Source organism: Asterias amurensis, chromosome 14, assembly GCF_032118995.1.
Source record: "Asterias amurensis chromosome 14, ASM3211899v1".
NCBI classification, from domain to species: Eukaryota; Metazoa; Echinodermata; class Asteroidea; order Forcipulatida; family Asteriidae; genus Asterias; species Asterias amurensis.
In genome coordinates, this window is record NC_092661.1 from 7,478,262 (window position 1) to 7,766,619 (window position 288,358).

At 39.8% G+C, this 288,358-nt stretch overlaps 10 protein-coding genes across 21 annotated transcripts; 5 read left to right on the top strand and 5 right to left on the bottom strand.

Moving 5' to 3' along the window:
* The first annotated feature begins 9,930 nt into the window (after positions 1-9,930).
* On the top strand, positions 9,931-35,896 carry LOC139947569 (PR domain zinc finger protein 13-like). The gene is made up of 3 exons (XM_071945511.1): positions 9,931-10,137; positions 15,591-15,831; positions 31,027-35,896. The coding sequence occupies exons 1-3, from the start codon at positions 9,943-9,945 to the stop codon at positions 32,652-32,654; spliced, it is 2,064 nt and encodes a 687-aa protein (XP_071801612.1). The 5' UTR covers positions 9,931-9,942; the 3' UTR covers positions 32,655-35,896.
* A 1,022-nt stretch (positions 35,897-36,918) lies between these two features.
* Positions 36,919-45,336, bottom strand: LOC139947335 (radial spoke head protein 3 homolog B-like). The gene is made up of 7 exons (XM_071945231.1): positions 45,054-45,336; positions 42,694-42,778; positions 41,917-42,204; positions 41,244-41,447; positions 40,426-40,675; positions 39,776-39,951; positions 36,919-39,074 (listed from the first exon to the last, which is right to left on the bottom strand). The coding sequence occupies exons 1-7, from the start codon at positions 45,164-45,166 to the stop codon at positions 38,970-38,972; spliced, it is 1,221 nt and encodes a 406-aa protein (XP_071801332.1). The 5' UTR covers positions 45,167-45,336; the 3' UTR covers positions 36,919-38,969.
* A 351-nt stretch (positions 45,337-45,687) lies between these two features.
* Positions 45,688-52,628, top strand: LOC139947514 (adrenodoxin-like). 3 transcript variants are annotated; one of them, XM_071945444.1, is made up of 5 exons: positions 45,688-45,848; positions 46,106-46,369; positions 47,403-47,515; positions 50,240-50,369; positions 51,158-52,628. In XM_071945444.1, exons 1-5 carry the CDS (start codon positions 45,823-45,825, stop codon positions 51,249-51,251), a joined length of 627 nt encoding a protein of 208 aa, XP_071801545.1. In that variant the 5' UTR covers positions 45,688-45,822; the 3' UTR covers positions 51,252-52,628. The 3 variants fall into 3 exon arrangements, with proteins under 3 accessions (XP_071801545.1, XP_071801546.1, XP_071801544.1); XM_071945445.1 differs by having other exon boundaries at positions 46,274-46,369; XM_071945443.1 differs by having other exon boundaries at positions 45,693-46,369.
* Positions 52,629-54,060: 1,432 nt separating this feature from the next.
* On the top strand, positions 54,061-86,961 carry LOC139947115 (radixin-like). 3 transcript variants are annotated; one of them, XM_071944958.1, is made up of 14 exons: positions 54,061-54,204; positions 55,039-55,181; positions 61,359-61,442; positions 66,458-66,553; positions 72,076-72,180; positions 73,541-73,710; positions 74,164-74,247; positions 74,982-75,128; positions 76,060-76,156; positions 77,099-77,262; positions 77,788-77,897; positions 80,800-81,074; positions 81,905-82,105; positions 83,016-86,961. In XM_071944958.1, the coding sequence occupies exons 2-14, from the start codon at positions 55,170-55,172 to the stop codon at positions 83,178-83,180; spliced, it is 1,710 nt and encodes a 569-aa protein (XP_071801059.1). In that variant the 5' UTR covers positions 54,061-54,204; positions 55,039-55,169; the 3' UTR covers positions 83,181-86,961. The 3 variants fall into 3 exon arrangements, with proteins under 3 accessions (XP_071801059.1, XP_071801061.1, XP_071801062.1); XM_071944960.1 differs by lacking the exon at positions 54,061-54,204 and adding an exon at positions 54,554-54,672; XM_071944961.1 differs by lacking the exon at positions 54,061-54,204 and adding an exon at positions 54,696-54,797.
* On the bottom strand, positions 84,315-121,681 carry LOC139947116 (uncharacterized). 3 transcript variants are annotated; one of them, XR_011787319.1, is made up of 8 exons: positions 121,507-121,681; positions 111,490-111,765; positions 105,211-105,348; positions 102,789-102,887; positions 100,498-100,596; positions 99,079-99,129; positions 86,571-95,988; positions 84,315-86,497 (listed from the first exon to the last, which is right to left on the bottom strand). XR_011787319.1 is itself a non-coding variant. In XM_071944962.1 (7 exons), the coding sequence occupies exons 2-7, from the start codon at positions 111,634-111,636 to the stop codon at positions 94,963-94,965; spliced, it is 1,560 nt and encodes a 519-aa protein (XP_071801063.1). In that variant the 5' UTR covers positions 111,637-111,765; positions 121,507-121,681; the 3' UTR covers positions 84,315-94,962. The 3 variants fall into 3 exon arrangements, 2 of the variants coding, with proteins under 2 accessions (XP_071801063.1, XP_071801064.1); XM_071944962.1 differs by having other exon boundaries at positions 84,315-95,988; XM_071944963.1 differs by lacking the exon at positions 99,079-99,129 and having other exon boundaries at positions 84,315-95,988.
* Positions 121,682-123,530: 1,849 nt separating this feature from the next.
* Positions 123,531-129,877, bottom strand: LOC139946934 (superoxide dismutase [Mn], mitochondrial-like). Its single transcript, XM_071944722.1, has 5 exons — positions 129,735-129,877; positions 128,366-128,565; positions 126,984-127,100; positions 126,102-126,281; positions 123,531-124,954 (listed from the first exon to the last, which is right to left on the bottom strand). Exons 1-5 carry the CDS (start codon positions 129,761-129,763, stop codon positions 124,803-124,805), a joined length of 678 nt encoding a protein of 225 aa, XP_071800823.1. The 5' UTR covers positions 129,764-129,877; the 3' UTR covers positions 123,531-124,802.
* LOC139946933 (splicing factor 3A subunit 3-like) lies at positions 129,868-145,931 on the top strand. Its single transcript, XM_071944721.1, has 15 exons — positions 129,868-130,065; positions 132,774-132,821; positions 133,494-133,546; positions 134,405-134,510; positions 135,797-135,961; positions 137,444-137,526; positions 138,483-138,621; positions 139,262-139,330; positions 139,517-139,692; positions 140,966-141,038; positions 141,530-141,694; positions 142,365-142,475; positions 142,934-143,024; positions 143,375-143,430; positions 144,113-145,931. Exons 1-15 carry the CDS (start codon positions 129,970-129,972, stop codon positions 144,188-144,190), a joined length of 1,509 nt encoding a protein of 502 aa, XP_071800822.1. The 5' UTR covers positions 129,868-129,969; the 3' UTR covers positions 144,191-145,931.
* Positions 145,932-146,174: 243 nt separating this feature from the next.
* LOC139947248 (trafficking protein particle complex subunit 10-like) lies at positions 146,175-171,232 on the bottom strand. Of its 2 annotated transcripts, XR_011787336.1 has the most exons (21): positions 171,089-171,232; positions 168,742-168,823; positions 167,632-167,767; positions 167,036-167,235; positions 166,527-166,728; positions 165,212-165,323; positions 163,783-164,030; positions 162,777-162,923; positions 161,304-161,492; positions 160,275-160,366; positions 159,171-159,311; positions 158,327-158,457; positions 156,504-157,060; positions 155,582-155,723; positions 153,729-154,024; positions 152,680-152,777; positions 151,710-151,836; positions 150,343-150,549; positions 149,547-149,880; positions 147,250-148,889; positions 146,175-147,212 (listed from the first exon to the last, which is right to left on the bottom strand). XR_011787336.1 is itself a non-coding variant. In XM_071945134.1 (20 exons), exons 1-20 carry the CDS (start codon positions 171,123-171,125, stop codon positions 148,624-148,626), a joined length of 3,744 nt encoding a protein of 1,247 aa, XP_071801235.1. In that variant the 5' UTR covers positions 171,126-171,232; the 3' UTR covers positions 146,176-148,623. The 2 variants fall into 2 exon arrangements, 1 of the variants encoding a protein (XP_071801235.1); XM_071945134.1 differs by having other exon boundaries at positions 146,176-148,889.
* Positions 171,233-193,162: 21,930 nt separating this feature from the next.
* LOC139947046 (uncharacterized) lies at positions 193,163-211,308 on the bottom strand. Of its 2 annotated transcripts, XM_071944873.1 has the most exons (11): positions 211,212-211,308; positions 203,568-204,059; positions 201,650-201,715; positions 201,496-201,561; positions 201,336-201,404; positions 201,179-201,244; positions 201,022-201,087; positions 200,865-200,930; positions 199,476-199,612; positions 199,110-199,371; positions 193,163-194,804 (listed from the first exon to the last, which is right to left on the bottom strand). In XM_071944873.1, the coding sequence occupies exons 2-11, from the start codon at positions 204,019-204,021 to the stop codon at positions 194,557-194,559; spliced, it is 1,500 nt and encodes a 499-aa protein (XP_071800974.1). In that variant the 5' UTR covers positions 204,022-204,059; positions 211,212-211,308; the 3' UTR covers positions 193,163-194,556. The 2 variants fall into 2 exon arrangements, with proteins under 2 accessions (XP_071800974.1, XP_071800975.1); XM_071944874.1 differs by lacking the exon at positions 201,496-201,561.
* Positions 211,309-231,651: 20,343 nt separating this feature from the next.
* LOC139947464 (ficolin-2-like) lies at positions 231,652-246,141 on the top strand. 4 transcript variants are annotated; one of them, XM_071945374.1, is made up of 11 exons: positions 231,652-231,751; positions 237,172-237,663; positions 238,336-238,401; positions 238,605-238,670; positions 238,762-238,827; positions 238,919-238,984; positions 239,756-239,821; positions 239,913-239,978; positions 241,491-241,627; positions 241,731-241,992; positions 242,683-246,141. In XM_071945374.1, the coding sequence occupies exons 2-11, from the start codon at positions 237,210-237,212 to the stop codon at positions 242,937-242,939; spliced, it is 1,506 nt and encodes a 501-aa protein (XP_071801475.1). In that variant the 5' UTR covers positions 231,652-231,751; positions 237,172-237,209; the 3' UTR covers positions 242,940-246,141. The 4 variants fall into 4 exon arrangements, with proteins under 4 accessions (XP_071801475.1, XP_071801476.1, XP_071801477.1 ...); XM_071945375.1 differs by lacking the exon at positions 239,756-239,821; XM_071945377.1 differs by lacking the exon at positions 237,172-237,663 and having other exon boundaries at positions 231,691-231,751.
* Positions 246,142-288,358: the final 42,217 nt, after the last annotated feature.

A 288,358-nucleotide genomic window follows, 5' to 3' on the forward strand; every position in this document is an offset into this window, starting at 1 on the left:
CACAACCCTTGGTTAGGGGTGACCCTGCCCGGGTCTCGAAAGGTTCTGATGGACCCACTCACAACCCTTGGTTAGGGGTGACCCTGCCCGGGTCTCGAAAGGTTCTGATGGACCCACTCACAACCCTTGGTTAGGGGTGACCCTGCCCGGGTCTCGAAAGGTTCTGATGGACCCACTCACAACCCTTGGTTAGGGGTGACCCTGCCCGGGTCTAGAAAGTTTCTGATGGACCCACTCACAACCCTTGGTTAGGGGTGACCCTGCCCGGGTCTAGAAATTTTCTGATGGACCCACTCGCAGCCCTTGGCTAGGGGTGACCCTGCCCGGGTCTAGAAAGTTTCTGATGGACCCACTCACAACCCTTGGTTAGGGTGACCCTGCCCGGGTCTAGAAAGTTTCTGATGGACCCACTCACAACCCTTGGTTAGGTTGACCCTGCCCGGGTCTAGAAATTTTCTGATGGACCCACTCACAACCCTTGGTTAGGTTGACCCTGCCCGGGTCTAGAAAGTTTCTGATGGACCCACTCACAACCCTTGGTTAGGGGTGACCCTGCCCGGGTCTAGAAAGGTTCTGATGGACCCACTCGCAGCCCTTGGCTAGGGGTGACCCAGCCCGGGTCTAGAAACTTTCTGCTGAACCCACACAAACCCCTTTAGTGACTTTGTTTTGTGACCAGGGTATAGAAACTTGCTAGACCTTGTATCATGTGACGTATGATACGCGAGGGTTGTGATTGGTCGAGTTTTGGTATAGCAAGTATTTGTCGCTTACATACGTTGTTGACTGTGATCTTGACTAGGATGCGTATACACAACGATGGAGTCAATTTGATTCAAGTGTGTATTGAAGAGGATAAACTGGGGCAGAGTTGATGGGAAGTAGGCTGGGATACAGGGTGTGTGTTCTTAGACAGGGGAAACAAATACAGGTTCGGGGACTGGGTTTGGGATGGTCAGGCCGCAGATCACGCGATAAAATCAATGTCGTTCCACGTATTTATTGAATGTCTGCAGGCTCACTCTCCTCAAGTAACGTATAGGCTTCGAGCTGGTAATTTCTCACTCAAATATTAAAAGACTTCAGGCCCGAAGCCTTTTTATTTTGCACCTTAAAACACAAAATTGTGCACTAAGGGTGTTTTCTTATATTATTCTCATGCAACTTCGATGATTATATTGAGTCTAAATTTTCACAGATTTATTATTTTGTTCATTATGTTGGGATACACCAAGTGAGGATACTGGTCTTTGATAATTACCAAAGTAGTTTCAAGTCTAGACCTTTGCTATGCTGTTTCGAGTTATTTCTTGCAATGTTACCAGTACAGGTACAGGTACCAGTCCATTCAGCTCCATCAGAATGCTTTAGATGCTACACACTGACCACGGTCAAGACACGTCAGATAACGTTTGGCTGGAGACAGATTCAAAAATAGCTGTTCTTTTATTCTTCACTTCACAAAGCCAGTATTTTCTAAAGATCTCACTTTATTTTCAAATCAAAGTAAAAAAACACAACACATTGTCACAAAAGGAAGGCAGACATAAAAAGTATTTTATTTAATCCTCTAATTTTCCAGGTTGTCATGAATTACCCTCCACAAGTCACGTTTACGATTTCATGGTCTCAACTGGAGTGAAATCACAAACAATTTCCTTCGGAATCGACTGTTTGTTAAACAGCCACATCTTTGATTAGTTCGTTATCGAGCTGTGTACTTATAGCTATAGTACTTGTTATAAATTATCCAGTGCTTAGAATAAAGCCGTGTCTTCACCTACTAAGTATAATTGTCATTATTTTCAAAATACTTGACAAATGGAGATAGTGGTTTTACTGAATACGAAGCTAAAAATAAACAACAGTATTTTAAAATTCATAGCAAAAACAATATTCAAAGCCTCTTTGCCTTATCATTTTGCATGGTTAGTTGATGCGTTGTCATAAACTATTTTTCTACTTTAGACCGATCAATCACATCGTTCAATAACTTATGTGATGATGATTTTGTGTAAAAAAAATTCTAATAATAGACCTCGGAAAGCGGGTCATCCCAAAATTGCCTAAAACCCAACAAAAGCTGGAACGTCTGAGGCCGGCATTTATCTGGGTTAATACATTCAGATATTGTAATTGGTGAGGATGTTATACAGAAGTCCACTGACAGCCCAATAGATGAACAGAATAGAGCTCTAAACTTAATAACTGTAAATGTGATCTATAATCATAGGAATAAATTGGCCCGCGCCAACAAACCCAAACTGTATGCGGGTTCACCCCTGTACCGACCTGGCCGGTTGTACTCTAGTCCAAACTCTAGGTTAGAGACAGGGGACTTGTAAGAAGCGATCATGCCCATTGCCTAAGTTTGTTGATAAGCACATCTGCTTTGAGCTTCGCTGAATGGTCCATTTGAAAAGAAGGTGGCCGTCTGTCACCTAAATCTAGACCCATCTACAGTGGTCCAAAGTGATTGTTTGTATACCCTCTCTCTATAATATAACACTACCTCACTGATTAGATTTCAGCATCTCACTAAACGGTCCCATCCCATCATATCACATCACAAACTTTATCGATTTTGACATTTTTCGGACCGGTTTTCATCGATTTGCTAGTGCAATTACGCTGTACCGAAAGCCAGATTGTGTAGCCACTCTTTGTCCTTAATTTTATCCAATTCCATGTTTTACAAAATTAGCGATTTCTGTCTGGCCGTCTGCGAGATTGATGGGGCAAAAAGCACAGATTTTGTGTACTAACAGGTTATTTGCTGTGCCGCTTGTCATATACTTAATGTAACGTATTAAGTGACTTGGGGCTTGCTCACCCGCGCTCCTCTCTCTATAGCACCGCGATCCTGTATGTGTGGGAATTTTTCTCAATAGAAACACATGTTGACTGACGCACACAAAAGGCATACAATAGCGCGTGCGTCTCGCACAATACAGTGCATACACCACGTCCCTTTGCTTTTGGGTGCCTGCCGTAGTGTGGCCGTGCGGTCCACGGGCACATCAGCAGAGCTGCACGGCGAAAGCTTATACTCGCTAGCCACTGTCTGGCTCAATTGTTTTAGGCCGGGCAAAACGTTTTCATATGTACGATTAATATTCGTTTATACACAAGCTAGCCTTTCCTGTGCCTGGCGATTCAGGCATGTGATCAACAAAGCCCACTCCCCTTCTTTTTTCCCCTCCAAGCGTTAAAAAGGTTTCGCGTTTATGCTGGTCCGACGGCAGCTAAAAGCGAGACAGAATGTGAGCAAAAAGGAACTTAACGAAAAAACGAGTATGGTAGTTGGTAGTCTAAAATACAACTTGTAAAGACAAACAATAGATGCACCTGCCATATCACAAACTCTGTGCAGACGTGCACTTTATCAAATTCACACCAAAATTCAAACTTTTAAGGAGTCCCTCTAAACCTCCCAGCCAGCCGTCTAGTTCTTGATGGTGGTGTGCTATTATGACCAGTGCGGCATTTTGTTCCTTTTCCCCCAATATACCACTACCTGCACAACTAATACATCCCTTACTCGCCTTACCATTATCTTTTCTTTCTACTTTTTCTTGTTCACCAACAATAATATCAATCGTCGTATGTTCGGCTGTTTGTTATCTGTGGTCTTACAGCTTGGATTTCTCGCATCTTATGTGCAGCATATGTAGTCCATCCCTTTTTTGTTTTGTACCAGTGCAAACTCGAAATTTAATAACTTTTTTCTTTGTGCTTGTTGCAGACTAACGAAGAAACCCTGTAATCTCAATATGTAATGAAGCTGACTCCATGTCATTTTAATAGCTGGTTTTAGCAACCTAAGAAACACGCTCCAAGCACTTAAACAAGTCCAGGGATTTAAAACCTTTCGGGTTTCTTTTGCAGGCTGGTGATCCGGCGGTTCCTGCGAGCGTGTTGGCCAATATATAGACCCGGTGTTCCACTACACTCATATTTCAGCTACTTCGCCCCGGAGCGCTACGTTCTATGCGCAATCAATGATATGCTAGACCTGCCCACTTTGCTAAAATGAACTGATATTGAAATGGAGTGTCCTACGTGGGCCATATCCGCACATGGAACAATCATCTCAGTTTGCATCTACGGATACTTCTTATAACCAGTAGACCTTGTTAAAGAGAAATGAGGAGAACAACCCTAAGGGAACTATGCAGTATATCTACCAGACATATAACCACGCCTTGCATTTTGCCATTTTTAATTCCCTGGTTTAAGCGGGAAACCATCAGCCATTACGCGCCACTTTTCACTCTTTTGTGTACAACTGAACCAGGGTTGTGCTGAACCAAACGAAGCACCAATCAAATCTGGTGTTCATACTGTAATAATGTTTAAGCGTTGACCAGTTCAGTTAGGACAAATAAAGAAAGGGAAACCAATCTTTTTTAAACGGTTGGAAACAAATAGATAATTTTATCCCTTGTATTAAGTGCAGTAAGTTGATGCAGTGTTTAGAGAGCAACTCTGCGATGGTAATTGCAACACACTGCCCTAAGTGAAACAGCTTTCTATCTTGAACAATATAGGCGCCAGCATCGTAACGATTGGTTAAGTTTGTATGAATGTACTTTCCATACATGACTTGTAAAATATCATATAGTATAAAGGATGAAAATGTTGCCATATGGAGCTACATTTGCCGTTTTTACCAAAAATACCGAGAGCCTTTGTGTTTTCAATTTGGAAAAATACTGGGTGGGAAGGTATGGGCCTACACAAAATGAGTCTGACATTACCGGGAGTGGTTCCATAAGAGCATCATGCATGGGGCGGTTTTAACTCATGCAGTGACGCCACAAGAGCACTGGTAGACAGCCATTATGCAAACTCATGTAACTCGGGATGACAACTCCATGGGAAACTAACTTAATAATCACCTCAAAATGGCCAGTTTACCCTAAAGAAATTGGTAGTAATCTAATTTAAATATTAAAAAATTCATACTAATGTTTCAATGCCTGTGCAAATTGTTGCCTAAACAAATATAGGCCTTCTACAAAGACGCAAATTTGAAAAAATTTGCAATCGACAAAATGAGACGATCAAAAGAAGGTATACACAAATGTTGTGATTATTATCAATGAGGACCTTCACATTACGGGCAATGAGTCGGGAAACTTCGATAAATAAACACCCAACAAAACATTTAATTTGAGGAAATCGATTTGTAGAAATTAAAAGTTCGGCGAGAATGGTCTTCATTTGTGTCAAAGTTTTCTGCATACAATGTCGGCAATCGGCTCTTTATATGACGGCATTTTGTATCACACTTATTTCTTGAATCGTGATTGATGTTTTTTATTGCAGTTATACATCGATTACAATTTTAAAACAAACATAAATGACAACTCATAACAAAAGAAAGACAAAACCACTTTTAAGTTCGAAGCTCACTTAGCATAAAGTTGACTTTTGCTAAATCCCGTCCATCTGAATTACTGTAAATATCCCTGTTCACGTTTAGTTGAACAGGGAATGCAACTATAGCAATGATTGAACCATATTTAAATTACTTTATGGTAATGACTGCATGACGAATGGTGCAAATTGGACCTGAGTATTAGATTCCAATTTGTTTCATTTCATTTCAATCTTTATCTTTGTTCGTGTAAAAGCAAAGAGTTGTGCATTATAACACGCTCTGTGTTAAGAGCCAACCGATGAATAAAATTATTTGAAAGGAGATATATTTCTCCTTAAAATTAAAGTCAGAAATGTATATTTTGCGGATGGTCTTTAATCAAAGTGTGGACATCTGTTTTGTGTCTCATTCAAGTTTAAGTCTGACAAACGTGTACTTTCGTTGAATGAATGTATACTTGGACCATTTCTGCATGTTCTTTTCTGCAGGACCCTTTTCTATGCTTCTCAGTGACAGAAAAAAACTAAATTTATTACTTTTTTGTTTCTTTATTGTGTTTTACCGTTAATGTTGATTCATTGTTGTTATTGCCAATATTCAGATGTTTGTATTATTTGTTTTCAGGCGATTGAGCTTCTTGAAAACGAAGTAAATATATATGGTTATGTTTACCAGCAAGCACACATATGAAGACATTGACTATAAAACTCGTTAGAAGAAAGTATTTTAATAAATACCAGGATGCTTTACAAATTTTCAAGTAGCAGTCCGCATAGGTAATTAGTTAATGAAAAATAAGCATTCCACATATTACAACAAATTGTTGCCGTTGGTAATGTGACTTTCATCTCAAAAATAAACTAAACATTTCCAATATTATTAATTCTTATTTAGATTTAGATTCACTTACCAAATGTCATGTTTAAGGCCAGATTAAAACTCACGCAACCAGTGCATTGTTCAGGTTGTGTAAGCCACGATTGCTTTATTTGTTTACTGCGACCAGCTTTCTTAAGTTATCATTGCTTGTAAAACCACGACAATTTACCTGAATCCGATTCAGATCTCAGAACAGAGTTTCACAACGGCGTCTTAATCACATAAACCCCTCCCCGTTTGTTGACATAAAATAGGTATCTGTTTAGGAAACGGGCAAAATGAAAACAATATTGGAAAGAAATGAACCAACGGTGCCCACAGGGTTTGTTACGGCGGGGGAAATGTACGCGGGGTTCGGGCTTGATTTTAAGCCCGAAGTTGCAGCATGGCTTGTCAGTGTAATTACGGCAATATGCCGGGTAGAAGTAGCTTACGGATATTATGAAAATGTATTTAACGACGGGGGTCCAACTCTTAGAAGCCCACAAAACCAACAAATGTGCTTCGTAAACCACGGTCTCACAGGCGAGTAAAATTAAGATTTAGTGCCAGAAGTTAACCAATAACCCCAATTCGATTTGTGTTAATCAAAGTCGGCTTGGTGAATGGTTGTTATACACGCTGCAGTGTCTAAAGTGTTGATCTGGAGACAATACAAATCAGTCATGCGGTTATAGGGCTAAACACCATCTAATATCCAGCAAATTAGTGCCTGTGGATTAGGTATACTATACTGTCATACAGACAGGCCGCATAAAACATATTATTAATATCAATGAGAAAGGGTGGGCTGTAAATGCCTCCAAGCGTTGTAAATCAATTAGGTCTAGAACCTGTAAAGCATTCCGGTTGTTATCCTAGTTAGTTATTGGTAAAATGTAAAGGAGACGCTATACCAGTGGGGCGTGGAATCACATGGGGGCGTATATACATGAGATGATTCTTACTGGGAATTCTAAACATTATTGAAACCATTTGCACTTGTTACTTGTACTTGGTTGTGCACTTCTGCGGTGATCAGCCTTGGGCCTATCTCAATCTAAATGCAAAAAACACTGTTAAAAATAATTTCATTGAGACGGATGGGGCTCTGTAATCACATCAAAAGACGGAAAATGTGACAAAGCTATGCACGATGTGCTTTTACTTAGGTAAACTCCATTAACAACCGAAGAAATAACAGCAATACTGTTTCCTGTTTGGGAGTGAGGTTCCGTTTCCAGCATTTCTTATAATTATTACTGAGGTTCCGATATACGGATGTATGAGGTTTCTCTGATACGACGTTTCTAGAATTAGTTTCTTTAATTTATATTAAAGGCACTGGGCATTGTTTGGTCATCACTCAAACTTATTTTTAGCATGATAAACTGACTTGGTACCAAGCAATGTGGAGCTGTTGATAGTATAAAACATTGTGCGAAACAGCTCCCTCCGAAGTAACGACGTTTTTGAGAAAGAAGTAGTTCCTCACTCAAACAGTAATGTTTGTTATAATGTAGGGATAAACCAAGTGAGATTACTAATATTCATATAATTATTGTGTTCTTGTTGGGGGTTCTGTGGATTCAGTGATTTCCGCTTTTAGAACTCTTATTTCGGGGTTTGGTTTGCTAAACATTTTCTGGGGTTGAACTGCATTGTGTAGTTCTGGATTTTGTTTCTATTTAAGAAAATGTCTGATGTTTCGTTCTTTTATGTTTCTGAGGATTTTGTATATTTCGATTGAGTCTTGACTTTTATGAGTTTCTCTTTTCTTTGGTTCATGAATGTTTGCAAGGTTTATTGTATTTATTTGTTCCCTAAATTTCTGGGTTTGAGGGTTCGATGTTTATCCAAAATATATGAATCTGTAATAAGGTTTCTGTGTGTGTATCTGTGGCTATAGTAGGAGGTTTCCGAGTTTGTGCTTTCACTGCTTGCCGAAACTCCTGGGGTTTTCGTAACAGTTTTTACTATTAGACGGGTTCTTATGTGGCTCTAGAGCTAATAGTTCAAAAGTTATCCTAATTTTAGGTGGTTATAGTTGCAGCGATCGTTACGACAAGGTCACTCGTTGACCAATGGAGTTTGTTGTATTGATGGTTTGTGTTTGTTGAATGACCGACGTCTGACCTGAGTGGATAGGCCTATGTTGTGACCGTGAAGCATTGACTTATATCCATCCATTGTTACTGTATCATATTATCTATTGTCATGTATATAACGTACCACTCAAAGTTTATTATTGCCGAAGAACATCATTTGCTGGTATGCCGAACAAAGCCAGGCCATTGTTAGTTTTGAAACATTGCACAGTTATGACACCGCCTAAAGCGTTAACGCCCAGCCTGTCCGAGGATCACACTAAACTGAATTGGGTCGGGTCTGGTATTGTTGTAGTCCAGATTGACAGTTGAAAGTCACGGTAGAGACTTATACCCAGCTCCACAACTTTTGAAGAAAGAAACAAAAATGTTATAACAAAATGATAACATTTATTACCCTCGTACGGCATCAAATTCATTATTCACGTTTCGGTGATATTTGCTCTTTGTTTAAAGATGTTCTTCGGTACCAGTTTTATGTGGGCTCCGCTGGGATCATTTTGGACCTTGTGTTGTGTTTTGTGTGTGTCCAGGAGTTTATTTGGTGTCTACCAGGTGTAGAGTTATGGCTAGTCCTAAGCTAGGGTGAGTAACTCGTCCTAACTTGAGATAAGACTAGTCTTAATTCTTTGTAAACATCCACCCCAGGTCCCTCTTACTTTTATGGGTGTTTATTGAAGGTTTTGTATTTGCTTTTGTTTTAATGTTTACTGTTGTGTTATTTCAATCCATTATAAGTGCAATATCCTTTTTATAATGATATAATTGTGTTTATCGTTGGTACGGGTCTGGTTGTATCTCAAGATTTATATTTTCACATAACCATTACTAGTGAAATGATTATCAAAATGCTTTATACTATCGAAAACTGTGCTTCTACACCAAAGGTTTTTATTTCTAGCAATTTTCAGAGTAATTACCAAACTTAGACTTTCCCTTTAAGACTGCTAGATCAGTTGGAGACAAACATAGCCTAGTTTAGTTTGAAACAGTTTAGTCGAGTTATACCACAAGACACCGACGGCACCAGACATCGTGTAAATCGAGCATTAAGACATTACCGCCTGACTAAGATGAACCGTTACCGTTGAAGAACTATGGTTCTCCCTCCCCACCACGTTAGGAAAATATGCAGATTTCTTAGGCAAGAATATTATTGTACCATTGTCCTTAATTAGTTGTACTTAGGCTGAGGTACCGCGCCGACGCGGCTAGCACCAAGGACCCGTAACAGTGACTGGCTCAGCGGCCCGTAGCTCCCCCGTGCACATGCGCAACAAGTAGGCGCTCGTTTTCAATAAAACCAGTCGTCGCCCGGTAAAACGCTGCAAAACTGGTCTTTGTTGACTCCACTGGCTCACAGCTGTTTCTCGATCAATTTTTCTCATCGGTCTCTTTCCCACTTTTTTGTTGTTGAAGTGAAAAATATTTTCCATCTGTGTGTAGATAAGCCTTGCTTTTTTTGTACGGGATGAATTGCGTTCGTGATTGCGAACTGTTTGCCATTAGTGTCTCGTCAGTTGCTTGGATGGTGCACCCATGATCAACACCCAAGCTCCTAGTGTCGTTGTCACCACCCATCTCTAAGGAATGTTCCCGGCCGTAGACTCGCCCCATGTTCCCCCACTGGTCGGACGATCTGGGTCCGCTAAAAGCTCGGACATTGAGACCAGTGTATGGACATCGACTGAGATCCCAGCGGATGTTAGCTTGGGTCCGTTTGATGGAGAGTTTCGCCTCGGTGTCAACATGAAAGACAGTAGGGACAGCCCGTATATGCTGGAGGTGAGTTCAACACATAAATAAAATCTAGTTATGAACGAACTTAAAGAAAGGCATCGAATAAAGACAACAACAATACAATAGCCATGTTGCAGGGGGTTACACGTGTGATTTGACAACATGAACAAGTGACAACCAGTAATATAAAAACAAAATATCAATTTTAGATATTTCAAAAGAGGTTTTTGTACAGCACAGGAACGAAAAAGAATAACTTATAACTAGCTAAATGAATTTAATCTTTAAGAGACAGTGTAAAAACCCAATGCTTAGATCATTATTTGAAGCCTAAGAAATTAACTTGCACTGTATAGAAACGCATCACTGTCTCAGCCAAACTCCGAGATGACCGTAGGCCCGTGAGTTTTCATTGAGAAAAGCCCAGTTTACACTGAAGACAAACCAATTTATTTTGTTCAAACGTCACGTCAAAATGACGGTGTTCTGGGTTGCCTCATTTCGTAAATGATTTTTAAAACAATAACAGGACACCTAAATATTAGTTATTATATATCATTATAAAATAATATCAATCACCGATGTGATTTATATACATTTGAAACAAAAATTTGCGAATGCTTCGCGGCGACTCACTCTTCAGTATTAAGGAAGGAGTTCTGCATCACGCGATTGTCTTTTAACTGATTGTCCTTTTTTCCAGTGTGGTAATTGGAAATCACAATCTTGTGGGCCTATATATACGCCGAGAATGAGCTGAGCCTCCAGTGAGTTAGGCTGGGGTTCGTTTTTAGAAGGTAGTCAAACTCTTACTGCATCAATTCAGGGGGTTGATACTTAGAGGGATAAAGCTAACTATTTATGTCAGTCTTGAGGTAACGCCAATTTAGTTGTGATTTTTGACAAGCGCATGACAAGCGTCTGATTAGATCACAGTGAAGTTTTGGAAAAAGTTTAACTCTGGTTTCCTTCCAGAGTTTGGACTTCAAGTTATTTATACGATTATCTCTCTAAATGCAAAAGAGTGGAAAAATCACTTTTTGAAGAGCCATAATATGAGGGACAACTCTTTTTTCGAGTGGTCTTCTGGGATTGAAGTTTGCATCTTTTTGAGTGATTTTTCACTCTGTCCCAGGAGTGAAACCCCTCTAAAAGAGTGAAATAACCACCGCTCTTTTTAAAGAACCATAAAATGAGGGACAACTCGTAATGTAAAGAATTTTGTTTTTTACTCTTTTACATTTAGAGAGATAGGCTTTAAGTAATAGTGAAATAAGTAGGCCTATACGAACCGAATGAGGTTTTCAAGTCCAATTGATATATAGTTGGTTGTAATGTGTTCCAATGGCTGATGTGGCATCTGATTTATTTTATGGTGCCACGGTTTACTCCTAAAACAAATTAATAGCAAGGACTTGTCGCTTGTATTTCAAGCATTTGTGTATTTTTGTCCATTTTGGAAAAAGAGCTGTTGACTATACTCTAATTCAAATAAGCCTCATTTTTAAAGGAACACGTTGCCTTGGATCGGACGAGTTGATCTATAAAAAGCGTTTGAAACCGTGTGTTATGAAATTCATATGGTTAGAAAGATGTTTTAAAGTAGAATATAATGATCCACACAGGCATCGCTCAAAAATGCACCGGTTTTCTTTGACGTCGCGAACTAACATGGTCGGCCATTTATGGGGGCAAAATTTGACCCCATAAACGGCCGACCGTGTTAGTCGACGAGGTAAAAGGAAAACCGTGCAGTTTCGAGGCATTTTTGTGTGGATCATTGTACTATACTTTTACAACATCTTTCTACCCTCCAAGGCAACGTGTTCCTTTTAAGGCACTGGACACTTTTGGTTATTACTTTAAATTATTGTTAGCATAACAAATTACTTGGTAATGAGCAGTGGAGAGCTTTTGGTTGTACATTGTAAGAAACGGCTCCCTCTGAAGTAACGTAGTTTTTTTTTAAAGAGATAATTTCTCAATCCAATTTTAAATGATTTGAGACCTGAAACCCTTTTGAGGCATTTGAGAGCACAAACATTTGTAGAACAAGGGTGTTTTTCCTTCGTTGTTCTCTGGCAACTTCGACGACCAATATTGAGTTCAAATTTTCACAGATTTGTAATTATATGCATATGTTGGGATACATCAAGTGAGACTACTGGTCTTTGACAATTACTAAAGGTGTCCAGTGCCTTTAATTAAGAAGTAATGATCCGTGAAATTACGTCCCTTTTAACACAAAACGTGCACATTTTCCAACTTCCATTCTGAATAAATACATTGCCGAATAAAATATAAAAGATGTTTAATTTTGATTTTGAAAGAGAGTTACATGTTCCGCTCCCATGATCTTTTAGATGCAATAAATGTAATGGCCACCCCTCCCCCTTTCTCCCACGCTGCCTTGAAGAGTAATTGGATTAACTTATCACAATAAAACAACTTGAATTATTATGATTGGGTGTAAGAGGAGGTACCCTTAACTTTGTGGGCACACATTGTTTTGGATAACAACCCTTGTTGTGTGCCCAACGCGTTGCCCCCACATTGTCATCAAAACACAAATAGCTTTTGTTGACCAAACCGTGGGACTGAGAAAGTGGTACATTTCTCGTTTTTGTTTTTGTTTTTTTGTACAACCCGTATCTCTGAACAGCCATAGGCCCTTTTTTTCGCGTCATTTTATTTATTTATCGTTTTTAAACCAAATTTGTTTTATACCGTCCCCTTTTTGTTAACAAACTCAAAATTAATGTTTATTTTTTTAATGGCGATAATGTTCACGAAAATGAATCACTTCCCGGGCTCTACAATGGAGCTTTCAGAAAGCTAACGGTGGCAGCAGACTTATAAAAGTAAATGTCCATTGTTTGGCGTGGTTCTGAGCATGACCACAATTCTGAAGAACAATGGATTTATACCTAGTCGGCTTCAATCTTTAACCCCCCCCCCCCACCAAGAGTCCCGTTTTGCCCGCCCCATTAACACACCTTCTTACCATCCACGGGCTACTTTTAGATTAAGCCCAATGTTTTGGAACCAAGTCCTTTTGGGGCGGGGGGGGGGACACAGTCGATGAACCCGGTGTTTGGATCCAATACCACCTTTCAACCTGGGGCCAATTTCATAAAGCTGTTAAGCAGAAAATACTGATTGACAAATTTCTTTGCTAAGCAAAAAATTAGTGGGGCATCAGTAGTGATGAAGTATCTATTAGTTACAATGCGTTCTTTGCCTTCCCAGGATTATTTCACTCAAGTCCAGTGCAGTGTAGTTCCCACATAATTCAACACAAGCAGTCAATCTTGTTTATCACGAAAAAAAAAACCCGAATGTGGCCTGATTAGTTACCGACCCTCCCATGTGTTGAAAAGGCATCATCATCATCATGATTGCAACTTCCCACAACAGAACAATGACACAACAATGACATAGTATACTAACGACAAAACACAAAACCACGACGGTGAATCTTTGTAGGGTGAAGGTTGATTAGAGTGTACTTTTCAGAGGTATTTTAAGACATTGCCTTTTTTACAAGTAGAATGTAGTTTATCATCCATTCCAGACGTCTCTTGAAGACAACCAAGATAAAGTGATCGAAACGTCAAGATGCGTTCATTAGACAATACACGGACACCAGTTCAATGTGAAACGTTGACCTAAACATAGACATGACCCCAAAAGTCCTCCAACCTTTAACTTTATTCCATCTCAAATCTGTTAGTAAAAACTCGTCAACTCATTTCACTAATTGGACAATAATTCCCTTATATTATTTTATCACCAATTCGGTAGTAATTCCTTCCAGTACCAATGCGTAGCCTATGGGCACAGTCGTTAAAAAAACAAAGCATGTCCTTGAGCAAGTAATGAACGTCTGCATGTATTGCTTTAACAACATGCTAGCTATAGTCACTTACCCGAATAACTTACCATTAATTTAACAGCAAATTAAACGCGTATTATACAAGCATAAGTCAACTTGTAGATTGTTTGGGCAATGCCAGTCTCTTCCTTTGTGAATAAAGCTCTCAATTCGCAAATTAGGAAGTATGGTTGTTAATTAAGCAAATGTGAACATACATCGCACCGCGAACGAGAGGTTGTCAAAACATGGACCGTTTGAGTCCCGGATAGGCTATCCCTGAATTGATGCAAAAGGGTTACGGCACCAAAACCCCATCAGTTTTTTTTAAGGAATCCCTTTTTTAATCGATAGAAGGATAAAGCACAACGACAGTGGCAGTTTTGATATACAAAAAAAAGAATAAATTGCGGCCTGGGCCCGGTTTTGCAAAAATTCATTTTTTGTTCTCGAGTGTGGTGTTTGTCCGGAACCGTGTTTTTTGTATACTATTTCATTCCCAATTCACATTCGGTTTCCGTGTGGACCTATTTCAACTCGTCACTGACCACTGCTAGAGCGTCTAATTAAACAGCATTATCTCCAAACCAAAGTTGCTGGTAACAAACCCCTTGTACTTTCCATCGCTTCAAAAACATCCTTATTGCGAAGAAAAAGAATTCGCGGGCAATCAATACAACCAAGTTTTATGATGCGTGAAGTCCGCTTGTCACTTAAGATGCAATGGCATGGAGGAATTCAAGTCATGCAGGCGGGGACGTGGATCCAGTGATCCACCTCATCAACCAGTCAGTGAAAAGTTGTCTGCTGTTAATTAATTGATATAGTTTCAAGGATTTTTAACGGGAGTGAAATCAATCATTATATTCGAATTGTGCCGTCAGTGACTGGTGATTCTCGCTCTAGCTGAGTGTACGTGGAGCTGGAAAGCAATAGATAAAATAACACACTAACACATTCACATCAACTTCAGAACAATAATACTTGTAGTAAGTTTGACACCTTGCGGTCTCAGCTGATTGTAAAGTGAGTCAAGTCTGACGCCGTGCGGTCTCAGCCGAGTTTAAAGTGAGTCAAGTCTGATAGGGTCGATATTTGGCACTATACTTGATCAAGATGGGTCAAATTAGACGCACTGGGTCTCAGCCAAGTATAAAGTAAGTCAAGTCAAACAGGAACGATGCATGGCACCCTACCTGACCAAGGTGAGTCAAGTTCGACGCCGTGCGATCTCATCCGAGTTTAAAGTGAGTCAATACTGACAGGGTCCATGTAAGGCACCCTACTTTACCAAGGTGGGACGACTTAAAGTCAAGTTAAACAGGGTCAAAGTTGGGCACCCTTCTTGATCAAAGTGGGTCAAATTGGACACCTTGGGGTCTCAGCCGATTATAAAGTGGGTCAAGTCTAACAGGGTCGACGTTAGGCACCCTACTTGACCAAGGTGGGTCAACTACATTGCAGTTTTGGCCGTTTATAGTGAGTTAAGTCTGACATCTTGCTGGACCCGATGTGAGTCAAATCAAGATACGTGTGCTGATCGGAGTAAATATTTCATGGTAACATAAAATAAACGATATTAATGTTTAATACTGCTCCAAATCATTGTTTTTCAACTCTTTAGGTCAAGTTTTCTGAAGGCCGGTTAGTTAGTGGCCCTGACTCTCATCCTACCCGTTGGATGCGGTTTGTAGCCGCGGCACACGACGACCACGAGCAGAATCTGTCTGCCGTTCGTTCTCCGGAGGGGCGAGTGATGTTCCGTACAACTCGAAGCATCTTGCGTGGAGAGGAGCTCCTAGTGTGGTACTCCAGTGGCTTTGCTGAATACCTGGGGATGCCTACCACTATCAATCGATATAGAGGTATGTAACTTGAGCAGTATACAACATTAACAAATGGTGGACCATAGCCTAAAATACACTTTCTCGGAAACAAACGACGTTATTGGTCATAATTTGTTGGCAACTCTTGTTCTTTCTATCCATATGAGCCAATAATGTTTATTTTATGTTCATTTTATGTGGAATTGCCAATTGATATATAATACATAATAGTTAGACTCGCAAAAAAGTTTTCCCTAAAAGAGTTTGTTGTAGTTTGGTTCTTGTTTCTTAATTTGTTTGACAAATTTTGGTGTGCACTTCTCTAATTGTTTTTACAGTACATTCTGCTTTCTTTTTTATTTTTGCTGTATAATTTTACCATTTGTTACTCTTTATTGTAAAGAGCGTTGAGGCGTCTGAATAATCTAATAACAATATCTAAAGACAAAGCCACTCATTTCACATAATGTACAGACCGGTTGCATAGTCGTCAGGTTCCCTGTGTGCAATCAATGCTGAATATTGATATCTTCAAACTAAAAAGAGGACCAGACTTTTATTTCTTCCAGCGCTATTCCGGTTAACCTTCGGTTAGACAGTTAGGTGGTGTTAATAACCACACCAAGTGTTGTGTACATATCAATGTGTTGTTTAACCAAAGACATATTTTCACACGTTACCATGTGGAATGACATTACTTACCGGTCCAGGAAATGCAGTCAGCTGGTGAGTCCAAATGTTTCAATAATTATTCACACGGGAATATCGATGCTTTCAAAAACTGTAATGAGTCATTAGTGTTCACGCAGACACAACGTATGACAATAGTAAACGCTGGGCCAAAGTAGCAAAACGTAAAATAATTTTCACAAGGATGCTGAGCGTGAAATACTGATGACGTATCACTATTAACAATAAACCAGACCTGGTCATGCCCAATTCTAAGTACGCAAACTTCAGCTTGAGTTGTTGGACAATTGGTATGTTTTGTTGTAGTTTTAGGGTAAAAGAACATCGGGTGTTGAAAATTTGTTGAAATTTCCCCTCTTTTTTCATATTGTCACATTGCTGAAATGAAGGCGTATGAAATAGTGAGTGAGATGTCTCGGCTTTCTGCTTGCCTTCCGTCTTACACCTTGTGTCGGCCTTCTCCGTCTAGCATGGAGCTTGCTTTACCATCTAGCTAGGCCTTGAGCTTGCTTACCTCTCTAGGCTAGGCCTTGAGCTTCCTTACCTTTCTAGGCTAGGCCTTGAGCTGGCTTACCCAGACCTTGAGCTGGCTTACCCAGACCTTGAGCTGGCTTACCTCTCTAGGCTAGGCCTTGAGCTGGCTTACCCCTCTAGCTAGGCCTTGAGCTTGCTTACCTCTCTAGGCTAGGCCTTGAGCTGGCTTACCCCTCTAGCTAGGCCTTGAGCTGGCTTACCCCTCTAGCTAGGCCTTGAGCTTGCTTACCTCTCTAGGCTAGGCCTTGAGCTGGCTTACCCCTCTAGCTAGGCCTTGAGCTGGCTTACCCCTCTAGCTAGGCCTTGAGCTTGCTTACCTCTCTAGGCTAGGCCTTGAGCTGGCTTACCCCTCTAGCTAGGCCTTGAGCTTGCTTACCTCTCTAGGCTATGCCTTGAGCTGGCTTACCCCTCTAGCTAGGCCTTGAGCTCGCTTACCTCTCTAGGCTAGGCCTTGAGCTTGCTTACCCCTCGGATGGCGTAAAGCGCTCGCCTCTCACCAAGGTGACCCCGGTTCGATTCCCGGTCGGGGCCATATGTGAGTTGAGTTATGCGTTGGTTCTCTGCTGTGCCACGAGGGTTTTCCAGACTATCCGGTTTTCCTCCCTCAGGAAAAAATCAAACACTTTCGATCTTGGCTGTGCTCCGTGGTCATAATGGGTTGATGTGGCTGGCAGCTGAATGCGCCCTTGCATGTCTGCTTCTCGAACACGTTGTAGCCGCGTCCTTCGCAATTCAGCTCTAGCTGCGAGTAAGGACGATTAGCCCCCCCCCCCCCCCAAATAATTAAAATTATTATTTATGTCTGGAGCTTGCCTCACATTGTGCTAGCTAGGCCTGGAGCTCGTCTACGCATTGTGCTAGCTAAGCCTGTGGCTTGCTTAACCATCTAGCTAGGCCTGGAGCTTCCTTACCCTCTAGCTAACCTGGAGCTTGCTTACCCCTCTAGTATGCCTGGTGCTTGCCTCATATTGTGCTAGCTAGGCCTGGTGCTTGCCTAACCCTCTATAGTATGCCTGGTGCTTGCCTCATATTGTGCTAGCTAGGCCTGGAGCTTGCTTAACCCTCTAGAATGCCTGGTGCTTGCCTCACATTGTGCTAGCTAGGGGCTTGCCTCACATTGTGCTAGGTCTGGAGCTTGCCTCATATTGTGCTAGCTAGGCCTGGAGCTTGCTTAACCCTCTAGAATACCTGGTGCTTGCCTCATATTGTGCTAGCTAGGCCTGGAGCTTGCTTAACACTCTAGATTGCCTGGTGCTTGCCTCACATTGTGCTAGCTAGGGGCTTGCCTCACATTGTGCTAGGTCTGGAGCTTGCCTCACATTGTGCTAGCTAGGCATGGAGCTTGCTTAACCCTCTAGAATGCCTGGTGCTTGCCTCACATTGTGCTAGCTAGGGGCTTGCCTCACATTGTGCTAGGTCTGGAGCTTGCCTCACATTGTGCTAGCTAGGCATGGAGCTTGCCTAACCCTCTAGAATGCCTGGTGCTTGCCTCACATTGTGCTAGCTAGGGGCTTGTCTCACATTGTGCTAGGCCAGGAGCTTGCCTCATATTGTGCTAGCTAGGCCTGGAGCTTGCTTAACCCTCTAGAATACCTGGTGCTTGCCTCACATTGTGCTAGCTAGGCCTGGTGCTTGCCTAACCCTCTATAGTATGCCTGGTGCTTGCCTCATATTGTGCTAGCTAGGCCTGGAGCTTGCTTAACCCTCTAGAATGCCTGGTGCTTGCCTCAAATTGTGCTAGCTAGGGGCTTGCCTCACATTGTGCTAGGTCTGGAGCTTGCCTCATATTGTGCTAGCTAGGCCTGGAGCTTGCTTAACCCTCTAGAATACCTGGTGCTTGCCTCACATTGTGCTAGCTAGGCCTGGTGCTTGCCTAACCCTCTATAGTATGCCTGGTGCTTGCCTCATATTGTGCTAGCTAGGCCTGGAGCTTGCTTAACCCTCTAGAATGCCTGGTGCTTGCCTCACATCGTGCTAGCTAGGGGCTTGCCTCACATTGTGCTAGGCCAGGAGCTTGCCTCATATTGTGCTAGCTAGGCCTGGAGCTTGCTTAACCCTCTAGAATGACTGGTCCTTGCCTCACATTGTGCTAGCTAGGGGCTTGCCTCACATTGTGCTAGGTCTGGAGCTTGCCTCACATTGTGCTAGCTAGGCCTGGAGCTTGCTTAACCCTCTAGAATGCCTGGTGCTTGCCTCACATTGTGCTAGCTAGGGGCTTGCCTCACATTGTGCTAGGTCTGGAGCTTGCCTCACATTGTGCTAGCTAGGCCTGGAGCTTGCTTAACCCTCTAGAATGCCTGGTGCTTGCCTCACATTGTGCTAGGTCTGGAGCTTGCCTCACATTGTGCTCGCTAGGGGCTTGCCTCACATTGTGCTAGGCCAGGAGCTTGCCTCATATTGTGCTAGCTAGGCCTGGAGCTTGCTTAACCCTCTAGAATGCCTGGTGCTTGCCTCACATTGTGCTAGCTAGGCCTGGAGCCTCACATTGTGCTAGGTCTGGAGCTTGCCTCACATTGTGCTAGCTAGGCCTGGAGCTTGCGTAACCCTCTAGAATGCCTGGTGCTTGCCTCACATTGTGCTAGCTAGGCCAGGAGCTTGCCTCACATTGTGCTAGGTCTGGAGCTTGCCTCACATTGTGCTAGCTAGGCCTGGAGCTTGCTTAACCCTCTAGAATGCCTGGTACTTGCCTCACATCGTGCTAGCTAGGCCTGGAGCTTGCTTAACCCTCTAGAATGCCTGGTACTTGCCTCACATTGTGCTAGCTAGGCCTGGAGCTTGCTTAACCCTCTAGAATGCCTGGTGCTTGCCTCACATTGTGCTAGGTCTGGAGCTTGCCTCACATTGTGATATGCCTGGAGCTTGCCTCTAATCGACAACTTTTTGTTACTGTGTTTGTCTGGATTTGGGTAAACTGTGGGTCAAATGTAGCGAGTTCGCGGCCTCCATCCCCACACCAACCAGAAGGTTAGCCTACCTAGTCAGCTCAATTGGTCTGTAGATATTAGCTCAGGTCGACTAGTGTGAAATGACACCATAGTGTCTTCAATAATATGTCACTCAATTACAGAGAGTCTCTTTACACGGTGCTACTTTTTTCAATCTTCAGTATTGCCAATAATGAGTATAGTTTAACAATCGTCTTGTTTCCACCTCGGAGTCTCATTTGTAAGATAACTGGTTCGACCACTGTACGCGTTTTGTCGTCTCGAGTGCGACGTAAGAGCTCTTTTGGCTGACTTCTTATTCTGTCATTCTCTTCAGTGGTGTAGCTATTTTCCAGTGGTTTGCTTGTCGGCGGGTTTGTTAACTAGTGCCCTTATTAGGAGCACACGTTCCAGGCGGTATGAATGGGGTGCAATGGTATTGTCCAACCCTCCATGCACTTACAATACACAGGAGGTCATTCAGAGAACCCCCCCTAAAAAGAATCAATGAATTCCTTTTCGGAACTTACGACCAAGGAATTACAGTATTAGTGGGGATTTAGACGGCTTGGTTGAGCTAAGAGGAAGAAACCAAGCTGTCCACTGAACGCCCTGGAGCAATATTAGCCCTATACTGTCTCGGTATTACAACAAGAAAAAAGAAAGTATGTACAGCTCGGTTCAATTAACCCACGGTAGCACCTATAGGATCGTCAGCCACTAATCGGATTTGCCTATTCATCTATGTATAAACTGAAGCCGTACCAAAGAAAAAAATGCTCGTATTTAATCATCAAAAGTTTGTCTATCTTGGAGATAAGCTAAAAAGAGGGACTTTGTTAGGATGGAGGTACCTGTATACACGAGGTGATTGTCCCTGTGGTGAAGTGTTGTACTTGCAGTCAGGTATCAGCTTGGTAACATTTGGGCTCTTGAATTCAAGCGCGAATGTAAGACGTAATTGACGGTACCTGACCGGGTTATCCAGGTTTATTCTGGCGGTAAATTGGAAGCTCTCATCATCATCATCATCACGGTATGTTACTATAGATGTTTAGCCCACATTTGAACACAATGACTTTGCCAAATGATAATTTTTTTGTAAAAAGATTAACTCTTCTTGGAAAACTTTCCGTGTCCTGCCACCACCTTTTTTTTTAACGAAAAGGTATGTGTCGTTTAGGTAAATTATAATACTATTTTATTTCATTGCGAATGAAACAGTGGTGGCAGGATACGGAAGTTTTTTTCTGTTCTTGACACAATGATAAAATATGGTTATAGTATTTTACTAAATCTGCTCTTTGTGTTTGCTTGACAACATTGTTTGATAACGAATGATATGATTGACGACATTACGAACGCAGTTATTGTCAACAAATTCAACTTGACCTTTTTCATTTGAGCGTGACTTATAAAAAAGCAGTGAAATTGGGTTGGATGTTTGCGACTTGAAAGTTGCAATGTCATAAAACATAATTCAGCAAATATAAAAACCATCCACACTCTGTGACCCCTCAAACTTGAAGAACAAACCTGTGTAAAATAAGGCTCAATCGGTCATTCACGAGATCACTAGAAAATCGTTTCATGTGCTCATAGTCACAGAACATTGAGTTTAGTCCCTTTAAGTTACTTACATTCAGTATTCTGAAACCAAATGTTTTTGGAACCGTTCGATTGTTTTAATCATATAATTATAATTATATACTTTCAACTGCTGCTGATAAGATTCTAACCAAAAGTTTTTTTTATTGTCATTAATTTTAAGTATGATTACCAAACGTCATACCTTCCCTGAAGATCATAGCCATACTTGTTTCTAGTTTCTCTCAAAACTATTAAGCATTGCAGGCAACAACCATTCAATGAGAGTTTTCCACAATATTCATTTGTATTCCAGTGTGTGCAAACTATTATCGTTTTGATAGTTGTTTAGCCTTCGGGAAAGACCCTGCTAAGGTCGAAACGTCAGGCGATGTTGTTACAGTTTATATCCTGCGTAATTTTGTGACGTTTTAGACGTTGGCAATTTAAATAAACACTGTTCTTTTGGGTATTTGTATTTTCTCGATTTTACAATGGAAACATATAAAGGGGATCTGTAGGGGTTCAGAGGACTTTTTTGGATTTTCAGCCATTTTGCTGCTATTCGCCAACTTCTAATCTGCGTTTTGTTTTAACGCGCTGTGAAAGGGATGGTACACGTTTGGTAATTACTCAAAACAAATATTAACTAAAAAACTTACTTGATAACAAGCAATGGAGAGCTGCCAATAGTATAAAACATTGTGGGAAACGACTCCCTCTGAAGTAACTTGGTTTTTGAGAAAGAGGTAATTTCTCACTAAAATATTAAAAGACTTATAGCTATAGAAGTCTTTCATTCCTATGTGAAAGCACACAAATTCGTCCGAAAAGGGTGCCCCCATCATTTTCTCGCAACGTCGATGACCAATTGAGCCAAAGTTTTCACAGGCTTGTTATTTTATGCTTATGATGGGATACACCAATGTCAAAAACTGGTCTTTGACAATCCCAAACGTGTACAGCGCCTTTAAGCAATATTGTTTAAAAGAAAAACCAATTTGACGACTTATGACGTGGTTGCGCATGTCTGTTCGTTTCATGAAGATCACCTTATAATTCCGACTGATTCAGACGGGGTGAATAACATATGATTGCAACAGTAATAGTCTACAGTTCCTTAGGCCACTGCCACGGTACAAAAACATCGTCAGTTTCAATCTAATTCGTTTGGACATTAAATAATTTTTGCCCGTTTTGAAATGAAAGAGTTTTCTGAAGGGAAACGACAAACCCGATTGACTCCAGTGCTGGTGGCGATAAGCAAAATGCAAGCCGATCAAGAATGGCGTGGAAGCTTTAAAGGCACTGGACACTTTCGGTAATTGCCAAAGATTAGTTTTCTCACTTGGTGTAAACACACTATGCATAAAATAACAAATCTGTGGAAATCTGAAGGATTCAGCTGAAGTCATTTTGAGTGAGGTTACCTCTTTCTCGCAAACTGTTACTTCAGAGGGAGCCGTTTCTCACAAAGATTTATGTTACCAACAGCTCTTCATTGCTCGTTACCAAGTATTTTTTTATAACAATTATTTTTAGTAGTTACCAATAGTGTCCAGTGCCTTTAAACCATCAATTCACCACATGAGTTCAACTTACATCTTGACCCTCGATTCTGGCTCAGTCTAAACATTGCATTGTCAGTAACAATCCTATATAATAAATACCAAAATGATATTTTTGTGTAAACGTTTCCATCAAAAACACTCAAAATACGACGGAGGGATTATGATCCAGTTGTATTTTTCCTGTTTATCAAATTATAAAGTAATCATGCACATGTTTAATATCACATTGTGAGATAGTCCTAACAGTTTCTCCAGAATTGCTGACTTGATTGTTAGTGCTTAATTAACGTTTCAATCATTCATCACAAGTATAGAAACTTATATTTAATGATTTTTTTTTAAAGAACAGTTCAAATCCAAGACAAGGACCAGCTTCCTAATCCCCGTTAGAAGTTAGACCTCATACATACCTCCTTTAGTAAATGGTTTGCATTCAATAGATGACGATCGAAGTTGGGATAATACGAACACCAGGTGTGAGGGTTCTCTTGCCCATGTGATTAAGCGGGTAACAGTGGAGTAGAGCCCCGCTCTAAATCCCCCATATCGATCGCCATGCTGCGTTGCGTATACAGCTAGTGTTCGATTGTCCCACATTGGGTGTTCTTTAGCTTCGGCGAAATAGAAGGATTTAGATAAACTGATTCTGCTTCTAAAGAGTTTATGCATTTTACTGTGAGATCTATAGCTTGGGAATTACGTGGTTTCCATAGTGAGTTATAACCAAATTGTGGTATGAATACAGTTTGACCGCAAGGCCGTTACGATAAGTCTCTTAATCCCAATGGCTTATTAGCGTACTGGAATCCAACTGGGTTGCCATACAAATAGTGTTTGCAAACATTGAGTTTAAAATGTATCCTGCTACCACTGCTAGTCTGTGCTTAGCGAGTTAAAGTAAGGCTTTACTTAACTAATGGATAACGTCCAATTTCTCTGTGATGTTTTGCCGAATTTGGTGCAACCGCTAGCAAAATAAACGGGAACTCGTGAGACAAAACAACTTATTACCAATACAAATTTATGTGGTTGACTTGCGAGACTTAAACATAATCTAGAACAACATTCTTGATCGAACTATATTATTAACTAAACTACTTAAGTTCGTTAGATTAACTTTGAATAAAATAAAGATTGAAAACTTTGACCATGTATTTTAAATTGAAAATGCATACATTCTGGCATCGTGAAAGACTCTATGCCGCCCGATCCCATGTTTCGTTCATGTCCCTTTATTAACCTTTGCAGAAGAATGTATTAAATCAGCACGCAACACCATATCTACAATCAGTAATTACAACAAATGGTTCTTCAACTGCTGTCATCAATCTGTTATCAAACTCCAGAAAGAATGGATCTGTTTAGTTTTTATCTGTTCCGGGTACTCCCATTCGAATATCTTATAAAGCGATCTGATGACATGCACTTTTTGTAATAACCTAAAACACTCTTGTAAGGAAATTGTCATCAAAGACTTTACTTGCCCGATATGTAATTGTAATTTCTTTGTCACTAGACACCAGTGAGTGTATATCTTTGTGTTTTTATCTGGTCTTGGGCCAACCCTTATACTCTCAGACATTATCTTAAAGCCATTATACACTTTTGGTAAACAGTATTGTCCAAGTCCCACACTTCGTGTTTCACAACTTATATATAAAATAACAATCCTGTGGAAATTTAGGCTCAATCGGACATCGGATGAGGGAGAAAATAACGGGAAAACCCACTCCTGTTTTCGCGCGTTTCGCCGTGTCATGACATGTGTTTATAACAAATCCGTAATTCTCGTTAACGAGAATTTATATTGTTTTACCGTTTTCTCAAAAAGTAAAGCATTTCATGGACTAATATTTCAAGCGAAGTCTTTCACCATTACCTTCTGTAAACCCTGTAAATTATTTGTAAATCTGTGAACTTTTTTTTTTCTGTACCGAAAGGGTCCAATGGCTTTAAAGCTTCTTACACAATTTGGTAACAAACTGAAATACTTTGGAGGAATTGTCATCAAAGACTTTACTTGCCCGATATGTAACTGTAATTACTTTGTCACTAGACACCAGTGAGTGTATATCTTTGTGTTTTTATCTGGTCTTGGGCCAACCCTTATACTCTCAGACATTATCTTAAAGCTTCTTACACAATTTGGTAACAAACTGAAATACTTTGGAGGAATTATCATCAAAAACTTTACTTGCCGGACATTAAAAAAACATTTTTTAGAAGCTGTTGACCTGACACGATGTTACGGAAGACGATAGATGAGGAGTTCTTTGTATGCGCAAACCAACTTGAATTGTGAGTGGGCTATTTTTCATAACTTCAAACGCATTTTTCCCGAACGTGCCTCCTTAAGTAATTTGTTTTGGAATAAAACATTCCTGTCCGTGGAAGATCAGATAACTTGATGTTTGTGTCTAATGATCATTCAAGAAAACTCTCAGTCCTCTCTCGAAGTATCTCATAATGTCTTCAAGTTTTCTGTGGGGTAAGTCGTGTTTATGGAAGATAAAGTATGAAGATTGAACCTAACACACTATGATTTTTTAACCACAATAGTATATTTTCTAAGTTGATATAGGCAAGAATGAGTATAGGCGTATCACCACATGCAGTCGTGCGAAATCGAATCCTAAATTGCATGATATGCAATAAAAGTAAAGACCCTCAGGCCAGCGATCTAACAACCAACTTGTAGGCCTTTTGTATAAACAACAGATGTATGGATAGACAGTGATGTAAATTAGCATTATGAATGCCTTGTATGCATTATTAGTGCTGGATCTGTGTGGTATAACACGCAGGTATTTTGTGTAGACTAGCCAATAAGCGCGCCACACACCACCTGTGGAGTTCACACACAGTTGCAAGTAGCACAGGCCGCTTACTTTGTCTTTACAACGTCCGTCACTGGACCTGAAAATTGCACTTATCAAATTGAACTGGTATTGTGGCTTATATTTGATTGTTCTATATCTGGGTGGTGTGTATACTTTCTGGATGTGGCATTGGCTATTGTTGAATCAAATTACTGAATGGATGCGTGCGACATGAAGGCAGAGTGAGGGGTATATAGGCAAGGGAACAATGTCAGAAATTGAAACGTGTGAGGACACTTTCTTATAAGTTCATTTACAACTTGCCATTATTTTAGGAATAGATCTTCATTTTCCCCGGGCATGCACTGGGATTTGGTGACCGGCAATTTTAATATTCTTGCAAAATTGATATGTGAATTCTCAGCACTGTTCCTACTCTTCCCAATGACTTTCATAGGGGCCTACATAGTTAAAGTTCAACACTGCTTATTAGTTGTGCTTTGATAAGTTGTGTCACAATATTTTTTAGTAACTGGCCGGTCCGGTTACTTCATGAGGGTCTGCGTTTTAGATTACGTTATAATTTTGTGTACGGTCGTTTGCTACCCTCTTTACTTTGTTCTTCTGGTATCTATGCATTGTCTTTTTGTAGGGAGCATTTGATAAGTTTTGATGTAGGAAAAGTTCAGTATAATCCACAATCATGGCTTACGCTTGTTGTTATAAAGATACCAATGAACAGCAGATAGCAAGTAATTCTTTGCAGATTTTGTTTTCAAAAACACTTGTTTGTCATGAACACAGCGGTTGATTACGGACATTGAGATAATTACTGCAGTAAGTGGTCTTAAAAATGCTGTTTCAAATGGACGCTTATAAAAGCATATGGATTTCAATATTGTACAATATTGCATTTTTGCCTATTACTGATACTTCCCCCCTGTTGATCTAAAAATAAAAAATACAACAAAGAAGCACAGCGTCTCCTCATTAGCAAATCAATTGTCACAATTAAATCCTAGAAAACTTAACAACTTTGAAGAGCTGTAGATCTCGCTAGAGGCAAGGTAAACGATTTGACGTCAGTTCCCGCGCCAATCCATAAAGACTTGTTGAATAATATTGCATATGATCATTCTGATTCACTATGCATAAAGTTCTCTCCAAACTCGTCCAATTTGCCCGCAAAGCAAAATCATTCAGTTTGCCTGAGATCGATGTGCAGTACAAAGAGACACCTGAGAGAAAAACAAGTCTCTGCTTCAGGCTCAGATTGAGATCTCGAAAAATCGTTGAAGAATGCAACAAATTTGAAGCAAAACGAGTGGTTGAACCAGTGGATCGAATTGGATCAATAGCCATACCAGGCAGGCATTACATGTAATGTATTCTACGGCTAGACTGCCACCATGGTATAATGACATTGTGCCGTGGCTGTCCGCGCCACACGGACCACTTCTAGCGTGAAAAACCTGGCCGCACCGGCCGTTGATTCTCATGATTTGCCCGTACGTGTTTGCCACATCGACCGTTAGATCTGGTCAGGGTGCAAGGGTTATCTGACGGAGGTTAATCGATCGAAGCGAACTTCACGCAAGATATAAAGGCAATTTACTTTGTGCTTCAAACTCTGGGTATGGGGATAAGAGAGAAGACATTATTGTATACGACGGCTAGAATAGGAAACTGTCTTATTAAAAAAGGTAATGTATTGTTGCTTATTAAAAAGTATTTAGTATAATTAAATATTGGGTAATTAGGTAATTAGGCTACTCCACAAATAATTAATGACAATAAAAACTAGTGGTTTGGGAGTTGTTGGTCTTTTAAAGCATTGTTAAAGTAGTGAAGTTTTAGAGAAGGGGTAAAAAAAACAGAATCTTGGACCTAAAGCCTTTCTCATCAGAAGTTCTGAAAGCACAGTGCAACAAGCTTTTTTTCTCATTTTTTTAAGTGGCTTCTTATCTCATATCGCTCGTGTTCGTAGTGACTCTCGGGCGCTTCAACATTCGGCATTTTCCTGCAAGGTATGTGGGACTACATTTTTTTTTGCAACTTCGATGACCTACAGAGTTCAAACTTTTACAGCTTTGTTATGCTATGTTGGGATACACAAAAGCGCGAATACTGGTCTTAGACAATTATTACCAAAAGTCTACCGGCCTTTAAACTGAATTCAACGAAAATGTTTGCATGCTGTGATGGCGAAAACGTATTGTGATAACCACATTTCTATAAAAAAAGTGACATTTTTTCAAGTGTGTCAGCCTAATCAAAAATCAATTATAATCAACTGTATAACACTCCAAAGTAATTTGCATCATAAGAGATTTAATGTGTAAAGGTTGCAGAATGTTTGTTTCTATGTGAAAGCGGATTATGGGCCAGATGTTGGGTTATCGAATCGATAGTCGATAACACATCGACAATGTTCACATTGAATCCGTACAAACCTTGAATTGGTTAAATCAACGAAGTATGAATACAGTTTAAAGTTTCATAGTGTAAAATATTGTTAACGTCAGCATAATTTGTTATTCTGTAATTTTTTATTAATTGCACTGCTATGAGTTTGTTCAACAAAGCAAATTTCCATATTAGCCTATTATGGACAACAGGCGATTTGAATTGATTTGAACTGAATTTGGCAGATTATTACAGACATCTTTTAGAAATTACCCTTTAGACTATTTACAGCTCACCCTTCGATTATCACTCAAACTAAAATACCTCAAAGAGAGAGTTTGTTCATCGACAACTTTAAGCAATGGTGGATGGAACTCAACTCAATAAAGTTAAACCTTTTCTTAAAATGAAATAAAAAAATTTCCGTTTTGAAACATTGTCAAGCGGTATACAACTGTGTCGAACTGTTTCTAGTTATACACTCGACAAACCTTGCATGATTTTGCGACAACGGGACCATTTTATTTGATGCATTTTTTCAGAGTATGGTTGTAAAAAGTTGAAAAAGATAAATATTAATGTTCCTGTTTATTTCCATGTACTCTTGCTAAGCAGGAACAGTAAATTTCCATCTATTGCTTAGCAGCAACAGTTGTTTCTGCAACAGTTGTTTCAAAGGAACTAGCTGTAAACCACAAACAAATTTTGATCCTTGCAACCCGCAAAGTTTATATAACAAATAATAATAAATTTACAGTTTTTCAAGCCCAATCAGCGTTAAAAAGGAGCTTTATGCAGAAACATGTTTTGCCAATTTATAAAATAATGAAGGAGAACAAAGGATTGAAATTAATGTAGACTTCCATAATGCAAAAAACTGACTCTTGGTTGGTTTTCTGGCCATGATGGCAGACATCTGCCAAACACCGGCTGGCGGATTACACTTGCGGCTAATATAAATTAATGTATAATTTTGTACTAGCGAAACAAATGTTCTTTTGTGTGTTTGATTAGCACAAGGGGTCTCTAATGCAGAGATCTGTATTCACGTTGTATGTCATTTAAACTATTATCAATATAATGTGTGGAGTATGTGGAACAGACCAGAACCAAACATGCAAATCACAATTTTATATAAAATCGATTGCAACTATTGCATATTAAATAGTCATTATTGGATTTTGAAAAGGCTGAAATGCGTCCAGTGCTTTGGATAATAGTATTTTGGTTTGAAATTGTGTTTATTTATTTGTAATGATAATAAAAACTGCTTATCAGTCAAGCCAAAAACGGATTTGGAAATATGCTTCTTTCTGCATGGTAACCCCAGCTATTGTCGTTAGGGTACGAGGATTGTGACAAAAGATTACGACAGTGCATGGTTCAATCCAACAGATTTACAATTCCTTTTAGAAAGAGAGATAAGAAACTGTCCTCAGTCTTAGATTTTGGGACAAAGAAGTCAAGCTATTAGGAGTTTGTGCCAAGCTTTGGATCAAGCAATGGTTAGGCCTATCGTTTGCAGCTGTACCCAGTAATCGGTGGATTAATCCGATTCGAACGGACTGGTGTAATACGGGTACAAACTGTGAGCCTCTTTTGACAAGACTCTGAATTCGTTAACAGAGCAGCCTTGGGTGTCACATCATTTGAATCTAGAAATCCCATCAGAAAGTAAGAATTGTAATCAAAAACCAGCGCTTTAATCCGCTTTCTTCGTCGCAAAACCAGTGACAATATAACCCGTTGGGTATCAGCCTAAATGTGGCATTGGAGGGGTTTTATCTGGAGGCGGTGAGTGCTCATTATCTACAGGACACGAAGATGAAGAAAAGAAGACATTCACAGAGTGACACAAAAGGAATTAGGATGAAATGTTGGCCAACATGATGATTGAGGCTTTGTCGGTACAACAGACTGTCGTACAATAGCCACACCATCTTACCTGACAATACAAGCCTTGCTTGCCTCTTCAATCTAACAGACGGAGACTTTAAGATGCCTGGATTGGCCGCTGGATCAAACCTACACAGAAAGAAAACGGTTTAAGCAGACATTCTTTCTTGTCCATAGAGTCAATATTTTGCCTGATACGTTACAGAGGAGTGTCACAACTTGTGTATTTGGATACAAGTATGCCTAGTGTCTATGTAAGGGCCTTGTTGAAGGGTCATCTTAAAGCAAGGACTATTAACATGTTGTACTGATGTATAGTCTTAAAAGCAAACAGTGTGTGAATGATTCCAAGACTCAGCATATACACACATAAAGATACATAGCCTGATTATGTCAAGACTCGCATTCATTGGTGCTGTTTATCACCTTTCTTTTTAAACAAACGTCGGTAACCGGTCTTATGTTCTTTCTCTAAAATATATATATATATATATTTGGCAGTCTGATGGCCTGTCTGTGAATTATTTTTATCTCGGCCCTAAAAGGATTTTCACTGCCACAATGAACACCCTTCCATCCCCACCTCTGAACAAAACGAAAATTAAACGACAAAAACGTTTATGTTGCCAGTAATAACCCATTCCAAATCTCAACTTCATGTAATTGATTGTGGGGTGCCCTGGGCCCTTCCCTCATTTTTGTTTACCGGAGGTTTGGAGCGAAGTCGAACAATGGCAAAGGGCCAAACTTTAAAAAGTGTAACATAATATGTGACTAAATTGTTCTTTGTGTGTATTTGATTTGCAGGTAAGGACGGCTACAGATGCCCAAGGTGTCCCAAGACGTTTAGGTATCCCAACACTCTAAAATCCCATCTTCGCTTCAGATGTACAATCACAGCTCGTGGTGAGACGAGCGCCCTCACATGTCGACCGACTGTCAGTAAGACGGATCGCAACATTTGCTCCGGCAGTGCATTTCACCGAATCGCTTCAACTTCATCTGGGGACAGTAAATCCATTGCCGCTTCTCCGCAGATTACCTGCGCAAACGGGCATCACCATAACCAGCACGGGGTACCAGGGGTCCCAGGGGATGGTAACTGTGATATGATGGATATTTATAGTTTAGCCCGGAGTGCTCTAACCGGGGCCGGAACCGGACGCATAAGTCAATCCGTTAGTATTATTGGTGACGGTACCGGATCAGCGTTCCGGCCGCATAACTCTAGACTGCGCTCGGTGGAGGTAGAGAATTCACCTCGGAAGGAGAAAGAAGGGTTCCGTGTTGTCCGCAGTAAAGACTCTATCAACATTGGTGGGAATTCATTACTTCCCTCTGCGTCCCCGTCTACGTCATCCGCTTCTAGGGTTGGTCAAGACGAACGTAAAGTTCCATTCACTGTGGAGAAAATGTTCGGTTTGCCACGCCCAGCTAGTCCACAGCTTGCCCACCACAACTCTGTCATTGGCGAGTCACTTCTCCAACAGCGACAAAAAGCACTGGAACGAAACTGTCTTCCTGCAGGGTACCAGCCATGTCCCGTCTCAGCGCATCACCATCACCATGCTGAGACACCAGTTGCTATTGGTTCCCTCCACCGACCCCTTGATCCGTACGCTGGTTTCCCGTACAGATTCTACCATCATCAACACACCCAACCTGGTTTACATCCTGGGCTATCCCGCTATGGAACTGTTGTCCCAGTCCATACGAATGGTGACCTGTATGGTTCCAGTGGACCCTGTTTCTCTTACAAATTCCCGTTCCCTGCTGGTCTCCTACGTTACCCGGATGCAACTGCACCCCTGGTCGCCTCGGCAGCAAGTGACGTCATGGATTTGAATAAATATGCTAATTTAGAACGCAGTTTGACCGGTCAGGGAATGACAGGCTTCCATGACCCTCAACTTTTCACCAATCATCACCAAGCTCCCAACGGTAAGGCCAAGAGGGGCCACTTGTGTATTTACTGCGGTAAGCTGTACTCGCGCAAGTATGGTCTCAAGATTCATCTACGGACACATACTGGCTACAAACCTCTGAAATGTAAGGTTTGCCTTCGTCCATTTGGTGATCCTAGCAATCTCAACAAACACATTCGTCTCCATGCTGAGGGTGATACTCCGTACCGGTGTCAATACTGCGGCAAGGTGCTGGTAAGACGCCGTGATCTCGACCGGCACATCCGATCACGTCACCCCAATGAAAGCGAGAAACGAGAGCAAGAAGCAGCCAGCTCCGGCCTCGTGGTGGTATCGCCGCCAATAGCCAAGGAGATAGACGGGGTGAAGACTCCGGAATACGGCGAGGAGAATGTCGTGTCATCGCCGGACGACGTGGATGAAGACGACGACGATGACGATGAAGGAGATGGTGATGATGAAGATGAAGATGAACTTGACGATGACATGCAATCTGAACTGGTAGTGTGACATCAAACAGACTCACTCAGTAGTTACACTTCATCCCATTGTAGTATAGTGCAAAGTCAAGTTTTGAGACGCAATACAATTCACACAGATGAATTTGCTTATTGGGGCAATTTGAGACGCTGGTGGCAGCAGACATTTCAAGTAAAGTCACATCGTTGATCTACACACGTCACCCATTTTCAAAAACCTAAGTATACTGCCACCAAACATCAACGGTACCAATGTGCTCAACGGTGTGTTGCAAAGTATGTCTGTTTCTGGAAAAATTGAATCGACTTTCACAGACACGACACTGTCTTTTTAAAGTATATGTCCCGCGGTACACTTTGTTTGTAGGCTACCCAGTCAAGACAGTTTGAGCAATTTTGTTGCACGCTATAACCGTGTGCTCACATAGTGGCAATACGTCTTGTACGTGTCGTTGGCTATTATCCATTGCCCATTTTCATAGAGCTGCTTAAAGGCACTTGACCCTTTTGGTATTTAACTCAAAATATTGTTAGCATAAAAACTTACTTGGTTACGAGCACTCTGGAGAGCTGTTGATAGTATAAAACGAGAAACGGCTCCATCTGAAGTAACGGAGTTTTTGAGAAAGAAGTACATTTCTAATTTGCCACTAAAAGACCTCAGGTGTCAAATCCAATGCGTCTGAAAGCATACAATTTGTGTGACAAAGGTGTTTTTTCTTCCACTTTTTTTCTCGCAAGTTCGAAGACCATTTTAGTCAAAATGTTCACATGTTTGTTATTTGACGCATGCTTGTTGAGATACACCAAGTGAGAAGACCGGTCTTTGACAACCAACAAAATATTGCTCAAGAATTTCATGCTTAGCTGAAATGAGCTGGGTACCAGTCACAACTTGTACATGTGAAATGGTACTGGTAGCCTAATTCTGTAAAGCACAATTTTTTAATGTTTAGCTACTTGTTGTGCTTTATCAGCTCGATGAAATTGGGCCCCCAGATCTCGTTATATCTTGACGCTTGCTCTGCCTCAACCTCTCGTATCATTTGTATGAGTTATATTGGAACACATTATAAGAAATTGTTTTGCATTCATTTCTGCAATGCTTGAAGTTATCCTACAAACCCGCCCAATATACACACAATAAACTCAAAAAAGACACTAGACACTATTGGTAATTGTCAAAGACTAGCCTTTACAGTTGTTGTATCTCAACATAATATGCATAAAATAACAAATTGATCTTAATCGGTCTTCGAAGTTGCGAGATAATAATGAAAGAAAAAGATGGTTCATTTGGAGACCTCAAGTTCTCAATCTGAGGTCTCGAAATCAAATTCGTGGAAAACTACTTCTTTCTCGAAAACTATGGCACTTCAGAGGGAGCCGTTTCTAACAATGTTTTATACCATCAACCTCTACCCATTACTCGTCACCAAGAAAGGTTTTATGCTAATAATTATTTTGAGTAATTACCAATAGTGTTCACTGCCCTTTAAACGGGATCAGACGTAAAAGATAATTATTTATAAGCATAATTGTTTTCTTGGTTTAGTTTTATTTGAGGTTTAAAGTAGCCCAACCCACCAACCAGCACAGTTGATAAAAATTCCATTGAACATATTTCTGCGAGTAGGGGGCCTAATTGTATTGAGACCATCCGATGCATGATGAGGCAAGACCATGTGAAAGAAACGAGCCAATGGCTACCCGTAACTTTTCAACTTCTCCATTTCTCCCGTGTGGTAGACACCATTGCTGACAGCACTATGGGATAATTACCATCGTAATCAATCTTAATCGACTGAAACACATTTGTAATAGTGTTAGTACACCACCACTCTGAGAATCGGCCCAGACTAGGTCAATCTAAACTAGGTCAATCTAAACTAGGTCATCAACCTGACATTGACAGGCAGGGCGTTTAGGTCTAACCCCAGATAGAGAACCACAGTGCACACATCTTCATAAAGCCAGTAAGCACAAAAACTTGCTAAGCTCAGAAAAGTATTGCTTAATGTAAAAAGGTAATTAGCCAAAATTAATTTAAGTTGAATGGTGCCCCACTTAATGTTTGCTTAGCAAAGATATTTTGTTTGAACAGTGGCACAGCTAACCTAAGTTGGTTCAGAATCATGAAGTTTCTGCTGACGCCCTCTATGTTTATATAAATCCAATCCATCCTGACCTTCTTCTCATTCAAACCAGTGTTACGAAACCGAGGCTGAAAAGACAACGATCGGATGTCTTGATTGTAATTACAGCCACAGTGTGTTTGGTCGACTTTGTAAATAATCTTCGAGGCCAAACAAAACAAGTTGTTATGTACAGGCACCCTTTAATGAAATTTTGCGCAGTGAATAACAAATGTTTCTGAGCAAACCTTATTTTAATCAATAATCATTCTTAATGATCCTAATAGAACATGGAAACATTAACTTATTGTAAGTAATTATAACTTTCAAAAATGTGCAATAACGAATTGTTTATAACAATGTTCACGACAGTGTAATTACTTTATCGGTATAAAGAATTATAATAAGTCTTCTAATTATTTATACATATATCGGCGTCCAAAATACTTTGTTTATTATTCTTCGTGCATGAATATAGCTTTTCTTTATAAGTTGCTGTTATAAATTATTGGCTTTATATTATACAGTGCACTAAGAAACTCGTGCACGCAAGACGTTGGGCCTGTTACAACCATTCAACATCGGTGTTTATTTAATTCAACGCACATTATTTTAGTGCTAACTTGCCAACTCTGGCGATAATTGTTGAAAGACAATAGTATTGCGTGTTTGCAGAAAGGGTTGCTGATTGTGGTCATAAAATTTAAAGGTAACTCCATCAGTTACTGGGTCGGTTTGGGTTGAGAGGGCTTTTGAAGATCCATCGACCAATTATGCAAAAATGCACAAAACAATGGACTGCAAAAAAAGTCAAACACAAAACAGTCGAGATTTACACAAACTCTCTGTGGAGGGGCGTTGTGTTGGAGTTCATTCAACAATAAGTTGTACAAGGTCCACAAAGAACGGTGCTTTTGTTGTCAGCTGTTATCATTTAGTGCGACCCTATTTCCATGGCTCTGTTTTGTTTAATACTTTGGTAATTGGATATTATAAGTTTGGTTAACATCGATCCCCAATGATTTCATTGGACTAGCTGTAATTCAACCAGCAATAATTATAGTTTTTCTGTATAGTAAACTTTGTATTCTACCTGTTTTACTTAAATTTATAATTAAAAGGCTCACCGAATAAAACAAAGGGAATTACAGTTTTGGTTGTTCATTTATATTTTTGTTCTGTCGTTCAAACTAGTTGTCTTTTCTACATCTAACCTAATAGCAACAAGGCCGTCTAAAGTTATCAACTGTTTCAGTCAATTAAAACGAGTAGGTCTTCGAGAGGGCTGTCCCGTCCGAGGCGACCGTCTCTTCGAGGACATTAAACGCTGCAAACCACAATATGATGCCAAGTTGTTCAGTGGGTGGGATCAATACTCCTAAATATTGCGCTCTCTCAGCAACCTTGAAAAGTGTAAACTTTGCAAACCATCGTCTTCTCTGCGCGTTGTGTTGTTTTTGTGTAAAAGTTTACTTGTACCACTGTACTTTACTTGAAAACCGATGGCAAACTTTTCGTCGCGCGACTTACAAAATTAATTCGTGACACACGAGGGCGCTGCGTAGTTTATCGCCGTCGTAGTGAAAGGTCGCAGACCAAATTGGGTACAATGTAACGAGCGACAGTCTCACTCTTCAAGAAACCAAGTATAATATTTTCTAACAGTCCACTACACTTAATTTTTCTCGTTAATTTTTGGGTAGTTAACCACTTTCGGCTCATAAAAAATAAACGCTACAAATCAGAATTGACTGCTAAAATTGGCAGATTCCATCTTGCAAGAATGATCCTACAACTTTGAGAAGACAATGACCACAGCACAGGGGACCCCCATATTGGATTATTTTGACCCCCAATTCACCAGTCTAAAAACAAACAACCAAACATGTCATTGACACAGGTTGATTTGCAGAAAAGGGTCGTTAACATGTTATCATTGATGAGACTCCATGCATGAGTTTCTCTATATCCAGTGTAGTGTGGTGCACACATTAGTCAGAAAAGAATATCAAAAAAGAATATATGTACATGTATCAGCATTTTTAGCAGGCGCCCGTTTCCTAAGGGTTACATAGCGCATACAGAAGATGCGAAAAAAAAACCTCAAGATGTTCCAATGTAAAGTCAAATAAAAACAGTCAAGTTAATCTCAACATGTAATTGTTTCTCAAAACAAATGAATACTTTATTTATTTACAATCACAATACATACATTCTAGTATGTGTCAAAGATGGAATACACCTTTGTTCTTTCTGATATGTACAACCAAAAATATATACATGTAACAGTTTATTTGCAAAATTCATGCACAGGTGTAGTATCATGTGAACTGACCTTAAATAACTGCATCCTAGGAAAGTTACATTCTGCATGGAAATGGTATCCCATGTATTTGGGATAATCTTAGCAAAATTTTAATGTTCAAGGCCTTTGGTCAATGGAAAAAGTAATCTGTGTATCTTGAAGAAGGGTGTAGAGCCTAAAGGCCCGGTCACACAGGCCCCGATAACGAGAACGAAAACGGTAATGATAAAAATGCACGCCCTCGATTGGTTGAATGAGCGTGGGCGTATTCTGCGTGGAGCAATTCAACCAATCGCGAGCGTGCATTTTTATCGTTATCGTTCTCGTTATCGGGGCCTGTGTGACCGGGCCTTAACGCCCTTCTTCCGCACATGGCAAAGGTTATGAAAAAACTTAAACCCATTGTAAGTTTGCTTCAAGAAACATTTGCTCAAGCTGAGGCAAGTGACTCACACTTTTTGTACTTGTCACAAACCTTGCAAACATTTTGCACTAGTTGGATGTGGGTATTATCATTCACCAGATTGCCAAAGACCTGACCGTTTAAATGGAAACCTTTTAAATGCAAATGCTTCTGGGTTCAATCTCACAAAGAGTTAGGACTAGTCCTAGGAGATATTAGAAAACGTATGGCTAGTCGAGATAAGACTAGTCTTAACTCTTTGTGAAATCCACCCCTGGTGATTCTCTCTTTGTACAACCTTCATATGATCAACATTAAATGAGCGTAATGGAGTTCGCCCTTCAATGATGAAACCTTTCTTGGGAAGTGGGATTCAGACCCTCAGTCTGTTCTTAACACATTCAATGATGTAAATTTAAAAACTGAGTGAATTGCTTATATTTTGTACATACCGGTAAACTTGCTACAACCCAACATTGTTATGAGTGGACGGAATACTCAACTGATTCTATACAGAAATAATATACATATTTTTTTTAATTTAACAGAGTAAGTTGGAATTCTGGAAGCTGCTAGAGCATTTGGGTTTGAATACAATACATCAAATCAAATCATTTGGAAGTTAAACAATTTATATATATTTTTATACCAAAATAAATATATTTCAATAGGAAGAACTTCTATACTTTTTAAATTTTTTTTCAGAATCAATGATACATTTTTCACATCAACTAAAAATGGAAATCTTGCAGAGAATTGAGTGGACTGGACACTATTAATGGGTTAACATCGACTTGACTCAAATACTCCTAAATAATGCTTGAATGTATGCACACTATACAAAACACCATATCCAGTGCGAATGTGAAATTTGAACTGGTAATATACGAACAAGTTTTGAAGGCAGATTAAAGGCACTGGAAACTAATGGTAACTACTCAAAATAATTGTTATCATATTGACTTGGTAACGAGCAATGGAGAGCTGCTGATAGTATAAAACATTGTGAGAAACGGCTCCCTCTGAAGTAACATAGTTTTTTGAGAAAGCGATGTTTTTTCTTTCATTATTCTCTTGCAACTTTGATGACCATATGAGTTCAAATTTTCCCAGATTTGTTATACACAAAGTGAGAATACTGATCTTCTACATTTACCAAATGTGTCCAGTGCCTTTAAAGACAATCATGTCATCAAATGCAAAGTTGAGAGATGAAATTTAAGGAAAGTGAAATGGCATGAAAACTATAAGGCATATTAACATTACCAAATATTACAGCAGCATCTTGCATAAGAACACTATTCCCAGCTCAACATTTGCCGAGAAATGTTCTACTAAGCAGAATACAGTTACCAGCTAAAACATTGAGTGTCTGGTTCCCTGCTTATTTCTACTTAGCAAAAGGAATGATGCAACGCTGTTTGGATGGTAACATTAATGTGTCTCATTGTTAACCAGTCCTTAGTGTTAATAAGTGAGACCTTTCATGCGGAGTGTATTTATTTATTCATCACCATCTTCTTCAGGGTCTTCATCAGCAGTAGCTCCATCTGCTGGAGCTGTTTCAGGCCGACTCTCCTCTCCGTCACCAACATCTTCCTGTGCAGTCTGCAAAAACAAGAAAACATAGAAACTCATTAACTCACTGTTTGAATGTGTAGGGCATTAAATTGTTACCATAAACTGCCACCATACATGGACCTTCCAGGGCCCAATTTCAAAGAGCTGCTAAGCACAAAAATTTGCTTAGCAGGAAATTTCTTCATTACCAACCACTTGTTTTTCAGGAAAAGCAAACAGCAGCTGAATACCAGTAACAAGCAATATGCAACACATGGAAATTTGGTTGGTTAAATCCTGTTTTTATCAGGGAAGAAATTTATGCTAAGCAAATTTTTGTGCTAAGCAGCTCTATTATTGGGCCCAGGCTAGCATTGGTTTTAAACTACACTGGACCACAGGCTAGTAAACTCAACATCTGACAAGCCCTGTGGTCTTGTAAGTGTCAATTGAATTATAATCAAGGCTGCTCCATTGTGTTATATTTTTGTGAAAAGAATGTTGACTTTATGAATCTGTTCAAAACATTTTAATTCTGGTCTTGTGAAATAAATTCTAGTCTTGTAAACATTTTACAATGCAAAGACAAAATATCTGAAGTTTGAATGTTTCAAACAGTATGCAGGTAAGTCTGCTGCTGTAAAGTACGCTAAGAATGTAGTGCAAAACACTTTGTGCATGGTTGAAGAATAGGCAAACGCGCGCGATTTAACTGTAGCCGAAGTCGCCATTTTGATGGATCAACCTACCTCTGGTCCCCCTTCAGCAGGTACAGCGCCCTCTGTTGGTGCTGCAGCACCTTCCTCTTTAAGCTGTTCATTAAGTAATACTTGTGCAGCAGCAGCAATCCTCTCTGCATCACGCTGGGATTCTTCCAACTTAAAGTACTCCGCTGCACGAGCTTTGACGACATCACGGATAATTGCTGTCGAATTGAACCAAGAACAAACATTTAGTACTGTCAAAGATCACAAAAAGGTGGAAACCAGAAATCCAAGCTTACACTTTTAATAACATGCTTTCAGCTGTTCTAAAAATATTGTTTCCCTCCGAGAGATACTTTTAAATCAAAATTTTCGAGTCAAATTCGAAAAAGACCCAAATGCTTGAACCGTGACAACTGTACCGCCTGGCCCCAAAATAAGAGTTGGAGGCTAAGAGGTACAGTGTAAATAGTGTACAGGTATGAAACGTATTCAAGAGTATTTTTGGTGGACTGGCAAGGAAAATAAAAACAATTCTCCTGAAGACGAACAGAGTATACTGTTGAAAAGGTCAAGACCAAACTGGCCTATTTCAGAGCCAACACTCCCTCAAAAGAGAATTATTACATGGTTGTACATGCAAGTTTACTAATATCTATAGTTTAATCTTATTTTATGGAAGGCTTGAGACTTACCATCCAGCATAGTCCTTCCGAGTACTGACTTTCCGATAACTTTCTCTACCTCTTCCATAATCCAGGGTAAGAAACCATTCTCTACATCTCTCTCTACTGGATCATAGAAGTAGCCATTATCGCTCAATGTACCAAACACTGATGGGATGAGATCAGCAAGGTAGCTCTGGGCAAACGCTCTGGCACCAATCTTCTCTGTTGTCTCTTTCTCTTTCTTTAGGACCTCACGCTGTTGTTTCATTCGTCTTTCCTGTTTCCATGGATAAAATGATCACAACATTAGATTTAACATGCAAAAGAAATGACACAAAAGACCATACCTTCCAGGCTACAATGCTGGCCATATCTCGTTTGCCCCCCTCCCCCCCCCCCTGCCCCCTTTCACTGTTGGTTCTTATTGTTGCACGGTCTTCTTCTGCATTGCAGTCAACATTGAGTGGGGGCACGGGGGAGAGAATGTCAGGGGAAGTGGACAGGAGTGGCCCAAGCAGTTTGACCAGAATTGTAGCACTGAGTGCATATGGAATGTTGTGGTAATGGCTAGTTGGGCAGGAGAGTGTACTAACAGTAATAGGATTAATAATCCCAGTATTCAGTGTAGGCATTCTAGATTGTAAGTGTTTCAACACTGATGATTAAAATAAATACAACATGACTTTTACTGTTGATAATGATAGTTCAGCCCAACCTAAGTGTGTAGCATTAAAAATTACTGAACGGTGTGATGTTAACTTCACAACAACACAGTATGTCCGAAAAACCTTTACAGGCAATTTTGGAGAAACATAAATACATTTGTTGATCTTTGCAATGTTTACCTTTTCCTCTCGGTGCCGTCTCTCTTGCTCCTCAAGCCTCTGTGTTTCAACCAACTCAGCATTCCTAAGCTCTTCAAACGCTCTCTGTTGAGCATTGAGATTGGCTAATTCTTCTTCTTCCATAACCTCAAGAAGAGCTTGTTCTACTGTCTTGCCAACTAGAACCTCTAAGATTGGCTTCACTTCAATGTCAAAGTCAAATAGCTGCAGGGAAAATGACAAGATTAATTAATTTGCAGAACTTGAGACCTTGCAAATACGGCACCAAGTTGGGGTAGCTGTATGTAATGTTGTCAATGATGCAGCTTAAAGGGGCTGTTTTGTCGTGATCAATTGAGAGCGAGCGCGCATGTAGTGACAGGGTGAGAGTTTATGTATAGCCACTGGCATGCTTTGATCATGACTTATTCCCTTTAATTGTTTTGATCCCTATGCTCCGACTGTCTTAACTAAAATGAGCTTGCTAGTCACCATTACAACACGTAAGAAAGGTCTTACTTAAATGTGAATGCTGATATTACAAAGAATGTCTTAAACTGCAAAAATTTACAAAACCATACTCTATACAACTAATGGTACATTTGGAAACTTCATATTTGAAACTATGATAACAATTTGACATGCAAGCTGTTGATAAAATACTTGCAAAAAGTAAATCTTAGCATATACTTACATCTCCTTCATAAATTTGTGTAGCTACATCCATTCCTGTTTTAGCTGGAACAAAGAGTGGGGTTGGTGGTCTGTCCAAGAAGGCATCAGTTTGACATTCAATATCTGCCTCCTCGACCCTGTCACTAAGCTCCTCCAAGTAAAGCTCTGTCTGAACATCAATGTGTTTCCGACCCTCCACTGGGTCTGGGGACCTTGGGCGCAGTTGGTCTTTGGCTCGTTTGGCTGCAATCTTACGCCTTCTGACCTCTTGCTGTCTTTGGATTTCAATGGGATCTGGCTGAGCTGTCTGTGTAAGGAACAAATGATCCAAATTTAGTTAAAGACACACAGGGTTGAACTGGAAAAAACTATACTCGGGATAATTACAGAGGAAGGGAAACAACCAAATATACTTGTTGATGTTCTCATTTTCCAATAGATAACGTCCTCATAAGAGTGGGGGAAAAACTATGTTTTAAACTTCACAATAAAATGGTGTACCATTCCAGTGCAAAACTTGTCAACATCCAAAACATCTGATGACATGTTCTGTGAAAAGTTAGTAATAAACAACGAATTTGATAAACAACCATCTGCTGTAAATTGCAACAATATAATAATGTTGTAGGTGTTGGGAGTTGGCAATGGAAAAGAAAGTTACCAAACCAACAATGTTCATTCTTATTTTTGTGTCAGCTTGTTAAACTTTAAATATATTTATAATTTTGAGTTGCGCCGACTTTATAGTAAAAAGGTTACTTTTTCCATGGTACTTTAATAATAGACTGGTACTTACTGCTGGGAGTGTATGTTGTGCGTATGTGTTGCCGCGCACAATGCGCCTGTCATACATGATATTGCCATAGGGAACTGCTCCAGTTCTGATAAAAAGAACAAAGAAAAACATTCAATCTTGACTGTATTTATTATAAAGATATAAAGCCTGGTTTATACTTCCTGCGTATGCAACTTTTGCTGTCACTGCTGTTTTCGCAGCGAATGTTTCTATGTTGAACACATTATTTATGTCAACAATTGTATCGCATTCGCAGGAAGTATGAACCGGGCCGTGCTTTATTAACAACAAATCTGATCCTACACACATGTCAACATTCCTCATGCATGTCAACATTGTAAGTGACTCGTGTATTTTAATTTAAATAGGGACTAAAATAAAAAAAGATTGGCATGGTTGTGGAAGTTATGAACCGACTTCGTAGTTTAGGTCTATCCCTATCCTAGACCCAGTAACTGGGGCGCTGTACTCCTTTTCAACAATTTTTGACTTTATCTGTCGTACTAGCGCCCCAGGGAATGGCACAGAATTTTAACGAATACCCAGTTTTTCGCGACACCCAGCCACAAAAAATGCCTCAAAATGCCAAAAAGACCAAAAAAACTAGCTCAAAAATCGCCTACTCTATTCTCGATACGTCTAGGATGTAACATCAGGCATTTAATTGTACTCACGATCATTTTTTAAACTCCAAATCGATGATTTTTAACTCCGCATCGTGGAGCGATTGACAAGTCTGCGATTTTCGGATGTGTATGGTAACGAAACATGGCGTCGCGTTGTGGGTGGATGTCCATCAACGGCTGTTTAATGCTGCACTTGTTACAGGCGTTGCAGCGAATGCTATACATTGTACACGGGGATGGGTACAGGCGCTGCAGCTAGCGAGTGCCCACGTGCGTTCAATCATGGGCAACGTAACTTACACGGTGCCGGATTGTTGGAAAAATATCAGAAAGGGGGTGAAAGGTTCTCAGAAAGGGAATATTGTCTGAAAGAGGGGATTTTTCTGGTCATCGCCCCCCCCAAAAAAAAGAAAAAAAAAAAAAAAAGGGGGAAAAATATGATAAATAAATAAAAACCGCTGTACTTCATCTAGGCCTACGATTTTTGTGCACGGTTAAATTGCTTCTTATAATGTTTAGTGCTGCCAGTGTCACTGTAGAATTTTTTTTATTATTTATTTATCATCTTTTTTCCCCCTTTTTTTTTTTCCTTTTTTTTTTTTGGGGGGGGGGGGGGGGCGATGACCAGAAAAATCCAGACCAGTAGACTTCATCCAGAACCATCCAGCTTCATCCAGCAGACTTCAGACCAGAAAAATCATATTTATCATATTTTTCCCCCTTTTTTTTTTTTTTTTTTTTTTTTTCTTTTTTTTGGGGGGGGCGATGACCAGAAAAATCCCCTCTTTCAGACAATATTCCCTTTCTGAGAACCTTTCACCCCCTTTCTGATAATTTTCCAACAACCCGGCACCGTGTAAGTTACGTTGCCCATGATTGAACGCACGTGGGCACTCGCTAGCTGCAGCGCCTGTACCCATCCCCGTGTACAATGTATAGCATTCGCTGCAACGCCTGTAACAAGTGTAGCATTAAACAGCCGTTGATGGACATCCACCCACAACGCGACGCCATGTTTCGTTACCATACACATCCGAAAATCGCAGACTTGTCGATCGCTCCACGATGCGGAGTTAAAATTCATCGATTTGGAGTTTAAAAAATGATCGTGAGTACAATTAAATGCCTGATGTTACATCCTAGACGTATCGAGAATAGAGTAGGCGATTTTTGAGCTAGTTTTTTTTGGTCTTTTTGTCATTTTGAGGCATTTTTTGTGGCTGGGTGTCGCGAAAAACTGGGTATTCGTTAAAATTCTGTGCCATTCCCTGGGGCGCTAGTACGACAGATAAAGTCAAAAATTGTTGAAAAGGAGTACAGCGCCCCAGTTACTGGGTCTATCCCTATCCTATGTATAAGTTCTTGTAATACTAATAGGCCTATGGTTTCAACACCTGTATGCCAATAGATAAATTACAGCCAATGTTGGGATTGCAAAGTTCCTGGATCGCCAATAATTCTGAGTCTGAGTTTTTAGTCCGGTCTCAAATAAATAATAATCCTCAGTAATGGCTCTGTCTGGATTGATTTTAGTTTAGTATTCCTGTAGAATTTCGTTCCTGTTGTAGTAAACTAGATTATTATATATGGTTATTAAAAAACAATATCTGCATTATCAATCATGAACATATCATTATAAGAAATAAATCCCCATACCCCGGCATAAATAAACGCAATTTCAAACTAAAATAGTAGTTTATCAAATTGTCAAACCATAAGATAATTCCAACTCACTGTTGTTGTTGCTGCACTTGCAATGGATCCCTGTATTTCTTGCGCTGTGGAACTGCTCTCGGCTGACTGGCGAACGTGTACGTTCCGCTCTTTTGTGGTAAAACTGTTGCCATTTTGGCCAAGTTTGTATTTAAGTAGTGTTAATAAAAATAGTAAGCGAATAAACTTTCGGAAACAGATTAAATGTCAATTCCTTGTCGACGAGTTATTGCAGGTTTTGTGCTTATTTGTTGCTGAACTGCTGAGTGTATCTTGTACTTTCTTGAATGTAAAAATGATTATGCGCTGAGGACCTTTTCACACCTTTAAGATTAACATAACAAGAAGCTCAATATTACTACGCCTCCTACATTTTCATAGATTTTGTGGGATTGCAAAAGTTTTATTTCTTCAAATTGATAACACAGTTTTGAAAACATACTAATAATGTTCTAGTTGTAAAATATTCTTTAGATAAAGCTTTCAAATTGTTATTTTGGTGGCATATTTTGGGCTAAATTACTGCGTAGAGATACATAAAGGGCTGACATGCGCTGTAAATAATGGCGCCATGACAACAAGACCGTCAGTAACATTGAATGGCACGTTCTTGTCGTTGATGGCAGCATCATGAATTCCCTGAATGTGACCTCGCCGGAAGCAGTTACGAAACGTGACACACACACAATAAGTGTGGTCAAAAGAAGTCGGCCGCAGCGGTACAGTCGTTGATGAATTGAATGTTATTTCAATTTGTGGGAAATGTACCGTCTTTTATTCATAATGATTAATGGTTGTAAGAAGCCGGCGTGAGTTGTAAGTTTTGTTGCCTAGGTCAGCTCTCTCCACCCCCGCCCCACGGATTGAAGTCAAGCCGGTGACCGTCAAAAATATCACGTACTTCTTATCTTATCTTGCAACTTCGCTTGCAATTAGCATTTCCATTTTTTTTTTACAAACATCAGTGTCATTCCCCCCTCGTGAGTTGTGTGTTCTGAAGCAATTATGGCTTCTGTTTTTATGAAAACTTTCCCATCTGCTTTCCGCTCCTTGGTGTCATCTTCTACCTCGAGACTCCAACTGTTAAACAACACTTACAGAACGTTTGAAGAACGGTTGGGCTCGCCGTCACTTTCGCCATGTTCACCCGGGTCCTCAGGGATGTTTTCACGGTACAGCTCTTCTTGCACCACCTGCAGCAGTTTGAAATGGCATTGTTTATCTTCTTCTAATGACAACAGGTTATCAGTCGGTATCAAAGGCAAACATACATTCGCCCACATTGGACCATGTAGGTCGTTTTCACTTGGTGTTCCTGTTTCTAAAAAGAGAGAATTGTAAGTTTTTACAGTTGGGAGTTGAACATGCTTTATTTATAATGGATTGAAATTGATCAAACCTAAATCAAAACAAATGTTTGTTTATTTAATATTTATCTATTTTAATGATTTTGTTACAACCGGTTTTAATAAGTTTAAATATCTGCACAGGTGAGGTAGGCACGGTCTCATAATTAGTCGGGTTCCATCAACTACTTATCATGAATGGTACGGAATTGAAGAAATCAGACTGATGAGACCATGCGCAAATTGAAAACATGCAAGTTGTCAAGACCGTCGAGAAAATTCACACTCAAAATTAATTTGATTTTTACTCAAAACCTGTGATACATATTTGAACAATTCCAAGTGTAGGGCTATCTGTAGTTGCGATAACGGCCGTCGGGAGGAGGGTTACGTTATCGCAACTAGGCTATCTGCAACTTCTGAAGCATTAGAATTAGATCTGTAAGTTTCATGATGCAGATCGTTGCAGATGGTTTTTCAAAAAAGCGAAAGGTATTGATACCAGACGTGCTGGGGCCAAGGATACGGAGTGGACTAGACCCATTTATGGGGCTTGCACCTGCCCACCTAGATATCTTTTTATACTTCAACAAATGATTGAATGTTGATCATTGATTCACTTGGGCTTGGTAATCCTAAAAATACTAATAATATAGCAGATTACCTGTAATTCCAACAATTGGTACATCGAGAGGATCAAGGTTTGTAATTTCATGCAAGTTTAATTAACCAAGTCTCCTTTTTAATCTTCCCTGTTTGTCTTCTCTGTACATCATGGCCAGGAGTAAATAAGGGGGAAAAGGAGGCCGGAATCTGTTATTTTCTCTCTCTAAATTTGGCAAATGAATTAACCCCCCCCCCCCAAAAAAAAAAAAAAAAAAAAAACCCCAAAACAAGGTGCAGTGCCCCAGACACTAGGTCTAGCCTGAGTCCAATGCCCTGCCCTAGATTGTACCACTGGCCTGAAAGTAACTTCATTCTTTATTAATCCTGTCATTTGATTTTAACTTTGTTCTCTTTCTAGAGTGACTATTCACTTTATCAATAGGGATGGAGAGAAATTGACGGTAAAGACAAGCACTGGACAAAATCTACTGGATGTTGTCGTTGATAATGACTTGGACATTGATGGATATGGTAAAACCTGACTCATATCCCCAATCAAATACCTTTATTTATTATCAAAAATAGCAAACAAGTACTACCCTAATGTTATTTTGGTTTTACCCATATACACTGATGTGTGTAGCACTGTATACTCAGTACTTTCCTGAGTGCTGTTAAAAAATCACAGGCATATTACTCGGGTGGAATTCAAACCCACAACCTGCCTGCCTTTAGCTACCGGGCTATCTCTGTGGGGGTACCGGACACTTCGGCACCTTGCAAACTCGGCACCAGCAAACTCGGCACCTCGCAAACTCAGCACCTCGCGAACTCGGCACCAAAAATGTCGGCACCAAACAAACTCGGCACCGGCCTGTTTTGGTCCAACAAACTCGGCACCAAACAAACTCGGCACCGGCCTATTTATAGGTCCAAAACCAAACTCTGCACCAACAGCAAATACCACCCGAAGAGTAGTATTAACACCATAAAAACTGGTTTGATATTAGTTGAAATAACTAGTAGTTATGCTAGCTTATATGACCATAACTGCTTCCGAACTTTCGAAAAATTGGCATCGGACATTTCCCCCCCCTTTTTACGTCCGCACGTTATTATTATTATTTTTTTTCAATCATGTTGGTGTGAAAGTGCATCGCTATGTGTTGATGTAATGGGCTTTGAAAGTGTTATCGTTTGACTGACAATGACTTTTTGACTGACAATGACTTTTTGATTTTGAAGATATTGTGATTTGGGAGCGTGTTTAGCCTACACATGAGGGCCGTCGGTCGTGGGGGACTTTTGCGCCCCACAACGCCGCGGCGGCAGCGACAGTTCAGCGTGTTCACCCGGTGTTTAGTGGAATCGTGAAACGATCATCTTGTAATAAAACACAGTGCACGACAGTCTGTAACAGAAATTATTTACACGTACTCTATTTTGAATTAGTGTTTCATTGGATCAAAGTTTCTTGTAAATGTTCCCAAAAAATACTTGGACATAGAAATTACGTATTTTCGACTCAAAAATGTCTTCACCATGACAGTGAAAAATACATATTAATTATTAGGTATGTATTGTCGGTACGACATCGAACCCGTTTACACACGACGAGGATCAAGATTTATTTCAGTTTTCAACTGGGTGCCGAGTTTGTAACCGTGGCAGATTAAGTGTTTTCAACCAGGTGCCGAGTTTGTAGTTGTGCATGTGCCGAGTTTGTGGGTGCCGAGTTTGCAAGGTGCCGAGGTTGTGGGTGCCGAGTTTGAGAGGTGCCGAGTTTGCTGGTGCCGAGTTTGCAAGGTGCCGAAGTGTCCGGTATTCCTCTGTGGTCTGTATATGACACTGCTCTTGCAACGGTGTGGGTTTAAACCCTACCCAAGATATGACTGTAAATTTGTTAAACAGAGTTTGGGAAAGTTAAGTATACACATATGTACAGTGCTAACACACATCAGTGTATAATGGGTAAAAACCCAAATTAATATTTTGTATCCAAGATGCAAATTTCCATCTAAAAGTACGGCCATATATAAAAACTTGATTCCTGTGAGGGCAATGCAGATTCTTGTGAATAAGGGACACCCCAATCACTCGACATCTAATTTTGTACTAGGGCAATTATAGGGTAGGGGTGTAGGTTGTTTCTAAGTTGAAAATTCAAAACCAAAAGCTTGTGTGAAGTGTACAGATCAGTGAACAAGTCAGGGATGAGAAATTATTTTAAGAATTTTTTCTGAATTCAGATTTTGTGTTCCTGTCTGCTGAATAAAACAGGTGTTTTCTTCAGCTATAATAACCCTACTCTTTGATACTTCTCTATAGCACTACGGATGGTATTCCCAAAAGTTCCTTGAATTCTATAACTCCAAGGGTGAATAATTCGAAATGTAATGATTTCAATATAAAAAGCTTCTTAAATTTGGATTCAATTTTGAGACATTTTTGTCTGCAATGACTCAAAACCTGAAAAGCTTTTTGGATATTGGAAGGACAAGTTAACTGCTGCTGGTTAAAGGCAGTGGACACTATTGGTCATTTTCAAAGACTAGCTTTCACAGTTAGTGTATCTCAACATATGCATAAAATAACAAACCTGTGAAAATTTGAGCTCAATCGGTCATCAAAGTTGCGAGATAATAATGAAAGAAAAATAACCCTATGTCACACCAAGTTGTGTTCTAAATCTGAGGTCTCGAAATAAAATTCGTGGAAAATTACTTCTTTCTCGAAAACTATGGCACTTCAGAGGGAGCTGTTTCTCACAATGTTTTATACCACCAACCTCTCCCCATTACTCGTCACCAAGAAAGGCTTTATGCCAATAATTATTTTGAGTAATTACCAATAGTGTCCACTGGCTTTAATGGGTAAAATATGTATGCCTTCAGTAAACACAATGCCGGATGTCTTGTTTTTGAAAGGGCAAGGACACGTACAAATTATCTCCTAGACAGAGCAAGGGCACCAAGGCATTTTCTCCTTGGTAAAGGGCACGCTATGAGAAAGTTGAAGTTCCGTTTCTGGAGCATTTAAAGGGCACGAAGGCAATGACCACCATGGGGCACGGAGGCAAGCACCTTTGTTGCCTCTATGAAGCACAAGGGGAAGTATACAGGGTTGCACATCAGTGTAAGGGTTAACACAAAATCATTTTCTTTTTTTCTGGTGCAATTACCACAACATATAAAAGTTGTAAATTAATTGTTATTGAATAATTTTAACCATTTCGATTTATTATTGGTGTTACAGGTGCTTGTGAAGGAACTCTTTCCTGCTCCACTTGTCACCTATTCTTCTCAGAGGAACTCTTCAAGAATTTACCAAAGCCCTCTGATGAAGAGCTGGATATGCTTGATTTAGCATACGGACAAACAGACACGTATGTCATACTTAACATTTCCATCTGTGTTATCTGTGTTTTTTTAAAATACTTATCATACAGCACATTATGCAACAGTGTTTAACTCTTAAACTGTCTGACCATTCAATCATCTACTTAACTTTGAATGATAGATGTACTGTGAAGCCAGCACTATGTGGTGAATGTGTCTACACAGTACACAGTCAACCCTCCTACTGGCTGATCATTTAAGAGCATACCACATAACTTTGAATGATAGATGCACTGTGAAGCCTGCACTATCATGTGGTGAATGTGTCTACACAGTACACAGTCAACCCTCCTACTGTCTGACCATTCATTATCATCCACAAAGCTTTAAATGAAAGACGCACCATCTCAGCCTGCGATATGATATAATGTGGTGAATGAATCTACACAGTCCACAATCAACTATCCCACTGTCTGACCATTTAATAGTATCTACATATTAAATTGTCAGAGATTTGTGTGTTCATGGGTAGCTTTCAATGACATGAAAGTGTAACTCTGGTTGTGAAGCCAATGACTCTCAGAAAAGTGAACTTAGTCAATAAAAAACAGCCAATAACCCCATGTAAAAAACAAACAGTTTTAGATGTAGGAGGATAACCCCTGAGAAATATTTGAGGGAAAACGATGCAGTCATGTAGGGAGTTGTGGGGTTTGAACATGGGTCCTAGAGGTGGAAGGCGAGGAAAGATACTAAGACGCCAATGTGACAGCTCCAAACAGTATTTATTTGGCATTAGTATAAAAACGCTGTTGGTTTGTTTGTTTACTTACAGGTCTCGCCTTGGATGCCAAGTTGTCCTTACAAAAGACATGGATGGCATGACGTTTGTTGTCCCTGATGGGGTATCTGATGCCAGAGACGTATAATCATTGAATCGTAATCATCTAGTGTTGTCAAAATTAGACTTGTGGACAAGTCCTTTATGGTCTGCCGTTGTGAGATAGTTGAGTCATGGTGATTTGGGTAATGAATCATGTTTCGGCGATCGAATACTGCTCTTGCAAGATCACTGCTCTGGCACAAAGCCGGCTCTTGACTACTACTCTCCCATGTAATGAGACTGAACAGCAACAGAGGCTGAGTCTTGCAGCCAGCAGTCTCGCGAGAACATTGCCAGTGTCGCGGGAATCGCGGAGAGAGTCGAAACACTACAAACAGGACAGACATTTTTTTATCGACTTGTCCACAAGTCTACCCCAAAATAGGCTTCACACACTGTGCATTTGAATATCTTATTTTGCTGAAACTATTCCACATGCAGGGTTTGAATTTTACACTGGATAACTGGCACAAGGCCAGTAGTTTTAGTGTCTGGCCAGTCAACTTTTGACTGGACAAGTCCAGCAGTTTTGTGTTTTTTTAGATAATAAAATATTAATATTATTGAGAAAAAAAAATAACTCACTGTGTCACATATTGAACACAAAATAAAATGTTAAATATTGACTTATTATAATAAAGGCCAAAATGAATGTTAAAATATAATAAGGTACAGATGTTTAATTGCTAGAAAATATAATAACTGTCAATTCTACTGAGTTATGACAGATGAAGTCAAATCTATCTTAAAAGTTTGTTCAAATAAAAACAATCAACTGAGGAATTTTGTTCCCTTACTTTGATTCTGGTCTTGTAAAAGGAATTCAGGTTCATTAAATGTTTTGAGCCACAAGCCGTGTGGTCTTGTGGATTTCCCTCCAAAAATCCAAGCCCTGACTGGTACACAGAAACCTAGTCTTTTATTATTTGGGCGAGAAATCACCTCTTTTAGTTTCTCAAAAACTATGTTACTTCAAAGGGAGCTGTTTCTCACATTGTTTTATACATCACCAGCTCTTCATTGCTCCTGCCAAAGTATGTTTTTATGCTAACAATTATTTTGAGTAATATTGCCATTAGTGTCAAGTGCCTTTAAGGCGGGACACTTGGAAGATCAATGAACACTGCGATCTAAAACTAGCACTAACACCAATGTATACATGTAATCCACTCACCCTTGTAGAAAGTATTTTTGTATTCTCATTGTACAGAAACAGAGAACATCTTAACATATTAAATTGAGACAAAATAATGAGCTTAGTTTTCAATTTGAGGGGTGTTAGAGATGTTAATTGAGTAAAATAATTTGACTTGTAGTTTGGTTTAGCATTTACTGTAGTCAGAGAAAGTAAATAGAACAAATTCATTATTAAGTGTTGAAGGGTAAAGTATAAATAAAGGCCAAAATTAATGAGAAAATATAATCAGGTACAGATATTTTAATTGCTAGAGAATGTTTCTATATGAAATTGACTCTGCTTTCGTTTATGCACATAGAAATAATAACTTTATGCAACCGTCTTTATGTGTGTCCTGTGCGAAACCATGGGGGGGGGGGAGGTAAACCCCGGGTAAAAATTCGGTTCCGAAAAAGGGGGGAGAGAGAAGCAAGAATTTAAGTCCGTTTCCAAAAAACAATAGAAAACAGGCTGCTGATTGCCTTCAAACGAAAATGTTTCTCCCAGATGTTGAACAGATAGTACCTTTTAATTTGAGGATTTAAATTGTTGAAGATTTCTAATCAATGAGTAATCTTCAGACGAAATAACTTTTGCAAGATGTTTTCAGCACCGTTGGAGGAAGAAATAGTTTGCACCGTCTCTTTAAAAGTAAAGTTTAAAAACGGATATCACAGTGCAGATTATTTTTCTATTGGTTTGCCATTTTCGTGCATATTTAATGCTAAAAATGACTTCAAAATCTAACCGGATAACAGCATTATGTGAGTGACTCAAATCGCATGTCTAGTTGAAATAAAAACAATTCAACAAATCGATGGACTAAAGAAAAGGCAAACAATTGTAATTATACAACTTGACAAACAGGATAGAGGGCGCTATCCAACTCAAATGGAGGCCGCCCGCCCCCAAATTTTTTCTGCACATCCATGAGAATTGCCATCCTCAAACCATAACAAATTCGGATTTGTATCGATTTAGGAAAACAAATTCCCTTTTGAAAAGCACTTCGACGGTGGCAATTTTGTAGTGCAGAGAGAAAACAAAATTTCGCCCGTCCCAAAAAGGCAGCTTATAATAGCACCGGGCCTTTTCGAAACCACGAGGGTCTGGGCGGCTTATGCTTTGTTTAAAACCCTGCAATAGCTAGACTTGATGACAAGTCGTTAGGCGATGCCTATTTGTCTGCCTTTCATGCAACAGTCACAGTGCGATGTTACACATGCAACAGTCGTAGGTAGCGCGACTGACTCACACACACATACTGGGATCGAGGGTGTGTGTATCGTCCCCGCAGCTACACCGCGCTGTAACTACACACCGCGCTTAACAATTACCGTCTTGACTTCAAGACTATGCAATAGCTTGCGTTTTGAAAGTTACTGACTGAGCCCGAAGCTAGTCCAAGTTTTGGTTTCGAAAAGGGTCAGTGGCTGTTTTTTCATTAATATTATGGTATACCGCCCCCTATCTAGATACCGCCTTCGTGCACCCAACAATTAATGAAAAAATAATCTTTGTTTTTTCGAATTCTGGTTTTAACAATCAAAGTCTGCTCTCTGCAGTAAGGACTGAGGGTATCATGATAGATTTTAGTAAACAAAATCTTAGTGCTCGCTCCATGATTGGAACCTGGAGATGGGGGTAAGCAAATTGCTTTTAGGGTACCCACGATTGGTCGCCCTTGATTGACAGCCCATGGCATCAGCTCAAAAAACGCTGGCTCCAAACCTGTGACGTCACCGTTACGCCCGTTTCGTGTGGACGGCCATTTTTGAATCTCCACACAGTAGTTTCGTCGAAGTTTCAAGTAAAGAGACCGGTAAGTGTAGATTTCAACGGAATTTAAGCTTTTAAATTTAGTGTTTAAGGGAGCACAATTTTATTTATTAGAAAATGTGTGTTTGTTGAGGTGACACTTTTGGAAAGGTGTATTTGAAGTCATTTGAAGTGGTTGATTTCCACGGAGAAGTTGGGCTACGGAGCGTGCACTGTGTCCTTGTTACACCGCCATGTCAGTGGCATGACACACCGCTAGAACACGCTACTTCAACGAGGGTGGACCCGTCCATAGGGCGTTCTCGTTTATTGGACGCCCGCAGTGTCAATAGTACTGATAGTTAACTAGATTAGTCACTCATTGTTGGTTATTCTGAGTGAACATTCTCCGGAAGACTTTACAGTTGAGGGATTTAAAATTATGTGTGTCATCAAAATACAAAAGAAAGGGAAATAGCCTACTGTTTGTTCATACATCCAGAGCTGAGATGTCACAAATTTGTTAAGCAAAGTAAACCTTTTGATTGTGGTCACTGTAAAATAATTCTTTTGTAAAACTAGTCTGGAGTCATACCCATCATTTATTAGCCTATTATAAAAAAGTAATATTAATGAAAGGTCGGTCAAAGGAGGAAGGTGGGTACTTGATTCTGGTATTTGTAAATGTGAAATTTGGAAAGACAGAAAATTGTCTCTTTCAATTCATTCTCGGGACTGTTTTGACATGTCTTGAGTTGTCTACTTAGAATGCCTCTTTTTTTTTGTGGTTGCACTAATTGTTTTAACAATGCCAGTGTACGTATCATCAGCATTTTTAAGTTTGTTGTAATATTTGTTTTCTTTCAATTATTAATTTTTGTTGATGTTTGGTTCACAGGAGCAAAATATATCTGACGCAAAGGCTTTCTACGGGAGAATTGTGACGATTTCAGGAGAGATAACCTGCCAAGCTGCTACAGGCAGAAATTCATTCTCATTTATTGGGACAACAACAACAAAACACACAAGATGCCTAAAACAGTAAGTAAACAAGAATAGTCAGTCCCGAGTCCTTTTATATCAAATTGACAAAGTGAAGGATTAAAAAGGACTAAGGTCTGTAAGCCAGGGTAAGGCGCACGTTGTATGTGTACAAGTGAGAAGAGGAAACAACAGAATTGAGGCTACAGCACAGGCTAGCCAGACTGCTGAGCCAAACGGTTGTAATACATGTCGTTCTATCAACACAAAGCATGTAGAACAAAGTTGAAGAAGGAAGGTGCAGTTTGCAAAAATAACATGTACATACTGTACAGTAAATGTCCGTGTTACACTAACGTGAGTGTAGATTTTTAAACATGACAGCTCAATCTTTACGCGAGACATATATTTTTAACTTGTAGTACAAATTATATTTCCCTTCAGTGTGATATCACTTTTCTATGGCTATAATATTTAAAAAATATTTATAAAGAGTGCACGTGTCATAGTTTGGTATATTTTTATGAAGAAACAATCAGTTATTCGTATGGTTATTCACTTTTTATACTACAAAAAAAACTGAGCAGATTTAAACATTTTCATCCATGATATTGAATTTTCTACGATTATTTGCCCATATTGTGTCGTTTGTACATGTACCAATGGTGCAAGTTTCCACTTAACCTGCATTCTATCATGAGGTCTTGATAAAGATACATATGTAGGCTACCCATACGCCTACATAGTATCAAAGATGACATTTGATGTGGATCAAACACCAGACTCCCCAGAGTGTAGCGACACATGTTCAATGTATAGGGAGACACTCTTCTTGAAGTGTAGACAGGCACAGAAGTGTGGGTGTAGTTTCTGCACCTTACATTTTTGTGTTTCCTTAGAAAGAATCACACACAACAAGTATGCAAAAATAACTTGCATTCGTTTTTGGACTTGCAGTTTTTCTAAAGTTGTATGGCAAATGCAACTCATGCTGGTTGTCTTCATATCAATACAGGGTTTGCCATCCCAGATTTACAGCACGCACAAAATATTAAATAATTTTATAAAAGAGGAATTGTGTTGATGAATAATGGCAGTGTATTTCCTGTGGATATATGAGAGACGTGCCCGTTTACAGGCGTGCAACTTTTGAGCCGATCAGCTGACTACATCGTTTTTGGTTTCTCATCTGTCCCAATGAAATTTGAAAAACACATTACAAAGATTTGCTGTGGCTGGCACTTTCCTCTCTAATTGAAAACAAAAACTGCAGTCGGGTGCCGACAATTTAGGAGGGGTGGGAGGCTTGTAAAAATTTCAAAAACCAATTAGTTTATTATTAAACATCTTTTTTAAACATAGGCCTAATAAATGCAATAAGTGGCAGTGTTTATAATGATAAAAGGTTATGCGGAGCAGTCTGTTTTTTTAGATAGATGAACAGCTTGTTTTTATATCGACAATAAATAGGAGTGAGTTGCTTTCTTAAGAAGGCCTTGACGTTCATTTCCAATTCAAATTGTACTGCATTGCTTCTCCAGCTCATTCAAAAGGGGCTTACTACTTACAGTAACTTGTTTGAGAATTGGTTTCAAGGTTTATGGAGTCTGAGGAATTAATTTTTGAATTAAATGTGTCCAATTGAACAATTGAACTCAAATAGCATAAATAATGCATGCAGTTGGTTTTTGATGGCAAGTTCTGTATTCCCTCGGAAGTGAAAAGCTCATGCTGAAAAAATTGTTGGTCAAATCACTCTCATTGACTTTATGCATAACGTATACATTATTGTATGCAGTGTGCTTTAAATAAGGGTATCAATGTGTGGTGAAGAGGTTTTCAACTAGTGGTTTAATCCCAATGAAGGCTGGTTCTTGATAATTTTACCGAGACGAAGTTGAGGTAAATTATCAAGAACCAGGCCTCGGCGGATTTAAACCACTAGTTGAAAACTGATTCAACACACTTTAAATTCCCATTCATAAATACCTTTATAATACCTCATAAACACCCCTCCAGCTATGAAATGGTAAGGCCCTCGGGTAAACAACTCCTTATAAGGGAATACTGTGCGCGTCGCGCGTATCGCGTGATGTGGCACAACTGTTTCAGCCGTTGCTCTCGACCAATAGGATTGAAAAAACTGTCTTATAAGCACAGGTGCAAGCTCGCATGTCACGCCCATGTTTCAAGACTTTTTACTGGTCATAAACAAAGGTTTATACACACCCACGTGACGCGCTCTCCACCAATAGGAATAGCGAAACTGTCTGAGGTATTTAGGAATAACAATTTGTTGTTACTAAAATGTAAACCAACAAACTGCAGATTTACATTGTAGAAATTTATTCCAACAACATATAACAACATATTACATTATATAGTTTGCACAAAGTTCAACTATTTTGTGGTTCACATTACTTCCTGAACTGAACAATACACTCATACCTTTGCGTGTTTGAGTATTGTCCTGTTGATATGTACTGAGGGCAGATTGAGTGGTTCAAATTATTTCTTTGCATTTTGGGGATAAAGAAATTTTGGTTTGCATGAAGACTGACAAAATATAGTATCAGTACCAGGTTAGAGCACCAAGCTTTTTGTACTAGCTTGCATGAAAGCAAAACAGATTAATATCTCACTTGAATTACCAATGTGATTATAAGAACTGTTCAACGAAAGTGGAATGAAATGTAGAAATGTTGTATAAAACCAACAGAACAAACATGGTTCAATGAGGTGGCACATTGACCAAACTTTTACCTAGTTGCGAATCAGTTTGCCAAGACAAGATTGTGTCTCTGCACATTGTTTGCTGTCTGAATCTGATAAACAGAATTTACCATTTACCATAAAAGGTAATCATCTATAAATAATACAATTGTTATCAATCGCCTTCAAATGGATTAATATTTTAATGCTAAACTCCAAGGTATGCCAACCTTCTTCATACCTGTGTTACTAAGGAGGACTTTCCACACAGAGCTAACTGTAATGTACATTGTACATGTAGGTCCAAGGGAGTACGTACATAGTACCTTAGAGCAAGGACATGATTAGGTGCTTTGAATGTTGTATTCTGTACCAATGATTGTCACACCCATACAGTATCTTTGATCTTTGAACCCTATAGCTAACCTTTATCTGCCTCAGCCACAGGTAAGCCCTCACCCCTATTAAAACGTGTATGTTTATGGCCCATGTGCTGAGGTATGTGGCACATGTAGTTATGTCACCCTAATAAACATTGACCTGTGGAACTGAACAGTGTGCAGTGTTTTAGTGCCCATAGCATTGTACAAATGCACTAAACAGAATGTCTAAAGTAGACATGTTGGTCAGAAGTTACAAAGATCCTATTATATTTACCTTCCCCTAATGTATACCGAATCCCTATTTTATCATGGAAATTGACAAGGCCTAGATCAGGGCTATGGCCTTTCTGGAAATTGTGTCTAACAATGTATGCCTACATGTTACAACTTGTTGATTTGTCAGTCCAATCCGATTAGAAAGTTCTCCTCTTTAAAGCCATTGGACCCTTTCGGTACAGAAAAAAAAAAAAAAGTTCACAGATTTACAAATAATTTACAGGGTTTATAGAAGGTAATGGTGAAAGACTTCTCTTGAAATATTAGTCCATGAAATGCTTTACTTTTTGAGAAAACGGTAAAACAATGTAAATTCTCGTCAACGAGAATTACGGATTTGTTATAAACACATGTCATGACATGGCGAAACGCGCGAAAACAGGAGTGGGTTTTCCCGTTATTTTGTCCCGACTCCGATGTCCGATTGAGCCTAAATTTCCACAGGATTGTTATTTTATATATAAGTTGTGATACACGAAGTGTGGGACTTGGACAATACTGTTTACCGAAAGTGTACAATGGCTTTAATACAAAGCAAAAAGGTAGTCAGTTGATGTACGTATGAGGGGATTGATTGTATATGATTATGTTCTTGGTATAATGTCATATGAGATGCAGACCATGGGCAAATATGCCTGCTGTATGTCTGGTTCAGACATTCCATACGTATGTATGGGATGACCAATACATCTTCCAGCAAACTGAGCATTCTATATATGTAATGTGTATCTAGTCAAATATCTTTTGTCTTTGTACAATTCTATGACACTTTGGCAATTGGAAATTTGACTAGTTCTAATGTTCAAATTTGGATCTGGTTTAAAATACAAAAAAATTGTGGGTTTGAATATGTTGACTGTTTCAGCAATTTGCAAGTATTGTTTTATCATGAAAACAGAGTATTTTGTGTGGAAGAAACTCATTTTACAACTTAGGCCTACAGTTTGTTAAATATCAAGAAGTACGTTATTTATTTGAAAAGGCAGTTCATATTGAACTTTATTTACAATGAAATGTTGAAGGTCTGTGGAACTGAGGAACCATCAGAGGAATATTCCTAGAAGTCTGGTTTAACAGCAAAACTGTTATTTTTTAATCTTGAAGATACTATAATCCTTGTGATCAATGTAAGATTTTCCTACTTCTAAGGCCAATCATCATTCCTGGTGGAAGGATTTCTTAGTGGGAGGGATAAACTGCATATATCTATAAAAAAACCTGTGCAGTGTGAATTGTGTAAACATTGATCATCATAAAAGTGATACATTTATTAGTCCAGCGGTGCCTGCATGAAAAATGCATCCACGTACACGAATAAGTCATTACAAAAATGCACTTGCCTAAAATATTAAACCAACCTGAAAAGTTTTATGACAGCTGTGGTTTGGTTAATGATGAACTTTTTTTAGATGCTTGAAGTCATCAAGTTTGATAATGTTCATTAAGTCTAGCTTGAGATACATGTGCGGCTATTGACCCAATTCACCTGACATCATCAGAATAATATTGTATGCGCCATCTTGGTGGGGCGAGGTCACTGTGCCTTGTTTAGTGAAGTGCACATTTTAGGCGACGGGGCATTTACACGTAAACCCATTGACCACCAAAATGGTAAGCGTGGCACAGTCGCCGCGAGTGACCTGCATGCAAGGGGTCAATGATTGGAATAATGTTGCAATTATGTCCAGGTAATATTAAAGGAACACGTTGCCTTGGATCGGACGAGTTGGTCTATTAAAAGCGTTTGAAACCGTTGGTTATGAAATGCATGTGGTTAGAAAGATGTTTTAAAGTAGAATATAATAGTCCACACAAGTATCACTCGAAACTGCACGGTTTTCCTTTTACGTCGCGAACTTTCACGGTCGGCCATTTATGGGAGTTAAAATTTTGACTCCCATAAATGGCCGACCGTGTTAGTCGACAGGGTAAAAAGAAAACCACGCAATTTGGAGGCATATTTGTGTAGATCATTGTATTCTACTTTTACAATATCTTTCTAACCGTATACATTTTACAACAAACGGTTACTGAACGATTTTCAAAGACCAACTCGACTGATCCAAGGCAACGTGTTCCTTTAATCAAAGAGCATGACTCTGAATAAGGAAACAATTATTTTATTAAAAATGTACCATACATTAGAAACTAAATGCACTATAGTTTATCTGTAAATGACACCTCGGTGCGCATATCAAAGAACAAAAGCTTATTTAAACATTGTGTTTACATAAGGTTTTGTACTATTGTAGACACACCCATCTGATGAATGGATCAAATGGCTTCCACTGACCTTAAGCTTATGCTATACAAATTGGATGCATATAAGATACCGCTCAACCCTACCGGATGGTTTTATACAGCATGGATTACTGGATAAGGTTTTCAAAATTTAAGCAATTTATAAATCGTAGTGCAGTCATCTGGGTATTTTCCATGTCTTAATTATTCCATGTACAAATACTCATGAACATTATCTCCAGCATCTTGTTTGGTTTCTGTACATTACACCCTGTACATTTACACAGAAACCAAACGGAGACTGAAGTAGGACAACTATGGTTGTTCCCCTTTTTGTTTGTTCTAAATCAATAATAAGAACACGAGTTTTACTCGAGGAAATGTGACTATGATCATTGAAAGCAACAGTTTTGTTTTAAAAGCGTTAGTACTTAACATGCTCATACTGTTTACATTTTTTTGTTTGCAACATAAAAAAATAGTTTAAAGATACCTGTTAATAAAAATACATCACGTTATTAAAAATGCAGCCTTTGACTTTCTTAATCTGAATGAATTGATTTTACGCCAAACCAAGCAAATGTGCATATTATTTAATTTTCTACTGTTTGTTTGTTTTCCCCAGACTAATGTTCGGGTGACGACGATGGATGCTGAGCTGGAGTTTGCCATCCAGTACAACACAACCGGCAAACAACTCTTCGATCAGGTAATGGACCCTTCCCATGAAATATGCTAATTACATTCACGCATGCGTACATACCCTATTGGTTGGCAAGCACCATAGAGTTGTGCACTAAGCAGACGCGCAATCGTGTCTGCGTCAAGCACCCATTAGCCTTGTGAAAAAAAGCGCGATATACCCTCATTTTGCCTCAAGTGCGCTATGTGTAATTTACATATTTCATGGGAAGGGTCTATTGTACACATTCAACATCAGGCCTATATCATTCAAATGCTATTTTAATACTACACATAGCCCATTCTAAACATCAATTAAATAGTGCACATAAATGAACTTAAAAAATGTTAACAGGAACAAAGACATGAGCAAATGGGGGACGCCCTGTTGAAGAAAATTCTAAAACAAAATGTCAACAGAAGCCTGTGCCTTTGTTTGTAATTTTTTTTCATAATGTTTAATCTATCCTTCCCAAGGGGGAATAATAATAATAATTTGTGCCTTGTTCCAGCTGCTGCAATGAAAACAGGGAAGTGTGAAATATAATAGCACATTGTCCTTGCAGACATCACTGTTTCACAGTTAGCTCATGACACTAGGGTTATCATGCTAGTATTGTTCACTGTTAGACGTTATGAAGGAAAGCTTCTTAATAATCCATTTCATTTCATGTTTGTTTAACCACTATCACACTCTTTAAAAAACCCATACACATAAACAAATTCATGTGCCGCATATTAAATGGAAGGTATACATTTAGTAATCACTCTTAAAATTAATGTCAATAACACTTTACCTGGTAAAAGGTACAACAGCTGTTGACAAAGCATTTTGAGAATCATATAACTTTAAAACAGTGTGATAAATGGGAAAATGTTTAGTTTAATCCCCCGAGTATGAATCTGAGATACGTTTCTGTTCGTCAGATACGTTTTTTCCAGATTGTGTATTCCAACTACAGATTATTCTTCCTGTGTGAACAAAACCACTCTGAGTTAAAGGAACACATTGCCTTGGATCGGTCGAGTTGGTCTTTGAAAGCGTTTGTAACCATTTGTTATAAAATGCATGATAAGAAAGATATTTTAAAGTCACCTGCCGTCGATTTCACAAAACTCTTCCTAACTTAAGACTAATCTTAGGACTTAGGACGGGTCCCAAGCCTGCACTGTAGCATGCGGACTTTAAGATTAATCCTAAGTTAAGACGAGTTACTCGTCCTAACTTGAGATAAGACGAGTCCTAACTCTTTGTGAAATCGACCCCTGGAGGTGGTATTTTGTCAAAATAAAGCTTTTGTCACTATTTTATATGTTTGTTTTGATGAGTGGAACGTGAATAAACAGTTAACTATGGTTCTAAAAATAGTTATTATCTTATTTACAAATTGAAGAGTAGGCCCCGACCCGAGAGGGCGCTGTTCGTGACGTCAATTAAGGCGCGATATTTGAAGAGAAAATGATACACAGCGCTGAAAAAGACGTCGGACTGGACCACTAGGCACTATTGCTCTTGTGAGTCTGACCAGCCATGTAGACTGACCCCTTCTTTAGTTGTTTTGCTGCATCCAGCAGCAATACACTTGGTCGGCATTGCCGGAAAAATGCAAGAAAAAAACTTTTTTTTCGGAACGAACAAACTCACGACTTGGACTTGCATGTACTTTGCACGTGTGTTTACTCTTCCCATCAAGGGGTAGGCGAAGTCAACCCCCAAACAACTTTATCTATTTTTTAAACATATAAATCGTTACAAACAATTACTATAAAAAATTGTTTTAATGTTAGGCCGAGTAAAAAAAAAACCCATGTTTCACGCCCGGGTTTTTAAAAAAAAGGAGGAAGAGGGGCTTTTTATTTTTTTTATTTTATTTCAAGATGGCCGCCATTCTTTGTTAAAATGTCAAATATCCATTGTTTTTTTTACTGCTGAAATACACAAAATATAAATGAAACAATTTAGACGAGGCATTCAGACAAGACATTCAGATTGTTTATGCTGAGATCATTTAAAATAACCCTATTTAAAAATATAAAAAAATAAAATGTGCATAAAAAAAAAAGGAGGTGGCCTGTAAAAAGGAAGCGGGTGGGGACGCTAAACATGTTTCTTTTTTTACTTGGTCTTACTAAACATATACCCTTATATTTAAAAAAAATAAAAATTCTATTTCCAGGAGACTTAAAAGTAGAATATAATGATCCACACAAGTATCACTCGAAATTGCATGGTTTTCCTTTAACCTCATCGACAAACACGGTCAGCCATTTATGGGAGTAAAATCTTTGGCTCCCATAAATGGCCGACTGTGTTTTTTCGCAAAGTACAAAGAAACCCACGCAATTTTGAGGCAAATGTAGGGGTGTGGATCATTGTATTCTACTTTAAAACATCTTTCTAACCATGCATTTTATAACAAACAATTACAAACGTTTTTCAAAGACCAATTCGACCGATCCAAGGCAACGTGTTCCTTTAATTGGCGATAACTCTAAGACACTACCACCTTTTAACACTTAATTTTCACGGGTTAGTTTTATTGTTCCATGCCAAGATTAAAACAATTCAATGGTTAAAAAAACAGGTAACGTTCCCTTTAAAGATGGCAAGAAAAGGCAATTACTGTGGGTGTGCCTTGCTTTTACTGTGGTGTTATTTTTAGTGGAGTCTCAATGAGTGACAATACATGTTAGCCGTTTTCAGGGAAAAACATTGTATCCTTTCGTTGGTGTTGCTTACTGGGCACATCTGCTGTGTACACATCACACACTTTCAATGTACGATTATGAGAGGAAACAAAAGGAAGGAAATGGTCTAGATCACTTGGCCTCATTTAACCCTTCGTTTGCAACTCAATCAATTGCCCTACATGTACACTGGAACCATGTGTAGAAAGTATGTACAGCATGCACCTTTTCCTATTGTAAGGTTTGTTGAAGGCTGGCCAGAGGACATTGGAAAAGTTGGTCATTGCCTAATGGGTGCTTTTCAATGTACACCATAATTTGTGTAGAATGTGTGTGGGTGTTTGAATGTAGTATATGGCTGAGTGACTTTCACTGGAACAATGTCAAATATCTTGTGTACAAAACATGTTACCTAGTGGCAGTAGAAGTACGTATATTGACAGATTGTGTAAATCCTAAGTCAGTAATGTTAGTTTGATTGTTCACTTGATTACGCGAACAATACATGTTTGATGAAAGAGTCAAACTGACCTGATTTTTTAGATTTACAAATGCCAAGCTGTTGGACTTTAGGCTTCCTGTTTAGCATGGTAGGCAGTTCAGTAAACAATTAACCATGTACTAAAATATCTTAATATTTCAATTAGAAATATATATGCTCATAAATTTTGCGGTGATTTTTGTCCATGGCACATGCATGATCTACTTGTTTATAAATGGCTTATGTGAGTCACATGTAGAGACATGGGGGTCTTTCACCACCTTGAATCATGCAGTAGTGTCATATGGTAATCAGCATGGAACAGCTGGCTGCTCTAGTCTTATCCTACTCAGGCATGCTGGCCTAACAAGCACTATTGCTATGTTGTTGTCATAGTAACAGACTAGGTGTCTGTTTGAGTTGGCACAGCAATAATAAACAGCAGTGGCCTTTTAAGGTTACAGGTACAACGTTTAAAGGGGCTCTACAAGAGTAGTTTTGTTGTTGGTTTTGTTGAGGGTAGTAAGCCCGTACCGGCTACATGGTTAAAGACACTGGAAACTATTAGTAATTGTCAAAGACTACATGTAGTCACCTCACCATTTGCGTAAAATAACCTCACCATTTGCATAAAATAACAATCCTGTGAAAATTTGTGCTCAATTGGTCGTCGAAGTTCCGAGATAATAACGAAAGGAAAAACGCCCTTGTCACAGGAAGTTGTGTGCATTCAGATGCTTGATTTCGTGACCTCAAATTCTAAATCTGAGGTCTCGAGACCAAATTCGTGGAAAATTACTTGTTTCTCGAAAACTCTGTCACTTCAGAGGGAGCCGTTTCTCACAATGTTTGATACTATCAATCTCTTCCCATTACATGAGAGTCCCCCATTTTTTTCATATATTGGAATTTTTTGTCAAGAAACACGTTAAACCCAGAAGTAACAGACCTGACAAGGCTGTCGGCCTAGCGGCCTTCGCATGCGGGTTAGTGGTACGAGCGCGGATGACTTGTGCACAGTAGTTGTACGGTGTGCGTTGAGCGATGTGACGGTGATGGTTGGGTCGTGCGGTGTGAATACACACAGCAAGCACAGTGTATACGGTTGGGTTTACAGCTGTGTCTTTTTGTAATGAATAATGCGACTGCCTTGAGCAAGGCTAATAAGTTTACCGATAGTCCATTTTCAATGTAGAGAAGGTCAGTTACTTAAAACTTTCTACCACACAGGAATGTAGAGAGTGATGTAATTGGAGGTGTTGGGTTTGATTTGTAACGATAGCTTAAACAGCTAAACACCCTGAAAAAAGGACATCAGTAGTCATACATGTATTGTATGCATCAGCACTTTTATGTTTTGTTATGTTGAAACTTGCCTTTATATTATGCTCATAAATGTTGGCATAACATTAATTTAATTTGTTTGTTTCAGTCATTTTACTGTCAACAAAGATGTGAGCACTTCCTAGGTATTTGATACTGTTAATCAGTTTGTAGACTCAATATTTAAGCCTTTTCTCCAATTCTCAAACAGCTTGTCTCTTGGTGAAGACAAATTGTTTGACATTTTGGAACAAAGTGCTTCCCGTACACATTGTGTATAACTAAAGAGAAATCTTGGCTAAGTTTGTCCAGGGCTGCAAAATGTTCACTGAGTGTTTATAGTACACACATGTATGCCCCAAACTGCTAACACCAACTTGATTGCATGCGAATTAAAACCGAAACCTTTGTTTTAATTTGTTGAATACGACAAGAAGTTTTGATTTAGGTCAAATGTACGTACAAACCCTTTCTCTCAGGCTGAGTTTACACTCTGTAAGATAAATCCAAAGATTTAATTATTTTTGTTTTCTTTTTGTTTAATGCTGCAGGTTGTGAAGACAATAGGCCTTCGGGAAATTTGGTATTTTGGTCTAAGATTTACAGACACTGATAACTACTCCACATGGCTTAAATTAAACAAAAAGGTAAGTGTAGTTTCCTCAAAATGACAAATGATGTACCTTTAATAATGTTGATTGTGCCACTGGTAAGCATCAAACCATCTCAATTTGCAATTTTGCGATCCAGGGTCAAACAGAAATGAAAGGTTGTTATTAAGTACTTCGTAACAATTATTGGAAATGAAGAGTGAACAGTATAAATTCTTAGTTAAATTGTATTCACTTTCTTTCACTGAGTTCAAAAATCATACAAATGATTGCATTTACAGTGTACTGTATAATCATTGAGCAGCCAGCTGTACTTGACATACACTGAACAGTGGTTGTGAAATCAACAAGGAAGTGGTTGTCCACTTTAACTGGCAATGATGGGCCTTTGTTGGCCAGGGTTGTTCATGATTTTATGATTTTTCAAAGATCCATCTTTCCTTAATTATTTCCTATGCAAAATTGCTGGACAAAATTGTTCCCTGCAATGTACATAAGAGCCTCACACAACTGGTCTCAGATGTGTTTTTACATTTATGTAAGACTTATTTACATAACATCAAAGTGGTTCTGGGAAGATCCCTTTTGTAATCCTGTCTTAAGATCAAAGTCCACATTAATGTTACACCCATTAATCATGTTGCATTCTTGGTGTAGATGTATGTGGCATTATATTGTTTGTGATAGCGTGTATTATATTTGCACATCTAACCATTGATAGTGATACATGTACAGACTAGTGTATTACATAACGGTTGCCCTGGGCATGGGAGTTTCTTGGGTATCATTTTTGAAATTGTATTTTTAATATGATTATTCGATTACGTTTTCCCTCAAAGTACATTTTTTTTTTTTTTTTTAGAGTCAAACTACAGTACACCCTGTACATTATCCCGTTGGTTTGGCCTACATGTATTTAATTCCACTGTGTGCCACGCCCACTTCACATAAACTGGCCCCACTGATTAATAACGGCCCATACGAATTGCATTTATCTAGTTTCTATAATATATGATGTTTTATATTAGACAGTTGTAATTTGGGGGTTAAATTACACATACAAATGCCAGCTTTGGAGCCGTAAGGAGGGAAAACTTTTGGCTGCAGCAAATGCGAACACTTGTGATGCATTAACTTAGCGATAACATTAGACTTTGCACATAGTGAAGTATAGTACTGCATTATTTAGAAATTGGTTGATACTTGCGCATTTAAATCAGACAGTCGTGATCCTATCATATATGATTGGTCTGTGGAAAACAAATTCTGACAGTTGTACAATACGTGGTTAGACTTCTGGGGCTTGAAATCAAAAGGTTGTAGGTTCAAATCTTACCAAGCTAACCGCTGATTTCACAAACACTAGAATCAGTATATATTTTTTCCCTTCTGAGTCTCAGTTTCTTGATTTGTGCGATTTATAATCCTAGATGTTAAACCAATGTTAGAATGTTAGGTGTGAGTTTGAGTTCCTTTGAGTGACCAGGGTTGAAAGAGCGATCATCCAAACAAGCAACATGACTTGAAACACTCAACCCATGTACAAGTACATGTACCTGGTACCTGGTACCTGGTACATGTAGTTGTGGTGGATTTGTAAGGTGTGTTTCTGTTTTAGGCCTAATTGTTTAGTAAACCTTGACATATTTCATCAGTGTTGTAGACTGATAGGAATTCCAAAGCTTGCCAATTAAACACAAGCCATCTCCATGGTATAAGGTTTTTTTTTCCCCCATGAGCTACTAAAAAGAGAATTGGGCGAAATCCTAGCAGTGACCCTCAAACTGGACCAAGCAAACAACCATGGTAGGATACCACAAGTGTTAAGTCAACTGCTAGGATTGTTATGTACTGAGACCACACCTTGATATCATTGCACTATACACTGGAATCTGGTGAACATAGGGTTCAAGTGTAGACTACAACTGGAAATACAAAGTCCACCTCTTATCCATTATACACCCACTTTGTTAATAACAAAATGTTATGTTGGGTTCAACCAATAGTGTATCACAAATTATGGATATCAATATAAACCACAAGGGAAACTGACTGGGTAAATTTTGAAATGATTTTTTGGGGTTGAACAAATTATGGATGACTAAATTTTTCCAAGTTTTCTAAAAAGTTATCAAGCGGGATTGTGTTTAACACTTCAGTCACAGTATAGACGGGTTTAATTAATTCATTGCAACTCGCACACTTTCTAACATTGTCTCAAAACTAATGTGCCTAATTTACAAGGACTATGAAAGAGCTATCCTGTTAAACTACACGTACATAATATGTAGTAGAAGATAGTTTGTATCAATAATGTGTCAGTGTCTTTGAATTGAAAATAAATCGTAACTCAAGTCAAGTTTTCTTGCGAAAGTATCATGAAGTGTGCATTTTAGAACTGGTTCCTATTGAAAAGTATTGCAATTTGTGATTTTCAATACTTTCAAATATGAATCGGTTCTAAAATGCAAACTTTATGATACTTTTGCAAGAAAACTTGATTTGAATTTTGATTTGTGATTCCAAATCGCACTTCTAAACATTGTGAAATAGCCTTAGAACTTTAGAACAACCGCCCAATCTTTTCCAAATATAAAGGGTCACCAGTTTTTCAATTAGTTTTTAGGTTCGACTTATGGATTGGTTTACAAAGTTTACTAATTTATGAACCTTTTATTGATGGCAACCAGTCTCACACCCACTGTGTTGGTTCTGTTAGCCATCTCAGCCCCGTTTGAGTCCATGTTGTTTAGAAATTAAATACCACAGGAACAAAAAGGTAGTTCCTTTTATGCATTATAAAGAGTATTGTACACTGTATGGTGTATGGTTGCAGCATTATAATAGCATGTGGTATTCAGTGAGTCAGACTGGTTGGTTCTGATTAGGGCCTTAGCTATGTATGGTCTCCTTAACAAAAGATGGCTGCTCAGTGACCTCAAAATTATGAAAGGGTGTTGGTTGTTGACCTTATATGGGCATACCACTGTTCACTGGTACAATGGATGGCAAATGGAGAGATTGTCTGTAGTCAATGATTTCTCTTGTCCAGTTTTGATAACACTTGTTTTATTATTATGATTTGATTTATTCTCTAGTTTTCTATAAACACACTACACAACACTATGCGAAGCAGGAGAAGGTTACCAGCCAAAATACCATGTCACATGCACATTTTGTGACTGGTATCCTGTTATTTTTGCTAAGCAGAACACGTTTTAGCAATAGTTTCTGCTTTTAAAAGCAGAATTGGGCTCGATCTTGCAGATTCACTCCTTATTTCACATACAGGGGATTACAGTGTGCATTGTGGAGGTCAGATGCATTACAGCATGAATGCTGTGTTGTACAATGTACTGTAGTCCCCATTGGAATGCTTTATTTGATTATATGGTGGAGGTAACAAATACTCCATGGTTATAATTGAATGCATGAATAGATCCATCAGAGAGCATTCCATCCAAATCAAAGGTATTTCTATTACTTAGTGGTTGAACAAAGCCTTTCCAAACAAAGGGAAAGTAATACATCAATATTGACAAATACATGTAGCTGAGACAGTTTCCTTGTTCGGCAGTGCATCTACTTTGTGCTAACAGCTTCTCTAATCTCATAAAAATAAATCATAGAGTGTATGATTGTCTAAAGGAATAGTTTGTGTATGAAAGTTGATCTTGCTCCTGACAAGTATTCCAACTTTTTAGATACATTCATAAGGATCATGAAAATATAAAACACTCAATAAGTTGTCACATGTATAAATTTATTGACATGTTTGTCTAGCGTGTTAGTTTTCCACTCTTTCTTCTATTAAAACTATCGTTAAAATGTTTCCTTTTTTTTTGTTATAAAGAAGAAGGAAAAAAGGGAGGCTGCCTGTAAAAAGGAAGCGGTAGACGCTAAACATGTTTTTTTTCTTGCCCTAATTGTTAGCCTGCATGGTTTTGCAGTGAGAAATTACTTCATTTAAAGGGAACATGAACATCTTTTCACCTCCATTTCGTTTGGAAAATAAGTCAATTTAGTTTGATTTTTTAGGCTAATGTATGCATTACATGGATCTAGAACGTGCCCGAAAATGCAGTTGTTACCTGCAAAAACTGTTAAGAGGGAGTAATCTCATTTTAACAAATGAACTTTCAGCCATGAGAGTACAGTTTGAAATACCCAAGGTAAATACTGTCAAAGATCAAACAGACTGCTTTGTCATGGGCTGATGGAGAATTTATTATAGCAATAAAGAGGTGTATTAACATAACAGTGTAAAGTACACCTCTAGCAGTTGGCTCACCCCCTTATAATATTTTGAAGTGCAGTTTATGGTGAATTCAGCACCATTATCCTATTGCTTTTTTGATAAAGATGTGCCATGTTATCAGATAAGTCTAATACTTTGCATATTAACTGGTGTATTCCAGGCAATTGAGTTTAACACAGTACGTACGTATACATACATTTTTGGTTTTTATTACCCATACACCGATGTGTGTTAGCACTGAATACTCAGTACTTTCCCGAGTCCTGTGAAAAAATATCACAGGCATACTCGGTTGGGATTCAAACCAACAACCCTTGCAATTCTAGAGCAGTGTCAGGAAACATTTATTAACATAAAAGTTTCAAGGTGTCTCGTTACGTACAGTAGTCTGGATTGCAATTTCAAACCTGTATTGTAATGTCTTATTGTACATTATACACAAAGGCCATGGTTTTGTTGCCTTGTTTTTGGCCTCGGTGCCCCTTCAAAAATATCCTGTAGAAGTTAACATTTTCCAAAGGAAGTGCTCTAAGTTGCGGGGTAAAAAATGGCCTTACCTTCTGAAAAAAGAATGCCACGTCTGCATGTGCACTGTATTTCACTTGGGCAAAAACACAGTTGAAGTGAGTTCGTTACCATGGGTACAACTGTTCCTGTGAGTGCCATTATGTGATCTCTCTGTCCATTGAGTACTCAATCACGCTGTCACCATCATGGTCATGTTTGTTTCCCTGTTTCCAATAACAGTAATGAATGCTTACATTCATTGCGCATGGCACCAGACTATTATTTGGTCCAGCAATGTTTCCTGCAAGAAATTTTTTTGGGGGCATGCGGATTGGCTTTATTTATTTGAGTACAAGTTAAACTTGGTTTGAATAGGACTACAACTCTGGTACACTATGTCTGTTGTACTCATGTACTCCATGTACAATAACATGTTTCCATTGTACATAATATGTAACGTTTCATGACTACTGCTCTAAAGTCCCAGAAGCTAAAACATCAGAACACGGGTTTGTATCTTGGCCAGTCAAGGATGTACCTATCCTTGGGCAAAACACTTAACTATAATGGCTCCTAATTACCCAGGAGTAAATGTTAGCTGTTAGCCAGTATTGGGGTTAGGTTAGTTGTTGGTTCTGCATATTGCTATAGGAGTTGAGATGGCTTGAGGAATGATGAACATTTGGGGAGAGGAGGGGGTGATAGACTAGAGCTGAGAGTGCCTACCCATGAGTTCTGTACATGGATACCATGATATTTACCTGATTTTTCTCTCATTTTTCTTTCCCCTCAGGTTGCATCTCAGGATGTCATGAAGCAGGAGCCACTCCAGTTCCAATTCAGAGCCAAATTTTTCCCTGAAGATGTTGGAGAAGAGCTCATCCAAGAAGTAACAAGGGTAAGGAAGAATGTGGCTTGAATAATGGCTTCTGAACACAAGAGCATTACCAGTAAAAGAGCAATGCCGCAGGACACTGGGGATGTAGCTATCAGTATGCAATGTGCATGTCATGACACATGCCTGTTTCTTTGCTAAAATGGGTATTTGAATGTCTGATCACGGTGTGTGCTAAGAGACACTTCAGCCAAGGTTGAGACAGCCATGGCTTCCATATTGTTAAATTTGTGTGGAAGGAAGAGCAGTTTTTCTAAACATTTCTAGCCTGTGTTTACAAGGGAGTCGGTCACTGCAGAATGCATTCACAAACTATTAGCAGTCAGGTCTTCAACAGGTCTAAGTACATTTTCTGTAAAAGCAGTCCAATGTGGGTTTGTTCTGAAGCAATCTTCTTCCAAAATTTGAACCATATTTTACACAGTCATCCCAAACTGCAAACAGTTTAAAGGAACACGTTGCCTTGGATCGGTCGTGTTGGTCTTTGAAAAGCATTTGTAACCGTTTGATTAGAAAGATATTTTAAAAGTAGAATGTAATGATACACACAACTATCACTCGAAATTGCATGGTTTTCGTTTTACCTTGTCGACAAACACGGTCAGCCATTTATGGGTGTCAAATTTTTGACTCTCATAAATGGCCGACCGTGTTAGTTTGCAAAGTAAAAGGAAAACAACGCAATTTCGAGGCAAATGTTTGTGGATCATTGTATTCTACTTTTAAAACATCTTTCTGACCATATGCATTTTATAACAAACGGTTACAAACGCTTTTCAAAGACCAACTCGATCAATCCAAGGCAATGTGTTCCTTTAAGACATGTCACAAAATCAATGAAGAATGAGAGGGGCCCAGCTGCTCTATGACTGGATGCCTCTTTGGATTGCACTTTCTGAGTATGTCTCTATCACAGAACGATTCAACCACAGGACTACATTATTTAAAATATTCAATATATTGGGATATTTCGAAGTCACACTTCCAGGGGTTACGATCGAGGCATTCTAGGGAAAACAACTGGGATGCGAGATCAATCACCACTGGGAAGAAGTTGATGTGTTGTGGACTAGATTTGATCACTTTTGATGGATTTACAAACTTGCATTCCAGCCGTCAATTTCACCAAACTCTTCCTAACTTTCGATTTATTTTAGGACTTACAAAAACCGTATTCATAGATGTTAGGACACATTAAACCCAAAGTTAAGATGATTTACTCGCCCTAACAGATATAAGATTAATCCTAGCATTTTCGTGAAATCAGCTTCAGTCTTTCCGCAGGGTTTAAAAAAGAAATGCTGCGACCATTCCATCGAGCTTTGATAAGTAACTTGACGTGTATTGTTTTCTTCCTATACAGCGTTTGTTCTTCTTGCAAGTGAAGGAAGCCATCTTGAATGATGATATTTATTGCCCACCAGAGACTTCAGTTCTCCTTGCCTCATATGCTGTCCAGGCCAAGTATGGGTCCTATGATGGTAAAAAACACAAGGCTGGTTTCCTGTCCAATGACCGCATTCTCCCATCAAGGTAAAAGCAATTTGTATAGTATCTATCTAATTAACCATTATTATATAGCGCATAACATGTAGTGATTAAACAAGTCCTTACGCGCTGTAGCACATCCAAATAACATAAAGAAGGGCTCTTAGGCACTCATTTTCCAATAGGTAGGGTCCTTATGAAAATGGGGATAAAGTAACAAGTCTCCAACCTCACGTTAAAATGATGTAAAAGTCTCCTCTTTTGTTATACTCTTTAGAACGAAATTTAAAACTTGACCTCATTGGACATCGCAAAGAAAAGAGTTGGTGCATTCCAAGAGGAGTGTCTGTGCTAATTATAAGCCCATGTTTTATGTCGTTTTGATTGAATATCATCAGAATTCAGGAATGAATTGAAAATTCTCTTTAGAAAACTATACAGACCATTTAGAAATGAGACATTGAATGTTTCTGGATTTGTTGACTCTCGTTTACTTAGGGTGATGGATCAACACAAGATGGACAAGGTTCAATGGGAGGAGAGAATTGTCAACTGGTACAAGGAACACAAAACAATGATGAGGTAAGATTGTCAATCAAGAAATTCACTTTGTTCTCTCATTGCAAGGAATGGCATCTGTTCAGTATTCTTTTTGTATACAAAATGAACTGGAGGAAGGCCTTTGATTGTCAAATCGCTTGACTACATGTACCTTGGGTAGTCGTAACCACTCACCCGCTTATCACACACAGTGCTCAGTAAACATAGAGGGCCTTGATTGTGTTACTTAAGGTTTTTCAAATTGATTATTGCCGGGTTTCAAGCTATTGTGATTGCATTCAGACTATGTGAGCAACTTCAGTCCCAAAACAGGAACCGTTTTCCCATTGGACTTTTTTGTAGAATGGCAAAATTTAGTCCAGTGGAGACGCAGAGTAAACTGACTTCCCTGTCAAATTACCTCGACCTTGAGTAATACTAACAGGCCGAAAGAGGTTACGGAAGGCAGCTACGGTAACTTACAGAAACAGCTCCCCGCTGTTTACTTACCGCAACCACGCTGTAGCAAGAAACATCGCAGAATATAAAGTTCAGGATGGAATGACGGTAGAATTTCACCAAAGCCAGTCACGGTAACTTTCCGTGTGGCCATGGAAGGGAAAAAACAAATTCTCATCTCTGCAATTGTGATGATCTGTTGATTTCTACTTTATATTCAGTGCAGTTAGTGAAGGTTTTTCCCTACCCATCTGAAACTCCCTTTGAATGACCCATCAAGTATTAATGACCCAATTTCTGCTTAATCAATCTTTCAGGGAGGACGCTATGATGGAATACCTTAAGATTGCTCAAGATCTGGAGATGTACGGAGTCAATTACTTTGATATCAAGAACAAGAAAGGCACGGGTGTATTTCTTGGTGTCGATGCCCTTGGCCTTAACATTTATGAGAAGAGTGATAAGTAAGTACTTGTAGATGTCCCTGTTCGCATCACTATGACTTTGGAAGTCTTTAAATGCTAGTTTCTTAACTTTGCAGTCTTTCTGACACCAATACTTTTCTGAATGATTGCTACTGATCAGTGATTTCGTAAGATTTTATTTGTTTTACAATCCAAGACTTAAATTGTACCTTTAAAGCAAGAGTATGGCTTTAAAGTGAAGGTATACCATTAATCACTCCAAAAATGAATGACCCAACAAACTTACTACGAAGCACTACAGCTGTTGAAAATGTATAACATTTTGAGAAATGATTTCCTTCTAAGGAATGTGGTTTTAGAGAGTGATTCAAAAACAGTTCAATCAAAGAAATGTTTCTACTCGAAATAATTCTAAGATTGTGTATTCCAATTTTGAATTATTCTTCCTGCGCGTACATTACCCCTGCAGAATTTCGGCAATATCTTAAAAACACTGACAACTTTTGAATTTTCAAAGTTAAATTTATCTATGTTTATTTATGAAGGATTAAAAGAACCAAACAGTTCTAAAAACCAAAGGTATGCATTGCCTTTTAAGTACTTTACTTTATGAAATAAAAACATCTTGTATTAGCCAATCAGATAATGTATCTGTTTTATTCACTTGTGATTAACAGTGTTTTCACGCAGGATTGTACAGAAAGTGTGACATTAAATCCAATTCTGTGTCACTCGGTCAATAACCTGCTAGAATATATTGATACAGGCTTAAGACAGTGACCAATCTGTCAATTTGGTTGTGTTACTGAGTCAGCCTGCATACATTCTATGGCATTATACATGTATAGTACTATTGTCTAAAAGAAAGACGATATATCCTCAATGCAGTTGTATTTGCCACATAACATAAAAACTCAAGACTGTTGAGTGTTTAGAAAACATCCACAATTTTGACTCATTTCTTTTGTAGGCTCTCACCAAAGGTTGGCTTCCCATGGAGTGAAATTCGTAACATCTCATTCAACGACAAGAAGTTTGTTATTAAACCGATTGACAAGAAAGCACCTGTAAGTATACATTGTTAATGCCATTAATCAGTTAGGATTTTAAAGCTTATTTTACAAAGTCTTTTTGTTCTGTAGCTATACAGTTAAGACCTTATAGTTGGGTTTTGATTTGCAGCCTTTATGCTGTTTGGAAGAATGCTTAGTGATGCAGATTGGCTGGCACATTGACTTGATGCTTGTATGAGGACTGGGTATGGATACAGCAAACCCTGAGACCCATTGCCCCTGGTCTTGGCCTTCATGCCCCTTCAAACATGCCCCGTAGACTTGCAGATTTTCCAATGGAAGTGCCCTTTGCAAAATGCATATGGCCTTGCCACCTCAAAGATGAAATTCCAGGCCAGATTTTATAACAGTTGACAGATTAAACAATCACTATGTTATTAATGCAGGATTGTACAGAAAGAGTGACATTGAATCCAATTTAGTGTCACTCAGTCAATAACCTGCTAGATTATATTGATACAGGCTTAAGACAGTGACCAATCTGTCAATGTGGTTGTGTCACTGAGTCAGCCTGCATACATTCTATGGCATTATACATTACTATTGTCCAAGTGCGTACTTATTGTTGCATTAACAAAATTAGCTTTTGGGTGAATTGTGAAGCGAGCTTTAGTATGGTGTGCAGTTTCCTCTGTACCACTTGCTATATGTGAAGGTGACCATGATACTCCTACATTAATAGCTGAAGGATATGATATGTAGCATGGATTGTCTTTTCCCAACAGCAACATTTGCACACCAAATTTAAATGTTGATAGGTCATGAAAGAAAAATTACCCAATTCTTTAGCTATGAAAGCAAATGGTTTGGCAATGAGGATTGGTTAACAAGTAGACCGTGAATAAGACGGATTGATTTAAACAAAGATAACTAACTTTGCTTTACTGAATTCACTCATGTTCTTGCATCCCCTTTTTCTTTGTTTCTCTCTGATAGGACTTTGTCTTCTATGCCCCACGGCTACGCATCAACAAGCGAATCTTGGCGCTATGTATGGGCAACCATGAGCTGTACATGCGCAGACGTAAACCAGACACGATTGAGGTACAGCAAATGAAAGCACAGGCTCGGGAGGATAAACTCAACAAACAGACAGAGCGGTAAGTTCACTCCGAATAACTTATCAAGCAGAAATAACAAAGTCTATATTTGGTGGAAATTGCAAAACGAGAACCAAGTATTTTGGTTGTAACATTTTCTCTGGAATAAGAATGTAAAAGGCCAATACTTCCCTGGCATGAAGCTTTTGGGGTTTCCTCTGTGACAAATATACAACCTCTAACCAGGAATCTAATTTATATCTAAGACTGCAGCAGACTGCATGGCTTGAAGTCCAAAATTTTAACTGAACTTGAATGTATTTTAAGAAAAATTTAACAAGCACTGAGAAAACACCTATTTCTTTTGTAAAATGTATATGTGTTCTTTGATACTCAACAGAATTGAAAGATATTTGTCAGATTCATAGTCAACAGTTTTTTACAGAGAAATTACACAATGAGGTATTTTTTTTCACTTGAAAAACACAAGACCACTGGGACTGAATTCAGGGGCCTTTCATAGTTACAGTTTGACCCCTGAATAGCACGCCTCATGGTTATTACCTTTAATACTTTATTTTACAGAGCCCAGCTTCAGAAAGAGGCAGAATTACGCCAGAAAGCCGAGAAGGAGAAGGAAGAATTAGAGAAGAGATTTGAGATGTTTGAGAGACAGCATCAAGAAGCATTAGAAGGTAAAACATCATTTCTGTATCTTCATCTAGCTGAATAATTTAACTGGAAACTGGTTAGCTCCATTGAGGTATTTAGCATGGACAAGGCCCAAGTTCGTAGGGCTGCTTAAAGGAACACGTTGCCTTGGATCGGACGAGTTGGTCTTTAAAAAGCATTTGTAACCGTTTGTTATAAAATGCATATGGTTAGAAAGATGTTGTAAAAGTAGAATACAATGATCTACACAAATATCCATCGAAATTGCGTGGTTTTCCTTTTACATCGTCAACTAGCACGGTCGGCCATTTATGGGAGTCAAATTTTTGACTCCCATAAATGGCCGACCGTGTTTCTTCGCAATGTAAAAGGAAAACCGTGAAATTCCTAGGCATGTTTGTGTGGATCATGATATTCTACTTTTAAATTATCTATCTAACCATATGCATTTCAAAACAAACGGTTTCCAACGCTTTTCAAAGACCAACTCGACCGATCCAAGGTAACGTGCTCCTTTAAGCAGACAGTATTTGCTCACTGCTTTCCTGCTCAGCAAATTGAAGCTTGAAACCAGTCACAAACATTACATATAACATAGTTTATTGTCACAAAGTTGTCTTGTGCTTTAAGTTATGTTCTACTTGCTTTTGTAGTAGCTCTATGAAAATTCAAAAGCGAGCAGTGTGCATTGTTTACTTCCAATGCTTTTAAAATATGACAGATTAAGTAGGGTTGTACAAACAGGATACTTGGAAAACCAAATGTTACCACAATGTACCAATTACCTCCCCTGTGTGGGAGCCTTGTGCGCTAGGCCTGGGCGAATTATTCGAATATCCGGTTAATGGCGAATAGGTTTTCCTATCCGTAACCGCGAATGCCTTTTTTTTCTTAACCGGATATCCGCATAGGGCGCAAATACCTATTTATAAACCGGATAGTTTTGTAATTACTACCAAGTAACCGGATATTCTTTTAATATCCGAATATCCGCAGACGTCGGGCGACAACTGATAGGAATGTTTTGTCTGAATCCTTATGAAACTTCTATTAAGACAGCATAAAACAGCATAAATTAAGTATTTAACTATGCTCACCTCCGTGAAGAGTTAAAACAGTGACATTTCTGACGTAATTTGTTCAAAGATTACGAAAGTTTTCCTTCACGTAGAGTCAATCACGATCAAAAGAAAAAGTAAATCGCCATCTCTAAACTAGATCCGGTTATTTTTAAGAATGAACCGAGTGACACTGTCTAAAACTAATATCAATCCGCCCATACGATCTCATTTTTAAAATTTTTTTTTAATAGCGCCCTCTAGCAGCGAAAAAAACTATTCGAATATCCGGTTAATTTCGGATAGTTGGCCAGCGGTATCCGGATATCAAAATTTCACTATTCGCCCAGCACTATTGTGCACCACCTTGCTGAACTGCAGACCACAATGGGATCATATTACACGAACCACAACCCATCCACAACTCGTTTTGTGAATGAGAAGTCACCCCATGTGCATTATAGATGCTTATTGGTTAGCTAGAATGAAATAGGCAGGATATACACACATGTAAGAACAGTCATGGGCAGTAGACACTTTAAAAGACACTTTATGTGTGTGTAACTCATAGAGCTATAACACCATGGGTAGACAGTACACCTCACAGATCCATACCTCGATTTGTTTACATTTTATAAGTATTAAAATTGGGCATAGTAAAATGTCAGAATTTTAGACTTCAAATATAAATCGCAATTTAATTGATACTTTTTTTGACGATATATCGCGGGATTACCAAAGGTATACTTTTGCCGTTTAACTACTTTACTTGATTTAGTGTATAGCCAATCAGAATATCTAGGCAATGTTTTATCCACTTTGTATTGACAGTGTTCTCACTGTGTTAAATGCAGGATTGTACAGAAAGTGTGACATTGAATCCAATTTAGTGTCACCTGGTCAATAACCTGCTAGATTATATTGATACAGGCTTAAGACAGTGACCAATCTGTCAGTTTGGTTGTGTCACTGAGTCAGCCTGCATACATTCTATGGCATTATACATGTATAGTACTATTGTCTAAAAGAAAGACGATACATTCTCAATGCAGTTGTATTAGTAATATTAACATATCTGTATGTCCCGGCATGGGCCTCCTGTCACAAGCCTTGCTTGGAGGCAATATTCTCTAGAGTGCAGGGGTTATGGGTTTGAGTCCCACTTGAGTCTTTCACTGGTGGAGGGGTGGGGGAGCATCAAGTTTACTGTGCTTTTCACACATTGGTGTATGATTTCAAAATAATATTCCTTAAAAAGACTTAGCTAGGTCTTTTAATATTTTAGTGAGATATTACTTCTCTTGTACGCTATTGGTTATTGCCAAAGACCAGTGTTCTCACTTGGTGTATCCCATCACAGGCATAAAATAACAAGCATATGAAAATTTTAGCTCAATTGGTCATCGAAGATGCGAGAAAATAATTAAAGAAAAAGCACCCTTGTGGGATGAATTTGTGTGCTTTCAGATAGGAATAAAAGACTTCTAGGTCTTTTAATATTTTAGTGAGAAATTACTTCTTTTTTAAAAACTACGTTACCTCACAGTGAGTCGTTTCCCACAATGTTTTATACTATCAACAGCTCTCCAATGCTCGTTGCCAAGTCCGTTTTTAAGTTAATGTTTGTTTGAGTAATTACCTAACGTGTACCTTCCCTTTAAATTAACACAATTTTACTTGAAGGGATGTAATAGCACCTTGCTTTTATCAAATTAGTTGGTGAAGTATGAGTGAAACTTGGAGAGAAGGGGGCATGTTTTGTCAGGCATTGATATTAAAGCCTGTCCTGTCTGAATGTGCTTACTCTGAATGGCTGCAGTTGCAATGAGCTTGACTTTAACCTGTGATTTCATTTGATTTACTCCAGCTGTCCAGAAAGCCAATCTGACTGCTCAAGAGCTGTCTGAGCAGAAGGCCCAAGCAGAGAGAGAAGCTTTTGAGATCGAGCAACGGCGTCTTGAACTTGAGAAACAGAACTTGCAGGAAGAGAAGGAGTTGATCCGTCTACAGCATGAGAAAGAAGAAGAAGCAATGGCTAGACATGAGACGGAAGAACGATTAAGGAGACAGGAAGAGGCACATCGACAAATCCTGGAGGAAAGTGAACGCAAGAAGATGGAAGCTGAGGAGTTAACTCTGAGGGTAAGTTGACTAGTGGTTAAATGAGTCATGAATTATTTAGATGAGTCTTGGTGGGTATGTGGGTCATGAATGGTTAAAGTAAATAGATAGTGGGTTCGAATTCCCAGCCGTGACACTTGTGTCCTTAAGCAAGACACTTGACCATTGCTTCGTCCTTCGGATGGGACGTAAAGCCGTTAGTCCCATGTGTTGTGTAACGCATGTAAAAGAACCCAGTGCACTTATCGAAAAGAGAAGGGGTTCGCCCCGGTGTTCCTGGCTGCTTAATGCGCCGTAGCACCTTGTAAACCCTTATAAGGTGCTAAATAATTGGGTCTCAAAATCCATCACTGCAATAACCTATCTTTCTGAAAGTTTGTATAATACTCAGCGCCTTGAGTACCTTGTTTGGTAGATACGTGCGCTGTATAAGACTTTGATATTATTATGATTTAGAGGAGTAATGAGTTCTGAGTGATACAGATGAGTAGGGAGTTGTGAAAGCTGTAGATGAGTCATAAACAGGGGGATGTGATTTCTCTGTTTTTAACTTGAATTCCATTTTCTATATCTGTACTTTGTAACTAAATCATTTTCATAAGAAAATGAAGATAATACCATATGGATAATGGAACACCCCAGATTGCAGAGTATGGTTTTCCAAACTAGAGATCAATGTATCTAAGCAGGCTTCAGCACTCTGAAGCTTTTGCACTTGCAAGCTTCCACGCTTTGCGCTTGCAAGCTTTCACGCTTTGTGCTCATAGTTCAGTTTTTGTTTCAACAACTATCACATCCCTGCATAAGTGATATAGATGAGTAATTGAATCTGGTTATGGTTGTTTTTTCAGTTGGCAGCTGCTGAGGAGGAGAAACGTTTACAGTCGCTGGCTTATGAGGAAGCTCTGGCATCTGCCCACAAGACCATGCCTAAAGAAGATGAAGTAGAAGAAGCTGATATGCTGATTGATCATGAGATGCGTTTAGATCAATCTGAGCTGGAACGTGTCACTAATGCAGAGAAGAACAAGAGACTCCAAGAGCAGCTCGATGTAAGTCAGCATTTACATATCTCAACATTTTTCCCTTTTCTTTGTTTAACTCAATTCAAGTCAACATTTATTTCATATTACTCTTATGGAACGGTTTGCGGTAACACCATGTATTGACAAATCTCTATGAGTTGGGGTGGTTCTGAAAAGAAGCTTATGGTTTTAACTCAACGTTTCCATCAGTATGCTCTGATCGTCTTCTGGAGAAAGCTGCAGAGAAAGCTTCCGGAGAAAGCTTTCTCCAGAAGATGATCAGAGCATACTGATCAAAACGTCGAGTTGAAACCAAAGGTTCTTTTCAGAACCACCCCAACTCATTAGAGATTGTCATTACATGGTGTTACCGCAAACCTTTCCATATCGTATTTCCGCCATGCACAGTTTCAAATCCTACTCGTACTACTCTTCTCAAGATACAACTTATAACAAATATTACAAAGATAAGCAAAATATTGAGCACAGAGGATGGAGGGAAAATAGTTAATCTATCTTCTGTTTACCAAACTGATCTATGTGCATTTTGTTAATTGCTGTTCCCGTGGGCATTTGAGATCTCAGCTGAATTCAACTTCTGTTTCATGTAGCAGAGTTTGCACATTTGATGATAATAATAATAACACTGAGTTCTTATATTGCTTTGTCGCACATGATGGGTTTCAAAGGACTCAGGACTTATGTTTTCCTGTAGGGTTTGCAGAGCTACATTTTGAAGTATGACACTTATTCCTTTACAGCACCTTTTAAAGGGTTACAAGATTCTATGGCGCAATATTTCGGTTGCTTTCTATTTCTAGGCAAATTTGTTCTTCTTTATCCACTCTCTAAAACATTTAAAAGTTATCATTGTTAGATCAATCATTTATTTATGTGTAGATTTCTAATGGTGCTTCTTTGTGTGTCCCATTCATAGATGCTGAAGATTGAATTAAAAGAGACTCAGGATTCCAAATTTCAGACAGACAATGATAAACTTCACCAGGAGAACGTCAAAGCAGGAAGAGATAAGTACAAGACCCTTAAGCAGATCCGCCTGGGAAATACCAAGCAGAGAGTAGATGAATTTGAGAACATGTAAATGGTAAACAAACAAACTCAGAAGAAAACCTTGTTGTACATGACACATTGTATTAAGAGATCCTCAGCTTTTCCACCCAGTGCCAATGATTTCAACTACCACTTTGCCATTTTCAATATCAATGGTTTGGAATTATTTCAAACCATCATTGCACTTCTGGTGTGTATTTTGACAATGTAGGTTGCACTTTGGAAGGGACTAGGAGGCCATTATCACACGGCAGCCATCTTTGATATGGTCTTTTTAGAATCTTGGGCCGTATTCAAATTGGCGTTTACAGCTATAGCTGCTGTTAAGGGTGTTGCTATGGTTGGTGTATACTTGTACGCATGATGACGCAGAAATCTAGCAGTAGCCTTAGCTTTACATGTTAGCTGCCAATTCGGACACGGCCTTACATCCATGCTGAGGATAGAAGCAAAACCGTCTGGTTCCTGTGCATGAATGAATAAGAATCATGGTGTGTATTTATTGATGCGAACGAGGAACCAGACCAATATGGCTGCAGTGTGGTAATGGTCTATTTGTGTTGTGTGAACAATAAGCACTGTGGTGGAATCTGTAGGCTTGTACACACAATTACAGTTAGACTCGACTTGAATTCTATGCCTGTTATCGGTGCTTATTAATCAACCACCCGTGTGAAGTCCATTGTGAGCCTTGTCTGTTAACAAAAACATGCATGGATTTTTTTAATAGAAAGAATTTAATTACAATGCTTGACTGTTTTTAAAACAATTTGTCATCAGTCAAGGCTTGTCGTGGACTGGTCATGAGGAACTTTGTGTTGTTACTTTTTATTAATTCATTTTAGTTGATTTCATGATAATGTTAACCCAGAAATTATAAATCAAGTCGTTAGTTATTTTGTTGTGTTTATTCTGGGTCCCCCCACGCAAATTACTTCCAAATATATATTTAAAATATTAATAAATAAATATCAGAGTAATGATAGAAGGTACTTAGACTGGAAAGTCATTTTGTTTGTTTATGTTTTTAGAGGCATTTTTGTTTTGTTTAAAAAAAAACCTGTGTATAAACTTATCTACCACTATTACTGCAGTAGCAACATCTGTGCACATACCGCGCTTTTATTTTTTGGCATTTTGTGAAGTATCAGTAGCACCAATTGGGTTGGGATTCAGTGCCCATGTAGGAATTCTTGTTGACTAAGAAATGGGTTAAAGTTGTCATTTGTAGATCTGTTTTATGAGTATTCTGAAGCTTGAAGCATATATTATTTTTATCTACATGTAGCTTGGGCAAATTGTATCCAATAAGAAATCTTTGTCCTTTGTAATCCAACAAACCCATCCCAATCCACACCTCCAAGGGCAAACTAATCCTGATCCTGTTGCCAATTCCAGTCTTAGTAAATGCCCAAACCACTGCACTACTGATAACATGACTTTTGCATTACTGAAGCATTTAAAAATGGAGAGAAAAAACTAAGTGAAAGGGTTTATGGAGGTTTAGTTAGCCGTATCAGTGATAATCAAGCACTTTATTACTCAATCTATAGGCCTACAAGATACAATGGAGTTGTGGTTCAGTTTGTTGTCATGTTGTGGGGGAGAAGTTTACGTTGCCTCAAAAAGTTTGTTATAAAGCACATGCCAAAAATCTTGATTGCCTTATTACTGTCATTTGTTAGGTTGCTGTACATAATGCCATGTGAAATGACATTTCTGGCAATGAATGCAAAGAAATGTATTGAGATATTTTACATGAATGAAGTGCCTTGAGTTAGCTTTATCTCAAAGGCTTCTTAATAACTGCTTTGAAACACAGGCATCTTTTGCCAAGCAATGGTTTAATACACATAAAACTGGACTTGTTGGGCCTCTAGGTGGCAGCAGACTGACAGTAAGTTTTTTGAAAATGCACCAGTTTGCAAATGCGTTTTACACGCGTGTTAGCCATAAAATGAGGTGCATGCTGGTCTAGATATACCAAATAGTCATAATCTGGACCAACATGCACCTCATTTTACAACTAGAAGTCCTTATGGGTTTGTGTGCTGCCACCTATCTTCAAAAAAGTCTCCAGCAAAAGTTGAACCTAAGATTGTAGTAAGTTACCTGTTTAATGTTAAAGTGCCACACGTTGTCTATAAGGGTGAGTTTGCTTTTGTGTTTTTACATTTCCTTTTTGAATTGATAAATGTGTAGAAAAAAGTATCACTTTAATTAAAAAAAAAAAAAACTTGTTTTCTTTTCTTTTTTGTTATCACGTTTAGCCTATTATTCCCTAGATAAAATATTTTCTAAGAAATTTATACCTGTTTGGGCATAATCAAAATAATTATAGGTTTAAATAATCTGTTTTAATTTTGCTTCGAAATATGGATTGGAAAAAGTAAAAAAAAGTGTAGCATTATAGGCAGGCGGTTTGTATATTTTAGAGATCAGAGAGATAAAATCCAAGGGAAATAGCAGTAATGGAGTGTTCCTTTCTGTTGTTGGGTTTGGATTCGGGTATTAAAACCAATCAATTAAAGCCGTAAGAGCCAATTATTTATTATTCTTGGATTAAACAATCAAAGTGGGAAATATTCATCCTGCATGGAAATTTGCGAGTGTGTGGCGTAGGTTTGGGATCAAGCATAATTAACAGCAGACGTATGTTTAGAAATACAAGCAAGGAGTTTTTGTTCTAGTTAATGATTCATGTACCCTCATGGCTGTTTCAGTACTCAACAATTATAAAAAATGCCATCTGCTGCTTTATTATAACTAGATTATTATAAAAAAACAACAAAGAAAGACAAAAAAAAAGAATCAAGAAAATCGGTGAAATCGGTATTTAATATGCAAGCTGTAGTTGTAGACGTAGAGTAGCTGGGAATTTATAGATGGACAAATATTTTGAAGGCTTCTGTAAGCAAGGATAAATTGAAGTATATTTACATAAATGTATATGTATACTTGCACATAGTGGGATCTTGTATTCCGTAACATTTGATATAAATGTGTGATTGCGATGGAAAACATGAAATTTGATGATTATTTTTGCAGGTCTTTGTTTATATAGAATAATGTTGACATTCCGTTATTTGGGCGAGGTTTCAGCTTGTAGTATTAGGTTGAAATTAGGGCCAAGTTCATGGTCCACAAGTTTGCTAAGAGAATGTTTGCGTAGCAGAAGCAGTCCTTTGCTTGACACTGTAATCTGACCAGGCTTTACTTTCAGCTTAATCTATCATGTTCTGTCATGTACAATGTTTTGTACCTTTCCAAAATCTTTATTTGCATAGGGTTATACTCCCAGGCTTTGCTTTCTGCTTAAAACAATATAGACCTTACCCCAAATACTCGCTACGCGCACAATAGACGTGGAATGAGGTGCATGCTGGTCTAGCTAGCTATCAAATCTGATCACTAGCTAGACCAGCATGCACCTCATTCAACCGTTTGCGCTTAAGCAATGGTATTTGCGAAAAGGTTCAACCATGATCTCATTTCTAGAGTGACCCATTCATAACCTGCTTTATAACACATGCATCATATTTTATTAATAGAGCAAAGATTGTGTGTTATTAACAACAGTTTGGTGCTCAACTAAAACAAAAGTATGCCCTTATTTTAAAAAATAACTAAATTCTTACACTTTTTTCTATTTCCAATCACATGCATCTATAGGTGTTCCTGTATTACAGAGTTTATAATAAACATTGACAGTTGTGTTCAGTTTTAAATGTATGTATTGGACTGTGGATGCAGTTCATTCACAATGATATGGGATTAAAGTGTCCAGTTATAGGGCATAGACTAAATGAAAAGGTGATGTATTCCAAAGAAGTGTAATTTACTGAAATATTTTCCATAGAAGACATTTCCCATGCTACATGTACATGGGCCCAATTTCATGGCTCTGCTTACTGCTGAAGTCTGCGCTTACGTTTACCATTCTCCATTCTCATGCAAGCACTGAATTTCTGCGCTAACTGTGTGAGCGAAAAATGTTTAGTAACTTGTAGTGCGCACAAGCCAAACTCCCTCCTAACGTGAGAAATGCGCTCAATGTAAGCACCGAATTCCCTGCTTCTGCAAGCCCCGATTCTTTGCTTATGGCAGAGCCATGAAATTTGGCCCTGGTCCCCATCCAATGTCTAGTCATGTCATCACATTCCACTAACAACTATTGAGATCATCGAATGAAATTTACTAAAAAGTACAAATGTCGCCTTAGAACATTGTAGAAGACACTACCTAGTCCCTTACAATGTCCAGATGTATTACTGTAATAGACAAAGCCAAATGTGAACAATTTTCCCCAAGTACAAAGAACAGGGGGAGACCCGTTTGCTCAATCGGGTAGACTGTACAGGAAGCTACTGACCCGGTTCAACCGAGGTTTGGCTTGGGAAAATTGGAAAAAGATTAAGCTAGTTTTGCTAAAATTATATTTGTTTAAAATTTAACTCTTTAACTAAAAAGTTGCAACTACATGTACTCGGACAACTTGATTCTACCTGGGCACCTGCTGATCTTGGTCAAGTTCCCTTGTTGGTAATATCTATCCCAAAAGCTGATATTCCTACAGCAAATAAGGTAACAGACCATTTGCTTTCATAACAGACCATTTGCTTTCATCACAGCCCATATTCATACAACAAATGAGGTAACAGACCATTTGCTTTCGTCACAGCCTCAGTTGGGTTCCATTGTTTCTAATTGAAGAAATAAAAGTTGGTTAAAAAAAATTTAAATGCATGGAAACTCAAACTTTTAGTAAAGTTATCATTTATTGAAATTGCAACAAGTATAACCGATAACATAGCAATTAAGTTAATTGAATAAGTACAAGACTAGCTTCTGCCAAATAACGCATTGTTCTGCAATGGCTTTAAAAATATACCATTACAAAATATCACTTGTAAAATGTTAAAACTACATTGGGATGGATTCAATACCAATATTGTTACAGTCCGTTATTACATTTCAATTAAGCAAACACTAAGATTCAACATTTTAGAAACGATTTAAATTATAACTTGTTAACCTGGAGGCTCACAATTCCGTGAATCGTTTAGTTAATTTATTATTTTTTCACAAAAGGCAAATTAGATTTAAGAGTGACTGGCCCAGTGACTGGGTATAATATATAAGCTTATTTTGATTACACCAAATGAAATACCCATCATTAATTCTGAGAAATCTTCAAATGATATTTTCTCAAATTTAAAACTGCTTATTGAACAGCTAGCAAATCTGTTTTATTACATAAATAAAGAAAACTTACTGTGTAGATTACAAATAATTGAGTGTAGAACAAAAACAATACTAGAGCAAAACTTGAACTGTTCACCTCCAGCACGTTAATCCGGAGGTCAGGTTCAACTCCTGATCTAGTCAATGTTTCTTTGTTCAACCCTAAACCTGCATTATTATTAATCCAACTACCACCAATTTGTTTAAGACATTTGTTTTAACTGAGGAATAGGCCAGTTACAAATGAGCCTACATGTACTTAGCATAATTGATTATGTAAGCATTTTTCTGTTATGGATTGCGTGGTAGTATAAACCCAAACACCAAAAGTACATGTAGTTCTCTCTTGTTGGACTAATGCCTCATCAAATTAAGTTCACTCACTCAGTCACTCACTACATCGACCCAAGTGGTGATTCAAACGCCAACCGTCACTTGTTTAATTCACAATAATATAAACATTGGTTATATTCATTCAAACAAGTAAAAATTTACAAATTATAATGTTATGGCTCTTAAATTCTGTATATTGGGCAAAAACAATGCCAGATTTCCCTAAAGGCCTTTATCATGACATCTTGTGTTCAGTAAATATTACAGCTTTCATTCAATTTGACAGAGAGGGACCAGACTTGTTTTCCCATTTAGCCTTGCTTTGGCTGCATTAGATTGAATAGAAAAAACAAGTAACATGGCTTCATGATAAATGATATTTCTATTTCATTACACTTTAAGTAATAAACCACAAAGATATTGCTAAAATAGTGCCAACATAGAGCCAGATAGCTCAAGTAGAGCACTCACTCCCAGAGGTAGAAGGTTAAAATCCTCATTCAAGTAAATTAGTCTGTGTTCGCACCAAACATTACATGGCTTATATCACTTTAACATAACTTTCTTCAGATTGTGTACAGTCTACAAAAGTACAACATCGACAAAATAAACAACTTATCAATCAAAAAAGAAACAATTAGTGAACGCTTTGGTTACATTTCATTCTCTTCTGTGAATAATTTCAAAGAGCTACAAAGCACAAAAATAATAGCTTGAAACAATTTGGCTTATCAAGAAAAAAGGTTAACAGCTAAAATATCATGCCAATGTGTGCTGCTCGTAACTGGTTCCTAGTTTATTTGTCCACAGCAGAAGCAATGATGTTGCTTAATAGCTCTATGAAATTTGGCACAAGTTAAAACAAAATGTTGGAGAAAAAACAAATCGTCATGACTTATTTTGTTTCAGAAAGAAGAAGAAAAAAACGGCCCAGAGAAACTGAAAAATTCCTTGTAGATAACATTACACTTCAATAGAACTGAGTTAAAACACAAAGTTGCTAGATGTAGACTATAAAAATAACATAATATACATATATTTCACATGCAAAGATTAAGCAGGGGTGCCCATGAGTTATACTAAATCAGATATTTAATGTTTTTGTAAGACTTGTGCTGTGCAGGTTGTAACGTTGATCACAACCCTTCACCAAAAGATAAGTGACAGGCAGAAGCTCCGTCTAAATGTGACAACAGTACTCCAGTAGGGGATGTTCATGTATAGCTATCTTATTCAGGTACATGTAGAGAATAGCATCAGGAGGTAAGAACTATCGAGCTTGAAACAGTTAACGAATTCGCATGGAAGCACTGTTTCCAATGCCTGAGATATACCTCTACCAACTAGGTACATCAATGTGATTTTCATTAAAAATACAAGTTGGTTAAAATGGATGAGATAAGTTCAGAATGGCTGACATAACTTAAGAAAAGCCTTTTAAGGCCTGGTCACACAGGCCCCGATTATGAAAACAAAAACAAGAACGATAAAAAAGCAAGCCCTCTTAATTGGTTGAATTGCTGGACGCAGATTACGCCCACCGATCGAGGGCGTGCATTTTGATCACTATTGGTAATTACTCAAAATAAATATTAGCATAAAACCTTACTTGGTAACGAGTAATGGGGAGAGGTTGATAGTATAAAACATGGTGAGAAACGGCTCACTCTGAAGTAACTTAGTATTCGAGAAAGAAGTAATTTTCCACGAATTTGATTTCGAGACCTCAGATTTAGAACTTGATGTCTCGAAATCAAGCATCTGAAAGCACACAACTTTGTGTTTTTTTTTCTTTCATTGTTAACTCGCATTTTCGATGATCGATTGAGCTGAAGATTTCACAGGTTTGTTATTTTATGCATTTGTTGAGATACAGCAAGTGAGAAGACTTGTCTTAGACAACTGCCAATAGTGTCCAGTATCTTTAACGGACCCGTGTGACGCAGCCTTTAGCCATGATTGGCAATTAATATATATCTCATTTTTGTGTGAAATCGAGTGTTAACTATGTTGTACATTTCTTAATTTGATACTGATTATGCATACAAGAATGACAGTTTAAAATAAACATCAAAATACAACATGTTGTTACTAAAAGGAAGACAACACAAAATACAATCCACCATCAACCAGAACCTTTCATAAGCATAGAGAGCAGTTCCTAAGCTTAAACAAAACTAATATAAGCGTACTTGGTGGGTGAAACAATATTCTAAAATGAAGAAGATCAAAAGGAAGAACTGATAGTTGAGATTGTCGAATGTCAGTTTGGTAATCAGTTTATCTTGGTTGCACGGTAGTTTGACGAAGGCGCTGGTTTGTGATTGTATGAAGCCACACTGGTTTCAAAAGACTAAAATTTGCTGCTTTATAATTTGAATGGGCAGGCTAAATTTGAATAACATTGATTCCAATAAGCTTTCTCAAAAAATTTGTTACTTCATTCAGAAGAAGTGTTTCTCACAATGTTTTATACTACGTATCAACAGCTCCCCATTACTTGTTACCAAGGTTTTATGCTAATAATTATTTTGAGTAATTACCAATAGTGGCAATGGTATTTGGCAACATTTCAACAGCTACCACAGCTAGATCAGCTCTGCCAGTTCTGAAGAATTATAGGTAGACGTTCGCGCGTAGCTGTAGCCGGAGTCGCCGTTGGGGAACTGCTTGAGTATAAATCATCTTAGGTATAGTGTATAGTGCAAAATTGTCACCAACTTGGGTCTCACTGTCATGTCTCTGCTTACTGCAGAATTATGAGCTACTTTAGGAGTGCAATAAAATCAGTACTTTTTTATCAGTAATAAACAACAAGGGGATCTGACCGAATTGTTATAAAACAAGAACTGCAAGTCAAGCATAGGATCAAGGTCTACTACTGGCAATTTTTGGGCATTAACAAAATCTCAGAAAACCCCCAGCTTCCCAACAAAATAAGATCAAATAAATAAAACAAACATGTGAAAAATATTACACAGATATTAATTTCCATTGTATACATGTAAATGGAGTGAGTTGTACAAATTCAAATAATTTGAAGGCCCCTTCTACCCTGAATAGATGTCCATTCCCTCTCCCCCATCCCATTTGGAATCTGACCTTTGAGACAGAGGTGAAAAGATTATACTTGTACATGTATGTATTGTTCTTAACATTCAACAGCCGCAATGAATACTTGATCTTATTATATAAACAAGTGTTTGTGACTACCATGTGCTTGTACTATGAGACACACAACTGGATCATCTTGGAAGACTAGGGTACCAGTGAGAAACACAGCCTCACTTAAAGCCATTGGACCCTTTCGGTAAACACTATTGTCCAAGACCAACACTTCGTGTGTCATAACTTCTATATCAAATAACAAACCTGTGAAAATTTAGGCTCAATCGGTCATCGGAGTCTGGAGAAAATAATGGGAAAACCCACCCGTGTATCCGCGCGTTTCGCCGTGTCATGACATGTGTTTAAAATTAATCCGTAATTCTCGTTAACGAGAATTTATATTGTTTACTGTTTCCTGAAAAAGTAAAGCATTTCATGGAATAATATTTCAAGGGAAGTCTTTCACCACTACCTTCTGTTAACCCTGTAAGTTATTTGTAAATCTGTGAACTTTTTGTTTTTCCTGTACCGAAAGGGTCCAATGGCTTTAAAGGCAGTGGACACTATTGGTAAATACTAAAATTAATTATTAGCATTAAACCTTACTTGGTAATAAGTAATGGGGAGCTGTTGAAAGTAAAAAAAAAAAAATTGTGACAAACGGCTCCCTCTGAAGTAACATAAATTTCGAGAAAGAAGTAACTTTTAAGGAATTTGATTTTGAGACCGCAGAATTAGATTTTGAAGTCTCGAAATCAAGCATCTGAAAGCGCACAATTTTGTGTGACAAGGGTGTTTTTTCTTTCATTATATCTTGCAGCTTCGACGACCAGTTGAGCTCAAATTTTTTATAGTTTTTTGTGTGTGCATATGTTGTGATACACCAACTGAGAAGATTAGTCATTACCAATAGTGTCCAGTGTCTTTAAGAGCAACCATCTTGCAAGTGTGCTTCAGGACCACTGGTGTTGACTTTGGTATGAAAGGCAACAGTACATCACAACAAGTACAAATAAAGTTAGTTTAAACTATTAAACAAAAACCTTAAACATTTAACATACTTTGAATATTGCTCTAATACATGTACATGAATATAACTACATGTACATGTATGTGTACATGTATCGTTAAACGTAAACTACTTAATTTTAACTGAATATGCGTTTAAAAAATCCCTCTAAACTGGATAATGTAATTCTGTTTAAAAATACTTGTTCTGAGTATAACTATTTCATGTAAATGCCTAAGTACAAATTCTATTGATATTTATTTCAAAATGAAATCCCACTTAAAAATATTGCCGTACAAAGAAGACTTAAATTTACAAAAATTAAAAATATTAAGTACACAAAAAGTACATCGTTTTATTGAAGCATTTGTACAACTGTCGAGTTGAATTTGTAAACCGATTGCATATGTTCACAAATAAGTTTAACGCCACGGTAAAGTGATTAATAAGCAACATGACAAACAAATTTCTTAATCTTTTTTTTATAAAACAGTACAGGATTTTTTTTTTATAAGGGGCAAGGCCATAAGTTTTGTTCAAAAAGCACAAAATGTATGTACAATGTCTTTGGGAACATTTCAAAGGCCAAAAGCTGGACAATAAAAAAGTGTTTTCTGACTGGAGACTGGGCAAACTGTTGCACTAGTCCCATTTCAGGCACACCAATAATTGGTTGACACACAAAATGTGTAGAAAAAGGTTACCGGCCATCCTATGGTGAAAAATGTTAATGGCTGGTTCCCACATCTCCAGCTTTGAAAGATACCTGTAAAAAATGAAGAACATCTGCACAACAAAGCAATTGCTCAAAAACAATTGTTAACAATTGTAGGCATTTCTAGTTCTTAAAATGTGGACTCTGTCCATTGTTTAAAAGGCATGCAAATTACTAAAGCAATTTGCGTAGCAGAGCAAAGAAATCATACTAACTTATATTAGAATGAATCAATGATAAATGAGATTACTTGGTAAGTACAAAAACGTCAGTATCCCACTATTGCTTAAGCATCAAAAGCAAAGTCTATAGAGCTCCGAAGTCTTAGGGCTTTATCTATTACTGGAGCGTGAAACAAGAATGTTGCATGGGCACCAATTCAGCTAGCAATTGTTTTATTATACCATTGATATTGAAGGTCATCTGCACTGATCTACTGTTTCATCAAAAGGGTACATGTAGCTTGCTAAATTGGCGTCCACTGAACTTTCCCATTTCAGCCCAAGTTCACTATCTTGTCATCAAGCAGACAAAGCATTTTATCGCGTTTTTTTTAGGGCACCAGAGTAAAGATTGGGGTATAAAAGCAATTGTTGCAAATAAGCAATTTGTGAGCTAGACTGGAATATTGTCTGGTACAATGACTTGCTTAGTTACAAGTAACTACTGACATTTGAATTCCTCAGACTTTAGTAATAGTTGGTATGTTAAAATGGTTCTGGGCAAGCTATTTCATTGCAACCTCCAGATGAGCAAACCCTGGTACCATTGTGCAATACACTTCATTCAGAATGTAACTACGCAAAAGCTTACCCGAATCATGTGACATAGCCTCTGCCACTATCAGAGGATTTCAAAGCAGTAACTTGTGATCCAGCACATAATTGTAACAAACAAAACTCAAATCTAAAATTTAAACGGCTAATTGACTCTGCCTCCTGCATGACGCTCAAAGCTGTGTCAAGATTTACAATCAAACAATTTGTTTAATTTCACTCAATATTTTTTATTTAACAACACAAGCTTGTTATCATGGTGCAAACCATCTTGGTCATGTTCCCTGTATGGACACGACACCATAGCAGTGAGTGTCATTACTCAAAATGGAGCCAGACTACATGTATCTTCCCTCCCTGCTTTGGATAGGCTGTGTCTGAAACGGCCCCTTTGGCTACAGCTACGGCTAGATCAGCGCGTCTGCCAGTGTTGAAGAATAGGCAGACATGAGAGATCTAGCCGCAACTCTAGCCAAAGTCGTCGTTTCAAAAACAGCCATACACTGATTTTAAAGGGAGGTGGAATCAAACAAGATAACTACTCCATGACAATAAGGCTATCTTGGGAACCCCTTTCAAACTACTGTACATTTTTAAGAGCAAATGTTGTGTCAGCCTGAACAGTGAGTTACAAGTGAATATCCGAGTCATCTTTGACTGTTGGAGACTTAGGTACATCTTTCATAACAACATCATCTTTATCACCTCCATTTTCTGTTGTGTCACCGCCTTCCGTTGTCTCTTCTGCTGCTTCATCCTCGGCGACACTATTTTCTTTTCCGTTTTCAACAATCATGGGTTCAGAGTTGTCGGGTGAACTTTCCTTGGCCTCAGTGCTTTCTGGGGTTGCAACTTGGGCAGATGGCTCATCTTGATCGACCATCTCTGCTGATTCATTCTTCTCATCACTAGATTCCCAAATCTTCTCTTCTTCAGCTTGAGCCTCTTCAGCAAGCCGAAGAGCCTCCTCTTTAGCCTTTCTGGCTTGCTCCTCCTCCTTCAACCTATCTTCTTCTTTCTGTCTGTCCTCTTCATCTTTCTGTTCTTGTTCTTCTTCATCTTGTCTTCTCTGCTCAGCTTCCTTCTGTCGCTGTTCTTCTTCTTCCTGCCTCATCAGAGCCTCTTCTTTCTCCTTCTTTTTCCTGGCAATCTCCTCTTTCATCAACCTTTCACTCTCTTCATTTTCCTTCACCTTCAATTGTAAGTTTTCAGCAAAGCTGAGGTGCTCCAGGGCGGATGTCATTCCTTCAAGTCCCTTTTCTACTTCACCAGCTGGCTTGCCAAGACCCGCTGAATCTGCCGCAGAGCCTTGAAACAAAACTCGCAAGGCTGCTGCTTTGTTGATGATTGTCCCAGACGTGGTCTCTATATTTTGTAAAGTACGCAGTAGAGCACTTAGTGACATTCTCTCTTCCGGTGGGATGTCTAGGAGAGGTGCTTCTTCCTTAGCCCCTGGCTCTGGAGATTGTGGTGTTTTGGCACCTGTGGATTTCTGACGTCCAAGAGCTGTACTGACTTTAAGACCTATTCCGCGGAAGAAAGCTTTGGCACCACCAGCTTTAGACTCATCTGGTGTTGTAACTGGTGGGGTGGTTAGGGCAAGATCTGAGCGTGCTTTCTTAGCAGGAGTGTCAGAGTCTGTCGTTGTAACACCCTGAAATTAAAATAGAAACATGTTTTAGAGCTCAACAAAAAGACACTGATAAAAGTAACTACTATAAAATAATATCAACACAATTCCTGCTACTCTGTGGAATTTTTTTTTATGCTCTTATAAATAAAGGGGTTGTCTAAAGTTGTCATTATTGTTTAAAGTTAGTCGTTAGGATTTACAACACAAACTCTCCAAATCCCCTTCCTCTCTGTGTACAAGTGACTTTCAGTCTCCTGCTTTGTCTCTTTCTTCTTCATTTCATGTCAACAATTTGTCAACAATATCGGAATCTTTGATACAAATCTTCTAGCCCTCATCTCTACACTGCAGTATAAAAAAGCTGACATTTATGGACAAAAAACCCCTATGTAAATATGAGAATACAGCTCAGGGACGCTGTGGCGCTCCAAAGGTTTTTTCAAACACAATATAAACCTCTACTCTCACAGGTACCCATTTATATACCCCTGGGTGAAGAGAAGCAATTATGCATTATGATTATAGTGAAGCGTCTTGCTGAAGGACAAAAGTGTGTCCTAACCAGGATTTGAACCCAGACCCCAATGACTAAACCATCAGGACTTGAATTTGATGCTCCAAACCACTTGGCGATGACACCCTAATTTACAACAGGTAAACAGGCTACTTTTGTGACACAACATTCTTGCAAGTACACATCAATACACAAGTCATATGCAAACTTACTTAATGTAGGAATGATTAATAACCCACAGGGTATCATAAACATATATCAGTTATTTTCACATTTGATCCATGCAACAGGCTACTATGCATGCAACCCTATGCATGACTGTTAAGCGTGCAACAATCTACTTTCACATACATAACATTATTGTATAACAATTAAAATTTAAAAGGCGCTATTCCATCAAGATCATTGCGCATGGAAGCAATTACCATGGAAAAAGGTGAGTCTTTAGAACTTCACAAAATGCAGATAGAGAAACAGATTCCCTAATGGCAGTAGAGAGATTGTTTCAAATCATTGGCCCAGCTACACTGACAGCTTTTTTACCTAGAACTTTGTTTGCTCGGGGAACAATCAAGCAAGTTGTGGACCCAAAAAATTGCGGAAGAGTGTAATGTTATCCTAAAGTGGAAATATGAGGTGTAGTTTTGTTCAAGCATTAAAAACAAGAGTAATCTTAAAAAGGATTCGTTCTCTAATTGGTAGCCAATGAAGTTCCCCAATATGCAAAATAATGTAAAAACCCCACAGTGCATCTGTCATGTGATAGTGATTGAAACAGTAAGACTTCAACTCTCGATCATGAATATGTATAAGGTATGAATTTTATTATGAGTGAGCATTCAAATTGAAACTAATCAATGTGTGTTTTAGTAACATATAATCTGTCCTTGGTCTTGACATGGATGGCTCGGTTTCTGTAGCGTGTTCAAGCAAATGCACATTTTAAAATTGTGAAAACACAAACAGTACCAATCACCCTGAGAAAAAAAACCTTTAAAATGCTTTCCTTTTTGAACTAGTGGAAACACAAATTACCTCCCACAATATACCATTAAAAACAAGTCATGGTTTAACAACATTATTTTGACAATTCAACTAATTAATAGCCTGGTCAACAATCCCTTGAGATAGACTTTTTAACAATGGAAATATTTACCAAGTCATATCCAAAGCTCTTTTTGTTTTACAATTTGTTGAACAAAGTCAATTACCTCATACTCGTTAACAGAAGTAAAAAACAAAGTATTAGGATTAGGGTTAGAAGAGTAATCAGATAAATTAAGGATTGGGTGAGTAGGTAGGTTTGTAATTCAATTACAACAAATTGTTATTCTATGTCTCAATGCCTCAAGGGACCGTTGCCTCACAAGCTCTTCTTCTAAAATGGATCCCTTTCGCAGTGTCATATTATATTTATTTTCAACTTCATAAATCTTTACTTTTCTGTACTGTACTCTTTAAAGACAGTGGACACTATCGGTAGTTACTCAAAATAATTATTAGCATAAAACTTACTTGGTTACGAGTAATGGGGAGAGGTTAACAGCATAAAACGTTGTGAGAAACGGCTCCCTCTGAAGTGACTTAGTGTTTGAGAAAGAAGATATTTTCAACAACTTTTATTGCGAAACCTCAGAATTAGATTTTGAGGTCTCAAAATCATCAAGCATCTGAAAGCACACAACTTCGGTGGACCGAGGGTGTTTTTACTTTCATTATTATCTCGCAACTCTGACGACCAATTGACCTCAAACTATCACAGTTTTTTTTTTTTTATGCATATGTTGAGATACACCAAGTGAGAAGACTGGTCTTTGACAATTACCAATAGTGTCCAGTGTCTTTATTTAAAAAACAATAACAATAAAGACTAGTAATGCGTACATATCCACCCTGCTGAGTGTTCGAGGCGCAGTAAAACCGAAAAAGGAAACAAAAGAAAACTAACACAACAAAATTAGTCCTTGAAAACCTGTGACATCAAAAGATAAGTTTTGAGAAGAGATTTGAATGTTGTGGTACAAAGACAAGATATACGATTAAGTGGTACAGAGCGATGAGCTGAAGAAAAAGACCTGTCACCCAGGAGTGTTGAGACTTGGGTTCAAACTGATTGCTCTTGAGTGATAATGTAAAACAGTATTTTATTTTTGAATTATTTTCTTGTACAAGACGTGGTCAGAAGTGATAGTCATGCCATGAGCAGAGTATGAGTTTGAATCCCGGTCGTGACACACTTGTGTCCCTGAGCAAGACACTTTACTATACTTGCTTCTCTCCACCCAGGGGTAAATGGGTACCTGTTAGGGCAGATATAGTTCTTGTGATTGGTTTAGCTGAGTAGCGCATATATTGCGCACAGGCTGTATACTCCCCAGGGAGCTGAGATGGTTTAAGGAATGATTTAAGGCCCAGTGACCAGGGGTAATAATGTCGGAAGCGCTTTGAGACACCCTCGGGCGTGAACAGCGCTATATAGAAATGGGTTATTTTTATTATAATTATTATGAAGTGGAATAATAACAGTAACAGATGATGAAAATGAAACTGAAAGTTTGAGATGAGTGTAACAGGATGATATCATGATTGGGGTTTACCTCCATTTCATCACTTGAACATTCACCATTCTGATAGGAATCATACATGTCCTGAATGCATGCATGTTGAGGGAAAAATGAACACGGTTAATAAACTTCAATCAAATCCAATGCAATACTCACTTGATTGCTCACAATGTCTAAAATTTCAAAATTTGATCACAACACGAATTAATATATAATGGACGAAGCCGAGCAACTTAATAAAGGCAGACTCAAATTCTAGTGGCTAAGACATCAGGCTGTGGGTTCGAATCCCTGTCATCACACTTGAAAAAGTGAACTGTCTAAAATTGCCTTTAGCTTTTGAGCACTGTGAAGAATCTACCATTGCAATGCATAGGGTTAAAAACATGCCTTAGATTTCATTTCAATGGGTCATGCTTTCATCAAACCAACCTCATGCATAATTTGAGACTGAACTAGTTTAGTCTCTGTGTATTTTTTTAATTGATATTCAGTTTCATTTGGCATTAGTCATTCACACAGCAAACAAGATTAACAACCAGCATTGTATAACCCCGGTTGGGCGGGTTGGCCTGCCCAGAACTCTGAGCAAAATACACCGTGCTGCCCAGCACAGATTTCCCCCAGATTGCACTTCAGCAATGATCTTTGGTGGATTTAGAGCCCACCACTAAAATTGGTCGAGCTACAACAGTGTTAACAACTTAATTGGATATAATCAAATGGAGGAATATGAAATGTTGATTGGTACCCAGCTGCAGTTTATTACAGTTATGCAATTTGGGGTTTCTTAGCTGTCCCAATGGAAACCAGGAAAAACCGTTTGACGTGACAGACACTGTCCTCTTTATCTCAAAAATTTCAGAATTATCTCCACATACATCAGTACATGTAGTCTAGAAATATTGTACGCACTAGGAACTTGTTAATGCCCCATCCTTCGCTTCATCTGAAAACTACACAAAAATATTGAAACCTGTGGCACAAATTGTGACTTCTTCCGTTTTCCTTTTTCTTAATATCAGTTTGTAAAATAAAATTGCCCTTTCAAAATGCCACAGTAATGGCATTTTGTTGTATGAGTTGGGATGAGTTTACATTGGTTGTAGTACATCTTGTGGTGTCTTTTACACAATGAAACAATGGACCCCACACAGGAATTATTGGGTCAATCAGAACCCTACAAGGTAGATCTTCAGAAAAGGGAATAATAGAACAACAATAGGACCCCACAAACCAGACCTGTAAGGTTGTGTGTGTGTGTAGATACACATCACACTCAAACCGAGGACCTTTAACAAAAGAGGACAATAGAGCCAACAGTTGGAAAACGTGTACAAAACCAATGGGAGCTGTTGCAAAAAAGTATAAACAAAAGAGGGACAATAGGAGGTCCATGGTTGCAGGCGTATGCTTGGGTGTATGTGTGTACAATATAGCCATGCGTCTTACCATTCTGGGTCTCTTACTGGGAGCTCTTCTTCCTTTACATTTAGGTCTGGATTTACCCAAGTGTTTCAAAGCTGGCGTCTCAACGGTTACTTCATCCAACTGTAAAACAATCATAAATAGGGTTTGAATCTACATTTCATTTTCCTTAATGGTAACCTGTTAACCATTTCTATTGATTCAATTCTAAATTGAGAAATGGAAATATGGAGTCGGGTGCCTGTGATCGTCGGTGCTGGCTCTCTAGTTACTGTGTGTATTTTGAGCCAATCTGTTACAGGTGTTACTTCTTGGGTCTCTCTCTTTAATTTTACACATGACAAACACCAATGTTTGACCCTACCTTTACAGACGCTGGACACTGGATTTTGAGACCTAAATTCGTGGAAAATTACTTCTTTCTCAAACGTCACTTCAGAGGGAGCCGTTTCTCACAATGTCCTATACTATCAACCTCTCCCCATAAAGGTTTTATGCTACTAATTATTTTGAGTATAATTACCAATAGTTAACTTTTTTAAAAGGTTAAACGATTTAACATCGAAACCCTAGACATAATCAGGAAATAAATGAGCGACATTATAAGTCCATCAGAATACAGCACAATTTTTTCCAAAAACCAACATTAACTTAAAGGCAGTGGACACTATTGGTAATTGTCAAAGACTAGCCTTCACAGTTGGTGTATCTCAACATATGCATAAAATAACTAACCTGTGAACATTTGAGCTTAATGGGTCATCGAAGTTCGAGATAATAATGAAAGAAAAAAACACCCTTGTCACACAAAGTTGATTGCGTTTAGACGGTTGATTTCAAGACCTCAAGTTCTAAATCTGAGGTCTCAAAATCAAATTCGTGGAAAATTACTTCTTTCTCATAAACTATGGCACTTCAGAGGGAACTGTTTCTCACAATGTTTTATACCATCAACCTCTCCCCATTACTCGTCACCAAGAAAGTTTTTATGCAAATAATTACTTTGAGTAATTACCAATAGTGTCCACTGCCTTTAACCATTTAGAAAATTATTAATTTTTTTTAAAGGTTAAACGATTTAACATCTCAACCGTAGACACAATCAGGAAATAAATGACGACATTATAAATCCATCAGAATACAGCACAATTTTTTCCAAAAACCAACATTAACTTAAACAATAAATGCTAGTTCAGTATAAAGTGAATATTTGTTTAATCCTGCCTTCATTTCGTTAGCAAATCCAACATTTGAAGTCCTCCATAATTCTGTTTTGTTTTGATAGCATTTCCTCTTTCAGTTCAGTCCCTGTTAAGTATTTGTTTGCAGATCAGTTAAATGTTCTTGACTATTTTAATTTAGTTTTGTATGAGGTTTGTCTAGGTTAAATAAATAATAATATCAATAACAGATATAATCAGGTGAGGTTTGTGATAGCACCATGTGTAAATCTCTTTGGAGTAGTGAGGGTTCTGAAAACCAAGTTGATAACTTAAAGGAACGTTACAGAATTGGTAAGAAACAAAAATCGTGAATATCACAGATTTACATAAAACTTACACGATCTAATGATGATGATAGTAGAAAACATCCCTTGAAATGTTTCTGTCTGAAATGTCATATTTGATGAGAAATAAATAATCTAACTTCGCGTAATTGGAGTTTATCGCTCAGTGAGCGCTTTATTCATTTTTATTTTGACATCAATGCAATGCAAAATTTGTGCTAGGTTTTTCACTATTTTCTCATGACCCAGATGGCCGATCGATCTCAAACTACTACAGGTTTGTAAGTTTATGTATATGGTGGATTACATAAAATGCTTACACTGCCAGCAATTGTTTTGTTAGCAAAAACCCATTCTGTAATGTTCCTTTAACAGATCCTTCTGTGATTATATTCCCACCATATATAAAGTGTCAAATCAAACTTTTAAAAAAATGATGAGAACATAGAATTAGCTGTTACAAGCTGCTTACCAATCGAAAGGACCTATGGTACAGTATATAAGCACAAAAAAAGATAATAGGCTGACATTTCAACCCTAGCAGAGTCTTTCTCAAATCAAAATATGATGTACACTATTTAACATTTGTTTTAACAGAAAAGCCTTTGCAAAAGACTCTTCTTTTTGCTGTTAATTAAGGATAGTTCAGATTGTTATCACTAGTTTCCTTAATGTCCAGGCATATAATATGTGAACCAGCAAAGTCATGTTAAATGATGTTAAAGTACCTATGCTAGTGTTATGGGGGGGGGGGGGATAAGGGAAAGGGGGGGGGGGGTCAAGGCAGGTACCTGTAAGTGTTACTCACATTGATGTTAATGATAGTGATGACATCACCGGATATTGCTTGATTGAGTTGATTAATCCATTTCTCTTGCTCGTTAGTGTCATCACATGAAAGCACCCACTGTAATCAATATCAACAAACAAAATATCCACAACCATCAACTAAAAATCAACACATTCTCTGAAATGACCAGGGACTTTTTCAAAATCTCAGCTATGGTTTTGGGCTTCGGCACCAGACTCTGGCCTCCATCTGTGGGCTACGTTTGATATTGAAACACCACGCACATTGCACACTACTCTGAATATGGTGACAGAGCCCATGCCGAAGCCTAAAGCCAAGGTTTTAAAAATGTCCCTGGTCTCCATTTTATGAAGCCATTATACACTTTCGGTAAACAGTATTTTCCAAGTCCCACACTTCGTGTATCACAACTTATATATAAAATAACAAACCTGTGAAAATTTAGGCTCAATCGGTCGTCGGAGTCGGGAGAAATTAACGAGAAAACCCACTCTTGTTTCTGCATGTTTCGCCGTGTCATGACATGCGTTTAAAATAAATTCGTAATTCTCGCTATCAAAAATTGACAGCAGATACCATCAACCTCTCCCCATTACTCGTTACCAAGAAAGGTTTTATGCTATATAAAGCATTTCATGGAACAATATTTCAAGAGAAGTCTTTCACCATTATCTTCTGTAAACCCTGTAAATTATTTGTAAATCTGTGAACTTTATTATTTGTTTTTGGTTCCGAAAGTGTATAATGGCTTTAAAGAAAATAGTTAAAGCCATTGGATCCTTCAGAAAAAAAAAAAAAAGTTCACAGATTTACAAATAATTTACAGGGTTTACAGAAGGTAATGGTGGAAGACTTCCCTTGAAATATTTGTCCATGAAATGCTTTACTTTTTGAGAAAACGGTAAAACAATATAAATTCTCGTTAGCGAGAATTACGGATTTGTTATAAACACATGTCATGACACGGTGAAACGCACAAAAACAGGAGTGGGTTTTCCCGTTATTTTCTCCCGACTCTGATGTCCGATTGAGCCTAAATTTCTACAGGATTGTTATTTTATATAAGTTGTGATACACGAAGTGTGGGACTTGGACAATACTGTTTACCAAAAGTGTATAATGGCTTTAACAAATTTATCTGTTTAGGAAAGCTTTGCAGCGAACCAGCCATAAGCTATTGTACATTACTCTAAAAGGTTGACTGGGTCATAACTTCAGTCCGAGATCATTTTATACTCTGGGTTGTACGGTTACAGTTGTGACACATTCATGTATCAACTACGAGTACATTTATGCATACATGTACAGCACTACTGATGTTTAAACAATTCTAGATCATTGGGAAAACCCATGTGATCATCACACAAACTTGGATTTCCTTAAAACAGTGGTCTGTTCGCCAACAGGGTTTGTACCAAACTTTTCTTGGGGTTTTGCCAGCGTTTTTCACTGTCCATGTACAGCATATAATCTAATGGCTTCCTGAACATTGTTATTTATAATGGATAGGAATTTGAAGCCACGAGGCCCTCAGTTGTTTTAACTGGAAATTGGCAAGCTGACCACATTCATTTTACTGGATCGGATTTAAAGTCTGATTGATTGAACACTCCGAGTATTGCACCAGTTAATGCTACCTTGTAGCTGACGATTGGCTAGACCTACAATGTATCTGATTGGTCCAATTTTCTTGCTGTAGGTAGTCTGCCCTCAAGCCCTTTTCCCAGATTTTGTCATTTACAGAATTTTTAGTTTTTTAAAGTCTTGTCTTTGACAAGTTTTGTTATTCATGGTTGCTTTGAAATTAAGGCTGTATTTGTCGAGGTTTAGACCTACACGGTGATGTCGTACAGCTGCAGACCATTCCATGAACTGGGGCAAACCCCCCTCTTAAGAAAAAGTGTACTGGGTTCTTTAACCCTTTAACGAGTAGAGACCATAGCAGCACAAGTACCAAAATGCACATAGCGGCTGCAGACGGGCGCAAGATTTGACCTACTTTTTTCGCATAAAGAGGTCAAAGTAAAGGTCATGTCCGCATATGAAACTTTCAAATGAAACAACAATTCTATTTTTAAACACAAACCTGTCTGTTTTCATGTCATTTCTGTTTATATTTTTACATGATACCAAATTGAAAAATAAAAGGAATGAATAATATTACAGTAATATCCGAGTATTGTGATTATTGTACAGAAATGAATGGTCTTTATAAACGGGTTATAATGGCAAATACACAGCACATGGAACATACTGACTGACAAACGAAGCATTATACGTCTTGCTCAACCATGTCAAGGATACAAATGTGAAGACCACTGACCCAGACTGTTCCACTTCCAGATCTCCATCCCCAAAACATTTGACTGATAGACCTCTGATTATTGTCAAAACCCTGGAATATAATAAAACACATTACCTGTTCGTAAGTGGAATCAGCTGGCACCAGAGCAAATCCTCCTTTCTTTTTTCCCTTCTTATCCACAACGTGAATGCATTCTTTGTATTTAGATAGATATACTGTGTGACTCTCATCTACACCACGACCATTATCATCCTGAAACATTTACAAAAGGAAAACAGTATTCACAACATGAAAGTCTGCTCAAGCACAGAAAACTGCTAGAACTTTACTTACACCAGGGTAAAGGTTAGTTAGTAAATAATACCATGCCACCGACACCAACTGTGACTGGTTTCCTGATTATTTCTGTGATTTTATTTAAAATATAAAGTAATAAACCAAAAGGGAACTGACTTGGCTAATTTGAAATAATTTGGGGTTGAACAAAGAAAAATTGACAAGAGTAGGAGTTGAACTTGCAACCATTTGAAAGTGGCATCCCCTATAAAAGGTCACCGTCACCTTAAAAAGGTGATTCTTCTACTGCCGCTTCCCGGGTTGTACAGAAACTTGGATATCCCTAGCCTTTGATCAAGGCGCACGCGGCACAGCGGATAGCACGCACCAAAAATGTAATGCACGAAAAAAGACTATCACTGCGAGCGAAGCGCCTTTACCAACTCGTTTTGGGGGCCTTATGTTTTTCTTTACATTTGCCAACGATTTTGGTGGGAGAAAATGTAACAAATTTAACGCTCTAGTGACGTCATGCAAGTGGCTTCTTATTGGCCAGCAACTCACCACGCTAATGCATTATGCATTACATTTTCTCCCACCCGCTCGTGGTGATAGTCTTTTTTTCGTGCGTTACATTTTTGGGGTTGTGCGTGCCATCCGGTGTGCTGCGTGCGCCTTGACTAAAGGCTAGGATATCCCTGCCTAATTACACGGCAGTTACAGGCTGAATGGCTTCTGACTGGCACCCCAAAACAAATATATTGCCACAATAAGGAGACAATCAACATTAGGGCCGAGTTAGAAGAGTGCCATCACGTTAATCTGGAGGGCACAGGTTCAAGTCCTGCTTGAATCAATTTGTCTTTGTTCAACCCAAAATTATTTACAGTTTAACACGTCAAGAAACGCTTTTTTTATTGCATCATTTTGTATATAAGCTTGAAAAGTTCACATTCCAGGGAATGTTAGAAATGAGAGATGCCCTTTAACACGGAAAGAGTACTTTGGCCTCATCATGGCCTTGCCATGCATGGAGGAAGGAATTCCATTGCTTTACATTGGGACCTATCCAAACTATCACACTTGAATCTTTGTGCAACACAAGGAAAAGGTTTGTATAAAAAACAAACATTTACAAGCTTCGTTGTTAACATGAGGAAATGCTCTCAAATTTGTGACTACCGCGAGAATTTTGGCTACTTTCAATAAGAAATGGAGTTAATGTACACAGTACATCAGTGGTTTGCACACCTTCAATTAAACCTTACTCTATTAAAAGACCATGGAGGTAAAGCTACCTAGCCTCCATGATGATTAGACTTGACAGAGAAAGCACACTGCGTAGTTGTTAATGTAAACAGATTATGAGGAAAGGACTTGGTCAAATCTACTTGTGTTTACATAATGAATCTCCAAGATAATTTCTGACATTCCTTGGTATTTTAATCAGTACTGGTTTGGCAGACTTAATGGCAAACTATTGCATGAGTGCATTAGAGGATCTTTCACCCTTCCTCTGTGCATTCTTTGTGTGAGGCCAAGCTGTACTGGAAAAATATGTTTGTATTTTAAGTTCTGAAAGGAACAATCTTCATTCCATCCTTCACAACCAAGCAATGATGAGTGATGACTATGAATATATTTTCATTTTGTTTAATGGTTTAAAAGGTAGCGTCATAGATTGGCTTTCATCAAAGTAATGCTGAAATATAGGCCAAATATCAATAAATAAGGGAATCAATGTGTGGTGAAGAGGTTTTCAACTTGTGGTTTAATCCCAACGAGGCCTGGTTCTTCATAATTTTACCGAGACGAAGTCGAGGTAAATTATCAAAAACCAGGCCTCGTTGGGTTTTAACAACTAGTTGAAAACCGATTCAACACACTTTGATTCTCATTCATAATATACCTTTTCGGTCAAAAGACATCAACCCAAAAGTAAAATAACTCCTTATAAGGGAGTGTTGTGCGCGTCGCGCGTATCGCGTGATGTGGCACAACTGTCCCGGCTGTTGCTCTCGACCAATAGGAATGAAGAAACTGTCTTACAAGCTCGCGTGTCACGCCCATGTTGTTAACACTTTTTACTGGTCATAAACAAATGTTGGTACACACCCACGCGACGCACTGTCCACCAATAGGAATAGCGAAACTGTCTAAGGTATTTATGAATTACAATAAATGTCACATGCAGCTGATTAGTGTCTACTTGTTGACAGTAAAAAACTGTCACAGTATTTTAAAAACAGGTTTTGGGATAAAATAAAAATATAAAAACTTTTTGACCCTAAATATTTATTGCTTTTTTAAATATTTATTATGTACTCACATTGTATTCAGGGTAAATTTTACAAAGCCAGTGATTTCAGTGTCAGGCCAGTAAGATAAGACAAGTCTGGTAGTCTTTTTTTAAGTTTTCAATTCAACATTCTTGTCTCAATGATGTTCAAATGTAGAGTTTGAGTCTCACAAATATCTTTTAATCCTGCCGAGTATCACCTAGATAAATCTTCTCTTAGTGTGTGTGTTCAAAGTGTGTTCTCATTTTGATTCTAGTCTCTTCTCATTCATTTTGGTAATTGTAGCAGTCCAGTAAACATTCAGAGTCGCGGTCTTGTGGATTTTTCCCCCAGATTCGAGCCCAGCTATATATTCACTATCCTGCTCATGATATTACAATTGATAAAAACAAACTGCAAATGGAAAATTGGATTGTGGATTTGTTTAAAAGTCAATTTCAGATCCTTCCTCCATGGTAGGAGGAAGCTGTGGACTATTTTCCTAAAACGTAAACAGACAAGCAAAATGCCACACATCATTACATGTACCCTGCTGCTCAAATTGATGCACGCTGTGTCTAACTCCATGGTGTTTTGTGATGTAACTCATCCCATAATGAAGACTTACTCCTTTGCTCTTTGACCATAACATTTACTGAAGAAAGTTGTCTGCGTCAGTAGGGATTGGCAAGTGGAACAAAGAGGACGAGCAGGAATATATTTATGGAGAAGATCTGATAATACATCAGGAGAAAGGCCATGAAGAGCTTTAAAAAGTAAGGAGATTTAACAAATGCGATACGCAATGTTATTGGGAGCCAGTGGAGTTCTTATAAGAAGTGTATTTTGAGTACGAGGTGTACGTGAGCGAGCAGCGGTGATTTGAACTTATTGAACTTTAGGAAGATCTCTATCTGAAAGTCCAGTAAGAAGAGGCCTAGTCTATTTGTTTACAGAACACACTCAACAATCTGTGTTAAATCTATAGTGTTGATTCACAGCTTCTTGGTTGACTCATCAGAGCCCACAAAGTGAATGGTTCCTACATGTACACCATCAACACTACTTTTTACAACCACACCATGGAATTCAAACAGATCAGAAGGGAGTGGTTTATCAATTACCTAAATACATTGACACATGGAGTGGGTAAACAATGTGTTAGCTTGTATCTGGAAAAAAGGGTCTGAAATTTCATGAAAATTAATAGGAGAGTTTACATGTGGTGTGTAATTACTCAGTTTATGACCATAAAAAGCTGTTGATCTAGATAACCCTTTGAGAAACAATCCCCTTAGTGTGGTTTTATAGAGGAATTCAAACACATTTCAATCTGAGAAATATTTCTGCATGAACATTTGTTTATATATGTCTAAGTATTAGACCGTACCATAGGTAATTTTCAAAGCAGTTTGCAACAGCTAATTATATTTTCTTATTCTGACTCTGATAAAAATATGAATGTAGGACTGGACAGGCCATTGAATTGAAAGATATCTACTGTTATATTTTTTAATTACATACATTGTAAACCCTAGCAGAGTCTTCCTCTAAGGTTATAAATGAAAACACAACACAAAAGAAAACAAAACACAAACAACTACAAGTGAAAAAGAAACAGCCACATTAGAAGAAATGAAGAGAGATAGAAATGCCAGAAAATGTTCTTTTTTTAAAACACTACACATGTTGATGCACAGTTCACCCCTATAGCTCCACGCTTCACCAAGGGTAAGATTGAAATAATTCATTAAATTCACCAGAGGGTGACCTGGCAGATCATTGATTGGCTTTGATGAATACTTGACAGCTGTTAAGTTATTGGTGATGAGATGCTATCATTTACACTCCCTCCCTCTGTGCCATTTAGGTCATTACCTATTTATAGCCAATGTGTTTGAGTTCATACCATGACTTCATTTGCTGTCAGTGTCAGAACCCATGGAGTACAAGGATGTTTTGTGGAACACATGGTATACACATGGTATGCAGTGTACATTGTATCGAGAACATTGCACTGGGTAAAGGCCAAGTATACCTTGTATAGGCTAAACTTTGTATTTTTTTACCAATTCGACTTCTTTAACCCCACATTCATATACCTCAGACAGTTTCACTATATTGGTGGGGGCTGTTTAAACCTTTAATAATGACCAGTGTTTATAACTTGACAGCTTGATGCAAGACGTTTCTTGTTACGGGCGATGCAGGTGCTGTCATTGATTTGTCCGCGCTGTGTTGCAGAACGTGTTGCACCAAGAATATACACGCTTGTGCATGAACAGAACCGGAAACTGTCGGAAATAGATGGCAACACACGGACGTCGTACACTGTAACATGTACATGGATGTAGGAACATACAGAGCTTAAGCATTTAAGTTACAGAGTTTCTTACTTTATTACACCTTTTAACCAAAAAGGTATATGAATGGGAATAAAATGGTAGCTAACCTAGTTCTTTCACAGCCGATTAAAACCTCGCAGGGTTGAAATTGCCGTGTGCTTCATCACACGGCAATTCGACCCTGCCGTTTCTAAACGGCCGTGAAAGAACTAGTCGCTACCCTTTACATTGTAATTCCCTTATGTACAATAAGGGAATCAATGTGTTCTGAAGAGGTTTTCAACTAGTGGTTTAAACCAGCCGAGGCCTGGTTCTTGATAATTTTACTGTGACAAAGTCGAGGTAAATTATCAAGAACCAGGCCTCAGTGGGTTTAAACCACTAGTTGAAAACCGATTCAACACGTTTCGATTCCCATTCATAAATACCTATTGATTGGTCAAAAAACATCAAAACTTTTTGGTCAAACAAAAGTAAAATAAATGCAAAAAATATAATTGTTCAATGATTTCTTTCAACACAACACCCCTCTAGCTATGAAATGGTAAGGCCCTCTGGTAAACAACTCCTTTTATGGAGATTGCTGTGTATCGTGATGTGTGGCACAACTGGCCCAGCCTTTGCTATTGACCAATAGGAATGAAGAAAATGGCTTATAAGCACTTGAACTGCAAGCTTGCGTGTCACGCCCATGTTTCAACACTTTTTACTGGTGTTGTATCATCAGTTCAAACACCCCACGTGATGCCCTCTCGACCAATCAGAATGGATAAACTGTCTTATGTATATAAAAAATACAATCAAACTATAAGACCAGTGAAAATTTAATTTCAAAAAATGATTCAGATACGGCCGAAGTCTGGAGTTGTTTTGTTTGTGCAGGAAAAATAGTTCGTCAATTGGGAAACACAATCTGAGAAACATTTCATGCAGTAACACTTTTAAGATTAAAATGTTTTTGTACTGCTATCTCTCATACCACCATCACTATAAAACGCTATGCAATGTCGCGGAATATAAGTCAAGTGGTAACGCAGAACAGGTTTACACCAAAGCCAGTCATGGTCACTTTCTGCGTGGTAACGAGACAAAATCCAATGAGAACAAGGCTTATGATATGCCAAGCACTGAAGTGTATACACGTACACATGTACAGGGCCCACTTTCATCGCTGCTTAAAGTGATGGTGAGCAAATTGTTGTGCTTACTGTAGAAGAAGAATTTGCTACGGTGCAAACATATTTCACAGGTTAGCAGAACAAAATTGGGCAGCTATATTGCGCGTTTACCAAGGATTTGCATTGTGACGTCATTTATTTTCATGCAGTAAGTACCGGATCGTTAGCACGTCTTTTTGTGTGCTTACGGTTAGCAGCACTTTGAAATGGAAATCGCACAGGAAGCGCAAAATCGGCCGCAAAGCAGCGCTATAAAATTGGGCCCTGTAGGTCCCAGTACTGATTACCAAACTTAAAGAACCTCCAAGACCCTACCTGTCCCTCATACAGATGGAGTGCGTCTTGCCTCATAACAGCATATTTCTTCTTCCATTTTGCCACACCCCTCCGCCCCGCCTTTCCGGCCTTCAAGTTGAGCACCCCACTGATGCCCTCACTGGTCAAAATCTTCTGTGGTGGCATGTCTCAGCCTGGTAGGGACGAGTAGAATGGATATTGTAGCTCTGTTTATTAATGCTCAACCTGCAGAAGCTTCAAGTCAATGATGCCAGATGCTTGTGGAATTCAATGGGCGTGATTTACTGGACATATCTGTGAGATAAAAAAAGGGGATTGGAAACATTTTCAGAAAATATATATCAGTTGAGAACCATCTTTGTACTACATAATATGTGCTGCATGTAGGCCTACTGTACATGAAACTATTTTTGTTTTGACACTGAGAAAAACTGTGCAGGTTAGCCAGCTAGAATTTGAGAGGTTAGCCAGCTAGAATCTGAGAGGTTAGCCAGCTAGAATTTGAGAGGTTAGCCATCTAGAATTTGAGAGGTTAGCCAGCTAGAATCTGAGAGCAAAAACCACAAGACTGCAAGGCTTGTACGTAGCTCAACATTTTCACTAGACAAGAAATTTGAGTACAAGACCAGAATCAAAATGAGAAAAATCTTTCTATGACCCGATCACAGACATACATGTAAAAAACCTATAGACGGACAGTAGGGGGCGCCAAACTGAAATTTTGTACTTTCTCAAACCGTGGGCGGAAGTTAACGCGTGACCCGCTGCTTTTAGTACATGTTTTGGTATAACCTTGAGGCAGTGCCCACACCGTCTTAATTATATTTTATAAATTTGCAGAAGATGATGACCCGATGCGGGATTGTAGCCTTAATATGTAAGACAACACTTCATAAATAATCCATATGACTGTTTGCAAATGTTGGGCGTTGAGGTTGAACTGTTAAAATGTCATGTTTACAACCTTTTTCCCCCCCGGGAAATCCAGTCTAAACAACTAACGGCAGAAAAGGTATCTAGCTAATGATCTTACATTGTTTCTTAGACTTAAGTGATTCGTTTACCCTAAACACACACATTTTCTGTCGTCATCTCTTCACTCGCCCATTGCTTTACACGTGTTTTCGCTTGCGTTTTCACAGATTTTGCCCACGGTTTGGGGTATAGTCTGGTGCCGTCACAATTACGGTATCTGGACGTTGATTTCCATAGGTGCTGTCCGTCTATAGGTTCTTTATGTCTGTGGACCCGATACAGTTCAACTTACATGTAAGTTACTGTACATCTGCTTTTATTTTGTAATGGTTTAAAAGCACTACATGTACATGTAAGAGGAGATTGATCTCGTCTGTCTTTGGGATATTCAGTATACTTCTGGAAAGGTATTTTCCAGACTCAAGGTCAGCATTTACACAGTGGGGTATTATTATTCAAGACCCAAAATTGCAGGACTTGTCTCGTCATAAGTTTACTGGACTGAAACTGTGATAGGCCTATGTGATGACCGTCACATCAAACAGTTTTGGACTTTGACAAAAAATGCACTTGAACGATATAAAACAATGCATTTTACACCATTTTTCCCATTTTCATACTGGAATTAAAAAATGAGTGGATCACAAAACTGAATTTGTCCTGGGAGCCCCCTCGATTTTTTAATTTGGTTTGTTTGCTCTATCTGTTGTTGGAATGTGAAGTACGCATGGGCGCCATAGCATGCAGATGCAGCGCTAAAGAATATGCAATGCCATGCTGAGATCATTGAGCTGAGACCAAGTACAATATATAAGCCATGAGCAAGCTACATTATCAACACCTTCACTTGTCTACCACAAAAAATGTTTGGTTACCAAGAATACCAATCCAACTTGTCACTTGGCTTGGATCACTAAAACAGACTTCAACAACACAAAGATGTTCCTTCTTTAGGCAGTCAAGTAACTTTTAAACACAAAGCAACCCCTTAGGGAATGTTAGAGAGGACATATTTAATGGTGCAATGGTGGCTGTGTTGGGGACCTGCTCCTGAATACATGAGATTTTGCTGAGGAAACCAGGAGTGTCATGAATATATGATGGAATCTGCAGCATTAGCAGCTTGAGAAAACTGTCAACAAAAAGAGATATTGTCTCAGTGTGGGAACCATTGCCAGATTTATAATGGGTCTCCCTGGGTTGTCTGGTTTGTGTACCTTGGGGATGTAGAGTGTCAATACTAGAGGACTGCAAAAGAGCAGCGTGCCATGGCCGAGTGGTTTAATAGAGCATCGAATTCAAGTTCTGGTGGTTATTAAGTCACCGGAGTGTGGGTTCGAACCCCGGTCGTGACAATTGTGTCCTTGAGCAAATACTTTACTACATTTGCTTGGGTGCCTGCGACGGTAGGGGTTGATTTGGTTAAATAAAATACAGATAAATTTGTCTTGCTCTTTGAAAAAAAAAAAATTGAAGTGGTTTGGAATGTGCGTGGAAACAAGCTTGACAAAACTCTTTTGCCACCCATTTATACAAAAATGTCACAACAAATGGTCCCATTAGTGTGGATAGACCCAAATCCATGGTCTATAGATGATCTCACCACCATGACCACAAAGGTAGAATTAACAATCTCACAAACTTCCCTGAAAGCAGGAAGTTGTTCATTTAGGCATATCAGAATAATAGGCAATTACACGTATGGCCTTTAATGATCTTGCAGTGCAATTGCTGTTTCCTTAATTGGTTTAACAGGAACATGTACCGTAAGTTTAACTTCAGATGTAACCACTCATTTCAGATACTGTAACCACTCACTAAAAAGAATACAAACAAATCCGTAAAAATAAAAAATAAACAGTTCTAACAACAAAACTAAAAGTTGCAGACCAAGCATGTGACAGAAAAATGTTAGGGAAAGCCCTACTACATCAGATACAATCTGTGGGATAGTGTAAATGACAGATTCTAAAATATTATTTACATGTATGGGTACATGTGAACAATGACTGTGAAGGAAGGTTACTTTTAAACAAACTTCACAAATGAAAACAAGCAGTATCAAGGCTGGGTACACATTTAAAGCATTTTTAGCTCCTAGTTGGCACTAAAGCCACTGACAAAAAAGTTGTATAATAAAATACATAAGTACAAAACCTTTACAATTTTGGAAGGTTGGGAAGGAATCCCACCCCCAATAGCCAATACACCACCAACTCAACTTGCCTGCAATCACCATACCTAAAGTACATGTAAGTACATGTATGGTACCTGTTAAAAGGCTGGCACTGTACAATCCACTAGGAAAACATGGTCTGAGTGTCCAATAAAGCCCAGTGCAGACTAACTGGCAGCACACATGTCTGTACAGTGCATTCTGAAACAAGCTATCCGCCCCAACTTGACAATCGCACCAACTTGGGGCCAAACCCTAATTAATTAACAAATTCAAGTGGGGAGCTCCCAGTCTATCTAGTCCCAAAGATCAATCACAGATTCAGAGTTCTGGCTATCTTGGCCAACTGCGGGCAATCCCTAAAATACCTACAGCTGGGACACCCCAACTTGAACACTCAAGTTTGGGTCCTTGCTCTATGTCCCAACTTAGTTGAGAGGATTGTCAAGTTGTAACGGAAATACAGTGTACACTGTCAGTCTTGGCTCAAAGATTCTACAATAATGGTCAGGTTCTGTTCTGTTTATCATCGAAACAACTGGGGGCGATGACATCAACTTAGTCAACAGATAATGTAGTGGAAATGATTAATTTACACTCTCATTGTAGTGCCAAGTGCTTTGAGTTTCTACATGTACAATAACTTTTATGGGGAAAAGGGTACAATGGGTGGATTGCATAGAGAGTTACGACTAGTCATATCTCGAGTTAGGACGAATTAAGTACTCTTCCTAATTTATCATCCTTATTTACTAGCCTTAAGTTTTTAATAACTCCTAGGACTAATTGTCCTACAAAAGGACTACTATACTGTATCTGTGTGAAATCGACCCCTGGGAATTTTTGTTAGTTGGGCAGGGATGCCATTGAACTACCTTTTGTTAACATTCCTGGCCTAACTTCAACAATCACCATAGGGAAAATCCCTTTCTATTTCCTTATCCACACTATGGAACATGGACAATTATTATGAAACGAGTTAATGCACAACAACACAGGGACACAATGTACATGTCTGGGAATGTACACATTCTGTGTTGCAGCTAAAAAGGCATTGCCATAGGCATGGTGAATGCACTAAAATGTATGACACCATGGAGGTAGAAATAGATGACACTAACTTTATAGTGTAGGCCTATCGTTTGGAAAATCAACTGGGGCTCCAGTTTTGGTGAAAATTCACAGGCTTTACATACAAGCACGGCTTGTACAGCTCACAATTTAAACTGGTCTAACAACTATTTGTAGAAGACCAGAACCAAAATGAGAATACATGTAACTGTATAACTGTAAACAGTTTAACATAAATGTATTTCTGGTAATTAAAAAAAAGTAATTCAGTACGATGTTAATATTATTCAAACATATGTTTTTTACTTGAATTGGGTTTACTGGCCCAGGGCTAAAATTACTGCCTGGCCTAAAACTTGTTGTCTTGCAGTGTACACTTTTACTAGGCTTACACCATGTGCAAAAAGCTATTTTTAATGCATTGCTATCAAGCCCATTGTGAACAATGACTCCCCCTCCCAAAATGTCACTTAACTTATGAGTGTTAAATCATGCTGGAAGTTTTATGAAGGCCACTGTTTTTTACTGTACATGTACTGCACAACGGGTCGGTAAATTAATTATTCTTACTTCTAAGTAGTAAATAAAATGGTTCCCTATTGTAACAAAGCTTGTTATCCTTTAAAAACTCGACAGTATAAGGGTTTGGAGGATCATTTTATCAACAGGCTGTTCAAGTCTCGCCCATACATTCCGGGAAAAAGCTGCATAGTCACAATGTTGATTTTTAAAGGATTCGGGTACTTTTTCAAAATGTCCACAGATTTACATTAAACTTACAGGATTTGAAGATAATGATAGTGGAAAGCTTCTCTTCAAATATTACCAACTAAGGTTGTGTAGTTTTTGAGAAATGAGTAAAACAAGTCACAAAATCATTTTAGTCTCATGAGACCAAAATGATTTTAGCATGTAAAATCCCCTTTAAAACCAGTTATGATATTATACCCAAACCATAGCATAACTGGTTTTTACATGCTAAAACTGAGACGAAAATTATTACTTTTACTCATTTCTCAAAAACTACAGCACCTCAGTAAGTAAAATTTCAAGGGAAGCTTTCTACTAATCTTCAAACTGTGTAATTTAATTGTAAATCTGTGGACATTGTGTTTTTTGTTAGGAAAAAGTACGGTACCCTTTAAGTTTATTCAAACAAATATGGCTTATACAAACAGTGCACTGTTTAGAAAAATAAATTTATCACTCTGATGGATGATGTTTTACAATCAAAATAATTAGAACATCTTATTTTTTAATTCTTCAACCTCAATGATAACTAGATACATAAGTATCTAGTTATCATTGAGGTTGTCCAACATGTCCAAGTTCTTGGTCTGTGTCACCTTGAACACATGTGTGTACACTGTACACAATGTCATTCTGTACACATGTTGGCATTTCAGATCAAAGTTCAAAGATTGAATTTAATACATTAATAGCCTTTACTGTATTTAACCATCATTGGAAAGATATAGGCCAAATTTAATGCGCAGAAGCCAAAAATCTCTGCTAACCCGTGAAGATGACAAACAAGCGCGGCATTCCCTGCTTCTAGAAGCGCTTATTCTTACGGTAATCACGGCCATGAAATTGGGCTTTGATCTTTCATCCACAACCATAGTACATTGTGTAACTTTAGGTGTGGAAGATGAACATGGACTTTATTAAAGCTTTATAACAAAATGCCCTTTGTACACAGGCTTGATTGTGTATACATGTACCTGGTCATCTGAGGTCGATGGGGAATGAGTGCAATGGAAAAAGTCACCCGTGGTAAGGAAAGGGTAAACTGCAACTTTAATCCAGCACGAACTTTGAGGTAACACCACACACTTCTCACTACCCCAGAAGGCAGGATGGTACAATGCGGCTACTCAGCTATGTATTTATCGGAATGAAATACTTTCTGTTTACATGAACAATGTTTCCTTCCTCTTAGTGTTGCTTACATTTGCTTTTATAATATACATGTACAGCTCAGTCTGTAGTAACTGATACTTGACATACATGTAGGCCTATAACACAAAGAGGAACTTAAATTACATAAAAGAGTTCAGTCTTAAAGACCAGTGCCTCACATTGAACCATAGTGGGGATTGGGGTACTTTGTGTAACACAAAACATAATGTCCACAGATTTACATTAACTAAAACTAGTCTGATGATAAATCTAAGGCTTCCCCTAAAGGCAGTGGACACTATTGGTAAATAGGGCCTACTCAAAATAGTTATTACTATTAGTATAAACCTTACTTGGTAATGAGTAATGGGGTGAGGTTGTGAGTTAAAAACATTGTGAGAAACAACTCCCTCTGAAGTAACATAGTTCTCGAGAAAGAAGTAATTTTCCATGAATTTGATTTTGAGACCTCAGAATTAGAATTTGAGGTCTCGAAATCAAGCATCTGAAAGCACACAACTTTGTGTGACAAGGGTGATTTGTTCTATCTTTATTATCTCACAACTTTGACCACAAATTGAGCTCAAATTTTCACAGTGCTTGTTATTTTAAATGCATACGTTGTACACCAAGTGAGAGGACTGGTCTGTGACAATTACCAGTAGTGTCCAATGTTTTAAAATATTGCTTGCCGCAGTGATGTAGTTTTTTTGAGCAATGAGTAAGACAATGTCATGAAAATGCGTTTATGCTAAAATATTTCATCTCACTGAGCGTAAATTATATTCATGACTTGTTTTACTTATTTCTCAAAAAGTACAGCAACCTTTCTAACCATCATCTTCAAACTGTGTAATATAAATCTGTACCCAGACCCTCTAAAAGAATACCTCTTCAAAAAAAAAGGTAAACATTATCACTTATCAGAGTTTTCACTTTTATAAAGAAAATGTTAGTATTCATGTTCAACAATTTGCTCATTTTCAAAGCGTGCACACGTTCTCATAAACGAGCTCGTTAACATGCTAACCACTTAAACAATAATGATAATAATCAATTGCTACAATTAAAGGAACCTGACTACCTATATGAGCAGAGTAAGAAAATGGACCCTTCCCATGAAATATGCTAATTACATTCACGCATGCGTACAGACCCTGCTGGTTGGCAAACACCATAAAGTTGTGCACTAAGCAGGCACGCAATTGCGTCTGCGTCACACACCCATTACTGAGTGTACAAAACAGAAGGATGTTCCCTCATTTTGCCAGCGCCAAGTGACCCTATCCAAGAGCGGGTCACTTGGGGCTGGTCTGAGGTGCTCTGACGTCACCACAAAAAGGGTCACGTGATGATGCAGTTTTTTTTCTTCCAGGTGGAACATGGGTAAATATCTGCACACGTTTGTCCTGAAAAAAAATAGGCGACTTTTCCAGTAAAAATGGAGGTAATTATTAGTGCCCACGTACGATCGTCCTGGAAAAAAAAATAAAATATGCCACTTGGATAAAAAATAAACGGAGCCCCAGATCGTAGAAAGAACAGGTGAATAAGAATTTTGCATAAAAGGTTAATAAAAGCATAATTTTGTCCAAAAAATATTATTTTTCAATTCTGTGAATGAAGTGTTATTTTTTAGATTGTTGAGGTATTATTTGGTTACGTTCCAAGCTACCCAGCTACTCAGCTACGCTTACGTTCCTTCAAGTTACGCTATAATATCAAAAGGTACGTTTTCAAGCTCGAGTCAAGCTGTGCTTACGTTCCAAGCTACGCTTACATTCCAAGTTTTGCTTACGCTCCTTCTCAAGTTACGCTTGAATTACAAAAGGTACGCTTTCAATCCTGAGCCAAGTTACGCTTACGTTCCATACGCAGCTAAGTTTACGTTCCAAGATACCTAGCTACGCTTACATTCCAAGATATGCTTACGTTCCAAAAGACATGGTTACGTTCCAAGCTACGCAGCTACTCAGCTATGCTTTAATACAATCCATATACATCGTTTAGGTTCCAGTTACGCTATAATAAAAAATAAGCTTTCAATTCCGAGTCAAGCTAGGCTTACGTTTCAAGAGATTAAAAAAATCTTTCACTGTGAATAACAGGGCCCATTGATCAGTTTAATCTGTTTAGCAGAAAATACTGCTTACAAAATTTCTTTACTATTCAAAAATTTAGTCGGGCACCAGCAGCCACAAGTTCACAACATCTTAAATTTAATTAAAATTTGGCTGGTATCAGTTTCTGCTATGCAATACTATTTTGTACTAAGTAAATTTTTGTGCCACTATAGGCCTACAAGCATTATGAAATTGGGTCCTGGCACGTCAGTACTCCTAGAACTATTTCGGTTTCGTCTACCACAACTGGAGACAAAAGCCGGACGAAACCGAAATCTGTTGTAGGAGTAGCACGTCGGGAGCATGTACGCCACAATCGCATTCCAAGCTGCATCATGGCTATGCAGTAGTAGGCCCTGGTTTATTGGGGCCAGGAATGCTTTATTTACTTATCACTGTCCCATCATATTCTGGGTTAGTTTTTTGTGTTCTTTGTGCAATCTTTGGATGTACGTCGAAGCAAGACTACCTCCATCGTCGAAGGATTTGCCTGATCCGTATAATGCTGGTTGTTTATAATTTATGGATAGACTAGATCCTTATGCTGCGTCATAGTAAAACATTGCTATAAACAAAGCACCAGTCTACTTACAACATTGTGCGACGATGTCACGAAGTTTTGACAGTTGCAACGGGCGGAAACACGTATACACTGGCCTTTTACCGCTTTTGTTTTTTTAAATCATTTTTGATGATTTTTTTTTACAGCAACCATCTATAAAAACATTATTTATGATTCTACAGCCCTAAATTGCGTAAACGGTGAGCCGGTGTGTCCCTTTAAGAGCAATTATTGTATTTAACCATCATTGGAAAGATCTAAGCCAAATTTAATGCACAGAAGCCAAAAATTCCCTGCTAACTCTTGAAGATGACAAACAAGCGCAGAATTCCCTGCTTCTGTATAGAAGCGCTTATTCTTTGCTTACGGTATCACGGCCATGAAATTGGGTTTTGATCTTTCGGAAAAGTTTCCGTATGGCGCCACCACTTTTTCATTCGAAATAAAATAATATAGTATCTAATTTACCTGATTGATATATCCCTTTTTGTAAAAATTAGTGAAAAAGTGGTGGCGCCATGCGGAAAGTTATCCGATCTTTCATCCACAACCATAGTAACTTTAGGTGTGGAAGATGAACATGGACTATATTAAAAGCTTTATAACAAAATGCCCTTTGTACACAGGCTTGATTGTGTGTACATGTACCTGGTCATCTGAGGTCGATGGGGAGTGAGTGCAATGGAAAAAGTCACCCATAATAAGGAAAGGGTAAACTGCGACCCAGGGAAGCTAATCGAACGCACACACCCAATATTATTATATAATACAATGGGTAACTTTCCGTATGGCGCCACCACTTTTAAACTAATTTTTACAAAAAGGGGTTCTCAATCTCACTCACTAATGACCCCCCTGAGCCTCAGTCAAAGCAAAGGGGGGGAGGTAAAATTCGATATCGAATGAAAAAGTGGTGACGCCATGGGGAAACTTTTCCAATATTTTAACTGTTGTTATTTACCATTATTTTCAACAAACCAGGAAACCAAACAAACAAACATCACAAATATTACAAACATTCAGTTAGTGAAGGTAGGCCTAAGAACAGTCTGACCACACCATGAAGGTAGAATTCTACTTCCATGGTCCGACTGAGCATGCTGAGTGACAGCATGGTCACGGTGACAGCAGTACACATCTGACATCATCATGTCATGTCATCATTTTTTTTCTCTAAAATTAAAAAGTAAGAATATCATATTCTTTTCGTTGGGTGTGCAACTTACCAGAGCTAATTAAGAGTAGAGTACTATAGTTCAGGAAGAGTAAGTCGTCAACCTGCTATTCATAACACAAAGATTATTTCCAGCTGGGTAGAAAATGACAGACGGAGAAACGGCAGCTCTTTTTTGCATGGTAGCACTAGCAGACAGCAGGGCACACACGTACTACCGTGATAAAGAACAAGTATTTACAATTACTACCTTTGTTCCGGGCCGGGCAATTCGCTTGGTATTAAAAAAGAGTGGTCCAGAACGTAAGCTGGAAACCAATACGGTTGTATTCTTCAAGAGTGAGAAAAGCGCCCTCTACTTGTTTATAACTAAAAGGGTGTGGCTGTCGCTCCTTATTACACCCCATTCTTGGATTGGTATAAGAGGTCAACCAATCCGATTTGCACACTAAAAATATTGCATTTTATTTATTTCTTCAGTCTTGTATAGTTTGACAAGTTTGCATCAGTTTGGGGGTGACCTGTCGGATGTGGAGGCCGAGGAAGAATTCTTCCTTTTTCATGGATGAGCAATAGTTGGAAATTCATAGAAGCTTATAAATAAAGACAAATGAACATGAAACTGTAGCGAATACGAGTACAATTATTATTTGCAAGAACCATTGGATGAAACCAGAGTGAAACTTTAATAACAGTTCAAAAAAAAAAAAGACAGACCCCCCCCCCAACAAAAAGAAAACAACCCATCCATTCAATCATCAAAAGAGGGCGGTATACAACTTCAACGGTCTAATGAAAAAAGGGCAGCTCATTCAATTTATGGCTCAAATAATCAATCAAGTGAACAATTCTCATCAAAATCTTATAATAATTTTATGAACTTACATTCAATATTAATCACATCAACACTTCCAACACATTTTAAAAAAAAATATCAAATGAAAATGCACCATGTCTTTGTAGTAATAATACAAACTTTTTTTCCAATTAGAGACTGAAATTTGAAATCAAAGTTCAGTGTTTTGGTATTCATTTTGGTTTTACATGGTTTTACCCATCTCCAGCTTGCAGAATTAGAACAGAAATCTTCCTCAATTATTTCGATCACATTTGGCTGGGGGGGGGGGGGGGCAAGTACTAATCTCCCTAAATCCAGAGTATTGTGGAGGCCGAGGAATAATTTTTTCCTGTTTCCACACCCCCTGTTGTGCTTTTAAATTTTGTTTCCCATACAAACTAAAGCTGTACCATTGTACAACAGTTTTTAAATAATAATGATATCAAGTTATAACCCAAATGAGAAACTGATTGGGCGTGCATTTGAAATAATTTGGGGTTGAACAAAGGAAAATTGACTAGAGCGGGATTTGAACCAACGACCTCCCGCTTAAAGGCAGTGGACACTATTGGTAATTGTCAAAGACTAGCTTTCACAGTTGGTGTATCTCAACATATGCATAAAATAACAAACCTGTGAAAATTTGAGCTCAATCAGTCATCGAACTTGCAAGATAATAATGAAAGAAAAAAACACCCTTGTCACACGAAGTTGTGTGCGTTTAGATGGTTGATTTCAAGACCTCAAGTTCTAAATCTGAGGTCTCGAAATCAAATTCGTGGAAAATTACTTCTTTCTCAAAAACTATGGCACTTCAGAGGGAGCCGATTCTCACAATGTTTTATACCATCAACCTCACCCCATTTCTGGTCACCAAGAAAGGTTTTATGCTAAAAATTATTTTGAGTAATTACCAATAGTGTCCACTGCCTTTAACATGCCAGTGCTTTACCACCTGAGCTATTTAGCCTTATTATGTATGTTGCCTGTCTCCCTGTTTTGTAAATGTTTTGTTCAGGTTTCCACTTGGAAGTGAAGCCATACAACTATTACCCGCCATTTAGCCAGGGATCACCCCTAAGTTCATGATAAAACCTGTCTTTGTTCAATCTCAAATTATTAAATAAATGAACCAGCTAAAAATATACCCTGTCTATACTTCGCAAATTTTTGATTTCATTTAAATTAATGCTCTGGAGACAGGGACAACAAACACTGCTTCAAAATATAGAATAGTATTATTTTAACGAACACCAAACCTTTATTATCAAAGCATTCAAACATCTAAATCATAATGCTTACTGTCTTATTTCTTATGATGCAATATAAGCATTAGAGTGACTTCCGTTAAACTGAAAAGGGGTCAGTCTATTTTCTGCCTTAATTTAAAAGAGTTGCAGCGAACACAATAATGTGTACTTCAGCTGTTTCTTATAATTCTATACTGCCCCTTCAGCCTGTAGAGCCAGCAAGTACAGCTTCAGCCAAAGATAGCCAGCTAGTAAGCCAAATAGCCATGTCTGAATTGCGACTTGTGTTGCTAAGGGCAGCCTATGCTTCAATGCGACTTTACAGTGATTCAATTCTTATATAATAATGTAATATTTTGAATGCATGCTAACAAAGATGGCTGCACCCTCAAAAAGTCAAAATGATAGTACAGCAAAATCACAATTCTGGGACTCACAATACAGAGTTTTACCTGGAGAGGTGTTTATAAAGATGGCAGTAGATTGATTGACATGCCTGTATGCTTCGTTTTTGAAACCGCAAGGGCACCAAGGCGTTTCTCCTTGTAAAGGGCACCCTATGAGGAAATTGTTAATTTATACTGGAGCATTTTAAGGGCACCATATAAATGACCAACGAGCACAGAGGCAATCCCCTTTGTTGGAAAACTCTGTATTTGTTGCCTCCATGAACATGAACTTGAAGTATCAGGTCTGGATTAAAGGCAGTCAGCCAATCCATGTGGAATTATAGTATCACATATACCCACTCACCATAGATTATGCAGCGGTGTTGCGAAGTGTAGTGAGGGATGTGAGCCCTACCGATAGATTTGTTGGACTGCATTTTGAGCTTCTCAATCCAAAAACAAATCACTGAATTAAATAGAACAAGGGCAGCCAGATTTTAAATATTATTTCAATAAGATTCTCCATTTTTCGTTTAATTTTGTATCTTAATATTCAACATTAAATGAATGATTTTTGAATTAGGCAAAATGTGTGTGATTTTTTCAAAGAATATAGATTATCCATAATGCACTGCAAATTCTCTCCAGTTGGGCACTATAGACCTTTATCATGCTGCCTTCATCTTGGTCATGTTCCTGGTATCGAATAACAATAAAGAATGCTAAAAATCATTTTGCAAATAGGAACCAGACTATTTTGTTCTTCCAGCCTCGGTTTGGTAACATTGATATCAATGGGAGATATTCAAATTGGCTACACCATGATAAAGGTCTATATGCTGAATATCTGATTTCTGCAGAGCGCCCTCTCTCAGGAGTTGATCAATGCGTTGTGATATCTCTCATCTATGTTCTGCCAGTTTGCCACGTTGAAGATGGCCTTAACATAGTCGGGTCTCACATTCTTGTATTGCAGATAGTAAGCATGCTCCCAAACATCAATACCAAACAAGGGAACCAGACCTGTAAAATTCAAACACAACATCAGGAGGTACGATATAATTATATTTTTTTAGAATACTACATTACACAACTCACTTGTAATTCAATAGAAATACCACAAAACTACTTTCAGACAATTTTTTATTTTTCTATTCTTATTTATTTATGCAAGTCGCCAAACACACAAGGCCTGAAGGTCACTTCAAGGTGTGGGCTACGACTATTTTGTCCAGAGGCCGTTTCCACCTACTCCTAGGGCTAAAACAGGGTTACCCCTTTTACAGTCCATATGGATGTAGGTTGGGTATCATCAGTCCGAAGCCTTGCCGGTAGAGCAGAAAGCACTACCTCCCCAATTTTATGTAGCAAGTGTCACAGCCGGGACCCGAACCCACACCCTGCTGATCAAACACCAGAGCTTGAATCCGGTGCTCTTAACCGCTCGGCCATGACACTGCTCTAGAATTGCAATGGTCGTGTGTTACACAGTGCTAACACACATTGGTGTATGGGTAAAAACCAAAATTAATATTCTTTATCCCCGATATAAACTTAACATCTATTATATACTTCCAGACTTGTTTTTTTAACAGGTGTACACATTTTAGCTAGTTTAGTTCTCTTCCATTTGTTTCACTTCAACTCTGGATATTTTCTTGGAAATGCTGGGGGAAAAAATGTCACTGAGAGTTACTGCTGGCACAAAGAATCCATGATGAAACACACCAAAGAGAACAAAGATTCTGTTTGAAGCACTGGTGCTCTTCAATGTGAACTACCAATCCCATAAGCTCAATGCATTTCCTTTGGGATTGGATTACTATTGGGGCCAAACTGGGCAACATGTGGACGTAGTTTACAGTGGATTTACGTCATAGGCCTAATTTGATGGAGCTGCTTATGCAGATGATATTGCATAAAAAATGTCTTCAAAGCAAAAATGGCCGGTATACCAGTGATACACGAGTGCACTGGTTGGTGGTCCTATTCTGTGCTTAGTTGCTTTGTGTGCAAGCAGCTTTTGTGTAAAACAATTGCAATGTACAAAACAATTGTGATTACTGAAATAGGTTACCATCCAAATACAATACATGCCTAACGTGACTGGTATTCTTCTTATTTTTGCTTAGCAGAATTTTGTGAGGCAATATTTTCTGATAAATCTTACCTGTTGTGGCCTCCAGTGGATCTTGATTAGCACATGTTGTGATTGCAAGGGTTCGTGTAGTCTTATTGTAGCCCAACCAACCCCAGCCGGATCCCTGGATACCAATAGATGCTGCCGATAACTTCTCTCTCATGTTGTCATAGGAACCAAAATCACGATTAATTGCAGATAATAGATCTCCTGTAATGACAGAAAGGTAATGGTCAGTAAGCAGTGGCGGTATGTTGTATACAGTGCCTTATTCATAAGTCGCATCACTAGACCACCAAGCTTGCCCAGCAGTTCTAGGAGATTTAAATCCTTTATTTCTAGCAGTGTAATAAAAATGTTTTTCAAAGACATCCCTCTAATCTTATCAGTGTCTCATAGAGTTTGCCGACACACTATGGAGATAATCTGAATAGATTAAACCCATGTTTCAAATCCTACTTAAGAAAATACACTCTCGTTAGTTTAAAACCCTAGAGTCTGTTGAGTTACCATAGAGTGGAGAAGTAAGGGTTACGTTTAGCTTTGAACTAGGGACTTGGGATATTTTGCCAGACCTTGCTCTTATCTTAATAATTTTGTTAACCAACTGGCCTAATAAACTCTGGGTTTAACTCGCCACGAGAAGTTTTAGTAGCCCTGATTTCAACCATGTATTGTCATAAATGTATCTTTCAGTATGCATTTATGGTAGCAATCACAACCAGTATAAAAATAGGCAAAAATAGTTACACTCAAACTCTCAAAAAATAAAAAATAAAACATTAAAAAAAATGTATTATTCACATCTGAATGGAAGAAATATGAGCATTTTAAAGCACAGTTTTTTAGTAGCCTACAAGGCAAGTTGAGAGCTGGAATTTACTAGAAGTTTTTTATTAGACAATGATATACCTGTTGGTTCACCACCTCCATTTGGTGACATGACAGTCCAGAAGATTGAGTGATTGATGTGACCTCCTCCATTAAACTTCAGTGCTGGCTGCAGGGCAATTACCTTCCCAATATCACCTGCAATAGAAACATGCTTAAGTGTTATTTAAAGCCAATGGACACTATTGATTGGTCTTTTCTCGACAAAACTTACTATGTACTGAGCAGCGGAGAGCTGTTGATAGTATAAAACATTGTGAGGAACGGCTCCCTCTGAAGTAATGTAGTTTTTGAGGTGCTTTTTTTCTTTCATTATTCTTTTGCAACTGCGATGACTATTTGATTCCAAATTTTCAGAGCTTTGTTATTTTATGCATTCATTGGGATACACCAAGAGGGAATACTGGTCTCTGACAATTACCAAACATGTCCAGTGCCTTTAAAGATAAAGTTCAGAAGAGGTATACCAACAAGAAACTTGATTAAGATTAATCTGGAAGCTCACATTCATGTCGGTACAGTCTTCCATCTGAAATAACTATGAAAGTCAAGTAAATGCCATTTAACGAGCCTTTATAGTCCTTCATTTGATTGTCACAATCAAAACAATCTCAATACACAAGTACAACATCCCTAACACCGCAATTTATTTGTAGCATTTAATAAAAACTACCAGGTTGGTTGCATGGTTTCAACCTACCTATTTCGCAATTTTCTGTATGCTTCTTAGAAGATGAAGACTACAATGGTGAAACAATGATGTAGTTTTTTGTCAGGCATTGAATTTCATCTTTGAGATAGCAAGGCCATTTTCATTTCGCAAAGGGCATTTCCATTGGAAAATCTTAACATATTATTATGGCAGGCCACGGAGGCCATGGCTTGTGTTGCCCTGGCCTTTGCCTTGGTGCCAATAAAAGTTTCTCATAGACTTTTATATTTTCCAATGAAAGCGCCCTTTAAAAATGAAAATGGTCCTGAGAGCACTCTCTCACAGATGAAATTCCAAGCCATGCCCTCTGTGCAATTAATTTACTTAAATAAAACACATTTCAGACTTGTTTAGGTATTGGTAGCTTGTTCTTGTGAGATTAGTCGCAAAAGAACCAGTGCTCTTGGTTTAAATTTAGAGAGCAACCGTGCACACTATCAACTCTTAATAAATAAGCCATTTCAGAATTCCAGGTGCGCATGTCTGTTACTGCTGACAACGCATTTTGCTCATCTCCTGAACCTTTTGACAATACCCGCAGGTATTGTCAAAAGGTTACGGGAGATAGACAAGATGCGTTGTCAGCAGTAACAGACATGCTAAGCTGGAATTCCAAAGTGGCTTATTGATGCATTGTATGCATGTTGGTGGTGCCCTGACATAATAAGCAAACGAAAGGAAGTTTGAATACCAGCATCCGTTGCCTCTTTCAGCTGTTTCTCTGCATTGTTTAGGTTGTTGACATACGTCGCATGATGTTTCTTATGGTGAAGTTCCATAATATCTGCATTAACGACTGGAGCTAATGCGTTGTACTCATACGGCAGGGCTGGTAGTGTATGCTCCTGACGAGCAGCGATGGTGCTTGAGGCACCACGGCAGGCCAACAGCCTGTGGGGTGTAAGAGTAATAATACAGGCTCATGTGAGAAAAAATGTAAACAAAAATAACATCATGGATAGACACAAAGCCATGTGTATCAAATTAAGTACAAGTGCCAGGTTGAACAGAAATTTTGTTTGCGGAGAGACTAATTTTTCTTTTGCAAAATAAAAAAACCCAACCAAAAAACAGTAATATAGGCATGTGTAAACATGGTAAACATGAAGGCCAAACAGTTTTGAATAGAATTTTGTACATTTATGTCACTACTCTTTACTCTTACTAACTCTAAGCCAGGTTCATACTATAGGCCTAATTCCTGTGAATGTGAAGCGAATTTGATGTGGATTTGACGTCACAACTCTGTTTTTTTACTCAGATACTAGGAAGAGTTGAAAACAGCTCAACAACTGCAAATTATTTGTTGCGAATTTGTGATATTCACTTCACATTCCCATTTGCAGGAAGTATGAACTGGGCTTCAGAATGAGGTTCGTGAATTCATTCACAAGATTGACAGACAGTGACACACAGCCACAGGTAGTTAGCACACTCAGTCCTACTGCTTGCCCTCAACTCACTTTCAACACACTTGATACGGCCAACTCACCGTCAACACAAAATATTTCAAATCCACAAAAAAAAGCATAGATCTGTAAAGAAAGTTTTGGCTATTAATTTAAAAGGAGAATTTTCAAATGTTTGAGGCTACAAATTGGTTATAAAAATGGAGTTTTCTCACAGCTACAAAGCCGTTTGCCGACATCTTGCCTTTTCAGCTTGTATGATCGATTTACAAGAAAAAGCACAGTGCATGCATAAATTACACTATCCGCTACTGATCACTGACTTCTCGGGTCAAGAGACAAGACTAATCCATATCCAGGCAGCTGCAGGAAGGCTAGTTACGATAACGTAACCCTCCTCCCCCTTACATTATTGCAACTACAGGAAGGCGTCCTCTGTGAAAAGGCAAGATGCCTGGCTGCTGCCAACACTAACAAAAATAACATGATTTAGCCTAATAAAAAAAAATATAAAAACTTAAATTAAAAGGTAACAAAGTTCGTGAGAAAAAATCTCAGTTTTTAATTGTCATAATTATTTAAAACTGTAAACAGTGTAAACTCATAGTCAAACTATCAAGAACTATTAAGTATTACACATCCCAATCTTACCTGCTACCTAATATCACTCGTGAAAGCATAATTATCACTCGAAAACTTTGTGAATAACAAGTAAAAATAAATACTCCAACTCTAAGCCTCACAGATCTCAACACATGCCTCTTGGTGGCGCTGTGTTATTTTTGGCGCCCTCTGTCGGTAGGCTTGGTCAACGTGTGTTTTTAGAAACGTCAGGAAAGCGAATCTTGCGTGCATTTTTTTCATTTATCTTGTAAATTCAGACACCATGGAGACGATTTTGGAGCAACAAAGGCGTCTACATGAAGAGAAAGAACGGATAATTGAAGCCATGGTTAAAGAAACTCTACACAAGAAAAGTTCGGTGAGAACAGGTTTCGGCAAAATGTATGGTTTTTTTGTATTGACTTTCACTTTGTGTACGACGACGATGCAGGGGAAATTCGACGATGCTGGTCCCGTGGGTTGAAAGGGTACCGTTCACTTCGGCACCTTGCAAACTCGGCACCTGCAAACTCGGTTGAGGATGCTTTCTGATGCACACAGTCTAACTAAAAACTGAAAACTAAAAAACCCACATTTTTAAAGGCAGTGGACACTATTGGTAATACTCAAAAAGTTTATTAGCATAAAACCTTACTTGGTTGGTAACAAGTAATGGGGGGAGGTTGACGGTATAAAACATTGTGAGAAACGGCTCCCTCTGAAGTGGAGTAGTTTTCGAGAAAGAAGTATTTTTCCACAAATTTGATTTCGAGACCTCAAGTTTAGAATTTGAGGTCTCGAAATCAACCATCCAAAAGCACAGAACTCAGTAGTGTGACAAGGGTTTTTATTTTTCATTATTATCTTGCAACTTCGACGACCGATAGAGCTCAAATTTTCACAGGTTTGTTGTTTTATGTATATGTTGAGATACACCAAGTGAGAAGACTGGTCTTTGACAGTTACCACAATAATGTCCAATGTCTTTAAAGGAAATTTATACGAGGTGGTTAATAATGTTACTGTTGTTAATAAAAAATACAGGAGTTAGGTCTTTCATTTCATTTCAATACAAAAAACAACAGGTTACAGTCCACGGGTACCACGGTCAACTTGGTCCAAAGCAAGCCAACTCATTGGGTACCGGACACTTCGGCACCTCGCAAACTCGGCCCCAGTAAACCGGCACTTGGCAAACTCGGCACCCACTCGGCACCAAGAATGTCGGCACCAAACAAACTCGGCACCGGCCTGTTTTGGTCCAACAAACTCGGCACCAAACAAACTCGGCACCGGCTTATTTTGGTCCATCAACCATATCAAACCAAACACCATAAAAACTGGTTTGAATTTAGTTAAAATAATTAGTAGTTATGCTAGCTTATATGACCATAACCGCTTCCGATCTTTCGAAAAATTTGCATCGGAGATTTTTTTTTTCCCGGAAACTTTACGTCCAATCATGTTGGTGAAAGTGCATTGCTATTTGTTGATGTATTGGGCTTTGAAAATTCATGGACAATGTTAGCGTTTGGTTGACAATGACTTTTTGATTTTGAAGAGAGTGTGATTTAGGAGCGTGTTTTGCCTACATGGCGGCCGTCGGCCGTGGGTGACTTTTGCCTCACCACGGCGCGCGGCGGCAGCGACAGTTCAGTGTGCTCACCCGGTTTATTAGTGGAATCTTGCAACTCAGCATAAAGTGGGCTACAATCATCTTGTAATAGAACACAGTGCACGACAGTCTGTATTAGAAATTATTTACACATACTCTTTATTTTGAATTTAATGTTTTATTGGATCAAAGTTTCGTGTAAATGTTCCCAAAAAATACTTGGACATCGAAATTACGTATTTTCGACTCAAAAACGTCTTGAAAGTTTACACAAAATAAGTATTTTAATTTTGATACAGATCTTTGGAAAATACATATTATTTATTAGGTATGTATCGTCAATAGGACGTCGAACCCGTCGTTACACACGACGAGGATCGGGATTTATTTCAATTTCCAACTGGGTGCCGAGTTTGCAACCGTAGCAGATTGAGCGTTTTCAACCAGGTGCCGAGTTTGTAATTGTGCATGTGCCGAGTTTGTGGGTGCCGAGTTTGCAAGGTGCCGAGGTTGTGGGTGCCGAGTTTGAGAGGTGCCGAGTTTGCTGGTGCCGAGTTTGCAAGGTGCCGAAGTGTCCGGTATTCAACTCATTCCCCCAGCCCAGCAGTCAACTCGGTCCCACCAACACCAAGTCAACTCGGTACCAAGTCAACTCGGTCCCAAGTTTCAATCGGTCCCAAGTTTCTTTTCGCTGTCGTCTCTCGTAACAAACAGGTTGACATCTCTCACAAGTCTCCAGTCACGACAATAGTGAGAGTATGCTTTTTTTCTGGTTCTTTTAACTTTGTGCAAATCTTTTTCCTTTTTTTTCACTCGCCAAAATTTGGCTCTATGAGTCCTTTGAACTCTCATAGGCCAGGGGAGTGACAGAAAATCCACTCCGCAATCTCAATTTTAAATTCTTATCGTAATTTAGTCCTCAACTACTCCGTTTTACCACTACAATACAAAACGCGTGACGATCGTGCGCGTATTTTCTTCCCCAGGACAAATGCGGAGAATTATCTGCACATGTTCGTCCTGGAAAGAAAAAATACCCTATCCGTGCTTTGTGTACAAAACATGTCGGGGCGTCTGGGAACACCCTCTTCGTGGTTCCCAGGCACGTGGACATATGTTTTGTACACAAAGCACGGATCGGGTATTTTTCCTACGGCTGTTTGCTGCGTTTGTCACGGAGCTAACTGGTACCCTGTGTGCGCAGCTGAGCTGGTCCTGGACCTGTGGGTTTGTTTTGTACACAAATCACTTTTTGCAAATACAGCAAACAGCTGTGTGTGTAGTGTCAAATATTTTTGTACGACTGTTTTCCAACATAAGGGAATCTACACAAAGATTTTGATAGATTAAACCAATCATGTTTAAACTTGATCTATTGATCTAGAAAAAGCTTGAACACTAAAATGGTGGTGAAGATTTTTAAAATTTCCTTCAGATAAATGATGTTTTTCTTCCTTTTTTTCTATTTGCAGAACCGTGAGCAAATCAACTCTGATCACAGAACAAAGAAACTCCTGGATGTGAGTACAAAATTGTTAGAACAGGAAAGTTATGCTGTACATCTCGATCGATCAGTGCCTTACTAGGAACAACACTCAATGATGTGTACAATAATGTGTAATGAAGAAGTACTATCTAATCTTGTTTTTTAGTCAAGTTAATAGTTCTGTATGGTAAGATTTAGATTACGCAGATGCCTGTTTTCCTGAATTCCAACTTTGTGGGTTGTTCCTTTGATTGTCTTTTAAGAGCACGTCAACAAAATTCAAAATTACAACCAAACTCGTGCAGTTTTGCATTTTACTGAAGCAATTGGAAATTTGTTTTTATACTGGTATAAATACAAGACTTTAGTGAGACTGTGTACTTGAAATCGTCTTGCATGGTTATACAATTGTTGCTTTTGTAAGCACCTGGTGTTATGGTAGTATGCACAAATTTAAATACGTTTGTCAGCAAATTCTGTGTAGTATACTCGAACCGGCACTTTTTGATTGTGGCAGTCAAAATAAACAATAGTTACTTCCAGGGTTTTCAAATGCTATTTTCTTAACTTTGACACTGTTTTAAATCAGAATTTGCTTTTAGGGTTTGGTACCAGTACAAGCTTTATAATCAGTGAGCTTGCAGGTTGAAATAAATCAAAATATATCCTTTTCTTTGAGTATGGCTTGACCTGTTTGATTTTATAGAAACACATGGAAAACACTGCAAAGCTGAGAGACATCTATGAAGATAAAGATGGGTATGTTGCAACAATTACCTCATCAATTAAATTTGACAAAACCACACACTTTGGTTACTTGAGTTGTGTCAGATTGTGCATGCATTGTACTGCATTATGCCCTACCAAACTTATAACGGGTATTAACATGGAACCAGGTATACCAACATAATCCAGCATAATCCAACAGTGTGGCAGTCGGTTACCACACAAGGTTTTTGGATTTGTTAGAATGAGGACGGATCTGTGAATAAACATAAAGGAACTGAGGGTCATTTATAATCCAAGTCTAGCTATTTTCTAATATTGCTAACTTTTGAAACATATTTTGCATTTGCAGTAAAGTTATTTTAAAGCTACCAAGCTTTTAAGAAGTTTTGTACATTCATATTCCTGAAAGGCAAAGTTCACCAGTTAGAAAACTCATTGACAGACCATATTGACTTACAGAACAGTTTTCATAATTTTGACACCATTTCAAGTCCTACCAGGCCTAGAATAACAAGCAGGCCACAGAGCTTGGCCTTGTTGCCCCTTTAAAAGTTTCCCTTAGATTATCAGATTTTCAAATGGAAGTGCCCTTTGCAAAGTGGCATTGCCCTTTTAAATATGAAATTTCAGGCCTGTCATACAAAATAGTACAACAAAACAAAACATAGCTAGACAAGTTTTGAGGTTTGCACTCTTTTCTTATAACAAACTTTGATTTAAATCATACTCGGTTATTAAGATAATATTTTAGCAGTTATCCTTGAACTGTAAGCAAATTGTGTCTCCAGGAAGTCAAGGCTTAGGTGTCCTTTTGTGAACATATGATATTGTGAGTTGCATAGTTCTTTCTCTAATAATCTCCTATTATACTTTTTCTTGATCCTATAGTTTGCGCAAGGAAGAGGTGATGGCATTGTCGGGACCCAATGAGTTCCAAGAATTCTACGCCAGACTCAAGACAATCAAAGATTTCCACAGAAAACACCCCAATGAGGTACAGAGTTTCTTACCCTCCAGCCATTTCTTTCATCTTGCTTGCTCTAAAATCATTGTCACTATAGAGGTCAGAAGGGGGAAACATTTCGGTAATAATAATAACAACTAGTTCTTATATAGTGCATTTCACAAAAACGTATCAATGCCCTTTACATTAGTACCCTGGTTGTTTGCCCAATAACATTCCATTTTTAATCTTTCTCAGCTCCCTGGGGAGTATACAGCCCTGAGCTGACGTGGCGCTATAGTGGCTTTTTTATACACAATATCAACCTCTACCCTCGCAGGTATCCATTTATACCACTGGGTGAAGAGAAGCAACTACATATAGTAAAGCACCTTGCTCAAAAACCAGGATTCGAACCCACACTCTGATGACTTAACCCCCAGAAATGATTTTAATGCTCTTATCCACTCGGCCATGACACCCTTCCATGTAATATATGGGAAGAACATGTATATTGATATAAGGGTACACAATGTACACACAACACAAGTATAGCAGGGTCTATTTGAGTTCACTATAAACCGTCTTCAAAAAGTCCAAAACACATAATACTCACCAGGACAAAATATCCGGAGCACACAACACCCATATATCTCCACTGGCTTCCTGTTAAACATAGAATTCAATTCAAAATCTTGCTTCTTACATTCAAGGCCCTCCATGAATTAGCCCCTTGCTACATTACAGATCTGCTACAACTACAAAACTTGAGACCAGGGCCCAATTTCATAGAGCTGCTAAGCGCATTTTTGTGCTTGGCATGAAATTTCTTCCTTGATAAAAACAGGATTACCAACCAAATCTCCATATGATTTTCAGGACAAGCAAACAACAGCCTTATACATGTAACAAGCAATATGCAAGAAATGGAAAATTGGTTGGTCCTGTGTTTATCGAGGAAGAAATTTCATGCTAAGCAAATTTGTGTGCTTAGCAGCTCTATGAAGTTGGGCCCTGGCCTTGGATCTTCATCTTCATCACACATACTCTATGTTCCCAAAACTCGCCTGGCAAGCTACAGAGACCGTGCCTTTTCCAGCTGCGCACCACATCTCTGGAATTCCTTGCCAGTGGAGTTGAGGGACACACCTGATGTGTCAACATTCAAACACATCCTTAAGACTTATCTTTTCAATCTGTCGTTTAATCAACTACCATAGGGACTTGTTAGTAACTTGTGCCTTTGAATGGTTTACAGATACTGTGCGCCTTATAAATGTTATGGTAATTATTATTATTTGAGTTCTGTTTAGTGATGGATCTTGATGTACTTTCAGATCGCTGTTCCTTTGTCCCATGAATATGAGAGAATGGATGAGGAGAGATCTAAGAGTGGTGAGGATTCTCAGACGCTGGTTGAGTTCACTGATGAAGAAGGATATGGCAAATATCTGGACCTTCATGAATGCTTTGATAAATACGTCAATCTCAAGAATGTAGAGGTAAGAATCAGTTGGACTAATCCAGTGACTGTAGTCCCAATCAGGTGTTTTCTAGGCACCCTGCTGCATTCAAATCCAACACATATGAAGAAAAAACCCTGCTAACTGCAGCAGAATGCAACACAGTTGAAATGAAAACCCTGCTAACAGCAGCAGAATGCAGCACAGTTGAAATGAAAACCCTGCTAACTGCAGCAGAATGCAACACAGTTGAAATGAAAACCCTGCTAACAGCAGCAGAATGCAACACAGTTGAAATGACAACCCTGCTAACAGCAGCAGAATGCAACACAGTTGAAATGAAAACCCTGCTAACAGCAGCAGAATGCAACACAGTTGAAATGAAAACCCTGCTAACTGCAGCAGAATGCAACACAGTTGAAATGACAACCCTGCTAACTGCAGCAGAATGCAACACAGTTGAAATGAAAACCCTGCTAACAGCAGCAGAATGCAACACAGTTGAAATGAAAACCCTGCTAACAGCAGCAGAATGCAACACAGTTGAAATGACAACCCTGCTAACAGCAGCAGAATGCAACACAGTTGAAATGAAAACCCTGCTAACTGCAGCAGAATGCAACACAGTTGAAATGAAAACCCTGCTAACAGCAGCAGAATGCAACACAGTTGAAATGACAACCCTGCTAACAGCAGCAGAATGCAACACAGTTGAAATGAAAACCCTGCTAACTGCAGCAGAATGCAACACAGTTGAAATGAAAACCCTGCTAACAGCAGCAGAATGCAACACAGTTGAAATGACAACCCTGCTAACAGCAGCAGAATGCAACACAGTTGAAATGAAAACCCTGCTAACTGCAGCAGAATGCAACACAGTTGAAATGAAAACCCTGCTAACAGCAGCAGAATGCAACACAGTTGAAATGAAAACCCTGCTAACTGCAGCAGAATGCAACACAGTTGAAATGACAACCCTGCTAACTGCAGCAGAATGCAACACAGTTGAAATGAAAACCCTGCTAACAGCAGCAGAATGCAACACAGTTGAAATGACAACCCTGCTAACAGCAGCAGAATGCAACACAGTTGAAATGAAAACCCTGCTAACTGCAGCAGAATGCAAAATGAAAACCCTACTGTATCAAAATATTTTTATATTTTTATCAAAATATTTTTATATTTTGATATACAATTTTCTTTACAAGGCCGAACGGCCTCTTGAAAGTGAGGGCTATACTTAACTGATTTGGGCTGTTGACCCAAATTAACTGTCACCAGGGGCCGTGCTAGGGGCACGTTGCCACCTATTCACAGGGCTGATACAGGGTTTACCCCCTTTACAGTCCATACAGATGTGGGCATGGGTATAATCCACTAGGAGCCTGGCTGGTAGCAGAATGTCACTACCTTCCCAATTATATTGTCAGTTTTACAAACTGTGCAAACACACCACAGGTATGTGGGGTTTCACACTTATGACACATCTCTTCCTTCCTCTTTTTTTTTCTTCTTACCCAGAAAATTGACTACCTGACGTATCTTGCAAACTTTGACCAGTTATTTTCCATCCAGAAAGATCGGAAGAATGCTGAGTATAGAAGGTTGGTACCGTGATATATCAAGACAAGGCGTCCTTAATAAAGCAGTACAGCGCGTCACAGTTTAGTCCAGGTGGCTGTGTTGTCAGAATTAGGGTTTAGATTATAATTATATTGGCAACAAGTATTCTATTTACCATTGTTTCTCTGCACCCAGGTGTGTACATACATGTATATGTGTTTTCAGAATCTGAGTCTAAATGTAACTATATTTGCAAAAATTCCCATGAAAGCCATTCCCATGAAACAGACCTACCAAGTCTCACGCATTAGGCGTGAGACTCACGCATTTGGGCTCTGTCTCACGCTCATGCGCACAGCAACTATTTTCTCACGCATTGGGGCCAGACCGGGAAAACATTAAAAAAGAGCGACAATGCATTGCCAAGTGGTGAGCTTTGAAAAATCTCATGCATAGCTGGCCTCTGGACTTGGCATCTCTGATGAAAGCGATTAGTGCTTCTCTGCACCCAGGTGTACAAATTTGTTGTCAGAATCTGAGTCTAAATTACATAAAGTAAAGTACACATTGTAGAACACATGCTTTACAAAGCAATCATATAGTCTTTACGAAGCAATCATAACTGTATGGGAATTTACCTTGGGCTTCAGTTCTCTCATGAGCTTGATATTGCTGCTCGGCAAATATATAGCATTTGAATCATAATGGCGAATGGACCAGTTATAATTGTTATGAAATTAAAAGGGCTCAAATTTTTAGGAGAAACCTTTGTGCTTGTCTTTTTTACCGCCTGATGCTAAAATCACTGGCCTTGTGCCCGCAGTCCTGTTTAAAATTCAAGCCATGCATTGTAATATTGAATAGCACCTTGATATACAATGTAAGAGTCTACCTGATTCAGTTATCTCCATGAGTAGGACAATAAGAAGTAAAGACTCTATGATCTGTCAGTTAATCTGTTTGGATTCCATATCTGTTTTATCCTGATTTCTGCCAGATACCTTGAGCTGCTCTTGGACTATCTTCAGAGTTACACCCGACGCCTGAAGCCCCTTCTTGAGATGTCTGAGGAGTTGGAGAAGGTTCGGATCACCTATGAGAGCCAATGGGAAAGTGGCTCATTCCCTGGATGGGGGGTAAGTAAGGATTGAATAGGAGGACATTTGCAGCGGGGATAAAGGATATACGCATAAGTTTTTTGTGTGTGTACACATCTTTTGATGTTGACTTGTTTAAAAAAATTATTTAAACGTTTTTTGAAACTGTACTCATTTCTCTATGAGCTGTCGTGGTAAACCATCAGAACTCCCAGAGAAATACTGCAAAACCTTTCTAGATTACATCAAGTTTAAAATCCCAGTTAGTTTTTGAAGCAGCTCAGTATTAATGATGAGGTAAGGGCGTCATGTTTTATGCTCTGCCAAGATTCATGTGCGCACCAACTACCTTAAATTGAAACACTGTTTGCGCTAAACTCGGTACGGGCGTGCATACCTGAACATGAATCTCTTTATAACATTTTATAAACAAATATGCACAAAGAAAACGGTTGATTTAATCGGTCCACCCACAACAAGCACTTGTAAGGCATTTTTCACGTGCTTGTTTAGGGGTAATTTATTCGCTAGTTCACAGAGTCTTAATATCACATGTTAATACACCCCAACATGACCTGTCTGTGACCATCTAGAGTGCATAAACTCTCTGAGAAGTATTTATTAGTGATTTTTTTGATTGAGGTAGTTAATGCTTTAATATTGATACTTTCTGATTTAGAAAGAAGCGGCAAGTGCACTGGCACATGCAGGAGCTCATTTGGATCTGTCTGCCTTCTCATCTCCAGAGGTATGTCATTAATTTTTTTTATAGTTTCAAATGTATTTGTATGAGATATCGCCTAACATCACAAGGCCGGACGGCCACGTCAAGGTTAGGGCTACACTTAACTGATTTTGGCTGTTGACAAAATCAACTGCTACCAGATAAGAAAGTTGTTTTGACATGTGAAATGTTTGTTGTATCTTGTGTTAGGAATTGGCATCATTAGGTCTGGATCGTCTTAAGTCAGCTCTGATGGCTCTGGGACTGAAATGTGGCGGAACCTTAGAAGAGAGAGCTCAGCGTCTGTTCAGTACTAAGGGAGTACCCCTAGATCAGCTGGATGCCAGTCTGTTTGCCAAGAGTAAGACAGGCAAAGGAGGCAAAAAGTAAGAGTTCTTATAAAATATTCATTAATACCTGGGATAGGTAGTTTATTCTGATTGACCGAGAGGAGATCACACATTTTTAAACAGGCCATATAATCACTAAACAGATTTATCATGACCTATCCTTAGTGAAGTCAATAGAGGGCTCCATCAGATGATTGCGTGGATTACACAAATATCACTGCCCAATAAGCTTGGGCAACACCACGATATTATCGAATCTCGCGATATTAATTTGTAAACAATTTCGATATCGGTTGATTTGGTTTTTATCGAAATATTGATATATGATCGCGATGTATCGCGCTATTGATTAAGTATCGCAATATCGCGATGTATTTCCTAGCTGAGACATCTTGTACCCCATAGGTTTGGAGTTAAACCAGAAAAATAGGTCATTAGAACACCTCTCTTCTACAACTTTCACTTTCTTTTGAAGACTGTTGATGTCAAATTTAATTAATCGCAATTATATCGAATATCGCGATACATTGTCAGCGATATATAGTGAATAAAATAAATTGATATCGCCCAAGCTTACTGCCCAATTTAAGGTCGCACATTTGCCTCACACGTATTTTAGTTATTACTTGCGTCCGTTAGTTTGAATTTTAAGCGCGCATGTTTGAACTTGTGGAGGAGGTACTTATTGCTCAACACATGCCTAGAATTGTAAAACAGAGTTGAGGTGAGCTGAGACTAAACTGTAAGAATTTTCTTGGCTTTTACAGGGTTTTTGGATGTTGTTATCAGAGAGGTATTTCTCAACTGTGTCTCAGTAAATTATCAAGAAACCAGGGCTCAGTATGTTAAAACCAGTGTAAAACCTCTTCACTGCACTTTGATTTCCATTTTATGTATTGGACTTATGAGAGTGAAGGGCAAACGATTCCCCATTATTTTAGGCTTAACACAGACCTTGGCCTTCACAAAATGACCGACTGGCGTCAGACTCAAAACACTTCGTTTATAGGTTTTAGTGTACCAGTAAACAAAATGACTACCTCTTTCCCATACATAGGCCTGTTTAAAAACCACAGCTTTGATGCTGGCTAAAGGCCTCATCAGTAATTTTGACAACAATAAGGCAGATGATAACTGCAGACAGAGTCTAAGACAAAGATATGCTTTCAAAAAGGCCATGGGTAGTGGCCTGATCCAAGATGACCTCACAAAGCGGCAACATCTTTCCACCAATCCAATCCTCTTTTATATGAGAGCTTTTGAGTGAACAATGTTATGCAGATGTTGATTTGCTTATTTTTTTAAACAGAGACAACGTTGGTAAGCAGAAAGACATGGCATTCTTAGAGGCTCAGGTTTACTTCTTTGCTGAGCTTCTTGGGGTAAGTCTATCAAATTAAAACTTGTTATAGGCTGTCAATTGAGGGCGTTATTCACATTGATAGGTCGTTATTCTCTAAGGAAAGAATATATAAATCGCTTATGAAAATTTCCATGGCGCCTGCAATTTGTCGCAAAAATAACAACCTCCCATGTTCCCAAAGATGTAAAAGGTACCATGTTTCCAAAGATGAAAATATCCCGTGTTTCCAAAGATGAATTATCTCATGTTTCCAAATAAACATCGTATAAATCAAATTAAATCTAGTACCCACTGCTAATAATTGGTCTCAAGCTTGTCTCTAATCACAGAGCAAGCTCGCTGGTCTAGCTGAATGCAGCAAGTCACTTGTCAGAAAGTTTGAAAACAATTCAATTTGGCACTCGGCAAAGACCAAAAATGTTTGTTTGATTGTTTTGCTTTCCGATAGAGTAAAATATGGATTTCCCTTTTTACATATCTAAACATCGTCGTCAAACTTTGCATTTTTAGGAGCAGAGACTTGCAACCCGTGAGAACATTCAGCGCAAGCAGGCCCGGACCGATGCTGAACGTGAAGATGATGAAGAGGAACAATACAGCGATAGTGACAGTGATGATGATGATAATGAAGTCATCTATAACCCTAAGAATCTACCCCTAGGATGGGATGGAAAGGTACTAGTTATTCTATCCCCGCTGCTAAAATATAGGATTCAAACTGCCTCTAGTTACCGGACAACCTCGGTGTCTTACTAGATAGTAAGACACTGCTCCAGAATTGCAGAGGTCACGGGTTCAAATCCCTCCCAAGTAAAACCAAAATTAATATTCTTTATCCCTGATGAAATTTTCCATCTATTAAATGTACTATTGTCATGTCATATCTACGTCAAGTTCCTCAAATGTAATCATGACAGCATAATGATGGATACTGGTTCTATGTTTCCCTTAGAGAGACCAGACTATGTCCCCTTCCAGCCTCATTATGGTTACATTGGTTTGAATGCAATAGAACCAAGATGGCTGCCATAATGAAAATCTGATTTTATAGTCTGCTCAGTTTTCAGGATTTAAGTTCCGTTTAGTAGTAAATATTCATGGTCAGTGTTCTTTACATCGTTGTCTTGCTGTCCTGTCACGGAAGTTGTGTAAATAGCTGAGAAAGACGATAAATAGTTACATACAGAGTAAACTAGACAAAATACAAAATATTGTGCTACGTACGTTACTTCAGAGGGAGCTGTTTCACACAATGTTTTATACTATCAACAGCTCTCCATTGCTCGTTACCAAGTAAGTTTTTATGCTAATAATTATTTTGAACAATTACCAATTGTCTTTGCAGCCGATACCGTACTGGTTATACAAGCTACATGGTTTGAACATCACCTACTCCTGTGAGATTTGTGGAAACCAAACCTACAGAGGTCCTAAAGCCTTCCAGAGACACTTTGCTGTAAGTAGAAAAAAAACCATTGGAATTTACATACACGGGCTTGGAATTTCATCTTTAAGAGGGCAAGACCATTTTCATTAGATGATCTTTAAGTCTTTTGGGATACTGAAGGGGCATCAATGCCAAGACCAGGGCAACAACGATCATAGCTTTTTGTGTTATTCTAGGCCACAACATTCATGGCTGATTTCGGGCGGTGTGTTCTTGGCGAATGATGAGAACACAACCCGAGAAAAATGCACTCGGAACAAGATCACACACCACCTTTCAGCATTGATCAGTCTAGTACAACACAGTACAAAGTGGTGCTAACATCATCATGTTCGTGTGAAAGATACATGAAGAGCAATCCTTGAGAATCCAAGAACACCTCACCCAAACTCGATCCGTATGTACTGTACCCCAACTGAACCCAACATCAATCTGTAATGCCTAATTGTTGATATTGTTGTTTACAGGAATGGCGTCATGCTCATGGAATGAGGTGTTTAGGTATTCCCAACACGGCTCACTTCGCTAATGTTACACTCATTGAAGATGCTCTCTCATGTAAGTCTATTATAGCAAACTATCTATTTACCTCCTTTCAACTTACGTTAAAGGGTTTGTGTACTTTTTATACAACATAAAATACAAATGTCCACAGATTTACATTCAACTTACTACAGGGTTTAAATGTAATTATGGTAGAAAGCTTCCCTTAAAATATTGCTTAAGAGGTAAAACAATGATAAAACAATGAAAAATGCTTATCCATGTACGCATGATGCACAGGATGGGCCCATAGTTTTGTGTAAGTGGTAAATAAACAATGAATGCATCAGAAGAACAGCTGTACATCATGGCAAATATTTGTAATCAATGATTTTACAATGAATCAATGTTTTGTATATTTATAGTGTGGGATAAACTGAAAGATGCAAAGTCTGCTGAGAGGTGGAGACCAGATACTGAGGTAAGTCACTCATGACAATCTCTAAAAGATTGCTTAGAATATTGCCGGCGATTTCACCAAACTCTTCCTTACTTAGGATTAATCTTAGGACTAGGACAGGGTAAATTCCATATCCATAGACGTTAGGACGCATTGAACCCATCCTAAATTAGGATTAGTTACTCGTCCTAACTCGAGACAGGATTAATCCTAGCGTTTTGTGAAATCGGCTGCTGGACACGTTTGGTAATTGTCCAAGACCAGCATTCTCACATGGTGATGTATCCCAACATAGCATAAAATTACAAACCTGTGAAAGTTTGGGCTCAATTGGTCATAGAATTTGCAAGAGAATAATGATCAAAGAAAAAACGCCCTTGTTGCATTACTTTGTGTGCTTTCAGTTGCATTATAAAAAGCATCAGCTGAAGTATTTTACTATTTTAGTGAGAAATTACCTCTTTCTCATAAAACTACGTTACTTCAGAGGGACCCGTTTCTCACAATGTTTTATACTATCAACAGCTCCCCATTGCTCGTTTCCAAGTTACTTTTTTATGCTAACAACAATTTTGAGTAATTTCCAAAACTGTCCGATGCCTTTAAGGCTTCAGTGCAGAGTAAAGACGACTCCGATCATACTACTGAAGCTTGTCGGAAGTAGGCCACTTTGTATTTAAAATGAATTGTGTTTGTTTTTCAGGAGGAGTTTGAGGATTCTAGCGGTAACGTTGTCAATAAGAAGGTCTTCGAAGATCTCAAGAGGCAGGGACTTCTCTAGTCAGGAATAGTATTTTACTGCTTTGGTTTTTTACAATAGATAGCTCTGAATATCTTAAATAAAATATTAAAACGCCTAGCTTTATTTCCTGGTCTTACTACAGAAATACAAGTGCTGAGCATTCTTACATTCCAAGAAATTAAGTGGGAACCGGTCAAAGACAATATTTATTGCATTGTATTTTGGTTGGTAATCTGTTGCAGCAGAGGGTGCGTACGATTAGCTTCCCTGGGTCGTCCCCAGTCTGCCCCCGATACTTTCGCATAGTATAGCTCTGGCATCATTCCAGGGGATCACCCTGGTCAGCCCCAAGTACCCTGCTTGTGGAGTGGGTCACTTGGGGGCTGGCCCCAGGTACATGACGTCACCACAAGAGGGTGAGTGATCGTTCGATTAGCTCTTGTCAGGGGCTCACCCGAGTGAGCATTACGGGGTCGACACAGGGAAGCTTATCGAACACCCATATTAAATTCCAAGGAAAAACAAATCAAGAGGACCAACCATTATCTTTTGCATAGCTTGCATAACCATTTTCATTAATTCACAATTACTCCTCATTCTTAGTGGGACCATGCATAATTGCAAAGGTGGAGTTTTCTCTGGAGTTTTTTAGAATTTTAAAACTAAACTCAAGGGGATTGTTGTTTACGCTAAGAAACTTGAACAAGTTCTCTGATGGTGTTTCTTGCTTGTCAAAGCCTGGAGTGTCAAAGGTCAAGGTCATAGAGTAATGTGACTAGAGGGAGCACTGCCAAGGTCACCCCAAGGTTACTGTGCTGTCCCACTTTGGACAGGAATCCCTCTAAGGGTAGAATCCAGCCAATAAGCCTTTTGGGAGTTAGATTTGAATAATTTCTGGTACAACGACTTGCTTAGTCACAATGCACCGCTTACATTTGAATTCCCCGGACTATAGACAGATGGAGAGAGTTGCTATGTCAAGTGGTTCGGGCCAAGCTTTTATATAGCAACCTCCAGATGAGCAAAACCTGGTACCATTGTGCCATACACATCCATTCAGAATTTTGTAAGGGAGATCACCGTCTCTTGCCCAACTGCGCAAAAGCTTTACACACTCAAAACTGTGCTGGCCCAACATGGGTTCGAATCCCTAATGGGTAAATTTACAAACAGATTTCTCTTATATCACTATATGGTATTGAGCTAAAGGACTAGTTACTTATTCATATGACTAGTTATCTATTCAAAGCAACTTACTAGTCAAAAGAGATTTCCATTTGTCAGTGCACAACTACTTTAAATGATTGTTAAAGGAACACGTTGCCTTGGATCGGTCGAGTCGGTCTTTGAAAAGTGTTTGTAACCGTTTTTTATAAAATGCATATGGGTAGAAAGATGTTGTAAAAGTAGAATACAATGATCCACACAAACATGCCTCGAAATTGCGTGGTTTTCCTTTTACCTCGTCGACTAACACGTCTGCCATTTATGGGGGTCAAAATTTTGACTCCCATAAATGGCCGACCATGTTAGTTCGCACAGTAGAAGGAAAACCACGCAATTTCGAGGCAAACTTGTTTGGATCATTGTACTCTACTTTTAAAACATCTTTCCAACCATATGCATTATATAAAAAACGGTTACAAACGCTTTTGTTTTGACCAACTCGTCCGATCCAAGGCAACGTGTTCTTTTAATTTGTACCCATTCAACCTGTCTAGCATTCTTTACTTTATAGAAGTCTAAAAATGTTGAATTAATAAACCACTCTTTTCTTCGACATTGATCTCATATCCAATTTTTAGTAGCTTAAAAACCCAGTCCCCTTCCCTCAGCTCTTTAGAGAAATGCTCCACATGTGCCCCCAACACCACCAGAAAGTCTTGGCTACGCAGCTTACCCCCCAGGACTGTCCAATATCTGGAGAAATATTTCCATCTGTAATAATATTGTCAAAGTAATTAGACCTTGACGACCTCACAAAATACCTAGATTGTGATCTCGGCAAGAAAGGCGCAGCTACACACACCATCCAGCAGAATTGACTTTATTCAAACAAATCAACAAAATGGAAATGTAACTTTTCAGAGGTTTATTTACCATAAAGATGGCCGCTAAATAATCATTCATTTAAAGTATTACAATTACTCATTTGTTAAATATAATTGAAATTCAGTATACGTTTATATTGCACTGATTACTCACAACGTTTCAGTGTATTTACAAATGCACAGGGTCTAGCAGAGAACACTAGCTCTAATTAAAAACCAGAAAGTGGTTTTTACTAAGGGAATCAATGTGTGGTGAAGAGGTTTTCAACTAGTGGTTTAGTCCCAACGAGGTCTGGTTCTTGATAATTTTAACGAGACAAAGTCGCGGTGTAAATTATCAAGAACCAGGCCTCGGCGGGTTTAAACCACTAGTTGATAACCGATTCAACACACTTTGATTCCCATTCATAAATACCTTTTCGGTCAAAAGACATCAACACTTTTGGTCAAAAAGTAAAAAAATGCAAATATTATAATTGTTCAATGATTTCTTTCACCACAACACCCCTCCAGCTATGAAATGGTAAGGCCCTCCGCCGACCTCGGGTAAACAACTCCTTATAAGGGAATGCTGTGCGCATCGCGCGTTTCGCGTGATGTGGCACAACTGTCCCGACCGTTGCTCTTGACCAATAGTATGAAGAAACGGGTGCAAGCTCGCGTGTCACGCCCATGTTTCAACACTTTTTACTGGTTATAAACAAAGGTTTATACACACCCACGTGACGCGCTCTCCACCAATAGGAATAGCGAAACTGTCTGAGGTATTTATGAATAAAGGATGAAGACTGCTGATAAAATGGGTTTAATGGCACAAAGTATATGAAAAAGACTGACACAGCAATGGAAATCCATGGTGAACACACATGCTGGATGCCAAATGTTCATGCTAATCTGTGAAATACAATTATGCATCAGCAAAGTTCTCTGCTACAGTATTAAGCACACTAAGCAGTGCTATGAAATTAGCCCTAGACTTTAGCACCAGTCTACTCGGAACCTTTTGAAAACTATGGCCTGGGTTGGCTGTGTAGGTTATTTTGAAACCAATTTTCATACTATTCTTCAAAGAGGTTAGGAGCTTGAAGCCAAGGTTTTGAAAAAAGATCAACCATCAATCATTCACTGTAAATGTGAAAGTAGAACAGTTGTACACAGCAGTTTAGAGCATGTACAACTGTACCTGCAATGACCAATGGTTAACTTGTGGTTGGTCAGTGACATAAATACGGTATGCACACTGAAGTTGTTGTGCCGACCATAAAAATGGCAGTGTATGGCCAGTTTGTTTTTGGACAAGCTCATGAAAGCGACACGGAACAAACAAGATATTTGCTCAGAACATGTATACTTCAATGATCAATTGAGCGTAGACTTTCACAGGTTTCATGTAAATGATGGTTCACACAAAGTGCTTACATTGGTTTTGAACAATTACAATGCAAGCTCTAAAGGTAAACAGTATAAATTGTAATAAATTATAAATATTTCTATGCGGACACCATTTCTTAAAGGAAGGTTTATGCGTTTGGTAATCACTCTTAAAATGAATAGCAATCAAACTTACTAAGTTACAAGTACAGCAGCTTGAAATAGTATAGAGCATTTTCAGAATCAGTTTACTTGAAGTAATGTGGTTATGATAAAATATAAGTTTTTATCCCCAAAAAATTGGAATCTGAGAAGAATTACCGACAGGATTGTTTTTCAGATTGTATATTCCAATTCTGGATTGTCCCTTACAGATTTCTTGGCCCTTTCCCCCCCCCCCCAAGTCAAAAAGTAAATTTCTTCTATGAATTCTTGTAATTGGCAAAATTGTATAACATTTATACAAACGGTGATTGCATGTGAGTGCATAGTTGTAGAATATAATCACAAGGTGAAATCTGGATTGTTCCATTTTCACTGATTGAGTATATTCTGTGACTAAACGCACAAACAAAATGCATCTAATATTTGTTTTATTAACTCGCACATATTATTTGAAGAGATTTGAACTTTGTGGTACAAAGACAAGATCTAAGATTAAGTGGTAGAGAGTTCTAGGTATGCAGTGCAGCTGAAGAAAAAGTTCTGTCACCCCGTGAGTGTTGAGACTTGGGTTCATTGAGGAGAAGCATGGAACTGGATCAAAGATTCCTTGAATGAGAGTAAACTTGTTGTTCTGAGATAAAATCGGGAGCCTATCATGGATGACAAATGACCCATGTTTCACCAATCAAATGACTAGGTAATACAAGTTGTATTTTTGCAGGGAACCAGTCAGAAACCGCATGAATTCCAGGACATCTCGGCTGGTAGCCTAATTTTGCTAAGCATGATTAAGTTAACGTGTATAATAGCTTTATATAATGGGCAAGATCATATGAGCAGTAGGTTTAGTGATAATCGACTGGTAGTCTGCACTTCACTGTTCCCTCACTGAACAGCCACATCTAATATACTAATATCAGACTCAGGCAGAACATGGACCTGTGTAGCTAAACTCCGATAGTAGACTTGGCCGGCAGCAAAGTGAAGAAGTGATGCACAACTTGTCTTATCATTGGTCATGTTATGATGCGCATCCAACGGATTAACACTTGGGGTGACTGACGGACTGTCAGTTTCATTCATGCTGGACGCATCTGGTATACTGCCCCCTCTTGGTGGACTAACGACAACTTGCGTGACAGGCTGGGGTCCTGAATTCAGAAGAAATGCAAAACCAAGCCCTGTGGTCAGTCAGTTAATATACAACAATACACCATTTAAAATAAAAACACAACAAGTTCTTAATACTTTTGGAACCTTATGCTATGCAATTTCCGGAAAATCAACATTTTGGGGCAACCATAGGAAAGACATGTTTTAGACTGAGGAAAAATTCTAAATGAACATAATTTACCAGCGAGTACATGTTACTTATTTAATGCATGTGTTACAAGTGAGGCACATACATGTATGTTTGGGTGGCTTAATTGTGTTGTGTGTACAGTCAAGTTGCCACAAAAATTCCACTCTCAATGCAAATCCTACATGTATGGGATTCTGGCATCCTAAGAACAAAGCAATTATGATAAAGTATCTTGCTCAAGAATGCAAGTGCCAGGACCGGGACTCCGACGCACACTCTGCTGGTCAGCTCGAGTCCGGTGCCTTAACCGCTGAGCCACAACACGCCATTAGAAACTGACAAATCTGCTGAGTACCCCCGGACAAAATTATTGACAAAATAGGGACACCGCAAACAAAAAGCTAGATAGCTCAGTTGGTTGAGCGCCGGCATGTTATTCTGGAGGTTGTTGGTTCGAGTCCTAATCTAGTAAATTTTTCTTTGTTCGACTGCAAATCATTGTTACCTGTTGTTTCGTCTGATGAGTTGGTGATGTATTTGCTCAACTTGACCTTTGGCACTGGCAGGAAGCCAGCCAACAAGGGCATGACTTCAAGTGAAACATCTACGACCTCTTGACCTGTTGGCATGGTAACGACCCCTGTGCTCCTTCCACATACAGCCCACATATGTTTATCAGCAACCACCTGGTACATGAGTGACAGATCAGTCTGGTCTGTGATTGGTCGATGGTTGTCGAGGATGGATTGGATTTGAAGTTGGAGATTGCAGAGGGTTCCTGCTCGGCAACGCTCCTCACTAGAGGGCGGTATAACATTTGAGCTCACTGTGAACTTAGTCTGTAACAAAAAGTTCACATTGTTAGAATTTAACAAAGATGGGTTCATTGCATATGTTAATTTTGAAAGTATGATTGTTGAAGTGCCTTGAGCGTCACCGATTGACGGATATGGGCGCTATGATTTGTTTACCCCTACAGAAGGAAAAAGGGAACAGAGGCATGGTAAAGATTTTTTAACTGTCGGGAAGTAATAGATGTTAAGATTGCATCGGGGATAAAGCATATCAATTTTGGTTTTACCCTTACACTGATGTGTGTTAAAACTGTATACTCAGTACTTTCCCGAGTTCTGTGAAAAAAATCTCAGGCGTATTACTTGGGTGGGTTTCAAACTCATGACCTTTGCAATTCTAGAGCAGTGTCTTACCAACTAGACTACTGAAAATGCCCGATAGCTAGCATGGCTAGAGGCAGGAAGTAGTGAAACATGTCTTAAAAAGAACCCAACTTGTATCCTTACCAGATAATCAGTGAGACTGAAGCAATGACTGAGCTGCTGTGGTTCCCCATCCTGGTTCGCCACTGTATCGCCCTCACCGTTTATCACCCCTTCCGTCTCTCCCAGCGCAGTGTACATCAAGTTGAAGCGAAAGACAATTTCATCGGTCTCCCCTTGCTTATTGATTAGGAACCACACATACGACATTGTTTGTCCTGCACACAGTGTCTATAAAATACAACATAGCAGCATTTTAGTGTTTGTGTTGGTTTTGGTACTCATAATAATAATAATAATAATAATAATAATAATAATAATAATAATAATAATAATAATAATAATAATAATAATAATAATAATAATAATAATAATAATAATAATAATAATAATAATAATAATAATAATAATAATAATAATAATAATAATAATAATAATAATAATAATAATAATAATAATAATAATAATAATAATAATAATAATAATAATAAATAAGGCGCACAGTATCTGGGATAGTTCCATTCAAAGGCGACGGATAATAGCAAGCTGACAAATTGAACAGATGGGTCTTGAGGTTGTGTTTGAATAATGACAGATCAGGTGTGTCCCTCAGCTCGGCTGGCAAGGAATTCCAGCTGGAAAAGGCACGGTCTCTGTAACTTGCCAGACGAGTTTTGGGAACATAGAGTATGTGCGATGACGATGACGATTTACGGCCTGGTCTAATGTTACGCAGTTGTAGAAGTCTGTATTGTAGCAATGTAGTACTCATACGTGCACTGTGATCATACTCATTTTCTTACCTCAACTCATACTTATAATCACATATAAGTACTTTCTTTCTATCCTCATACAAAAACTCATACTCAGGTACTCGTGTTTATACTCATTCTCCTATTCTAGTCTAATTTTGTTGCAGTTTGCTACTTTTTGTGCTAAAAGGCAATGGACACTATTGGTAATTGTCAAAGACCAGTATTCTCACTTGGTGTATCTCAAGATATGCATAAAATGACAAACCTGCGCAAATTTGGACTCAATTGGTCGTCAAAGTTGCGAGAGAATAATGTAAGAAAAAACATCCTTGACGCACAAGTTGTGTGCTTTCAGAAGCGTGAATTCGGGGTCTCAGCTGAGGTCTCGAATTCAATTCACATATTTTAGTGAGAAATTACTTCTTTCTCAAAAACTACGTTACTTCAGAGGGAGTTGTTTCTCACTATGTTTTATACTATCAACAGCTCTCTATTGCTTGTTACCAAGTAAGTTTTTATGCTAACAATTGTTGAGTAATTAACAAAAGTGTCCACTGCCTATAACCAGCTCTATGAAATTGGGCCAAGAATCCTTCAGTGTCCTGGAGAACGGATATTGTTTCTGGTGATACTCACAGAGTTTGCGTTTTTGTTGTTGACGCTTGTTAGTTCCACCTGGCCACCTGATGTCACAATCAACTCTGGTGACGTTAATATGAACTGCATGCTACAAATGTTCTCTACGGACAGCTGTATAAGTTTCCTGCATCAGAGGAGAAACAGTTTGTAAGTTACTCCCATAATAGAAGTAAAATTTGCATAGGGGATAGAATATTCATTTTGATTTTACCAATATACACCAACGTATGTTAGCACTGTATACTTTCCATGAAAAAAGAAGCTGACTGCCTACATGCGCTATTCAAGTGCTCAAAGGTTTTTCATGCTCGCATATCAGTATACAATGGTTGCATGTTGTGACGGGGTCCATGGCGTTTTGTACACTCCAGGGGGAAAATGGAACCCGAGGCGAAGCCGAGGGTGCCGTTTCCCCTCGAGAGTTTACAAAACCCATGGACCCCAATCACAGGGTGCAACAATTGTTTTGTGATACCTTTGTATAATTGTTATTCCTCTTCTCGAAGTTCTGTTGTCATCTTCAAACATTATTACAACGGACTATTCATTGTTTTATGAGCAGACGATCAAGAAACAATTCCCTCGACCCTGCGGTTGTTTCGTACACAGCACTGGAAATCGACCAACGCTGGGATCGATCAAGGTGATGTACACCGGTGTACATCACTTTTCATATTGCCTGGCCCGTCGAGCCATGTAACATGCGTTTTTGTTGCGCGTCACATAATTGGTTCTCGACCAATCAAACTTCACAGTTTTTTACAGAGGTATAATAATCACTTTTGAGAGCCAATCAGCATTGCTTTTCAGCACATCCCTACCAGGGGTTAATGAAGAAAGGTATCGATACGGTGAGCTGCCCATGGTAGCTATTGGATGTTACTGCTTAATGTCCCGTTGAAAGGACACAGCAATTATTCTTTTAAGAAGTTATGGTGAATTTATTTTGAGGATTGCGTGAGTTTACCTCTGCCCTGCTGTGTGAAGCTGATGTTTGACATGAAATGGTTGCTGGAACGTCAGGGTTGCTATAACAGTCTCTGACCATGGGCACCACACAGTCATCTGTAAGTAAAGAAAATTATTGACTCAAATTGACTGATAATTACTGCCTCTGCCTATGGACCTAGTGAACATAATTGACTGAAATTGACTGGACATTACTGTCTCTGCCCAGGGACACCATAAAGTCTGCCTGAGCTCTGTCTAATTGATCATAGTAAGACTAAGCTAGTTGACTACAAATGTATTTTCAACCAGCTTACAGAGCACGGTCGCATTGCTGGAATATTAATAGCCATTTTCACAGCATGGTGGACCAGTTACTGTGACATGTATATCAAAAACTTAAAAAAATACATTGAGCCCCGTTGATATGACATAAATTGAGTCATTCGCACTTCCAACTTCTTTGCGTATGCCCTACATGTATGTACGTATGTTACTAAACAACCACCAAATAACTTGTATGGTATTTGCGCGACTTGACTATAGACTCAAGTTGACTGAAATTGACCGTCTCTGACCATTTTAGGTGATAATAATAACAATATGCAGTTCCAATAGTGCTTTATCGTGGCCCCCAAGCATCCAAGAAGTGTTACTTCTACAATGTCTTTTGGACCCTAGATTGGAAAACAACTCTGACACTCAAACTCTGACCCTCTGACCTTCCGTTACCAGCTTTGTAGCAAGAAGTGTTACTTCTACAATGTCTTTTGGACCCTAGATTGGAAAACAACTCTGACACTCAAACTCTGACCCTCTGACCTTCCGCTACCAGCTTTGTAGCAAGAAGTGTTACTTCGTATGGACTCTATGTTGGTAACCAACTCTGAAATTCCAACTCTGACCATCTGATCTTCTGCCACCAGCTTTGGATTACGAAGTGTTTCTTCTAGTGGACTCTACGTTGGAAACCAACTCTGACCTTTCAACTCTGACCCTCTGACCTTCTTTGGAGCAAGCTTAGAAGTGTTACTTCTAATGGACCCTAGATTGGTAACCAACTCTGACCTTTTGTTCTGTCAGTTCTTCTTCCTCTTCCTCCTCATTGGTCGTCCCAGCATCAACCAGTGATGTCATCACCCTCAATATAAACTCCTTACTCTGGAATGCAAGGATCTCAGGAAGGGTGACCGTAGCACCACCATCTGCACTCACAACACTGTATCCATCCGCTTCGTCAGAAGGTAGGGCATGGAGTCGTCCCAGTGTCTGGATAGATAACGTATCCTGTGAATTGACGGTGAAGTGGCCGGTGAAAATACTCAGGTAGATTTCTTGTGGAATACCTGCCAGGAGGACTGTGCCTGCATGAAAAGGGAATTTTATTTTTTTGGTTTACTTTTCAGTAATAAATGGGCAATTAAAAATGAAAAACAAATCAATACAAAGACATACAGGTCAAAGATCAGTATTATCACTTGGTGTATCCTGACATGATTACGCATAAATATGTTAAAGGGTTGGCTCTATTGGTCATTAAAGTTGCACAAAACTAATGGAAAACCAAAACTCCCCTTGTTGCATAGAACTGTTTGGTTTCAGACGCCATAGACCTAGAGCCTTTCTTAGAATCAAAACTTGGGGTTAAATATAACATCTTACATGTACTCTAAATCTTCAATAGTTCAATGGTGGACATTGCTGACAATGTTTAAGGTATTAATAGCTTTCAAGTGAGTTTTACCAAGAATCGTATTTTTGATTGCATGAGGGCGCTCTCAAACATATTTGTATCACTTCCGGGGAAGATACGTGCTCTATATAAGACTTTGATATGTATACTCAAAACACTTATTGAAGACTGGAACACAATACCACTAAAGACATCATATCCATCACAGACAATAAGACTTTTTAAGGAGCCGGTTAATCCAACTTAAAAACTACAGCAAAACAAAGTGACAGAGTGCCGATTAAAACTCAGCAGGTAGATCACATATGCTCTCGGATATGACAAAAATTCTATTGAGAGTGCCCTTACACGCCGTCAAAAATACTGTGCAAAATTGAAACTGGAAACAGCAGTATCAAACATACCAGTCTTTTTCTTTACCTACATTTGCACACATCTAAATTGTCTAAGACTTTGAGGTCGTGACTCCAACACCGACTGTAATTAGTCCAAATGTTTAATAATAATAACAATAACAATAACAATAACAATAACAATAACAATAACAATAACAATAACAATAACAATCACAATCACAATCACAATCACAATAACAATAACAATAACAATAACAATAACAATAACAATAACAATAACAATAACAATAACAATAACAATAACAATAACAATACCAATACCAATACCAATACCAATACCAATAACAATAACAATAACAATAACAATAACAATAACAATAACAATAACAATAACAATAACAATAACAATAACAATAACAATAACAATAACAATAACAATAACAATAACAATAACAATAACAATAACAATAACAATAACAATAACAATAATAATAATAATAATAATAATAATAATAATAATAATAATATCAAAGTCGTATAGAGCACGTATCTACCAAACAAGGTACTCAAGGCGCTGAGTATATACAAACTTCCAGAAAGATAGGTTATTGCAGTGATGAATTCTGAGACCATATTATTTAGCACCTTATAAGGGTTTACAAGGTGCTACGGCGCATACAGCAGCCACAGCCAGGAACACCAGGGCGAACCCCTTCTCTTTTCGATAATTGCACTGGATTATTTTACATGTGTTACACAACACATGGGACCAACGGCTTTACGTCCCATCTGAAGGACGAAGAAATGGTTAAGTGTTTTGCTTAAGGACACAAGTATAAGGTTTTCATGAGGAATTATAAAGAATGAAGTACCATTTTTGGGTGTGACAGTGAGCTGTGGATCAGGGCTGGATACTTCTATTGTGACTGGTACCTGCATGGTGGGTAATAAAAACTCCACTTCTCCAAGCTTTATAATTAACTGCCTGCAGGAATACACACCATTATCAGATGCCTGTCATAAGAAAAAGTGCATCAGATCAATTATGTTTTCGGGTTAAATAAAGACAAATTGACTAGAGTGGGACTTGATCTGGCGACCTCCAGCATAACGTGCCGATGCTTATACTTACCTGCGCTTGACCACCCGGCAGAGATAATATGTGCACATTAAAAGTCTTTATTATTATTATTATTATTCCATGTATTGGTTTCTTCTAGTGTGCATTACACAACTTACAGAACCTTAACTTTGCATCCAATTCAAAGTACGAAGCAATAATGGTTAAAACTGGGACTTGATCCCATATTAAATCAATTGAACATGTGTTAAAGGAACACGTTGCCTTGGATCGGACGAGTTGGTCTATAAAAAGCATTTGAAACCGTTTGTTATGAAATGCATATGGTTAGAAAGAGGTTTTAAAAGTAGAATATAATGATCCACACAAGTATAACTCAACATTACACGGTTTTCTTTGTACGTCGCGAACTATCACGGTCGGCCATTTATGGGTGTCAAAATTTTGACTCCCATAAATGGCCGACCATGTTATTGGATGAGGTAAAAAGAAAACCACGCAATTTCGAGGCATATTTGTGTAGATCATTGTATTCTACTTTTACATCATCTTTCTAACCATATGCATTTTATAACAAACGGTCACAAAACGCTTTTCAAAGACCAACTCGACCGATCCAAGGCAACGTGTTCCTTTAATGTTCTGTGCGACCCAAAGAAGCAAGGATTGTATTTATAAAACAGGTACCTGGGGAGGGGCAATTTGGTACATACCTTAAATGTAAATGAGAAAGTATTGTTTCCTGGTTTAAGCTCGACACTTTGTAAATGAAGAGGATGGCTGCACTCTTCCTTCTGTAAGATCTCAAGAGCCTTCCCAAGAGACAAAGAACTGTCTTCACGTCTCAAGACAACCTGGGCATTCCTGCAGACAATTGCTGTAGTTTCAATCACACGTTTGTTACTGTTGGCTTGGTAACGGATATCCCCGACCAACTCGGGAATCATGGTCTGCTGGTTGTTAAGGAAGACAGCTTTTAAGTAGCTGTCTGTCAGCATTCCCCATTGGTCAAACGTTGGTGAGAGACTTTTGAAGCTGCTCTGTGATTGGCTCTTTGGGAGTGCGAGTTGATTTGATTGGTCATCGTTGTCTTGACTCTCACGATTGAAACTCAGCGTGATGTTGTCCAAGGCGATTGTTTGCGGTAGGTTACTGTGAATACACAGAGTGACTTCGGCCTCTTCGTTCTTCCCAAGTTTTCCCTCTTCTGGCTTGACGTCAATATTGATCAAGTATGCCACGGAATGTAATGGAAGCAAATCTCCTTTCACTTTGTTGAAGAATGAAAAGAAAACACAAACATAAACTTATAAGTGATTTTAGTTGTTAGCAAAGAACAGTGGTGGTCGGGTTGGCAGAGTGGTATCTTTCCTCTTTTGTAAACAATAGGGACTTGTCTCACATGGAAATTTTAATAGACAGCTTCGAGGCAACTGACTCTACTACTTAGTGCAGTGGACACTATTGGTAATTACTCAAAATAATTATTAGCATAAAACCTCACTTGGTAACGAGTAATGGGGAGAGGTTGATGGTATAAAACATTGTGAGAAACGGCTCCCTCTGAAGTGATGTATTTTTTGAGAAAGAATTAATTTTCCACGAATTTGATTTTGAAACCTCAAGTTTAGAATTTGAGGTCTCGAAATCAAGCATCTGAAAGCACACAACTTCGTGTGACAAGGGTGTTTTTTTCTTTCATAGTTATTTCACAACTCCGACGACCAATCAAGCTCAAACTTTCACAGCTTTGTTATTTTATGCATATGTTGAGATACACCAACTGTGAAGACTAGTCTTTGACAATTACCAATAGTGTCCACTGCCTTTAATTCAACAAGAAGTATTTCTGTATCACGTCTTCCATCCACAAGAAATAGAAACCAAACTACTACTTGATAATTGAAATAAAAAAGATGATCCCTCTGCTGTCGCTTCAAGTGTTGTATCATAAACTTGGGTGTTAACAATTGAAAGGGTTTCTTACTGGCAACCTGAACAAAGGTATTGACAAATCGCCAATATAATCCTAGCTCTAGTCAAATTTTCTTAGTTCAACCATAGTTTGAAGAAATTTAATAATGAATGTTCTTTCTTCTTTGAAAATGCCTGGAACTGGAAATGGCCTTGTGTGACATGGCTTTAAAGGCACTGGACACCTTTGGGAATTGTCAAAGACCAGTCTTCTCACTTGGTGTATCTCAACATATGCATAAAATATCAAAATTTGAACTTGATTGGTCGATGAAGTTGCGAGATAATAATGGAAAAACACCCTTGTGTGTTTTCAGATGCTTGATTTCGAGACCTCAAAATCTAATTCTGAGGTCTCAAAATCAAATTCAAACATTTTAGTGGAAAATTACTTCTTTCTCAAAAACTATGTAACTTTGGAGGGAGCCGCTTCTCACAATGTTTTATACTATCAACAGCTCTCCATTGATCGTTAACGAGTAAGTTTATATGCAAACAATTATTTTGAGTAATTAACAATAGTACCCAGTGCATTTAAATGGTTTCTACTTGAATTGCTTACATGGTTGGTCATCTGGGCTTGCCTCCTCGACAAGTTCACTGGCAATCTTCAACATCTCCTTGCAGTATTCTACTCGTTCATCTTCAGGTACAGCGCAGTCTCCAGCTAACAGACAACATGTCTTCAGATACGTACAAACACTCAATTAAGGATCACTTTATTTCAGCTTCCTTAGTTTCCAAGATGAGGCATTAAAGAAAACCTTGGTTTGGATCCATTCAATAATTTAAAGAGGATATTGAAAGAGGATTGAAAGACTGCTGCAGCCAATTTCATGAAACGCTAGGATTAATCCTATCTCGAGTTAGGACGAGTTACCCGTCCTAACTTAGGATGGGTTCAATGCGTCCTTCGCCTTCAGACACAGAACTTAACTCGTCCTAAGTCCTGAGATTAATCCTAAGTTAGGAAGAGTTTGGTGAAATCGACGGCTGGTGGACTACCGGTATGAATTGGTTACGTTCCGCATAACTTAGCATAATGTGTCAGCTTGCGAGTCACAGTACCTCTCACATGATCACCTCAATCAGGGGCCAGTTTCATACAGCTGCTTAAGCACAAAATTTGCTTTAGCACGAAAAAAAGCTTGCTTATTTTATACCATGTTGCTGGCCAAAATTCCATGCCACATATGATGCTTGTGACTGTATTTAGCTGTTGTTTCCTTAGCATAACAATTGAGTGGAGTCTTGGCCAGCAATAAGATTTTACTAAGCAAGGTTTTTTTTTAGCTAAAGCAAATTTATAAATATTCCTGTAAAAATAAAAGGTCATGAAAATCAACAAATTTCAGTTTTTGCTCGAAGAATAAGTTAATATTATTTGAAGGAGTTTCAAAGGATATTTGTGTTTGTTGCCGAGTTCTTTCTGGCACTTTGCAATTTCTTTACGAGTGTTTCCAGCGGGTAGATGCCAACCTTCTTTCTCATAGATACGAACTGCATCAATAAGGAATGTCTCTGCTTTGGTCAACTCACCCTTCTTCCTGTAAAGATTACCAAATCAATGAAAATCAAATCAGTTTAATCAGTGCATGTGGTGAGTCATGGCTGAGCGAATAAGAGCACTGGATTCAAACTCTGGTGTTTCTGATCAGCAGAGTGTGGGTTCGAATCCCAATTGTGACACCTGTGTCCTTAAAGGTTTCCTGTTATACGAAATAATGATGCTTTTAAACTAAACCTTGTCATCTTTGTACAATATTTCAATTGGACGTTCCTGAAGACTATAAATTTACAGAAAATAAATCATAAAAAAAAATAAAAATATTTTTCCAATTGAATTATTGTATAACAATTACAAGGTTTAATCTTAAAAGCATCATTACTTTGTATATCAGCAAACCTTTAAGCAAGACGCTTTGTGAATTGTGTAACACGCATAAAAGAACCCAGTTCACTCTTCAAAATGAGTGAGAGGGGGGATTCGCCCTGATGTTCCTGGTTTGATTGGCAGCATAGTGCTATGTAAAAGGAGTAGGTCTCATAATTCAAACGTAGTCTCCACATACCTTGTAGGAAATAAAGCGCCTTGAGCGTCACTGAGTGACGGATATGTGCGCTATACAATTGTAATCTTTGGATTCAGAGCTCTTTCTACTTCTTGTCGTTTTCTGAGTTCCCTTCTTCATTAGTATTTCTTAGGTTGCTGTTTGCCATTTGCTTTGATGTAACTTATTTAATTTTTTCTGCCTCATTAAAGGCAGTGGACACTATTGGTAATTGTCAAAGACTAGCCTTCACAGTTGGTGTATCTCAACATAGCATAAAATAACAAACCTGTGAAAATTTGAGCTCAATTGGTCATCAAAGTGATTGAGATGAACAACATTGTTGCAATTGTTAAAACAAATTCAACACATACTTTTACAGTTTAAATCTTAAAAACTTATTTGGTAAAGTCACTAGGAAAACAATGATAACTACAAAAACCTAGGCTTAATACTTACATGTAGAATGTGGCCAAGTCTTTGCCAATAAGCCGAGCAGATCGCATTCGTTTGATGTGTTTAAAGGTACCCATGGCTAACTCTGATAGCTCCTGTCATCAACAAAAAGAAGCAACGGTACTGGAATGCATGCTCAAAATCTCCCCTTTTCCTGGGATTATTGTGAAATCCCCAATTCAAAACCTTTATTCTTTTCATGGACAAACAAGAACTACAAGAGATGAACAGGCTGACATAATTTGTTACAATTGTAGTCAAGTGCTCTGAATTGCCCCTTAGGGTATGATAAAGCGCTATAAGAACCTAGTGTGATTATTATTATGGAAGGCAAGTTTGAGTTTTCAGAATAGCATGGGCTCTTATCAGTCATGGTCTTCCCTAAAAGTTAGAAAAACAAATCCTGGTGCATTTTATGAGTCAGATCGTTTACTAAACTCAATGGTTTAGTCATGGTTTCATTGTGACAACAATATTCTGGGCAACAAACATTCTGTGGTAAGCAGTGCACTCAAGTCAGACCCTGCTCTTCAAAGGGTCTTGGGTGTAACCCAACTCACAATTCTTTAAGATTTTCTGCTGCAACTTAAAAAACACTATCATACAGAACAAGTGCAAGAATTTGTACGTGTACCTAATCCCAACCCTAACCCCGACCCCAACACCAAACCTAACCCCAACACCAGCCCGAACCCAAACCCCAATCCCAATCCTAAACCTAACACCAACTCAGACGCTAACCCCAACCCCTAACCATAACAATAAACCCAACCCTTATGATAAACCCTACAACAACCCTACAACAACCCTAATCCTAAACCCGGACCCTTACCCCAACCCCAGCCCCAAATCTAACCACAACCCCAAATCTAACCCAACCCCAATCCTAACACCAACCCTAACCTCAACCCTAACCCTAACCCTAACCCAAACTCAAACCTCAACCCCAAACCTAATCCTAATCCCTACCCTAATCCTAATCCTAACCCAAGACTAGATCTAACCTTACCAAGACGTCAGATATTAACTTACCAAGTAATGTTTCTGGAATGATTCTGATGAGCTAAGAGCTTCTCTGAGTTTCTGATTTGGACTGTTCTCTCGAATACTCGCCTCTTGAGTCTGCCCCATCCCACCGAGTAACCCAACGACAAGATGAAGCTGGTCTGAGTCTGGCTGAGCATCAGGCATTAATCCGCATAACTCACCCAACTCTCGTAACTACACAAATAAACAACAGTAGATACTTTACACATGATCAAACTTGTCAGGAAAATACTCAAACAAAATTAGTAAAGATTACATGTATTATATATTTCACTTTATAGATCCTTGATTAGTAGAATAAGCATCACGTCATACTTTAGTTTGCCATTCATAAACTGACTTCTGGTACTCTAATATTTAATATAGAAGTCCTATACTGATAAATATAGGACACTTGGGACGTTTCACAGCTAACCTATTAGATATTACCTTCAGTATTGGTTGTGATACATGTTATTAGCGCACAAGTCTGCATGACAATGACCACATTATGGCTTACCAGACAAGTGTGTTTTCGCCAACAGGTAAAAAATAGCTTGAGGTTCTTCTTATCAGCCATTTAATATCTTACAGTTGAAATAAATTATAAATTTTTAATAAATTTGTGTTAATTATTGATTTATGAAAATCCCAAATTCAAGACTTTTCGTCATTTCACGTGACAAACTAGGCAAACCAGGATTAGGTGAGATTGATAGGCTACACACAGGGGCCGACATTGTTACAATTGTTGAAAAAATAAGTTCCAGTCACCGCAACCTAAATACCATGGTGCTTTGCCTGGTTGCCGATTTCTTTAAGCAAGTTATTTCTATATTAAGTACATTTTGTTGGATCCAGTTCTGGGCACAATTTCAAAAAGCTGTTAAGTAGAAAATACTGCTCAGAAAATTTGTTCACAAATCAAAAAATGAGTGAGTACCAGTTGCAACAATGTAGACTTTATTGAATTTCGGCTGGTAACCAGTTTCTGCTAAGCAAGTTTTTTCTGTGCTTAGCAAGTTTTTATGCTTACAGACTTTCCCTGATGTGTTGATGAAAGTGTCGTAGCCTAGCGTTTAAGAGCACCGAGTTTAAGCTCTGGTGTTTCTGTTCAGCAGAGTGTGGGTTTGAGTCCTAGTCGTGACACTTGTGTCTTTAAGCGAGACACTAAAACTATTGCTTGTTGTGTAAACGCATGTAAAAGAACCTAGTGCACTTACCGAAAAGAGAAAGGATTCACCCCGATGTTCCTGGATGTGGCAGCTGACTGCGCCGTAGCACCTTGTAAACCCTTATAAGGTGCTACATAATTTGGTCTCAGAATTCATAACTTCAATAACCTCTCTTTCTGTATAAATGTATATTCTAAGTGCCTTGGGTACCTTGTTGGTAAATACAGGCGCTACATAAGACTTCAAGATTATGATTATTATTATTATTATTATTATTATTATTATTATTATGATAGTACTATACCTTGGTTTGAGCGTACACCCATAGACTCGCTGTGTAGTGTGAGTAGTTCTCTACGTTAGATGAGTCAGTATACTTCTCACAAGACTGTAACACTTCCAGACAACTCAGAAATACCCAGCATGCAATACTGCCTGTTGGCATGGAAACCTGAGAAGTAAAACAAACATATTTTTGTTAAAAGACTGCATCCAAAGCAAGTGTTTTCTGCTACGGCTTCAGTGACAATGTTATACAATATACCCAATTTCATAGAGCTGCTTACGCACAAAATGTAGCTAAGCATAATAAACGTGCTCATTTCTCCAAAATTTAATATTGGAATCCATAATGGATAACTACTGGATGCTTCATACCGTCATCTCAAAATGATTGCTCCCTGCCTGTATTTCCAAATGAGGCAAGGTCGTTTCACAGCGATCAAGGTTGGTGTCCACATTGACTCTCCACCTTTTTTTAGAAGAGCTTTTTAGATTTTCAGAGTGATGGGTGGATGAGTTTCTGTGTCTATTTTGTGTTTATTGTGAAACAATTTCAAATGACAAGGATCTATGTGCAGGTTATATAAAACAAATGTTAAATGCATTTTGTTTGTGCATGTTCGCAGAATATCATAACCTGGTAAAACATGGCTTATCAATTTCATTCAGGTACGCCTCATGAAATGAAATTCCCAGATTTCACCTCATGGTTACGTGTATATTCAACGACAATAGTTACTAGATTGTGTGTTTTTGTTGGTTAAGGCCCCCTCCCCAGTAGCTTTGCCAACCTGGGCCCAATTTCATGAAGGAAGCTGCGAGAGAATACAAATTTTCTTAGCACAGAAACATCTTTTCGTAGCTGAAAAATGTTACCAACCAAAACACCATGTAATAAATTCTTCTTGTGACTGGTACCCTAAATTCTTTATGGTCAGCAAATTAGTTTATTAGGCAAATTTGTCTGCTAAGGAAATCGGGCCAAAGGCTACTCTGCCAGGTGTGTTGTTGCAAAGACAGGATCCTACCTCCAATATTTTCAACTCCTGAACACAGTTATGCAAGAATGTCTGAGCTCGAAGGGCAACTTCCCATGGTCTCTTCAAGGTGAAGAGTAGAACACACTGACGAGCGAACAGGTAGTTACGCAAATCCAACAGGGCTGCGCGCCCATTTTCCATCAAGACACGCTTATTCTTTATAACACTGGGGAGGAGGTTGAGACCATCCCAGCAGGTACATGGAGCGATAAATGTGGAGAGCCATGTGGGACTGTCTGTGGGATAGAGGTTACAAGTTGAGACAAATCTCAGTTTCATCACTTTTAATTTGCAATTTTTTACTCTTTGAGTTTTTGAATCATTTAGGAGCATCGGTTTTGTGTGGACACATAACTATGCATTGAATGTGCTCTGTATTCACCACATGATACCACATGAAAGGCTGGCATCTACTCCTGTATGATCCCTTCAATCTTCTAATACTTGCTTGTTATATGTTTCGATCTTCTAATACTTGCTTGTTATATGTTTCGATCTTCTAATACTTGCTTGTTATATGTTCCTAAGAGTAGGAAATCATGGGGCGATAGGTCATTTTCGCCTGCTGGACCCACTCTCTGGTAAATCTTACCACTTCAAATGCGTAATATTTTTAGTGCTGATTCTTTTAAACTAAGTTTGAAAACTAGCTTGTTTAATATTACAGGCTTATCTATGTTCTTTGTTTGTTTTTCTTGTTCTTTATTGTGTGATGATTCACTCTTGGGCGCCCTGAGCACCTTAATTTGTTGGGCATTATTGCCTTACAAATAATCTTTATAAAACATATGTCAAACACTACAATACATGTAGGTGATACTGAATGGTCAGACAGTAGGACGCTGGACTGTCAACAGTGTGAATGCATTCACCACATACTATTTGTCTTTACCCCTTCACTCAGTGGTCTAGTGGTAAGACATCTGCTCTACATGTGCTCTAGCAATGCAAAGGTTGTGGGTTAGAATGCCACCGTGATTTGCCTCAAGGTTTTTTTCACAGAACTAAGGAAAGTACTCAGGATACAGTGCTGAAAAATACACATTGGTGTAAGGGTACAAACAAATTATATTCTTTACCCCCGATGCAAAATTAGCATCTTGCAACACATACGTATCATCAATAATTAATTTTTAGTTTCACCATACACCGTACTCTTTCACCAAATTAATAGACCTGTGATATGCCTACTGTGATTTTTTTTCACAGAACTCTGGAAAGTACTGAGCATACAGTGCTAACACACATCGGTGTAAGATAAAACTAAAAAAGAATTATTCTTTATCCCAGATGTAAATTTAACATCTATACTAAACTCATCATCTAATTGTAAACTAGCATAGCTGAAACACGTTTTTGGAAAACACAGCGAATAATATTAAATGGTAAGTGAGTAGGAGGGTTATATTGTTTTTACCTCCAGCATGAGAGTTGATGATAAACTGGGAGAACAGAGCATCCAGCTCATCATATTGTACCAGTGCCTCCTCATGTTGATGGAGTAACTCAAAGGTAAACGCTAACTCTTCCTGAATAATAAACCATAATCACAGCTTCACTCATACATCATCAACATTGAAAATTAAAAGAACTAGGGTAGTGGGTCTTAGTCTCCCCTGGTCTAGAGGATGAAGCCCCCTGAACCTCCAGGGGTATTACATGGAAGTGTCGTGGCCGAGCGGTTAGAAACCAAATTCAAACTCGGGTGTTTCTGACCAGTAGAGTGTGGGTTCGAGTCCCAGTCGTGACACTTGTGTCTTTAAATTTGTCCTTTGGATGGGACGTAAAGCCGTTGGCCCAGTGTGTTGTGTAGCACACATAAAAGAACCCAGTGCACTTATCAAAAAGAGAATAGGTCCACCCCGATGTTCCTGTTTTGATTGGCAGCATTACATGGTGCTATGTACAAGGAGTACATGTACATGTGTAGATCTCACAATCAAAGTCCCACATACCCTGCAGGAAAACACTGTGTGTTAAAGCACCTTGTGCTTATTTAAGCATAACAAGATATTTCCATTTCCATTTATCTGTGTATACATGTATCCATGTAATCCCTTCAAGTAGGCCTGGCTGACTAGTGAAATTTTTGATTTTGCGACTAATTTTTGATTCTCAAAATGCATTGTGGCATTGTTTGCCGCAGGCACCCCAAAAATAGTAAAATTCAAGTTAAAAGGATTGAAGGATTGTGTCACTGATGTCTGATTGTGTTTTTTAAGTAAATTATGTTGTCGTGAATGGTCGTGAGTGACACAATTGGTTCATCAAACAGGTACATGTAGTGACAAGTAGTTGATGTGACTCGACTTATCAGTCAATAGTCGCACTAGTCACCCAGGCCTACCTTCAAGTGAACACACTATGGATCAATGAATTACACTCGGTTTAGACAGGCGATCCAGAGTCGCGCCGAAACAAATAGATTAAGAGCAACTCTGGGTCGACCCAAATAAACTTTTGTTTTATACAGGGGAACTTAACATAACATTTACATTAGATTCAACTCATGACAAGATCAATGTCTGAAACCAAGGTGCTTCAGAGTCATTTCGACCGACTGTAACAGTCGACCTTGCGACTTCAAGCGCGTCCAGTCACTCCTAACTGTTTCACACGTCAAACTTTTCATGTACTCAGTTCAGAATTTGGTTCGGCGCAACACTCAAGCACATGTCTGACACGGGTGTAAGATGACAGACCAAGCACAGGGATGACACTAACTAAATTACCTGCAGAACAAAGTAGTTGCAAAATTCCCAGCCTTTATCATTACGGCGTTCTCTCTCTGCACGGACCAACTCCTCAAAGCGATTCAATAGACGACTGTACGCAGAGAGTAAAAGCTGTCTGAACCGATGAATAAACAACTGCCATGACTCCAAAGAGCGATTGGTTGGTACTGGATTATTTGGCTCATTCAGAACAATCACTCTGTAGAACATGTAGAATAATAATAAAATCAAGTTTTTATATTAGCACTTTTTCAAACTCGAAGGGTGTCCCAAATCCCTTCAAGTTATTACCCCTGAAATCCTTCCTTAAACCATCTCAGCTCCCTGGGGAGTATACAGCCTTGTGCAACAAATATGCGCTACTTGGCTAAACCAATCACAAGAACCATCTCTGCTCTCTCAGGTACCCATTCAACTCTGGGTGGAGAGAAGCAATTAGGGACACAAGTGTCACGGCCAGGATTCTTATTCGCCCATTACACCCCATACAATGATGGTACACTTACCTATCTGTTTGTTTGCTACAAAAATCACTTCGAATCTTATCAAGAACTGAAGTTCTCGGTAGTAGCTTGGTTTTATTTCCTCTCTTCAGATTGGCTGTCTCCACTAAGACAATCAACCAATCAGTAATATTGCGTTCCTTCAAGCTCTGTTGCCATGCAGCAATGCCGTCCTTAACAACCAACTTATATGCATCTGCGTCCTACAATACAAGTTGGGATATTTGTCAGTCGGTGTTTTACATTGAATGTGTAAGTCAAAAGCTTCACAGAAAATAATAGGATTTATAATCATTATCACCATCGTAAAAGCCAGGGAAAAACCTAAAGATGAACCACAAGTTAATTTCTTTCATTTTACTGGCCTACAAAGCACACAAATTTGTGCAACAAAGATGTTTTTCTCCTTCATTGCAACTTCAACGACCAATTGATTAAAACATTTCACAGGTTTGTTATTTTATGCATGTTGGGATACACCATTGAAAGTTACCAAAGGTGTCCACCGCCTTTAAAGCCGCAATCACACTGGACTAAATTTTGGCAAAAAGTAGATATGGAAGCACACGTTGTGTACACTGTCAATTGTTCGTACTTACTGCACAGTCAGTGAAGTAGATATGAAAGCATGGCTTTCTGAAGAGAGTTCTCTCATTTTCTTTGGCTAGATCCTCCGTGTTGAAGGGAACAAACGCTACATCAACGTACACCAACTTCGGAGCCCTCCCATATGATCTGCAAACGTAAAAACAATAAAACGCCCAATTCTGAAACCAATTTAATCAATGATCCTGTATAATACCTTCTTCAGTAAAGCCTGATTCATACTTCATGCGAATGCAAAATGCAAATTTTGATACCAAAAGGCTGTTTTTGCAGGGAATGTTATGCAGAGGTTGAAAAAGGCTGTTTTTGCAGGGAATGTTATGCAGAGGTTGAGCACATTTCAACTGAATGCGAATTATTTATTGTGTGATATCTCATATCATAAAGTGTCTTGACGTCATCACTTCATGTACTTCACCATTTATGCACTTCACTAATCATACATGGTTGTTGTGTACACTTTGATCCAATGGCAAAGCTACAGTGTACAAAGCTATGGGGCAAGTGTTAGGAATGGATGATTGGATGGTTTTATATAGTCAATCAGCAGAATTGTATAGAGAGTGGATACCCCATTATTCAACTTAAAAAACAATAGGTTCCCTGTTTAAAAATATTGGCAATAATATTTACTTTCCAGATACTGTAGCACTTAACAATATTCCCACCATCTGACGATAAATATATAGTTGACACTACTAGGGCCAAACTCGGCTCGAGACGATGTGACCAAAGGTTTCAGGTTTTTTCAATGTTAGAACTTTGTCTGTGCCATCCAGGTCAATCCTGGGCAGAACTAAAGGCCGAGTCACACTGCAGCGTTAACGAAAAATGGTAATGATCACGACACAAAGTGAACGCATTTTATTGGTTGAATTGCTCCATGCAGAATACACTGTACGCACACACTCATTCAACCAATGTACGTTCTCTTTGTGCCGTGATCGTTATCGCTGCAGTGTGACTCGGCCTAACAGCCTGATCATTTTGTAGGCCGATGGGGTTGAGGTCGTCTATAACCTGTGATATAACATGTAGATGCAGCGGAGGCTTCCACCCTATTGAAAGGGTTCAGATGGTTGGTTTTGTGAATTTGTCTTTACCTTCGCCATTCTACGGGATCTCTGGGTAAAGTGTTCAACAACTCAACTCGAATGGAAGAAAAGAGCTCCTGATCCCCATGATCTGTAAGAGAATAACACAAAAACTAAATAATAACATCATCATCATCCTCATCATTCAGCAAAGACTTGCGTCCGTGGCCGCCTCATCCTCATATTGTACTGGGGGCGCAAAATATCAGACCTCCTCAAACACAACAAACACACACACGCAAACCTCATTCACCTTGTACACAACAGTCAGTCATTTTATCATAGTAGTTGACTGTATAGTTCTGTACATGTGCATGGATCTGTATAGTTGAGCCGGCAAAAAAATGTTGAATGACACATCACTCCAGCTTTAGTTGTTGAGGAAGCCGATAAAAGTGTGGGTTTTTTTTGCAACAAATTCCAGCAGAAAGAACTATAGAACTTAGTGTGAGTAATTATTAATAGTAAAACAAATATTAATAGTAGGACCCATTTAAAAATAAAGTAGGGCAAAATTCTTAGTTTAAAGTTAGTTACACTCACTGTCACTGGTGGTCACGGTGGTGAAATATGGCGGATTTTAACTACTTATAGAAACTATAAGGCTCCCCGACGTGAGCCTTATAGGGGTCTAACACTCCAAGAACTACATGTATGTGGTTTTGTTCTGCTATCGTCTCCCGCAACCTCATAAACATATATCTCTCACGACAATAATTAGTCTGCTTTTTTTCTGGTTCTTTTATAAAGTTTTAATTTTGGCAACGCAAATATCTTTTTAATTTTCTTTTGAGCTCGCCAATACTAGGCTCTATGTGTCCTTTGAACTCTAATTGGGACACGCATTTGGAACACACTCTTTATGGTTCCCAGACGCGTGTCCATATGTTTTGTACACAAATAGCGGATTGGGTATTTTTTCTTTCCAGGATGAACGTGTGCAGATTTAATTCTTCGGCAGTTCGTCAATCCAATAGGCTGGTATCCGCGATTCAGCGCTTGCTGAAAAAAAAAAATGAAGCGTAGAGCATATTGAGAAGTCAAAAAACAGGCAATGCAGCAGAAAATACAAAAGTGAGTACTGAGCAGACAACTGCATTGGATAACTTTCCGTATGGCGCCACCACTTTTTCACTCAATTTTACAAAAAAGGATATCTCATTGAGGTTAACTAGATACTACATTATTTCATATCGAATGAAAAAGTGGTGGCGCCACGCGGAAACTTTTCCATTGCATTTTTAAAAGATGTTTTTTAATAATTTCACATTCATCAAAAAGGCAATGCAAGCATTTATGAATGTATGTTGAGTGTGTGGGGAAAGTTTTGGTTGTGTAGTACAAAGGAAACTTTAGATATTGGTGGCTAACGGTTGTTAAACTTTCATCTATCAATGCCGATTTAAAAAACGTATTGATAGTATAGCCAATAGGCTAGCGTTAAGGAGGCCCAAAATATTTTAGACCCCTATCTCATACACGTTGTAATATAAAAAGGCTCACGGTAGGGAGTCCGGGAAAATTTGCCTTTTTTCACAAAACCTCAACAAGTTTTACAGGCCCCTACCATTGGAGAGAGGACGGCAAGAGCAAACCAATGGTGTTTATTCTATTTCAATAGCTTATATAATGAGGAAGCTATAGATGCTAATTTTAAACATAGCAGAGGGGTGTTTTGAGTCTGTAAATTTCTTATTTGATTAAAAGAGTGTGGAAACTGCTCCTGATTTATTCATAAGAGCATATGTTAATATCAGACATAATAAATTTGACAAAATTGATCTCGGTATTCACACCAATGGGAAAATAGGGGATAATTGTGTCTTATTTACATCTTTTAAATAAAGCCTAATTATATAATTAAAAAAAGGCAACAAGATATTTTGTTTTCTATGGATTTTTATATCTTTATTCTTCTGGAAAACTGAATCCTTGTTCAATTTGGACAAGGTTAACGTTATCAAATGGCGAGTTATTCACAGCTACATTTCACACACACAAACAGATACGTTTTACAAAACTGCCATTTTGACAGACTCGCTACTCTCACTCGGCTCAGCTTAGTCTCACACTCACAGGACAGGGGAGCCTAAAATACTTTATAGTAGAAGTAGCGGATAACAAAGAAAATAGGATTGCAATGATGATGCTTGGACCAAGGATACAAAGTGGATTGGTCCTATTTATATGTTGATCATCATATGGGATTGATTATAATATAATTATAAGATGATGGGTGGGTGACAGACAGGGCAATGAAATTTCCCGAAACTGGTGCAGTGTCACTGTGACTATGTCACTGTGACTGTGTTAGGGTTAGACAAAAAGTCACTCCTACTAAGCGATTTATACTCACGCGTAACAATCGGTTTCCTTTCCAAATCCTTTTCCATGACAAGCAACAGCTCAAGCACTTTCACTGGGGTGGACTTTGTTGCTGACAGTGATTATTTTGTTAATCTTGATCAAAACTTGCCTGCTCCTGTGACTGTTTTCAATATCCGATCCCTTGACTTGTCTTTCTTCAACGAATTGGTAGCACGCCCTCTCGTGTTTGAACGAGCACCATGAACGTCCTGTCCGTCGCCCTGCCGGCCGTCGGCGCCGCGCGGCGGATTGTGTTCCAGGGGAGATTCTGTCCCCTTTATGGGAAATTAAGGAGCTTTCGTAAAGGCGACGGTCGGCACACACGACGGAAGGTAGCATAACACGGTATTGCGGACCTAAATATAGCCCCAAACATGTACCTAAATGTAGCCCGGACCTAAATATAGCCCCAAACATGTACCTAAATGTAGCCCGGACCTAAGTGTAGCCCCGGCCAAACATGTACCTGAATGTAGCCCGGACCCAAGTGAACTTAGCCACAGACATGACACTACTGCAGTGGCGTAACCACCAGAGGGGGGCAGGGGGGCCGCCACCCCCCCACTCAGAACCCTTGCCCCCCCTCTTGCCCCCATATGAAATCAGAGAAAAGTATATTCTTATAGGCCTAATATATAAATCGTTTAAGGCTGCATAAAATGCTGCCGTAAAAAGGAAAACTTTTATTCATATCAGTAAGCCCTATGTGGACTATAACATGAAAAATGCATGGAAACGCGCGCGCGATCGTTTTGGCGGTAAATGTTTGTTGTGGTTTTGCGGTTACAGAGAGTGCAGGATGCGACAAAGCTCTGTTAAATACGTGGTGGTCTGAACGCAGACCAATAGCTCCGTTAACACAACGTTAGCCCTTTTCACACTACAGAGCCATTTCCCGGGAAATAAACTCCCGGGAAAATCCCGGGAGTTTTTAACCCCACCGCCACCCCAGCAACCGTTCTCACTATCCCAATTTAGTAACTCCCGGGAGTACTATTTCCCAGGAATATGCACGGTCGTTTCACACTTACGATCAAACCCCAGGAAATGTGGTAAACAGGTCAGCCCATGTGGAAGTTACAATGTTTGTGGACGGAAGTCCGTTCCCACAATGCCACGCGGACGGCTGCAAAATCCTTGCCACATGCGACCCAAAATGGCTGCACTTTAATTGTGTATTTGCATGTTGTTATACCAATATATTGTGTGATTACGGCGGAGAAGAAGTCTTGAAGTTCGGGGAAGACGTCGCTGGCGTCTTGTCAGGAGAAGACGATTGCTGTGACAGTGTTTTAAAGACATGCGGAATAACAATCGGATGGAATTTGTCGTACGATTGAAGGGTTTCATGGCACCTGCTGGAAGTATTTATTGGTCAAAGGTCAATCTGGTCTACCATGAAGAGCGGCCACTGGTGGGAGCAAGTTGCTATTAGAAAAAAGCGAAAGGGAGCTTTCCATCTGCGACAGCTTTTTTTTTCTTTTGAGAACTGTAATTGAATGGACTTTTGTGTCCGTGTTTTACCCAGAGGTTTTGTGTTGGCGTTCATCTCAATTTTTACCTGTTCACACTATAGTTATTTCCCGGGAAATTCCCGGGAACTTTTGGTTGATCTGTTCACACTACAAAAATACTCCCGGGAATTTCCCGGGAAATGACGTTTTCCCAGGAAATAATTAACCCTGCTCAGGGGCAGGGTTAAGGGAATCAACCCTGGGGTAAGGCCTAGACATTTTCTGAATGGCATTTTCGAAGGTTGCATAATAATGTCCATGATGTTAGGGCCAAGATAGTTAAAGGTTTTATAGAAAACAAATACCGCATAGTCGATTTTGCACAATCTGACAATAGCAGTAGAAAGAAAAAGAAGCATTCTTCCCTTCCAACATCAACATTGCTGTTTTCCCATCGTGCAAAGAAAGAACACGGAATAGGCTTTAGCCTTATATTGGCTAGCATTTTTTCATGGCTTCATAAAGACTTTTAAATGTATGTTTCTTCAAAAAAAAAAATGTTTTTGCAGGAGAACACTTATGCAATAGAAAATATTTAGGCCTTGAAAAACAAAACTATTATCATACAGACCTACAGTCTTTTTTTCCCAAGGTTTTCAGTTTTTATCTGCAATGGGCAGGGGTCCGTTAATATCCAGCTTCACGCAGGCAGAAACTTTCACGTTTCTTGTAGGCCTATATGCCCATCTAGCTGTTTTTGGATTGCATCGTCGGCCAAAAATGAAACTAGTTTCAAAATTTTCATCACTCCATCGGTCACTTCTACCCATCGTAAGAAATTGAGCAACAGATTGAACTAAAATATTTACTGTCAGGTGGTAGACAGCAATGTCGATCGAAGAACTCAAATCTGACTCTGGACAACAAAAGTCCATCAACGGCCAAGTATACATGCATTAAGAAACACCATACACACATGGCGTGTGTACGAGAAGGAAGCTTGTTCACGCCAACTATTTATTCTATTCCTATTCCATTCACGTGGTCATTTTTTTTAATTCATATATTTATTTGTAAATTACAGATGTAATTCACTTTTATTTTCTTACCTAAACGTAAACACTTTCAGAAGGAGAAAACAAAAAAGGGCTATTGTTACCACGCGAATTATTTGGCGCGCTATTTTTGACGTCTGTGACCTTTCGAGATTAATGACGTCTCAAAACACAGTAGAAGCAAAAGGTGGGGTAAGTTAAACCCGCTTTCGTTCTCACTAGCTGCTTTTCCCGGGAAAAACTTTTTCCCCCGGGGTTAACTCCTTTAACCCTACCCCTTAACTGGGTAAATTATTTCCCGGGAAAATGTTATTTCCCGGGAAATGTTTTGTAGTGTGAACGGATCGACTAACATTTTCCGGGAACTTCCCGGGAAATACCTGTAGTGTGAAAAGGGCTTTAGTCAGATCATGGCTACCTCCATGGTCAGATGCACTATATACAGAGAAATTTACTACAGCAAAATGGCCAGCGAAAAAGGTTGCTTAGACCATTATCCGTTTCATAACTAAAATGTGATTATAAACACCCACAATTTCAATCCTGTATTTATTTATTTATTTTTTTTTTTTGATGGCTTACACTTATTACAATAAGGCCGAGTAAAAAAAGAAACATGTTTAGTGTCTGGGTTTCTCAAAAAAGGGAGTAGGGGCTTTTTTATTTTTTACTTCAAGATGGCCGCCATGAATGTCAAAAATATCAATTGTTTTTTTCTGCTGCTGAAATACACAAACCATTAATGAATTTTTGCTTAACATCACATTTTACTCAGATTATTGCTGGATCGATTGGTGTCACGGTTGATTTCGTTCCATCACATGTGCCGGAGCAAAGAGCAGGGCCCAATTTCATACAGCTGAATACAAGTACCAGGCAATATCAACAAATGTAAATTTTGTTGGTAATCCTGTTTTTATCAAGGAAGACATTTCATGCTAAGCAAATTTTCGTGCTTGGCAGCTCTATGAAATTGAGCCCAGATTCGATCGTCAATACTGGGGGCTACAAAAAATGAATGAATGAAGTATTAGAAAGTCTGGGTCTGCACAAGGTTTTCTTATTCTTATTCTTTATTTGGCCATTAAAGGAACACGTTGCCTTGGATGGGTCGAGTTGGTCTTTGAAAAGCGTTTGTTATAATATGCATATGGGTAATAAGATGCTGTAAAAGTAGAATACAATGATCCACACAAACATGCCTCGAAATTGCACGGTTTTCCTTAAACCTCGTCGACTAACACGGTCGGCCATTTATGGGAGTCAAATTTGTGACTCCCATAAATGGCCGACCGTGTTAGTTCGCACAGTAAAAGGAAAACCACGCAATTTCGAGGCAAACTTGTGTGGATCATTGTATACTACTTTTAAATGATCTTTCCAACCATAATATGCATTTTATAACAAACGGTTACAAACGCTTTTTTATAGACCAACTCGTCCGATCCAAGGCAATGTGTTCCTTTAAACAATTACAAACACAAGCAGACAGTATGTAAAATAAATAATATAAATACAAAAGTAAATACAACGCAAGACAAACAGTAAGGGCACAGGAAATTACAAAACAACCCTAATGTGATGGCCAGGATCAAGAAAAGTATATTCACAAATGCCCCATACAGTTTCGCTATTTATATTGGTGGAGAGCGCGTCACGTGGGTGTGCATAAACCTTTGTTTATGACCAGTAAAACGTGTTGAAACATGGGCGTGACACGCGAGCTCGCACCTGTGCTTATATAAGACAGTTTCATTCCTATTGGTCGATAGCATGCAACGACCTAGTCTTGGCCCAAGACGATGGTGCTTGATTCTGGATAGTGTACTACGCGCGGTTGAATCGCCAAAGCGCGCCCGCCACGGTATGATTTAGTTACGTGGACGGCTCGAAATCTAGACTACACTCTGCACGCTACCATCGTCTTATTCTTGGTGCAAGACGTTTCTCGTTTTCTTTTATCACGCACACCGCAGCGAATTCACCGACACCGCGCGCAACGACTCACCTGACTTATAGTCCACTCACCGCCGGAGAAACGTCTTGGTCCGTGTACATGTTTGAGTTATGTGACCTCACATACATATTCAACGTGTGGGTCAACAAAATACTACGCACGCGCACAACTGGAAACAGACAAGCGGGCCAGCCTAGTAACTTGCATGCACCCGACGTGTCGAGTGAAAGCCTCGCTCTACCATATCATGCTACGGCGGGAACCCGGGAATATTCACTGTCAGGATCGCGCTGCGTTTATTTATTTTTACTGTTCTTTAGCCACCCCTGCAACACATTGGTTTAGCCTTCCCGCATGACGTATAGCCTTAAGCCAATCGCGCGCGTTTAATTTTCCCGCTGCTACAAACCGCACCCTCCTGTATTTTTCCAGTGCTTTTTTTCGTGTAACATGGGACGCTTTTTCGTTGTCACAGTACATTACGTAATACATCGGCCGTGGTTATTGTCCCCGTTTAGTTCTGTTATTGTTGTTGTTTAGTCTGTCGTTTGTTGGTGTTTGTTCTTTTGTTGATTTTGGGAGTTTAGGAGTGAGTGAGTTTGCTAGTGAAATTGAATGTTAGTTTTGATCAGAACGATTTTGATCGGCGATCTGAGAGCATGTTTTGATGGTGAGCTTGAGTGTTTAGAGACTGTACCAACTGCGTGAAGCTTCCTGAAGCAACAGGTAGACAGTCAGCAAGAATTCTGTCTTGTTTGATCTGTGATCAAAAAACTATAGGCAAAACAGAGCCATAGTAACGATTCTTCCTAACCCCGGTCGACACCGCAACACTCAGCCTGAAGACGCCTCAAGTTAGTTCGCCCGCACAATAACCGTAAGTTTTGTTTGATGATTAATATTGTATTTTTCTGATGTGTAAAGAATTCCGTATACTATTGATACTCTGCTAAAGTTGCATATTGGCATGGACATTTTTGAATGGGCAGACATCGTTAGATTGAATTATGAAGTTGCTGTGGGCAAAAGGAAATTCAGAAGTTCTTCAGAATTTACAGAGATTATCTTACGGAGATTATTTGTGAATTGGCGGTTACTGTTTTGAGAATTCATTCAATGGCATTCATTCTCTGTATTATTTATGTTGAGATATATCCAAAAAGCTTGCAAGGATTTCGGTTATTTATTTATTGTTTAGATGGCCATTATTTGGGGCTTCGATCTCCCGTCCATGAGACTCCCTATTTGAGATGAACTGAAAGACGAGGGCCGCTGTGAACTCCTGAAGTGGAGACTAAACTTAACGTCATCTGTGTGTGATGTCATACTAGACTGCGTGCCAATCGCCATTCATCGTACGTGAACGTACAGGGAGACTAAAGACTATAGAGACGAGCTACCGTAACTTTAAAGTACAAGTATCTGTAATTTTTATTCATTAATTGATAGGAGATTGCTTTGGCCAATCAATAATAAGTGATTCAATTGACTGTGGGTTTAACTAATGATTACACCGATTTACCCAATGTTGTACATAACTGTAAATAATTTTTGTTGTAAATATATTATCTAAATTTAACATGGTCTCATGTAGTCATTTCTTCGTGTGTTTTATTTAGTTTATTACTCGGGGTCATCACTCATTAGTTCTTTTATATAATATTGGGGATAGTGGTGACATTCACCATGTGCGTTTTGTTGTGCATGCAAAGCTAGGCGATCACTGATCTTTATGTTATTATTAATTAGAGATCAGCGGTTGCGATCGATTGTTAGAGGGAAGAAATGGTAAGTCAATTAAAAAATACTATAACAATATTGCTGACCGCATCGGCAATACTCGAGGAGTCGAGTGTTTTATTTGCGGATGAGAGAACTTGTAACTTGTATGGGTATATTTGCACATTATTTCGAAAATAAAGAAATCTGCACTTTACTATAAAGCACAGTTTTGGGCGACAATTGTTATTCATTTCACGTCACGTCTAATTGTGGCCAAGTGTGTTGGCAAAGGATATGTCTGACATGTACATGTATACCTTCTTGTACACATGCACACGGTACACAACCTAATGCCAACGTGGTGTTGTGGCTGGGCTTCTTATCTTCGCGCGAAGACGTGTCAAAATTACTCGTAGGCTTAGATATAATGGTGGTCGACCACCGGTTGATTTTGACCAAGCTGTGTGAGTATGATACGGAAGTTTCGGGTGTAGTGTTTATTCTTTTCTGCATAAAAAGTACTTTCAGGCACTGTGACCCTATAATTAGTTGTACCTACAAAGTTACCATTTGGACTAAGACTAAAAATGCCAGAAAATCCCATGTTCGTGTACATCGATCTATTTTTGTTAGCTCTGTTGCTAATAAACATCCTCGTTCATAACATTTTAAGATTCCATTCCCCTCAATTAATTGCACTTACAAAAATTCTCAAAATCTCTCCTAAAAACAAATGTTAGGGCAAACTAAAATTCGCACATCGTTCAGCAGCAATCATGTTTACAAAAATTAAAAGAAGAACGTAAATTTAAAAGCCCTACACACCAACATACGAGGAAGCCTGGCTGTTTCTGGTTGCGTTGCACCGAAGACGTACAGATACCAGACTGTGGGAAATTGTGCTGATACTGCTACGTCAGAGTTATGCAGGCCTAGCGCAGCATGGCATGATTGGAATGTGCTCGGAATTTCCCGAGCGATCTGTACACGGACCAAGACGTTTCTCCGGCGGTGAGTGGACTATAAGTCAGGTGAGTCGTTGCGCGCGCGGTGTGTGTGAAAAGGAAACGAGAAACGTCTTGCACCAAGACTACCATCGTCTTGGCAATCCTGCAGCGCTTTTTCATTGTTTTCTTCTACAGCTTTGTGTAGGACCAATCAGCGTGCGATCGTTGTAATAAATTAACATAATGTATTAGTTGACCCCGGGGTCATTCATGTTATGATTACACGGCATTGGCAGCTCCGTGTTTGTCGTGGAGGAAAATCGTAAGAAAATAGGAAATATTCACGATTATGAATGCTAAAGATGAACAAGTGAGCCGAAGCTATATTGATCTGCTATCTAGATGGCAATTAATGAACGACTATGTCAAAATATACCAGCTAGTGCCCTCTCTGCGGACGGTCTGGTTTTGCGATAAACTCCGTCAGTTCTCGTGTGCTTCGTCTGCTGCATGCAGGCAGCAGTTGGACCATGGAGGTAGGATGTCCGGGTGTGAATAAACTATAGGGAACTAGAGCATGATACCACATACGACCAACGTTTGCAACTGAGCAAGTCATGGATCCCAAGTCATTACGTAACTGTCAGTGTCACAAAGTGGTGAGTGGAGAGAATCTTGATTATATTAGGGAGTCCGGCAAAATTTGCCTTTTTTCACAAAACCTCAACAAGTTTTATACCATTGGAAAAAGGACGGCAAGAGCAAACCAATGGTGTTTATTTTATTTCAATAGCTTGTATAATGGAGAAGCTATGCTCATTTAAACATGGCAGAGGGCGTTTTGAGTCTGTCAATTTCTTACTGATTAAAAGAGTGTGGAAACTGCTCCCGATTTATTCATTAGAGCATATCAGACATAATAAATTTGACAAAATTGATCTTGGTATTCACAGCAATGGGAAAATAGGTGATAATTGTGTCTTGTTTACATATTTTAAAGCCTCATTATATATTTAAAAAAAGGTTAACAAATTAAAATGCATGAAGCGTGAATATATCTCTTTTTTCCCATTTCAGGTACCTCAAGTCTTGAAGATTCAAGCAAGTCAGTTTCTAAGACATCAGCTGCACAATTAACCGCTACCTTGGCATTTGAAAACTGCACTTTATGCCAATAAACAAATGCTAATAAAGAAATATGGAAATTTGTGTGGTATATTTTTTTTGTAAACATAGTTACCAAGTGTTTTATTAAAAATAGTATCATTTCATTAGAGTAATTTTGTTTACTTCTATGTTTATTATGACTCAAATTTTAATCCCTTTTTTCATTTTGGAGAGTTAAAATAAACATTGCCAAATATTAAATAATATGTCTTCAAATTCCGCACGAAAAACTTATTATTATTATTATTTTTCATTTTTTCCCCTTTCTATCTTATTAAACAAATAGTAATAAAAATCAAGTTTAAAACATGTATGTAACCTCGAACGATGGAATGAAGATAAAAAAAGGCCATCAGAACGTTATTTATTTTAACCCTCTCCGATTCTGAATTATTAAAACCAATAAAACCCGGGGCGGACGTCGCCGCCCGTTGTTTCTTATTCGGTCTGGTTTTTGTGTATCAGTGAATTGCGCAATCTTTCAAAGACTGGTGTCCACACTCACGCGGCAACGCTTGCTGATAAGCCATTTTTAAGTCAGGGGACACGACCATTGAAATGGCAATTTGCGCAGACACGGTGTGTTGGATAGTCTTGGTGAGATCCGGAAATCAGAGAAACAGTGCGCCCGCTACGTTCATTCATCACAAGCGTGACAGTTTTTGCCGTGCGTGCATAGATCGGAACGTTGGCTGTGTGTGACCGCGCAACTAATGGTCTTGGAACCAAGACTATGTGTCTGAGTGCGCAGACTGCTGCGCTGTGTTCAACCATCGACCCGATTTCGATGGTTTTTTTTAAGAACCTTCTCTACAAATTTGCATTGCGCTTGTTTGCGATAGTTAATAAAACAAAAAAAAGTGCATAGACACCCAGTTCAGAGTAAAATCTTTCAAATAGAGTTCTGTCAAAGAACTGTAATGACCTATAAATATGACATTTTGAAGCATTTTCAGGAGAAAAATCGACATAATACGTCCGTATTTTATGTGTTCGAAAAACTAGGCAAAAATTCCTTTTTTATTTACGTGAATTATTTTAAAATACATCATGTACATTGGTTTCTTACATTATCTCGAAAGAAAGAGCACCCTCCAGTATTCTTGAAAATATACTTCTTGTGGCAGTCGACAAAATGGACAGGCAGAAATTTAGACGCGTCAATATCTGGTCCCAAAAACGCAAAAGTAAACTTAATTTCACACTTTTACTGCAGCTTTTTCCCAAGATATTTTGTTTTCTATGGATTTATTTATCATTATTCTTCTGGAAAACTGAATCCTTGTTTGATTTGGACAAGGTAAACGTTATCAATTGGCGAGTTATTCACAGCTACTTTTCACACACAAACAGATAAGTTTTACAAAACTGCCATTTTGACAGACTCGCTATTTATATTGATCGAATCTGTATAGAATTAGAAAACGTAAAGTCATACATTTGTAAGTAGTCATTGTTTGTCATGTTTGAATACTTCAAAACTTGTTGTTATTTATGTAGGTAGACCTCCTTCCTGCTAAATAGCAGTGCTATTTCATCATGCGAAGCACAATTTTCTTGTGTCTCACTTATGGAAGGGCAGCTCGTAAAAGTATTGCCTCACCAAAATCCACTTCGCATTCGCATTCGAAGGAAGTATGAGCCTACTCCTTGGTTTTGTTTCGGTTTGGAACGAACATAGCCCAGCTTTATGTGAGATTGGATTTGTCTGACTCGAGTCACCAACACTTCAATGCACACAGATACATATCCCTCGATTGGAAAATGGCTCATTGGCTGACATTTTTTTTTTTAACTTACATTTTTCTTCTGTGCACAAGCAATTAACACTTGTTTGCAATTGCTATAGTTGGGTTGATTGATGATCGTAACCCTCGCTGGTCAACGGTTTAATATTAATAATCAAAACAGATATACATTTTACATTAAGCTTGATGCAGAAAAAGTTTAGCACAATGAGACCCAATATAATCACTGAACTTATTCTATGATTTGTATTTGTTTCATTCTTCTGATAGGGCACATTGCCAGGAAAGGAGTCTGCTTTTTAGAGAACTGCTGCATGCCCACCTTGGAGTACTGATACTTTTTAGGCCTCGTCTTGTAAGATGAATGGGTAGTCGACTGCTCTGCAATTAAGGAATGGAGTTCTTGATTCAAGAGAGACAAATCTGTGACAGAATCAAGATTCAAGCGTATATAATTGTGGAAGAGATATTTTGCTGCAGAGGAAGTCTCAAGAGAAAAGGAAAAGATGGAACATCATATTAACTGTCAATCAAGAAAGACGTATGTGAAGAACTGTACTCTACATTTTGCTGCAAAGTTCCACCACTGTATCACAATTTATTGTCGACATGTATCATACCATACCAATACAGAGATTGACTTTCAAGATGCGTTTACATAGCTTTTTCAACACTGTGGGAACTGTGTGCATACTCTTAGCAACCGATGCTTTTGGACCGGGGTTGATGTTTGTCATTATTTTGAACACCAAGATGAAAATGTACAACTAAGTGGAAGAGTTGGGCGAGATGAGCAACATGGTCTTTCAACTGCCATAAACTATCTAAGACACAGAGAATCAGATGAAAACTGCATTGTACCCCACAATGTAGAAGAGTGGTCGTAGGCTCAGCCGCTCACACAAGTACATAGTACAAACAGTATTGTGTATAACTGCTGTGATACCTGTGCACTTTAAATGCTGCTGTGGGAAAGCCTGTGATTGGCGACTAGTGGTACGCACTACGATTGATGTCGAAATCGCAACTAGTTATTGCTTAGTCGAGTTGCGACTGCCATTATTCACCTACTCCGTAAATCGAGCCACCACAACAATTAAAATAGTTGCGACTATTCCTGCTTGCTGAAAAAATTGTGTCGCTCACAGTCACGACTTTTCATGACAACACAATTTACCTATGAAACACAACCAGACATCAGTAAGCCTGGGCCACTAGTGTAAGTTACTACTCGACTATAGTCACACCTCAAAAAGTCATGACTACGACACTAGTCACGACTTGTTTGCCGCAGGGTCAATATGGTAAATTTCGTGCTTAGAGGATTGAAGGATTGTCACTGGTGTCACTGACTGTGTTTCGTAAGTAAATTATGTTGCCATGAATAGTCGTGAGCGATACAATAGACAGTTCACCAAACAGGAAGTTGTTACTATTTTTGTAGTACACGATTATTCAATTAGGAATTAAAAATAAAGTAGTCTCAACACGACTAGTGATTTTAATAATCTCGACTGTGCGACAAGTTTGACACTGTGTCGCACTAGTCGCCCAGCCCTAGACATAAAGTGACACAATCCTTAAATCCTTTCAGCGTGAGTTTTACTCTATTGCACCTGCAGCAAATAATACGTCGCAATGCATTTTGGGGCATGAAAAATGACTAGTTTGTTGAAGTTGCGACTATTTGAGGCACGAATAGTTGAGAAGCAAATTTCACTAGTCGCTCAGGCTTTAATTGTGGGGTATCGTTGTTATAGCCTGTTTACAAACCTGATCATTTTAATAGCCACTGTTCTGTGAAGAATTTGTGTTTGGCAATAAAGAAATCAATTTTATGAACAAGTAATTTGTGTTGGCCTTTATTTAGAAATAATTTTAATTAAACTGTATCAATTGTTTTTAGACACAATACATCATTGTTAATTATAACATACTGACTATTAGGTATTCATGTGATTGTGACACAATTAGTAGCCCTAAAGTTTAATACATGTGCAAAGTCATATGAGTCGATGCCTGAACGACAATTAAATTGTACATGTACAGTGAATAGTGTTTGCTGTAGTAAAACTACTATATACGGTAGTATCATGGAGGTTTCTACCTCCATGTGAGTATAATCATGGAGGTACCTCCATGGTATAATATATGCACTGCGGGTAGTTCGTCTGTCTGTGGTTCATGTGATCTGCCCACGACAAAGCATTCGGGAAGTATAAAACCATAAAACAAACACGACACGTAACGAAGATGCAAGCATTTTGTTTCTTAATTCCTCCTTAGTCAGTTTGCTCTCAGACATTCTGTAGTCAGCTATTCTTCAGAATAACGACAATAATTATTATTTGGTTTTCTGGGAAAAGGGGATGTAGAATTTAAATCCCTGCATTGCGTTCGTTTAGTATGGCTAGGCAAACCAACAAACCATACTATAGTATCACTCGTTCGTCCCGTACGTGGCCCGACTTCATTTCATGCTGCTGGGCGCTGCCATGTACGTTTGGTCCCGAGATTGCACGAACATTGCATACTTGTTTGGTCTCTGAATTGCACCTTTAATACTTGATGTTTGTTTGGTCCCAAGATTGCACAAACATTGCATTCTTGTTTGGTGTCTGAATTGCACCTTTTATACATGATGTATGTTATGTCCCGATATTGCACAAACAATGCATTCTTGTTTGGTCTCTGAATTGCACCTTTAATACATGATGTATGTTTGGTCCCGAGATTGCACAAACATTGCATTCTTGTTTGGTGTCTGAATTGCACCTTTAATACATGATGTATGTTTGGTCCCGAGATTGCACAAACATTGCATACTTGTTTGGTCTCTGAATTGCACCTTTAATACATGATGTATGTTTGGTCCCGAGATTGCACAAACATTGCATACTTGTTTGGTCTCTGAATTCCACCTTTAATACATGATGTATGTTTGGTCCCGAGATTGCACAAACATTGCATTCTTGTTTGGTCTCTGAATTGCACCTTTAATGCATGATGTATGTTTGGTCCCGAGATTGCACAAACCATGCATACTTTTTTGGTCCCTGAATTGCACATGATATAACGTTTGTCATGTCAGTGGTTGCCAGAAACATCTAACAACCAAAACAAAAATGATACGCAATTACAAAATGTGTAGTTTGTTAAAGCGTTGGGTGTGACTATTTGAGACAGTTTAAAGGTAGATGCACATGTCAATAATATATGCTGTGTTGTTTGAATGACTTGTGTTTTATAAAGGGGTATGTTATTCCGGTTTTACTGTGTTCCGTTGTATAATGGAAATCTAAAGAGCGTTTGAACAGATCGGAAGGTGTTCAAGAGAGGGTGTGTCGTATAATCTTTGAAACAGCTACTCTAATTATAAAGACTAGCGGGTTGCCGCGCTTCGCGCGGCACCCCGCTAGGCTATAAAAATCCTTTACACAAATATTTCGAAATGTGGTGAGGGTGTTATACGCCTCTCTCAATATTTATGCATGGCGTCATAATTCTAACCCAAAATGAAGCTATTTTGCACGTCCGCCACTACTTGCAGTGGCTGTACCCACCTCGTTTTGGGTTAGACGACGTACCTTATGCATCTAGAAACTATAAGGCTCCCCCGTGATCCTTATAGGGGTCTAATGTTGGGCCTCCCTACCTAACAATACACGTTTTTCAAATCAGTGTTGATAGGTTAAACTGACCGTTAGCCAGCAATAACTAAAGCTTCTTTTGTACTACCCTACCAAAACTTTCTCCACACACTCAATATACATTCATAATGCTTGCATTTCCTTAAAAAACATCGTCAAAATGACATTTTTACGTCCCACGATGCATAGCGTTGCTACAGCACTATAAGTAAAGCGAGTTTTTGGAACATGCTGTGTGCCACAAATCTAATTTATCTACTGTTTTTTTTTTTTTTTTTTTTTTTTTTTCGGGGGGCGGGGGCGGTAAGAGCGTAGGCCTCTTTTTAGTTTATTCTCATCTGAATTGGTCTTGTAAACTTTCTGGTCAATAGGCTGCATGTAACGGGAGCACTTAACGTGAACGTCAAAAAAGTGTTTTGCAGGCAGAGATGCCAAGTCCAGAGGCCAGCTAGCTATGTGTGAGATTTTTCAAAGCTCAACCACCCTCCCCCCGGAAAATTTTTTGCCAGTTTAAGAAGGCTTTTCTAAATCGCCGCCCAACCTTTTTTTTTTCTTCCTTTTTTTATAAATAAATAAAAAAATCTGAAATTTAATTGTGGACAAAAAAGTGTTTCAAAATGCATCAAAAACCTCCTCAGAATAATTAAAACTCACTTGTACACAGGAGATGTTGATGGTTAATGTGGAGGTTCGATTGTGTCAGATTATTTTCTTCCAAACATAAAAAAAAAATAGACTAAAAATGATGTCCAAAATCAATCGCTCACTTCTTCTGCCTGTTGTGTCTTCGCTAGTGGAGCGCACTTCAACGAATTTGCTAAAAGAATCGGAATAAACTTGTGCGCAATAAGCGTTTTGCGCTCTGCCGATTTTAAGCTGAACCTACTGGATGAGCAAAAGCGTGCGCAATCTGCAAATTTGCGCTCTGTTTGTACAAAGTTTGTACAAAAAATGTCGTTTTTTTTTTCCCGATCTCGCCCCAATAATGGTTGATGTGCGTGTGAGCGTGAGACAGAGCCCAAATGCGTGAGTCTCACGCCTAATGCGTGAGACTTGGCAGGTCTGGTTTTGTTTTATTGTCACTTTGGGCTTATTGCATCTCGCGAAATTTTAACGACAAACGACACAATTTCTGACCGCGTTCATGTTCACGCTGCTCTAGGAACAAACCTCCATACATCCCATATCTCTGGAACCCTATATCGTACAAACTAAATAAAAACGATAAATTCGTCCCCACTCCTTAATTTTCTCTAACTTATTTCACTTTCAGAAAGCATGTCAAGTTATGTTTAGGGTTTGTTACGTCCAGTTTGGGTCAATAGACAAACTCCTAAAAATGTACCCCATTCAGCCGCACGAGGTTAATATGATCTCCATCAGAAACCAACCCGACGGGCCGATTGCTAAATTAGGCTACAAAATGGATTTGGCAAAATGTACATTCTGAGACCTGACCGACACACTGCTCTAACCAGTTTTGTGAATGGACTTATTCAAAAGGAAAATTAATGTCGTTTTGCTTAACAACTTTGACCAAATGCAAAGCAAAGTTCTTGTTTACAGCTTCAAAACAGCCTTTGACGTACGTGTATAAGTTTCACCATAGAGTTAGGAATGGTTTCACAAACTTCCGTGATGGGTTAAACTCTGAAACTGCAACATTATACCTCCATGAACAGACCGTCTTCTAAAACGGTATTCATGTACGCATTTGAGTTTACTGGCATCAATAGTGCAATTTCTGTATGGAGATTTTTGTAAGTCCGAGGTCGCCACCCACTGTCAACCTAAAGTGGTCCCACGGCGACCTCCTTCACCAAGCAACAGGTGGCCTGTCTCAAACCAGACAACACACCACTCACAATACACTGACCAGAATGGCTCATTGAAGGCCCCCCCCCAAAAAAAAAATGTTGTTAATTGTAAAGGTTCCTTAGACACCTTCCAACCTATAGCCGGCCCTACCCAATGTTTCCAAATTATAAAGCTTCCGTTTGATCTCATCCTTGTCCATCATGATAATTCTCATGCCGTTTGGAAGTGAATGCTTTTTTATAAATATTCTCCATTTAATCTTTTCAACAAATGAGTCACCTGTCAGAAGGATTTCTAGGAAGTCTGATAACAACGTCGACCAGTGGTTGACACATGGTCGCCTGCGAAACATCAATCTACGGTACTTCATCCATTCAATGCAAATTCGTGAGATTGGTTTCGGTTTTGTCCTGGCACCCAGCCTCTTCGACCCTTTCGACCCTGCGCGGCAATGAATGAACCAACCCGGAGAACCATGCTTAGTACAACACGAAAGTAACCTGACCATAAAGGGCGGATCGAATGGCGGGTGGGCGGGCAAGGGGCAATGAATGAACCAATCCGGAGCACCATCTGCGAAACACTGTCCAATGAGTCGCCTGTCAGAAAGATTTCTAGGAAGTCTGGTAACAACATCGACCAGTGGTTGACGCACGGTCGCCGCCTAAACTTCCTCCAATCACATGACTTGTAAGTGCGAGTTTGGATCCGGGTTTTGCAGACTTGCAACCCGACGTCTGAAACCACACAAACGTATTGAATTCCACACAAACAACCGTGTCGGATTCCACAAGGATGCCATACCACTGGACCTTCTAATTTTCAATCCAAGATGGCGCAGGTTACGCTTTTAATAGTATAGATGCGTTAATCTTTTTCTGAAAAACGAAGAGGCAAACTGTAAAAACTTTGCTTTGCCGTTGAATTACATCACATGAGCAGATATTGGCTATATGACTCTCCAAAGAAGTCGTCCATTTATTTTTTAGACACGTCCCCCAAAATGAACCACTCAAATGTCTTATAACTAGACAACAATTAACAAATGGCAATCCCACAAATTGTCAGTCTTTTAAATGCCTTTTGAAATTGCAGTTAGTTTTTTTGTGTAATGTTTGTGTGTGGTGTAAATTGTATTGTAAAGGCCTTCGGTACAGCGATATAACGCCGTTGGCGAGTATGAGCCACCGTACAAACAGTACTGTACACACAGTTTGAGGCCCCCGTGGATAACCAGTTAGCCATCTGTAATGGGCCAGATCCCAATCGCTAATAAATTTTCAGGATTATAATATTTGAAACACACTACTCATCAACACTACTCGTCAATGCTAAATGAACTCGTTCCCTGTACATATTACTAATATGTTCGGAGCCTTTCGTACTCGATCGAAGTGTTCTAGGCCATTACATACAGAGATAAAATATTTCATTATTTGCACATCCTATTTAATCCATATATTAAAAGAAGGTCGCCCGTGGATGATCTCGGTTATATTTTTGTAAATTATGTTAATTTTTACTTGTTAATGGAGATAAATTCTTATGGAGGATTGATTTGATCAAGAACTCAAGTGCAATTTTTTGTATGCATCGACAAACAACGATTTTACCAAAAACAGTAACTTCAACAATGCAATGTGAGTTAGCTGTCATACTTGTGCAAGGTGTAATTCAGAGACCAAACAAGTATGCAATGTTTGTGCAATCTCGGGACCAAACATACATCATGTATTAAAGGTGCAATTCAGAGACCAAACAAGAATGCAATGTTTGTGCAATCTCGGGACCAAACATACATCATGTATTAAAGGTGCAATTCAGAGACCAAACAAGAATGCAATGTTTGTGCAATCTCGGGACCAAACATACATCATGTATTAAAGGTGCAATTCAGAGACCAAACAAGTATGCAATGTTTGTGCAATCTCGGGACCAAACATACATCATGTATTAAAGGTGCAATTCAGAGACCAAACAAGTGTGCAATGTTTGTGCAATCTCGGGACCAAACATACATCATGTATTAAAGGTGCAATTCAGAGACCAAACAAGAATGCATTGTTTGTGCAATCTCGGGACCAAACATACATCATGTATTAAAGGTGCAATTCAGACACCAAACAAGAATGCAATGTTTGTGCAATCTCGGGATCAAACATACATCATGTATTAAAGGTGCAATTCAGAGACCAAACAAGTATGCATTGTTTTTGCAATCTCGGGCCAAACAAACATCATGTATTAAAGGTGCAATTCAGAGACCAAACAAGTATGCAATGTTTGTACAATCTCGGGACCAAACGTACATCATGTATTAAAGGTGCAATTCAGAGACCAAACAAGAATGCAATGTTTGTGCAATCTTGGGACCAAACATACATCATGTATTAAAGGTGCAATTCAGAGACAAAACAAGAATGCAATGTTTGTGCAATATCGAGACCAAACATACATCATGCATTAAAGGTGCAATTCAGAGACCAAACAAGAATGCAATGTTTGTACAATCTCGGGACCAAACATACATCATGTATTAAAGGTGCAATTCAGAGATCAAACAAGAATGCAATGTTTGTGCAATCTCGGGACCAAACGTACATCATGTATAAAAGGTGCAATTGTATAAAAGGTGTAATTGTATTAAAGGTGCAATTCAGAGACCAAACAAGTATGCATTGTTTGTGCAATCTCGGGACCAAACAAACATCATGTATTAAAGGTGCAATTCAGAGACCAAACAAGTATGCATGGTTTGTGCAATCTCGGGACCAAACATACATCATGTATTAAAGGTGCATTTCAGAGATCAAACAAGAATGCAATGTTTGTGCAATCTCGGGATCAAACATACATCATGTATTAAAGGTGCAATTCAGAGACCAAACAAGTATGCATTGTTTTTGCAATCTCGGGCCAAACAAACATCATGTATTAAAGGTGCAATTCAGAGACCAAACAAGTATGCAATGTTTGTACAATCTCGGGACCAAACGTACATCATGTATTAAAGGTGCAATTCAGAGACCAAACAAGAATGCAATGTTTGTGCAATCTTGGGACCAAACATACATCATGTATTAAAGGTGCAATTCAGAGACAAAACAAGAATGCAATGTTTGTGCAATATCGAGACCAAACATACATCATGCATTAAAGGTGCAATTCAGAGACCAAACAAGTATGCAATGTTTTTACAATCTCGGAACCAAACGTACATCATGTATTAAAGGTGCAATTCAGAGACCAAACAAGAATGCAATGTTTGTACAATCTCGGGACCAAACATACATCATGTATTAAAGGTGCAATTCAGAGACCAAACAAGTATGCATGGTTTGTGCAATCTCGGGACCAAACATACATCATGTATTAAAGGTGCAATTCAGAGATCAAACAAGAATGCAATGTTTGTGCAATCTCGGGACCAAACGTACATCATGTATTAAAGGTGCAATTGTATTAAAGGTTTAATTGTATTAAAGGTGCAATTCAGAGACCAAACAAGTATGCATTGTTTTTGCAATCTCGGGCCAAACAAACATCATGTATTAAAGGTGCAATTCAGAGACCAAACAAGTATGCAATGTTTGTACAATCTCGGGACCAAACGTACATCATGTATTAAAGGTGCAATTCAGAGACCAAACAAGAATGCAATGTTTGTGCAATCTTGGGACCAAACATACATCATGTATTAAAGGTGCAATTCAGAGACAAAACAAGAATGCAATGTTTGTGCAATATCGAGACCAAACATACATCATGCATTAAAGGTGCAATTCAGAGACCAAACAAGAATGCAATGTTTGTACAATCTCGGGACCAAACATACATCATGTATTAAAGGTGCAATTCAGAGATCAAACAAGAATGCAATGTTTGTGCAATCTCGGGACCAAACGTACATCATGTATAAAAGGTGCAATTGTATAAAAGGTGTAATTGTATTAAAGGTGCAATTCAGAGACAAAACAAGTATGCATTGTTTGTGCAATCTCGGGACCAAACAAACATCATGTATTAAAGGTGCAATTCAGAGACCAAACAAGTATGCATGGTTTGTGCAATCTCGGGACCAAACATACATCATGTATTAAAGGTGCATTTCAGAGATCAAACAAGAATGCAATGTTTGTGCAATCTCGGGACCAAACATACATCATGTATTAAAGGTGCATTTCAGAGATCAAACAAGAATGCAATGTTTGTGCAATCTCGGGATCAAACATACATCATGTATTAAAGGTGCAATTCAGAGACCAAACAAGTATGCATTGTTTTTGCAATCTCGGGCCAAACAAACATCATGTATTAAAGGTGCAATTCAGAGACCAAACAAGTATGCAATGTTTGTACAATCTCGGGACCAAACGTACATCATGTATTAAAGGTGCAATTCAGAGACCAAACAAGAATGCAATGTTTGTGCAATCTTGGGACCAAACATACATCATGTATTAAAGGTGCAATTCAGAGACAAAACAAGAATGCAATGTTTGTGCAATATCGAGACCAAACATACATCATGCATTAAAGGTGCAATTCAGAGACCAAACAAGTATGCAATGTTTTTACAATCTCGGAACCAAACATACATCATGTATTAAAGGTGCATTTCAGAGATCAAACAAGAATGCAATGTTTGTGCAATCTCGGGATCAAACATACATCATGTATTAAAGGTGCAATTCAGAGACCAAACAAGTATGCATTGTTTTTGCAATCTCGGGCCAAACAAACATCATGTATTAAAGGTGCAATTCAGAGACCAAACAAGTATGCAATGTTTGTACAATCTCGGGACCAAACGTACATCATGTATTAAAGGTGCAATTCAGAGACCAAACAAGAATGCAATGTTTTTGCAATCTTGGGACCAAACATACATCATGTATTAAAGGTGCAATTCAGAGACAAAACAAGAATGCAATGTTTGTGCAATATCGAGACCAAACATACATCATGCATTAAAGGTGCAATTCAGAGACCAAACAAGTATGCAATGTTTTTACAATCTCGGAACCAAACGTACATCATGTATTAAAGGTGCAATTCAGAGACCAAACAAGAATGCAATGTTTGTACAATCTCGGGACCAAACATACATCATGTATTAAAGGTGCAATTCAGAGACCAAACAAGTATGCATGGTTTGTGCAATCTCGGGACCAAACATACATCATGTATTAAAGGTGCAATTCAGAGATCAAACAAGAATGCAATGTTTGTGCAATCTCGGGACCAAACGTACATCATGTATTAAAGGTGCAATTGTATTAAAGGTTTAATTGTATTAAAGGTGCAATTCAGAGACCAAACAAGTATGCATTGTTTCTGCAATCTCGGGACCAAACATACAGCATGTATTAAAGGTGTAATTCAGAGACCAAACAAGTATGCATGGTTTGTGCAATCTCGGGACCAAACATACATCATGTATTAAAGTTGCAATTCAGAGATCAAACAAGAATGCAATGTGTGTGCAATCTCGGGACCAAACGTACATCATGTATTAAAGGTGTAATTGTATTAAAGGTGCAATTGTATTAAAGGTGCAATTCAGAGACCAAACAAGTATGCATTGTTTGTGCAATCTCGGGACCAAACAAACATCATGTATTAAAGGTGCAATTCAGAGACCAAACAAGTATGCATGGTTTGTGCAATCTCGGGACCAAACATACATCATGTATTAAAGGTGCAATTCAGAGATCAAACAAGAATGCAATGTTTTTGCAATCTCGGGACCAAACATACATCATGTATTAAAGGTGTAATTCAGAGACCAAACAAGAATGCAATGTTTGTACAATCTCGGGACCAAACATACATCATGCACGGGGGAGGTGTTGCCGTCATGTAAGTCCTGAATCAGGTGAAGAAGAATCGGGGGAACTCTGGTTGCTTTTAGGGCTCTCCACAGGGCTTCCCGATCTACAGAGTAAAAAGCTGCCTTATAAAGTCGACATACACAGCGTGGAGAGGTCTTTCAAAATCGCGTATGAGGTTCTGACGGGAGTCGAAGGGCGAGCACTGCATCCATTGTTGAACGACCCATCGGATCGGCGGTGACGGGCGAGTAGAGGTTCTAGGCAAGTCAGGAGTACATGACAGAAAATCTTTCCAGAGACTGAAAGTAGAGTTATGCAAGTAGTGCGTGTCTGGTAGGGTAAGAAAAACTCCCAGGTGCCTGTATAGATCGGGCTGCAAATTTTCTTACGGCATCTTTAAGGTCCGGTGATCAAACAATTTTTTTGTCCCACATACTTTTTACCTGGGAGGAGGGGGTGTTGTTTAGTGTGTTTGTTTATTGGGGTGTTTGTATGGTTGTTTAGGTATATTTTGGACTGATAGTAAAGGGTGCATGAAACTTTTTTTTCTGAGATTTGTATATTACTACATGAGATAGTTGTTGTAACCAATATAAACAACTTATTTACAAAAAAAAAAGTTTATTTACACTACATTTACACTTTATTTACACTTTATTTACAACTTATTTATAGGAGATAGTTAAGTGTATCTTTCTCGATACCATTGGCATTATACATTCTAACCAGGGTGTCACAGATATCTTGGGAGAAAGATTCAGTGGAATCAGTTGCATATTCAATGTAATAATCAGTGTTGATTAGCTGTCTGGGGCCCTCAGCAACTGCGCACCCCTTATCATAGAATATATATATATATATATATATATATATATTCTGGATCCTTTCCTTAATCGCTTTCCCCTCTCTTTTTTCTATAAATGGATATGTATTTTTTTGTACTTGTTTTATGCCTCTGAAGAAGGTCCGGTTTGGATCGAAAGCTAAGGCCACCCACCCAATTCATTACATAATATATTTATATATATACCTAAACTACATAAATTTTCCTCAATACTTATAATAACATGACCATCCTTCACACCTCCAACAGGTTACACTCAGCAATCCCCGAGGTTCCCATGGTTGCATTCCGCCGCCCTTTAAGAACCTCGGTGACATCCTAGTCAGGGCTAAACTTTCCCAGTCCGAACAGAACCCTCAACAAATATACTGGGCTGTCACAAATGTACCCGTTCCAAATGTAAAACACCACAGGCTCCACCACTGAAACCACTGGCTCTTCATACAACATTAAAGGCAGTGGACACTATTGGTAATTGTCAAAGACACGCCTTCACAGTTGGTGTATCTCAACATATGTATAAAATAACTAACCTGTGAAAATTTGAGCTCAATCGGTCTTCAAAGTTGCGAGATAATAATGAAAGAAGAAAACACCCTTGTCACACGAAGTTGTGTGCGTTTAGATGGTTGATTTCGAGACCTCAAGTTCTAAATCTGAGGTCTCGAAATCAAATTCGTGGAAAATTACTTCTTTCTCGGAAACTATGCCACTTCAGAGGGAGCCGTTTCTCACAATGTTTTATACCATCAACCTCTCCCCATTACTCGTCACCAAGAAAGGTTTTATGCTAATAATTATTTTGAGTAATTACCAATAGTGTCCACTGCCTTTAAGACAGACTCCCAATGTAGCACACCTACAATGTAGTCTATGTTATATCATGTAAGAGATGTAAGCTTGCGGTGTCTGTCATCACCGTTGCCAGCTTCAATCACCAGACGTTCAACAACCTTGACACTATGATTGGGGCTGTTGAAGTGGATATGAGACTGGGTACGGTTTCTTGGTCTTTATGGAACAGACATGATTCGCACAGCGAAGACTGAGTTTGGTCTTAGTCTTTCCCAAATATTGTAGCAGGTAAAAAAAAAAAAAGTTGTAGTCGAGCAGTAATAATAATAATTACATTTTGCGATAAGGTCTAATGTCAGTATAAAGGAGATCGATGATTGTACATCTGACATGCGGACAATTTATTTCGATGATTGGTACTGTCTGTCTGTCATTCGTGAGTGGCAACATAGTGAGTGGTATGGTGTTATTGTTGTGGAGTGGGTCGTATTTTCATCTCGGAGGTTCTGAGTGAGTAACGATAGCCCTTCCAGGTCCTCCAAACAACTCCCCGAGCATAACCAGTCGTGAGATACTCCCCGTTAAGATTAGAATAGTGGCAGTCCCTGTACCACCAGGCACCGTGGTATGTCTGGGCACAACTCCTGTACCATGCATCGTTGTCTCGGTCTTTAGTTGTAAACTGCTGGTTATTTTGGACGCTCAGCGAATCACCTGAAACAAAAAACGATGTTATAAATTTTAGTACACACAACTAAGGAAGTTCTCCGTTTTGTTTTTGGTGACGCTTATTTTTGTCTTGGTTGTACTTTCGTTCAACTTATTTCCAATGTTCAACATAGACAATTTCATAAGCAACAACTTTGAAACCTTTATGGATTTAAAGGGTTGTTCTTTCCGTTAAAGGGCACGGTAAACATTTGGTTTGTAACATGTTTAATGTTTAATGTCTAAGTTATATTATATATTATAACACCCCTTGCAGGTATTGTGCCTGCTCATTGGTTTAGAGCGCGTCACATGACATGTCTTAGTTTTGCTAGACGACGGCCGTGTGATAGAGCGTCGGTTTGCCATGCGCTAGTCCGAAGACTAGCACACAGCGCCGTGCGCTAGTCCGACAGACTAGCACACGGCGTGCAGTACCCAGACGTCCGTTGCGTGTACGAGGATGATAAATTAATAGTCTGTAACCATTTCGGATTGTCCGACACTACATGCAACACAGTAGGTAAAAGTGTTTGCAATCTGTGTTCGCGTCGTCCGTGGATTGTAGCATTCAGGTCTGTAACTTAATAATAATAATACAGGTTTTAGAAATATTTGGGGTGTTATAAAACAAATATTGACTGCTTTTACTCGTGCAATGGTTAAAAACTATGACTCCCTCGGTGATCCCTGGAGCGTTCTATTTTCCCTCGGCTTCGCCTCGGGAAAATAGAACGCTCCGTGGATCACCTCGGGAGTCATAGTTTTAACCATAGCACTCGAAGCAGTCAATATTTGTATACTATGGCGAAAGTGTCAAATGGGGGCGTATTTGTTGACCTAGTTCCATAGAGTTATATAGTTCTCGCCAGCGGCGCCGGGCACATGATTATGTGTGCACGATGCGTGATCCCCGCGTGGGGAGCACGCGCCGTGCACACACCTATCTAATCATGGTTTGTTTGATGTGAGGACACATCCCCTTGTTAATGTCGCGAAACAGTCGCATGGGGGCGCAATTACTGACAGTTGCCGCCAGCGGCGCCGGGCACATGATTGGCGTGTGCCATATAAATAGAACCCGGAGAACGCTGAGCTCGGCCACCCTTTGTCATCCTCGCTACCATGGGCAGCGCGCCGTATCAATACCCCTGGGAGGGATGTACTAGGAAACAACGCTGAATGGCTCAGGAAATTGGTTATGCATTAGGTCAAGTGCGGCGCGCGTAGTTTTAAGATTATTTGCGTGTTGATCACGCCCGCATTTTTTATGACACGAAAACGTGTTTTTTTAAACAAAAACAAAAACATTCTTTAAGACGAAATACATGCTTGCGCGCGTAGAAAATATTAAATAATAATGAATACGTACGCTCATCAATGGCTCATTTAAATGTGCTAGCATATAGCACATTTAAATTGGCCAATTCCAGGAGTGCGTTTTGGCAACCCCAACTAAAGCCCAACCAACTCAACAAGTCGGTTACCGGTTGGTCTGAACAGCATCGTCACCGCGCTCAACCGAACACGCAAAAACGAACACGCAAAAACGCCCAACCTGGTTGGGGTTGCCTGGGGGAAAATGGCGCGGTGAGATCGATCACCCTGCATGGGAACGAGGTTTACCCTTTGTGTCGTCTGTGGACGCGGCGTATCGATACCGCGCGATACGCGCGTATGGCAAAATTATCATCGCGTGAGACGCGTGTATGGCAAAATAGACCTTTTCGCAAATACTGGGGCGCGCGCGTAAAGCTTGGAATTAGATGCATTGTGGTCTAGCTGGTAGCAAATTTGATTCATATCTATCCCACAATGCACCTCATTCAACAGTCTGCGCTTGCGCATTGGTATTTGCGATAAGGTCTATGACAAGATGTCAGCGCACATAGACCGTTTGTAGTGTTTTCATTGGTCAATGGTGATGTCGTTGTATGGCAAAATCATAGAGTTACTAGCGGGATGCCGCGCTTCGCTAGAAAGCTTTTCGTATAAAATGCAGCAAAATGTTCGGGGAGAGGTAGTGGAGGGCAGTGTCACAATACAAATTACCGTGGCTTTGTCAAATTGTATACACCCCGTCTTTTTTCCCATTTCTCATTGTTATGTCGATCCCATCAATTTTACAGTTTCGCGCGGGTCCCGCTGCTGTTGGTAGGCCTAATTTCCCAGTCCCTTTTATACCCCGTTTCGTTTATTTTTACGTTCAGTTTATTATTTCCCTATCCCGTATCGATTATGAGTCATTTTTAATTTCTTTCCTGAAGGCTTGTTATATCCCCGGCCCCGTATTTTTTTTTTGGTGCCGTACCCTCGTCCCCTGTCCCACCTTTTGCCCCTTCTCTCTACCGTCCCATATCTTACCCGCGCCTCGAGCTCGGTGTGCCTTCGTCCCTGCGAGCCCGTGCGATGGCATTGTTCTTTGCTTGCCACTGTTTGCCCATAACTCATGTTTTGCAGTTTCGCGCGGGAGTCCGGCCAGTGGTTCTCTCCCGGCGTTTATACCCCTGTCCCATGTCATCATTAGTCCTTTTTCCTTTTCCGTTTTATTTCCCCAGTCCTTTTAATTTGTTCCCTTCATTTGTTGCTGTTTCCCCGTCCCCTTCCCACACAGATTTACCACACTGTTTGCCCATTCCCTCTCCCTGTCCCACGTGCTCTAATAACCCCCACCTCCGTCGTCGCGTAGGCCTCCGTTAGTTCCCCCTTGGTGATCCCGTGCATTGTTCTTTGCTTCCATACTCTACGCGCCACATCACAAAAGGCGCGTGACGGGTATATGAAACAACACATACGTACCCCCTGACAACCCAAGGGTAGCCCCCAACCCCGAAGTTACTACACGCTCGCGCTTTGACTGTGATGCCACAAACAACACATTCCCCTAACCCACGGGAACCCCGAAATTGACCCCGGGGTGGATTTCACAAAGGTAGTCCTAACTTAGGACTAGTCCTAGGCAATGCTAAGAGATAGGACTGGTCCTAAGTTAGGACCAGTATCTCATCCTAACTTAGGACTGGTCCTATCTCTTAGCATTGCCTAGGACTGGTCCTATCTCTTAGCATTGCCTAGGACTAGTCCTAAGTTAGGACTACCTTTGTGAAATCCACCCAGGACGCATAAATTCAGCAGGGTGCGGGTTAGGGTTAGGGCACCACTTGACGTGAAACAACATGACGGCGCCCGTGCGATCAGCCCAGCGCAACCTCGTCCTAGAGGGGGCGAGGTAACCGAGTGCAAGCGGATAGTCGGATATCGCAACGCCGCGGGTAGGAAGTTGGTCTCTACTTTAATAGACCCTTCCCATGAAATATGTAAATTGCACATAGCGCGTGTGCACAAACGTTTTGGTTGGCAAAATGAGGGAACATCGCGCTGTTTTGTACACGGCTAATGGGTGCGTGACGCAGACGCGATTGCGCGTCTGCTAAGTGCACAACTCTATGGCGTTTGCCAATCAACAGGGTCTGTACGCATGCGTGAATGTGATTAGCATATTTCATGGGAAGGGTCCATTATATAGATATCTATGCTCACAACAAAACCGCACGCACAATGAGACAATCATCAGCGTTCTCCACAACGCGTGATCCCCGCGTGGGGATCACATGGACATCATGTGGCCGACCACAGGCCGCGGCAGTTAAGTTTTTGTAGGCTGCGATTGGTATTGATTCGGCTGGCTTGGAGGGAGGATCGTAGGAAAGAACAGGTTGGTAGTGCAAACCCAGGGCTTGATTAAAGATTAATGTTAATAAAAGGAAATAATCAGACAGAATCATAAAAAGGTAAAAAGGAGTTGAATCGACGAGAGAGATAAGGAATCAGAATAAACCATTATCTTTATCAAGGAGACATTGCTTCAGAACAGTTATTTTCTTATTGTGTCAGTTCCTAACTTAATTAATAGCTGCAGCGAAAACGGCCGCTCGAGTCGACGTCACAATAAATTAAACTAACCTTTGTAATTTTCAACAGGTTGTAACATTAATCAGATAAAAAAAAATCACAGGATTTGATTACGTCCACGCAGAAAAAAAATTGTTCGTAATTGTAATACCATATTACGTTCAGAAATAGATTCCTTTCTCAATAAATTAGAAATGTTACTGATTGTTTTGACCCCTTTGAACGCACGTCACACGCAGCGACTGTGCCACGCTCACCATTTTGGTTGGCATTTAGTAAACGCCGCGTCGCCTAAAAAAAATGTGCACTTCACCGAATAACGCACAGTGGCATTGCCCACAAGAGTACGGCGGTTCCAAGATTATGCTGATGATGACGTCATGTGAATTGGGTCAATACCTGCGGTTCCGGAGTAGCTTCCAACAGCGAGCCTGTAGATGCCACTAACATCAGCGATGCTAAATGAGTCATACTTTGCAAACCTGGATTCACTCTCGAAGTCTGAGAGATCTACGCGGAGTTCATACTCGCCCTGAGCGGTCAGACGGTGCAAGTTGTCGTTACCGAGCCAAAACTCTCCCTCTAGATTCCCAAAGCCCCGGCTGTAGCTGGCAAAGTCCAAATAGAAATCAACACTGCCGTCCTTCCGCCGCTGGAAAACCTTTCAACAAAAAAATGGATTTTAATACCTTGGTCTTCCTCACTTTGATAAAATTCCCTCGATACAAATCACAAATCCGGTCATTAGTTAGCGTGTTAACTTACCGTCCATCCACCACCGTCTGTCTCCATATCACAGTATACCTGGAAAGCCTCACCGGAGCTTAGAGGTTGAACGGTGTACACGCCACTGATCGATACACCACTCGCAAGAATGTCAGAACAATCCTTCGGAGGGGCAACTGTACAAGTGTAAAAATCAAAAACGTCGACTCTTATTATTCCCGTATCTGCCTTAAAATCCTGTAACAAAATGGTACCGCACAGTGGCGCACCAGGCAAGGCGCGAGAGAAGGCGCCCTTAGCGCGCGAATAGGCGCTTTGGCGGGACGCTAGCTGCCGCGGGGGGCATTATGGGGAGCACGCTGCTTGCTTAGTGCGTAGAGAGTGCATAGTGCTCAGTTTCAGACTGTGGACAGCGGATGGTGCAAACGTGTTTTTGAGTAGCGGTGTATAACAATTGGCGGGAAGGCGTAAGGAGTCGACGTGGTTAGTGTTTTTTGTGTTCGGAGTAGCAGGGCTAGCGTTCGGAGCATTGGGAGTTGCTGTGCGTGGTGGTGACAGTTGTGTAACCGAGGGGTAGGTTTTATTGGATTCTTTTCTGTGTTGTTTGTGGCAAGTGCTATAATCAACTCCCGAAAGGAGTTCATATTCTGTTGTACAATGTATTGTTTGCTCTGGAATCCGGGATTTTATCAGGCCCTTAGGCAGCTGTTGTTATACAGTTTCAATTACCTTAAGGGCTCTCCAAATACTTCAGGGATTTCCATGTATACTTGAGGGATTTAAGTGATCTTAAGTATTTTCATTTGCCTTAAGTGACCATATCTGGCCTTAAGGAAAGGAGGATTACGTATTTGGAATCAGTAAGTACTGTGCTTTGATAGAGATAATTAATAAAACGGATCAATCGTAAACGAGGAACTTGTGTCTGCCCTGACTCCTTGGAAGTCAGTAGTTTATTACAGTTTCTAGACCCCCTTCCCCACATTCTTTTTACATGCGGCGATATACGGTCGCCTAACAACCTCACCCCTAGTGCCATCAGGACTGCCGCTCGTCCTGTGCTGGTGACCCAAAAACGGGAATCGCTACATTGGTGGCAGAAGTGGGATTTGCTGTAACTAGTGGGAGACAGGGTTATTCTAGAGGTGTACAACTGACCAAAAATGGACCAAGGGCAATGGTCGATGAATAAGAGTTGCTTCGGATGGAGATTATAACAGCCGAAAACATAGTCGAGGACGCCGTCGAGGCCAGGCGGATAATGGAGGAGGAGTTGCGCAGGATGCGTATGCAGCACGCAGAGATGGAAGAAAGACATAAGTCGGGCAGAATCCTTGGAGCCCTTACGCCGGACATGTTTTCCATCATGTCAATATGGATTTAGGAAGTAAAACAGACACCTGTATTGCATTCGATAAAGCCCCTTACCTGTTTCCGTTGTTGTGGTTCTCTCCGTTGCATCAGTTGTACTAGCCTGGTTCATGGTGGACGAATCTTTAATTTAAATCAGGAAAGAGGACATCATGTCAATATGGATCTAGGAAGTAAAACAAACACCTGTATTGCATTCGATAAAGCCCCTTACCTGTTTCCGTTGTTGCGGTTCTCTCCGTTGCATCAGTTGTACTAGCCTGGTTTATGGTGGAGGTATCTTTAATGTAAATCAGGAAAGAGGACATCATGTCAATATGGATTTAGGAAGTAAAACAGACACCTGTATTGCATTCGATAAAGCCCCTTACCCGTTTCCGTTGTTGTGATTCTCTCCGTTGCATCAGTTGTACTAGCCTGGTTCATGGTGGAGGAATCTATAATGTAAATCAGGAAAGAGGACACCATGTCAATATTGATTTAGGAAGTAAAACAGACACCTGTATTGCTTTCGATAAAGCCCCTTACCTGTTGCCGTTGTTGTGATTCTAGTCTCCGTTGCATCAGTTGTACTAGCCTGGTTCATGGTGGAGGAATCTTTAATGTAAATCAGGAAAGAGGACATCGTGTCAGTATGGATTTAGGAAGTAAAACAGACACCTGTATTGCATTCGATAAAGCCCCTTACCTGGTTCCGTTGTTGTGATTCTCCCCGTTGCATCAGTTGTACTCGCCTGGTTCATGGTGGAGAAATCTTTAATGTATCAGGAAAGAGGACATCATGTCAATATGGATTTAGGAACTAAACAGACACCTGTATTGCATTCGATAAAGCCCCTTACCTGTTTCCGTTGTTGTGATTCTCTCCGTTGCATCAGTTGTACTTGCCTGGTTCTTGGTGGAGGAATCTTTAATGTAAATCAGGAAAGAGGACGTCATGTCAATATGGATTTAGGAAGTAAAACAGTCACTTGTTTTGGTGATGACAAATAATTTGAAAACGTTCAAATCAAAATTAATGTCAAACAATTAAATCTTTCTCTGGAACTAAAGAAAATCCTTTTTAATCATGAACATTGAACCATTGGTATTATATTTAATCCTTATATGTTCATTAACCACAATCAATAAACTAATGTAGGCCTTCAGGTTGTTGCGCACCCAATCTGCTTCGTAGCAAATTTTCAAAACATTTTGTATGAAGAAAAAACATCCTTGATGGTGTATTTTAATCATGGAAAACAAATCCTCGGTACTTTTTTTAAGGAGAAAAGGAGTCTTCAACTTAATTAGGCCCTGTCACACCTCGACGTTTAAGTCTGCGTATGCCCACGTATGGCAATTTTGGCGAACACTCTGACGTACGTCGAATAAGTTATGGGTAAGTTTTGTGTAAGTTAAGAGCATGCTGATGAAACACGCTGATATACGTCGTTGTAAGGCGAGGTCGTCGAGAAATTGTGTGCACGCACACAAATTCTCGACGTATGCCAGCGTGTGGACCATAAGTTCCGCATAAGTTGTAGGTAAGTTATACGATCGTTAACACACGTTTACATACGTTACATGTAAGTTTAGCATAAGTCGATATACGGCGAGATAATAGAGATGTTTCGCAGTCTACAGATACACATACAGATACCGATACGTCTCTTTGTGTGTTCACGTGACGCGTATCCGCGACTATCGTATTTTGCGCACACATGTTTGCTACGGATACAGGAGCTCATAGACGTCGTAGAAAAATGAATACTGTTTTGCAGCCTTTTAGCTGTCTTTTTGTCCCAGATCAAAAACAATTCCCACGGTCACTGGTATCGTGCTTGGTGTTGATAGAAAATTGTTAGTCATTTGCAAGCAAAACGATGAGAAAATGCCGTGTATAAAACACGGGGTCTTTATAGGTCATGCTTGTCGCGGGAAAAACACTCGTGTTGAGTGCGAGCGCACTCAAGTGACATACCTATATTTTGCGAAACAAATACCAACACGCGGCTGACGTGAACGGATACGGATATCCGTATCTGTATTAGATCCACACGCTCTTGCGAAACCTCTCTAATGTCTAGCGTACCCACGACTTATTTCTAACCTATGAGTAACGTGCTTTGAGTGTCCAACGTGTTTAACGTGTTCCGGACGACCACATAACTTACTGAACGTGTTTCTAACTTACAGCTACCGTAGAATGGCGTATTGGCAGCGTTTATGGGAGTCGGTATATACAAATTGGGTTCGCAGGAGGAATTACTACAATGTCAAGTGTAGTTATTATTTCAAACGTCGAACGAGGCACCCTCTTTATAGGCTACTACATGTGATCGTCGGCAATAAGCTGTTGCGCGCTATATGCAGTAATTAGATTACCGTACGTTGTGAACGCTGGCAAAACGCTATTGTTATGGAAACGTTCTAATGTAAGTTATTAATACGGTATGCATACGTCCAAATCGTTATGAACACGCTTTGTATACGCTCAAAACTTCTGAAATCGTACTGCGCTTTGTTTGTTGTTTCGGGCCGTTCAAAATAATATACAGTGGCCTGCAGTACGCTTTGGTTTTCTAAATTCGAACTATAAAAACATAGCTCCATCGGGCTAGTGAAACTGTGTACGGTTTGTACGCTTGTCGAAGATGGGAGTTGACCCCTAAGACTGGTATTTATCAACATTCATTCCGAAAATTGTTAATACTTTAGAAAATTTAGATCTTCACGGCAAAATAACGATGGTTTCTTTTAACCAAAGGATAACCTTACCATGAAGGAATTCCTTTAACGCAGATACCAGGACTTGCAGCTGCTCCAGCTGTCGTCTTATACCCAGAACCTCAGAAGTAACATTTTCTTGAAAACCAGACAATGATACTAGCAACTCTTCCACTTGAAGTGTTGTGTCTTTAAACTGGTGTGTTGCGTTTCTTAGTTCCGAAGTTACCATTTCTTGGCTGGTCGATACTGCGATCTCCAGTTCCTCAAGCTGTCGCCTTGTTACCATTTGTTCAGTTGCAACGATGTGTTGAATGGTGGAAGAATTGCAGCCTATCTCTGAGTTCAATGGAGGAGAGCTTTGTGAATATACTAGTGGGTTGATGGTGATCACTTGTTGCTGGCACACACTGTTTTCACTGAACGTAGGTGATGGGCCATCGCTCTCTACTGACTCTACAGACGTCACAATCATAACAAGCACGAGAAAGACAAACGGCCCCATGCTGACCCAGAGTTAACAGATTAGTTCTGATGTTTCCTCTGGATTGAAAACAATTAAGGAACAGACACTTATATAATATAGCTTCCCGGTGTACGGTAATAATTCAAGTCTTATTGTTACAAACTTCCCGTTTGTGTGTAAATAAATAAACTGTCAAAGATATCGTGGCGGAATTGCAATTATTAAATTGTGGCAGAATTGCCAAGTGTATTGCTCCTATGGCTCAGGTATTATCGAGAGATCTTATGGGACAAGATACGTGTTAGAGTATATCGCCAGTGGCGTAACTAGACATTTTCATTTGGTGGGGCAAGTGGGGGCAAAGATTAAATTTGGGGGGGGGCCAAAGAAGTGCAAGATTATTATTAAATGTGTTAACTGATATATAGTTGATACACACCAATGCAGTTCTAAAACAGTCTACATAGTCAGCAGGTAACAAAAGATTGCGAAAACAACAACATCTTAGGGAACTTGTCATTTTGTATAAGATAAAACTTTTTGACTGTAGATAAAAGGATTAAATTACCAACTGTGGTCACCAAGTACCAACTTAGAGTTGTACACGGCATTCTCAAATAGGCTTTGTGGGTGTGTAAATACCCAAAACATAATAATATTAGGCCAAGTAAAAATAGAAAAATAGAAATGTTTAGCGTCCCCGCCCGCTTCCTTTTTACAGGACACCTCTTTTTTTTCTTAATTTTTTTTATGCAAATTTTTTTTGTTTTTGTTTTGAAAAAAAAATCTGAATGTCTTGTCTGAATGCCTTGACCAAACTGTTTCATTAATGTTTTTTGTATTTCAGCAGCAGAAAAAACAGTTGATATTTGACATTCATGGCGGCCATCTTGAAATAAAAAATAAAAAGCCCCTCCTCCTTCCTTTTTTTTGAGAAACCCAGACACTAAACATGTTTCTTTTTTTTACTCGGCCTTATTGTAACAAGTGTAAGCCATCAAAAAAAAGAAAAAAAATACAGGATCGAAATTGTGGGTGTTTAATAATCACATTTTAGTTATGAAACGGATATTTAAAATAGGCCTACCTCTCAATTGCACCGCTTGCTTCAAAGGAGAAGAAATGGTCTAAGCAAACTTTTTCGCTGGCCATTGTTTGCTGTCGTAAATTTCTCTGTAGTGCATCTGACCATGGAGGTAGAAATTTCTTCCTCCATGATCTGACTTTGTGTTTACGGAGCTATTAGTATTCGTCTGCATTCAGACCACCACGTATTTAACAGAACTTTGTCACATCCTGCACTCTCTGTAACCGCAAAACCACAACAAACATTTACCGCCAATACGATCGCGCGCGCGTTTCCACGCATTTTTCATGTTATAGTCTACTGGTATGAATAACTGTTTTCCTTTTTACGACAGCATTTTATGCAGCCTTAAACGATTTATATATAAATCCTATGTATAAGAATATACTTATCTCTGATTTCATATGGGGGGGGGGGGGGGGGGCAAGAGGGGGGGGGGGGGGGCAAGGGTTCTGAGCGGGGGGGGGGGCGCCGGCCCCCCTGCCCCCCCTCTGGTTACGCCACTGTATATCGCCGATTGCTATATATCTTCCCTAGCCCTATCGTTAATACACCGTTACTCTAAAACACAGACACTTAAAGGCAGTGGACACTATTGGTAATTACTAAAACAATATTTTTAGCATGAAACCTTACTTGGTTACGAGTAACGGGGAGAGGTTGATAGTATGAAACATTGTGAGAAATGGCTCTCTCTGAAGTGACGCAGTTTTCGAGAAAGTATTTTTCCATGAATTTGATTTCGAGACCTCAGATTTAGAGTTTCAGCAGCCGAATTCACGAAAATGTGCGTAACTTGCGCCATGTCGTAAAGTTACGCCACATAAATGTTGCGCAGCTGCGCCATTTCCGTAAGTTGCATTTCACGAAACTAGTTTTAGCTGCGCAAAGTTTTATTTATTACCAACACCGCGGACGAGGCTAATATCATTTTCAACGACTGTTGCCTGACACAGCTATAAAAAAGCAACGCAGCGGCCATTTTAAATCGCGACAGCAAAATAGAATATTACTTAAAGACTTAATTAATTAGCTAATAAAATTAAACCAAGGGCCCCTAGTATGGGCTACTTTTCAACAATGAATTGTAAGCTACAAATAAATTTGCTAGACAACTCTAAATTAGAAACACAAATAAAAAAATAAAAAGTTTTATCTCAAACAAGTTGGTCAATTTCTCGGGGATCTTAACCCTTACTGTTACTATAACAAAATTCTTTAACTTCAAATCCTTTCAACTAAATTAATCAACATGAGACCACTGTTACTCATCTTATTTCATCTTCTGAAATTTAAATTTAGCTAATAATCTTCTTGTAGTTTCGAAAAAATTCTTCATAATTTTATAAATTAAAGTTTGTGATTATAGTGGGGTGGGGCCTTGAATTTTCTTTTTACAGTGGTCACTGGACGACTTAAAAATCAATAAACTGTTATATTTTGCCGCAGAAAATAAAGGAAGGTTTATTGATTAAACTAAATTTAATTAAAGAATGCATTTAAATTAATTTATTTTGACCTGTCAGTTTCATATGAAAGTATTTATTTTGTTTAGTTTTGTAGGAGGTTTAATAAAGTTTATAAATGAAATGCGAACAATTCGGGGTTGATTTGTGGATGGGGTGTTGATCGGAACCGATGGGTTCATGATTGACAAATAAATAATGAAAGACGAAAGATTAGTGTTTACTGAAATTGTACTTATGGTGGAAACAACCAACGATCACGTCTTTTTAATTAGGCCAACCCCCTTAATTTTAATGTGGCCGATATTAAACAAATGTGTGGTTAAAGTAACGTACTTGTAAACAAATGGCTGATGATTTTACATTTGTTTTGTTTCGCTAAACGAAGTAAGGAAATAATATTTCGGCACTGAACCAACCGTCGTCGCTGCCCAAGGAATAACGTAGGCTAACCCGCACTAAACCCGTGCCGGATTTCACGAAAGCAGTGCTTAAAGGAACACGTTGGTCAGGAAAGCGTTTGAAACCGTTTGTTATGACATGCATATGGTTAGAAAGATGTTTTAAAAGTAGAATATAATGATCCACACAAGCATCACTCGAAACTGCACGATTTTCCTTTTACGTCGCGAACTATCACGGTCGGCCATTTGTGGGAGTCAAAATTTTGACTCCCACAAATGGCCTACCGTGTTAGTCGACAGGGTAAAAAGAAAACCACGCAATTTCGAGGCATATTTGTGTAGATCATTGTATTCTACTTTTACAATATCTTTCTAACCATACACATTTTACAACAAACGGTTACAGAACGATTTTCAAAGACCAACTCGACCGATCCTCGACGGATTACTAATCCGTAATAACGGATTGGAAATCCGTAATAACGGATTGTTAATCCGTAATAACGGATTGCAAATCCGTTATAACGGATTACAAATCTGTAATAACGGATTGTAAATCCGTAATAACGGATTACTAATCCGTAATAACGGATTGCAAATCCGTAATAACGGATTGTAAATCCGTAATAACGGATTACTAATCCGTAATAACGGATTATTAATCCGTAATAACGGATTCCAAATCCGTAATAACGGCTTGTTAATCCGTAATAACGGATTGCAAATCCGTTATAACGGATTACTAATCCGTAATAACGGATTGCGAATCCGTAATAACGGATTTTAATTTTATTTTTTGCTGGCACTAATGGGCCTTCGCAGTATACAGTGTGCCTACTGTGCGTTTTCACACCGCAAGACCCAACCGTATATATACACCGTCACATCGCTCAACGCACACCGTACGACTACTGTGCACAAGTCATCCGCACTCGTACCACTAACCCGCATGCGGAGGCTGTGGGCTGACAGCATTGTCGGGTCTGTAACTTCCGGGTTTGATGTGTTTCATAAAAAAATCCAATACTGGTAAAAAATGGGGGGGGGGGGGGGCTCTCGGATATGCTAGTATACATGCAGCTCATGAAAATGTGTATCTTTCGTCAGACCTATCAGACAACACAGGATGTGAAGCAAATGAATTATTCATTTTGATGTCCAATCACGCACTTCTCTTATCACGACCTTTGGACCCTACCATGCTCGACGAGCGTCCGTGGTGGTGGTATGATGTCAAAATGTCTCGTCTTTCGCGGGCATTATGGTAATGAGTTGACCGTGGGAACTCTCCTTTCGCGCTCATTATACTAATGAGGTCAGTGGCTCAAACACAGATCTTACAAGGCTGTCGGCCTGACGGCCGACGCATGCGGATAGTGTGCGGGGGCATCGTGTCGTGCGATGTGGTTACACACATTTTACGCACAGTGTATACGGGTGGGTTTTTATACAGAACTCGGGTAAGTACTGAGTATACATTGCTACCACACATCGGTGTATAATATGGGTAAAAACCCAAATTAATGTTTTGCTCACATTGTTTTGTTTTTTATAGCTGAAAGACAATTGGAAACCGGGTATAGTAATTAAGATATGGTTCCACTACCGGTTGACCCGGAAGTAAAGCCCAACATGAGGTCACGGTTACGTTAAAGACACTGGACACCTTTGGTAATTGTCAAAGACCAGTCTTCTCACTTGGTCTATCTTAATATATGCATAAAATAACAAACCTGTGAAAATTTGAACTAGTTGGTCGTCGTAGTTGCGAGATAGGTAACGGAAAAAACACACCCTTGTCACACGAAGTTGTGTGCTTTCAGATGCTTAATTTCGGGACCTCAAAATCTAATTTAGAGGTCTCAAATCAAATTCAAATGTTTTAGTGGAAAATTACTTCTTTCTCGAAAGCTACGTTACTTCCTCACAATGTGTTATACTATCAACAGCTCTCCATTGCTTGCTACAACATACGTTTGTATGCTAACACTTATTTTGAGTAATTACCAATAGTGCCCACTGCCTTTAAAGCTAACCTTCAACGCTCAAAGGGTTTATGACTGAAAAGGCAATGATAATCTAGGCCCAATTTCATGGCTCTGCTTACCGCCGAATTATGCGCTTCAATCACGATTCCCCGCTTACGTGCTAGTGCCGAATTTCTACGCTAGGTTTGTAAGCGTAGTATGACTAGGAGTACGCACGCGCAGAAGCCAGGATTTGCCGCTAACCCGTGAAACACGCTTGCCGTCGGCACAAAATTCCCTGCTTGCGTAAGCGCCGACTACGGTAAGCAGAGCCATGGATTTGGGCCTTGAGATATGGTCCCACTTCCGGTCGAACCGGAAGTAAAGGTCAACATTGTGTCAAGGTAACCAAAGTTAATCTTAAATGTCCAACTGAAAACAAATTGATAGTCGGCTGTGTACATCTTGAGATATGGTCCCACTTTGGTTGACCCGGAAATAAAGGTCGAATTGGGGTCATGGTAACCTAAGGTTAATCTCAAATGCTCAAAGAGTCTATAACTGAAAAGAACTTTAAAAACAAGTACGACGTTTCTGAGATACAGTCCAACTTCTAGTTGACCCCGAGATAAAGTCCAAAATTGCATGCCTAACCTGTACGCGCAAAGCGTTTATAACTAAACAATATAACCGGGTGTGTAGTGAATGCGATTGGTTCCACTACGGGTTGACCCAGAAGTAAAGGTCAACAAGGGGTCCCGCTAACACAATGCTCATATTCAATGCTCAAAAGGTTTTTAAATGAAAATAAATTTATAATGTTGTGTAGTTGTTGAGTATGATCCCACTTCGAACCGGAAGTAAAGGTCAACTTTGAGTCACGGTAACCAAAGTTAAATTATAAATGCCATTTTGAATTAAGTATGGGCTTTTAGGCCTAGATTTTAAAATACAATTTTGTGGTTCAGAATTCATGTTCTTTTGGAAACAATAAACTTCACCTTCCGGTATGTTCCGGAAGTTATAAAAGAGTTTAGGCCTGAAGATTTGTATCTAAAGCACACATGTTTGCTGCGTGTTTTTCTTTAAATATTTTCTAAACTGTCGTGACCACTTGGTTACGAATTTTCACAGGTTTGTTATTGTATTCATATGTTGTGAGAATGCTGGTCTTTGACAATTACCAAAGGTGTCCAGGGCCTTTAAAGATAAAATATTGTAAATTATTGTTGTTCCCTTTAAATAATTTGTTGTTCCGGATTCGATCAACGATGCGTCCGTACCGACTGACAAACCCGCAATACCAAACATGTACTTGATGGTCTGGCTCCCCGTCCCTCCCACAAGCTCCCAAGCTCACGGCTATACTGGTGAGCTGAGGAGCCCATGCCCCGGTGTGAGTCCCTCTGGCCCTACTAGACACGGCACCGGCTGTCCGTGTTAAGCCCGGTTCATACTTCATGCGAATGCGAATGCGAAGCGAATTTGACATGAATTTGACGTTACAACCCTCCTTTCGCAGCGATATTTGCAAGTGAGTTGACCTGAGCTGAACTGCTGCGAATTTTTCGTTGCGAATTTGTGACGTCAACATTCGTATTGCATTCGCATTCGCAGGAAATATGAACCGGGCTTTCGATCTTGGCTGTGCTCCGTGGTCATAATGGGTTGATATGGCCGGTAGCCAAAGGCGCCCTTTATTGCCATCTTCTCGAACACGTTGTAGCCGCGTCCTTCGCAATTCAGCTATTAGCTGTGAGTAAGGATGATTAGCCCCCAAGGTATTATTGTTGTTATTATTATTATTATTTAATATTATTATTATTATTGTTATGTAATTGTCACTAGTTTCAACCGATTAAAGAGTGATTTTCCCAACTAAAACTTTAAAAGAGCAGAGCTCGCACACGCAGGAAGTATAAAATGGAATGCACACGAACTTTCTCAAAGCGAATACTACGCCAGGGCCGATTTCACAAAGAGTTTACAAATAATGTCTAATTGCGTGACCGATCTAGGTGTGACATTCAATAGGTGTGCCTTTGCGGGAATTATTCCACTATCCAGTTGGTTTTCTCGCCCTTGTCGCAAGCCAACGCTTTTGCAACCGGCGACTCACTGATTGGATTGTGTGACACTGTTAGTATCTACAGTGTCATACAATGCAATCACGTTAAAAATTGTACATTTTTTTATATAGGTATATTCCTGAATTCATGCCAAGGGGAATGTCGTAAAGACCTAGCCCACCACAAGCAAGAATAATCAAAGTAATAGACAACATGCTCAGTAAACTTCAACTTACGACTTTAACTTCAACTCCAACTTCTGTCCTGCTCCACGAACTTACAGCACTTTCTACTTTGAAAAACCGTATGTGATTGACTCTGTCTAACCGATCCCTCTGGGCTCTGCAAAAATCGCCCTAAACGCGCTCTCCTTATAAATGTATCAATCACATGTATGTATACATGCATTTCCGCTACATTGCCAGATGGTTATCTCTAAAGTGGACGATGTTGGTGAAAGGCACAAAAACAATCGTAAACTTGGCAAACATGCGTGTATTGATTTGGCTTTTAGCTCGACTCTGCGCTTTTTGACCACCTTTATCATGAAACCCAAGTATTGCACTGTGTAAGACCAAACCCTGTGTCCTGCCTCAAAATTGGCCCAAGATTGCACCACAGAGCATCTAAAATGCACAATTTCCCCGGTAGTAACCCAAAATTAGCAATAATTGCAGCAAATCTGGGAAAAAATTGGAAAGAAGCTGATTTCAACTGATAATGGTAGGTATGGGTGTCAGTTACCACAAAAAAAAGTAAGGACCAATTAGGGTTGGGGAAATCGTTTCCCCGGTGGGTAATTAAAACCTGGGGGTTAATTACCTAAAATTTACCCAAAGTATGTTGTGTTTGGTATCAAATGAAAGGAAATTTAATTTTAAACCAAGTAAGTGATGTTCATTTTGTCATTTTATCATCCTGTGAAAAGTTACACTTGATTTAAGATGACGTGCTTGCTAACACAGGATCAACAAGGTCATTACACACATTCTAATGTAAAAACCTTAAAACTATTATTTTACATTACTTTGTATCTATCAAAGTGTACCACACTGTTTGAGGGTTCAAATTAACTTGGTTCAAGACATTTTAAGTGGATACTACTGGTACTGACAAGCCAAACATGACAGAAAGCTCATTAAAGACCCTTTTTACACACATTTTGGTCATAACAGCTTGAATGGCAGTTTCCTCTACATCGCTCAGTTATTCAGTGTCTGTAATATCAAAATGTCCGCAGCACACTCTACATGCAAACATACATGACATTCCAGCTTTTATGCTCCTACATTACATGGTTTGGTACTGCATCTCCCCTTCCTTGCAGTTGCAGCAAATTGTTGTTAAAAGATTTCTGGGGTGATACTCCGACAAGCATCTTGAGTCCCAATTTACACAATGTATTGTTGGTATCCAACTCCCAGCCTCTTCCAAGGGGCTCAAAGAGAGGTTTTGAGATGCTTCAACATCACAACTTAATTGGAGGTGTTCACGAAGGGAGTGTTGTGCTGTTGCATTTGGTGTTGGTGGTAAACGATCAGGATCTATTTTTTCCTTGGCTGCTTGTTTTTGGCAACCTTGCCAGGACATAATGTGGTCAGTGCATGTCAATGCATTGTTACATATGTAGCTAACTTCGAAGAACGTCCCAATAGTATCATGAAGGCACCTCCATGGTAGTATGCGATAGTTAACAGCCGGAGGCAGTGAGAGAAGCTGGAGAGAGAGTTTAAAGTGGATGAAGACATTTTTTGCATGGCTTTTCTAAGAAAATAAATCATTTTGAGGATCTTCAGAGTGTTGCTGGCCAGATCGGTTCCCTGAAGGAAGAACCACAGCAGGTATGCCGGCAGTTGGAGTGGACCAGACAACCCCTACCAAGATGCCCCAAAGATGCCCCCACAGACAAACTAGCAGCTCAAGGGCCACCATACCGGTAAATCAAATGGACGGTTTACTGAAGAAGGAGTTTCGCATTATCATTCAGTTCGGTGAATCGGGTCACGATGAAACCTTGTTCCAGCATCTCAAAATTGCTGAGGGTAGAGAGATACATGTTGTTGTATTAGCCAAGTGCAGGAGGTGTGTGTCGTCAAGACCAACCATGAAGCAGCTCAAACAAATTCAAGCTGACTTGGCTGCTCTCAAAGCTTCCACCTTGACCAAAACCGCAGAGAGGTCCAAACGCTCCAAAAACACTGCCCTCTCATGAATGGGGCTGTAACGACAAGCCAGTAAATGACCTGAATATGACCACTGCTTCACCTGTGGTAGCTCTAAGCATTTCAGGAGAGGCTGCAAAAAGCGTTAACGACCCCAGCAGGCGGGAGACGGCAACGTGGCGAACGGAGGGGATGAGTAGCCGTCCTGACACCCAATCAATCTCAAGAAATCCAATGACCTCAAAACCAACCCAATTAACCAAAACCTCTATACACTCAACTCATTTTTTAGAGAGTGTTGCCCTCATGGCAATGTCAGCTCAGCAACTACCACAAGGTTCGAAACTGACCAACTTAGTTGGCCCGAAGTGCACCACCCGGTGTAATCTAGGAAGAAGACCAACCTAAGTCCTAGGCTTTGTGGGATACTGCTGACCAGGTTTCCCTAGTGTCAACATCATGGCTCAACCAGACCATGTTCGACCAAATGTTACAGCACAACACTCCCTTCGTGTTCACCTCCAAGTTAGGTTATGGCAGTAACTCAAAACCTTCATACTTGGGCCCCTTGAAAGAGGCTGCATGTGGAGTGTGCTGTGGACATTTCTCCAATGGAGCAAATATTCCAGACACCGACAAAAATAATGAGCTATAGAGGAACTTTGCTATTCAAGCAGTGGTGGCCCATTAATGTGCCTTTAATGAGCTTTCTCTCACGTTTGGCTTGTCAGTATTAGTAGTATCCACTTAGAATGTCTTGAACCAAGTTAATTTGAACCCTCAAACAGTGTGGTACACTTTGATAGATACAAAGTAATGTAAAATAATAGTTTTAAGGTTTTTACATTAGAATGTGTGTAATGACCTTGTTGATCCTGTGTTAGCAAGCACCTCATCTTAAATCAAGTGCAACTTTTCACAAGATGATAAAACGACAAAATGAACATCACATACTTGGTTTAAAATTAAATTTCCTTTCATTTGATACTAAACACAACATACTTTGGGTAAATTTTAGGTTAGGTAATTAACCCCCAGGTTTTAATTACCCCCGGGGAAACGTTTTCCCCAACCCTAATTGGTCCTTACTTTTTTTTGTGGTAACTGACACCCATACCTACCATTATCAGTTGAAATCAGCTTCTTTCCAATTTTTTCCCAGATGAATCCTAATATAGGGATTCTACAGGCCTTTAGGCGGGCCCGGACCGCACGCCATGAAAGCTTCTCACACAAATGCTCCATCGTTGACAGATTTGCACCTCCCCCTTGAAAGGTGGAAGGGGCGTGTGTCCCCCCCCATTTTGGAAGGGTGGGGGACACAATATAAAATGCTCCCCGTGTCTTTGACCACCTTTACCATGAAACTCAAGTATTGCACTGTGTAAGACCAAACCCTGAGTCCCAAACCCCGTATCCCGTACTACGTTCGTGTCATCTCCACATTTTCTAGTCCTCTTGTAGTAATTGTTTGTTTACTCTACGGTGACGCGCTGTCTCTGTCTGCCATTGCCGTTCTGCAGCCTCTATGGCTAGTTCGAGCGATATTGGTCATGTTTTACCCAGGTAACTCCGCACCCAATTAACTCTGTTCCATTTGAGACGTTTTTTACCCCGAAAACCTTGCGTACAAACATTGCAAATAATCAACTTCACATACCCATTTAAAAAAATTGTTTTAATCAAAGTTCATGTTTTTCCAAAATCCAAAAAGGCCCAAGTTCTACTGCTCAAATTTTGAAGGCTTATTGTTCTGTTTCGTTTGCCTATGGGTCTCTAAATGGCCTAAGATTGCACCACAGTGCATCTAAAATGCAAAATATTTTTCCCGGCCTTTAAGCGGGCCCGAACCCATGCCGTAAAGGTTTCACACCTGCCCGCTCACTTTTTGACAGATTTGCCTCCTAAAACTCGGGTCATAGATCAACGCCTGAATTAAGCTGTGAACCCAAACGTTGGACACTTTTTAAAGGCTGTATATTCTTTATGCCTATTACTGGCCGAAGATTGCACCCCACAAAGCATATAAAATGCTAATTTTATTCGGGCCCTTGAGCGGGTCCGGACCCACGCCGAAAACGCTTCGCACCTCGCATGCTCAGTTTGGGACAGATTTCCCACCTAAAATTTGCCGCCGAAATTAATATAGATAAATACGGACCTATATTGAGTTAATTTTTAGATACAAATACCAATATAGCAAAAAAATTGTGCACAAAAACTTGTAAAGGGCCTTAAATTCCACCAACATCTGGAAGGGGGGCACAGTACCCCCTCAGACTCCCTATAGATTGATCCAGAGAGCATCTATGGCCTTAACTTTTCCCGGGGCCCTAAAGCGGGCCCCGGACCCCTCGCCGTAAACCTTATGACTTACAATGTCCCCCCCTCTCCCCGACCATCTTTCAAGAAAGATTGACGCCCTGAATACGACGTCAACATCGGGACGACTGACGGTTTGTTGGTGCGCACGATTATCTCGTGCGCACGACATATTATCTCGTGCGCACGACATAATTATCTCGTGCGCACGACATATTATCTCGTGCGCACGACATATTATCTCGTGCGCACGACATAACTCTGGATTCATCATAAGACTACCTAATTCTTATTTGACATTCGAAATTCCAATATCGAACGTCAAATAAGGACCACTTACGTTACTCGTTTGACATCAGACCCTAACTGGGTCCAATTGGCCCATGAGGTTTCACCTTTTAAAGATTGTTTGAAAAATCAATAAAATTATCGAAGAAATTCCATACTTTGCAACGCACACATAATATACGGACAGTTTTACTCATTATGTTTACCAAATTGTGAAGCGTCTAATTCACAAATCCAGACCACATGGGCCGGGCACAACTACACGGGATTTAAAGAGGATGGTTTAAGGAACACGCCCATGGTAGCCTTGATCCGGCCCATGGGGTTTTAGTTTTTTTTTTTTTTACTTTTAAAATTGTGAATACGTACACTAACCCACCGTACATTGTTATGCACTTCCTGATACCCTTGCTTCTCAGTTGGTGTATCCCAAGATATACGCATAAAATAACAAAACTGTGAAAATTTGAGCAGCCTTTAATCGATGCATTTACTCAACATTTCAAACAGTCTATTCCATCACGGCGTGTGATTATAATGGCACCGCTGCAATGAGAAGGGCTGCTTCTAGGAATCCCGAATTAGCTCGTGCGCACGAGATATGTCGTGCGCACGAGATAATTGTGTCATGCGCACGAGATAGTTATGTCGTGCGCACGAGATAGTATGTCGTGCGCACAACCGCACGAGATAATTCAGGGTGTGTTTTCTTCAAAATGTCCCTTTTTAGGGGCTCCGTAGTGATTACCCCCAAAAGGTGAAACAAACTACTTCAGGCATAAAGCTATACAGCTCAGCTGCCTCTGATTGCGCTTTACTCATCAGCTGCCTTTATAATAATATGGCATCCTACTTCACCTTCTGAAACATGGCATAGCTTCTGTGAGGGGTAAACTTTTGGATAAATTGTCCCTCAAGGGTCAATTATTGGCCCTAGAATTTGTACTAAATTGTTTCAACATTAAGTTTCGTGCTTCTACTTAATGGGTTAATCTTTCACTTTGTTTGCAGATGATGTGCAGATTTACATTTTATTTTAAATCCCAAGGATCAAGTTGACATATAGGCCGTCGTCTTGTGTGGAGAAGCTCAATTCATGGCTTACGGACAAAATGACGACAGTTCTGACGACAGTGACGGTGACGGTGGTTGTCGATGAATAATTCTTAGAAAGTTTTCTATATAGCACAGATCGCGCTACCAACGTCACGTGACCTGAGTTAGGGTATTACCATGGAGGAAGAAAATATACTTCTTCCTCCATGGTATTACACATCCACAAACACGGCGTACTGCGTATCAACATGCGTCAAAAAGACATGATTATTGTTGCATTTTTCTGTTCAATCGATGCTTTTCCTTCTCGAAATCAATGAAGAATATTCTGGATTTTGTACCATGAGACCTTACCGGTGGCTGACCAATGCCAGTAATGGGTTAACACAGTTCCACCAAATAGGAAACTCTACGATAATGTTCACACGATGTCTTGTGTTTGTGCACGGAGAGTGTGGTTTCACATTGCCCTCATTGTAATGACTTTATTGCCAATTATTATCAATAAAAATCTCAGGAAGAAGCTGCAAATTCCTCTATTATCAGCCTCAAATTATTTGATAAGAAGGGGCAGCTGTCAGCTACAGTCGAACAACTTTGCGCCCCCTGTGTTGTAGGTGTCCCCACTGGTCTCCCCTTGTACTCGACTTGCTTGGTCTTGGTTTTGGTCTCGGGTGTACCGATCTTGACTACAACACTAAGTCTCTCTTTGCACAGCCCGACTAAACGCCATGCACAACGCAAAATCTACGGCGCGCGAGCTCGAAGTATTTTGTAGTAGAATGAATACTGGATAAGTGTGATTTAAATCAATGTCACAACATTCAACTTTATTAAACGGGCTTCGTTTTGGGTTAAAAGTGTTTTATATCGGAAATACAGCCGATTATGGTATATCGATAAGAGTTTTCTCTTGTCTTTACTGTGAAGCTGTGTTTTATTTCTATACCCATCTCAGGATACGTGATCACATAAACATAATGTAGGAATACATGGTGTATCTTCCTGGTTGGGATATTGCAGAGCCATTTGCCTATACTTAAATGTACATGTTTTTTTCGGCACTGTCTGCTTGTGTATTTCCTTTGGTTGTTATCGTCAATTTGCACGAACAAGAACTAATGAACCCGGATCTGGCACACAAGCCAAAACCAATTGTACCAGATTCCTTTTAACTCCACCTGTTATTATTTTGTGTTTATATCGAATCATAGTGCAAACTGCATCCTGCCTTATGGACCTATGGTATAATTGCAAAAAATATTAAATATGGCCTGACGTTTAGACCCTAGCAGAGTCTTTCTTGAAGGCTAAATTGACAACACAACAAACAGGTAACTAAGTGTAGTATAAGCAGTGAAGTGGAAAAACATGAATAGAGAGAATGAAAGTAAGAAAGCATACTGAAACAAATAAGTGAGACAAAGGGGGTTTATATTTTTTTCAGCAATATTGTTTCTTGTTGGTTGTTATCGTCAATTCGCATGAACAAGAACTAATGAACCCAAACCATTTGTCGTATGACTGTACCTCATTCTTATCAATCCCATCTGTTTGTTTTTTATATCAACACATACAAAGAATGACTACTACAGAAGCAGGGGTGAAAATATGTAATCCAATAATTAAATGAAATAAAAAAGTATAATTTGAAATCTACCCAACAAATTTTTGCGGTAGGGGGCCTATCCGTTCAGGGGCGTCGATCTGTCGGGGGGGGGGGATATCGTGAGTCATACAATCTTACGGCGTGGGGTCCGGGGCCCGCTTTAGGGCCCCGGGGAAAATTATCTCATTATAGCTTTGGTATTTATCCTATATTATTTCTGCATACATAATGCAAAGACGGCGTTTCATCCCAATCATCACCACAAGATCGTCAAGGATGGATCCAAACAGGAAGGTTTATTGTTGGTCTTTTGCGGCGTGGGATCCGGGCCCGGTCAAGGGCCCAGGAAAATATTGCGTTTTAGATGCCCTGTGGTGCAATCTTAGGCCAATACTTGGCAAAATGAATGAAACAGAACATAAAGCCTTTAAAATGTGACCAGCAGTAGAAACTTTTGGGTTAACAGCAGCTTCATGTGCAGATCTATGACACGAATTTTAGGGGGCAAATCTGTCAAAGAGTAAGCATGCGAGTGTGAAGCCTTTAAGGCGTGGGTCCGGGCCCGCTCAAGGCTTCGGGAAAAAACCTGTGCAGCAGTAGAATGTTACTTATGGGTTAACAACAAATTCAGGTGTTGATCTATGACACGAATTTTAGGGGGGGGGGGGGATATCTGTGAAAGAGTGAGCGCGCAAGTGTGAAACCTTTACGGCATGGATGCGGACCCGCCTAAGGGCCCGGGACAATTTTGCATTTTAGATGCTCTGTGGCGAAATCTTAGGCCATTTAGAGACCCAATGGCAAACGAAACAGAACAACAAGCCTTCAAAATTTGAGCAGTAGAATTTGGGCCTTTTTGGATTTTGGAAATAGTTGAACTTTCATTAAAACAAAATAAAAAAGATGGGTTTGTGAAGTTGACTATTTGCAATGTGTGTCCGCAAGGTTTGCGGAAAATGACAATCTCAGAAACGTCTTAATTGAATATGGTGTCAAATGGAACAGAGTTAATTGGTTGCGGAGTTACCTGGGTAAAACATGACCAATATCGCTCGAACATAGCTATGGAGGCTGCAGAACGGCAATGGCAGACAGAGACAGCGCGTCACCGTGGAGTAAACATAAACTAACTACAAGAGAACTAAATATGGAGACGACACGACACGCACGTACGTGCCATTATAAGATACACGAGTCGGCAAAAAATGGGGGAACATTGCCCCGCCCCCGATTGACGCCCATACACCCGTTGCTGATGGATTTGACCTGCCTCTGTAGCCATCGGGTTAGCTCAGTGGTATAATGGAAAGACATCTGCTCTATGAAATGACAAATGTTTTTGGTTTGGATCCTACCCGGGTGATTTGCCTGTTGCAATTATTTTTCACAGAACTCGAAATAATTACTTAGTATACAATGCTTAATACGGGTAAAAAAATAATTAAATGAGCACATCATGAACACAGGGCTGCTGCAGACACCTTACCTACCCAAATGACCTTTGAAAACATTGGGTGCGTTCGTTTAGCTTCCCTTGGTCGACCCCGGTCTGCCCCGGTACGTTCGAATAGCTTTGACGGGGCTCACTCGGGTCAGCCCCCAGTGCCCTGCTTGTGGAGTGTGTCACTTTGGGCTGGCCTGAGGTGCATGCCCTCACCATGAGAGGGCGAGTGTGATCGTTTGATTAGCCCTTATCAGGGGCTCACCCAGGTGAGCACTGCGGGGTCGACCCAGGGAAGCTAAACGAACGCACCCACTCAAAGCACGTAACATGGCCTGACGTTGTTTTCCTACCACAGTCTTTCTCTAAGTGTTTACACACAACACATTATGTAACGTAAGACCAATATTTAACAAAAATGTGCTGGTTCATAAAGTGGGAATAACTGCATGAAATGAACAAAATGGAAAACACTTATCTGGCAACAAACAAAACGGCACAGGTCCATCATTGTTCGTAAGCACAATACAAAAAAAAAAAAAAAAAAATGTGGATTAATTAGCGATTTAGATGTGGACAAATTAGCGTATATAAGAAAAGAAAAAGAAAAAAGCACATGCATATAACTCGGGTGGGATTCGAACCCACGACCCTTGCAATTCTAGAGCAGTGTCTCACCAACACGGTACGGAGGTTGCCCGGTAGCTAGAGGCAGTTCGAACCATATGTTTTGGCAAACCCGCTGTTTCAGTATTCTTACTTTGCAAGAAAAACCAGGTTGAGTTCGCAAAAGTTTGCACAATGGGAAAACAGCACTATTAATGTTCAAAGGGAAGAATTCTTCTTTTCGTTTCTACTGCTGTTGTCAGATTGGGCAAAATAACATCATGGACATTATTATGCAATCCTTCCAAAATGCCATGTAGAAAATTACTGGGCCTTACCCCGGTGTTGAATCCCTTAACCCGGGAAATTCCCGGGAGTTTTGTTGTGGTGTGAAAAGATCGACCAAAAGTTCCCAGGAATTTCCTGGAAAATAACTATGGTGTGAACAGACTAAACATTGAGATGAATGCAGACACAAAACCTCAGGGTAAAACACGGACATAAACATCAATTCAATTACGGTTCTCAAAAGAACGAAAACAAAACTGTCGCAAAGTACAGAGCTCCCTTGTGCGTGTTATATTTATTAGCGATTTGCTCCCACCAGTGGCCGCTCTTCTTGGTAGACCAGATTCCATCCGATTATTATACTGCATGTCTTTAAAACACTGCCACGGCAATCGTCTTCTCTTTACAAGTCGTCGGCGACGTCTTCCCCGAACAGCAAGATTTCTTCTCCGCCGTACAAACAAATATTGGTACAACTTGGAGGAATAAACCCTCCATGGGTAACAACACGCAAATACACGAATGTGCAGCCATTTTGGGTCGCATGTGGAAAAGAACAGCCTCGTTTCCAGGGTGATCGCTCTCGCTGCGCCATTTTTTCCCAGCATGCCTTGCATAACCAATATCATGAGCCAATCAGCGTTATTTATCAGTCTATTTCTTTCAGGGGTAAGTGACGAGAGGTATAAATACGGCGCGCTGCCCATTGTAGCGAGGCTGGCAAAGAAGTACCTTTGCAGCAGGCCGGTGCGGCGTACACAGCATGCGTGAGTGGCATTGGGTGCGTTCGTTTAGCTTCCCTGGGTCGACCCCGGTGTGTGGCGTGTTTTTTTTTCCAGGACAAACGTGTGCAGAAAATTACCCACGTTCGTCCTGGAAAAAGAACCGCCACACACTGGGGTCGACCCAGGGAAGCTAAACGAACGCACCCATAGTGGGAACGAGCTTCCGCCCACAAACATTATTAACTTTCGCATGGGCTGGGGTTTGATCATAAGTGTGAAACGACCGTGCACATTCCTGGGAAATAGTACTCCCGGGAGTTACCAAATTGGGATAGTGAGAACAGTTGCTGGGGTGGCCGTGGGGTTTCCTAGCTCTGTAGTGTGAAAAGGGCTCAACTCTCAGTCGCTCTATTCATGTATTTCCACTTCATTGCTTATGTTACACTCATTGTAATACCTGTTCATGTTTGTTGTTTTGTCATTTTAGCCTTCGAGAAAGACTCTGCTAGGGTCGAAACGTCGAGCTATTAAAGACAGTGGACACTATTGGTAATTTCTGAAAATAATTATTATCATAAAACCTTTCTTGATTACAAGTAATGGGGAGAGGTTGATAGTATCAAACATTGTGAGAAACGGCTCCCTCGGAAGTGCCATAGTTTTCGAGAAAGATGTAATTTTCCACGAATTTGATTTCGAGACCTCAAGTTTAGAACTTGAGGTCTATATCAACCATCTAAACGCACACAACTTCGTGTGAGAAGGGTTATTTTTCTTGGATTATTATCTCGCAACTTCGATGACCGACTGAGCTCAAATTTTCACAGGTTTGTTATTTAATGCATATGTTGAGATACACAAACTGTGAAGGCTAGTATTTGACAATAACCAATAGTGTCCATTGCCTTTAACTATTTTGTGCATTTATACCATTAGTTCATAATATTGCTGATAAGCATTTTGCTCTATTATGATATCAACACAAAATACTAGATGGGGTTAACATGATCCTGCTACTGTCATACGAAAATGTGCCAGATCCGGGTTCATAAGTTCTTGTTTGTGTGAATTGACAATAACAACCACAGGAAATGCCTGAACAGACAGTGCCGAAAAATACTAGCACAATAAGTATAGGTTATTGGCTCTGCAATATACATACCAGGACAACATACTTAATAGTCCTTGAATGGGTAGCCTACTCAATTGGTCACTGTCCTGATTATCCAGAAAACTCAAAAAGAGTTGTTCACCGACAATCGCCGTCGCCGTTGCCGTCGTCAAACTTAGTCTCAGTGAGTTTGAGCATGTTGTCTGTAAGCCATGAACAGAGCTCCTCCACACACGACGACAGCCTGAAGATAGCACATGCACCTGTTTAGCTCGTCCTCGAGATTAGACTGTTGAGTCTTAACTTTTTGTGAATTAAAAAAAAAAAAAAAATTGTAAACCTGCACATCATCTGCAATCAATGTGAAAGATTAATCCACGAGGTAGAACTACACTCGCAACATGTTGAATTTATTTAGTGCAAATCTAGGGCCAATGATTGACCCTTGCGGAACCCAATAATTTATCAACAAGTTTACCCCTCAAAGAAACTTTCAAACATTTCTATGATTTTGTGAATGGCCCAATTTATATTTCAATGATTATGGCTCCACTAGGTCATTACACTTGGGAGACTTGTGGCTTCAAGGCAGTGGCCACTATTTGTAATTACTCAAAATAATAGTTAGCATAAAAACTTATTTGGTAACAAAAATGGAAAGCTGTTGGTAGTATAAAACATTGTGAGAAACGGCTACCTCTGAAGTAACGTAGTTTTCGAGAACAAAAGTAACTTTCACGAATTTGATTTCGAGACCTCAAAATTGAGTCAGTTCAGGTAAATAATTGACATAGTTGCTCACGGTCAAACAATGATTTTTTTTATACTTTGTGGGTGAAGGGGTCTTGGGGTGCAAGTAAACAAAATTGCATTTTCAATTCTAAATACAGCCCGTTGCCATTTTAGGCCGAATTTGGGGTCTGAAAAACTGTTTTTTTAGCTCAAATTTACAACTCCACCCCACCAAAATGCAAAATTATTTTATACCTTTTATATCACTTCAAAGTATCATCCTTGGCCTTCCTTGAGAAAAAAAAATATTGCTTTAATATCACCCTTATGCTATTTTTGCATCATGCATTCCAGTATGTTTTTAGAATTTGCAAAATCGACATTTTTACCCTATTTTTGAACCCCAAAATATCAACTTGCTAGGGGTCTCAGAAAATTGTCCTTTCGGTTGTGATTAGGGCCAACATTGGGGCGGCACTAGAGAAAGTCCTTGAACCGAAAGATTTAGTTTGTACGGATGGTATGGTGAGAAAGGGTCCAATGGCTTTAAATAATTATAGTAATTTTTCCATAAACAATGCATGTTAAACATCTGGCACTGTTTCCATGCCCTTTGAGTAATGGATACAAAGTTTATATTTAAACATAATGGTATCCAACCAAGCCATAACCAATGCTTTGCCCACTGTTCTTGCTTCTTGTACATGTACGATTCCCATTGCAAGTAGAGTGCGATGAGCATTCTTTACAAGTTGTCTTTAATACAGGGCCTACTCTCCTTGGTCCCTGCCTGCTACCAAACGTAAAACTGTTCATAGAGATAGAGATCATAAACAATAATATAAGTATTGGAAAAAGTTTGCCAAGATCTTATTAATAACAATGATACTAACGATTTGCAAGATGAGCGTATGAGATCATAAAAAGCTGGACCCCAAAATGTCAACTTGCCAGGGGTCTCAGAAAAATTGCCTTTCTTCTGTGATAAGGGCCAACATTGGTCTTTTCATATCTGGTGAGAAAAACTTGGGCAATTGTATCCTGTTGTGACAGTACTGCCTCAAAACTAGAAGTTTTTCCCCAAAACGTGAAAAATGCCCTTTTAAGGTTTTTTTCATATAATATTGACATGTCCACGGTAAAAAAAAAGAATATTTTTCTAATACTTTATGGATGGTGGGGACTTGGGGTCCAAATAAACAAAAATTACATTTCGAATCATAATATAACACGTTGCCATGGTAACAGCTCATTTGTGTTAAGGCCACTTTAGGCTGATTTTGGGGTCTGAAAAACTGTTGTTTTAGTTAACATTTACAACTCTACCGGACCAAAAAACAAACATATTTCAAAAAACCTTTTCCATTTTTTTTCAGGGGTCTCAGAATATATTCGGTTTTGATTAGGGCCAAAATTGGTCTTTTTATTTCTGGTAAGAAAAACTTGGGCAATTGTATCCTAATGTAAGAGTATTGTCTCAAATATAGACCCTTGTTGATGACCTAAATCTTAAAAAAAGTGAGCAAATACTGTATCCAAAGTATCTAAATTGCTATTCAACTGCTTTGGCCTTCTTCAGTTCCCCCATCCATGGTGGGGTTCCTTTCAATTGTACTGTTGCAAACAATAAGAGTTGGTTTATTTAACGTGATAAACACAGCTCAGCAGGTAATGTTTGACAATGTTTTTTGTTGATCGTTCTCAGAGACATTTATAACAATTATGAATTAGTAAGATAGTGAACGGAAAAATTAATCAATTTTGTCACTGCAATTGCATCTTACTTGTTTATGTTGAGCAGGTTCAAGTATTTACAACTTCTTTCAATGTTGTTTCGTTTAAAAGGAACACGTTCCCTTGAATCGGTCGAGTTGGTCTTTGAAAAGCGTTTGTAACCGTTTATTACAAAATGCATGATTAGAAAGATATTTTAAAAGTAGAATTTAATGACCCACACAAGTATCACTCGAAAACATCTTTCTAACCATATGCATTTTATTACAAACGGTTACAAACGTATTTCAAAGACCAACTTGACCGATATCAGGCAACGTGTTCCTTTTAAATGATCTCATACGCTCATGTTGCAAATCGTTAGTATCATTGTTTTTAATAAGATCTTGGCAAACTTTTTCCAATACTTATATTGTTTATGATCTCTATCTCTATGAAAAGTTTTACGTTTGGTAGCAGGCAGGGACCAAGGAGAGTAGGCCCTGTATTAAAGACAACTTGTAAAGAATGCTCATCGCACTCTACTTGCAATGGGAATCGTACATGTACAAGAAGCAAGAACTCTCAGTGGGCAAAGCATTGGTTATGGCTTGGTTGGATACAATTATGTTTAAATATAAACTTTGTATCCATTACTCAAAGGGCATGGAAACAGTGCCAGATGTTTAACATGCATTGTTTATGGAAAAATTACTATAACTATTTAAAGCCATTGGACCCTTTCTCACCATACCATCCGTTCGAACTAAATCTTTCGGTTCAAGGACTTTCTCTAGTGCCGCCCCAACTCTGGAACTCTCTTCCCGGCTACATCCGCTCTCCACAGAGCATAGAACAATTCAAAACTCTGCTTAAAGACAGTGGACACTATTGGTAATTGTCAAAGACCAGTCTACTCATTTGGTGTATGTCAACATATGCATGAAATAACAAACCTGTGAAAATTTGAGCTCAATTGGTCGTTGAAGTTGCGAGATAATAATGAAAGAAAAAACACCCTTGTCACACGAAGTTGTGTGCGTTTAGATGGTTGATTTCGAGACCTCAAAGTCTAAACTTGAGGTCTCGAAATCAAATTCGTGGAAAATTACTTCTTTCTCGAAAACTACTCCACTTCAGAGGGAGCCGTTTCTCACAATGTTTTATACTACCAACCTCTCCCCATTACTCGTTACCAAGTAAGGTTTTATGCTAATAATTATTTTGAGTAATTACCAATAGTGTCCACTGCCATTAAATCACTTTTTTTTTCTATTGCCTACTGTTCAGTTTAATCCTTTTGTTTGCTTATCGTTAGTGTATGTTTTGTTAATTGGTTGCTTTTTATTTGCTAATGTTTTTTTTTGTAAAGCGCATTGGTATTTCTTTCAGTTATGAAATACGCTATATAAGAATTGGATATTATTATTATTATTATTATTATTTTTATTATTATTCGTTCGGTACATAAAAACAAACAAAAGTTCACAGATTTACAAGTTACTTACAGGGCTTACAGAAGGTAGTGGTGAAAGACTTCTCTTGAAATATTATTCCATAAAATGCTTTACTTTTTGAGAAACAATTTAAACAATATCAATTCTCGATATCGAGAATTACGGATTTATTTTAAACACATGTCATGACACAGCGAAACGTGCGGAAACAAGGGCGGGTTTTTACCGTTTTTTTCTCCCGACTCCGATGACCGATTGAGCCTAAATTTTCACAGGTTTGTTATTTGATACAGAAGTTGTGATACACGAAGTTTGGGCCTTGGACATGGCTGTTTACCGAAAGTGTCCAATGGCCTTAAGGCAGGCGCTGTCACAACAGAATACAATAAACCCAAGTGTTTCTCCCCAGAAGACACGAAAACACCAATAATCGCCCCAATCACAACCGAAAGGGAACACTTTAAAAAAAGAGGAGCTATTTACAAAACATTGTTTTATGCAATGTTAAGAAATATGATTGGGGCTGGGCCGGGCAAATTCTAAGATTTAGGTCATCAACAGTTCCTGATCAATGTTGGGTAATCCACTAAGCCTACTGAGTGCTTACGAAAAGCTGCAAGATTTTTAGAATTATTACTTTTTAATGTTATAAATTCAATATGAAGAAAAAAACATTTCAAACGGCATTTTTCTGTTTTTGGAAAAAAGTCTATTTTTGAGACAATACTGTTACATCAGGATACACTTGCCCAAGTTTTTCTTACCAGAAATAAAAAGACCACTTTTGGCCCTAATCAAAACTGAAAGGAAAATATTCTGAGAACCCTGAAAAAAAGGAAATTTTTAGGGCAAAAAATATGGTAAAAACGTTGATTTTGCAAGTTCTAAAAACATACTCTAATGCACGTTCTAAAAATAGCACAAGGGTGAAATTTAAAGCAATATTTTTTTGTCTCAAGTAAAGCCAAGGATGATACTTTGTAGAGATGGAAAAGGTTTTCTGAAATAATTTTGCTTTTTGGTGGGGTGGAGTTGTAAATGTTAACTTTCAAAAAAAATTCAGACCCCAAAATCGGCCTCAAGTGGCCTAAACACAAATGAGCTGTTACCATGGCAACCTGGTATATTATGATTTGAAATGGAAATTTTATTTATTTGGACCCCAAGTCCCTACCATCCACAAAGTATAAGAAAAATACTCCTTTTTTTTTTACCGTGGACACGTATGTCAATATTATGTGCAAAGACCCTTAAAAAAAGCATTTTTCACGTTTTGGGGAAAAAAGTCTAGTTTTGAGGTAGTACTGTCACAACAGGATACAATTGCCCGAGTTTTTCTCACCAGATATGAAAATACCTATGTTGGCCCTAATCACAGAAGAAAGGCAATTTTTCTGAGACCCCTGGCAAGTTGACATTTTGTGGTCCAGGGCCTTATTCATGAAGCCTTCTTAGGCCTTAGTAAGCACTTACGTGTTACTAGGTCGTTCTTAGCGAGTTGCGTCATATTCACGAAGCACTCGTAACTTCAATCGAGTGCGTAAGTCCTTACTAGTGCTACGTGGGGTGTTTTCGGCTTCGTAGCGTTTTCTTAAACCCTTTTTCAACATTCCTGGCCAATATTTTCGGGCGAATTGAGCTTTATGTCAATTACAACAACTTTTAATATGTTCTACAATCCTTGCGACATTTTTTCAAACTTTCTCAAACTTTTTGAGAATTTACTAACCTATTTTTTTCACTTTTTAGTAAATTTTTCGTGATTTTGTTATTTTATTTCGTCATTAAATAATTATTTATGTTTATTTATTTAGTTAATGGTAACAATAATAGTGGGCATGTATAATGCGCGGGTTTCCATCTAAATATGCTCATGGCGCAGTGACACAATAAACGGGAAAAAGTTATGAAGTCCTCATTAGATGAGGCTTGAGGGAAGTTTTGAACAAAGCTATTGATGGAGAAAGTTTAACATGATCCGGCAAGTCGTTCCATAATGAAGGAGCAGCAGAAGTAGTTGATCTTTTACCCCGTGATGTTTTGGCCAGGGGTTTCCTTAAAAGATGTTTGTTATTATATCGCATATAGACTGGCGGTTGGAAGTATGGGGTTGGAGTCCTTCTGAGAGATATGGTGATAAAGTGCCTTTTGATATGAGCGATAGACATACACAAGGATCTTGAAGATGATTCCTTAATGGGTAGCCAATGTAGATCTTGTAGGATAGGTGTGATGTGACTCTAGTGTTGGACCGGGTTACAATTCTGACGGCAATATTTTGAAGGCGAGACAAGCGGTAAATTTATTATGCAGTCTATAGAGGAGAGAGTTTCCCATGTCAAGTCGGGAGATTACAAAGGTGCGAACGAGTTGCTCTGTAGTATTTACTTCATTTACTTTATTTACTTCGTTTATTTATTTATTTTATATTTTTAGTTTAGGGGTAACCAACTACATTTTGTACTCTCATTGCATGTTTGCGTCGTGTGAAAGCTTGCGAAATCTCTGAATGTCATCCCATTTGTGATGAACCACTTTGGTAGTTCTGAGGACTTGTCCAACACAGTTGATTCTCCGCGATTTGCCCAGGTGTCGGCCTTTCTCCTCAGCGTTACAAACTTACAACATCTGAAAATTTGTTGTTAAGCACCAATCAATTCAATGCAACAAGGTCAACTAACTTCACTATCTCAGCAGGCGAGAAACATTGCCCTCCAATGATTCCCCTTTGCCTCCTCCTCGCGTTGAACGGTCTTCCTCCTTGCTTTAGTCTGGCTCTGCTCCATGTTTGCAGGGTGACTGTAGCCAGTCCAGTCACTGTATAAATACTCGTTCTGGACGATGAGATCACGCTCCAGTGAATTACATAACAAATCCATGACTGTTCAGCTCAAGCGCGTTCCCGCTTAAGAAGGCGTTACGAGAGGTTTAGTAAGTAACGCGGTAGTAAAGCGATACTAATGCTTCGTGAATAACACGTAAGGGCTTACTAAAGTCTTACTTAAGTCTTACTTAGAGCCACGTAAGTGACCGATTTACGAGGGCTTCATGAATAAGGCCCCAGCTTTTTATGATCTCATACGCTCATCTTGCAAATCGTTAGTATCATTGTTATTAATAAGATCTTGGCAAACTTTTTCCAATACTTATATTGTTTATGATCTCTATCTCTATGAAAAGTTTTACGTTTGGTAGCAGGCAGGGACCAAGGAGAGTAGGCCCTGTATTAAAGACAACTTGTAAAGAATGCTCATCGCACTCTACTTGCAATGGGAATCGTACATGTACGAGAAACAAGAACTCTCAGTGGGCAAAGCATTGGTTATGGCTTGGTTGGATACAATTATGTTTAAATATAAACTTTGTAGCCATTACTCAAAGGGCATGGAAACAGTGCCAGATGTTTAACATGCATTGTTTTTGGAAAAATTACTATAATTATTTAAAGCCATTGGACCCTTTCTCACCATACCATCCGTTCGAACTAAATCTTTCGGTTCAAGGACTTTCTCTAGTGCCGCCCCAACTCTGGAACTCTCTTCCCGGCTACATCCGCTCTCCACGAGCATAGACTTTTCAAAACTCTGCTTAAATCACATTTGTTTTTTATTGCCTACTTTTCAGTTAGTTTAATCCCTTTGTTTGCTTATTGTTAGTGTATTTTTTGTTAATTGGTTGCTTTTTATTGTCACAACAGGATACAATTGCCCAAGTTTTTCTCACCAGTTATGAAAAGACCAATGTTGACCCTAATCACAGAAAAAAGACAAATTTTCTGAGACCCCTGGCAAATTGACATTTTGTGGTCCTAAAATAGGGTAAAAATGTCGATTTTGCAAGTTCTAAAAACATACTGTAATGCATGATGCAAAAATAGCACAAGGGTGATATTTAAAGCAATAATTTTCTTTTCTCAAGGAAGGCCAAGGATGATACTTTGTAGTGATATAAAAGTTTTTTTCGAAATAATTTGGCATTTTGGTGTGGTGGAGTTGTAAACATGAGCTAAAAAACAGTTTTTCAGACCCTAAAATCGGCCTAAAATGGCCCAAAAACAAAACCATGGCAACGGGCTATATAAAAAAATTAAGAATGGAATTTTGTTAACTTGCACCCAAGGCCCTTCCACCCACAAAGTATTAAAAAAAATTAATTTTTGGACCGTGAGCAACTATGTCAATTATTTACCTGGACTGACTCTTAAAACATGAAAACAAACTTAACTGAGGTAAGTCCACTTTAAAGGCCCTGTCACAACTTGACGTTTTAGTCAGCGTATACCGACGTACGCTGGCGTACCTCAAATAAGTTATGGGTACGTTTTTTGTAAGTTAAGAGCACGCTGTAACACGCTGATATACGCTGTGTCAGGCAACAGGCAAGGTCGTCGATAAATTTTGTGCATGCACAACAATTCTCGACGTATGCCAGCGTGTGGCTCATAAGTTCTGCATAAGTTGTAGGTAAGTAATACGTTCGTTGACACACGTTCACACACGTTACTTGTGAGTTAATCATAGGTCGACATACGTCGAGATAATGTCAAGTGTACCCAAAACTTGTTTCTAACTTATGGGTAACGTGCTTTTAACCAATGTCGAACGTATTTGACGTGTTTCGGACGAACACGGAACTTACTGAACGTGTTTCTAACTTACAGCTAACGTATAACGGCGTATTGAAGGCGTTAATGGGAATCAGTATTTAAAATTTAGGTTCGCAGGAGGATTACTACAATGTCAAGTGTAGTTATTATTTCAATCGTCGAGAGGCACCCTCTTTATATGCTACTACATGTGATCGTCGGCAATACGCTGCCGCGCGCTATGCAGTAATTAGACTATCGTAGGACATAAGTTGTGAACGCCGTCAACAGATATTTGCATACGTCGGCAAACGCTGACTAAAACGTCAAGGTGTGACAGGCCTCCACCTAAGTCGTTCAATCTAAATACTCTGGTTGTCGCAAAGAGTTGAGCTCAGAGCCAAAGTAATAGAAACATGTTTGCCAAGTTTACGGTTGTTTTCTGGGCCTATGACATCGTGCACTTAATAGAGATAACCATCTGACAATGTTGCGGAAATGCATGTTACATACATGTGATCGATTCATTATAGTGTGTGGTATATAAGGAGAGCGCGTTAGGGCGATTTTTGCAGAGCCCGGAGAGATCGGTTAGACAGAGTCAATCACTTACGGTTTTTCAAAGTAGAAAGTGCTGTAAGTTCGTGGAGCAGGACAGAAGTTGGAGTTGAAGTTAAAATCGTAAGTTAAAGTTTACTGAGCGCGTTGTCTAGTATTTTGATTATTAATTCTTGCTCGTGATGGGCTAGGTCTTTACGACATTCCACTTTGCATGAATTCAGGAATAGATCTTATGTACAATTTTTAACGTGATGGGATTGTGTTTGAAATCTCGTGTTTTTTTGCAAAGTTCAGAAAATTGCTATGGCTATATACGGCGTTCGTTCGCGTACGTGGTGTAGGCTACACATAGTGTATTACTAAACTGCGCCAATAAAGTATCTAAACACTTACAAATGGTCAGATATATCGGAACCTGAAATAGTATGCCAAAAAATAATTATTCATTTCGAGTCACCGTTAATTTCTGCACATTTTGACACATCTTGTGTTGCGCTACGATGTTGTTTGGTGGATTTATGGACACTTGAGTGGCTTAAGGTCGAATTTCAAAAGTTGCAAAAGCCCCTATTCAAGCTAAATCGTTGTATTGTGACGAGTAAGATCAGCGTTTCTTTTGCCCGCCCTTTATAAATGATTTGTTTGTCGCGTTTTGGATAAATCGGTTGCGATGAACATCAGCAATAATTGTCAGTAACCAAGCAAAGGGGCCAAAGATGGGAGGCATACATCATATGGGTTAAGAGCCAGATTCCCGATATGGTAAGACAGAGAAAGGTGTTTCAAGATAACAGGAAAGATGGCTCAACTGACCAAACAGGAAAGAGGACGGATCGTTGGTTTGATAGAAGCCGGTATGTCGATTCGAGCTGCAGCTCATCAAGTTGGAACGTTATCAGCGACGGTCAGTAAATGGTGGAATCGCTACCAAACACAGGGAAATGTGGACGACCTGCCAAGGAGTAGCCGTCCGATGGTGAATTCTGCGAAGAAGAAAGTGAACAAGTCCATCTAGCCTGACGCCACTCTTGAGGGATTGCGACGCATCCTGATCAGGAAATGACAAGGGAATGACCAGGGACAGATCAGAGGTCTCATTGGGAGTATGAGAAGACGACTCCTTGCCGTTCAGGATATTGATGGGGGACACACCAAGAATGGAGGACAGTATATCAGCAGTTTGAAAGTTAAAGATACGGCAATAAATTTCATGGTCAAATAAACAAAACGAGTGTGTGTCTTCTGTCTTGATTTTGTCTGTGTGTGATGCTTACGAGAGTTCCCTTCTGGAATTGGGGTGAATAGGGGCTTTTGCAACTTTTGAAATTCGACCTTAAGCCACTCAAGTGCCCATAAAACCACCAAACAACATCGTAGCGCAACACAATAGGTGTCAACATGTGCAGAAATTAACGGTGAATAAAAATAATAATTATTTTTTTGTATACTATTTTAGGTTCCGATACATCTGACCATTTGTAAGTGTTTAGATACTTTATTGGCGCAGTTTATAATAAGCCATTGTAGCATATAAGTGCAGCCCTAATTAACACGTGTACAATGTACTACCATAGAGCAATATACAGTGCATACATGCTCTATGGTACACACACACTTCGTGGTTTTGTATAAGGCAATAGCTGAACTCCAATTGATGAATAATTCAGCGTCAAGTGCGTGGCAGCCAATTGGAGCGTGTATGCAAATCTATTGGCCTTTAACATCCTGGATTTTTTTTTCGAGTACGGTCCCACTTCGGTTGACCCGGAAAGGTCAACTTGAGTTCGCGGTAAGCTAAGGCTTATCTTAATCGCTCTTGTAGTCTATAACAGAAAATAATTTTGAAATCTGGTTTGTTGACCAGGAAATAATGTCCAATATGGCGTCACGGCAACCCTTGCTTGACATGTACGGTCAAAGCGTTTCAAAATTAAAAGAAAATGCAAATCGAGTGTTTATTTATTGAGATATAATTCTACTACCGGTTGACACGGAAGTAAAGGTCGACAAGGGGTCATGGTAACCCTATGCTAATATACAATGCTCAAAGGTTTTCCGAAAAGAAATTGATAATGGTAAATAAGCCTAGTTGTTGAGAATTATACCGGAGGTAAAGGTCAACTTTGAGTCACGGTAACCAAAGTTCAATCTTAAATGCCATTTTGAATTAAACGGGCCTTTAGGCCTAGATTTTAAAATTCAAATTTATTTTGTGGTTCAGAAGTTATGTCTTTTTGGAAATGTGACGGGGTCGTCAAATCGAGAATTTGGAACTGTAATCTGAAGGTTTATTCTGAAAATAACAAAGACACAGAAAGACACAGTATATAATAAGATATTAATGAAGAAAACAAATATAAGAACTTTCAAAGTTAACTATAACAACTACAGGCAAACCAATTCAAATTAAAAGAGACCGACACGTTTTAGTCTAGTCCCGGTATAGCCTTTAGTGAGTGGCCGTGTCCGAAACGACGACTTCGGCTACAGCTACGTCTAGATCAGCGCGTCTACCAGTGTTGAAGAATAGGCAGACGGACACGTTTCGGACACGGCCACACTTACTAATGCTCCCATATCTAATTCCCAGATCTTTTAGTATCTATGTGTGCGTTCCATTAATTCCCCGGGTCGACCCCGGTGTGTGGCGTTTTCTTTTTCCAGGACGAATGTGTGCAGATATTTACCCACGTTCGTCCTGGGAAAAAAAAAGCCGCCACACACCGGGGACGACCCAGGGAAGCTAAACGAACGCACCCTAGGTTAAGACACCATCACATTATTCCTTTAAATGGTACAACTTCCGGAACAACCCTTAATCTCTGTAACTGGCAGATATTAATCTTAACTATAGTAATATAATAAATAAAATAAGAGTATAATAAAGTGATAATTACCTGAAAACAACGAAGACACAGAAACTGATGTTGATAGCGTCTTCAAAACAGAAACTAATGACGAAACCCGCGAAACATACAAAGGATGGTATTTTGGGGCGAGGGCGCTGAACCATTAAAAAGAGCTACGTCATAGGTAAATACTACGTCACTTACGCCAAGTCATTTAAGTAAAGGCAAATGATTTTTTTTTTTGATTTTTTTGATTTTTTTGGGGGGTGGGTATACGTGTACTCGTCACATTCTTCCCCTTTTTGAAAAACTAGTCGTTCTTGCTCTAGCAACTTATAAAGTCAAAATGAAATAAGTTAATGTAAAATAGATGTGCATGTGATCGTCATCTTGACATAATATACATTTACATACTAATAAAGTCACCTGGAAGTGGTATTTTGTCAAAATAAAGCTTTTGTCACTAAAATATGTGTTTTGATGAGTGGAATATGAATAAACAGTTAACTAAGGCTCTAAAAAGTAGGCCTGACCCGAGAGGGAGCTGTTCGTGACGTCAATCGAGGCGCGATATTTGAAGAGAAAATGAGTAGTCTGGCCCCGTACACTACGTCTGGATACCTGAGGGGTATGATGCTTACGTACAGAACTACGGTCACGGAGCAAACTGCACGCACTGTATGGCTGCTGTGCGGACGGTCCACTCGGATTACCCAGCACATTTTAATCGCATACAGTGCCAACACAAGATAGTGACGCTTGGCGCAAGATAAAAGCATGCCATCAAAGTTGAAACAATACCCGATTTTTTTTCACATTAGGCAAATGCTCCTTAAGGTTCGTCACTTCTTTTAGGTACCTTCTTCGACTTCCCACTAGCTGGAAAAATTGTTGGGATGGCGTCATGTTTTAGAAAAGAACTTTTTTCTTCATGTCAAAATGTGTGGTGTAGGCCTCTCCGGATTCTCGAAGCACGACGGCTCGAAGTGTTTGCTGTAAAGCGCTGGAAAATACGTCGGACCGGACCACTTTGCAAACTGACCCCATCTTTAGTTGTTTTGCTGCATCCAGCAGTTTTGCCGTAGAGGTGACATAGACGAGAGGATTGTTGTTCGTGATTACTGTAAATTCTTTTTCGATGAGGTAGTCTCTCACCTTGTCCATTACTGCCCATTTGAGTGCCAACAATTCCAATTTTTGAGCTGGGTATCTGGATTCCGCAGGATTGAAGCCTCTACTAGCGTACGCTATTACACGTTCCATGCCGTTATGGACCTGGCTCAGAATTGCCCCTAAACCAACACTCGAGGCAACTTATAGCCATCATAGCCTAGTATCGGAGCTGTTGCTAGGTTTTCCTTCAAGACATCCATTGGCTGCTGACATTCTTGGGTCCACACAAAGGGAGGAGAAGGGATGTGTGTTATCTTTTCGCTTTTCTTATTGAGGCAAGGTTCACCGGTAGTCAGTCGATACAGGGGTGCCACGATGTTCGATTAACTCTTGATATAAGCGTCTGTGTTAGCCAGTGAAACCAAGAAAACGTAGAAGTTCTTTGTGGCCTAAGTATTTTACTATTTTGTTTAGTAGATGGCGCTTGGATGGTTTTAGTTTCAGGCCATGTTCTCGCAGACATGTAAACACATTTCCAAGCCGATCTATGTGTTCGTCAAAATCTCGGAATGTCGACATCCTAAAACTAGGATGTCGTCTTGCTGTGATAATTTATCTCGGGATGACAGAATCCTAAAACTAGGATGTCGTCTTGCTGTGATAATTTATCTCGGGATGACGGCATCCTAAAACTAGGATGTCATCTTGCTGTGATAATTTATCTCGGGATGACGACATCCTAAAACTAGGATGTCGTCTTCCTCCCAACAACACGCCTGACATGATTACCTGATGCGATCCAATGTCTTGTAGAATTACCGAAAACCGAAAATGGCGTCACTCATTCAACTATACACAAAGGTTAGACGACATCAAAACTGAGGATGTCGACATCCCGAGATAAATTATCACAGGAAGACGATACTCTACTTTTAGGAAGTCGTCATCCCGAGATAAATTATCATAGGAACACGTCATCCTTTTTTTTTTTTTTTTTTTGGGGGGGGATGTCGACATCCCGACAAATTTATCTCGGTATGTCAACTTATTTTCGTTAGAGTTCCGTACTAAGGTCTATATGGACGAATTTCAAGTCGTTCTCCAACAACACTATACTACTAGGCCTACATACGTACTACTTTGCATTGACCGAAGTACATGTAGTTAATGTATCTCATACTTACTTCCTCCCGAAGGTCTTTTCAACGACAGGGTTTTATTTTTGGGAGATGTCGAAACAATTTAGGGGAATGGACACTTTTGGTAATTACTCATCTAAAATTGTCAGCACATAACAACTTACTTGGTAACGAGTATTGGAGAGCTGTTGATAGTATAAATGTTGATAGTATAAAATTACAAACTTGTGTAAATTTTGCCTTGAAGGGGTAGCTTACAAAACTTCCACCGTGAAACTTACGGCACTTTACCTGGCACCCTAGCTGACACGATATCTTTGACAGTTTATTTATTTACACACAAACGGGAAGTTTGTAACAGTAAGACTTGAATTTATATTACCGTACACCGGGAAGCTATATTGTATAAGTGTCTGTTCCTTAATTGTTTTCAATCCAGAGGAAACATCAGAACTAATCTGTTAACTCTGGGTCAGCATGGGGCCGTTTGTCTTTCTCGTGCTTGTTATGATTGTGACGTCTGTAGAGTCAGTAGAGAGCGATGGCCCATCACCTACGTTCAGTGAAAACAGTGTGTGCCAGCAACAAGTGATCACCATCAACCCACTAGTATATTCACAAAGCTCTCCTCCATTGAACTCAGAGATAGGCTGCAATTCTTCCACCATTCAACACATCGTTGCAACTGAACAAATGGCGACAAGGCGACAGCTTGAAGAACTGGAGATCGCAGTATCGACCAGCCAAGAAATGGTAACTTCGGAACTAAGAAACGCAACACACCAGTTTAAAGACACAACACTTCAAGTGGAAGAGTTGCTAGTATCATTGTCTGGTTTTCAAGGAAATGTTACTTCTGAGGTACTGGGTATAAGACGACAACTGGAGCAGCTGCAAGTCCTGGTATCTGCGTTTAAGGAATTCCTTCATGGTAAAGTTATACTTTGGTTAAAAGAAACCTTCCTTATTTTGCGGTGAAGATCCAAGTTTTCTAAAGTATTAACAACACTGGAATAAACGTTCAAAAATATCAGTCTTAGGGGTCAACTCCCATCTTTCCACAAGCGTACAAACCGTCATATTTTCACTAGCCTGATGGAGCTATGTTTTTGTAGTTCGAATCTTGAGAAACCAAAGATGCAGGCACCCCCCCAGCGTACGGTTTGATTTTGCTTGTGAAAATTTATATTATTTTGAACGGCCCGAAACAACAAACAAAGCGCAATACGATTTCAGAAGTCAGGCTTTCCCTTCAACTCCTTGGCAATTTGATTTGTTGGTAAAGCGTTCGACTACCAAACAACAAGATCAGCTACAACTAGGTTCCTTTCACTCTCTATAAAGTTGACTTAATAGACTCCTTTGAAGACTCCTTTTCTCCTTTGAAAAAAGTACAGATGATTTAATTTTCACAATAAACCATGTAGGATTTGCTTTTGCACTAAAGAAATATTGGTATTTTTCCCTCGAAACACTTTTCTCATTTACCTTTTTTTGTTTACCTTTTCTCATTTTTAAAGTCAAAGAAGAAATGCAAACATTTGCCGTTTTACTTCCTAAATCCATAATGACATGATGTCCTCTTTCCTGATTTAAATTGCAGATTCCTCCCCCATGAACCAGGCTAGTACAACAAATACAACGGAGAGAACCACAACAACGGAAACAGGTAAGGGGCTTTATCGAATGCAATACAGGTGTCTGTTTTACTTCCTAAATCCATATTGACATGGTGTCCTCTTCCCTGAATTAAATTAAAGATTCATCAACAACGGAAACAGGTAAGGGGCTTTATCGAATGAAATACAGGTGTCTGTTTTACTTCCTAAATCCATATTGACATGATGTCCTCTTTCCTGATTTACATTAAAGATTCCTCCACCAAGAACCAGGCTAGTACAACTGATGCAACGGGAAGAATCACAACAACGGAAACGGGTAAGGGGCTATATCGAATGCAATACAGGTGTCGGTTTTACTTCCTAAATCCATATTGACACGATGTCCTCTTTCCTGGTTTACATTAAAGATTCCTCCACCAAGAACCAGGCTAGTACAACTGATGCAACGGAGAGAATCACAACAACGGAAACAGGTAAGGGGCTTTATCGAATGCAATACAGGTGTCGGTTTTACTTCCTAAATCCATATTGACACGATGTCCTCTTTCCTGATTTCAATTAAAGATTCCTCCACCATGAACCAGGCTAGTACAACTGATGCAACGGGAAGAATCACAACAACGGAAACGGGTAAGGGGCTTTATCGAATGCAATACAGGTGTCTGTTTTACTTCCTAGATCCATACTGACATGATGTCCTCTTTCCTGATTTAAATTAAAGATTCCTCCACCATAAACCAGGCTAGTATAAAAAATATTGACTGCTTTGAGTGCTATGGTTAAAACTATGACTCTCGAGGTGATCCCCGGAGCGTTCTATTTTCCCGAGGCGAAGCCGAGGGAAAATAGAACGCTCCGGGGATCATCGAGGTAGTCATAGTTTTAACCATTGCACGAGTAAAAGCAGTAAATATTTGTTTTATAATACCCAAAACAGTTCTAAATACTGTACTATTAAGTTACAGACCTGAATGCTACAATCCACGGACGACGCGAATACAGATTGCGAAAACTTTTACTGTGCTGCCTGTAGTGTCATGTAATCCGAAATGGTTACAGACTATTAATTTATCATCCTCGTACACGCAACGGACGTCTGGGTACTGCATGCCGTGTGATAGTCTTCGGACTAGCGCATGGCAAACCGATGCACTATCACACGGCAAACCGATGCACTATCACACGGCCGTCGTCTAGTAAAACTAAGACATATCATGTGACGCGCTCTTAACCAATGAAAATGCAGAATATTGGTAAGGGGTGTTATAATACAACTGATGCAACGGGGAGAACCACAACAACGGAAACAGGTAATGGGCTTTATCGAATGCAATACGGGTGTCTGTTTTTACTTCCTAATCCATATTGACATGATGTCCTCTTTCCTGATTTACATTTAAGATTCCTCCCCCATGAACCAGGCTAATACAACTGATGCAACGGGAAGAATCACAACAACGGAAACAGGTAGGGGGCTTTATCGAATGCAATACAGGTGTCTGTTTTACTTTCTAAATCCATATTGACATGATGTCCTCTTTCCTGATTTACTTTAAAGATTCCTCCACCATGAACCAGGCTAGTACAACTGATGCAACGGAGAGAACCACAACAACGGAAACAGGTATAAGGGGCTTTATCGAATGCAATACGGGTGTCTAACACAGACATAAAGAACCTTATAGACGGATAGTAGGGGGGCGCCAAACTGTAATTTTGTACTTTCTCAAACCGTGGGCGGAAGTTAACGTGCGACCCGCTGCTTTTAGTACACGTTTTGGTATAACCTTGAGGCAGTGCCCGCACCATCTTAATTATATTTTATAAATTTGCATGAGATAATGGCCCGTTGCGGGATTGTAGCCTTAATATGTAAGACAACACTTCATAAATAATCCAAATGACTGTTTGCAAATGTTTGGCGTTGAGGTTGAACTGTTCAAAAGTCATGTTTACAAGTTGTACACCTTTTTTTCAGGAAATCCAGTCTAAACTCACTTTGAAACGCAAGTTCCATACTATGTGTTGCGTACGCTCGTGTCGAATGCACACAAAACAATCGCGTATCAGTAGCACGTAAGTCTATGCGGTACGCGTCATCAGCGCCCGGCGCAAAACACGCACCGACGCACCTTTTTGTCGGAAAGTGTGTGACGAACACATTTTTTTAATAAAATTCTTCTACTTTCATCGTTTTGGAGAATGTTCAGAAAGAGGAGGAGAAACAGCAAACAACTAACAGCAGAAAAGGTATCTAGGTAATTGTTTCTTAGACTTAGGTGATTTGTTTACCCTAAAAACACACATTTTCTGTCGTCATCTCTTCACTCGCCCATTGCTTTACACGTGTTTTCGCTTGCGTTTATACAGATTTTGCCCATGGTTTGGGTATAGTCGTGTGCCGTCACAATTACGGTTACTGGACGTTGATTTCCATAGGTGCTGTCCGTCTATAGGTTCTTTATGTCTGTGGTGTCTAGTAGCTTGAGGTGGAGAATGATGGTTAATGTCAATCCTGAGGTCGTGGGTTCATATCCTGCTATTGTTAATTATTTAGGGGCAACGATAGATGGAAATGTTGATAATTGTGAACAACCCCTAAGCTCAGTACAATAGGAGACTTTGGGACGCAAGGTGGCAGCAGACTTACCAGGGGTGGATTTCACAAAGGTAGTCCTAACTTAAGACTAGTCCTAAGCAATGCTAAGAGATAGGACTGGTCCTAAGTTAGGACCAGTAACTCATCCTAACTTAGGACTGGTCCTATCTCTTAGCATTGCCTAGGACTAGTCCTAAGTTAGGACTACCTTTGTGAAATCCACCCCTGGTAAATTTCCATTGTTTACGTAGTTCTGAGCGTGCGCACATGACCGAGAACAATGGATTTTATCTGGTAAGTCTGCTGCCACCAAGCGTCCCAAAAGTCTCCCATTGTTTTAGAAGTAGGATCATATCTTCATCCCCGTGTATTTGAAGGAGAAATTATGTTATTAACGCTGGAGAAATGCACGTGCAGTAGTCTATTGCAGTACAAGTTATAGTTTTCTTGGAAAGCGTTGTGAGAAAATCAGTCAGGGTAACTGAATATTGCGGATCCTGAGTAGAAATAAACATTCGGGTTGTTGCACTTGTACAGTTGCCCCTCCGAAGGATTGTTCTGAAATTCTTGCGAGTGGTGTATCGATCAGTGGCGTGTACACCATTCAACCTCTAGACTCCGGTGAGGCTTTCCAGGTATACTGTGATATGGAGACAGACGGTGGTGGATGGACGGTAAGTTAACACGCTAACTAATGACCCGATTTGTGATTTGTATCGAAGCAATTTTATCAAAGTGAGGAAGACTACGGTATACAAATTCATTTTTTTTAAAAAGGTTTTCCAGCGGCGGAAGGACGGCAGTGTGGATTTCTATTTGGACTTTGCCAGCTACAGCCGGGGCTTTGGGAATCTAGAGGGAGAATTTTGGCTCGGTAACGACAACTTGCATCGTCTGACCGCTCAGGGCGAGTATGAACTCCGCGTAGATCTCTCAGACTTCGAGAGTGAATCCAGGTTTGCAAAGTATGACTCATTTAGCGTCGCTGATGTGAATGACAAATACAGGATGACTTTGGGAGTTTACTCTGGAACAGCAGGTAATAAATCAGTAACGTTCCTGCTAATTTATTTATTTAAGGAAATGAATCTATTTCTTCATGTTAATGCGTGTGGGTTACTTACGAACTATTCTTCCTGCATGGACATATTCAGCTCCTGGATTTTTGGTGATATCTGATAATAATGTACCACCTTTTGAAATGGAAATTTCAAATGTTAGTTTTATTGTATTTATATAATTTCAACAATAAAAAAAATGTGTAAAAAAAAAGAATACGTTCCCTTTAATACAATGAACAGTAATTGTCAAAGACCAGTCTTCTCACTTGGTGTTTCTCAACATATACATAAAATAACAAACCTGTGAAAATTTGAGCTCAATTGGTCGTCGCAGTTGCGAGATAATAATGAAACTTTAGAGGGAGCTGTTTCTGACAATGTTTTATATTATCAACAGCTCCCCTCTACTCGTTACCAAGTAAGGTTTTATGCTAACTATTATTTTGAGTAATAACCAATAGCGTCCACTGCCTTTAAACCGAAAGAGCAACTCATTGAAACCATAAAGATTACAAAAATGTTGCTTGTATTATTTAATATTAAAATTGCATTTATTGAAATTTTAGACAAATTGAAATAAAGTACAACCAATTTTAAAATAAGTGTTATGAACAACTAAAAAGAAAACGTATTTTTTCTCCTAAATTTACAACATCGTCTTTCTTCAGGTGACTCGCTGATTTACCATAATAACCAGCAGTTCTCGACTCAAGACCAAGACAACGATGTAGACAGCGGTGGGAATTGTGCCCAGAAATATAACGGTGCTTGGTGGTACACGGGGTGCCACTATTCCAATCTTAACGGGGGGTATTTCAGTGGGACCACGACTGAACATGCTCGAGGAGCCGTTTGGTATAACTGGAAGGGGTATTATTACTCACTTAAAACCTCCGAGATGAAAATACGACAAACACCAAAATAAGAACACTATACCACTCACAGTAATGCCGCTCACTAGTAAAATTCATATCAGTAGTAGAAGGGTCGAAGACAAATAAATAGCACGCGCTCAAGTACAGCTGCACAAGAGATAGTTTAATGGTCAAAATATAAAAACAAAAACAAATTTGAGTGGATTTGTGGAAACAAAAGGAAAATCACCCTGTTTAACCGTTATAATAAATCATTTATTACTAATTCAAACAACAATAATAGCTTGTATACACACAAACTTCTAACATCAGCCTTACAACCTGGGGCCTTATTCATGAAGCCTTCTTAGGCCTGAGTAAGCGTTTACGTGTTACTTGGTTGTTCCATGGAGGAAGGAATAGAAGGAGCTCGAACGACCCACAAAACCGCAGAGTAACAAAAGAATACTCTGACAATGCCCCTGTCTGACCAGTGGAAAAAGATAGGAGACCTCCAGCTGGACGGCCGATTAACGAGCAGGATTAGATTTCTTTGCGGTACCGCCGCTCTGCACCGTTGCCTTCGTGTAAAGTTGAATCATTGGAGACAAGAATTGTGAATACACGTTTTTATGTACCGTTTGTGGTGTTTCACTGAAACATCATGGCATATTTTTTTTACTTTCCGGTCACTAGCGGTGGTTCAAAATTTGGGTATTAGCACACGAGGGTGGTTGGTATTCAATTTTTTTTTTCGATTTGGTGAGCACAAGTGTACACAATTTTTATCAGGTCTCAAAAAAGTTGTTTTTCTGTATTATATCCATACGATATACGACACCATGGTTGAGTGAAGAACCAAGTGCGCACGCGCAAACTCACATACGCCAGTTCGCCCATTCTCTGTATAAGGTATGTCGGTGATTATTACGAGGTGTTGTTAACCGACCGCGGTACCGCAGGTTCGACTTTTGAAGTCCCTTCGTTCGAGCTCCTTCTATTCCTTCCTCCATGGCCTTAATAAGAGCCACGTAAGTGAACGACTTACGAGGGCTTCGTTAATGCGGTACATGTAAGTACATTTTTTAGTTTCAGCCACAACCAAGTACACATGTACAAACCCATGGTTAAGGGGCTTTATATTTTGCGGAATTAAAAACTTTTCCCTCTAATTTTGCTGCCGGAAAAAAAATCCGTATTCCTGCAACAAAATTACACTGACAACGTTTCTCATTCCGTAACATTTAAAGTCCCTTAACGTAAGTTTGTACATGTGTACACGGTTGTGGCTAAAACAAAACATGTACCTTATTATATGTTGGTGTTTGGGCAAACGTGGTTGATTGTAATTACGCTAATAAGCATAATTAATATTTGCATTTACAGAAAGTCGTAAAATAACGGCGAAATTTATGGAATAATTCATTACGGGATACTTTTTACAGTGTGTCTTTACTAGAAATCATAAGCCTTTAATTGTTAGTTTACCAGGTTCAACAGGTTCTCTTAATAATTGGGTAGTATTTGCATAATTAATTGAAGAATTGTGTAGTTCTTACTTTCACAGGCACAAAAAGGTACCGGTATTTTTCGTTGTGTAAAAGTTACTAGTATTTCACTTTAAAGATTTTGTGTCTTTTAACGTGATGTTTATACAAAGTTGAATTGAAATTGAATTTAACTGATAAGAAAAGCTCTTTTGATAAAACTTACTATAAATATTAAAATAAAAGAGTATTTCTGTAGCTGATAAAAAAAAGGCCAGAGTAAAAATATGAAGTTTGCAAAACAAAGACTTTGATTGTCCATGAGATGAAACGATGAAAAATCTATCAAATTTAATAATGAAAAGCCACTACCAAATAGATAAAAGGCAGGAAGAGATAAACCTAGGGGCCTTCATCGTTTGATATTCAATCAACGCATTTAGATCAGAAAGATCTGCATTGATCCTTTAAAAAAGAAATAGTTAAAGAATTAAAATGATCACGACCATTTTGACAATATCAATAATTAAGAATAATTACAACATTTGTAAACCTTAACATCTATCAAAGGTTTTTATTCTCCTTTTTTATTTGAATTTCATTTAAAATATTTTCATTCAATAAGGAAATCGAGTCATACTATGACTACAAACATGTTTTAATTGTGTAAAAAGGACAATCATTTCAAATACCCTTATCCGGCGCTTTTCTGAAAGATTGTAATATTTTTGCCATGTACATTGTAAATGTTCAATTGCTTTAATTCATGTTGTATGAGTATACACTAAATAAGGGAATCTACGAAGCTGTTAAAGGGACATGGTGAATTTTATTTTAAAATTTCCCAAACCCATACGTACGCCTTACTAACGCGTACGTACGCCTTATGTAACCCGTACGTACGCCTTATGTTACCCGTGCGTACGCCTTACTTACGCGTAAATAAGCCTTATGTAACCCATACGTACTCCTTACTAACGCGTACGTACGCCTTATGTAACCCGTACGTACACTTTACTAACGCGTACGTACGCCTTACTAACACGTACGTACGCTTCATGTAATCCGTATGTATGCCTTACTAACCGCACGTTCGCTTTATGTAACCCGAGATACGAGTTTTTCAACGAACCAAATTCAGGCAAAATTTGTTAAAGGCAGTGGACACTATTGGTAATTACTCAAAATAATTATTGGCATAAAACCTTACTTTGTAACGAGTAATGGGGAGCGATTGATGGTATAAAACATTGTGAGAAACGGCTCCCTCTGAAGTGACGTAGTTTTGGAGAAAGAAGTAATTTTCAACGAATTTGATTTCGAGACCTCAAGTTTAGAACTTGAGGTCTCGAAATCAAGCCTGAAAGGGTGTTTTTTCTTTCATAGTTATCTCGCAACTCTGAAGACCGATCGCGCTCAAATTTTCACAGGTTTGTTATTTTATGCATGTGTTGAGATACACCAAGTGAGAAGACTGGTCTTTGACAATTACCAATAGTGTCCAATATTAGAGAGTGAGGGTTCCGAATCCCGGGGTGCGTTTTGGCGGCTGTAACCAATAATTGTTTCTGACGTCATAACCAAAACGGTAACATAGCTCACAACTCGGTTCTCGTTCAGTCTGAACAGCAGAACCAACGACCAACAACCGAAAAAGTTTTTTTTTACGGCCGCCAAAACCCACCCCTGGCCTGGTCATAGGCCCGACAATATTGTGTTCTGTGTCTTCATTACAGTAGGGCATTATTATGGTCCCACATTACAATGGGTAAATTAATTTAAATTTGATTACTCAATGCGCAATACTTTTTAAGCCAGTAGGCCTACGCATCGATTAAACCAATTACTGGAAAGTTGCGGAGTTAAAATAAAAAAAAATTGCAATTCAAGATTGAAAATATACTATAGGCCTGTAAAAATTGTTTTTTTTGTAGGCCAACAAATTACGCGCAATTTGACGGTGCAGGAGTAAGGTCTAAGGGGGCAATACTTAGCAATACTTTTTACCAAAATTGAATGTCATAATTTCTGCTGACACACATCAATACAAATAATGCCTAAATTGTGAACAAGACCAAAGTCTTGTTATGTGTACTTAGCAAATTTGGCCTAAAAGTGTGAACAATGCTATAGTGTTGTGTTATTGGGGAGAATTTGCCAAAAACGGGTACATAGCCTTTGTGTATACTTAGCATTGCCTGAAAATGTTTATAAGGCGTACTTGCCTGATAATGTGTACAGGGGGCCCTGTGTACAAGACCGCGTGTTCTCTCGTTCTAGTCATGGGCGTCAATCTGTTTTGAAAGATATCATGAACAAGGATATAGTCTTGTGTACTTAGCAAATTTTGCCTAAAGATATGTACAAGGCTTTTTGTACTTTGCTTATTAAGTAAAGAAAATATAAAGAAGAACATGAAGCATTTTGAGAAAGCAAATTATCACAATGACAATACTTTGCACTGAGATAACAGAAACGAAATTCACCTAAAGCAGTAACCAGCAAAACATCCTTGGATGTGATGACATGCCAGTTCTTGAAAACTGTCACAGTAAACGCCACAGTAATAGCTTCAGCCAGCTAGTATGATTTATTTACAATTGATAAATTTAACACAAGAAATTTTATCTAATAATGAACAACTGGGCTCAGAGTTGAAGTTTTTAGAGGCTTTACGACAAGTACTTTGAATTTGACCATTTATGGTACATGCTCAACTCCACAGAGAAAATCTTACCTTAATTAAAACTCCATGCTTGAACCCGGTGGTGATATAAGGAAGTTCTTGGATGTAACTTGCTATACCATAATATCACTCCCTATGCCTTAATGTCACTCCATCTTCTGTCCTGAAAACAGAAAAAAATTCACTTTTTGAGACATTAATAATGTTAGACATACTTCTTTGTAGATCACTTTACACAAGCTTCAAAAACCTATATAAAGCAAATTGAAGATGTACGACAAGATGCAGTTTGCAACTTTTTCCCAAAACGATGCTTTTTCGCAATTTAAGATATCAGGAATGAATTTTACCTTGAGCAGCAGCCAGCACAAAAGTTGATTCAATGATGACAGGCCAATTCTTGCAGACTGCTCCAGACTGGGCCAGGACGGAGTCCCCTTCAAGCTGGGGTGTCTCCTGGAAGTTGACAGACGTGGCCAAAGAGGGAGTGGCGTCGCCATGAGATGGTCACACTGATGTCCTCGAGATCGGTGGTTTCTAAGATTGATTCGATGGAGACAAAGTCTGACCATCAACGAACACAGTGTATCCACCATTGACATCTGGTGTTAAACGCTTGAAGCCTATCGCTCATCTTCTACCACTAGTGTCCAGGTTTCTGAACTGTAGAGTAGGACGGGGAGAACACATACACCCTAAACTTATATTTTTGAGGCGCTTGTTTGCCAGACACGATCTAATTGGCCAAAGGTTGAAGAGGCGATCCCCAGTCGTCGATCGATGTTCGGGAGAAGAGTGACCTCAGAACAGAAGTCGCAGCCGAGGTATCTGAACTTTTCTGTGGTCTCCACAGGCTGGCCCTCAACAAACACTGGGGCAGAAGGTGGTCCGAGGCTGGTGCAGTTCTGGATCTTGGTTTTAGCCCAAGATGTATGTAGACCCATTGTCCCGTCTTCATCCTCAAACTTTTGGAGCATGGTAGGCCACTCAATGAGCTCTTTTACGAATGGGGCGGCATCGTCAGCAAATGCTAGATCGGTAGAGGATGTTTCTCCAGCCAATATGCAGATATCAGTATGACAGCAGTTTAGTACCCAGTCGCTATCAATGGCACAGCAGGATAGGGCTGGAGCGAGGCAAAGCCTTGGCGAACACCGGAGCTGCTGAGGAAAGGACATGAGATGTCATTGCCAACATGGGGGAGGTGTCGCGTCATGTAAGTCCGAATCAGGTGAAGAAGAATCGGGGGAACTCTGGTTACTTCCAGGGCTCTCCATAGGGCTTATCGATCTACAGAGTCAAAAGCTGCCTTAAAGTCGACATACACAGCGTGGAGATCGGTCTTTCAAAATCGTGGTGAGGTTCTGATGGGAGTGGAAGCGCGAGCACTGCATCCATTGATAAACGGCCCCTTGTGAAACCAGACTGCTGGGGTCGGCGGTGACAGGTGAGTAGGTTCTAGGCAAGTCAGGAGTACATGACAGAAAATCTTTCCAGAGACTGAAAGTAGAGTTACAGGCCTGTATCTGCTGCATTGGTTTTTCTGACCCCTTCCTTTGTATAGGGAGATGACACCATTCCTCTAATCGGAAGGAACCCTTGCCGTGGACCATACTTTGAGGAAGAGTTTGTGAAGGGCTTTGCTTATCGGGGTCTCAGCAAACTTGAGCAGTTCAGGAGGAATGCCATCAGGTCCTGCAGCATGTCAGTTCTTGAGCTTCCTAATAGCACAACGTACCTCAGCCAGTGTGGGAGCGTAGTAGACATTCGGAGCAGTGACAGCAGCTGATGCCTGTGCAATAAGGTCTGGGCAGGTCTGGTAAGGTAAGGTAAGGTCTCGAGCAAGAAGGTCAACACCATGATGTCTCTCTTGTGTGCAGCAAAAAAAGCTTCAACTACGGAGAGTTCACAGATCCAAGAAGGCAGGGCAGCCTCGCATTGACACGAACAAGATTTACAACCCAGAGATGGTGGAAGCGTTTGTCCAGGTCCAAAAAGATGTCTTGTCAAGAGTACCCAATTCCGATGTCAGCGGAAGATGGGAACACCTCAGGGATGTTGTCTACAATGCCACTAGTTCGGCAAGAGGCTAATCAAGTCACCCGATTGGTCAGACCTCTGCTGCCAACAGTAATGTAAGAGGTATGTACGAGGGAATAAAGCAGGCCACCTGAAGATGACCGTTCCTCTGAAACCAGTTACCGGTAAGGTCCTAAAGGACCCTCTGAAGCAGATGGATCGATTGGTGGAGCACTACTCAGAGCTGTACTCCAGAGAGAACGTTGTCAACACAGAAGTTCTGAACAACAAAGATTGCCTGTGTATCATGGACGAACTGGGCAGTGAACCAAAACTAGAAGAACTTGGCAAAGCGCTAGATACACTCTCCCCGGGAAAAGCTTCAGGAAAAGATGGCATCCCCGAAGTCATCAAGTGCGTAAAAGGAATCCTCATCAAGGATCTGCTTGAGATATTTTGCCAGTGCTGCAGAGAAGGTAAAGTGCCACAAGACATGGTATCCGCAAGAAGTAATCAAATTAATTCGGTTTTTCGGGGTGCCTCGAAAATTAAAAAGTTTATTCCCCGGGCAGGGAAAAGGGAAGAGCCGCCATCTTGTTTTTCTAATAGTCAACTCATGAAATCGCGTTTGGACGGTGCAAATCGACCAAGTTGAGCATCCTGAACAACTTTCCTGTGTGGAGTCATGCAAAATTCGCAAAACCTAGGGAATTACAACTTTTTGGTGCAAAAGTGACGTCATAACTTGACCAAAAATCTTCGATTACCGCCAAAGTGAAACATTGACTGGGTTCAAATTTGCACCGGCAAACTCGGGTGGGGTATCCGCAAGAAGTAATCACGCTAATTCGGCTTTTCGGGGTGCCTCGAAAATTAAAAAGTTTATTCCCCGGGCAGGGAAAAGGGAAGAGCGGCCATCTTGTTTTTTTAATAGTCATTTCTGGAAATGGCGTTTTGACGGTGCAAATCGACCAAGTTGAGCATCCTGAACAACTTTCCTGTGTGGAGTCATGCAAAATTCGCAAAACCTTGGGAATTACAACTTTTTGGTGAAAAAGTGACGTCATGATTTGACCAAAAATCGTTGATTACCGCCAAAGTAAAACATTGGCGTGGTTCAAATTTGCACCGGCACACTCGGGTGGGGTATCCGCAAGAAGTAATCACGCTAATTCGGCTTTTCGGGGTGCCTCGAAAATTAAAAAGGTTATTCCCCGGGCAGGGAAAAGGGAAGAGCGGCCATCTTGTTTTTCTAATAGTCAACTCTGGATATCGCGTTTTGACGGTGCAAATCGATCAAGTTGAGCATCCTGAACAACTTTTCTGTGTGGAGTCATGCAAAATTCGCAAAACCTTGGGAATTACAACTTTTTTGTGCAAAAGCTACGTCATAATTTGACCAAAACTCGTCGATTACCGCCAAAGTAAAACATTGACGGGGTTCAAATTTGCACCGGCACACTCGGGTGGGGTACCGCAAGAAGTAATCACGCTTATTCGGTTTTTCGGGGTGCCACGAAAATTAAAAAGTTTATTCCCCGGCCAGGTATTAAAAGGGAAGAGCGGCCATCTTGTTTTTCTAATAGTCAACTCTGGAAATCGCGTTTTGACGGTGCAAATCGACCAAGTTGAGCATCCTGAACAACTTTCCTGTGTGGAGTCATGCAAAATTCGCAAAACCTTGTGAATTACAACTTTTTGGTGCAAAAGCTACGTCATAATTTGACCAAAAAATCGTCGATTACCGCCAAAGTGAAACATTGGCGTGGTTCAAATTTGCACCGGCACACTCGGGTGGGGTATCCGCAAGAAGTAATCACGCTAATTCGGCTTTTCGGGGTGCCACGAAAATCAAAAAGTTTATTTCCCGGGCAGGGAAAAGGGAAGAGCGGCCATCTTGTTTTTCTAATAGTCAACTCTGGAAATCGCGTTTTGACGGTGCAAATCGACCAAGTTGAGCATCCTGAACAACTTTCCTGTGTGGAGTCATGCAATATTCGCAAAACCCAGGGAATTACAACTTTTTTGTGCAAAAGTGACGTCATAATTTGACAAAAAATCGTCGATTACCGCCAAAGTAAAACATTGACGGGGTTCAAATTTGCACCGGCACACTCGGGTGGGGTATCCGCAAGAAGTAATCACGCTAATTCGGCTTTTCGGGGTGGTTCGAAAATTAAAAAGTTTATTCCCCGGGCAGGGAAAAGGGAAGAGCGGCCATCTTTGTTTTTCTAAATTCAACTCTGGAAATCGCGTTTTGACGGTGCAAATCGACCAAGTTGAGCATCCTGAACAACTTTCCTGTGTGGAGTCATGCAAAATTCGCAAAACCTTGGGAATTACAACTTTTTGGTGCAAAAGTGACGTCATAATTTGACCAAAAGTCGTCTATTACCGCCAAAGTAAAACATTGACGGGGTTCAAATTTGCACCGGCACACTCGGGTGGGGTATCCGCAAGAAGTAATCACGCTAATTCGGTTTTTCGGGGTGCCACGAAAATTAAAAAGTTTATTCCCCGGCCAGATAAAAGGGAAGAGCGGCCATCTTGTTTTTCTAATAGTCAACTCTGGAAATCGCGTTTGGACGGTGCAAATCGATCAAGTTGAGCATCTTGAACAACTTTCCTGTGTGGAGTCAAGCAAAATTCGCAAAACCTAGGGAATTACAACTTTTTGGTGCAAAAGTGACGTCATAATTGGACCAAAAATCGTCGATTACCGCCAAAGTAAAACATTGATTGGGTTCAAATTTGCACCGGCAAACTCGGGTGGGGTATCAGCAAGAAGTAATCAGGCTAATTCGGCTTTTCGGGAGCTCGAAAATTAAAAAGTTTATTCTCCGGTCAGGGAAAATGGAAGAGCGGCCATCTTGTTTTTCTAATATTCAACTCTGGAAATCGCGTTTTGACGGTGCAAATCGACCAAGTTGAGCATTCTGAACAACTTTCCTGTGTGGAGTCATGCAAAATTCGCAAAACCTAGGGAATTACAACTTTTTGGTGCAAAAGTGACGTCATTATTTGACCAAAAATCGTCGATTACCGCCAAAGTAAAACATTGACGGGGTTCAAATTTGCACAGGCACACTCGGGTGGGGTATCCGCAAGAAGTAATAACGCTAATTCGGCTTTTTGGGAGCTCGAAAATTAAAAAGTTTATTCCCCGGGCAGGGAAAAGGGAAGAGCGGCCATCTTGTTTTTCTAATAGTCAACTCTGGAAATCGCGTTTTGACGGTGCAAATCGACCAAGTTGAGCATCCTGAACAACTTTCCTGTGTGGAGTCATGCAAAATTCGTAAAACCTTGGGAATTACAACTTTTTGGTGCAAAAGTGACGTCATAGTTTGACAAAAAATCGTCGATTACCGCCAAAGTAAAACATTGATGGGGTTCAAATTTGCACAGGCACACTCGGGTGGGGTATCCGCAAGAAGTAATCACGCTAATTCGGCTTTTCGGGAGCTCGAAAATTAAAAAGTTTATTAACCGGGCAGGGAAAAGGGAAGAGCGGCCATCTTGTTTTTCTAATAGTCAACTCTGGAAATCGCGTTTTGACGGTGCAAATCGACCAAGTTGAGCATCCTGAACAACTTTCCTGTGTGGAGTCATGCAAAACTCGCAAAACCTTAGGAATTACAACTTTTTGGTGCAAAAATGACGTCATAGTTTGACAAAAAATCGTCGATTACCGCCAAAGTAAAACATTGATGGGGTTCAAATTTGCACCGGCACACTCGGGTGGGGTATCCGCAAGAAGTAATCACGCTAATTCGGCTTTTCGGGAGCTCGAAAATTAAAAAGTTTATTCCCCGTGCAGGGAAAAGGGAAGAGCGGCCATCTTGTTTTTCTAATAGTCAACTCTGGAAATCGCGTTTTGACGGTGCAAATCGACCAAGTTGAGCATCCTGAACAACTTTCCTGTGTGGAGTCATGCAAAATTCGTAAAACCTTGGGAATTACAACATTTTGGTGCAAAAGTGACGTCATAATTTGTCCAAAAATCGTCGATTACCGCCAAAGTAAAACATTGACGGGGTTCAGATTTGCACCGGCACACTCGGGTGGGGTATCCGCAAGAAGTAATCACGCTAATTCGGCTTTTTGGGAGCTCGAAAATTTAAAAGTTTATTCCCCGGGCAGGGAAAAGGGAAGAGCGGCCATCTTGTTTTTCTAATAGTCAACTCTGGAAATCGCGTTTTGACGGTGCAAATCGACCAAGTTGAGCATCCTGAACAACTTTCCTGTGTGGAGTCATGCAAAATTCGTAAAACCTTGGGAATTACAACTTTTTGGTGCAAAAGTGAAGTCATAATTTGTCCAAAAATCGTCGATTACCGCCAAAGTAAAACATTGACGGGGTTCAGATTTGCACAGGCACATTCGGGTGGGGGTATCCGCCAGAAGTAATCGTGCTAATTCGGCTTTTCGGGAGCTCGAAAATTAAAAAGTTTATTCCCCGTGCAGGGAAAAGGGAAGAGCGGCCATCTTGTTTTTCTAATAGTCAACTCTGGAAATCGCGTTTTGACGGTGCAAATCGACCAAGTTGAGCATCCTGAACAACTTTCCTGTGTGGAGTCATGCAAAATTCGTAAAACCTTGGGAATTACAACATTTTGGTGCAAAGTGACGTCATAATTTGTCCAAAAATCGTCGATTACCGCCAAAGTAAAACATTGACGGGGTTCAGATTTTCACCGGCACACTCGGGTGGGGTATCCGCAAGAAGTAATCACGCTAATTCGGCTTTTCGGGGTGGTTTGAAAATTAAAAAGTTATTCTCCGGTCAGGGAAAATGGAAGAGCGGCCATCTTGTTTTTCTAATATTCAACTCTGGAAATCGCGTTTTGACGGTGCAAATCGACCAAGTTGAGCATTCTGAACAACTTTCCTGTGTGGAGTCATGCAAAATTCGCAAAACCTAGGGAATTACAACTTTTTGGTGCAAAAGTGACGTCATTATTTGACCAAAAATCGTCGATTACCGCCAAAGTAAAACATTGACGGGGTTCAAATTTGCACAGGCACACTCGGGTGGGGTATCCGCAAGAAGTAATAACGCTAATTCGGCTTTTTGGGAGCTCGAAAATTAAAAAGTTTATTCCCCGGGCAGGGAAAAGGGAAGAGCGGCCATCTTGTTTTTCTAATAGTCAACTCTGGAAATCGCGTTTTGACGGTGCAAATCGACCAAGTTGAGCATCCTGAACAACTTTCCTGTGTGGAGTCATGCAAAATTCGTAAAACCTTGGGAATTACAACATTTTGGTGCAAAGTGACGTCATAATTTGTCCAAAAATCGTCGATTACCGCCAAAGTAAAACATTGACGGGGTTCAGATTTGCACCGGCACACTCGGGTGGGGTATCCGCAAGAAGTAATCACGCTAATTCGGCTTTTCGGGGTGGTTTGAAAATTAAAAAGTTATTCTCCGGTCAGGGAAAATGGAAGAGCGGCCATCTTGTTTTTCTAATATTCAACTCTGGAAATCGCGTTTTGACGGTGCAAATCGACCAAGTTGAGCATCCTGAACAACTTTCCTGTGTGGAGTCATGCAAAACTCGCAAAACCTTGGGAATTACAACTTTTTGGTGCAAAAATGACGTCATAGTTTGACAAAAAATCGTCGATTACCGCCAAAGTAAAACATTGATGGGGTTCAAATTTGCACCGGCACACTCGGGTGGGGTATCCGCAAGAAGTAATCACGCTAATTCGGCTTTTCGGGAGCTCGAAAATTAAAAAGTTTATTCCCCGTGCAGGGAAAAGGGAAGAGCGGCCATCTTGTTTTTCTAATAGTCAACTCTGGAAATCGAGTTTTGACGGTGCAAATCGACCAAGTTGAGCATCCTGAACAACTTTCCTGTGTGGAGTCATGCAAAATTCGTAAAACCTTGGGAATTACAACTTTTTGGTGCAAAAGTGACGTCATAGTTTGACAAAAAATCGTCGATTACCGCCAAAGTAAAACATTGATGGGGTTCAGATTTGCACAGGCACACTCGGGTGGGGTATCCGCAAGAAGTAATCACGCTAATTTGGCTTTTTGGGAGCTCGAAATTTTAAAAGTTTATTCCCCGGGCAGGGAAAAGGGAAGAGCGGCCATCTTGTTTTTCTAATAGTCAACTCTGGAAATCGCGTTTTGACGGTGCAAATCGACCAAGTTGAGCATCCTGAACAACTTTCCTGTGTGGAGTCATGCAAAATTCGTAAAACCTTGGGAATTACAACTTTTTGGTGCAAAAGTGACGTCATAATTTGTCCAAAAATCGTCGATTACCGCCAAAGTAAAACATTGACGGGGTTCAGATTTGCACCGGCACACTCGGGTGGGGTATCCGCAAGAAGTAATCACGCTAATTCGGCTTTTCGGGGTGGTTTGAAAATTAAAAAGTTATTCTCCGGTCAGGGTAAATGGAAGAGCGGCCATCTTGTTTTTCTAATATTCAACTCTGGAAATCGCGTTTTGACGGTGCAAATCGACCAAGTTGAGCATTCTGAACAACTTTCCTGTGTGGAGTCATGCAAAATTCGCAAAACCTAGGGAATTACAACTTTTTGGTGCAAAAGTGACGTCATTATTTGACCAAAAATCGTCGATTACCGCCAAAGTAAAACATTGACGGGGTTCAAATTTGCACAGGCACACTCGGGTGGGGTATCCGCAAGAAGTAATCACGCTAATTCGGCTTTTTGGGAGCTCGAAAATTAAAAAGTTTATTCCCCGGGCAGGGAAAAGGGAAGAGCGGCCATCTTGTTTTTCTAATAGTCAACTCTGGAAATCGCGTTTTGACGGTGCCAATCGACCAAGTTGAGCATCCTGAACAACTTTCCTGTGTGGAGTCATGCAAAATTCGTAAAACCTTGGGAATTACAACATTTTGGTGCAAAAGTGACGTCATAATTTGTCCAAAAATCGTCGATTACCGCCAAAGTAAAACATTGACGGGGTTCAGATTTGCACCGGCACACTCGGGTGGGGTATCCGCAAGAAGTAATCACGCTAATTCGGCTTTTCGGGGTGGCTCGAAAATTAAAAAGTTTATTCCCCGGGCAGGGAAAAGGGAAGAGCGGCCATCTTGTTTTCTAATAGTCAACTCTGGAAATCGCGTTTTGACGGTGCAAATCGACCAAGTTGAGCATCCTGAACAACTTTCCTGTGTGGAGTCATGCAAAATTCGTAAAACCTTGGGAATTACAACTTTTTGGTGCAAAAGTGACGTCATAGTTTGACCAAAAATCGTCGATTACCGCCAAAGTGAAACATTAAATGGGTTCAAATTTGCACCGGCACACTCGGGTGGGGTATCCGCAAGAAGTAATCACGCTAATTCGGCTTTTCGGGGTGGCTCGAAAATTAAAAAGTTTATTCCCCGGGCAGGGACAAGGGAAGAGCGGCCATCTTGTTTTCTAATAGTCAACTCTGGAAATCGCGTTTTGACGGTGCAAATCGACCAAGTTGAGCATCACGAACAACTTTGCTGTGTGGAGTCATGCAAAATTCGTAAAACCTTGGGAATTACAACTTTTTGGTGCAAAAGTGACGTCATAATTTGACAAAAAATCGTCGATTACCGCCAAAGTAAAACATTGATGGGGTTCAAATTTGCACAGGCACACTCGGGTGGGGTATCCGCAAAAGTAATCACGCTAATTCGGCTTTTTGGGAACTCGAAAATTAAAAAGTTTATTCCCCGGGCAGGGAAAAGGGAAGAGCGGCCATCTTGTTTTTCTAAGAGTCAACTCTGGAAATCAAGTTTTGACGGTGCAAATCGACCAAGTTGAGCATCCTGAACAACTTTCCTGTGTGGAGTCATGCAAAATTCGTAAAACCTTGGGAATTACAACTTTTTGGTGCAAAAGTGACGTCATAATTTGTCCAAAAATCGTCGATTACCGCCAAAGTAAAACATTGACGGGGTTCAGATTTGCACCGGCACACTCGGGTGGGGTATCCGCAAGAAGTAATCACGCTAATTCGGCTTTTCGGGGTGGCTCGAAAATTAAAAAGTTTATTCCCCGGGCAGGGAAAAGGGAAGAGCGGCCATCTTGTTTTCTAATAGTCAACTCTGGAAATCGCGTTTTGACGGTGCAAATCGACCAAGTTGAGCATCCTGAACAACTTTCCTGTGTGGAGTCATGCAAAATTCGCAAAACCTTGGGAATTACAACTTTTTGGTGCAAAAGTGACGTCATAGTTGACAAAAAATCGTCGATTACCGCCAAAGTAAAACATTGATGGGGTTCAAATTTGCACAGGCACACTCGGGTGGGGTATCCGCAAGAAGTAATCACGCTAATTCGGCTTTTCGGGAGCTCGAAAATTAAAAAGTTTATTAACCGGGCAGGGAAAAGGGAAGAGCGGCCATCTTGTTTTTCTAAGAGTCAACTCTGGAAATCAAGTTTTGACGGTGCAAATCGACCAAGTTGAGCATCCTGAACAACTTTCCTGTGTGGAGTCATGCAAAATTCGTAAAACCTTGGGAATTACAACTTTTTGGTGCAAAAGTGACGTCATAATTTGTCCAAAAATCGTCGATTACCGCCAAAGTAAAACATTGACGGGGTTCAGATTTGCACCGGCACACTCGGGTGGGGTATCCGCAAGAAGTAATCACGCTAATTCGGCTTTTCGGGGTGGTTTGAAAATTAAAAAGTTATTCTCCGGTCAGGGAAAATGGAAGAGCGGCCATCTTGTTTTTCTAATATTCAACTCTGGAAATCGCGTTTTGACGGTGCAAATCGATCAAGTTGAGCATCCTGGACAACTTTCCTGTGTGGAGTCATGCAAAATTCGTAAAACCTTGGGAATTACAACTTTTTGGTGCAAAAGTGACGTCATAATTTGTCCAAAAATCGTCGATTACCGCCAAAGTAAAACATTGACGGGGTTCAGATTTGCACCGGCACACTCGGGTGGGGTATCCGCAAGAAGTAATCACGCTAATTCGGCTTTTCGGGGTGGTTTGAAAATTAAAAAGTTATTCTCCGGTCAGGGAAAATGGAAGAGCGGCCATCTTGTTTTTCTAATATTCAACTCTGGAAATCGCGTTTTGACGGTGCAAATCGACCAAGTTGAGCATCCTGGACAACTTTCCTGTGTGGAGTCATGCAAAATTCGCAAAACCTTGGGAATTACAACTTTTTGGTGCAAAAGTGACGTCATTATTTGACCAAAAATCGTCGATTACCGCCAAAGTAAAACATTGACTGGGTTCAAATTTGCACAGGCACATTCGGGTGGGGGTATCCGCAAGAAGTAATCATGCTAATTCGGCTTTTCGGGAGCTCGACAATTAAAAAGTTTATTCCCCGTGCAGAGAAAAGGGAAGAGCGGCCATCTTGTTTTTCTAATAGTCAACTCTGGAAATCGCGTTTTGACGGTGCAAATCGACCAAGTTGAGCATCCTGAACACCTTTCCTGTGTGGAGTCATGCAAAATTCGTAAAACCTTGGGAATTACAACTTTTTGGTGCAAAAGTGACGTCATAATTTGACAAAAAATCGTCGATTACCGCCAAAGTAAAACATTGATGGGGTTCAAATTTGCACAGGCACACTCGGGTGGGGTATCCGCAAGAAGTAATCACGCTAATTTGGCTTTTTGGGAGCTCGAAAATTTAAAAGTTTATTCCCCGGGCAGGGAAAAGGGAAGAGCGGCCATCTTGTTTTTCTAATAGTCAACTCTGGAAATCGCGTTTTGACGGTGCAAATCGACCAAGTTGAGCATCCTGAACAACTTTCCTGTGTGGAGTCATGCAAAATTCGTAAAACCTTGGGAATTACAACTTTTTGGTGCAAAAGTGACGTCATAGTTTGACAAAAAATCGTCGATTACCGCCAAAGTAAAACATTGATGGGGTTCAAATTTGCACAGGCACACTCGGGTGGGGTATCCGCAAGAAGTAATCACGCTAATTCGGCTTTTCGGGAGCTCGAAAATTAAAAAGTTTATTAACCGGGCAGGGAAAAGGGAAGAGCGGCCATCTTGTTTTTCTAATAGTCAACTCTGGAAATCGCGTTTTGACGGTGCAAATCGACCAAGTTGAGCATCCTGAACAACTTTCCTGTGTGGAGTCATGCAAAACTCGCAAAACCTTAGGAATTACAACTTTTTGGTGCAAAAATGACGTCATAGTTTGACAAAAAATCGTCGATTACCGCCAAAGTAAAACATTGATGGGGTTCAAATTTGCACCGGCACACTCGGGTGGGGTATCCGCAAGAAGTAATCACGCTAATTCGGCTTTTCGGGAGCTCGAAAATTAAAAAGTTTATTCCCCGTGCAGGGAAAAGGGAAGAGCGGCCATCTTGTTTTTCTAATAGTCAACTCTGGAAATCGCGTTTTGACGGTGCAAATCGACCAAGTTGAGCATCCTGAACAACTTTCCTGTGTGGAGTCATGCAAAATTCGTAAAACCTTGGGAATTACAACATTTTGGTGCAAAAGTGACGTCATAATTTGTCCAAAAATCGTCGATTACCGCCAAAGTAAAACATTGACGGGGTTCAGATTTGCACCGGCACACTCGGGTGGGGTATCCGCAAGAAGTAATCACGCTAATTCGGCTTTTTGGGAGCTCGAAAATTTAAAAGTTTATTCCCCGGGCAGGGAAAAGGGAAGAGCGGCCATCTTGTTTTTCTAATAGTCAACTCTGGAAATCGCGTTTTGACGGTGCAAATCGACCAAGTTGAGCATCCTGAACAACTTTCCTGTGTGGAGTCATGCAAAATTCGTAAAACCTTGGGAATTACAACTTTTTGGTGCAAAAGTGAAGTCATAATTTGTCCAAAAATCGTCGATTACCGCCAAAGTAAAACATTGACGGGGTTCAGATTTGCACAGGCACATTCGGGTGGGGGTATCCGCCAGAAGTAATCGTGCTAATTCGGCTTTTCGGGAGCTCGAAAATTAAAAAGTTTATTCCCCGTGCAGGGAAAAGGGAAGAGCGGCCATCTTGTTTTTCTAATAGTCAACTCTGGAAATCGCGTTTTGACGGTGCAAATCGACCAAGTTGAGCATCCTGAACAACTTTCCTGTGTGGAGTCATGCAAAATTCGTAAAACCTTGGGAATTACAACATTTTGGTGCAAAGTGACGTCATAATTTGTCCAAAAATCGTCGATTACCGCCAAAGTAAAACATTGACGGGGTTCAGATTTTCACCGGCACACTCGGGTGGGGTATCCGCAAGAAGTAATCACGCTAATTCGGCTTTTCGGGGTGGTTTGAAAATTAAAAAGTTATTCTCCGGTCAGGGAAAATGGAAGAGCGGCCATCTTGTTTTTCTAATATTCAACTCTGGAAATCGCGTTTTGACGGTGCAAATCGACCAAGTTGAGCATTCTGAACAACTTTCCTGTGTGGAGTCATGCAAAATTCGCAAAACCTAGGGAATTACAACTTTTTGGTGCAAAAGTGACGTCATTATTTGACCAAAAATCGTCGATTACCGCCAAAGTAAAACATTGACGGGGTTCAAATTTGCACAGGCACACTCGGGTGGGGTATCCGCAAGAAGTAATAACGCTAATTCGGCTTTTTGGGAGCTCGAAAATTAAAAAGTTTATTCCCCGGGCAGGGAAAAGGGAAGAGCGGCCATCTTGTTTTTCTAATAGTCAACTCTGGAAATCGCGTTTTGACGGTGCAAATCGACCAAGTTGAGCATCCTGAACAACTTTCCTGTGTGGAGTCATGCAAAATTCGTAAAACCTTGGGAATTACAACATTTTGGTGCAAAGTGACGTCATAATTTGTCCAAAAATCGTCGATTACCGCCAAAGTAAAACATTGACGGGGTTCAGATTTGCACCGGCACACTCGGGTGGGGTATCCGCAAGAAGTAATCACGCTAATTCGGCTTTTCGGGGTGGTTTGAAAATTAAAAAGTTATTCTCCGGTCAGGGAAAATGGAAGAGCGGCCATCTTGTTTTTCTAATATTCAACTCTGGAAATCGCGTTTTGACGGTGCAAATCGACCAAGTTGAGCATCCTGAACAACTTTCCTGTGTGGAGTCATGCAAAACTCGCAAAACCTTGGGAATTACAACTTTTTGGTGCAAAAATGACGTCATAGTTTGACAAAAAATCGTCGATTACCGCCAAAGTAAAACATTGATGGGGTTCAAATTTGCACCGGCACACTCGGGTGGGGTATCCGCAAGAAGTAATCACGCTAATTCGGCTTTTCGGGAGCTCGAAAATTAAAAAGTTTATTCCCCGTGCAGGGAAAAGGGAAGAGCGGCCATCTTGTTTTTCTAATAGTCAACTCTGGAAATCGAGTTTTGACGGTGCAAATCGACCAAGTTGAGCATCCTGAACAACTTTCCTGTGTGGAGTCATGCAAAATTCGTAAAACCTTGGGAATTACAACTTTTTGGTGCAAAAGTGACGTCATAGTTTGACAAAAAATCGTCGATTACCGCCAAAGTAAAACATTGATGGGGTTCAGATTTGCACAGGCACACTCGGGTGGGGTATCCGCAAGAAGTAATCACGCTAATTTGGCTTTTTGGGAGCTCGAAATTTTAAAAGTTTATTCCCCGGGCAGGGAAAAGGGAAGAGCGGCCATCTTGTTTTTCTAATAGTCAACTCTGGAAATCGCGTTTTGACGGTGCAAATCGACCAAGTTGAGCATCCTGAACAACTTTCCTGTGTGGAGTCATGCAAAATTCGTAAAACCTTGGGAATTACAACTTTTTGGTGCAAAAGTGACGTCATAATTTGTCCAAAAATCGTCGATTACCGCCAAAGTAAAACATTGACGGGGTTCAGATTTGCACCGGCACACTCGGGTGGGGTATCCGCAAGAAGTAATCACGCTAATTCGGCTTTTCGGGGTGGTTTGAAAATTAAAAAGTTATTCTCCGGTCAGGGTAAATGGAAGAGCGGCCATCTTGTTTTTCTAATATTCAACTCTGGAAATCGCGTTTTGACGGTGCAAATCGACCAAGTTGAGCATTCTGAACAACTTTCCTGTGTGGAGTCATGCAAAATTCGCAAAACCTAGGGAATTACAACTTTTTGGTGCAAAAGTGACGTCATTATTTGACCAAAAATCGTCGATTACCGCCAAAGTAAAACATTGACGGGGTTCAAATTTGCACAGGCACACTCGGGTGGGGTATCCGCAAGAAGTAATCACGCTAATTCGGCTTTTTGGGAGCTCGAAAATTAAAAAGTTTATTCCCCGGGCAGGGAAAAGGGAAGAGCGGCCATCTTGTTTTTCTAATAGTCAACTCTGGAAATCGCGTTTTGACGGTGCCAATCGACCAAGTTGAGCATCCTGAACAACTTTCCTGTGTGGAGTCATGCAAAATTCGTAAAACCTTGGGAATTACAACATTTTGGTGCAAAAGTGACGTCATAATTTGTCCAAAAATCGTCGATTACCGCCAAAGTAAAACATTGACGGGGTTCAGATTTGCACCGGCACACTCGGGTGGGGTATCCGCAAGAAGTAATCACGCTAATTCGGCTTTTCGGGGTGGCTCGAAAATTAAAAAGTTTATTCCCCGGGCAGGGAAAAGGGAAGAGCGGCCATCTTGTTTTCTAATAGTCAACTCTGGAAATCGCGTTTTGACGGTGCAAATCGACCAAGTTGAGCATCCTGAACAACTTTCCTGTGTGGAGTCATGCAAAATTCGTAAAACCTTGGGAATTACAACTTTTTGGTGCAAAAGTGACGTCATAGTTTGACCAAAAATCGTCGATTACCGCCAAAGTGAAACATTAAATGGGTTCAAATTTGCACCGGCACACTCGGGTGGGGTATCCGCAAGAAGTAATCACGCTAATTCGGCTTTTCGGGGTGGCTCGAAAATTAAAAAGTTTATTCCCCGGGCAGGGACAAGGGAAGAGCGGCCATCTTGTTTTCTAATAGTCAACTCTGGAAATCGCGTTTTGACGGTGCAAATCGACCAAGTTGAGCATCACGAACAACTTTGCTGTGTGGAGTCATGCAAAATTCGTAAAACCTTGGGAATTACAACTTTTTGGTGCAAAAGTGACGTCATAATTTGACAAAAAATCGTCGATTACCGCCAAAGTAAAACATTGATGGGGTTCAAATTTGCACAGGCACACTCGGGTGGGGTATCCGCAAAAGTAATCACGCTAATTCGGCTTTTTGGGAACTCGAAAATTAAAAAGTTTATTCCCCGGGCAGGGAAAAGGGAAGAGCGGCCATCTTGTTTTTCTAAGAGTCAACTCTGGAAATCAAGTTTTGACGGTGCAAATCGACCAAGTTGAGCATCCTGAACAACTTTCCTGTGTGGAGTCATGCAAAATTCGTAAAACCTTGGGAATTACAACTTTTTGGTGCAAAAGTGACGTCATAATTTGTCCAAAAATCGTCGATTACCGCCAAAGTAAAACATTGACGGGGTTCAGATTTGCACCGGCACACTCGGGTGGGGTATCCGCAAGAAGTAATCACGCTAATTCGGCTTTTCGGGGTGGCTCGAAAATTAAAAAGTTTATTCCCCGGGCAGGGAAAAGGGAAGAGCGGCCATCTTGTTTTCTAATAGTCAACTCTGGAAATCGCGTTTTGACGGTGCAAATCGACCAAGTTGAGCATCCTGAACAACTTTCCTGTGTGGAGTCATGCAAAATTCGCAAAACCTTGGGAATTACAACTTTTTGGTGCAAAAGTGACGTCATAGTTGACAAAAAATCGTCGATTACCGCCAAAGTAAAACATTGATGGGGTTCAAATTTGCACAGGCACACTCGGGTGGGGTATCCGCAAGAAGTAATCACGCTAATTCGGCTTTTCGGGAGCTCGAAAATTAAAAAGTTTATTAACCGGGCAGGGAAAAGGGAAGAGCGGCCATCTTGTTTTTCTAAGAGTCAACTCTGGAAATCAAGTTTTGACGGTGCAAATCGACCAAGTTGAGCATCCTGAACAACTTTCCTGTGTGGAGTCATGCAAAATTCGTAAAACCTTGGGAATTACAACTTTTTGGTGCAAAAGTGACGTCATAATTTGTCCAAAAATCGTCGATTACCGCCAAAGTAAAACATTGACGGGGTTCAGATTTGCACCGGCACACTCGGGTGGGGTATCCGCAAGAAGTAATCACGCTAATTCGGCTTTTCGGGGTGGTTTGAAAATTAAAAAGTTATTCTCCGGTCAGGGAAAATGGAAGAGCGGCCATCTTGTTTTTCTAATATTCAACTCTGGAAATCGCGTTTTGACGGTGCAAATCGATCAAGTTGAGCATCCTGGACAACTTTCCTGTGTGGAGTCATGCAAAATTCGTAAAACCTTGGGAATTACAACTTTTTGGTGCAAAAGTGACGTCATAATTTGTCCAAAAATCGTCGATTACCGCCAAAGTAAAACATTGACGGGGTTCAGATTTGCACCGGCACACTCGGGTGGGGTATCCGCAAGAAGTAATCACGCTAATTCGGCTTTTCGGGGTGGTTTGAAAATTAAAAAGTTATTCTCCGGTCAGGGAAAATGGAAGAGCGGCCATCTTGTTTTTCTAATATTCAACTCTGGAAATCGCGTTTTGACGGTGCAAATCGACCAAGTTGAGCATCCTGGACAACTTTCCTGTGTGGAGTCATGCAAAATTCGCAAAACCTTGGGAATTACAACTTTTTGGTGCAAAAGTGACGTCATTATTTGACCAAAAATCGTCGATTACCGCCAAAGTAAAACATTGACTGGGTTCAAATTTGCACAGGCACATTCGGGTGGGGGTATCCGCAAGAAGTAATCATGCTAATTCGGCTTTTCGGGAGCTCGACAATTAAAAAGTTTATTCCCCGTGCAGAGAAAAGGGAAGAGCGGCCATCTTGTTTTTCTAATAGTCAACTCTGGAAATCGCGTTTTGACGGTGCAAATCGACCAAGTTGAGCATCCTGAACACCTTTCCTGTGTGGAGTCATGCAAAATTCGTAAAACCTTGGGAATTACAACTTTTTGGTGCAAAAGTGACGTCATAATTTGACAAAAAATCGTCGATTACCGCCAAAGTAAAACATTGATGGGGTTCAAATTTGCACAGGCACACTCGGGTGGGGTATCCGCAAGAAGTAATCACGCTAATTTGGCTTTTTGGGAGCTCGAAAATTTAAAAGTTTATTCCCCGGGCAGGGAAAAGGGAAGAGCGGCCATCTTGTTTTTCTAATAGTCAACTCTGGAAATCGCGTTTTGACGGTGCAAATCGACCAAGTTGAGCATCCTGAACAACTTTCCTGTGTGGAGTCATGCAAAATTCGTAAAACCTTGGGAATTACAACTTTTTGGTGCAAAAGTGACGTCATAATTTGTCCAAAAATCGTCGATTACCGCCAAAGTAAAACATTGACGGGGTTCAGATTTGCACCGGCACACTCGGGTGGGGTATCCGCAAGAAGTAATCACGCTAATTCGGGTTTTCGGGGTGGCTCGAAAATTAAAAAGTTTATTCCCCGGGCAGGGAAAAGGGAAGAGCGGCCATCTTGTTTTTCTAATAGTCAACTCTGGAAATCGCGTTTTGACGGTGCAAATCGACCAAGTTGAGCATCCTGAACAACTTTCCTGTGTGGAGTCATGCAAAATTCGTAAAACCTTGGGAATTACAACTTTTTGGTGCAAAAGTGACGTCATAATTTGTCCAAAAATCGTCGATTACCGCCAAAGTAAAACATTGACGGGGTTCAGATTTGCACCGGCACACTCGGGTGGGGTATCCGCAAGAAGTAATCACGCTAATTCGGCTTTTCGGGGTGGCTCGAAAATTAAAAAGTTTATTCCCCGGGCAGGGAAAAGGGAAGAGCGGCCATCTTGTTTTCTAATAGTCAACTCTGGAAATCGCGTTTTGACGGTGCAAATCGACCAAGTTGAGCATCCTGAACAACTTTCCTGTGTGGAGTCATGCAAAATTCGCAAAACCTTGGGAATTACAACTTTTTGGTGCAAAAGTGACGTCATAATTTGACAAAAAATCGTCGATTACCGCCAAAGTAAAACATTGATGGGGTTCAAATTTGCACAGGCACACTCGGGTGGGGTATCCGCAAGAAGTAATGACGCTAATTTGGCTTTTTGGGAGCTCGAAAATTTAAAAGTTTATTCCCCGGGCAGGGAAAAGGGAAGAGCGGCCATCTTGTTTTTCTAATAGTCAACTCTGGAAATCGCGTTTTGACGGTGCAAATCGACCAAGTTGAGCATCCTGAACAACTTTCCTGTGTGGAGTCATGCAAAACTCACAAAACCTTGGGAATTACAACTTTTTGGTGCAAAAGTGACGTCATAGTTTGACAAAAATCGTCGATTACCGCCAAAGTAAAACATTGATGGGGTTCAAATTTGCACAGGCACACTCGGGTGGGGTATCCGCAAGAAGTAATCACGCTAATTCGGCTTTTCGGGAGCTCGAAAATTAAAAAGTTTATTAACCGGGCAGGGAAAAGGGAAGAGCGGCCATCTTGTTTTTCTAAGAGTCAACTCTGGAAATCGCGTTTTGACGGTGCAAATCGACCAAGTTGAGCATCCTGAACAACTTTCCTGTGTGGAGTCATGCAAAATTCGTAAAACCTTGGGAATTACAACTTTTTGGTGCAAAAGTGACGTCATAATTTGTCCAAAAATCGTCGATTACCGCCAAAGTAAAACATTGACGGGGTTCAGATTTGCACCGGCACACTCGGGTGGGGGTATCCGCAAGAAGTGATCACGCTAATTCGGCTTTTCGGGGTGGTTTGAAAATTAAAAAGTTATTCTCCGGTCAGGGAAAATGGAAGAGCGGCCATCTTGTTTTTCTAATATTCAACTCTGGAAATCGCGTTTTGACGGTGCAAATCGACCAAGTTGAGCATCCTGAACAACTTTCCTGTGTGGAGTCATGCAAAATTTGCAAAACCTAGGGAATTACAACTTTTTGGTGCAAAAGTGACGTCATAATTTGACAAAAAATCGTCGATTACCGCCAAAGTAAAACATTGATGGGGTTCAAATTTGCACAGGCACACTCGGGTGGGGTATCCGCAAGAAGTAATGACGCTAATTTGGCTTTTTGGGAGCTCGAAAATTTAAAAGTTTATTCCCCGGGCAGGGAAAAGGGAAGAGCGGCCATCTTGTTTTTCTAATAGTCAACTCTGGAAATCGCGTTTTGACGGTGCAAATCGACCAAGTTGAGCATCCTGAACAACTTTCCTGTGTGGAGTCATGCAAAATTCGTAAAACCTTGGGAATTACAACTTTTTGGTGCAAAAGTGACGTCATAATTTGACAAAAAATCGTCGATTACCGCCAAAGTAAAACATTGATGGGGTTCAAATTTGCACAGGCACACTCGGGTGGGGTATCCGCAAGAAGTAATCACGCTAATTTGGCTTTTTGGGAGCTCGAAAATTAAAAAGTTTATTCCCCGGGCAGGGAAAAGGGAGGAGCGGCCATCTTGTTTTTCTAATAGTCAACTCTGGAAATCGCGTTTTGACGGTGCAAATCGACCAAGTTGAGCATCCTGAACAACTTTCCTGTGTGGAGTCATGCAAAATTCGCAAAACCTTGGGAATTACAACTTTTTTGTGCAAAAGTGACGTCATAGTTTGACAAAAAATCGTCGATTACCGCCAAAGTAAAACATTGATGGGGTTCAAATTTGCACAGGCACACTCGGGTGGGGTATCCGCAAGAAGTAATCACGCTAATTTGGCTTTTTGGGAGCTCGAAAATTAAAAAGTTTATTCCCCGGGCAGGGAAAAGGGAGGAGCGGCCATCTTGTTTTTCTAATAGTCAACTCTGGAAATCGCGTTTTGACGGTGCAAATCGACCAAGTTGAGCATCCTGAACAACTTTCCTGTGTGGAGTCATGCAAAATTCGTAAAACCTTGGGAATTACAACTTTTTGGTGCAAAAGTGACGTCATAATTTGTCCAAAAATCGTCGATTACCGCCAAAGTAAAACATTGACGGGGTTCAGATTTGCACCGGCACACTCGGGTGGGGTATCCGCAAGAAGTAATCACGCTAATTCGGCTTTTCGGGGTGGTTTGAAAATTAAAAAGTTATTCTCCGGTTAGGGAAAATGGAAGAGCGGCCATCTTGTTTTTCTAATATTCAACTCTGGAAATCGCGTTTTGACGGTGCAAATCGATCAAGTTGAGCATCCTGGACAACTTTCCTGTGTGGAGTCATGCAAAATTCGTAAAACCTTGGGAATTACAACTTTTTGGTGCAAAAGTGACGTCATAATTTGTCCAAAAATCGTCGATTACCGCCAAAGTAAAACATTGACGGGGTTCAGATTTGCACCGGCACACTCGGGTGGGGTATCCGCAAGAAGTAATCACGCTAATTCGGCTTTTCGGGGTGGTTTGAAAATTAAAAAGTTATTCTCCGGTCAGGGAAAATGGAAGAGCGGCCATCTTGTTTTTCTAATATTCAACTCTGGAAATCGCGTTTTGACGGTGCAAATCGACCAAGTTGAGCATCCTGGACAACTTTCCTGTGTGGAGTCATGCAAAATTCGCAAAACCTTGGGAATTACAACTTTTTGGTGCAAAAGTGACGTCATTATTTGACCAAAAATCGTCGATTACCGCCAAAGTAAAACATTGACTGGGTTCAAATTTGCACAGGCACATTCGGGTGGGGGTATCCGCAAGAAGTAATCATGCTAATTCGGCTTTTCGGGAGCTCGAAAATTAAAAAGTTTATTCCCCGTGCAGAGAAAAGGGAAGAGCGGCCATCTTGTTTTTCTAATAGTCAACTCTGGAAATCGCGTTTTGACGGTGCAAATCGACCAAGTTGAGCATCCTGAACACCTTTCCTGTGTGGAGTCATGCAAAATTCGTAAAACCTTGGGAATTACAACTTTTTGGTGCAAAAGTGACGTCATAATTTGACAAAAAATCGTCGATTACCGCCAAAGTAAAACATTGATGGGGTTCAAATTTGCACAGGCACACTCGGGTGGGGTATCCGCAAGAAGTAATCACGCTAATTTGGCTTTTTGGGAGCTTGAAAATTTAAAAGTTTATTCCCCGGGCAGGGAAAAGGGAAGAGCGGCCATCTTGTTTTTCTAATAGTCAACTCTGGAAATCGCGTTTTGACGGTGCAAATCGACCAAGTTGAGCATCCTGAACAACTTTCCTGTGTGGAGTCATGCAAAATTCGCAAAACCTTGGGAATTACAACTTTTTGGTGCAAAAGTGACGTCATAATTTGACAAAAAATCGTCGATTACCGCCAAAGTAAAACATTGATGGGGTTCAAATTTGCACAGGCACACTCGGGTGGGGTATCCGCAAGAAGTAATGACGCTAATTTGGCTTTTTGGGAGCTCGAAAATTTAAAAGTTTATTCCCCGGGCAGGGAAAAGGGAAGAGCGGCCATCTTGTTTTTCTAATAGTCAACTCTGGAAATCGCGTTTTGACGGTGCAAATCGACCAAGTTGAGCATCCTGAACAACTTTCCTGTGTGGAGTCATGCAAAACTCACAAAACCTTGGGAATTACAACTTTTTGGTGCAAAAGTGACGTCATAGTTTGACAAAAAATCGTCGATTACCGCCAAAGTAAAACATTGATGGGGTTCAAATTTGCACAGGCACACTCGGGTGGGGTATCCGCAAGAAGTAATCACGCTAATTCGGCTTTTCGGGAGCTCGAAAATTAAAAAGTTGATTAACCGGGCAGGGAAAAGGGAAGAGCGGCCATCTTGTTTTTCTAAGAGTCAACTCTGGAAATCGCGTTTTGACGGTGCAAATCGACCAAGTTGAGCATCCTGAACAACTTTCCTGTGTGGAGTCATGCAAAATTCGTAAAACCTTGGGAATTACAACTTTTTGGTGCAAAAGTGATGTCATAATTTGTCCAAAAATCGTCGATTACCGCCAAAGTAAAACATTGACGGGGTTCAGATTTGCACCGGCACACTCGGGTGGGGGTATCCGCAAGAAGTGATCACGCTAATTCGGCTTTTCGGGGTGGTTTGAAAATTAAAAAGTTATTCTCCGGTCAGGGAAAATGGAAGAGCGGCCATCTTGTTTTTCTAATATTCAACTCTGGAAATCGCGTTTTGACGGTGCAAATCGACCAAGTTGAGCATCCTGAACAACTTTCCTGTGTGGAGTCATGCAAAATTTGCAAAACCTAGGGAATTACAACTTTTTGGTGCAAAAGTGACGTCATAATTTGACAAAAAATCGTCGATTACCGCCAAAGTAAAACATTGATGGGGTTCAAATTTGCACAGGCACACTCGGGTGGGGTATCCGCAAGAAGTAATGACGCTAATTTGGCTTTTTGGGAGCTCGAAAATTTAAAAGTTTATTCCCCGGGCAGGGAAAAGGGAAGAGCGGCCATCTTGTTTTTCTAATAGTCAACTCTGGAAATCGCGTTTTGACGGTGCAAATCGACCAAGTTGAGCATCCTGAACAACTTTCCTGTGTGGAGTCATGCAAAACTCACAAAACCTTGGGAATTACAACTTTTTGGTGCAAAAGTGACGTCATAGTTTGACAAAAAATCGTCGATTACCGCCAAAGTAAAACATTGATGGGGTTCAAATTTGCACAGGCACACTCGGGTTGGGTATCCGCAAGAAGTAATCACGCTAATTCGGCTTTTCGGGAGCTCGAAAATTAAAAAGTTTATTAACCGGGCAGGGAAAAGGGAAGAGCGGCCATCTTGTTTTTCTAAGAGTCAACTCTGGAAATCAAGTTTTGACGGTGCAAATCGACCAAGTTGAGCATCCTGAACAACTTTCCTGTGTGGAGTCATGCACAATTCGTAAAACCTTGGGAATTACAACTTTTTGGTGCAAAAGTGACGTCATAATTTGTCCAAAAATCGTCGATTACCGCCAAAGTAAAACATTGACGGGGTTCAGATTTGCACCGGCACACTCGGGTGGGGGTATCCGCAAGAAGTGATCACGCTAATTCGGCTTTTCGGGGTGGTTTGAAAATTAAAAAGTTATTCTCCGGTCAGGGAAAATGGAAGAGCGGCCATCTTGTTTTTCTAATATTCAACTCTGGAAATCGCGTTTTGACGGTGCAAATCGACCAAGTTGAGCATCCTGAACAACTTTCCTGCGTGGAGTCATGCAAAATTTGCAAAACCTAGGGAATTACAACTTTTTGGTGCAAAAGTGACGTCATTATTTGACCACAAATCGTCGATTACCGCCAAAGTAAAACATTGACTGGGTTCAAATTTGCACAGGCACACTCGGGTGGGGGTATCCGCAAGAAGTAATCATGCTAATTCGGCTTTTCGGGAGCTCGAAAATGAAAAAGTTTATTCCCCGGGCAGGGAAAAGGGAAGAGCGGCCATCTTGTTTTTCTAATAGTCAACTCTGGAAATCGCGTTTTGACGGTGCAAATCGACCAAGTTGAGCATCCTGAACAACTTTCCTGTGTGGAGTCATGCAAAATTCTTAAAACCTTGGGAATTACAACTTTTTGGTGCAAAAGTGACGTCATAATTTGTCCAAAAATCGTCGATTACCGCCAAAGTAAAACATTGACGGGGTTCAGATTTGCACCGGCACACTCGGGTGGGGTATCCGCAAGAAGTAATCACGCTAATTCGGCTTTTCGGGAGCTCGAAAATTAAAAAGTTTATTCCCCGGGCAGGGAAAAGGGAAGAGCGGCCATCTTGTTTTTCTAATAGTCAACTCTGGAAATCGAGTTTTGACGGTGCAAATCGACCAAGTTGAGCATCCTGAACAACTTTCCTGTGTGGAGTCATGCAAAATTCGTAACACCTTGGGAATTACAACTTTTTGGTGCAAAAGTGACGTCATAATTTGTCCAAAAATCGTCGATTACCGCCAAAGTAAAACATTGACGGGGTTCAGATTTGCACCGGCACACTCGGGTGGGGTATCCGCAAGAAGTAATCACGCTAATTCGGCTTTTCGGGGTGGCTCGAAAAATAAAAAGTTTATTCCCCGGGCAGGGAAAAGGGAAGAGCGGCCATCTTGTTTTCTAATAGTCAACTCTGGAAATCGCGTTTTGACGGTGCAAATCGACCAAGTTGAGCATCCTGAACAACTTTCCTGTGTGGAGTCATGCAAAATTTGCAAAACCTAGGGAATTACAACTTTTTGGTGCAAAAGTGACGTCATTATTTGACCAAAAATCGTCGATTACCGCCAAAGTAAAACATTGACTGGGTTCAAATTTGCACAGGCACACTCGGGTGGGGGTATCCGCAAGAAGTAATCATGCTAATTCGGCTTTTCGGGAGCTCGAAAATTAAAAAGTTTATTCCCCTGGCAGGGAAAAGGGAAGAGCGGCCATCTTGTTTTCTAATAGTCAACTCTGGAAATCGCGTTTTGACGGTGCAAATCGACCAAGTTGAGCATCCTGAACAACTTTCCTGTGTGCAGTCATGCAAAATTCGCAAAACCTTGGGAATTACAACTTTTTGGTGCAAAAGTGACGTCATAATTTGACAAAAAATCGTCGATTACCGTCAAAGTAAAACATTGATGGGGTTCAAATTTGCACAGGCACACTCGGGTGGGGTATCCGCAAGAAGTAATCACGCTAATTCGGCTTTTCGGGGTGGCTCGAAAATTAAAAAGTTTATTCCCCGGGCAGGGAAAAAGGAAGAGCGGCCATCTTGTTTTCTAATAGTCAACTCTGGAAATCGCGTTTTGACGGTGCAAATCGACCAAGTTGAGCATCACGAACAACTTTCCTGTGTGGAGTCATGCAAAATTCGCAAAACCTTGGGAATTACAACTTTTTGGTGCAAAAGTGACGTCATAATTTGACAAAAAATCGTCGATTACCGCAATAGTGAAACATTAAATGGGTTCAAATTTGCACCGGCACACTCGGGTGGGGTATCCGCAAGAAGTAATACGCTAATTCGGCTTTTCGGGGTGGCTCGAAAATTAAAAAGTTTATTCCCCGGGCAGGGAAAAGGGAAGAGCGGCCATCTTGTTTTCTAATACACTGTAAAAAAATTGGGTAAAAAAATGCCCAACTTTTTACCCATTTAAGGGCGAATAGTGAACTCCTCCAACTTTTGGGCAAAGTATTACCCATCAAAGTTGGGCGCTCTGATTGCCAAATAATTGGGTAATATTTCATCATCAATAGTTGGGTATATTTTGGTAACCAACAGTTGGGTAATTTTTTGTTTACCCATTTTCTGGGTATTTAATAATTATCAATTACCCACTTATTGGGCGATGATTTTATTCATGATCTAGTTAAAATGTTTAACCATTTTCGGTGTTATCCAACAAATGGTGAATATATTTAACCCTTTGATTTACAGTTTCTCCTGTGATACGTCATACAACCAGGCATATACAATATATTTTCCACGATGGCAAACGGTGGTGAGTTGTGACCTTGGCATCTCTCTCAAAATCGTGAGGGTGCTCAGTGGTTTGTAGATGCTTTGGAAGGTTAGTTTTTAACTAAATAAAGTTTGTTTCCTGTTCAGTTGTTGTACACAGTCGTGCATGACAGTTGCAGCGCAAGCAATGCAGTGATAGTTCCATGCATGTATTTCATACACAAAGCAACACAACAACCACGCATACATGCCACGACCGGCGTTGCACATAATGGCATGATAAAACTGAAACTATCACAGTAGTGTCAATGTGTTGCTCGCTCTGCAATTGTCACGACTATATGTACGACTGAATAGAAAACACAACTTCATATTTAGTTAAAAACTCACCTTCAAATTGGATCTATATCCACTGGACAACCCCGCTCGTCACAGCCACTCCTCCACTCGCCATGTTGGAAAATATCTTTGTTCTACTGTTAAATGCCCAACTTTTTGGCAACTCTTTAATCGTAGTGCGCATGATCGGACGATTTTGACCAACTAATGTGCATAATTTTAACCAACAATCGAGATTACCAAAAAGTTGCCCAATAAATAAGCAAAAGTGTAACCAACAGTTATGATGAATTCAGATTACGAAATATTTTCCCAACACTTGCCCAACTTTTGTTCCGCTTTTTAAACAAAGAATGGGCAAACAAAATGTTTGCCCAACAAGACCAATTATTTGTTTTGTTGGGCAATTATCGACCAATAATTGTTGAAGTTACTTTGCCCAACAAATGATTTGACTAACGTTTTTGCAGTGTAGTCAACTCTGGAAATCGCGTTTTGACGGTGCAAATCGACCAAGTTGAGCATCCTGAACAACTTTCCTGTGTGGAGTCATGCAAAATTCGTAAAACCTTGGGAATTACAACTTTTTGGTGCAAAAGTGACGTCATAATTTGACAAAAAATCGTCGATTACCGCCAAAGTAAAACATTGATGGGGTTCAAATTTGCACAGGCACACTCGGGTGGGGTATCCGCAAGAAGTAATCACGCTAATTTGGCTTTTTGGGAGCTCGAAAATTTAAAAGTTTATTCCCCGGGCAGGGAAAAGGGAAGAGCGGCCATCTTGTTTTTCTAATAGTCAACTCTGGAAATCGCGTTTTGACGGTGCAAATCGACCAAGTTGAGCATCCTGAACAACTTTCCTGTGTGGAGTCATGCAAAATTCGCAAAACCTTGGGAATTACAACTTTTTGGTGCAAAAGTGACGTCATAATTTGACAAAAAATCGTCGATTACCGCCAAAGTAAAACATTGATGGGGTTCAAATTTGCACAGGCACACTCGGGTGGGGTATCCGCAAGAAGTAATGACGCTAATTTGGCTTTTTGGGAGCTCGAAAATTTAAAAGTTTATTCCCCGGGCAGGGAAAAGGGAAGAGCGGCCATCTTGTTTTTCTAATAGTCAACTCTGGAAATCGCGTTTTGACGGTGCAAATCGACCAAGTTGAGCATCCTGAACAACTTTCCTGTGTGGAGTCATGCAAAATTCGTAAAACCTTGGGAATTACAACTTTTTGGTGCAAAAGTGACGTCATAATTTGTCCAAAAATCGTCGATTACCGCCAAAGTAAAACATTGACGGGGTTCAGATTTGCACCGGCACACTCGGGTGGGGGTATCCGCAAGAAGTGATCACGCTAATTCGGCTTTTCGGGGTGGTTTGAAAATTAAAAAGTTATTCTCCGGTCAGGGAAAATGGAAGAGCGGCCATCTTGTTTTTCTAATATTCAACTCTGGAAATCGCGTTTTGACGGTGCAAATCGACCAAGTTGAGCATCCTGAACAACTTTCCTGTGTGGAGTCATGCAAAATTTGCAAAACCTAGGGAATTACAACTTTTTGGTGCAAAAGTGACGTCATTATTTGACCACAAATCGTCGATTACCGCCAAAGTAAAACATTGACTGGGTTCAAATTTGCACAGGCACACTCGGGTGGGGGTATCCGCAAGAAGTAATCATGCTAATTCGGCTTTTCGGGAGCTCGAAAATGAAAAAGTTTATTCCCCGGGCAGGGAAAAGGGAAGAGCGGCCATCTTGTTTTTCTAATAGTCAACTCTGGAAATCGCGTTTTGACGGTGCAAATCGACCAAGTTGAGCATCCTGAACAACTTTCCTGTGTGGAGTCATGCAAAATTCTTAAAACCTTGGGAATTACAACTTTTTGGTGCAAAAGTGACGTCATAATTTGTCCAAAAATCGTCGATTACCGCCAAAGTAAAACATTGACGGGGTTCAGATTTGCACCGGCACACTCGGGTGGGGTATCCGCAAGAAGTAATCACGCTAATTCGGCTTTTCGGGAGCTCGAAAATTAAAAAGTTTATTCCCCGGGCAGGGAAAAGGGAAGAGCGGCCATCTTGTTTTTCTAATAGTCAACTCTGGAAATCGAGTTTTGACGGTGCAAATCGACCAAGTTGAGCATCCTGAACAACTTTCCTGTGTGGAGTCATGCAAAATTCGTAACACCTTGGGAATTACAACTTTTTGGTGCAAAAGTGACGTCATAATTTGTCCAAAAATCGTCGATTACCGCCAAAGTAAAACATTGACGGGGTTCAGATTTGCACCGGCACACTCGGGTGGGGTATCCGCAAGAAGTAATCACGCTAATTCGGCTTTTCGGGGTGGCTCGAAAAATAAAAAGTTTATTCCCCGGGCAGGGAAAAGGGAAGAGCGGCCATCTTGTTTTCTAATAGTCAACTCTGGAAATCGCGTTTTGACGGTGCAAATCGACCAAGTTGAGCATCCTGAACAACTTTCCTGTGTGGAGTCATGCAAAATTTGCAAAACCTAGGGAATTACAACTTTTTGGTGCAAAAGTGACGTCATTATTTGACCAAAAATCGTCGATTACCGCCAAAGTAAAACATTGACTGGGTTCAAATTTGCACAGGCACACTCGGGTGGGGGTATCCGCAAGAAGTAATCATGCTAATTCGGCTTTTCGGGAGCTCGAAAATTAAAAAGTTTATTCCCCTGGCAGGGAAAAGGGAAGAGCGGCCATCTTGTTTTCTAATAGTCAACTCTGGAAATCGCGTTTTGACGGTGCAAATCGACCAAGTTGAGCATCCTGAACAACTTTCCTGTGTGGAGTCATGCAAAATTCGCAAAACCTTGGGAATTACAACTTTTTGGTGCAAAAGTGACGTCATAATTTGACAAAAAATCGTCGATTACCGTCAAAGTAAAACATTGATGGGGTTCAAATTTGCACAGGCACACTCGGGTGGGGTATCCGCAAGAAGTAATCACGCTAATTCGGCTTTTCGGGGTGGCTCGAAAATTAAAAAGTTTATTCCCCGGGCAGGGAAAAAGGAAGAGCGGCCATCTTGTTTTCTAATAGTCAACTCTGGAAATCGCGTTTTGACGGTGCAAATCGACCAAGTTGAGCATCACGAACAACTTTCCTGTGTGGAGTCATGCAAAATTCGCAAAACCTTGGGAATTACAACTTTTTGGTGCAAAAGTGACGTCATAATTTGACAAAAAATCGTCGATTACCGCAATAGTGAAACATTAAATGGGTTCAAATTTGCACCGGCACACTCGGGTGGGGTATCCGCAAGAAGTAATCACGCTAATTCGGCTTTTCGGGGTGGCTCGAAAATTAAAAAGTTTATTCCCCGGGCAGGGAAAAGGGAAGAGCGGCCATCTTGTTTTCTAATAGTCAACTCTGGAAATCGCGTTTTGACGGTGCAAATCGACCAAGTTGAGCATCCTGAACAACTTTCCTGTGTGGAGTCATGCAAAATTCGTAAAACCTTGGGAATTACAACTTTTTGGTGCAAAAGTGACGTCATAATTTGTCCAAAAATCGTCGATTACCGCCAAAGTAAAACATTGACGGGGTTCAGATTTGCACCGGCACACTCGGGTGGGGGTATCCGCAAGAAGTGATCACGCTAATTCGGCTTTTCGGGGTGGTTTGAAAATTAAAAAGTTATTCTCCGGTCAGGGAAAATGGAAGAGCGGCCATCTTGTTTTTCTAATATTCAACTCTGGAAATCGCGTTTTGACGGTGCAAATCGACCAAGTTGAGCATCCTGAACAACTTTCCTGTGTGGAGTCATGCAAAATTTGCAAAACCTAGGGAATTACAACTTTTTGGTGCAAAAGTGACGTCATAATTTGACAAAAAATCGTCGATTACCGCCAAAGTAAAACATTGATGGGGTTCAAATTTGCACAGGCACACTCGGGTGGGGTATCCGCAAGAAGTAATGACGCTAATTTGGCTTTTTGGGAGCTCGAAAATTTAAAAGTTTATTCCCCGGGCAGGGAAAAGGGAAGAGCGGCCATCTTGTTTTTCTAATAGTCAACTCTGGAAATCGCGTTTTGACGGTGCAAATCGACCAAGTTGAGCATCCTGAACAACTTTCCTGTGTGGAGTCATGCAAAACTCACAAAACCTTGGGAATTACAACTTTTTGGTGCAAAAGTGACGTCATAGTTTGACAAGAAATCGTCGATTACCGCCAAAGTAAAACATTGATGGGGTTCAAATTTGCACAGGCACACTCGGGTGGGGTATCCGCAAGAAGTAATCACGCTAATTCGGCTTTTCGGGAGCTCGAAAATTAAAAAGTTTATTAACCGGGCAGGGAAAAGGGAAGAGCGGCCATCTTGTTTTTCTAAGAGTCAACTCTGGAAATCGCGTTTTGACGGTGCAAATCGACCAAGTTGAGCATCCTGAACAACTTTCCTGTGTGGAGTCATGCAAAATTCGTAAAACCTTGGGAATTACAACTTTTTGGTGCAAAAGTGACGTCATAATTTGTCCAAAAATCGTCGATTACCGCCAAAGTAAAACATTGACGGGGTTCAGATTTGCACCGGCACACTCGGGTGGGGGTATCCGCAAGAAGTGATCACGCTAATTCGGCTTTTCGGGGTGGTTTGAAAATTAAAAAGTTATTCTCCGGTCAGGGAAAATGGAAGAGCGGCCATCTTGTTTTTCTAATATTCAACTCTGGAAATCGCGTTTTGACGGTGCAAATCGACCAAGTTGAGCATCCTGAACAACTTTCCTGTGTGGAGTCATGCTAAATTCTTAAAACCTTGGGAATTACAACCTTTTGGTGCAAAAGTGACGTCATAATTTGTCAAAAAATCGTCGATTACCGCCAAAGTAAAACATTGACGGGGTTCAGATTTGCACCGGCACACTCGGGTGGGGTATCCGCAAGAAGTAATCACGCTAATTCGGCTTTTCGGGAGCTCGAAAATTAAAAAGTTTATTCCCCGGGCAGGGAAAAGGGAAGAGCGGCCATCTTGTTTTTCTAATAGTCAACTCTGGAAATCGAGTTTTGACGGTGCAAATCGACCAAGTTGAGCATCCTGAACAACTTTCCTGTGTGGAGTCATGCAAAATTCGTAACACCTTGGGAATTACAACTTTTTGGTGCAAAAGTGACGTCATAATTTGTCCAAAAATCGTCGATTACCGCCAAAGTAAAACATTGACGGGGTTCAGATTTGCACCGGCACACTCGGGTGGGGTATCCGCAAGAAGTAATCACGCTAATTCGGCTTTTCGGGGTGGTTCGAAAAATAAAAAGTTTATTCCCCGGGCAGGGAAAAGGGAAGAGCGGCCATCTTGTTTTCTAATAGTCAACTCTGGAAATCGCGTTTTGACGGTGCAAATCGACCAAGTTGAGCATCCTGAACAACTTTCCTGTGTGGAGTCATGCAAAATTTGCAAAACCTAGGGAATTACAACTTTTTGGTGCAAAAGTGACGTCATTATTTGACCACAAATCGTCGATTACCGCCAAAGTAAAACATTGACTGGGTTCAAATTTGCACAGGCACACTCGGAAGGGGGTATCCGCAAGAAGTAATCATGCTAATTCGGCTTTTCGGGAGCTCGAAAATGAAAAAGTTTATTCCCCGGGCAGGGAAAAGGGAAGAGCGGCCATCTTGTTTTTCTAATAGTCAACTCTGGAAATCGCGTTTTGACGGTGCAAATCGACCAAGTTGAGCATCCTGAACAACTTTCCTGTGTGGAGTCATGCAAAATTCTTAAAACCTTGGGAATTACAACTTTTTGGTGCAAAAGTGACGTCATAATTTGTCCAAAAATCGTCGATTACCGCCAAAGTAAAACATTGACGGGGTTCAGATTTGCACCGGCACACTCGGGTGGGGTATCCGCAAGAAGTAGTCACGCTAATTCGGCTTTTCGGGAGCTCGAAAATTAAAAAGTTTATTCCCCGGGCAGGGAAAAGGGAAGAGCGGCCATCTTGTTTTTCTAATAGTCAACTCTGGAAATCGCGTTTTGACGGTGCAAATCGACCAAGTTGAGCATCCTGAACAACTTTCCTGTGTGGAGTCATGCAAAATCCGTAACACCTTGGGAATTACAACATTTTGGTGCAAAAGTGACGTCATAATTTGTCCAAAAATCGTCGATTACCGCCAAAGTAAAACATTGACGGGGTTCAGATTTGCACCGGCACACTCGGGTGGGGTATCCGCAAGAAGTAATCACGCTAATTCGGCTTTTCGGGGTGGCTCGAAAATTAAAAAGTTTATTCCCCGGGCAGGGAAAAGGGAAGAGCGGCCATCTTGTTTTCTAATAGTCAACTCTGGAAATCGCGTTTTGACGGTGCAAATCGACCAAGTTGAGCATCCTGATCAACTTTCCTGTGTGGAGTCATGCAAAATTCGCGAAACCTAGGGAATTACAACTTTTTGTTGCAAAAGTGACGTCATTATTTGACCAAAAATCGTCGATTACCGCCAAAGTAAAACATTGACTGGGTTCAAATTTGCACAGGCACACTCGGGTGGGGGTATCCGCAAGAAGTAATCATGCTAATTCGGCTTTTCGGGAGCTCGAAAATTAAAAAGTTTATTCCCCGGGCAGGGAAAAGGGAAGAGCGGCCATCTTGTTTTCTAATAGTCAACTCTGGAAATCGCGTTTTGACGGTGCAAATCGACCAAGTTGAGCATCCTGAACAACTTTCCTGTGTGGAGTCATGCAAAATTCGCAAAACCTTGGGAATTACAACTTTTTGGTGCAAAAGTGACGTCATAATTTGACAAAAAATCGTCGATTACCGTCAAAGTAAAACATTGATGGGGTTCAAATTTGCACAGGCACACTCGGGTGGGGTATCCGCAAGAAGTAATCACGCTAATTCGGCTTTTCGGGGTGGCTCGAAAATTAAAAAGTTTATTCCCCGGGCAGGGAAAAAGGAAGAGCGGCCATCTTGTTTTCTAATAGTCAACTCTGGAAATCGCGTTTTGACGGTGCAAATCGACCAAGTTGAGCATCACGAACAACTTTCCTGTGTGGAGTCATGCAAAATTCGTAAAACCTTGGGAATTACAACTTTTTGGTGCAAAAGTGACGTCATAATTTGACAAAAAATCGTCGATTACCGCCAAAGTGAAACATTAAATGGGTTCAAATTTGCACCGGCACACTCGGGTGGGGTATCCGCAAGAAGTAATCACGCTAATTCGGCTTTTCGGGGTGGCTCGAAAATTAAAAAGTTTATTCCCCGGGCAGGGAAAAAGGAAGAGCGGCCATCTTGTTTTCTAATAGTCAACTCTGGAAATCGCGTTTTGACGGTGCAAATCGACCAAGTTGAGCATCACGAACAACTTTCCTGTGTGGAGTCATGCAAAATTCGTAAAACCTTGGGAATTACAACTTTTTGGTGCAAAAGTGACGTCATAATTTGACAAAAAATCGTCGATTACCGCCAAAGTGAAACATTAAATGGGTTCAAATTTGCACCGGCACACTCGGGTGGGGTATCCGCAAGAAGTAATCACGCTAATTCGGCTTTTCGGGGTGGCTCGAAAATTAAAAAGTTTATTCCCCGGGCAGGGAAAAGGGAAGAGCGGCCATCTTGTTTTCTAATAGTCAACTCTGGAAATCGCGTTTTGACGGTGCAAATCGACCAAGTTGAGCATCCTGAACAACTTTCCTGTGTGGAGTCATGCAAAATTCGTAAAACTTTGGGAATTACAACTTTTTGGTGCAAAAGTGACGTCATAATTTGTCCAAAAATCGTCGATTACCGCCAAAGTAAAACATTGACGGGGTTCAGATTTGCACCGGCACACTCGGGTGGGGTATCCGCAAGAAGTAATCACGCTAATTCGGCTTTTTGGGGTGGCTCGAAAATTAAAAAGTTTATTCCCCGGGCAGGGAAAAGGGAAGAGCGGCCATCTTGTTTTTTTTTAATAGTCAACTCTGGAAATCGCGTTTTGACGGTGCAAATCGACCAAGTTGAGCATCCTGAACAACTTTCCTGTGTGGAGTCATGCAAAATTCGTAAAACCTTGGGAATTACAACTTTTTGGTGCAAAAGTGACGTCATAATTTGTCCAAAAATCGTCGATTACCGCCAAAGTAAAACATTGACGGGGTTCAGATTTGCACCGGCACACTCGGGTGGGGTATCCGCAAGAAGTAATCACGCTAATTCGGCTTTTCGGGGTGGCTCGAAAATTAAAAAGTTTATTCCCCGGGCAGGGAAAAGGGAAGAGCGGCCATCTTGTTTTCTAATAGTCAACTCTGGAAATCGCGTTTTGACGGTGCAAATCGACCAAGTGGAGCATCACGAACAACTTTCCTGTGTGGAGTCATGCAAAATTCGCAAAACCTTGGGAATTACAACTTTTTGGTGCAAAAGTGACGTCATAATTTGACAACAAATCGTCGATTACCGCCAAAGTAAAACATTGATGGGGTTCAAATTTGCACAGGCACACTCAGGTGGGGTATCCCCATGAAGTAATCACGCTAATTCGGCTTTTTGGGAGCTCGAAAATTAAAAAGTTTATTCCCCGGGCAGGGAAAAGGGAAGAGCGGCCATCTTGTTTTTCTAATAGTCAACTCTGGAAATCGCGTTTTGACGGTGCAAATCGACCAAGTTGAGCATCCTGAACAACTTTCCTGTGTGGAGTCATGCAAAATTCGTAAAACCTTGGGAATTACAACTTTTTGGTGCAAAAGTGACGTCATAATTTGTCCAAAAATCGTCGATTACCGCCAAAGTAAAACATTGACGGGGTTCAGATTTGAACCGGCACACTCGGGTGGGGTATCCGCAAGAAGTAATCACGCTAATCCGGCTTTTCGGGGTGGCTCGAAAATTAAAAAGTTATTTTCCGGTCAGGGAAAATGGAAGAGCGGCCATCTTGTTTTTCTAATATTCAACTCTGGAAATCGCGTTTTGACGGTGCAAATCGACCAAGTTGAGCATCCTGAACAACTTTCCTGTGTGGAGTCATGCAAAATTCGCAAAACCTTGGGAATTACAACTTTTTGGTGCAAAAGTGACGTCATAATTTGACAAAAACTCGTCGATTACCGCCAAAGTAAAACATTGATGGGGTTCAAATTTGCGCAGGCACACTCGGGTGGGGTATCCGCAAGAAGTAATCACGCTAATTCCGCTTTTTGGGAGCTCGAAAATTAAAAAGTTTATTCCCCGGGCAGGGAAAAGGGAAGAGCGGCCATCTTGTTTTTCTAATAGTCAACTATGGAAATCGCGTTTTGACGGTGCAAATCGACCAAGTGGAGCATCCTGAACAACTTTCGTGTGTGGAGTCATGCAAAATTCGTACAACCTTGGGAATTACAACTTTTTGGTGCAAAAGTGACGTCATAATTTGACCAAAAATCGTCGATTACCGCCAAAGTGAAACATTAAATGGGATCAAATTTGCACAGGCACACTCGGGTGGGGTATCCGCAAGAAGTAATCACGCTAATTCGGTCTTTTGGGAGCTCGAAAATTAAAAAGTTTATTCCCCGTGCAGGAAAAAAGGAAGAGCGGCCATCTTGTTTTTCTAATAGTCAACTCTGGAAATCGCGTTTTGACGGTGCAAATCGACCAAGTTGAGCATCCTGAACAACTTTCCTGTGTGGAGTCATGCAAAATTCGTAAAACCTTGGGAATTACAACTTGTTGGTGCAAAAGTTACGTCATAATTTGTCCAAAAATCGTCGATTACCGCCAAAGTAAAACATTGACGGGGTTCAGATTTGCACCGGCACACTCGGGTGGGGTATCCGCAAGAAGTAATCACGCTAATTCGGCTTTTCGGGGTGGCTCGAAAATTAAAAAGTTATTCTCTGGTCAGGGAAAATGAAAGAGCGGCCATCTTGTTTTTCTAATATTCAACTCTGGAAATCGCGTTTTGACGGTGCAAATCGACCAAGTTGAGCATCCTGAACAACTTTCCTGTGTGGAGTCATGCAAAATTCGCAAAACCTAGGGAATTACAACTGTTTGGTGCAAAAGTGACGTCATTATTTGACCAAAAATCGTCGATTACCGCCAAAGTAAAACATTGACGGGGTTCAAATTTGCACAGGCACACTCGGGTGGGGTATCCGCAAGAAGTAATCACGCTAATTCGGCTTTTTGGGTGCTCGAAAATTAAAAAGTTTATTCCCCGGGCAGGGAAAAGGGAAGAGCGGCCATCTTGTTTTTCTAATAGTCAACTCTGGAAATCGCGTTTTGACGGTGCAAATCGACCAAGTTGAGCATCCTGAACAACTTTCCTGTGTGGAGTCATGCAAAATTCGTAAAACCTTGGGAATTACAACTTTTTGGTGCAAAAGTGACGTCATAGTTTGACCAAAAATCGTCGATTACCGCCAAAGTGAAACATTAAATGGGTTCAAATTTGCACCGGCACACTCGGGTGGGGTATCCGCAAGAAGTAATCACGCTAATTCGGCTTTTTAGGAGCTCGAAAATTAAAAAGTTTATTCCCCGGGCAGGGAAAAGGGGAGAGCGGCCATCTTGTTTTTCTAATAGTCAACTCTGGAAATCGCGTTTTGACGGTGCAAATCGACCAAGTTGAGCATCCTGAACAACTTTCTTGTGTGGAGTCATGCAAAATTCGTAAAACCTTGGGAATTACAACTTTTTGGTGCAAAAGTGACGTCATAGTTTGACCAAAAATCGTCGATTACCGCCAAAGTGAAACATTAAATGGGTTCAAATTTGCACTGGCACACTCGGGTGGGGTATCCGCAAGAAGTAATCACGCTAATTCGGCTTTTCGGGAGTTCGAAAATTAAAAAGTTTATTCCCCGTGCAGGGAAAAGGGAAGAGCGGCCATCTTGTTTTTCTAATAGTCAACTCTGGAAATCGCGTTTTGACGGTGCAAATCGACCAAGTTGAGCATCCTGAACAACTTTCCTGTGTGGAGTCATGCAAAATTCGTAAAACCTTGGGAATTACAACTTTTTGGTGCAAAAGTGACGTCATAATTTGACCAGAAATCGTCGATTACCGCCAAAGTGAAACATTAAATGGGTTCAAATTTGCACCGGCACACTCGGGTGGGGTATCCGCAAGAAGAAATCACGCTAATTCGGCTTTTCGGGAGCTCGAAAATTAAAAAGTTTATTCCCCGGGCAGGGAAAAGGGAAGAGCGGCCATCTTGTTTTCTAATAGTCAACTCTGGAAATCGCGTTTTGACGGTGCAAATCGACCAAGTTGAGCATCCTGAACAACTTTCCTGTGTTGAGTCATGCAAAATTCGCAAAACCTTGGGAATTACAACTTTTTGGTGCAAAAGTGACGTCATAATTTCACAAAAAAATCGTCGATTACCGCCAAAGTAAAACATTGACGGGGTTCAGATTTGCACCGGCACACTCGGGTTGGGTATCCGCAAGAAGTAATCACGCTAATTCGGCTTTTCGGGGTGGCTCGAAAATTAAAAAGTTATTCTCCGGTCAGGGAAAATGGAAGAGCGGCCATCTTGTTTTTCTAAGAGTCAACTCTGGAAATCGCGTTTTGACGGTGCAAATCGACCAAGTTGAGCATCCTGAACAACTTTCCTGTGTGGAGTCATGCAAAATTCGCAAAACCTTGGGAATTACAACTTTTTGGTGCAAAAGTGACGTCATAATTTGACAAAAAAATCGTCGATTACCGCCAAAGTAAAACATTGATGGGGTTCAAATTTGCACAGGCACACTCGGGTGGGGTATCCGCAAGAAGTAATCACGCTAATTTGGCTTTTTGGGAGCTCGAAAATTAAAAAGTTTATTCCCCGGGCAGGGAAAAGGGAAGAGCGGCCATCTTGTTTTTCTAATAGTCAACTCTGGAAATCGCGTTTTGACGGTGCAAATCGACCAAGTTGAGCATCCTGAACAACTTTCCTGTGTGGAGTCATGCAAAATTCGTAAAACCTTGGGAATTAGAACTTTTTGGTGCAAAAGTGACGTCATAATTTGACCAAAAATCGTCGATTACCGCCAAAGTGAAACATTAAATGGGTTCAAATTTGCACCGGCACACTCGGGTGGGGTATCCGCAAGAAGAAATCACGCTAATTCGGCTTTTCGGGAGCTCGAAAATTAAAAAGTTTATTCCCCGGGCAGGGAAAAGGGAAGAGCGGCCATCTTGTTTTCTAATAGTCAACTCTCGAAATCGCGTTTTGACGGTGCAAATCGACCAAGTTGAGCATCCTGAACAACTTTCCTGTGTGGAGTCATGCAAAATTCGCAAAACCTTGGGAATTACAACTTTTTGGTGCAAAAGTGACGTCATAATTTGACAAAAAAATCGTCGATTACCGCCAAAGTAAAACATTGATGGGGTTCAAATTTGCACAGGCACACTCGGGTGGGGTATCCGCAAGAAGTAATCACGCTAATTTGGCTTTTTGGGTGCTCGAAAATTAAACAGTTTATTCCCCGGTCAGGGAAAAGGGAAGAGCGGCCATCTTGTTTTTCTAATAGTCAACTCTGGAAATCGCGTTTTGACGGTGCAAATCGACCAAGTTGAGCATCCTGAACAACTTTCCTGTGTGGAGTCATGCAAAATTCGTAAAACCTTGGGAATTACAACTTTTTGGTGCAAAAGTGACGTCATAATTTGACCAAAAATCGTCGATTACCGCCAAAGTGAAACATTAAATCGGTTCAAATTTGCACCGGCAAACTCGGGTGGGGTATCCGCAAGAAGAAATCACGCTAATTCGGCTTTTCGGGAGCTCGAAAATTAAAAAGTTTATTCCCCGGGCAGGGAAAAGGGAAGAGCGGCCATCTTGTTTTCTAATAGTCAACTCTGGAAATCGCGTTTTGACGGTGCAAATCGACCAAGTTGAGCATCCTGAACAACTTTCCTGTGTGGAGTCATGCAAAATTCGCAAAACCTTGGGAATTTCAACTTTTTGGTGCAAAAGTGACGTCATAATTTGACCAAAAATCGTCGATTACCGCCAAAGTAAAACATTGATGGGGTTCAAATTTGCACAGGCACACTCGGGTGGGGTATCCGCAAGAAGTAATCACGCTAATTTGGCTTTTTGGGTGCTCGAAAATTAAACAGTTTATTCCCCGGTCAGGGAAAAGGGAAGAGCGGCCATCTTGTTTTTCTAATAGTCAACTCTGGAAATCGCGTTTTGACGGTGCAAATCGACCAAGTTGAGCATCCTGAACAACTTTCCTGTGTGGAGTCATGCAAAATTTGCAAAACCTTGGGAATTACAACTTTTTGGTGCAAAAGTGACGTCATAATTTGTCCAAAAATCGTCGATTACCGCCAAAGTAAAACATTGACGGGGTTCAGATTTGCACCGGCACACTCGGGTGGGGTATCCGCAAGAAGTAATCACGCTAATTCGGCTTTTCGGGGTGGCTCGAAAATTAAAAAGTTATTCTCCGGTCAGGGAAAATGGAAGAGCGGCCATCTTGTTTTTCTAAGAGTCAACTCTGGAAATCGCGTTTTGACGGTGCAAATCGACCAAGTTGAGCATCCTGAACAACTTTCCTGTGTGGAGTCATGCAAAATTCGCAAAACCTTGGGAATTACAACTTTTTGGTGCAAAAGTGACGTCATAATTTGACAAAAAATCGTCGATTACCGCCAAAGTAAAACATTGATGGGGTTCAAATTTGCACAGGCACACTCGGGTGGGGTATCCGCAAGAAGTAATCACGCTAATTTGGCTTTTTGGGTGCTCGAAAATTAAACAGTTTATTCCCCGGTCAGGGAAAATGGAAGAGCGGCCATCTTGTTTTTCTAATATTCAACTCTGGAAATCGCGTTTTGACGGTGCAAATCGACCAAGTTGAGCATCCTGAACAACTTTCCTGTGTGGAGTCATGCAAAATTCGCAAAACCTAGGGAATTACAACTTTTTGGTGCAAAAGTGACGTCATTATTTGACCAAAAATCGTCGATTACCGCCAAAGTAAAACATTGACTGGGTTCAAATTTGCACAGGCACACTCGGGTGGGGGTATCCGCAAGAAGTAATCATGCTAATTTGGCTTTACGGGAGCTCGAAAATTAAAAAGTTTATTCCCCGGGCAGGGAAAAGGGATGAGCGGCCATCTTGTTTTTCTAATAGTCAACTCTGGAAATCGCGTTTTGACGGTGCAAATCGACCAAGTTGAGCATCCTGAACAACTTTCCTGTGTGGAGTCATGCAAATTTCGTAAAACCTTGGGAATCAGAACTTTTTGGTGCAAAAGTGACGTCATAATTTGACCAAAAATCGTCGATTACCGCCAAAGTGAAACATTAAATGGGTCCAAATTTGCACCGGCACACTCGGGTGGGGTATCCGCAAGAAGAAATCACTCTAATTCGGCTTTTCGGGAGCTCGAAAATTAAAAAGTTTATTCCCCGGGCAGGGAAAAGGGAAGAGCGGCCCTCTTGTTTTCTAATAGTCAACTCTGGAAATCGCGTTTTGACGGTGCAAATCGACCAAGTTGAGCATCCTGAACAACTTTCCTGTGTGGAGTCATGCAAAATTCGCAAAACCTTGGGAATTACAACTTTTTGGTGCAAAAGTGACGTCATAATTTGACAAAAAATCGTCGATTACCGCCAAAGTAAAACATTGATGGGGTTCAAATTTGCACAGGCACACTCGGGTGGGGTATCCGCAAGAAGTAATCACGCTAATTTGGCTTTTTGGGTGCTCGAAAATTAAACAGTTTATTCCCCGGTCAGGGAAAAGGGAAGAGCGGCCATCTTG

What these genes read in the sequence shown, in the direction of transcription:
- LOC139947569 (XM_071945511.1), top strand. Translation starts at nt 9,943, where the DNA reads ATGTTCCCGGCCGTAGACTCGCCCCATGTTCCCCCACTGGTCGGACGA. An exon ending in ACAGCCCGTATATGCTGGAG is followed by an intron (nt 10,138 to 15,590) that starts GTGAGTTCAACA and finishes TCAACTCTTTAG; the next exon opens with GTCAAGTTTTCTGAAGGCCG. An exon ending in CACTATCAATCGATATAGAG is followed by an intron (nt 15,832 to 31,026) that starts GTATGTAACTTG and finishes TTTGATTTGCAG; the next exon opens with GTAAGGACGGCTACAGATGC.
- LOC139947335 (XM_071945231.1), bottom strand. Translation starts at nt 45,166, where the DNA reads ATGGCAACAGTTTTACCACAAAAGAGCGGAACGTACACGTTCGCCAGT. An exon ending in CACAAATTTATGAAGGAGAT is followed by an intron (nt 41,448 to 41,916) that starts GTAAGTATATGC and finishes TTTTCCCTGCAG; the next exon opens with CTATTTGACTTTGACATTGA. An exon ending in GACGGCACCGAGAGGAAAAG is followed by an intron (nt 40,676 to 41,243) that starts GTAAACATTGCA and finishes CCATGGAAACAG; the next exon opens with GAAAGACGAATGAAACAACA.
- LOC139947514 (XM_071945443.1), top strand. Translation starts at nt 46,038, where the DNA reads ATGGCTTCTGTTTTTATGAAAACTTTCCCATCTGCTTTCCGCTCCTTG. An exon ending in GTTTCTAAAAAGAGAGAATT is followed by an intron (nt 46,370 to 47,402) that starts GTAAGTTTTTAC and finishes TTCTCTTTCTAG; the next exon opens with AGTGACTATTCACTTTATCA. An exon ending in CTTGGACATTGATGGATATG is followed by an intron (nt 47,516 to 50,239) that starts GTAAAACCTGAC and finishes TTGGTGTTACAG; the next exon opens with GTGCTTGTGAAGGAACTCTT.
- LOC139947115 (XM_071944958.1), top strand. An exon ending in CGATTGACAAGAAAGCACCT is followed by an intron (nt 76,157 to 77,098) that starts GTAAGTATACAT and finishes TCTCTCTGATAG; the next exon opens with GACTTTGTCTTCTATGCCCC. An exon ending in GCATCAAGAAGCATTAGAAG is followed by an intron (nt 77,898 to 80,799) that starts GTAAAACATCAT and finishes GATTTACTCCAG; the next exon opens with CTGTCCAGAAAGCCAATCTG.
- LOC139947116 (XM_071944962.1), bottom strand. Translation starts at nt 111,636, where the DNA reads ATGCCACCACAGAAGATTTTGACCAGTGAGGGCATCAGTGGGGTGCTC. An exon ending in TCACTATCATTAACATCAAT is followed by an intron (nt 100,597 to 102,788) that starts GTGAGTAACACT and finishes ATTGTTTTACAG; the next exon opens with TTGGATGAAGTAACCGTTGA. An exon ending in CCAGTAAGAGACCCAGAATG is followed by an intron (nt 99,130 to 100,497) that starts GTAAGACGCATG and finishes GCATGCATTCAG; the next exon opens with GACATGTATGATTCCTATCA.
- LOC139946934 (XM_071944722.1), bottom strand. Translation starts at nt 129,763, where the DNA reads ATGCTTTCACGAGTGATATTAGGTAGCAG. An exon ending in CGAGTGATATTAGGTAGCAG is followed by an intron (nt 128,566 to 129,734) that starts GTAAGATTGGGA and finishes TACACCCCACAG; the next exon opens with GCTGTTGGCCTGCCGTGGTG. An exon ending in TGGAGGTGGTGAACCAACAG is followed by an intron (nt 126,282 to 126,983) that starts GTATATCATTGT and finishes CTGTCATTACAG; the next exon opens with GAGATCTATTATCTGCAATT.
- LOC139946933 (XM_071944721.1), top strand. Translation starts at nt 129,970, where the DNA reads ATGGAGACGATTTTGGAGCAACAAAGGCGTCTACATGAAGAGAAAGAA. An exon ending in GAACAAAGAAACTCCTGGAT is followed by an intron (nt 132,822 to 133,493) that starts GTGAGTACAAAA and finishes TTGATTTTATAG; the next exon opens with AAACACATGGAAAACACTGC. An exon ending in CCCTAGGATGGGATGGAAAG is followed by an intron (nt 141,695 to 142,364) that starts GTACTAGTTATT and finishes TTGTCTTTGCAG; the next exon opens with CCGATACCGTACTGGTTATA.
- LOC139947248 (XM_071945134.1), bottom strand. Translation starts at nt 171,125, where the DNA reads ATGGAAAAGGATTTGGAAAGGAAACCGATTGTTACGC. An exon ending in GAACTCGGCAACAAACACAA is followed by an intron (nt 158,458 to 159,170) that starts ATATCCTTTGAA and finishes GAGTGTTTGTAC; the next exon opens with GTATCTGAAGACATGTTGTC. An exon ending in TCAGTCTCACTGATTATCTG is followed by an intron (nt 149,881 to 150,342) that starts GTAAGGATACAA and finishes TTTTTGTTACAG; the next exon opens with ACTAAGTTCACAGTGAGCTC.
- LOC139947046 (XM_071944873.1), bottom strand. Translation starts at nt 204,021, where the DNA reads ATGGGGCCGTTTGTCTTTCTCGTGCTTGTTATGATTGTGACGTCTGTA. An exon ending in GTTAAAGGAATTCCTTCATG is followed by an intron (nt 201,716 to 203,567) that starts GTAAGGTTATCC and finishes TTTACATTAAAG; the next exon opens with ATTCCTCCACCAAGAACCAG. An exon ending in AAGCTACTCCGGAACCGCAG is followed by an intron (nt 194,805 to 199,109) that starts GTATTGACCCAA and finishes TTTTTGTTTCAG; the next exon opens with GTGATTCGCTGAGCGTCCAA.
- LOC139947464 (XM_071945374.1), top strand. Translation starts at nt 237,210, where the DNA reads ATGGGGCCGTTTGTCTTTCTCGTGCTTGTTATGATTGTGACGTCTGTA. An exon ending in AATCACAACAACGGAAACGG is followed by an intron (nt 238,671 to 238,761) that starts GTAAGGGGCTAT and finishes TTTACATTAAAG; the next exon opens with ATTCCTCCACCAAGAACCAG. An exon ending in AGTTTACTCTGGAACAGCAG is followed by an intron (nt 241,993 to 242,682) that starts GTAATAAATCAG and finishes GTCTTTCTTCAG; the next exon opens with GTGACTCGCTGATTTACCAT.